At 46.1% G+C, this 230,861-nt stretch overlaps 5 protein-coding genes and 3 long non-coding RNA genes across 27 annotated transcripts; 6 read left to right on the plus strand and 2 right to left on the minus strand.

Annotated features, from left to right (window-relative positions):
* Positions 1–23,522: 23,522 nt before the first annotated feature.
* Positions 23,523–49,281, plus strand: Cgn (cingulin). 3 transcript variants are annotated; one of them, XM_040752268.1, is made up of 21 exons: positions 23,523–23,542; positions 30,387–31,286; positions 32,538–32,638; positions 32,763–32,832; positions 32,932–33,027; positions 34,651–34,778; positions 35,922–36,054; positions 36,423–36,635; positions 37,018–37,166; positions 37,397–37,529; positions 40,044–40,253; positions 40,568–40,774; positions 41,333–41,590; positions 42,883–43,053; positions 44,044–44,205; positions 45,066–45,155; positions 46,339–46,422; positions 46,512–46,630; positions 46,888–46,996; positions 47,551–47,714; positions 47,856–49,281. In XM_040752268.1, exons 2-21 carry the CDS (start codon positions 30,417–30,419, stop codon positions 47,995–47,997), a joined length of 3,609 nt encoding a protein of 1,202 aa, XP_040608202.1. In that variant the 5' UTR covers positions 23,523–23,542; positions 30,387–30,416; the 3' UTR covers positions 47,998–49,281. The 3 variants fall into 3 exon arrangements, with proteins under 3 accessions (XP_040608202.1, XP_005087772.1, XP_012981896.1); XM_005087715.4 differs by lacking the exon at positions 23,523–23,542 and adding an exon at positions 24,470–24,586; XM_013126442.3 differs by lacking the exon at positions 23,523–23,542 and adding an exon at positions 24,661–24,780.
* A 1,797-nt stretch (positions 49,282–51,078) lies between these two features.
* Positions 51,079–95,784, plus strand: Tuft1 (tuftelin 1). 3 transcript variants are annotated; one of them, XM_005087713.4, is made up of 13 exons: positions 51,085–51,227; positions 70,297–70,371; positions 70,681–70,782; positions 76,130–76,216; positions 76,879–76,968; positions 78,898–78,963; positions 83,366–83,479; positions 87,085–87,213; positions 87,734–87,828; positions 91,600–91,705; positions 92,613–92,696; positions 93,704–93,804; positions 94,356–95,784. In XM_005087713.4, exons 1-13 carry the CDS (start codon positions 51,168–51,170, stop codon positions 94,417–94,419), a joined length of 1,173 nt encoding a protein of 390 aa, XP_005087770.1. In that variant the 5' UTR covers positions 51,085–51,167; the 3' UTR covers positions 94,420–95,784. The 3 variants fall into 3 exon arrangements, with proteins under 3 accessions (XP_005087771.1, XP_005087770.1, XP_012981892.1); XM_013126438.3 differs by lacking the exon at positions 51,085–51,227 and adding an exon at positions 69,895–70,067; XM_005087714.4 differs by lacking the exon at positions 70,297–70,371 and having other exon boundaries at positions 51,079–51,227.
* On the minus strand, positions 51,222–63,627 carry LOC121142413. The gene is made up of 4 exons (XR_005879431.1): positions 63,440–63,627; positions 62,122–62,218; positions 56,791–56,904; positions 51,222–51,921 (listed from the first exon to the last, which is right to left on the minus strand). It is a non-coding gene; the product is annotated as an uncharacterized LOC121142413 (long non-coding RNA).
* Positions 95,785–96,260: 476 nt separating the features above from the next.
* LOC121142414 lies at positions 96,261–104,168 on the plus strand. The gene is made up of 2 exons (XR_005879432.1): positions 96,261–98,078; positions 103,787–104,168. It is a non-coding gene; the product is annotated as an uncharacterized LOC121142414 (long non-coding RNA).
* Positions 104,169–118,155: 13,987 nt separating this feature from the next.
* Positions 118,156–190,417, plus strand: Snx27 (sorting nexin 27). 4 transcript variants are annotated; one of them, XM_005087711.4, is made up of 12 exons: positions 118,171–118,556; positions 137,801–138,032; positions 160,738–160,930; positions 163,138–163,202; positions 167,797–167,901; positions 169,114–169,192; positions 170,201–170,364; positions 178,815–178,904; positions 184,479–184,628; positions 185,083–185,211; positions 185,847–185,906; positions 186,011–190,417. In XM_005087711.4, the coding sequence occupies exons 1-12, from the start codon at positions 118,252–118,254 to the stop codon at positions 186,017–186,019; spliced, it is 1,581 nt and encodes a 526-aa protein (XP_005087768.1). In that variant the 5' UTR covers positions 118,171–118,251; the 3' UTR covers positions 186,020–190,417. The 4 variants fall into 4 exon arrangements, with proteins under 4 accessions (XP_040608203.1, XP_005087768.1, XP_005087767.1 ...); XM_005087710.4 differs by having other exon boundaries at positions 118,172–118,556; positions 186,747–190,417; XM_040752270.1 differs by having other exon boundaries at positions 118,233–118,425; positions 186,747–190,417.
* A 5,782-nt stretch (positions 190,418–196,199) lies between these two features.
* Positions 196,200–214,891, minus strand: Celf3 (CUGBP Elav-like family member 3). 13 transcript variants are annotated; one of them, XM_040752277.1, is made up of 14 exons: positions 214,873–214,891; positions 209,296–209,401; positions 208,074–208,156; positions 203,361–203,409; positions 202,845–202,973; positions 202,666–202,745; positions 201,613–201,756; positions 201,322–201,463; positions 200,957–201,106; positions 200,329–200,394; positions 199,900–200,028; positions 199,519–199,662; positions 198,649–198,785; positions 196,200–197,204 (listed from the first exon to the last, which is right to left on the minus strand). In XM_040752277.1, exons 4-13 carry the CDS (start codon positions 203,407–203,409, stop codon positions 198,658–198,660), a joined length of 1,161 nt encoding a protein of 386 aa, XP_040608211.1. In that variant the 5' UTR covers positions 208,074–208,156; positions 209,296–209,401; positions 214,873–214,891; the 3' UTR covers positions 196,200–197,204; positions 198,649–198,657. The 13 variants fall into 13 exon arrangements, with proteins under 13 accessions (XP_040608211.1, XP_012981902.1, XP_040608212.1 ...); XM_013126448.2 differs by lacking the exon at positions 214,873–214,891 and adding an exon at positions 210,169–210,223; XM_040752278.1 differs by lacking the exon at positions 214,873–214,891 and adding an exon at positions 210,169–210,185 and having other exon boundaries at positions 209,296–209,434.
* LOC121142415 lies at positions 204,028–205,488 on the plus strand. Its single transcript, XR_005879433.1, has 3 exons — positions 204,028–204,075; positions 204,214–204,598; positions 205,253–205,488. It is a non-coding gene; the product is annotated as an uncharacterized LOC121142415 (long non-coding RNA).
* A 976-nt stretch (positions 214,892–215,867) lies between the features above and the next one.
* Riiad1 (regulatory subunit of type II PKA R-subunit domain containing 1) lies at positions 215,868–224,982 on the plus strand. Its single transcript, XM_005087696.4, has 5 exons — positions 215,868–216,000; positions 216,500–216,576; positions 223,159–223,205; positions 224,295–224,421; positions 224,872–224,982. Exons 1-4 carry the CDS (start codon positions 215,917–215,919, stop codon positions 224,363–224,365), a joined length of 279 nt encoding a protein of 92 aa, XP_005087753.1. The 5' UTR covers positions 215,868–215,916; the 3' UTR covers positions 224,366–224,421; positions 224,872–224,982.
* Positions 224,983–230,861: the final 5,879 nt, after the last annotated feature.

Consider the following 230,861-nt stretch of genomic DNA (forward strand, 5'->3'; position numbering starts at 1 on the left):
ATATGACGACCACATGTTGTCTTTATGCCGTACAGTTGCTTTAAATGCCTTGGATAAGGTTTGTGAAACAGGAGAGATAATGCAACCCTATACCAAGGTATTACAGGGCCCAAGGGAAAGGGTCAGTGAATTTTTAGAGAGATTATCCAGAGCAATAGAAATACAAGTAGCACATCCAGAATCTAGGCGATTCCTTATAGAATCTTTGGCGTATGAGAACGCAAATCCTCAATGCAGGCAGGTAATTTGGCCATTAAAAATAAGATCAGCTCCATTGGAGGAATGGGTCCTACATACAGCGAACCTGGAATGTAAAAGTCAGGATACGGGAGCTTGGGTAGGTGAAGCTATTTCTACAGGCTTGAGGAGGAACCAGGATACCAAATACCCTACCTGTGACGATATAGAGGCCTGGGTAGGGAAGGCAATCTCCAAGAATTTTAACAGACATAAAGATGCCACATACTTTAACTGTGGTAAAATAGGACATCTGAGTAGGAACTGTAGACAACGCATTCCTAGAAATAATGCTTTTACCAGGAATGCATCAAACAGAAGGCCTCAGCCTCCTGGTCTCTGCAGGAGGTGTGGAAAAGGAAAACATTGGACCAATGAATGCTGGGCCACTAACGATAGACAAGGTAGATCTTTACAGCCAGGAAACGGGAATCGGGGCCTCAAGAAGGCCCCAGAAAGAAAGATTATCCAGTCATCCCCAGTGACAGTGGAGGACAGCCTCTCCCAGGACAATTAGAAGATCCACTGCCCATTGTAAATAATACTGCACTGGATAATACATTAGCTCCAGAGGATGAATCAATTATATCAGGAGGAAATACAAAACATATATTTTGGCAAACTTCTATACAATATCATAGACCTAAGTTACCAGTTAAAGTAAATAATATGGTGATCAATGTTATTTTAGACACTGGAAGTGACGTCACCATCATTAATCAGAAGTCGTGGCCCCCAAATTGGGCTTTAGAAGAGGTTAACGTTCAATTCTTAGGGATTGGAACCCTATCTGAAGTTAAACAGAGCGTTAGATGGATTGACTTTATTGGGCCAGAACGACAGAGAGGAAGGTTAAAGTCATATGTTGCAGATATTGCTATAAACCTCTGGGGTCATGATCTATTACAGCAATGGAATACGCAGATTAACATTCCTCCTGTATCAGCTAGGAATTATAGACAAGCTCTTGGTGGTAGAAAGAATATAGTAAGGCAGTACAGAAAACAGATGCCAAATGTACAGGCTGTACAGAAGCAGGATGCTAGTGCCAAACCTACAGAGCAACCAAAAGCTCTACCCATAAAATGGCTGACAGATGAACCCATCTAGGTGGGTCAATGGCCTATGACATCTGAGAAGTTAGAGGCTTTGGAGAAGTTAGTTCAGGAACAGCTAGATGCTGGACATATTGAGGAATCAACTAGTGCATGGAATTCACCTGTTTTTGTTGTCAAGAAGAAGTCTGGTAAATGGAGAATGGTTACTGATCTTAGAGCCATCAACAAGGTAATTCAGCCTATGGGGTCTCTACAACCTGGGATGCTGTTACCTTCTCTAATTCCTAAGGATTGGCCAATTATAGTTATAGACTTAAAAGATTGCTTCTTCACCATACTGTTACAAGAAAACGATAGAGAAAAGTTCACCTTCACGGTACCTACCTATAATAATTCCCGTCCAGTACAGAGATTCCAGTGGAAGGTACTACCTCAAGGTATGTTAAACAGCCCAACTTTGTGTCAATATTTTGTGAATAAACCTCTAGAAATAATTCTTTAAAAATTTCCACATTCGTTAATATATCATTATATGGATGACATATTATTGTCTGATTCAAATAAGGATACTTTGGAAAAGATGTTTGAAGCAGTAAAGGAAACTTTGCCTCGCTGGGGATTACAAATTGCCCCAGAAAAAATACAAAGAGGAGATTCTATTAACTATTTAGGTTATAAAACAGATGCTCAGAAAATTAGACCTCAGAAAGTACAGATCAGAAGAGATCGTTACCGGATTCTTAATGATCTTCAAAAACTATTAGGAGAAATCTCTCAATTACAGACAATTATGGGTGTAGAAGGGCATGATTTAAAACACCTGAAAATGGCTTTAAAAGGAGATAAAGACCTAAACAGCCCATGAGTACTATCAGCTGAGTCTGAAAAAGAATTAGAATGGGTCGAAAAGAGAATATTAGAAGCACATGTAGACCGTGTGGATCCAAAGCTGGACTGTATTCTGGTTATTTTACCATCTAGAGAATACCCCTCAGGAATATTAATGCAAAGGGAAGACATCATTCTAGAATGGGTATTTCTGCCACATAAACAGAATAAAAAATTGAAAACATATATAGAAAAGGTCTCCGATTTGGTATTAAAAGGTCAGTTAAGGCTTCGTCAACTGACTGGGAAAGACCCAGCTGAAATTATTGTACCTTTAACAAATGAGGAAATTTCCTCCTTATGGAAGGATAATGAGTATTGGCAAATAGCTTGCAGTGACTTTTTGGGAAGTATTAGTAATAACTATCCCAAAATAGAGAGAATCAAATTCATAAAGAAAACAATTTGGATTCTTCTGTGTATCGTAAGGCAAACACCTATTTCTGGAGTTCTTACCTTCTACACGGATGCAAACAATCAAGTAAGGCAGGGTATAAATCAGGAAATACAAGTAAAGTAGTTCAAAGCCCTTACAACTCCGTACAAAAGGCAGAGTTATATGCCATTCTCATGGTACTTAAAGACTTTACAGAGCCTCTCAATATAGTCACGGATTCTCAGTATGCAGAAAGAGTTGTCTTGCACATTGAGACTGCAGAATTTGTTCCTGATAGTACAGAATTAACCTCATTGTTTTTACAATTACAGGAAACCATCAGAAACAGGACTCATCCTATATATATATAACACACATCATATCCCATACAGGTCTGCCAGGTCCTCTGGCACAAGGCAATGATGAAATTGATCATTTATTAGTAGGTAATGTGTTGGAAGCTTCAGAATTTCATAAGAAACACCATGTTAACAGCAAAGGCTTAAAGAAGGATTTTTCTATCACCTGGCAACAAGCCAAAGAAACAGTAAGAAATTGCCCCAGCTGCTCATTCTACAATCAAACTCCATTACCAGCAGGTTGTAATCCTAAAGGTATTCACAGAAATGAACTTTTGCAAATGGATGTATTTCACTTCCCAGAATTTGGCAGTTTGAAATATGTACACCATACCATAGACACGTTCTCAGGATTCCAATGGGCTACTGCCCTCAGCTCTGAAAAAGCTGGTTCTGTTATTACACACCTCTTAGAGGTGATGGCTGTTATGGGTATACCTAAAATAATAAAAACTGACAATGCTCCAGCATATGTCTCCAGTAAATTGGAACAATTTTTCAAATATTATAATATAAAACATGTAGCTGGTATACCTTACAATCCCACAGGACAAGCAGTGATTGAAAGATCTAACCGAACCTTAAAAGAGATGCTTCATAAACAGCCAGGGAGAACGAAGACCCCTAAACACAGGTTACATAATGCTTTACTAACATTGAATTTTCTTAATGCTGATGAAAAAGGATAAACTGCAGCAGAAAGACACTGGAATACAGAGAAGACTTCTGAACTGAACCAACCAGTGTATTTTAAGGATGTTATGACCTCAGTCTGGAAACCAGGATATGTGTTACATTGGAGAAGGGGTTATGCTTTTGTTTCCACAGGAGAAGAAAAGCTTTGGGTTCCATCAAAATTAATTTGATCAGAACAGAAGACATCTCAGGAGGAGGAAGATAACAGCTCATCTACAAATTCATATTCTACCATGGGTAAAGTGACCTCCTGAAAGGAAAGAGAAGTGTTTTGTTTTTTGTCTTCACAGGTAAACTCAGCAAAGAATACTGGACATATGGATTCCTGAAGAAGAATGAATAGCTACCCTGAGGACCATCAAACAAACAGTAACTCACTGTGTGGTATCAAAGTCTAATCTCTCTATTCTTTTTATAGTACCCTTTTATCTTTGTTTCTTCACATACTTCAGTCCCCAGTCATTTAACTGAAGCTGGATTTGGAGTTGGATTGGCTCTCCTACTCTAAATTCAAGCATATTATTTAAATAAAATTTAGAATTTCTGTATTATATCGAAGAGACATTGATATAAGACAGAAGAAAATAAAATTAGGCACTGTTATCTGTGGATTTCTTTTTCTGAAAAGTCTTAATTTCCTTCATGTTTACCATCTTCCCTATTGTCACCTCTTCCGGTATGCATACATATAAAAGTTAAAATATTTCTTTGTTAACATTAATGTTTGAGTTTTCCAGAGAACAAGGGATTTTCTGACAGCAATCTTCAACTGCTTCAGAAAGAGAATGAGGATCCACTTCCTTGACTTCACCTGATTTGACTGGAGGCATCTGAACTGCCCCACATCATTGACTCCACCTGACAAGCACTACCCTGAAACTGGCTTGAAACTACATCACTCTACACAACTCCTGACCAAGAAACTGAAACAGCACATCTTCTACAATCTGGCCAGAGCTTCAGACGAGAGCTTCAATCAACACTAGAACCCCAGTCAGGAATTTCAATCAAGCATCTCCTGCCATATAGAGACTGTCTGATCTACTGAAGATTTTGTTACACTAACATTTTTCTTCTCACAGGTCCCCATGAGATTATCATCGTCCCATTTCAGCAGGAAGTAGTTTTGAGAATTCCATGCCCCTCTCCCTACTATTGATATTATAGGATAGTTTACACCTGTTAGTGTTAGTTTTCAATTATTTTAGAGTTGGGATTGGAAGGAGGTGTTCAGATTTGGGTGTTTCTTTCAGATAAGTTTAGGTTTAGATGGGATAGATGTTTGATACATTTTGTTCATTGACACAAGTTAGTTGTTTCAAGTTTAAATGTCCTTTATAGACTAAAAGGGGAATTGTAGGAGGAAAACAATGCTGCCATTAACCATGTGACTTACTAGAGGCACATACAGATGAGGTAATAAAAGAGCAGTTTACCACACCGCTAACCACACCCACTTTAGGCATGACTAAAGACGTATACAGACGGACGTAAAGACGTATACATACATAGGCGGTGAACTACGTCACTACCCAGGCCCACTTTTGGGCATGGCTAGGGGCCATTACGGGGGAAGGTATAAAAGATTGAACAACAGAAGTCTTGGTCTCTTTTTCCGGCTTTCGGCTTCCAGTTCACCGGTGGAAAACTACTCGGCTCATCTGGGTTACTTGTTTGGTATCTTGTGAGTAATTTCTACAATAAATACTTAGTTTTACTTTCAGTAAGTGTGCCGTTTATCGTTACAGCATCACAGAGTATTCTAGCTGCTTTACCAGGGACAGTGAATCCCTGTTTAATGAAATGAACCCTAGATTCTTTGACAGATTAACGTTACATATTAAAACTTCTAGTATTATAAGACCCTTGAAAACCTAAAATCTTAACAGCTCTCCATAAATGTGAGTTTCTCTACATTTAGGTTTTGATCAATTCATGAAGACAGCTGTAGCTCAGCTTTGTGAAAGAGCTCTGAAAGCAGGTCAGGATAACTAAATCACATAACATACGAAAACAGAAATAAGAGTTAACATGTCGCCGGGCGGTGGTGGCACACGCCTTTAATCCCAGCACTCGGGAGGCAAAGGCAGGCGGATCTCTGTGAGTTCGAGGCCAGGTTGGACCGACAGCCTCCAAAACAATACAGAGAAACCCTGTCTCCTAAAACCAAAAAAAAAAAAAAAAAAAAGAGTTAACATTTCTTTTCAGAGCTGTGGTTCTATATACACAGAAACACAATTACTCTTGCAAACAATTCTTTTTGTTGCGCATGTACACACTCTTTATATTCATTGGTGACTCTAAATTGATATCAACCCTCTACTGAGATCATCAGTCTCTATAATTCACCTCAGTCTCTACTTCATGTGCTGAAATAGCGATCACTCATTCAGGAAAAATCATCACGTTACAGTGTGAAATTTATCGTAATATTTATCCTACTGTGAGTCACTCTGGGTTTCTGAGATAAATAAGTTCAATGCAGAGAACCAACTACTTGCATGTATATTTATGAAAGAGCATTGCAGTATTTATATATAGGTATATATGTCACCCCCAAGGACACTACACATATGATGCAAATGCAAAAGGTTTCTTTTAATTATAGCTAGCTTCTTGTAATTGACAGAAGCCCGGAACAATAACTAAGAGTGTTTTTTATAAGGAAAGACCATAAAACTGAAAGTCACAAATTTTAGAGTTTCCATGGGTACTTAAGCTCATACAAAGTACAGAGTCAGGCAGTAGCTATATATTTTAAGTGAGATACATTTGACTGAGATAAGACAGGGCATGGGGTTGTGGGAGTGGGGAAGGTAGGGGTGGGAGCTATGGGTGTCACAGGTTCTGTCAGTCATCTCCTGGACTGGGGAATCTTTACAACCAGCAGGGCACCTTTACAACCAGCAATTATCAAAGGAATATTAACAGGAGAGGTGGTTAGTCACCTCCCCTTCTCTGGGAGCAGGGCTCAGGCACCAGCCATGGCATTCCTAGACATTAGAAGTTCCCTTTTCAGCGGGCTTTGGTGGTGCAAGCCCTTAATCCCAGAACTTGGGAGGCAGAGGCAGGCAGATCTCTGTGAGTCCAAGGCTAGCCTGGTCTACATGAGCTAGTTCCAGGACAGCCTCAAAAGCCACAGAGAAACCCTGTCTCGAACACCCCCACAAAAAAAAAAGAAGTTCCCTTTTCAGGGCCCAAGTTTTTAAACTTTTATAAATTATTTTTTTGGTGGGGGGAAGGTTTCAAGACAGAGTTTCTGTGGCTTTGAAGACTAACCTGGAACTAGTTCATGTAGAACAGGCTGGCCTCAAACTCACAGAGATCTTCCTGCCCGTCACAGAAAGACAAACATGGTTTGTACTCACTCATATATGGATATTATACATAGAGAAAAGGATTACCAGCCTACATTCCACACCTCCAGAGAAGCTAGGAAACAAGGAGGACCCTAAGAGAGACAGACACCGTCCTCCAGTGAAGTGGATAAGGACAAGAGCCCCTGAACAAATTGGGAGCATGTGGGAAGCAGGGAGGGAGGGAGGAGAAAAAGGAGGGGAAAAGAAGAGGGGGAGCATAACATGAGGGATCAGGAAGATTGTGTGGGGAGACGAATAGTGGAGAACAAGCAAAGAGACACATCAACAGAGGGAACCACTATAGGTTTAAAGAGAAATCTGGCACTGGGGAATTGTACAGAGATCTACAAGATGACCCCAATTAGGAACCTAAGCAATAGTGGAGAGGCTGCCTTAAATGCCCTACCCCTATAATGAGATGATGACACCTTAAATGCCATCCTAGAGCCTTCATCCAGTAGCTGATGGAAACAGAAGCAGAGATCCACAGCTAAGCACTGAGCCAAACTCCTGGAATCCAGTTTCAGAGAGGGAGGAGTGGCAAACAAAGAGGTCAGAACCACGTTGGGAAAAACCCACAGAAACAGCTGACCTGAGCTAGTGGAAACTCATGGACCCCAGTCTGACCAAACCAGGCCCCCTGGACATGGGTTTCAACTAGCACTGGGCAGTTTATGGGGCCTCTGGCATTGGAATCAGGATGTATCCCCAGTGCACGAAGGGACTTCGGGAGCCCATTTCCCATGGAGGGATATTCTCCTAGCCTAGATACTCAGGGGAGGGCCTAGGCCCTGCCCCAAATGATGTGAAAGATGTTATGATCCCTCATGGAAGGCCTCACCCTCCCTGGTGAGTGGATGGGGGTTGGGGGGGCATCAGTGAGGGGCATGGGATGGTGGGGGGGAGAGGGTACTGGAACTGATATGTAAAATAAGATTTTTTCTAATTTAAATAATTTTTTTAAAAAACTAGAGCTGGAAGTATGGTTCAGTTGTTAAGAGCATTTGTTACTCTTGCAGAGGACCCAGGGTTGGTTCCCAGCACCCATATGGCTGCTCACTACAGTCTGTAACTTTAGAAGGTATCTGATACTGTCTTCTTTCCTCCACAGGTAACTGGTACACACATGGTTCACATGCATACATGCAGGTAAAACACCCATACACATAAAGTAAAAATAAATACATCTTTTCTTTAAAAAAGGAAGAAGGCTGGGCATTGGTGGCACACACCTTTAATCCCAGCACTTGGAAGGCAGAGGCAGGCAGATCTCTGTGAGTTCGAGACCAGCCTGGTCTAAAGAGTGAGTTCCAGGACAGCCTCCAAGACAATACAGAGAAACCCTGTCTCGAAAAAAAAAAACAAAAAAAAAACAGTAAAAAAGGAAGAAGAAATTATGCTGAAGGGACCATGTATCTTTGTACACAGTATGCACGTTGTCATGCCTCAAAATTATATTCATCCACTACTAGCAATAGAATTTGTCACTGAGCCAAAACATAATTGTATTTCAAATGATAGTTATTGGATTGTTGCTCACCAACAAGATTGTGATTTTCACTCCTACCAAGAATATTTGAGAATGCCTATGTTCTCATAGCATGCTAACTCCAGAAATTTCCAAACCTAAAAAACAACAAAAAATAAAACTTGCCAACCTGATAGAAAAAAAATGACATCTTGTAGTTGTCCTAATTTGCATCTATTTGATTATTTGTGAATCAGAAAGTTTTCCCCTGTTTTTCTGTATTGGCTGTGTTCTTTTTACGAAACTACTGGTAGGAGCAAAACCCCCATCTTATTTCTGTTCTCTGTTCATTCTCTTGTTAGATTCCTTATCTTTAGATGCTGGTGTTGTTGGTTTGTGGATCAGAGCGGAGGTTGAGAGAGTTGAGAGCTGTTTTGATTTAGAAGCAAGAGTAGAAAGTGAAAGACCCCAAAAGGGATACTTTCACGGAAGGGAGACCCGAACCCAAGGAACAACGAGACCACAAGCTTGGATGCAACAGCAAGAGGCTTTATTGATAATACACGGGTACCCGGGGCATCTCAGTCTCGGGAACAGAGAGCCCCGAGCTGGGGACTCAGGGGTTCTTTTATAGCAAAAAGCGCAGTACAGAAGCGAGAAGCCTAGTAACAGGACCCTGATTGGGTAATTTAAATGAGGCTGGGGCTCAGAACGAGGGCAATTGAGGTTTTGCTTGGAACTCAAGTCTCGGCCTTGGCCCTATCTGAGGAACAATAGGTCTCTGTGCTTGCCCAATCTTGCTGGGCTGGCCATCTGGTCGCAGCAGATATCCAGCAGCCTGTATCCTTGGGCAGAGCTCCCTTCTGATAGCAATGACTATTCAATTGTGGGGGAAACGGAATTTTCCATAAGCCTCAGCTGCCTGTTTAGACTGGGCCAGGGTCTTTCAAAAGTATGAAAGTGAATGAGTTCCTGAGGGAAGCACAGACAAAGGAAAGCTGTTTCCCATGGTTGGGGAGTAGGGAGAAACACCCACAGACGGTTCAGTGACAGCACAGGGCTGGAGAAGATCAGAGACACAGCAGCAGTTGCAAAGTCAAGGAGAAAAGAGGACAGACACCTTTAATCCCAGCACTCAGATCTCTGTGAGCTGGAGGCCAGGCAGGTCTACTGAGCGAGTTCCAGGAGAGTCTCCAAAGCTACAGAGAAACCCTGTCTCAAAAAACCAAAAGAAAAAAAAAAGTCGTTTTTAATTTTCCAGCAAAGGGAAGCCAAAAAGCTCCATTCAGGCAGTCAGCAGACAGCACTATCTGTTTTGACCTTGAGCCTGAAAGAGAGTGGCACCTGACAGGAATTCAGTAAATTCTGCCAAATCATGGAGAAGAACAGGACTTAAATCTAGACACTAGAAGGGTAGGCTGGTAGCACCATAGAAGTCCTTTTCTCCTAGTCTACGGGGAATGTTGAGCTCCAGACAGGAAGATCTCATGCCTAACAAACTCTCCCCAAGAGAACCAGAGCTATTGGGGAGCCAAGGGCAGAAATCCCTCCTGCTTCCACACTGAGCAGCCAGGAGCTGGCCCAGCATCCCACTGAGCACTTTCTCAGCCCTCTGCACTCCAGCTGAGCCCTGTGTACAGTGAAGACAGAGAAATGACAGCCTAGTGACAAGATTGTGGTTAATGAGCTACTGAGCACCTGCCAAGTGGGTGGGTAGGAAGCTGCTGTGCTTTCCTGACTACTTTGGCAGAAAAAATTTTTGTAAGTGACTCATCTTGCTTCTTCGCTCAGAGCACAAATTTGGGAGCTGATAAGAGGTCAAAACCCAGGGAAAACAGATCCACCCTGCATCTCCAAATTCTACACTTGTTATCTGGCGTGTAGGAGGGATTCCGCAGACATATATACATGGGAACTTTCCCACAGTACGCTTTACACTTGATGTTTTCCATATGGCAATCATACCTTAATAAGCTATTTTCCAAAAGGAAAAAATGTAAAATTTTAAATCTTTGATTTTTAATTCATATATACTTATTTGCTTATAAGAATGCATCTAATTCATGTTTTGCACAAACAGAAATTTGCTTTGAAATAAGATTATTTTTTTCTTATAATGCAGAGGAAGAAAGTGAGAGCTTTTCTCATAGTAGACATGTGCTCTACCACAGAACTACACCACAGCCCTAAAATTAAATAATTATTTGGGGGAAAACCAAGGACAGTCCAGAGAGACAAGACACAAAGCATGTCATTGTGGAATTTCTAGCCACATACCAGGATAAGGACCTCTTCCTCCTCTGAGAAGAGAACCAAAGAGGAAAAGTATTTTGTTATTGGGGTGAGAATATTGTGTTCTTTTTGTAAACGTTTTGTAATTTTTCACTTAACTGGTCAGCCTCCTCTTTGATACCAATCTTTTCTGTAATCTACAGGAAGCCCTCCCTTTCTCAGCACTGAGGGAAGGACAACTTTCTCCTGGGAAAGGCAGACACTCTGCCATTCAGCCACCCCAGGGTATGGTTGCTTAGTCCTAATGTGCTGCTACAGGATGTGAAAGACCAGTGTTGCTTACCCACCTCCTACAAGGTCCAGGACCCAGGTCCCAGGGCCCCTGTGCCCAGGATGTAGCAATCGATCAGACCTTGGCTAAGGAAAATGTACTTCCTGAAGAGTTTTTGTAAATTATTCCTCCCAAATTTAAACTCCAGTGATCAAGGATTTAAATGGCTCCTGGTTGGGTATCCATCATTGTGGTCTTCAGTGTTTTATGACAGATCACAAACACAAACATTTCTGGGGTCTGGGTTTTTTTTATTTATTTATTTTGGTTGTTCAAGACAGGATTTCTCTGTGTAACAGCTCTGGCTGTCTTGGAACTCAGTTTGTAGACCAGGCTGGCCTCAAACTCACAGAGATCCTCCTGCCTCTGCCTCCTGACTGCTGGGAATAGGCATGCTCTGCTGCTTCATGGTTTTGACTTGAAATTTGGAAAGGCAAGAGAAACTCCGTTTCCCGAGGAGACAGGGTAATAAGTTAACATTTACTTTGTGTGTTGGAGCTTGCCTGCTTCACATAGCGCATTCACAACCGTGGAGGGTAAAGCTGAGCCCTCGGTAAAAGCAACTTCTTGAATCAACAGGCCTAAACTTAGCAACATATACAAAGAATTCCAGGAGGCACAGGGCCAAAGGCACCTGTCATTATCTTCGGATCTCACAGGCTTTGGCTCAAAAGCCACCTTCACACAGGGACAGTCCCCTCGCCCCCAGTATCTAGTCCTCCTGATTTGAGATGTTTTCACTGCACTTACCGACCTCTGTAAAGTATTAATTATATACCTGTGTTCCTGTCTTGCCTTTTAAAATACAATCCCCACGTGACCTCTGTGACTTCCAGGCCAGCCAGGGCTATATAATGAGACAGACTCACAAAAACAAACAAACAAAGACCCCCCAAAACAAAGAAGATGAAGAAGAGAAAGCAGAAAAAGAAGTTCTTAAGAAAGAACCGAGAGAAGCTAGCATTGTACTTACCATAATTGTCCTGCCTCAGCCTCCCAAGTGTTGTGATTACAGGTTACACCCCGACACTAGACCAGAAGCTGAGATCTTACCTCCTGTATCACCACAGTAATGCAAAATATTGTCCTCCCAAAGATGTCACTACCCTAAACGCAGGGGACTCTTCATCTCTTATCTTACAGGACAAAGGTACTGACTGGGTATGATTAAGTTAAGGACTTTGAAGCTAGGTGTGGTAGCCCATGCCTATAATCACAACATTTGAGAGGCTGAGGCAGAGGGATTGCCACAAATTCATTGCCAATCTTGGAGACATGGTGGGTTCAAGGCAACCCTAGGTGACATCTGAAACTCTATCTAGAAAGATAAAAGGATCTTGAGATGCAGAGGTTATTCTGGAAGTAGCTCCACACTCAGATGCTTCTGAAGCTCTCAGACAAATTAAGTTTAGCAGAGTTTATTTGAGCAAAGACCAATTTATGAATAAGGAAGCACTCAGGACTAGAAGACATTCAAGCTTTTATAGGCTGCTCCCAGAAGCAAATTAGAAAAATCACCTGATTGGCCAGAGGCAGGTGTCTGCCTTATTTGGGTATGGTGTGACAAGTTGGCAGCCTGTGATTAGCTGAGGCTGGACTGTATACTCCTAATTTAGAATTCAGTTTGCCTGTGCACTAAATTAGGTTACAGTTTGTCACTATGTAGACACTCGGAATATGGAGACAGCCCGAAGCTAATGACCTCCTACTTAATTTAACAATGCTACCTTGGTGAATTTAAAGATGTTTAAAAGGGTCAGGAATCAAGGAATGCAGGAAGTCAATCCTTCCTGAGAACCCAGACTGCACCAGACTGTTGAAAGTGGGTTTAGATTTCTGGTCAGAAATGTATGGTAAATTTGTGTTTCCTAAGCCACCAAATTTGGGATGATTTGTTGCAGCAACTAAAGAAAACTAAAGCAAATGGACAGTGTTATTATATGGTGTGAGAGGGGCCTATTGGGGAGCCCTACAGCAGGTAGGGCAAACACACCATGCAGACAGAACTTAAGTGGGAAGTTTTATTGAGGGAAGGGAAGGGAGAGGGGGAAGGAAAAGGAGAGAAGGGAGAGAGAAAGAGAAACAGAGACAGAGAGAAACAGGCAGAGCTTGTGTCTTAAAGGACTGTGTAGAGGGCCAGGGTACTGCATCCGAACAGGGGTGACCTGGCCCTCTGCCCCACCCCCCAAGGGGAGGAGCCAAGGTGTGCCTGGATGCTTCATAAACGTGTATTTGTGTTTCTTGACTAACTTTATTATATCTAGGACCTCAGTCAATATTTTAAAGATTATTTTTCATTTAATCTCTTCCCCCACCCCCCCAGACAGTCGGTGCTTAGGTGTAGCTGTGGCTGGCTTGGAATTCTTCATGTAGACCAGGCAGGCCTCAGGCTCACAATAAGGGTGTGTGCCACCACAATTGTCTGTCTGTCTGTCTGTCTGTCTGTCTGTCTGTCTGTCTATCTATCTATCTATCTATCTATCTATCTATCTATCTATTTTTAGACCGGGTCTCCTGAATGTTCTGGGACTCACTAAGCAAGCCTTGAATTCAGAGGTCCTCTTGCTTCTGACTCCCAAATTCTGGGATTAAAGGTATGCTCTACCATGACTGTCAATTTTTTTTAAGAGGATTGGCCCAGGGATTTAAATGAGCATACTTGCTGGGAGGTAGAAAGGAGTTTTTGTTTGTTTGTTTTTTGTTTTTTGGTATGGCATGTCTAGGATCTCAGCATTTTGGAGAGGCACTGCAGGAGAATCACAAATTCACAGTCAGCCTTTTGTCACCTCAAAACAACAATTGAATGAAAAGCTACATGGCATTGGTGGCTCATGCCTTTAGTCCCAGCACTTGAGAGGCAGAGGCTGGCTGACCTATAGATCAAGGTCCAGGATGACCAAGGCTGTTAACACAGAGAAACCTGTCTCAAAAACAAACAAACAAAAACCATATATATGATTCTCTTCCTCCCTCTCTCTCTCCCTCCTTCCCTCCCTCCCTCCCTCCCTCCCTCCCTTCCTTCCTTCTTTCCTTTCTTCCTTCCCTCTATCTTCTGAATCACATTACTTTTTCACTGGGACACAACAAGAGGTTTATTAGAGGTCATGGAATGACAGCTAAAATCAAAAGCAGCTAGACAAGCAGAGACTAATATTTTGGATCTGGAAAGGTCTCAGTCAACCCCATGGGATGAGGTACAAAGTTGCCAGGGTGGTCTCATGGTGCTCACATCAGTCCCTTGTTCCTTGGGTGCGAGCAGGAAGAATGCAGTGTTGACTTGAGCGTGACAGAGTGGATAGAGTTGCTCTGGAAGAAGTGAGCTCAGGACATTCCACATAGTTGAACAAAGAGTGCTGTTCTCCGCGCGCGTGTGTGCGCGCGCACGTGTGTATGTGTGTGTATGTGTGTGTGTGTGTGTGTGTGTAAATTCTTTTTTTTTTGTTGTTTTGTTTTGTTTTTTGAGACAGGGTTTCTCTGTATTGTTTTGGAGGCTGCTCTGTAGACCAGGCTGGCCTCGAACTCACAGAGATCCACCTGCCTCTGCCTCCCGAGTGCTGGGATTAAAGGGATGCGCCACCAATGCCATGTAGCTTTTTATTCTATTGTTGTTGTTTTGAGGCCCGGCCTGATATGTAAATTCTAAAAGGGTTCTTCATCAACCTTTATGTGGGCCCTGGGAATTAAATTCAGTTTGCCAAGCTTGAAAGGCAAGCAACTTTACCCACAGAGCTGTTTCCCTGCTCTCAGAGTGACAGTCTTTTGGGTGACCAGTTGGGTATATGAGTCAGAGCAGTGTTTCTGGTAAGGAAAGGGCAGTCTTCAGAACCTAAAGGGTCCTACCAGGTACTGTGATTCTTCTTAGTAGCAGGGTCCAAAGGTGCAGCAGTTTGTCTGTTTGTTTGAGAGAGCGTCTCACTATGTAGCTGTGGAATACCTGGAAGCTGCAGAGATCCTCCTGCCTCTGCTTCCTAGGTGTTGAGATAACAGGTATGTACCACACTGCCTGGCAGCAATTATCTTTTACTCTGGAACAGACATCCCAGAATGTCCCAAAAGCACTTGGGACAGTGTTGAAGGTCCCAGTTACTCCCATGCTCAGGAATCATATGTTTTACAATGCCAAGTACTGTTTCTCAGCCTGACTCATTAGTATGATGCCATCCATAGATGTCCTAACAAGATTGTTCTAAGTAGGGTGGCCTCACTGGCAGTTGGCCTTTGGCTAGGGCGCTGTTTGTTACCTGGCCCAATAGGGCTCTAGGTATCAGTGATAGTTTAGATTCTATGTTCAACAACCTCAAAATGCCTCTGTGTCCGCTGCTCTGTGTATAATCAAGAGGAAATATCACAAACCCCATTTTGGAAGGATGATGATCAATCAAATCAGTAATTCATTGCTCATACATTATTAGTGTGACCAGTCTTCATGAGCAGTCCATCAGTCAAGGAGTTTGGGGTCCAAAAAGTGACTCAGGTCAGGAAACTAGTCAAATGGGTATGATTTAAAAAGTAAACAAACAGGCTGGAGAGATGGCTCAGAGATTAAGAGCACTGCCTGCTCTTCCAGAGGTCCTGAGCCCAATTCCCAGCAACCACATAGTGGCTCACAACCATCTGTAATGATATCTGGTGCCCTCTTCTGACGTGCAGGCATAATACTATATACATAATAAATAAATCTTAAAAACAAAACAAAAACAGGATCTTTCCTTAGCTTTCTGCCCATCCATCCTTGCTTGCTTTTTTTCTTTAATTTGTGTCATTGATGGTGCAGGCAACCATGCACGTGCTTGTGCACACACACACACACACAGAGGTGTGGAGGCAGAAGTTGATGTCAGGGGTCTCCCTCGATTGTTCTTGCCTTATATATTTTGAGACACCATCTGTCACTGAAGCTAGGCTGACTGACCAGCAAGCCTCCAGGCTGTTCCTTGTCTCAGCTTCCCCAGTGCCAGGATTGTAAATGTCTGCTGTTGTGCTCATTACTATACCGCCAATCCACCGCTGTACCCAGTTTTGTTTTGTTTTCCTTTTTTGCTGGGTGCTAGGGATCCAAACCTCAGGTTTTTGTAGCAAGCACTTTACATACCCAGCAGTGTATGTTTTGCTGTGAGGGATGCCACGTCCTATTAACCATCTATTCCCTCTCCTAGTGTCAAACCCCTTTGGCTCTCACTGGTCTTACTAATCACTATAGTAACTGTCACTCCATCCCAGGATTCGGTAGTTAAGTGCTGCAACCAGCTTCGGCCACACCTTACCATCTCTGTTGGTACACAAGGGCCAGGCTCTATGATAGTGCCTCCTCCTCTTTGCTCTGGCTCATAGTCTACAGCAAGCTCCTGGGTGCTGTTGACACTTTAGCACATTCCTGGGGCACTAGTAATCGGGTTTCTACTGGGCTGTCTATAGAACATTCTTTGGTAAGGCTGCTGGTCTCTTAAGATCAACTCTGGTTTGTATACTTCAATAGGGTGTTTAGTCTTCTCTTTCCCCAGTTACTAGGCAGTTCAGGTGTTTGACTTTCACTCTGTGAGGGCTTCCTCTATTGGTAGGAGTCACTGAGGCATGTCCTTACCAGGATGTTAACTCTATTCCAAAAAAGTGATGTCCCCCAAACCAGGGTTGGTGGTGACAGTGCACCTGAGAAGTAGAGGCAGGAGGATCAGAACTGCAAGACCATCTTTAGATGCACAGTGAACTTGAGGCCAGTCTGGGCTACATAAAACCCCATCTCAAAAACCAAAAACAAACAGAAGCTCCAACAACAAAAGAAAGTGATGTCTGCACAAACGCCAGTTCTCCCTTATGCACTCATATTACATTTTCTAAATTAAGCTCATCAGAATCTAGTCCCTGGGGTGCTGGAGAGATGGCCTGGCAGTAAAGAACCATCTTAACCTGGTACCCATGTGGCAGCTCTCAACCCACTGTACCCCAGTTCTAGGGCATCTGATGTCTCTTCTGGTGCACAGACATACAACATGTATTCAAGCGCGCGCGCACGCGCGCACACACACACACACACACACACTAAAATCATATGTATATATTAAATTACATATAGTTAAATTATATAAATTTAAAATCCAACCTCAGGGCTTTAGTGAATAAACAAAAACAAAGGACCAGATGCTCCTAGATATGGTGGAGGAGGAGGTTTGTTGCAGATATGGGAGAGAACAGCCAGAGGCATCTGGACTGAACTGGGCCATGAGAGGAGGTTGGGGTGGGGACAGTGAGAGAGGAAGAAAAGAGAGGGAGAAGAAGAGCTACTCAGACCAAGTGGCCAAGCGACCTCGTAACCAAAAAGTTATATAGGAATCGGAGAACCTGAAGGGAGGGAAGAGCAGCCCAGGCCATGGCTGGAGAGTTTAAGGTGGGGGGCAGGGCGAGCCAGTCAGGATGACTCTAACAGGTACTGAGGGATGCAGGGACAACCTGGCAGCCAGAGTCCACCTCAACAGTTTGCTGGAGTTTGAGACCTAACGCTTAGCAGTAGACAGCCTGTTTCCATAGAATTCAGGAGGCCTAGCACTGCTCCAATCAGATCCCCAGCGAAGCTTCTCAATTCTAATCCCTCATGTATTTCTCAGTCTGGTCCCTTTCTCCCCTTACAGGGCCCATTATAGCCTCACTGGACTATGTGCTGCAACTTAGCCTGAGTTAGGACTCTGGTGCACCGGAGGAGACTCTGAGCAGGAAATGGCCTCTTCAATGTCTCCTCCCCATGGAGAAAGAGCTAGCTCTTAACAGCCAGGGGTAGACACCTTCTAAGACTACAGGATTGATTCAGAGCAGTATAGGGACCCATCATCTTCTTGTTGCCCTCCTAGATCTTCAGCCTATGCCTCAGGCTTCCTGGGTTTCCCAGCCAGAGCCGTGATTGCCGATGGGCCTCTGGTAACCCTGGAGCCAGGAATTTAGTCTTAGACGTTTTTCACTCTCCCACTGCTGGAGATAAGGGCCTCTTTGTAAGCCATCAAAGAGGCCCTCTGGCCCTCACAGTTAATTTTCAGTGTTTATTAGCTGCTCTCAGCGTTTCATTATCTCCTGGCAAGGCTCAAAGCAATTTAATAACAGACACCCAATTCCATGGTCTCTGAGTTCACTGCTATCTCTCCACCTAGCTCATATGCCTAAATTGTGGCAGGATAGGGCTCTCCCACTTCCCTTCAAGGACAAGATTAGCATGTGGGCCAACCTCCTCCCAGACACTATCTGTACCTCATACCATCCAGGAGGCTTTTTGTCTTTTGTTTTCCGGAACCTATGTTTCCTAGTCTGACCCTGAAATCCTAGTCTTAAGGCATGCTCCTGCCTCAGCCTCCTTGAGTAGCTGAGACAATAATTGTATCTCAGGAGCTGTCCTGGAACTCACCAGGTGAGTAATGCTGAATCCATTCAGGTGGCCTTTGAAAGCAGATGCCAAGACAAAACTAGGAATGAAAAGGCTGTTAGGGCAATAATATCTGTGTAGATAGATCAGGGAGGAAGCAGAAACAGGCAGGGTAGTGGTGCAGACACGATTCCTGTCATAAGACCTGGGAAGCAAACAAACTCAGTCGAAGTGGACCTTAAGACACAGTGCAGATCCTACCAATGGAAAGCTCTAGAGCAAAGAGAACTGTTGTAGTGGGCAGAAACCTCCAGGTCCCTGGTGACCATGTGGTGCTCACTGACTAGAGAGATCTGGGAAGGCATCTGCCTTAGCTCTGGGATTATAAGTATACACACCACTGTACCCAGCTGTTTATCTGGGTTCTGGGGATGGAACTCGGGGCCTCACACTTGCAAAGTGAGTGCTTTACCGACTGAGTTATCATCTCCTCAGCCCAGTGCAATGTGATTTCTGCATGCCATCATGCCTCTGCTCTGTAAGACATAAACTTCGAAAAGGATTCAAAGCCAAGCAAATCAAACAAGCAGCATGATTCTGCTAAAACTCTTTGTCGCAGTGGACAGGGAAGGCTGGAGGAATCCCGAGGCTTTGGGAATGTGTGTATAGGTTTACGTGGCCAAGCTTGTCTCCTCCACTGACAGGAGAAGGGAAGAGACTGGAGGTGGAATCAGCTGTTGTTTGGGTGTGTGGGGAAAAGCTGGCTCTCTACTCAGATTGCTGTTTTAACAACTCTGAAAAAAATGATGTGGAAAGAGTCGGTTCCTTTTAAAACCTTCAGAATTGAAGATAAATGGCTTTCTTGCTATGCCTTTTCCTTTCAAAGGACACCCTTATTTTCAATTTGTACTGGAAGCTTTGAAGATACTGGATCTGGTTGCCCGTGTATTAGTGATGCCTTGGCAGGTGCTAGAGGACAGAATGGTTAGAGGATACGAGGCAATGAAAGGAGCTTCCAGATGGATCTCCCCCTTGACAGAGATTAGGGTGGGAAAGGGGGCTTGGAGTTCTTTGTTGCAAAGAGTTGTCCTGTTGTGGCTGTATTTACTCATGTTGCCAGCTGAAGGAGGAGCTAGGAAAGAACACATCGCACAGGCCCCTAGGAGTTCACAAGAACCATGTGACTATGCCTGCACAAACTGACATACTGCACTCAGGAAATGGAGACGGGGGATGGCTCAAGACACCAAAAATAAGGAAATAAACAAATAAAAATATGGATATGAGTTCCAGGACAGCAAGGGCCACAAAGAGAGACCCTGTCTTGCAAAAACAAGGAACAATTGGGCCGTGGTGGCTCACAACTTCAGTCCCGGCATTCAGGAGGCAGAGGCAGAGGCAGGCAAATCTCTGTGAGTTCGAGGCCAGCCTAGTTTACAGAGTGAGTTCCAGGACAGTACAGAGAAAACCTGTCTCAAAAAACAAAACAAAGAACAAAGAAAAGAAAAGAAAAGAAAAAGCAAAGAGCAAGGGCTGGAGAAATGGCCCAGTGGTTAATAACACTGGATGTCTTTTGCAGGACCCGGGTTCAATTCCCAGCACTTACATGGCAGCTCACAACTGTCTGTAACTCTAGTTTCAGGGGATCTGACACCTTCACACAGAATATATATACAAGCAAAGTACCAGTGTACACTAAATAAATCTTAAAAGGAAAAACAAAAAAATGGATATGAAATCTTTTTTTTTTTTTTGAGACAGGATCTCACTATGTAGTCCTGGCTCAGCTGGAACTCACAGAGAGCCACTTGCCTCTTTCTCCTGAGTGCTGGAACTGAAGAAGTGTGCCAACACACACAGCTTAGACTCATCTTCTCAGAGGAAGCCGAAGATGGCAGGCTTCAAAGAACTGCGATGATTTGGCTGGACTACAGCTCTCTGGAAGTGAGTTAGAATACGGGTCTCTCTGGGGGTGAGTTAGAATACAGGGCTCTCTGGGGGTGAGTTAGAATACAGGGCTCTCTGGAGGTGAGTTAGAATATAGGGCTCTCTGGAGGTGAGTTAGAATACGGGTCTCTGGACTCCAGACTCAGCACTCTTCGTGGTGCTGTCACAAGCTGCCACAGTTGGAAGAGTATATGAAGTATGACTGTGGCCATTCTTTCTTACCCCTCCCTCCCTCCCTCCCTCCCTCTTGTCCCCTTTATCTCCCTCCCTCTTTCCCTTACTTTTTCCAGACAGCGTCTCTCTTAATTACATTTCTATTGCTATAAGACACCATGACCAAGGCAACTTATAGAAGAAGAGTTTATTTGGGGCTTACAGTCTCAGAGGGTTAGAGTCCATGACCATCATGGAGAGGAGCATGGCAGCAAGCAAGGCAGGCATCATGCTGGAACAGTAGCCAAGAGCTGGCATCTTGATGTAGAAGTGTACCTGACTTTTTCCTTTGGGCCATGAACCAGCATCCAAATCATGACACAGATGGGGGGACTTATTATTAGTTTTAAATGCTCGGCCTGAGCTTAGCTCATTTCTGGCTAGCTCTTTTAACTTAACCTGCTTCTCTTTATTGGCCTTTGCCTCGGGGCTTTTTACTTTCTTTCTTGCATATCTTACTTTCACTTCTCCTCATGTCTGCTGGCTGGTATCTGCCTGGCTCCTCGTCCCACGTGTGTCCCTCCCTTTCTCCCTTGTTCTTTCCTCTTCCTTCTTTTCTCATTCCTCCATTTCTCCTCCTATTTATCCTCTCTACCTGCCAGCCCCAACTATCTTTTCTCCTGCCTAGCTATTGGATGTTCAGCTGTTTATTAGCCAAACAGGTGCCTTAGGTAGGCAAAGAGAAACAAATACAACACATCTTTAATAATTAAACGAATGCAGCATAAACAAAAGTAACACATCTTTGCCTAATTAAGATAATATCCCATAACATATAAGCATGGGGCAGAGAGAGGGATACTGGGAGTCACCAGAGTCTTTTGAAACTTCTGACCACCCCCCCTCCGTGATATACTTCCTCTAACAAGTGCACACCTCCTAATCCCTCCCAAACAGTTTCACTCACCGGGGACAAGTATTCAAATACATGAGCCTGTAGAGCCCATTCTCATCCAGACCATTCTCACTCTGCAGCCTAGGCTAGCCGAGAACTCACCGTGTAACCTAGGCTGGCCTTGAACTTGCGGCACTCCTCTTGCCTCCGTCTCCTGCATGGTAAGGTTATAGACGTAAACAATCATGCCTGGCTCATTTTTTAAAATTATCTTTCCTAGCCACACCCAGAAGAGAAATTCAACTCAGTCGGGAAAAGCCCATGTGTCAGTTAGTAAAGTTATTACTGTTAGAGACAAAGCATTTGGTTTGTCTCTAACATAATGGTTCACACCTGTAATCTAAGCAAGGCCTGCCCGAGCTACATAGTGAGTTTGAGTTTTGCCTTGGCTACATAAAGACACTGTTTCCAAAATTTTAATCAAATATGTAAGTAAAAGCTCAGCAAGAATCCTGCTGAAAATGTCTCAAGATAGTGGTCACCTGTCCTGAAGAACCAACCTGCTTCCATCTTAAGCCTAGAAGCCTTTTTTGCTGTTGTTGTCATTGTTGTTTTTGTTTTTTTGAATCAGGGTTTCTCTGTATAACAGCCCTGGCTGTCCTGGAACTCACTCTGTAATTCTGTAGACCAGGCTGACCTCAAACTCAGAGATCTGCCTGCTTCTGTTTTCCAAGTGCTGGGATTAAAGATGAGTGCCACTACTGTCAAGCTAATCTCCATACTTAACACCTTTTATCTTCCCACTGTTTTCCTATTCCTTTGCTCACTCTGTAGGCTTTCTTTCTCTCCTTCTGGTCCCCTCAGTAAACAAGTTTGTCTGCTCCTGACCTTTGTACATTTTCTTATTTGCATTCATCCATCTTTCTCCTTCACCTATTTGTTTTCTAGGTGAGTGCTCCTTACTCTCTTCTGAAGCACAAGCCCACTAACATACTTGTTTTCTTTTCTTTTTCTGCACATTAGAGAAATTTCTCTAGAAATAAACTGTAGAAATGAACCCTGTTTTCTAAAGGTTCAGATTAGGTTTCACCTTATTTGGGTTGGAAGGAGACTGTCCCATAAGCAAACCATATGTGCCTTCCGACTGGCCTCCATCAAACTCTTTTTATAAACTTGCCAATAATTCCAACAGCTCCAAAACTTCAGCCTCAGAGAGAATCTTTTCTGTGGTGGGTCCAGCCATCCAGTCTCTAAAGTTATCTGACTCAATTTCTTCAACTCTGTTCTTTCATCCCTGCTTTTCCAGAAAAGGGGCTTTCACCTTTCTTTATTTAAGTCCAGGGGAGTTGGGCCTTTTTAGAGTCACATTGTGACACTGTGGTCCCCCCCCGTATCTGTGGTTGGCTTGGAACTCCCAATATAGACCAGGCTAGCCTCAAACTCAGAGATCCACCTGCCTCTGCTAGGATTAAAGGTGTGCACCAAACTAACTTCTCTTTTGAAATCTGGGGGGAAATTTTTTTTGTTTGTTTGTTTTTTGAACCTGAGGCTGATGGTAATGTCTCTCTGAGTGCTTCCCCCAAGGAGGAAAGGATGACTCAGAGCCCCCCACTTTTCCTCCTGGTGTTCTATTTAGTGCTGGGTAACTACCCTACTTCTGTTTACTACAAATATACTTACTATAGTTTAAGGTTACCTAGAGAGTTAATTTATCTTTATTTTTCCGGTAACTGGGCCAATTCACCAGTTCTGTCTGTCTGTCTATCTACCATCTATCTATCTATCTATCTATCTATCTATCTATCTATCTATCTATTTATCTATCTATCTATTTATTTTTAAGATCTCTTCTTCAAACCACCCTTTGGTCTGGAGGTAACCTGATCCAGGAGGGACACCATCTCTGCAGAAGGTCGCCCAAACAGCACCTTCTCTCGCCTTTCCTCCTTAGGGCTCTAACCCTCATAGAAAGCTTCCTTTGGAATGCGGAGACCTAGCAACCCAGCTACAGAACAGGTAGGTGGACTTTCCCCTCCAGGGTCCACGCCCAGCTTCTGAGGGCTGGGGGAGGGGGAGGAAATAGGCTCCAGCGAACGCCACGGGAATGCTGGCTGTGTCGAAGATTCCGCTTCAAACCTAAATATACTATAATAAATATTTACTGAGCAAATAAAGGAGAGAACTATTCAGAGCCCAGCAAGGTAAGCTAAGTCAATCTTCTTTTAACGTACTTCAGCGGTTAACACGAGGCTTTAACGTTAATTGCCTCAGTTTGCCGGCAAAGTACCCCAGACTCCTTTGGCGTAGTGGGACCAAAAGCCCGACTTATTGACAGTCTTTCAAAATAGGTGGATTTACTATCTGTGATTGAGTCCCTTTCTGCTTAAAACGAAGGTCATTTACAGCACTCGGTTCCCAAGTCATTCATTCATTCTACACATTTATTAAGAGCCAAATATGTGCTGGCTTCTGTTTTGGACGTTTGAGATGAAGCGAACAAAACAAAAGAAAAAGACCCCGGCTCTGGCGGCGCTTATCATAGGGAGGCAAAACGATGAAAATGATTTTTAGAATGATGCAAATCAGATGAGAAATGTTACAAAGAAAACAGTTGCAAAATGACTATGGAGGCCAGGAGCCCGGGGATAAGAATCCACGATTGGGGTTCTTGTCGGGTTTGCGGATGAGGCAGGAGAGCAGAGATGCAGGACGCGCTGACGTCGGGAGACTACGAAGAAATTTTCCACAGAAAGTGACAGTACGGTATTCCGGTTTAAGCGGAGGGAGATGAAGGGCAGAAAGGGCTGTGGACCGAGATTTGCGTAGAGAAGAGCACCCAGGAGGCGCTTCCCATAGAGCCCAAGGGATGCTCTGGCGCTAAGATACCCCAGTCCGCAAAGCCCCGATGCCCCCCAAAATGGCCTCTCAGGCCCCTTGGCGCCCCGCCAGCCCACGTGACCCCGCCGCCCCTCCCGCCCACCGGGCTGGGGACCCCGGCTCTGGGTTCCCGCGGTGGCTGCCCCGCCCCTTGCGGGAAGCTGACCAATAAGAGGAGGGTTGAGGCGGGGCGGAAGGTGACGGCCAATGGGGGCGGAGCTCCTGGGGAGTAACAGGTTGGTGGGCGGGGGCAAAGGAGGGAGCTCAGAGCTCGGAGGGGCTGGGCTGCAGCCGCGCGTGCAGCGCGGGCTGACGGAGAGCGAGCCCCTGCGGGGTGTGCGAGCCCGAGAGCCTCGAGCCGGACCCGGGTGAGTGAGCCTGCGGGGAGTGAGGCCACCTGCGAGGTGGCTGGGCCCTCAGGAGTATGCCTGAGGGGCGGGGTGGAGGCATCAGATGCCCTCCTCCTGGGCACAGGTGCTGAGTTTAGGAGGAGGGGCGGTCAGAGTGCGGTGGCAGAACTAAGAGCTGGCCCCTACTCCACGGTGCCAGAAGCAAGAGACTGGTAAGGTGCCAGGTGTGGAGCACCTGAGGGTAAGGTTATTCCCAGGGCATGCCTGCGTTTCAGCGCTACGATCTCTGGAGGTCAGGCGCCAAGCCCTTGGGGCAGAATTTCTCTTGGAGACCAGCGTGGGGGCGGGGGGGGGGGAGAGGGTTCGTCGTATTGGAGCGAAAGGAAGTGCCGCCATAGGTTCAGAGACTGAAGTGGAGCTATCAGCAGGTGCTGGTTTTGGGGTGTGCGACCCCCCCCGCCCCCGTCAGCCCATGCTGGCCTCTGACGCCCTCCTTTTGGCTTTGGAAGTGCTCTGAAATGTGGGGTCGTTCTCTGACCGTTTGCCCACAGGTGACAGCGGTTGCCAGTAAGGCACTCAGATCAGAATATGAGGGCACTCGCCATCTCTGCTAGCTGTGAGATTATTTAAGGCTGTTTATGTCTTTCTTTTCAAGCCAGGGAGAATTTTTCCTTCTTCCTCTAGAAAGAACTGTGCGTGTTCTCTAAGAGAGGGGCATCAAGAACCTTAAATCTCTGGACCTCCAAAATGGCTGAAAATGTTTGCTTTTTCGAGGGTGTGGACCATGGATTGATACTGGGTTTCATGTAGTGCATGCTGGCCTTGAACTTGCTGTACAGCTGAGGCTGACTTTGAACTGTCTGCCTCCAGCTTGCAATGCTGGGGTTACAGGCATGTGTCACCACACCCACCTAGAAATTGCCTTCTTTGCTGAGGCTGATGTCAACCACACGTTTCCTACCAGCAAATATATATATATATATATATATATATATATATATATATATATATATATAAAATTTTCCCCCTTTAGCTCTAGGCTGGAGGACACTGGTATTTGGGAGTGCAGCTAATTTCCTTGATGCCTCACAGAATCAATCCTCTTGATTCCCTGAAACCCTAGCAGGCATCTCTGATTCATGACCTGTGATAACTGGCTGTAGGCACCAGTGGTGCAAAAACATAGGCAGAACTCCCCAGGAGACCAAAAGACTAGGGGAATTACGTCTCCAAATTCCCAGACCACTCGACAACTTCTGAGGTGGATTTCCTTGCCTTAAGCAGCAGTGGGAGCAGAGTCAACCTTACCTTGGCCCCTTTGATGCTCTGTCTGAAGACAGTTGCTGTAATTGGGAAATAATTAGCAACCGCTATGTTTGTAGACAAACTGCCTGCGTGTCCCAGGGCACCTTTTCTTTCATCCTGGACTTTTGGGAGTATGGGTCTGGCTCTAGAGGCTTGCCCGTTCAGAGCTTTGCCGGATTCTAAGAGGATTCTGGCTCCCTGTGGTTCCCAGGCAGGCATGCCTGCCATGACCCTCGTGGGAGGAGAGGGGGTGGGGCTGCTTCTCTTTGTGCCAGGGAGGGGAGAACCAAGTTCCTGGGAGTTGACGGAAGGTAAGTGTGAGGCCAGGAATGCAACTTTGGGAACTTGAGAGGGAGTGGTGGAGGGAGACAAAGTCTTCCTGTCACGCACTGGCCTGTCACCAAGTTCTTTGTGCATCTGTGACTCCTGCCTCCTCCCTCCCCACCTTTTGCCTCCTCCAGAGCCTCAGCCGTGGCATGTAGGCTGGACAGTCTCCACTCTTGGTCTTGTCCCTCTGCCTTTGGTGGGGAACCTCTCTGATCTGCTTTGCAAGCTTCCAGTGTAGCCTCCCGGCCCTCCCTTCCCCTTCGCCGCTCAAACCAGTCCAGCCAGTTTGCAAGGGCCCAGTTCTTCATTGTGTTTTTACCCGCACTGGCCAAGCAGCTCTAGCTTGGCTCTCAGGTTTCTGCTTTTTAGTGGACCTAATCTGGATTGAGGATTGGGGGTCCTGTTTGGGCCTACAAGGAGCGGCCTTATCCAGTGAAAGGTCACTGTGCTTTCCTTTTTTATTTTGACCGTGTATTTGCTTGTTTATCCCCACTGAGGTGGTTCTAATCAGGGTTCTTTTAGTTCTCCCACTTTCCGAACGCTCCAGTTATTCAGCCTATTGCCTGGCCCTGTGTACACCCGAAACCGCCCCACCCCCACTTCCTGCCAGCAGTCCAGGGACCCTGTCACTCCTAGTTGGAAGCCAGATGCTATGGCTGGGCCAGAGGTGATGGAATTGGGGCAGGGCAGGCTAATGAGTAACTCAGGGAGAAGTGGCCGTCTGGTACAGGTGTACTATGCCTTCCCCCTCCCTGTGTTCAGGCTGGAATGGCAGAGGCAGGCAGATGGCGCTGACTTAACTTCTGTCCTGGTCTTTTCCCAGAGTACAGTTGGTGAGAAATGCCCTGGGCATCTGCCAGGGGAGGGAAAAGAGGCTCAGGCATCTGGTGAGAGCACAGGCCCCTGACTTCATATTGGTCCAGATCATTGTTTACCTGCCTAGGGCTTATGCAAGGCCTTGGAGCTGCCCTGCTCCCTTGGCCCCACCCCGCTGTCCTCTGTAACTGAAGGCGGGTAGGTTTCGGGTTTTCCGTGTTGAATCATTTAGAGCTCTATTTTCTGACCCACCCTAAAGATCACTCAGTCCTGGCCCCTGACCCATGTGTCCTGGAACTGATAACGATTGAGGGTGGGGGTGTCTTTGGAACCTAGGGGAACACTAGATAGCACCCCTGTGCTGTCTGGCACTCTGGGCCAAGGGGTTGAGCTCTTTGCTATGCCTTCTTGGGAGCTCCTTGACCTGATCTGGAAGATCTGCAGATAGACTGGCAGGGCAAATCTTCATCATGAATAAATCATGTGACTTCTGGTAGCTGGCTGTTTAGGTACACCTGATTGTACGATCAGGACTGTGGGGCAGAGAGTCCAGACCAGGAAGGCGGCCGTTACTAAGGCACAAAGAATGCTATGAGGCATCCATGGGCATATCTTTCTGTTGCTGGGAGAGTCTGCCTTGGTTCCGGACACAGCCTTCAGAGAGTGCTCATTACATTCTCCATGCTCCAGGCAGAGGGTAGCTGAGGGTCTTGGTCTTTGCCCTGGAGGAGCTCATTGTCTAGGGAGGAGACAGGAACTAATCTCAGTAAACATACGGAGGTAAACTGAGGTAAACCTGCTGGGAGTGTATGTAACTGACGGGAGCTCTGCAAGAAACTCTCTGCTTTTCCCAGTGAGCGGAGAACGACTTTGCATCTTCTGTTTCTGTTTTCTTGTATGCCAGAGCTTGGGCATACTTCCCTATGAACACTGGCTTTCTCTGCAGCCCCTTCGGCCATGCGGCCGCTTGTCTGCCATGTGGTTGGATGCCGACCTCCAGTGCTGAAACCGCCCGCTCTCTTAAAGGCATGGCTTCCTCTTTTCCCGCTTTGCCCGCTTCTCTCCATTTTCCTCCTCCTGGCAACTGCTGAGATTGACAGTTTGTCGGCCCTGTTGGTTTTTTCTCTCCAACTCTAATAAAAATTGTTTTAAAGTTTCCTTCTGAGTCCATTTATAAAGTCTTGTATTATCGACGCTGAAGACCCCAAAGAAAGAACCTCAATTTCCTCAGCAACAATCTTCAGCTACTTAGTGAGTTCAGGACAGCCTGGGCTACTTAGATACTGTGTCAACAAACAAACAACAACAAACACAGTATAAAATTATTGCATGTGAAGGAAGAAGGGCAGTTTGCTTATTATGTATTTCTAGTGAGGCAAAATCTTACTATGTAACTGAAACTGATCTTGGACTCATGGCAATCCTCCTGCCTCAGACTCTAGTGCAGAGATTCTCAACCTTCTTAATTCTGCAGCCCTTTAATACAGTTCCTCATGCTGTGGTGACCCCCAATCATAAAAGCATTTTCATTGCTATTTCATAACTGTAACTTGCTACTGTTATGAATTGTAATATGCATATATTCGTGTTTTCTGATGGTCTTAAATGACCCTATGGAAGGGTCATTTGACTCCAAAAGGATCTCGACCCACAGGTTGAGAGCCACTGCCCGGGTGCCTTTTCTTTTTCTTAAGTAATTTGGAGAGCTTCTCCCTTCTGCCCTCAAAAACTTAAAAATTCTGTCTTAAAAGTTTGTGTGGGCTGTGCCATGAAGGAGGTACATTGCTTTTACAGTCCCAGGACCCCCAAAGTAAATCACTCAATAAAGGGTTCCCCTCCCCATTCAATTTCTCCAGTTCGGAAGGTCTGGGAATGCTAAGAATGCCCTCAGTGTCCATTTCTCCCCCAAACCCTCCCCCACCTGCATTCTGCCCCTCCTGCCCATCCCCTCCCATCAGCCACCCTGGTTTCCTGGCTTCCTAGAGCTTCTACTATCTCTGAGAGGGACTTTGCCAAGTTTCCTTGGCCCAGAGCCCCACAGGGAGGTTGAATTGGATATGATTGTTTTTCTGCCTCCAGCTCAGTGCTGGGCTCCAGTAGAGACCAGAAGGCGTAAGGAAGCTGCATAGGTTGTCCTTCAATTTGCTTGGAGCAGAACCTCCCTCCCAAGTTCCAGGAGCCAGAGCACACCTGGAGCACATTCCATTTACTGACTCTAAGCTTGGGCAATGTGGACCAGGAAGTTGGCTTGTGGATGGCCCTGGTTCTATCCCACGGCCTGCCTGGCACACTAAAAACCTGTTTAAAGGTCGCTGAAGCTCTGTTGGTAGAGTGCTTGCCTAGCATACATGAAGCCAGAGTTCTATCCCAGCACTGCATAAAACCAGGCCCAGCGGCTTGCCTTTGTACTCAAGAAGTGGAGATAGAAGGATCAGAAATCAAGGTCATCTTCAGCTGCTTGTATAAGGAGTGTGAGGCCAGCTTTAGGTCACAAAAGACACTGTCTCAAAAAAAAAATCGTGTTTAAGTCCTCCCTCTTCCTCCTTTCTTTTCTCTCTTGGTGCTGGGGATTGAATCCAGATCTCACATATTAGACAAATGCTATACCACTGAGTTACAACCTGACTGGAAGTCCTTTCTTAAATAGGCAGTGCATCTACACAGCATCAAGTTCAGAAGGGACAGAAAACTACACAGTGGGAAGCCAGAGATTAAACTCTTCTCTGCCCAGCCTTCAGTTCCTTCACTCTAGAGACATTACTGCTGTGTCCGTGGCAGCTTAAGTGCCTTCCCAGAGATGGGTGCCGCATTTTGTGACCTCTATATTTTAGTAAGCTCTGCAATAGGAGGCTTCTTTTTCAAGGAAGTGGAGGAATCAGATAGGCAGGGTGGGTGTCCACCTTTACATGGGAGAGACCCTTGGCTGTGTTGTATGTGAAGATCAGTAGATACCCTCAAGTTCTTAATAAGCCACAATCCCCAGGATTGCATCAAAGGAAATTATTTTGGGTCTTTGGGCCTCAAGTATATTATCTGCTTTATTTTGATTTTTTTCCTTCTATGTTGTAAGGACCTTACAGCCTAGGCAAGCTGTCTACTAACTTACCTCCCTAGCTTTCAAAGTGTGCTATCTGGACCAGGAGTATCAGCATCACCTAAGAGAAGTTGCTGAGGAATTCAAATTCTCAGGTCCAGCTCCAGGACTAATAAGTCAGAAACTAATAGTAGACTCCCATATACTGCATTTCTGTTGCTCAGATAAAATATGACAATAATTTTCTATAGAAGAAACAGACAAGGCAGTCGACGTCCTTAAAGCTGGGTGTCTGCTTCAGGCTCCTCAGCTAAAACTGTGTTTTCCATCTTCTAGGACCCCCTCCTACATGCGGAGCAGACACACATGATGGCTGATCCTCGGGCCCCTGTAGACCATGGCGTCCAAATTCGCTTTATCACAGAGCCAGAGGGCGCTACTGAGATGGGCACCCTTCGTCGCGGGAGACGCCCTGCTAAGGATGCAAGAGCCAGTACCTATGGGGTCGCTGTGCGTGTGCAGGGCATTGCCGGACAGCCTTTTGTGGTGCTTAACAGTGGAGAGAAAGGGAGTGACTCCTTTGGGGTCCAAATCAAGGGGGGCAACAACCGGGGGTCCCCAGGAGCACTAAGCTCTGATTCAGAGGTCCCTGAGAACCCCTACTCTCAAGTCAAGGGGGTTTCTGCCCCTTCTCAGGGCAGCACATCCGATGAGGAGCCCAGGGACCACTGGGACGGAAGACTGCTGCGCTCCCAGTCGCAAGCCTCTCTGGCAGGACTTGCTTCTGTGGGTTCTAGCAATAGGAGCACCAGCTTGTTGGAGCTGGCCCCTCAAAAGACTCTCCCGGTTAACACCATTGACACTGCCCCCTTGTCTTCAGTGGACTCACTCATCAACAAGTTTGATAGTCAAATCGGGGGCCAGGTCCGGGGCCGGACTGGCCGCCGCACGCGGACGCTTCCTCATGAACAGCGCAAGCGGAGCCAGAGTCTGGACAGCCGGAGCCAGAGTCTGGACAGCCGACTCTCACTGGATACGCGCGAGGATCGGGAATGTCAGTCCCCTAACCACTGGACCCCTGGTACAAAGTATGACAACCACGTGGACAGTTCAAAGCAGCCATCCAAGAGCCAGAGCCCCCTCAGCAGCTTTAGCCGTTCCCGTCAGACTCAAGACTGGGTCCTACAGAGTTTTGAGGAACCACGGGAGAAAGCCCAGGATCCCACCATGGTGCAGGTCAGAAGTCATCCCTCCCCACAGCCACCCCCCAGCTTAGCATCAGCCCACGGAGTCCTTTGTTAATCCAGATAACACAGGGCAGAAAGTCTCTGCCTTTTGTTCTCTATCTTATCCAGTACATTCATGGGTAAACTTGTAAGGAAAAAGGAAACGAGCATGGAGAAGTTAGCCGTTCTTCATTCATCAGCAAATGCTAATTCTTTAGGTCTAGCACCTTTTGTCATGCAGGCTTGGAGAGTATGGGTAGCTCCCCTAACAGTCTTGCTTGAAGTTCATGCTTTCCCCTTCTTCACTCAGGGATGGGACTTAGGAGACAGACTTGTGTGTGTTCTGGATCTCTGTGTACATTTATAAATGCCAGTACGTCTGTTGGTGTTACTGACATAGGTCCTGGCTGGCTATTGAGAAAAGTGGTTTGCAGTGATAACGCAGAGGTCTGTCCTGCGGAGGCCTGTCCTGCAGAGGTCTGTCCTGCAGAGGCCTGTCCTCAGAAGTCTGTCCTGCAGAGGTCTGTCCTGCGGAGGCCTGTCCTGCAGACGTCTGTCCTGCAGAGGCCTGTCCTGCAGACATCTGTCCTGCAGAGGCCTGTCCTGCAGAAGTCTGTCCTGCAGAGGCCTGTCCTGCCGAGGCCTGTCCTGCAGAGGCCTGTCCTGCAGAAGTCTGTCCTGCAGAGGTCTGTCCTGCGGAGGCCTGTCCTGCGGAGGCCTGTCCTGCAGAAGTCTGTCCTGTGGAGGCCTGTCCTGCGGAGGCCTGTCCTGCAGAAGTCTGTCCTGCAGAGGCCTGTCCTGCAGAAGTCTGTCCTGTAGACGTCTGTCCTGCAGAGGTCTGTCCTGCAGAGGCCTGTCCTGCAGACATCTGTCCTGCAGAGGCCTGTCCTGCAGAGGCCTGTCCTGCCGAGGCCTGTCCTGCCGAGGCCTGTCCTGCAGAGTTCTGTCCTGCAGAGGCCTGTCCTGCAGAGGCCTGTCCTGCAGAGGTCTGTCCTGCCGAGGCCTGTCCTGCAGAGGCCTGTCCGGCCGAGGCCTGTCCTGCAGAGGCCTGTCCTGCAGAAGTCTGTCCTGCAGAGGCCTGTCCTGCAGAAGTCTGTCCTGCGGAGGCCTGTCCTGCAGACGTCTGTCCTGAGCAGCCTTGTTAGTTATGCCGAGAGACTTGGTCCCTCCACTGTTACCCGTGCCACGTTTGAACCACATATTTACTTTGGCACCCTCTCCACTTCCTTTCCTTTCTTCCTTTCCTTTATTTTTCCTCCAGTTCAAATCAACTCCAGACCTTCTGCGCGACCAGCGGGAGGCAGCACCACCAGGCAGTGTGGACCATGTGAAGGCCACCATCTATGGCATCCTAAGGGAGGGGTGAGTGGGGGCCACCCAGTAGTGGAAGCATACACTTCCTTTCTTGGCCCTCTGCCTTCACTTCCCGCCCCTCCTCGTCTCCCCTCCGCTCCGCTCACCCTGGCTTCTGTCCTTCTGTCCTCAGAAGCTCGGAAAGCGAAGCGGCTGTGAGGAAGAAAGTTAGTTTGGTGTTGGAGCAGATGCAGCCTGTGGGGGTGAGTGACCTTCTTGGGGTCAGGGCTATGGCCTGGAGGGCCTCCAGGGTCTGGATATGGACTTACCTCCCACCCCCTTGTCTCCCATACCTCTGACAGATGGTTTCTCCTGCCTCTACTAAGGCCCTGGCAGCACAGGGTGAGCTTGCCCAAAAAGTAAAGGAGCTCCAGAAAAAACTGGATGAAGAGGTGAAGGTAAGGCAGGGTAGAGGTATGGAGGGCCACGGGGAAGATGGATGCCCTGGGCCTGAGCTAGGCTGACTCTTTTTTGGGGGGAAGGGGGGTGTCTTACTGAATATGAGTATCCCTGGCTGTCCTTGTACTCACAGAGCTCTTCCTGGCTTTCCTGGGCTCAGAGGTGTGAGCCCCCATGTCCATCTGGGCTGGGTCTTCTGAGTCAGTGCTGTCTGTATGTGTGAGACAGGAAGTCAGTGTCCTAGTCCCAGCAAGGACTTTTAGTTTCTCTGGGACTGGTGGAGCACAATAGAGGTCTAATTACTTTCTTTTTGTTTTCCCTAGGAATTCATGTCCAGGGTCTGCTATTAACTGCTTGGAGAAAGCTTAGAAACTTTCTTTCGTTCTCTGTCCAAGGGTGTAGCTAAGTTGATAGAATGCTCACTCTGCGTGCAGGAAATGTCCCGGGTTCAATCCCTAGTATGACTACAACCAATTGTGGTACTTGCTTGTAAGCCCAGCACTCAGGGAGTAGAGGCAGGAGGATCAAAAATTCAAGCTCCTCTCTGGCTATTTATCAGGTTTGAAGACAGACTGGGTCACATGAAACCATGTCTCAAAAAGAAAAGAAAAGAAAACTACTTACATTCTAAGTGTCTTGAGTCTTTTTCTCATCATAATTATGATAGTAAAGCCATTTATTGAGTATAATTCTTATGGCAGATGTTGCCCTGGATAATACATAATCATTACATTAGCTGTGCAAAGTATGCCGTAGGATCTTTTCTGATGAGAGATCCTGCAGATCGGAGAGGTTAAGGGACTGCAGAGGGAGGATGAAACGGTGCATCCCCTCTAAACTTATGGACACTTTCTTATTCTTGCTTTTCTTTGTGGGTTCGGAAGGACAGGGTCTCAAAAGGACTGGCCCTGAGCTTCTAACCCTCTTGCCCTACCTCCTGCGTTTGGGACTGCAGTTGTCCGTCTCACGCCCAGTGTGCCTCTGTGTCTGCTAGGCAGACACTACCGTCTAGCTTCGCCCACAGCCCCAGACCCTTTATGAATACTTCTTCCCCCTTTCACACATTGCCCTCGACATAGTTGGAGTTCAGCTTGTGTTGGTTTGCAGTCAGGTTAATAGTTATGTGGAAACAAACTTAATGGGTTCCAACCTCGATTCTAGTAATTGCTGGCTGTATAACTGAGTTGATTCTTTAAGTATTCAAATCCTGTTTCCTTAACACTAAGTGAAGATAATAATATACTCTTTATTTATTTGTTACAAAACAGATTACTACAAAACTTAATAGCCTAAAACAAGCCTTTCTCAGTGTCTGAGGACTGAGAATAGGGATCATCTTCGCTGAGTAATTCTGACTCATGACTGATATTACTAGAACACTTAGGAGACTTAAGTAGGTTTGGTAGGTTTTTTTGTTTTTGGGGTTTTTTTTTTTGACACAAAATTTAACTTTGTAGTCCAAACTGCCTGACATTCACTGTGTAGTTCAGGCTAGCCTTGAACTCATGGTGATCCTCCTGCTTCTGCCTCCTCTAAGTGTCAGGATTACAGGCATGTGCTACCATTTGGGGCTATTCTGGGTCTGTCTGCAAAGCTTTTGCTGTTCTCCATTTCTTTTCTAGAAGCGGCAGAAGCTAGAGCCATCCAGGATCGGGCTAGAGAGGCAGCTGGAGGAGAAGGCAGAAGAGTGCAGCCGACTGCAGGAGCTGCTGGAGAGGAGAAAGGGGGAGGTCCAGCAGAGCACCAAGGAGTGAGTGCAGCTGATGGAGCGCATGGGTCACGTGGGTTGGCTTCAGGGACCTGAGCTGGACCCAGAGGTCAGTCCTCCCAAGTTCAAAGGAGGCACAGGGGGATCTTGAGATGCTGGAGGGGCCAGGACTGGTTCCTTTTCTATGGTAATGGTGACTGTGCGTGATCTGAAGATGGCTACCTGTCTGAAGGTTTGTAAAGTGGCCCCACAAATGTTGGCCACCTTACAGGATTATTGTGAGGATTTGCTCACTGGTTTAGCAGATGTCTTCTGTCTGTGACTGATGACAGGCCCTGATGTGGACTCCTGAGGTAAATCAGTGAGCTGTGCAGGTAGGGCCCTCCTCTCCAGAATCTTAGCTCCCAAAGACAGGGAACAGAGAGTAAACAAGAAGAGTGTGTGAGTAAATTATGAGAAGGTGGTGAGTACTGCAGGCTAGCTCATCAAGGAGCAGGTCGCAGTTCTAAGTGAAGTAGTTGGGTTTAAATGTTCATTTAAGATTTGACCAGGGGCTCCAAAGTTACACAGAGAAACCCTGCCTCGAAAAACAAAAGAAAAAAAAAATATTTGAACAGGGGAGCCAGGCAGTGGTGGCACATACTTGTAATCTCAGCACTTGGGAAGAAGACAGATCTATATGAGTTTGAGGCCAGCCTGGCATGCAGAGTGAGTTCCAGAACAGCCAGAGCTGCACAGAGAAAGCTATCTTGAAAAAAAAATAGAACAAAACAAAACAAAAAAAGAAAGAAAGAGAAGAGATTTGAGCAGAGGCCTGGAGATGGTTCAGCTGGTAAAGGTGTTTACCACAGAATCTGAGGACCTGGGACACTTAAGTCCCTGGAACATACAAGTTGGAAAGAGAGAAATGACTCCTGCAAGTTGTTCTCTGACTGTCACACAAATGTCTCCCTCATACATGTACAGTAAACAAATAAAAATGTAATAAAAGGGAAGAAGAGATTTGAATAGAAGCAGGGTGTAGTTTATTGGTGAAATGGTTGCCCAGTATAGCAAGGCCCTTCTATCCCTAACACAGCAAAACCAAATGTGCAAGAAATAGAGATTTAGTGGAGGTTTAAATGAATCAACATAGGTAAACCTGTTCTGCCTAGCATCGTATCCAGTGATGCTATCTCTTGCTAGGCTCCAGAACATGAAGCTTCTCCTGGGCCAGGAAGAAGGGTTACGGCATGGGCTGGAGACCCAGGTGAAGGAGCTACAGATGAAGCTGAAACAGGGTCAGAGTCCCGAGCCTGCAAAGGAGATTCTCCTGAAGGTAGGAGATGGGTGTGTGTGTGTTCTGGCTTCAGTTCCCTGCAGCATCCCCAGGTCTGCTCATCCATTTCCCTTGAAGTACACAAAGCAGGAAGGTTTTCACCAGTGCTCTTCAGTGTGCTTCCAGGCAGACTCTCCCCGGATGATAGTTTAGAGGGCAAACAGCATTATACTATACTAATACCAAGTATAAATACATTTTCTTTTTGAATGTGGGGCTTCATTAAGTTGTCCATTCTGACCATCCAATTTGTGATTGCCACCCTGCCAAGCTCTCAATAAGTGTTTTTGGCTAAATGGTGAGTTTTTTAACAGACACAATGAATCCTAAAATGGTCAGTCCCGAGCTCCCATCTTCCCTTTCTCCAGGATTTGTTAGAAACCCGGGAACTTCTGGAAGAGGTCTTAGAGGGAAAACAACGAGTAGAGGAGCAGCTGAGGCTGAGGGAACGGGAGCTGACAGCCCTGAAGGGGGCCCTGAAAGAGGAGGTGGCTTCGCACGACCAGGAAGTGGAACATGTCCGGCTGCAATACCAGAGAGACACGGAGCAGCTTCGCCGGAGCATGCAAGATGCGACTGAGGCATGTGACAAGAACTGGGCCTGGGAGAGGGCGACACTGCCAGGGAACAGGGCTGCCTTATTAGTGTAGTTTTGGACTTCTCATCTTCGCAACTAGGAATCCTCCCTAAAGGACACCTGTGAGATGTAGCGAGAACCTAGGTTAGGAAACCTACCAGAGCAGAGAGAGGAGTTACAGGCTAGAAGTAACCATAAGGTGGTGTGGTCGGGGAAGTAATGGAGGGGGCTTCCTGCAGGTCACAGAGAGGCAGGCTTCCTAGTATCATCCCTCCAGGGTGTCAGTGTGTCGCTGTACGGTGCTCTCTGGGCCTCAGCTTCCTCTTCTGCCTTAAAGTGAACTTGGCCCTCTGGACCTCCTGGTGCCCATTTTCCTCCTCCCTTAGGACCATGCTGCCATGGAAGCTGAGAGGCAGAAGATGTCTTCCCTGGTGCGGGAGCTGCAAAAGGAGCTGGAGGAGACCTCAGAGGAGACAGGGCACTGGCAGAACATGTTCCAGAAAAACAAAGAGGAGCTGAGAGCCACCAAGCAGGAGTAAGACCCTCCTGCCTTTTGTGGGGGCGTTTAACCTGACTCTTGTACCCCCCTGCCTTTCTCACACGCTCTTTCTGTAGCTGCTGTTCTCCAGATCCACTCCTCAAGAGTGAGTGAGTGTCTGTGGCAGTGGCCTCCAGAGGGCTCTTCCCTTTGTCCTTTGAGTTTCCCCCGTGTGGGAAGTCTGACCTTGCTATTTTACCCTTTGTGCATAACCTTGCTGGACTCAGACTTCTGCAGCTGCGGATGGAAAAGGAGGAGATGGAAGAGGAGCTTGGGGAGAAGATGGAGATTTTACAGAGGGACTTAGAGCAGACTCGAGCCAGTGCAAGAGACATTCACCAGGTCGAGGAGCTCAAAAAGGTACTTGGCACCTGGGGCACAGACTGCAGGTCAGGATGACCCCTGCCTCACTGAGGCACCTCTACCTGGGCTAGTGGGGCTGTCTCCAGGAGCGTGGTTTTCAATTTTGGCTTTCCAGCTCTGCAGAATGGTCTCCTTGTTGGTTATAGGTGGAAGCTGCTGCCTACCTCCTAGAAGACGTCATAGATAGCTAAATACATGTGGATTTATAAAACTCCAGGGTCATTTTTGCAGGCTCAGAACCTCAATTTGGTCAGCACTGCAAAAACGGCTCTTTCAGGGAGAAGCTCATTAACTACGTGATGAAGCAAATGTTTTGTAAGAATGCCTGTTTATTAATTTACATTGAGAAATATAATCCCTGGACTGGAGGGCTGGTATCAGCTTGGCTGGCTGACCTACTTTTGAAACCAAATTGTAATCTGAAGGCTGTTTGGAAAGCGCAGAGTCTGGACATGGTACTTAAGGGGGCCCAGTGTTTGATGTGCACCTCCCCAGTATCCCACCCAAGCCGCAGTCTGTAGCAGGATAAGAACACAGCTAATAGGCCAGGTGGTAGTAGTCCACACCTTTAATCCCAGCACTTGGGATGGGAGGCAGAGGCAGGTGGATCTCTTAGAGGCCAGCCTGATCTACAGGGAGAGTTCTAGGACTGCCAGGGCTACAAGGAGAAGTTCTGTCTTGAAACCTCCCCCCAAAAGAATGCAGTTAATAGGTTGGGTATGGTGGTGCACGCCTTTAATCTGGTGGATCTCTGTGAGTTTCAGACCAGCCTGTTCTACATAGTGAGTTTCAGGACAGCCAATAGAGAGACCTTGTCTCAAATCTTTCCCCAGAAAAGAAACCCCCCTCTCCAAAACAAAACAAAATAAAAAGAAACAAAAAATAGCTAATTATTTTTGGATGACATAAAATTATGTTGTATTATTGTGAACTTACAAATACCAAGGAGAGTCTGAAACCTGTTGGTATATTAGCTGACCTGGCTCACTTGACGATTTCATGTATCATTATGCGTCAAACAGGCGGTGTATTTTATCAAGCATTTAAACAAAATATAGATTAGGGAAGCAGACTAACCGAGTCCAACACAGACCAGCCAGCCGGCTCTGTTTCCTCTTCTTTGTGATGAGTATGTGTCTGCATTATAGTCACTGCAAGCTCTGTGGCCCTGCAGTCTTGCTAGCTTTTCTACATTTCAAAAGGCCTAATAACTAGAACAAACCATAATTAATATTTTAAATGCCCTTAAAATTTAAGATGCATTAGTATTTATTGTTTTACATGTTTGTATTTTGGTGTTGTTGTTTTTGTTGTTTTAGACTGTCAGTCTTGTCTTAGACCTGTGTCCATGTATTCTTCCTCCACATGGTTTCTAATAGTGTTATATTTATGTACTATAAAATTCCTCTATTTTTAGTTTTTTGAGACCAGGTCATACTATGCAGACTAGTCTGGCCTTGAACTCACAGAGATCTGCCTGCCTCTGCTTTCCTCATGCTGGGATAAATACACCACTACCCTTGGCCAAAAACTTCTCCTTTCAAAATAGACAATTCAGTGGTTTTTAGTGTAGTCATTGTATTGGGAAGCCATCACCATTATCTAGTTACAGAATATTGTAATGTCCCCCTAAAATCCCCCACGCTCCTTAGTGGTCATTCTCTCCATGCCCTGACAACTTTTTCTCTCCAGACTTGTATAACCGAACATTCCATGTCATTATAATTCTATAATATATGGGTTTTAATTTTTAATCTGAAGTAATTTTTTCAAGACTCAACTGTGTGATAGCAAGTGCCTTCATCTTTTTCTTTGTTTATGTGTATTAGGTTTTAGAGACAGGGTCTTATGTAGTCCAGGCTTGCCTGGAACTCACTATGTGGCTGAGGATGCCTTGAATTCCTGATCCTCCTGCTTCTGCCTTCTGTGTGTTGGAATACAGGTGTACACCACCAAGCCTGGTTTCATCCAGTTTTATGGATGCCTAATGTTCTATTCTTGATTAATGTATTTTGTTGGTTTTTTTTTAATTATTTATTTTATGTGCGTTGGTGTTTTGCCTGCATGTGTGTCTGTGTGAGGTGTCAGATCTTGGAGTTACAGACAGTTGTCAGCTGTCACATGGGTGCTGGAATTGAACATCAGTCCTGGAAGAGCAGCCAGTGCTCTTAACCGCTGAGCCATCTCTCCAGTCCCGATGAGTGTATTTTGTTCATTTTCCAAATTTAGGACATGTGAATTGCTTCTGTGTTTGACATACAGTGACTGATCTTGCTATAAGCATTTATGAACAAGTTTTTGTGAGAACTGTCAGTTTTCATGGGCATATTGCCAAAAATAGGGTTGCTTTGTCCTGTGGCTCTTCCATGTTCAGCTTTTTGTGAATCTGCCCCGTTGCTGTCTAAAGTGGCCTTATCATTTGTATTCCTTTCCATGATGTGTGAGAGTCTTATTTTCCCCATGTGCCGGAACCTCCTTATAGCTGTCCCTACTGTTTTCTTTTCCTTCTAGGAGCTAAGACGCACCCAGGGGGAGCTTAAAGAGCTTCAGGCAGAGCAGCAGAGCCAGGAGGTGACTGGGCGACAGCGGGACCAGGAGTTAGAGAAGCAGCTGGCCGTGCTGAGGGCTGAGGCTGATCGAGGCCGAGACCTGGAACAGCAGAACCTCCAGCTGCAAAAGACCCTGCAGCAACTGCGGCAGGACTGTGAAGAGGCTTCCAAGGCAAGGGGAGTGGGCCCAGGGCTCAGGAGGTGGAGGCTGAGGGGTCAGGAGGGCTGAGAAGCCAGAGAGCCTGCAAAGTTACTATGATGGGTATGTACTCAGCCGTTCTGGAGGCTCATGTGTGTGGCGCATAGCAGATTTGACAGAGGGTGCTGCAGGGGTAGGATTATCGGGGAAGTCCCTGACTGGGGCCACCCCTCCATGCCTGGCTCCTGTGAGCTTTTGGTGAGCTCTTAGGTGGCCATTTTTGTGGATATGCATGTTTACCCATCTGAGCCCCCACGGTCTGAGCTGATTCTCCCAACTGTCCGCAGGCTAAGCTGGCATCAGAGGCAGAGGCCAAGGTGCTGGGGCAGCGTCGGGCAACAGTGGAAACCACACTTCGGGAGACTCAGGAGGAAAACGATGAGTTCCGAAGGCGCATCCTGGGTCTGGAGCAGCAGTTGAAGGAGGCCCGAGGCCTGGCGGAGGGTGGGGAAGCGGCGGAGGCACGACTTCGGGACAAAGTGCATCGCTTGGAGGTAAGTGTCCTGTTCACCTCATGGCCACCCTGCTCTTCTACCCTCAAGCCTCCTACCTTAAACCCGTCCCATCCTCCCTTCCCTCACTCCCTGCCCCCCCCGCACCCCAGCATGCCGCTGCCTTCGGTTTTACTGCCTGCATGCACTGTTCCTTTGTCCTCACCACGTCTATTATGCTTGGGTGTGTTTGCTGGTGTGAACGTTCCTAACTTTGCACTGGTAATTTTGTCTCCTTTCTCCCAGCCTTTGCTTGTTCTGTACTTTGATTTCTTTGGCTATTTCCTCTGAGCCTGTTTGCACTGTCCGCTCTTTGTTGTTTTTTGAGACATGGTCTCATTATATAGTCCCACTTGGCCTCACCATGTAGACCAGGCTGGCCTCGAACTCACAGGTCCCCTGCTTGTTCCTCACAAATTCTGGGGTCAGAGGCATGTCACCATACCCCACACTACCTTTGTCATTAAGTAACTCCCCTACCTTTCCCATCTACCTACCTCCAATGCCTTCAGCCTAAATTTTGCCTTCTCTCAGCCCAACCTTTCCCCTCTCTCTCCCCAGATAGAGAAACAGCAACTAGAGGAGGCTCTGAATGCCGCCCAGGAGGAGGAGGGGAGCCTGGCAGCAGCCAAGCGAGCTCTGGAGATCCGGCTGGATGAGGCCCAGCGGGGGCTGGCACGCCTTGGGCAGGAACAAGAAGCATTGAACCGGGCCCTAGAGGAAGAGGGGAGGCAGCGGGAGGCTCTACGAAGGAGCAAGGCAGAGCTGGAGGAGCAGAAGCGCTTACTGAACAAGACCGTGGACCGACTCAACAAAGAGGTAAACGTGGCTTGTGCGTACCCTCAGGAAGAGATGTGAGGCCTGCAGAAACCAACCCTGGAAGTGGGTCAGGATGTGTGACATTAATTTGCCTCAAATCTTACTTTGAAAAAAAGGCTGTTGTCATCATAATCATCTTGGTTTGTTTTTTGAGACAGGGTCTTTCTATGTAACCCTGGCTGCCCTGGAAGTCACTGTGTAGACCAGGCTGGCCTTGAGCCCACGGAGATCCACCTGCCTCTGTCTCTCAAGTGCTGGGATTAAGGGTGTATGTCACCATGCCTGGCCCTAATTATTATTTTTAAATTAGGTCTATGTATCTGTGTCTATGTGGGGGTTTATATGAGTGCAGTACCAAAGGAGGTCAGGATAGGGCATCAAGACTCCTGGAGCTAGAGTTACAGGCAGTGTGGGGCTGCCCAGTATGGGTGCTAAAAACTGAACTCAGGTCCTCTAGGAGAGCCGTGTGTAATCTTAACCACTCTCCAGCTCTTCCCGTACTCATAACCACTCTCCAGCCCTTCCCTTCCCCTTTTTTTTTTGAGACAGATCTCATGTAGCTAAAACTAGCATTGAACTCTGTATGTGTGTGCTACCATTCCTAGCCAGAATGTGATATCCTACTTAGTGGCAGTGGTTTTGTCCTGGGGTCTTCATTCTTGGAATTTGCTTTAGAAGTGTAGAAGACCTAAACACAAGAATCGTCCTTAGTTAAGGGTTAACTTTCAGGGAGAGGAAGAAGAAAGGGAGATAAGGAAATCAAATTACTTCTGCTGGCAAGGTTCTTCCTCCTGATCTTATTTTTACAAAACATGGCCAACTACTAGCAATGTCAATTTAGAACACAAAACATTTTATTTTCTTTGAAATAGCAGTTGAGGGTTTGTCATAATTCAGTTGGCAGATTTTCTTTTTTAGTGGTATATCTTATAACTGTGTCACCATGTTTGCAGAAATATGGTCAGGGAAGGTTTACTCAGTTCCAGCCACTGTTAAAAGTCCATTAAATAATTAGCATAACTCAATACCAACTCAACAATGTAGACACTGTTGTTATTCCATCTTATAGATGGGAAAATGAGATCAGAGATGGTAAGTGATAAAGCTCTCATCCATCCAGATATTTGAATATAAATACTACCCATACTGGGGATCCAGATCCGGAAAGCCACAGAGGGCTGCTTGGCAGAGAGGAGGCTCTTGGGAGACTTCTGGGAGCTGGGACTAGGGAAGGGGCAGGACATTTGGTATAGAGGTGCCGGGTGAGAAAAACGCTTTTCTCTGCATTTTAGCTGGAGCAGATTGCGGATGACTCCAAGCTAGCCCTGCAGCAGCTCCAAACCCAGATGGAAGATTACAAGGAAAAGGCCCGGAGGGAAGTAGCTGATGCCCAGCGCCAGGCCAAGGACTGGGCCAGTGAGGCTGAAAAGAATTCAGGGGGGCTGAGCCGGCTTCAGGATGAGGTAGGAGCCTAAGTGACTGGGAAGTGTCCTTTGATTTGAAGGTCATTGCCTCCTCACTGACCCTGTGGACTGGAGTGCTATGTCCCAGACTTAGGTATAACCACTAGAGTGGCATATGAAGACAGACAAGAGGGGATCCGTCATCCATACAGCAGGGGCTTTCAAACTGCTGCTGCGTATTAGAGTCACCTGGGAAGGTTTTTAAGACAGGTTTCTCTGTGTATCCGTGACTGTCCTGGAACTCACTTTGTAGACCAGGTTGGTCTCGAACTCACAGAGATCCGCCTGCCTCTGCTTCCTGAGTGCTGGGATTAAAGGCGTGCACCACCACCGCCCGGCGATTTTTAAAAATCTTAATGCCTGAACATCATTTCATATTACCTAGATTATAATTTGGGACCTAGGATTGATAGTTCTTTTTGCTTTTGTTTTATGTTTTGAGGCTAGCCTTAAACTCACAGAGTTCTGTTTGTTTCTGTCTCCTAAGTGCTAAAGGATTTAAGGCATGTACTACCATGTCTGACAGGGTGGACAGGTTTTTGTTTTTGTTTTTCAAGACAGAGTTTCTCTGTGTAGCTTTGGAGCCAGTCCTGGAACTCGCTCTGTAGAACAGGCTGTCGTCAAACTCACAAAGATCCACCTGTCTCTGCCTCCCGAGTGCTGGGATTAAAGGTGTGCTACACTATTGCTTGGTGCATTGGTAGTTTTAAAACCTCTTTAAATAGGCACAGTGGTGCCTGCTTCCCAGTAAAACTCTCAAGTAGTTCCCATTTGTGTAGAAAGTTTTAAGACAATGAAGAAAATGAATTAAAAGTGTTCTGTCACCATGAGCTGGCAGTTACAGGCAAGCTCTGTACCACTAAGCTGAGGTCCCAGCCTGGCACTAGAGAATCTCAGTGTAAAATACTTCTTCCCTTGGGCGGGCTGCTCCCACCCTCCGCCCCTACATGTCCGCTAGGCTGAGCTGTTGTATGTTGTCTTTGGGTCCAGCTGCAAAGGTTGCGGCAGGCCCTGCAGACATCCCAGGCTGAGCGGGACACAGCCCGGCTGGACAAAGAGCTGCTGGCCCAGCGACTGCAGGGGCTAGAGCAGGAGGCTGAGAACAAGAAGCGCACCCAGGACGACAAGTTGAGACAACTCAAGAGCCTCGAGGTAAAGGCGCAGACAGGCTGGGTGGGGAGAGAGGGGGTTCTGGGCAGGTGACATGTAAGCAGGGAAAGGAGCCAGTGTAGCCCAAGCTTTTTTTTCTGCGCTAGAGAATAAAATTTGAGAAGCCCCAATGGATGGTTTTGCTGGGTTACTGTGTCTTTTAAAGTATGAACTAAATGCAGCTGTTGAGAAATGTGTAGATGTCGTGTAAAGTTTTGGATCTCTGTCATCTTTTGCATTTGGACAGGGTTAGCACTGGTCTTCTTAGACCTGACTTCTATATGACACTAGTTGGCTGGAGCTGAGCATGGCTCTCCTCCCTTAGAGTGAATGATAGTCTCCAATTTGCTGTACTTGAAAGTGAGAATAATAGCAACAAGCATATAATGAATGCACTGTGGGTGTGGCACCTTAGACCTCAGAATCTCCCTGTGAGGCAGATGCTCTTGTCTCCACTTTATAGATAGGGAAAACTGAGATACAGAGATAAGTAACCTCCCAGTGGAACGGGTTCGGTGTCAGAAGCCGGTGGGTCTTATTTTCAGGCCCAAGTGGTTGGCTGGAATCCTGCTCTTCTGCATGGTACTGCTCGTGGCCTGAGTTTGCCCCTCACTGTGGACATGCCTGGCCTCTGCTGGGGAACCTGAGTTTCACTTTCATTTTTTCCACTAGGGAAATAGTTCTTCAAGAAGGAATGGATCCCAGGGTTTGCTTCCTGGTCAGCAGAGGGCGCTGGCTCAATGGTGGTTTTGAGCATTGAGAAGGTTTCTGGAATGTGCGGGACAAACGGGGCCTTGATCTGAGTTTGTTGTTCTAGGGCCCAGAATTTGGGACAGAGTTGACCTTTTGTCCTTCTGCCTCAGGAGAAAGTCTCCCGGCTGGAAGCAGAGTTAGATGAGGAAAAGAACACTGTGGAACTGCTGACAGAGCGCATGAACCGTGGCCGGGACCAGGTGACTCCCCGAACCCTCACTGTGCCTACTCCCCACTCGAACACCCTGGCTCTCTCAAAGACAGCTTTGCTCTCCTGTCTTTTATAACCTGGACGGTTCTGGCAAGGCAGTCTGCTTCAGGCTCTCATCGGCTTTGGAAAGCATAGACAGGTTTCCTTAGGTGAAAGGAAGCCAAGAATTGGAGTCTGGCTACAGTCCTGACCGCCCAGGCTGCACTGACCCTACTGAGGACTCTTTCAATTCACAAGTGCTGATTGTGGGATTTGGGAAGCCTTTCAAATGATTCCTCTCATTTGAATAGCTATAATTTCTTCTTTTAACCTGACACCCAGTCATCACTTTTTCATTTGTTTTTGTTGTTTTTTTGAGACAGGGTCTCCAATGTAGTCCTGGCTGACCTTGGAACATGCTTTGTGGACAGGCTGGCCTCATACTCACAGATCTACTAGCCCCTGCCTCCCAAGCACTGGGATTAAAGGCATGTGCCACCATGCCCACCTCAAATATCACTTTAACTTATAGTACTCCACTATTTCCCTTCCCATAAAACTCCTATCAGTATCGCAATGCTAAATGCATTCAGTCCAATTTCAAAAGTCCCTGTAGTCTTCCAGTACTGATACTGCTCAGAAGTCCAAAGTTCCAAATCTGTTCTGAGACTCAAAGCAAGCAGTCTTTAATTGTAAGCTCCACACCCACATCCAGCATCCAGGGCTCATGGTGACATCATCTGGCTCTGTTGGTCGTGGGCCGTCTTTCCCCTCCAGCTTTGCTACCTGGAGCTCACATGGCCTCTCTCCTCTCTCACCAGCTCTTGGTGCCTGCATCTTTCTACTGCAGGCGTCCCACATTCCTGGTACCTTAGACATCTTAGGTTCTCCAATGCAATTAGGGCTTCACTTTCACAGATTATGCAGTAGCTTTTCAGGGCCTCTTGCAGGAAACTTGATTTTCGGGGATACAGTCCAACATAATGAGGAAGGAGGATGAAGAATGTATGGTGACTAGTTAGGCCATTGAGAGTGGAATGCTGGTAACTCTAGGGTGAGAGTATTTAGCTGCCTGAGAATTTGGGGGGCCCGGGGTGCAGAGAGTGTCTTCCAGGGATCTCTCCTGTTGATTCACCTTGCTGCTTTAGCGTTAGTCTTTCCCAAGTCTAATTCTTCTCTTCCATTCCTAATAGGTGGATCAGCTGAGGACAGAACTTATGCAGGAGAGATCTGCTCGGCAGGACTTGGAGTGTGACAAAATCTCCTTGGAGAGACAGGTGAAAAGGAGTCTTGGGGGTAGACTCGGGGGAGGGGGGGCAGGCAGAGGATCACCTGGAGTGCTAACCAGGGCGTCTTCCCATCTCAGAACAAGGACTTGAAGGCCCGGCTGGCCAGCTCAGAAGGCTCCCAGAAACCCAGTGCCAGCTTCTCTGAGCTTGAGGCCCAGAACCAACAGTTACAAGAGCGGCTGCAAGCCGGAGAGAGGTGACATGAACCCATCATTTGTCCCTCTCCCCTCCTTTCTTCCTCTGGGTTTTTCTTCTCTGGGTCTCCCCTCATCTTCCACCTTGCGTGTGGCCAGCCTGGCCTCACCTTCAGGGACTCCTTTTTGCTCCTGATAATAGAGCAGAGTTGTGGGAATTCTGGGTCCTCCCCATCCACCAGTGAGGCTCATGACAGAAAAGCCCTTGGAGGCCGTACAGTGCTAAGTAAAGGCCCCCTGCTTTCCTGCTCTCTCTTAGAGAGAAGACAGTTCTGCAGTCCACCAACCGGAAACTAGAACGGAAAGTTAAAGAGCTGTCTATCCAGATAGATGATGAGCGGCAGCACGTCAACGACCAGAAGGACCAGGTGAGGACACGGCCCTCTGTGGACAAGCAGCCGTGGAGCGAGCATGTGCTCTCTTCAGGAGGCCACCATCCCCAATGCCTTCCACACTTAGAATTTGCTTGTGTAAGGATGAGATTAGCTTGAGAGATCTAGCCTAGAGTAGCCATGCCTCTGTATTGAGTGTGCTAGTTTCTCTACGTGTTATGTGTCCATGGACTCATTGAACCCCCAATGACCTTGTGTTGTGCTTGTGTAGATGGTGTATATGTGTATTCCTGTGCTCAAAGGTGCACATGTCACATGTGGGTGTTACTCATCGGGTACCATTCAGCTTTTTTTTTTCCACTGGCCTGGAACTTGCCAAAAAGGTTAGGTTGGCCACTGTGCCCTAGGGAGATTGTATGGCAAGCACCTCCTCTCAACAATTCCCTGAGGCTGGAGGACTTATGCAAGGTCACAACACTTTGGGGGAGATGTGAGCATTTGTCCCTTGTCAGAATCATCGCTCAGCCCTTTTCTCATGTGGTAATGTGGAGTAACTGCTTGTCTAATGTGGGGCATGCTGTCCTGCTTAGCTGAGCCTGAGGGTGAAGACTTTGAAGCGGCAGGTGGATGAAGCTGAAGAGGAGATTGAGCGGCTGGACAGCCTGAGGAAGAAGGCACAGAGGGAGCTGGAGGAACAGCACGAGCTCAATGAGCAGCTCCAGGCCCGCATCAAATCCTTGGAAAAGGATGCCTGGTATGGCCGCCTTTCGGGACCTCGCTCTGCACCATGCTTCATGCTGGGGGTTGGGGTGGGCCCTGTGAGCCCTGTGAGCAGCTATAGGTCTTTGTGTGGAAGGGTGATGGTCTCAGTCTGGTCCTTCTCTCTCTGACTCAGGCGAAAAGCTTCCCGCTCAGCTGCCGAGGCGGCGCTCAAACAAGAGGGTCTGAGCTCTGATGAGGAATTTGATGGCGTCTACGACTCCTCATCCATTGCATCTCTGCTCACGGAGAGCAACCTGCAGACCAGTTCCTGTTAGTGCATGCTCTGCTAAGGACCACAGACGGGCTGGAAGACTGCTTTGCTCTGTCCTGCCTGCCTCCAGAGTGTTCTTTTCCAATGGGTGACCCGATTCAGACTTTGGACAGGGAGGGGTCAGAGTGATGGTGACCTGTTAGCAATGAGCTGGTGGGTGGGCTTGTCCTTGTCACTGGAAGAGTGGATAGGCCTGCTGAGCCCTTCCTATAGGTGCTGACCTCTCCCTCATCTCCCTTAGAGTGGGACTGATGGTCAGCATATACACTGCTTGGGGCTGCAAAGGACAGGAAAGGATGGATATTGCCATGTATGTAAAGCTTTATTTCTTTAATATTTAACCATATGGCTCAGGGAAATGGGCAATGTTCTGCTCCCTGGATCTCTGCAACCTTTTTTCCTCCCATTTTGAAGCAGGGGAGGGAACATGATGGGTAATGGGCATGCGGGCGTGGCTCTGCCCACTTTTCAGATACTGTTTTTTTTTTTTGCACAGTCATGGGCCCATGAGTAGTCCCTAGCATCTCTTCAGTTGCAATATTTGTGTTTTCTCCATGTCACCGGGTCCAGGAGACCTCTGGTCCTCTTTCCATGGTTACCATCCCTGCGCTCTCAGTGCCTTAGCAGTGTGAGATGAGGCTGCTGTTCTTGCCTTCATAAACCCGCACATTCATACCTCTCCAAAGATCAGCCTCTCCTCATGGGGCCCGCAGCCTGTCCTTCCTTAGTGACTAGGCAGGAGAGCGTCAGGCTGCTTTGCCAACCAGCCCCTGGGAGACGGACTTTGATGGGCCTTGGTAAGGTGGTGGGGATTACTTCCTCTCAGGGCTTCCATCTTTCTTCTCGCCTTCCGTGACTGTATGCTGTCATAAAGTGGTTGCACGTGGGAACCATGAGTCTGAAAGCAAGCATCTAGTCCCTGTGGCCTCCTGTGGCTTCTCTGACCAGGTGTGCCCAGCCTCGATGGGAACCAACAGATCCCTGTTTTTCTCAGGAAGTGGACCCTGGGTCAGAGCTTTGCCTGGGATTAGAAGCTGACTGTCAGTATGATGGGAAGGGGCAATGGAGAATTTATTCTTCCTTTGAGTCAAATTTGGGGTGTGCCAAGCTCTGGGGGGGTGAAGGTGACTGGGATGGTTCACCTCTTATTTCCAAAGTAAGTTCTGTTCTCATCAATCACTTGTAATTTCATGAATTGAAAAAACAAAATATTCTGTAAATCAGATATTTTCTCCTAATCCAATCCAGCCTTGTTTATTTTAAATTAAATATTAAAATGGCATATCTATATTGAAATTCCTGTCTTCATTTTCCTGGCTAATTTGAGGGTCTACTCTATAGTTGTTTCTTTTTTAAATTATTTAACTTTAGTTTATGTGCATTTATGTGAAGGTATCAGATCCCCTGGACCTGGACTTACAGACAGTTGTGAGCTACCATGTGGGTGCTGGGAATTGAACTCAGGGCCTCTGGAAGAGTAGCCAGTGCTCTTAACCAGAGCCATCTCTCCAGCCCCAGGTTTTGTTTTATAAGTTTTTTAACATTTGTGTGTGCTGCATGTGTGAATGTTGTGTGAATGCATGTGCATGCATATATATGTGTATGAATGTATGTATGTTCTCTGACCTCTATAGGTCAGAGAACAGCATCTGAGAGTCCTTGCTCTCCACAGTGTGGGGCCCAGGGATTGAACTCAAATTGTCAGGCTTGGCAATAGGCACCGTTACCTGCTAAGCAGGCCTTGTTTCAAGGAGTCATTTAAACTGTACATTAAAATGAGGCTTTAGCTCATTTTAGAGGTCTCTCATAACTGATCAGGGATCTAGGAAATATGGACTAATAGTAGAACCTCTGGGAATAGTAAAGAATGCTGCATTAGTTATTCTTCTGTTGCTGTGGTAAAATGCCATGACCAAGGCAACCTAGAGAAAGAAGTTTTTACTTGGGCTATGGTTCCAGAAGGCTGAGTCTATCACCATCATGATGGGGAGGCACAGGGGCAGGCAGGCAGAAAGTTGATAGCTCACATCCCAAACGACAAGCAGGAAAGCAGAGAGAAAACTGCGGATGGGGGGAGTCTTGGAACTCTGAAAACCTGCCCCAATGATGGAATTCCTCCAGCAAGACTAAACCTCCTCAACCTCCAAACAGTGCCTCCATGTCAGGGGTGTTCTCACCAAAACACAAGTGCCGCCTTTGAGGGACAGAAGAGACCAGAACTGGGTTTTTCTCCTCTCCTAGCTCACTGGTATCTCCAGGTTTTTTCTTCCGGGTGTAGAGCAAGCATCAAATTCTAACTGGCAAGTGACTCAGAGGCCAGTTCCACTCCCCCTCACTTGAAGGAGCTAGTTGTTCGCCAAAACGAATTCTAGCTGTAGTAGTGCCGCCTAGTCTTACACACTGCCTGTCCTCCCTGTAGATCAGTCAGTGAGATAGCCACCTACCAGAGTTCAGCCCTCAAGAGTCCAGCCTAGGCTTAAGAAGCAAATGCCATTGGTGCAGCTGAGACTCACCTTTTAAGGCAATGTGTCCCGCCTCTCCCGACCATATAAGGGCAGCTTCTGCAAAACAAGCCCCACCCAGAGCTTAGCTGGCTTTGACTTTGGCCTGGGCGGCTTGCCAGGGATAAGCACCTGCCAGACTGGCTTAGACTAGTCCTAGTGAGCTGGCCCTTGGTGCCTACCTTTTTACCACGGAGGAAAGATTTACTCAGCTCTAAAAACGCTACAGGCTGGTTTACATTTAGGAAGAGGAGAGACCATAGAAGCATGTGCCGGCCCCAACTCACTATTTACAGAGGACCACACAGGTCCTTTCCCTACACCGATCCTGGAGACCTGAAAGGAGGCAAGACTATTGAAGAATTCTGAGATACCACCACAGACAACTACTTCGTCGTACCAGAAGTAAAGCTCTTATTAAGCGACCACCCAACCTTCACTCCCAAGCCCCACCTTTATGTAAATATGCGATAATATTAGCAGGCAAGTCCTGAAGTCTCTTGGCACCGCCCACCTCTCTCTTCCGCTCTACTCATTGACAAATACCGCGTTGGGCGTGGCCCCCCTTAGACCCCGCCCAGACGCGCCTATACAAGGGGGCGGTTCGGCGGGCGCCTGCCCAGTTGTCGCCGGACCTCAGAGTTGAGGGCGCTTGTGCGACCTCCGTGGAAAGATGAACGGGACGCGAAACTGGTGTACCTTGGTGGACGTGCACCCGGAGGGCCAGACCGCGGTAGGTCCTCGCGCTCACCCCGTCTTCTCCCTGGGCACTGTGGCTTTCCAGTGGCGCCGCTCCGGGGTTCATGCTGAGCTAGCCGACATCACCTGACGACCGACTTGGTGCGGCCAGTCCCCGGTCGCCCCATGCGCTTTCTTCCTTTGCCTTGTGGCGGATGGCGGCGTGGGAGGCACGGGACGAAACCCTGGCGACTCCCGGTCTGGGGAGTACCTGTCCTTTGCGAGAACACTGCAGCACCGGCCCGGGGACAGGGCGCGTTACTCAGGCGTCCTGTGGGCAGCTTGATAGGGTCGTGGGAGACGCTCAAGGGACCCGATCCCTGCGCCGTTTCGTACATTGTGCGGGTCCAGGCGAGTTAGGCTTTTCCGCGTGTCCGGATGGCTTCAGAAACCCTTCAAAGACTTTTATGGTGCTTCGGGTGATCCTTTAACTAGAAAAGGGGGCAGAGGGTGGAATCCTAGGGTTGGGAATTGGTCAGAGATTCTACCTTTTGCTAAGAGAATGGGTAGAGCTTTCCACTTGACGGTCCCCTCTTTCGAATTTCTCCTTTTTTTCATCTTGCTTTTTTGATCCCCTCCCTCTTTCAGTCAACCAGTAGCTTCCTGGGTTTTGCTTCCGTGTCCAGTTGCCAAGCCCCGGGAGTGGGTGAAGGCGATGTCTTGGAACCTAGGCGGAGACAGGAACCCTCCTGGAGAGGGTTAGGGAGAGACAGAGAGCGCGTTCTCCAGTGCAAGCCAGTTTTCCCTGGTCCCCCATGCCCTCCCCACTCCAGCACCCTCAGCTGACCGCATGATTTTTCTCTATCCAAGGGAAAAGCCAGTAATTTGATGCTGAATGTTTCTAGGCGTTCCTGGGGGATCCAAATACACCGTAGATCTGTGCTAATTAATTGATTTCCAAGCTATTGTGGGAGAGTGAAATGAGAGCCAAGGTAATGGGGGGTTGTACCCCCCCATCTGACTCCTTTGGTTCTGCCTGTCTCAACATGTCCCTGAGGCAGAGCTAACCCGGCCACAGAAGGATTATGGCTCTTCTTCAAAGAATAGTTGTAGAATAGGCGCTCATTTGAAGGTTAGAGTACAGCTGGTCATTGAAGCCTGCTCACGGTCCCCTTGTCATTTTTGCCTAGAAGTATGAATGTTTCTGCCACATTACAAGTCTTGACACTGCCCAAACCTCAGCCTTTCCCCCCAGGTAAGAGATGCTGACCAAATGGAAACAAAACAAAACAAAACCAACAACCAATCAGCCTCAAGTCCTCCATGCTCTTGCTGTTTTGGAATGGTTGAGAAAGGGAAAGAAAGAGGAATGAGTAAGAGTGAGGGCTCCTGGGCTTCTTTTTGCTTGGTGTAGAAAAAAGACCCACATCATGGAGGAGAAAGATGTAAGACCATGGCAACACAGAGAAGGATCTGCTGCTGTCCCCTGATTCCTTTGTTGCTTCTTTGATGGGATAGAAAACAGAGATGGAAAATAGCAAGGAATTTGCTCTTGGGCGTAAGAGGGTTTAGAGTTGACTAGAGAGCTTTGTATCAGAGGGGAGGCAGGCCAGACCAAAGGTTTACTTTGCTGTAAAGCCCGGAGTGAAATAACCCTTGCCTGGGTTTCCTCGTGGAGACATTCCTGAGTTCTTGAGGAGGAAGGACAGATGGTAAACAATCAACCAGTCAGGAGACAGGCCTTGTCCTGGATTCCTCTCCTCTGAGCCAGTCTGCAGATAGAATTTATGGCCCTGGACAGTCCCTGGGAGGCTGTCATGTAGTCATGCACTCATACCACTGAACGGTACTCAGTGAGGATGCAAAGGGTTCCAGTAAATAAATGAATCAATGGATGTCTGATTTATGTGGCGCCGGGTGTTGAACCCAGGACTTTGGGCATGCCAGGCAATCTTTCAGCTAATTGAGCAATGTCCCTGACAAAACCCACACCTCCACCAGGAAAATACTGTAGGTACTGAGGCTTGAACCTGGGCTTCATGCCCCTCCCATCCTCCAGCCCCCACAATTTGGAAGTGTAGACAGTTGGAGCCAGAATCCTGGGATCACCTGTCTTTTGGTGCTTCCCGCTTTGATGTGGAAGTGCAGCTAATACACTGTACTGCCTTTGTCGTTGGCCATTTGTAAAGGCAAAGTCTTTCAAAACTGCAGACCATAGCCACTACTGGGTCTGAAATCAACATAGTGGGGAAGTCCGTTCCCAGCACTGTACCCCACCTTTGTTTTTTGGGAGTGCCGCCCTCTTCCTGTCACTGAGCAAACATATAAACAAAAACATACTGGGAAGGATGGGCATAGCAGCTCACACCTTAAATCCTAGAATTTGGAAGACAGAAGCAGATGGGAATTTGAGGCCAGCCTGCTAAATATCAAATTCCAGGCTAGCCGTGACTACATACCTTGTAAGACCTTGTCTCAAAACAAAAAGCCATAGAGGAGGAGAAACAGTATTTGAAAAAAAAAAATAGAGCTAACATCCCTGTAGTGTTGGCAAGGTCTTTTGAATAAAAATATTGTGTCAGCTATATGTGAGTTTGAAGGGATTAAAGGTGCAGACCACCATGTCTGGTTGTAAATGTATTTTAATGTAAAAAATGTTTGTTTGAAAGTGACTTTGGCAAATTATATTGGCATAGAAAGTACAAATGACTATCAAACTCATTCTTATTAGACATTTCTATTACCTTCCTTTGTTTATAGTAAACAGCACAAAGTGATCTAGCTACCTTAAGAAGAACTTACTAGAAGGTAAAGGAAAGCTTAAAAAGTCCAAACGAAGGGAGTCCTGGGAAGCAACATGGATGCTTTCTACTCCTGGGTGGTTCCAGCTGTTTCAGGTTCTTTTGACATTCTTCTGAGATTCCAGGGAGAGGTACCATAGTCCCCTGGCATTCTCCTTATCTAGAATAGAGCAGGGTTCCTGGGCTGGCAGGTTTACAAGGTTGCCCGGTGAAGGAGAGCAAAACCCAAATGTTGTCATCAGTACAGGACCATGGGGTTGTGTGTAAAAGAGCACATGTGACATGGGTGATCTGCCCACCTTCCTCCTTCCCTCCCTGTCTCCCTCGTTCCCCCCTTTCTTTGACTTTATATTTTTAGTTGTGAGCCTAGCCTTTAACAACTGAGCCATCGCTCCAGCCCCCTTTGACCTTTTAAATGAAAAGAATACATGTTAGAGGGATAGAGGGATGGCTTAGTAGTTCAGAGCTCTAGTTGATTTGATTCTCAGCACCCTCTAAACAGCTAACAGCCATCCACAACTTCAGTTCCATCTTGGGTGCCCATTTCTAATCTTCAAGGGCACCAGGCGTGTGGTGGTGCCCTTGGAGATTAGAATACATATGTATGTATACATACATACATATAGGAAAAACAGTCATATGTATAAAGTAAATAAGTAGATAACATTTAAAGAATACCTGCACATAATTTATTTTTAGTTTTTATTTTTATTTCCTGGCACTTTGAGGCGAGGTCTCATGTACCCTAAGCTACCATGAAACTCCTGGTCCTCCTGTCTCACCTCCCAAGTGCTGGGGTTTTAGCAGGTGCCACCACGTCCTGCTCTTGCCCATGATTTCAAACACAAAACTAAATTCAAATGATTTGTGAAAGAATATTGTTGTTCTCTTAGATCTGCTACATGGAATGGCCACTTTCGGTTCTTACCTGTTTTGTCTGATGTGAATCTGTTTCTAAATAATATGCTTACAGTAATGTTTTTCTTTTCCCTTTTAAAAATTACATTTGTTTATTTACTTGGGGGGCAGGAGTGGGACTATCCCGCGGCACATGTGTGGAGGTTGGAGACATGACAGGGAAGTCTGTTCTTCCTACCACGTGGGTTGTGTCGTTAGGTTTGTCCTCAGACACCTCTTTGCTAAGCCATTAGTTGGCTCCTTCTCCTCAGCTTTTAGTTTCCTTGCTGCCCTCAAACCCCGAGACGATGTCCCTGAACATCTGCTCTTCACCTCCTGAGTGCTAAGCTTACAATCGTTTGACAACATGCCTGATTCCTGTGGTGCTGGGGGTTGAACCCAGGACTTTGGGCATGCCAGGCAAGCTGTCTTCTAGTTAAGCTACACCCCCAGTCCAAGCCACCCCCAGACCCCACCTGGAAAACACTGGAGGCACAGAGGATTGAACCTGGGGCCTTGTGAATGCTGAGCAAGTGCTCTACCACAGAGCTGCACCTCCAGTCACCCCCCCATCAGTTTTAGATATCTATTGACTTGTAGGAATTATAAGGAGGTTATATTCTTATTTTTTAGACACCCCTTTCTTGATATTGTGTATAACCACAATTTGTAGTTAACCTGTGATTTCTATTAATAGCATTGCGGTTAAGAGAGCATGGCTCTGGGGCTGCTAGATTGCTTACCTGGCATGCACAAGGCCCTGGATTGGATCACCAGCACTATGCAAACTGGGTGTAGTGGCACATGCCTATAATGCCAGCACTTACTCAGGAAGATCAGAAGTACAAGGCCATCCTTGGTACATAGGGAGTTCAAGGCCAGCCTGGGATACATGAAAATTTGTCTCAAAGTAAATAAGTAATTAATAATTTAAAAGCTTTTAAAAAGAAGGCAGCATAACTTGTGAGTCTGACTAAGTGCTTTGCTAGAGTACTTTGGTAATTGATTTCTTCATTTTCAGTTTCCTCATATGTAAGAAGAGAATAATCATGCCTTCTCATAAGATCATTATGGGGATTAAGTAAGATAATATGTATGAAACATTAACATAGCGCTTGGCACGTGGTAAGTGTTCAGATGTTAGCTATTATTTTCTGCTTGCTACTGGTGTAAACTGGATTGTTTTAACTGCATCTGGGCACCCAAGCCTACGGTGGAGGAACTAGGAGGATTCTTTGTGTGTGTAGGTATATGTAGAGGCCGGATGCTGACATCAGGATTACTTTCTCAGTCTCTGGGGGTCTGTACTCTGGTTATCATCGTGTTTGTATAGCAAGCACTTTACCTGTTGAATCATCTCCTCTTCCTCCACGCCACCTCCTTTTTGAGGCAGAGTCTCATACTGTACCCAGGCTGGCCGAGAACTAAGGTAGCCCAGGATGGCCTCAGATTTGCTGTGGTCCTCCTGTATCAGCCTCCAAAGTGTTAACAATTGAAGTCATGTGCCACTATGCCTGGCCCTGACTTTGGTCAAGTTTTGCTCCATTTCATTTTGGCATTTGCTGCAGCTTCTTCCTTTTTTTTTTTTTTTAATTTTATTTATTCAGTATACCGTGTTTTGCCTGCATGTATACCTGCAGGCCAGAAGAGGGCACCAGATCTCATTACAGATGGCTGTGAGCCACCATGTGGTTGCTGGGAACTGAACTGAGGATCTCTGGAAGAGCAGTCAGTGCTCTTAACTTCTGGGCCATCTCTCCAGCCTTGTTTTTGTTTTTTGAGACAGGGTTTCTCTGTAGCCCTGGTTGTCCTGGAACTTCTTCTGTAGACCTGGCTGGCCTCAAACTCAGAGATCCTCCTACCTCTACCTCCTGAGCTCTGGGATTAAAGGTGTGTGTCACCATATTTATTTACTCTTACCTGTTCCTTTCCCCTTTCCTTGATATTCTGGGTCCCTTTGCCAGTGTAGAGCGGGGCTGTGGGTAGGTCCAGGATCGAGAGCTGAGTGACTTTCGCTTGTCAACAGGGCTGGACCTTAAGAGCAATAGTGAAGGTTAACGGTCCCGTTTCTCCTGACCAAGGGAGCTGCTGAACTCTAGGCTCTCTGGGCTGTTCTTTCTTATCTCTGTTACCCTTCCTTATACACTGTACTTTTCCCTCCCTCCCTTCTTTTTATTTCTTTTTTCTTGTTTCTCTTTGTAGCCCTGGAACTTGCTATGTAGACCAGGCTGGCCTTGAACTCACAGAAATAGCCTGCCTTTGCCTCTGGAGTGCTGGGGTTAAAGATGTGTACTACCACACCTGGCTTTTTTTTTTTCTTTGGCAGGGGAGGGAGTCTTGGCAAAACTGGGTAGACTTGGAATTTGTTTTACCTGCCGAATTATAAACCTTTGTCTTTACTGTGAATTAGATGCTTTCTGTAAGACTTCAAGAGCTGAAATAGTTTAATAGTCTACTTTTTCTTTAGTTAAAAATTGGGCTGTAAGGAGTTAAAGAAATGGCCCGGCAATTAAGAGCACTGACTCCTCTTATAGAGGAGGACCTGGGTTCATGTCTTAGCACCCAGATGGCAGCTCACAACCATCTGTAACAACAGTTCCAGGGGATGATGCCCTCTTCTGGCCGCTGGGGGCACCAGGTACTTATGTGGTACACAAATACACATGTAGGTAAAATACTCTTGTACATTAAGCAAACACAGGAAAATATTTCAAAAATTGGGATGTGACTTATTGTAAGCATATCATGAATTTGGTGGGGGGGGGGCAGGTTCAAGACATGGTTTCCCTGTGACTTTGGAGGCTGATCTGGAACTAGCTCTTGTAGACCAGGCTGGCATCGAACTCATAGATATCCACCTGCCTCTGCCTCCCGAGCGCTGGGGATTAAAGGCGTGCACCACCACCACCTGACTTGCATACCATGAATTTTAACCATTTTTATAAGCTTTATTAAAATTATTACACTACATGATTCACCAATTTAAGGTATATAACTCTGTGGGTTTTTTTAAAATATATTCAGAGTTACATGGTTACCACTGAACCAATTTTAGATTCTTTTACTCACTTCATAAGGGAATCTTCATCTATTGGCAGTCACTCACTCCCCATCCCCCACCTCCCCAACCTCAGAGGGCTTCTAGTCTACTCTGCCAATGGATTTTCAACCTGTCTGTTTTTACATTTCATACAGATGAAGCGGTGCAGTCTGGCGGCCTCCTGACTGTCTTCCCAGGTCATGCTGCATTAAAGGCTCGTACGCATATAACATGGCAGTTCTTCATTCATTGTTAGAACTGAATGGTACTCCATGTTTAACTATAGTATCACAAATACGCTCGTCATGGAGTAAATGGTGGACCTCTGAGTTATTTCTACTCTTTGGCCCTTGTAAATATTGCTGCTATGAAGTTTTATAAGCTTTTGTAGACTTATGCTTCCTCTTTAGCTGGTTGTGCAGTACCTGGGAATGGAATTGTCCGACCATTCTTATTCTCAAAGAGGACTGAGAAGCTAGGGACAGAGCTTTGTTGTTAGATGGTCAACTAGCATGCATGGAGTCCCTGTGTTCAACTCCTGGTACTGAGTAAACCTGACATGCTGGCACAGCACTCCCCAGGTAGAAGCAGGCAGGTTAGAAGTCCATCCTTGGCTACACAGTGAGTTTGAAGCCAGCCTAAGATGCACACAAAAGATGAGTGCCCCGTGGTCACTGGTGCTTACTCCAACGGGATGAGTTCTAAAACCGTCTCCGTGACACCAGGGTAAGGAAGAAACTCTTGGGTGGAGGAATCCTTCAGGTTTGGAGACTATTTCTATCAGCCCCTGCCCCTGCCCCAGACTCCCCAGACTCATCAAGTCTGAGTTTCTCCTCACACCATTCCCCCTACCCCTTTTATTGCCAGCTTTAACTTTTCAGTGAGGTCTCCAAGCCTGCCAGGAATTCAGGGAGAGCCTGGCTTTCTTGCCTGGCTTGGGAGGGGACGAGGTGAGAGAGGAAGGTTACTTAATCATGTGGCACTAACATTACCCATAGTTCTCTGGGGTGGAGGGAGGTGTGCTCTGGGTGGTTTCGGTTCCAGGACCTGTGCTCAGATTGGGTGGGACGAGCTTCCCCGCCTGTTGGTAATTATGGCATGTGCCTCTTTGGGTCACGGTGCAGTCTTGTGAAACACCTGTTTCTTAGGGGTGGGCAGGTTTAGTTGGGGCAATGGATGTGTGCCAAGAAGACTGCTGGCCCAGATTTAAGCCTGGGCAGCAGAGGCAGGAAGAGAGGAGAATACGGGCTGGGTAGAACCGGGTGGAGATGATAAATGAAAGAAGAGTATGAGAGCAGGAAAACCAAATCACAAAGCAAGGTGTTCAAGACTAGGGAAGCTTCAACCTTTAGTAGCATTGGGCCTGGGGAGTTCCCCTTCTTCCAGCCAAGCTGAGCTTGAGGCATGTGTCCTGGAGGGAGACTAAGTCAGCAGCAGGTAGCTCTCCTTCAGAGCTGGGGTTTGGGAGCTCACCCCCTTCAGTGTACACAATCTCACTGCCAGGCACCCGTGTAGGGCTCCGGATTATGAGAAAAGGTGCCCCATCTAGGGTGTTGCTCCAAGTCACATTTTATTTTCCCAGTCAGGGTGAGTCCATTGTGGTGCTTGTCCAATCCGTGCTATGGGTAGGCTGCCAGATGAAAGATAAACTCCCCTCCTGTTCCCTCCTGTGAGGAGGAGGGAAGGGAAGGAGTCTGTCTCCTGAACGACCGGGTGCACGAAGCCCACACACCCAGTGAAATGGGAGCTTTCCCTGAGAGAGTGTGGGCACCCAGTCATTCCATCCGTCCTGTCCTCTTCTGTGACTTCATGAACTTCCCTCATGCTGGCTTCTCAGGAGCCAGTGTTATGACAAGGTGGCATTCTCAGTTTTCAGGTGGACATAAGCTGGACAAGCCACAGACAGGGCTGGCAGTGACTAAGGTGGTCACTACAGCAGCTGCTGTGAGACTGTGTATGCTTGCAGGAGTTGGGTACAAGGTGAAGGTGACTTAGAGGTTTTCGGTTCAGCGACCATTTCTATTTACCTTCCCTGTTTGACCCAGGCATCTTCCCCTGCACTCTCCCAGTATTAGTGGCTCCTTGGATGCCTGGAGAGTGGGTTCTAGGGAAACTGACCGTTCCCATGGATCTTTTCCCACTCGGTAAGCCTGTGCTGTGGGAACCCCTGGGGCCCCCTGTTTATCTCCTGGGGCCTCCCTATTTATCTCCTATCACCTCTTTCTGAGCCTCTTGATCTGTTAAGCCCTTAGCTATGTGTTTACCCCCTCCCTGCTTTGAGGAGTGAGTCATACCGCTGGTTTGTTTGAACAGGACTCAGAGGTTGTTGTAATTGGAGGTAGCTGGGCTTCTCCACAGAGTGTTTATGAGGTTAGAACCCTGCTCACCTTGTGATTAGTACTGCTCTGTGTCCCCTGGAGGAGACTCTCATCCCCTGTAGCCTTACCCAGGCCCCAGTAGGGACACTTTGGGGGTGCTTCTAAAGCTCTTTTCTGCCTGAGCACAGCCCTGAGGTCACTGCAGTTCCAGAGGACACCTCTTCTCACCAAGTAGTGAGGAGTTCTAGGTTTTCCATCCTTGGCACTGTTTTGGAGTTGTGGGGTGAGGTCTGTGGCTTTGTGGCATCCTCAGAGAGCCCTGGACTTTTCTCCAGGGCCATTGAGACAGTCTATGAGATGCCCTCCTCCCTTGGGCTGCTTGGGTACAGTGCTGCCTCCATGCTTTTGAAATTATGGGTCACTGACACTTTCACACTGCCCCATACTGAACAGGGTGGGTATGATCACCCCCACTCTACAGACCATAATCAGGGTCCAGGGAGCGCTCGCAGGACGAATGGACGCCACATGGAATTCACATGCTCCACGCGGACTAGCCTCAGTACCTTTTTTCCTGTCTCTTCACTGTAATATTTGCTATAGGAGTGGTAGGCAACATTCCACTGGAAAGTTTAAAATACCACAGAAGGGGCTGGGGAGATGACTCAGTCCGTAAAGTACTTGCTGGGCACGCTGAAGACCTGGATTCTATCCCAAGTACGCGTGTGTATAAAAACCAGGCATGATGGCGGGATCCTTGAAATTCCAGTGCTGGAAGGCGGAAACAGGAGGGTCCCTACACTTCACTGATCAGCAGTCTAGCCTAGTCTGTGAGCTTCAGGCCACGGACAGACCCCTTCTAGAAAGAACAAAGTAGATGGCTACTGAGGACTGACACCTGAGGTGGTCTTTTGGCCTCCATATATATATGCATACCCATGGGCATGCTCACCTACACAAACATACACAGATAGACATGCACACATGGAAACCCAAAACCATGGAAATACATGGAACAAAAGGCCTTTCACACCTCTCCCCCACTCTCCCCTTCCCCCTTTGCTGTTCTTCCTTCCTTTCCAGTGTCTCCTAGTCCAGGTTAACCTCAAACTGGTGGATAGCCAGGATGACCTTGAACTTCTGGTTATCCGTGTGTGTGTGTGTGTGTGTGTGTGTGTGTGTGTGTGTGTGTGTGTGTGTGTTCGTTCAGTGCTTTTCCTGCGTGTTTACTACAAATGCCATGTGGCATCTTGGTTAGAAGCCCAGACTAGAGCCACAGGTCTTAGGTTTGAATCCTGGCTCTGTCTCTGATTAGTTGCATGACAGGACTCTTAACTTCTGAACGTGGTTTTAAAATTAGAACATTGGTGTCTACTGTATGATATTGTTAGGGTTAAATGAGTGAGCGCATGAGAAGTCCCTGGAATGGAGCCCAATAGGGTCCCACACATAGTAATTGCTGTGTGTAGGAGTTGGCAATTACTGTGTGTTTGTGTACTTTAACAAATGAAAATCCATGTTTTGTGAATTAGTGTCTAGTTTTCTTTTTCTTTTTTTTAAATTTAAGAGCCCAAGCTCCCTTCAACTCACTGTGTAGCCCAGATTGGCTTCAGATTCTTGTTAGTCTCTCAAGAGTTGGGGATCTGCCTTAGGTGGGGTTGGGGATCTGCCTTAGGTGGGGTTGGGGATCTGCCTTAGGTGGGGTTGGGGATCTGCCTTAGGTGGGGTTGGGGATCTGCCTTAGGTGGGGTTGGGGATCTGCCTTAGGTGGGGTTGGGGATCTGCTTTAGGTGGGGTTGGGGATCTGCCTTAGGTGGGGTTTTAATGCTGTGAGGAGACACCATGACTACTGCAACTCTTATAAAGGAAGACATTTAACTGGGGATGGCTTACAGTTCAGAGGTTTAGTCCATTGTTGTCATGGTGAAAAACATGGCAGCTTCCAGACAGACACGGCACTGGAAAGGTAGCTGAGAGTTCTCTATCTGATCTGCAGGCAGCAGAAGGAGAACCATACTGGGTATAGCTTGAGCATATGAGACCTCAAAGCCCACCCCTAGAGTGACACACTTCCTGCAACAAGACCACACCTACTCCAATAAGGCCACACCTCCTAATAGTGCCATTCCCTATGGACCAAGCATTAAAACATGAGTCTGTGGTGGTCATACTTACTTAGACTTCCACAGGGTCACACGTGTGAATCACTTTGTGGCCTTTTTGTGGTTTAACATTTTCTAAAATTTTATTTTATTATGTATATGGGTGTTTTGCCTGTACATGTTGACTGTGTACCACATGCTTGCAGTACCTGTAAGAGGGCATCTGATGCCCTGGAAGTGGAGTTATAGACATTTGTGAGTCACCATGTGGGTGAACCTGGTCCTCTACAAGAGCAGCCAGTACTCTTCACCCCTGAGCCATCTTTCTAGCACACACCCCCTTGTGTTTTGAGTCTCTATGTAGCCAGGCTGGCCCTTGTTGTGCCCAAGTTGCAAAGTCCCCAGAGACCAACAGGAAGATAGACCCACCAAAATGCAAAAGCAAGGTTTTAATTGTTCATCCACCCATAACAGGTACCCCGTCTAGCAAGCTGACACAGCAGCCTCCAGAGGGAGTGAAGTTTCCTGTCTACTGTTAGGTTTTAAAGACAAAAGTTACAGGATTACATCAGTAGGTACCGGTTGGTTCCTGATTGGTTGACATTTGGGAACAATTAGGAGTATTTCTCAAAGTCTTATTTTGGCATGAAATACCTGTGTACCAATTATTTTCACTGATAGTGCTAAGAGGGAACATTCTGTGGTTTCTATGGCATTGTCTTTTTTTTTTTTCTTTTGGTTTTTCGAGACAGGGTTTCTCTGTATTGTTTTGGAGGCTGTCTTGGAACTCACTCTGGAGACCAGGCTGGCCTTGAACTCATAGAGATTCACCTGCCTCTGCCTCCCGAGTGCTGTGATTAAAGGCATGCGCCACCAACACCTGGCGGCATTGTCTTGTTACTTGCAGGTGGCCTGTTGTACATAGATACCAATAAATTTCAAAACTATATCCTGGAGAATCTCTGAGTTCAAGGCCAACCTGGACTACAGAGTGAGTGCCAGGACAGAAGAAAAAAAAATTAAGGCATGTGCCATCACACCCAGCCTATTGATTTAATTTCATTTTTAAAGACAGGGTCTCTTATAGCCCAGGTTGGCCTAGGACTTACTGTGTAGTTGCGGACAGTCTTGAACTTGAGATCTTCCTCTGTTTCTACCTCCCAAATGCTGGACTACCGTTGTGCACCTATATACCTGGTGTGTATGGTGCTAGGGATGAAACCCAGGGCCTTGTGCATGGTAGGTAAGGATTCTACCAGTTGAGTCACAGCCCTAACCTTCATGTTGAGCCTTGAAGACTGAGTAGGAATTCTCTAAGGAAATGGGGATGGGAGGGGCTGGGGTGGAGTATAGTTCCAACTGTTCCAACTGCTATTCCTTTTCTGCAAGGAGATGGGAAAGTGATCCAGGTACTGTTATGGATCATTTTCATCTATCAAACAAAAGATTGTTTTAAGGTTTACTTATTTTGTATCATGTGTGCGAGTGTTTTGACAGTGTGTGTGTGTGTGTGTGTGTGTGTGTTTTCACTGTGTATCTGAATGTCAGCTGCCCATGGAGGCCAGAAAAAGGGTTGGATCCCTGGAACTAGAGTTATAGCTGGTTGTGAGCTGCTGTGTGGGTGCTAAGAATCAAACCAGTGCTCTTAACCACTGAGCCATCTCTCCAGCCCCAATATTTTCTTTTTAAAAACCTGTTTTATTATTTGTGTGCATATATAGGTTTGTGCATGAGACATAGTGTTGGGGGGGCAGAGGGAGAGAGAGAGAGAATAAATGACAACCTACATAGGTGTTGGTTTGAATAAATTAATTTACCCTTTAGATAGAGCATTAGTGAGCATTAAAAGCAGTTTGGGCTGAGGCAACAGGATCACAAGTTCAAAGACAAGATGGGCCACCAAATGAGATCCCATCTCAGAAAATAGATGATTGAGGACCTGGAGAGATGGCTCAGCAGTTAAGAGCACTGACTGCTCTTCCAGAGGTCCTGAGTTCAATTCCCAGCAACCACATGGCAGCTCACAACTGTTTATAACTTCAAGATCTGGAACCCTCACACAGACAGACATGCAGTGAAACACCAAAGCACATGAAATAGAAATAAATATAAAAATGATTTAAGAACTACCTGATAGGATTCCCTATGCCTATATTCAGATTCCAGGACACTGCGTTACAGGATGTAGGCATGGAAAGCAACTGACTGAACTTCCCCTTCTCCACATCGCTCTTGCGTCAGAGTCACACCCGCTCTTTCTCCACCTTCCCATTACTTCCCAGCAACCCTCAGTCTGTCCTTTCTGTCCTTTACATTGTGCATTTATTTTGTGCTGAATTTCTCCCAGGCTGTAAGTTTTTGTAGGTTGTGTTTCTTCTAGGGAATCTTTTTCTTTTGGGCAGCCCCCTCTTCTGGCTTAAACAGTTTGTTCCTTTTCAGGGAAGGGTCCTCTCCGTGCGGCAGGGCGAGCCCATGTATGGATTAGTATGATCATGAGTTCTGATTGGGGGTTCTTTGCTCACCTGGATGTGCCCAGTGGCTCGACACTCCACAGCTAAACCCTTAAGCTGAGTGTTACTCTGTTTTTAAGCATGCGAAACAAAAATTCAGCGGTGCTTTTAGCTGCCAACCCTGTCCAGCCCCACTGTTTGACCCGGCACTAGACGGCCAGAGTGGCACATGTTGCCCCTTTAAAGTGATGTCTTTCCCATGTCATGGTTTCCCCTTGACTTTCCAGTATGCAAACCCTGGGTGGCCTGGGCAGTTTCATGCGTGTTCTTAAAATGAGTACAAAGATTTAAACTGCTTGAATTACGTGATTGTGTAGGGGTTTCTGGGTCAAGAAGGTAGTGAACCATTTTCACAGGTCAGCCCAGGGTGCCTGCAGGAAGAGGATGTCTTTGTTTTCTTGGTCATTCGAGAATATTACATAAATGGAGTTGTATGCTATCTATCTTTTTTATTGTTTTTGTTCCTAATCGTAATTCTATGGAGATTGCTAGTACAAATATAAGTACTTGACTCCTTTTATTTCTGAGTAATGTTCTAAAATAACGGATTTACAGGTTTAACAGTTCACAGGGCTGGAGAAATGACTCAGCAGTTAGAGCCCTGGCTGCTCTTCCAGAGGACCTGGGTTTGGTTCCCAGCACCCACACAGTGGCCCACAATCACCTGTAACTCCAGTTCTCGGGGACCCAGCCACCTCTGCTGGCCTCCTTGGTCATCAGGTGTGCACCTGGCATGCAGATGTAGGGGCAGGCAGAACACTGCACACATTAAATAATTTTTTAATAAACAAAAAATCCCACCAAGTTTAACAATTTGCCTACTGAAGGGAGGCTTTCGGGGAGTGGGATGATGCTGGAGATTGGTTGCAAGGCCTTGTGCATGCCAGACAAGATCTTCACTACTGAGCCGTAACTCTTAAGGGTTTTTCTCATTATTTTGAGACATAGTCTCATAGCAGCCCAGGCTGGTCTTGAACTTGAGATTTTGTGTGAGTCTGTGCACATACATGCCATGGTACAAGTAAGTAAAGAGGGTACCTTGCCAGAGTGGTTTCCTTGTCTCCACCATGTGGGTCCAGAGGAAAGATAGGTAGTGGTATTCAGTGTGATTTTAATTTACAGGTGCTTAAATTTAATTTTAATGGTGTTGAATATATTTATATGTACTTATTTTCCACCTGAATCCCTCCATTAGTAAAATGGCTCCTCATGGTTGTGTCCTGGCTGTAATAAACTATTAGGGAACAGATGGTATTGGTGAAAGATCTGGCCAGCATTCCTGTGTCCATCATGTTGTCCTATGTTGTGTCATCCCCCACACATGCACATCTATCTCTGTCTTTGTCTGGTTCTGGGCCATACTAGCTTCATCAGGTGAACGGTCTTCTGTTCTCTGGGGAGACTGCATAGAGTTGGCTGATCAGTGCAGAGTTCCACATGGAGATTTCCGTATGTACAGTAGACTCCCGGTATTCATTTTGGTTTGAGTGACTTGTAGTGATGGATGTTCTTTTTCTCAGTTTTAGGAATTGGTCCATTAAATGACCAAATTTATATTCAGAGTAGTTCATAGTATTATTTTATTCTTTTGATAGCTGTGGGGGTTTTAAAAATAGCTGTTTCATTATTTTTTGGTAGGGGCGGTCTTTTGAAACAAGGTTGTACTGTGTAGCCCAGGCTCGAACTTGCGATCCTCTTGGGTCTACTTCTCAGGTGCTAGGATTACAGGTGTCTTCCACCCTGCCAGGTTCCATGCAGTGTCGAAAACTGACCTGGGACTTCATCCGTCCCCGTCAGGCATTCTACCAAGAGAGCTACCTCTCCAGCACATGGGTCCCATGGTTTTGTTGTTGTTTTGGGCTTTTTCATGATAAAGTTTCTCTGTGTAGCCCTGACTATTTGGGAACTCACTCTGTAGACCAGGTTGGCCTTAAACTCTGCCTCCTAAGTGTTGGGACTAAAGGCATTCACCACCACGCCTGGTTTAATCTAGACAGTTTCTCATTGAACCTCCTTTCCCAGGGAATTGTAGATTGTGTCAAGCTAACAATTAAAACCAGCATCACAATCTACAATCTGCTCTCCTTACTAACTGCTAAGATTAATGTGTACCTAACAATTGTCTCAATTTTCTTGAGTAAGATTGGTGGTGCATGCCTCTAATCCCAGCGCAAAGACAGGCAGATCTCTGTGAGTTCAAGGCCAGCTTGGTCTGCATAGCAAGTTCTAGGCTGCATAATGAGAACTTGTCTCAAAAAGATGTGTGCCACCACACCTGTCATGCCATTTGTTTTTAAAGGACAGATAAAATTCTATGTATATTTGAAGTACGTGTATGGTGTGGAACGATGAGATTTCGCTAACCAGCATAGACACAGCTGAGAACCTGGGGCAGGGAGGCTGGGGAGAGGCTCAGAAGTTAAGAGCACTGGCTGCTCTTGCAGAGGACCTGAGTTTGGTTCCCAGCATCTCCATGGAGATTCACAACTGTCTGTAACACCAATTCCAGGTGATTTGATGCCCTCTTCTGGCCTCCACGGGCACTGCACACAAATGATAAAAATAAAAATAAATCATTTTTAAACAAATGAACTTCTGGGGCTGGGGTAAAGTGCTTGCGATGCAATCATGAGGACCTAAATTTGACTCCTGGTGGTCGCACATGGCTATAACCACTGCTGCTAGAGCGCAGAGACAGGAGGATTTGGGGGTGCTTTACTGGCTTTCCAACCTAGCCAAATTGGTGAGACTCCCGTTCAGTGAGTTAACTTTGTCTCAGGAAATAAGCTGGAGTTATGCAGGCCTCTGTGAGTTCAAGGACAGTCTGTTCTAAATAGTGAGTTTCAGGACAGCCAGGGCTACATAGTGAGACCTTGCCGGGGGTGGAGGGAGGGGTGAGGAGAACACCTGATGTTAACCCTAGGCTTCCACATGCACACACGGCACCACAATCTACTCTCCTGATCTTTTGCTTTCTCATGTATGTATTTGTTGGGAAGAACATGTTTAAGAAATGGAGATCAGAGGATGCCTTGCAGGGATTGGTTCTCTCCTGCCGTGTGGATCGTGGGGATTGAATTAGGTCACCAGGTTTGGTGGCCTCGGCCTTTACTTGATGAGTCTTCTGATCTGTTTCTTTGTTGTTGTTGTTGTTTTTTGTTTGTTTTTTGTTTTTTTTTTGTTTTGGTTTTTCGAGACAGGGTTTCTCTGTGGCTTTGGAGGCTGTCCTGGAACTCGCTTGGTAGTCCAGGCTGGTCTCGAACTCACAGAGATCTGCCTGCCTCTGCCTCCCGAGTGCTGGGATTAAAGGCGTGCGCCACCAATGCCCGGCTGTTGTTGTTTTAATATAGGTTTTTATTTAATGTGTTTATTTTGAGACAGGGTCTCACTCCGTAGCTCTGTGGCCTGGAACTTGCTATGCAGACCAGTCTGACCTCAAACTCAGATCTAGCTGTTAGTGCCTCCAGGCACTAGTTCAAGGCCACTTTCCTCCTTGGGATGCCCAGCACACCCATCTTCTCTTGAGGTTTGGGGTATAGCTTAGTGGCGGAGTGCTAACCTGAACAAGTAGCCTAGGTTCCATCCCCAGCACTGCAAGAATAACAGAAAGAAAACCGGAGTTTCCGTCTCTATTCTCCACCTTCATGCTGTCATGTCTGACTGTCCACCCCTTGGAGAGGCGTTGTCACCCTTCTGGAGTCACACTCTGACTGTCCACCCCTTGGAGAGGTGTTGCCACCCTTCTGGAGTCACACTCTGACTGTCCACCCCTCGGAGTGGCATTGTCACCCTTCTGGAGTCACACTCTGACTGTCCACCCCTCGGAGAGGCGTTGTCACCCTTCTGGAGTCACACTCTGACTGTCCACCCCTTGGAGAGGTGTTGTCACTCTTCTGGAGTCACACTCTGACTGTCCACCCCTTGGAGAGGCGTTGTCACCCTTCTGGAGTCACACTCCGACTGTCCACCCCTTGGAGAGGTGTTGTCACCCTTCTGGAGTCACACTCCGACTGTCCACCCCTTGGAGTGGCATTGTCACCCTTCTGGAGTCACACTCTGACTGTCCACCCCTTGGAGAGGCGTTGTCACCCTTCTGGAGTCACACTCCGACTGTCCACCCCTTGGAGTGGCATTGTCACCCTTCTGGAGTCACACTCTGACTGTCCACCCCTTGGAGAGGCATTGTCACCCTTCTGGAGTCACACTCTGACTGTCCACCCCTTGGAGAGGCGTTGTCACCCTTCTGGAGTCACACTCTGACTGTCCACCCCTTGGAGTGGCATTGTCACCCTTCTGGAGTCACACTCTGACTGTCCACCCCTTGGAGAGGCATTGTCACCCTTGTGCCCTCATGCTGTAGACCCCTAATTTTTTCCATTCAAACTGAGACCCGGAATGGCTAAGTCCCTTGTGTATCCTAAATTTCTAGCCTCCTGCTTTTCTCTCACTTTTGTTTTCCTCTCTAAGGCTTTTTAGTTGTCCTCACAGGTGTTTAATCTACCCTGAGTTAGGAAAGAATATTACCCTCGTTCTTTGAAATTAGGCTGATCTCAGAATAAAGGCCCGTAATCTTGCCTTTTGTAATTTCGATCATTTCCATATGGCTAATAGAGGCTTGGTTAGATTCAGGTTTTTGTTTCTCTGTTTGTTATTTGCTTGTTTTGTTTTTTCAACATGTCTCACTTGTATACTCCAGGCTGGCCTTGAATTGATGGTCTTCCCGCCTCAGCCTGTTAAGTGCTGAAATTGTGAGTGTATGCCGGCCGGTCTGTCTGTCTGTCTGTCTGTCTCTCTCTCTCTCTCTGTCTCTCTCTCTCTGTCTCTGTCTCTGTCTCTCTCTCTCTGTCTCTGTGTGTGTGTGTGTGTGTGTGTGTGTGTGTGTGTGTGTGTGTGTGTGTGTGTGTGTGTGTGTGTCCAGTCCCAACATGGGATTCAGGGTCTTATTGTTCGGTTCCAGAAGGATATCCTAGGCTTCACAAACTTCCCAGCTGGTTGCCAGGGGTAGAAATTCTGGCTTCAAGACCGAGTGCATTTGTGTACACCTGTAATCTCAGCTTGCAGGAAGTGGGGACAGGAGACTCAGCAGTTCAAGGCTATCCTGGGCAACACGAGATCCAGTCTCCAAACAAACAAGAGTTCTGGCTTGGAGACGACAGTCTGGGGATGATTTCTGTGCTCTCTGGGGAAGGAGGATTGATGCCTATGCTCTTGTGATCTGAGAATCACGGTAGGTCCCTGGGGCCACATGGAACCATGTGCTTGTGTAGTCAGTGTCAGGTGTGGTGGACAAAGGCCTGTCAGAGACATGCCAGTACCCACGCTGACCTGAGAGTGGGCAAGCCGGGAGCATTTCTCTGGACTTGTCTTTGACTTGGTGATGGAGAGCACACCTTACCTGGTTGTTCTTGTAGGCGTTAAAGGCAAGGGATCACTGTTGCTGTTGTTGTCATTATTAGGGCAACGTGGACATTCTCAGACTGACCCTCCAGAATGAACTGACAGGAGATGAACTTGAGCACATAGCCCAGAAGGTATCACCTGTCTGTCGGCGAGGCCTCCTCTCAGCCAGTTCTTCCTTCTACTGACCCCTCACCCTAGCGTTGCCTGGAGCTGCTGTGTCTGTTGCTGCAAGCCTGAGCATCTCCTTTCAGACCCACCCAGCTAGCTCAGCCTAGTGCTTTGGGAAGTGGGAGAGCCCACTAAAACGAAAGCTAACTCAAGTTTTCTACTAACATTCCCCGCCCGGTGTCCCTGTTGCTGTATGGCTGCTCGTGCGGGCAGGGCAGGAGGTCCTGGTTGCTGCGTGGTTTCTGAGTCCATTCTCTCTGTCTCTCTGGCAGGCGGGCAGGAAGACTTACGCCATGGTGTCTGATCGCTCCTCTGGTCATTCTCTGGCTTCAGAACTGGTGGAGTCCCATGATGGACATGAAGAGATCATTAAGGTGAGCTTAGTTCACTTTCCCTTTTTCTTTCTGCCCCCCACCCTGCCCCACCCTGTAGGTACACCAAGGGAGCTGCTGATTGACAGCTTATACACCCACTGGAGGGATCAAGGAGACACTAGCTCCTCCTGGTCATCTCCGGCAGGGTCCTAACACCCAGAGTCCAGCCTGCAGTGAGCAACTCTGGCCGAGCCTGGCCCTAGGCATGGGCATGAACAGTTTTCCTTCTAGCCAGGCATTGGTGGCGCACGCCTTTAATCCCAGCACCCGGGAGGCAGAGGCAGGCAGATCACTGTGAGTTTGAGACCAGCCTGGTCTACAAGAGCTAGTTCCAGGACAGCCTCCAAAGCCACAGAGAAACCCTGTCTCGAAAAACAAAAACAAACAAACAAAATAATAATAATAACTCTAGAAGAAGCTTGGGAGTTGACTCAGTGGTTAAGAGTCCTTACTGCTCTTGTCCAGGACCTGAGTTGGGTTCCCAGCACCCGTGTCAAGTGGCTCAAAACTGCCTGTAACTCCAGCACCAGGGAATCTGATGCCCTCTTCTGACCTCCCCAGGAAATTGCACTCATGTGCAGTCTCCCAAAGCATTTCCTTCTATTCTAATTATTGATAAAAACTTGGGATAAAAACCCCAGAAGAGCCGGGTGTTGGTGGCACATGCCTTTAGTCCCAGCACTCTGGAGGCAGAGGCAGGTGAATCTCTGTGAGTTCAAGGCCAGCCTGATCTACAGAGCGAGTTCCAGGACAGCCTCCAAAACAATACAGAGAAACCCTGTCTAAAACAAAAAAACAAAACAAAACAAAACAAAACAAAAAAACCCTAGAAGAGAGGGAGGAGGGACCAGTACAGTAAACTCCTCTCTCTCTCCTTCCCTGATCCAAAAGGGCCCCTGAATCTTTCTTTTTCTTTTTTATTGTTTTTTTTTTAAGATTTTTTTTATTACGTATATAGTGTTCTGCCTGACACCAGAAGAGGGCACCAGATCTCATTACAGATGGTTGTGAGAAACCATGTGGTTGATGGGACTTGAACTCAGGACCTCTGGAAGAGCAACCAGTGCTCTTTTAACCTCTGAGCCATCTCTCCAGCCCCCCGTAAATCTAGCCATTCCCTCCTACTTTCTGTGTCTGTTTATCTGTCTATCCTGGGTTCTCCAAAACCTCTCTGGCTAATTTTGGTCAGCTGTTGCTAACTCTGTCCTCTGATTCAAAGTAAGCTTTATTGGCAGTCCTGGGGTATCAGTGTGAACAAATACCCTGCAACAATCTCCTATACAGACATCCATATACATAATTAAAAATTGGTTAAAAGCACAGGCTGCTCTTCCAAAGGACCTGAGTTTGATTCCCAGAACTACATGGTAGCTCACAGCTGTCTGTAATTCTAGCTTCAAGGGATCTAATGCCTTGCAGGGTACCAGACACATGTGGTATACAGACGTACATGCTAGCAAAACTCCAACACACGTTTAAATAAATAAATAATTTTTAAATTGAAAAACACTTTAAAAATTAAAGATAGCTTTAGAAAAAAATAGAGAGTTAGATAATTTGCATATGACACAGTGAACTCAGTTAAAATAGTCAAGCATTGGTTTTTACTGTAGCCATAGAGTTGTGGAACCATCACCACTTTAAATTCCAGGCCTTTTTTGTTGTTGTTGTTTTGTCTTTTGTTTTTCAAGACAGGGTTTCTCTGTATTGTTTTGGAGGCTGTCCTGGAATTCTATCTGTAGAGCAGGCTGGCCTCAAACTCACAGAAATCCACCTGCCTCTGCCTCCCGAGTACTGGGATTAAAGGCGTGTGCCACCAACACCCGGCTTTTTTTTTTTTAATTAAATACCAGGTCAGCTGGGTGGTAGTGGCACACACTTTTAACACTTGAGAGTTAATGGCAGGCAGATCTCCAAGTTTGAGGTCAGCCTGGTCTACAGAGTGAGTTCCAGGGCAGCCAGGATTGTTATACAGAGAAATCCTGTCTCAAAAAACAAACAAAAATTTTTTTGTTTAGGCTTTTTGGTTGATACTCAGGGTTCCATACATTTCTTTTCTTTCTTTTTTTAAAAAAGATTTATTTATTTTTATGTGCATTGGTGCTTTGCCTGCACTTATGTCTGTGCAAGGATGCCAGGTCTCTTAGAACTGATGTCACAGACAGTGTGAGCTGTCATGTAGGTACGGGAATTGAACCTGGGTCCTCTGGAAGAACAGCCAGTGGGTTAGGGTTAGGGTTAGGGTTGGGGTTGGGGTTGGGGTTGGGGTTGGGGTTGGGGTTAGGGTTTGGGTTAGGGTTTGGGTTCTTAACTGCTGAGCCATCTCTCCAGCTCTTCTTTGCATTTCTTTATGAATTTTAGGCTCGGCTTACCAGTTTCTGCAAAGAAGCCAACTAGAGTTTCAGTAGGAATGAGTTGAATCTGTTGGTCAGTTTGGGAGGGATTGCTTTCTGTGTGTTCCTGTAAAGAAAGAAAGATGAGATAAACCATGAAGTTAATTTTTTAAGGTTTTCTTTAATTCTTTATAGTAATTTTCAAAATAGAAATCTTGAATTTATTTTGCTATTTAAAAATGTCTATTTCAAATGTATTTGTTTTATTCTATGTGCATGAGTGTTTTGCTCACATTTATGTCTGCATACTGTGTGGGTACCTGATGCCCACAATAATCAGAAGAGGGCATCGGGATACCCTAGAACTAGTTACAGATGGTTTTGCATTGCCATGCTGAGAATCAAACCTGGGTCCTCTGCAAGAGCAAGTATGATCAGTTATCAATCTATCTCTCCAGACCCTTATTTTGCTATTTTTTTGAGATAAGTAAGGTCTTACATTATGGGGCAGGCTAGTTTGGAACTTGGTATGTAGCCCAGGTGGGTTTCAACTCTTTATCTTCCTGCCTCTGCCTCCTAAGTGCTGGGTTTAAAGTCATATGCCACCATACTCATCTTTGGAATATACATTTTTTCTTTTTTCTTTTGTTTTTCTGGTTTTTTTTTTTTTTTGGTTTTTTTGAGACAGGGTTTTTCTGACTTTCCTGGAATTCACTTTGTAGACTAGGCTGACCTCGAACTCACAGACATCTGCTTGCCTCTGCCTCCCCAGTGCTGGGATTAAAGCCAGAACACCTGGGTTAGGATCTATAGTTGTTGTTGTTGTTAATTTCCTTAAAACAATGGCGCTTCGCCGGGCGTTGGTGGCGCACGCCTTTAAGGCCAGCCTGGTCTACAAGAGCTAGTTCCAGGACAGCCTCCAAAGCCACAGAGAAACCCTGTCTCGAAAAACCAAAAAAAAAAAAAAAAACCAAAAAAAAACCAAAAAACAAAAAACAACAACAACAAAAAAAACAATGGCGCTTCATTTATTTTACCTCATTTATTATTTGGGAATCTCACATCATGCACCCTGATTGTGCTCACCTCCCAGTCTTCCCATATCCGCCTCCCTTCCCCCACGAGCCCCCAAAACAAAGCAAAAGTCCATTTTTGTTGACGATACATTCGGTGGGCATGGTTAAATTCCTAGTGTCCATCCCCCGAGGGAGGATGAGTCTTTCTCTGCCTGCATCTACGCCAGAAGCCATGAGCTGAAGAGAGCCGAGCAGCGCCAGAGCGGTTCCTGGAGTGGTGCCCGAGTCCACACCACCACATGCATGGCAGTGCTGTGGGCCAGCAAGGGTTGGGGCCAGTGCTCCCTCCCCACAGACTTGAATGTGGCTCCAGGTGGCAGCCCAGACCACAGGCATCAAATGAGCTTTAGTGGTAATGTGGCTCTTGACCGTATCAGGACCACTGACCCACTTACGGCCCTCGGCAGCTGCAGGGACCACAAGCCTCAACATGGTCTCTGGTGGTTGCACATGCCACTCTCATCAGCGTGGCGCGCTCGGGTGGGTTTCTGCTGCCTGGTGGCCACAGAGCCGCTATAAATATTTTTAAGATAGGATTTCACTTTGTAGTTCAGACTAGCCTGGAACTCCTGCCTCAGGCTCTCAAGTGCTAGGATTATAAGTGTGTGCCACCACACCCAGCTGCGAATGGAATTTTGTTTGTTATTTTATTTATGTATTTGTGTGTACGTGTGTGGGAGGGTACATGTGCCTGTGTACCTGTGCACATGTGCAAAGACCAGAAGAGGCCTTTTGGATGTCTTCTGCTACCGTCTGTCTCTCCCTAAACTGAAGGCCTGTCCCTTCTCAGCTAGACTAGAAGGCCCCAAGGCCTGCAGATCTTCCCATTTCAGCCTCACTGGAAGCTGGGTCACAGGCACTTGTGGGGTCACTTGTGGGGAAGGCAGCTTGTCACTTTGGTGCTGGCATCTGAACTCTCGTCCTCATAATTTCAGAGAAGTGCTCACTGATGAGCTGTCATCTCTCCAGCTCCTGTCAGTGAGGTTTCATCTTTGGATTGCTAATTGCCAAGATGTAGGAAGACAACCAATGTGTACACTGAAGTGGTGTCCTTCAGCCTCATTGCTCTGGATTTGTCATTCTGTGGGGTTTCTTAGGCCATCCTCTGTGCAAGGTTATGTCATCTGCAAATAGGCATTGTTTTACTTCTTCCTTTCCAAGGAGGATGCCTTTAACTCTTTATTTTCCCTTATTCGAAGTAATCGTATGCCTCTTTAAGAAGGCAGAGTTACCCCATAATCTAGCAGGGTGCAAACATTGTGTTCTATGCCTTCCCAGACATACATACATACGTGCTTTTTAAAAAAAGAAAATGGAACTGTGTTAGCACACTCTGTTCCATCATCTCCACCCACACTGAATGACACATTGTAACATCTTCTGTGTCTGTAAGTATCTAGCATTTTAATGGAGGCATAATATTCCACTAAACACATAACTGTAATTTATTGAATCACTTATGCATTGTTGAACATTTTGTCTATTTCTTTTTTGCAACCACATCTAATACTTGGCTGAACGTAGATGCCCTTGACTGTGCGTATCCTGACAGTCAGGGCTGTTTCATGAGCTGGAGCAGGCTGAAGTGTGCCGAGCAGAGCATTAAGTCCTCCTCCAGATCTCTTCCCATGGGAACTACATGACTGGTTCAGAGTTCAGCCTTCCACTTTTCCATCAAGTTACAAGGCGTGCTTGAGTGTTTGTGCTGGTGTGGTTGTGTACAGTTTAGCTGAACTTGTTGTCAGGATAAATTTCTAGAAGTAGATTAAATAGGTCCAAGAGTAACACATTTTGGGGCTGGGCTGGAGCTAGCAAGCATGAAGACCTGAGTTTGGTCCCCAGCAATTGTCACCTGGTAAGTTGATGATAACAGTAGTTCCTTCCTCCTGGGTATGGGGCTGTGAGTTCCTTGGCTAAACAGTGCCGTGCTTATTGCAGGTGTACTTGAAAGGGAGGTCAGGAGACAAGATGATCCACGAGAAGAACGTCAACCAGCTGAAGAGTGAGGTCCAGTACATCCAGGAGGTGTGGACCCTTTCCTTGGAGGGAACACCTAGATTCCCGGAACCTTATGTTTTGGGGTTCCCTTTTATGGGTTCTGGTATTTTTTTCTGTTCCTTTTATGTTACTGAAATGCCCATGGCCTCCTATGTGTCAAATAGTATTTATTTATCAATTTCTATCTGTTATCTGTTTTTTGAGACAGGCTCTCCCAATGGAACCCTGGCTGCCCTGGAACTCTGTGCAGACCAATTCCTGCCTCTGTTTCCCAAGTGCTGTCAAATAGCACTTTTGACCTTTGGGATCTAACCCATTAAATCAACAAATAATCAAGTATCCTACACCTGGCCAACTCTATGAGCTGTTTGGTCTGCGTGATTAGCTACCTTCCCCAGTGCTTCCCAGCCCCTGCCTGGCTTATGCTTCTCCTTAGCACTTACCCCTGGATTCTACACTACCCATCTTATTTGTCTTGTGTGTCACGTGTCTTTTCAACCAGCAAGCATGTCAGCGCTGCCCTGGGAGGGGATTCATTTATCTTGTTGCTTGTACAGGAGAGCACAATTCCTTTGTCTGCAGCCACTGTGTAGCATAATGTCACACTGAAAGCAGTGTGGGTTGGGAATGTGGCTCAAAGGTTTGCCTTCCCTGCCCTGAGTCTCAAGTGTCTTGGCTCTCTTTCCCAGGCCAGGAACTGCCTGCAGAAGCTCCGGGAGGACATAAGTAGCAAGCTTGACAGAAATCCAGGAGACCCTCTGCAGCAGCAGGAGATACAGGTACTTTGGAATGGTGCTGTCTCTCAGGCTATGGCCAGGAAGGGAGAGCGTAGAGGGGCTTCCTGAGAACTCACGGAAATAGGGTTCCCAGCACTCCTAGTCTTGGACAATCACCTATGTATCCAAACTTCTTCTAAGTTGATCTTGCTGAACTTGGGTAAGTGTAAGTAGAAATAGAAGTCTTTTTTTTTTTAAATAAAGATTTAAGCTGGGTGGTGATAGCACATTCCTTTACTCCCAGCACTCAGGGAGACAGTGACACATGGATCTCTGTGAGTTTGAGGCCAGCCTGGCCTACAGCATGAGTTCCAGAACAGGCTCCAAAACTATAGGAAAACCCTGTTTAACAACAACAGAAAACAAAACAAACAGACAAAAAAGGATTTATTGTTTGTATATTTATTTATTTTATCTTTTTGAGACAGGTCTTTCTATGTAGGCTTAGCTGTCCTAGAATTCACTATGTAGTGGCCTGGAACTCACAGAGATCCTCCTGCCTCTGTCTATCAAGTGCTGGGATTAAAGGTCTGCTCCCGACACCACAGCCAGCTAAGATTTTTTTATTTCTATTTTATGTGTATGAGTGTTTGCCTGTCTGTGTGTATATGTACCATGCATGTATGTGCCCAGTGTCCCAGGAAGCCAAGAGTGTCAAATCCCTGGGACTGAAGTTACAGGTGGGTGCTGGGACTCACAGCCAGGTCCTCTGCAAGAGCCGCCATCTTTTCTCCAGTCCATTATTTGTTATGCCGTTATCTCAGTCTTGGGCTGGGAAACTCCATCTGCCCCCCAACCCCCCGTGTCCTCAGCCTGGCTGAGATGTAGGGTGCAGAGAGAGGCGTCAGCAATGTAGGAGCAAACACTGTCTAAATCTTCTCTGGAGGGTAGTGTGGAATTCTGCTGTCCATGTTTTCAAAGTTCCGGGACAGGAATGTCCTCAGAAGCAGAGCAGGCTCCTGATTTCTTCTCTCTGGGGCTCCTGAGACCTGAGTTCTGTCTCCTTCGTTTGCCTCTGGTTTGGGCCAGGTGGTCTTTACCAGCAGGCCCCTTCCTGTTCCGAACGGAACAGGGGCCCAGCAGCTGGTACCAGAACTGCTCCTCCTCATCTTGACTGGGTTTCGTTTGCTGGATGTTTCCAAATTTACTTTTCTTTGGCTGAAAGTGTCACTATCGAGGCCTGATGTCACCTGGATGGTGGGAGGCACCTTGTGGAGTGGCACCAGAACCCTTTGTGCACAGTCAGAGTCAGGCCGAAAAGGCCAAGGCCCCTCGTTGGCACAAATCAGCAGTCACACGACGAATGGTCTGGCTCCGGGTTAGACAGGATTGTAGCAAAAGCTTTTCCCTCTCTTGATTACGCTTTGTCAAAACCTGTCAGGGTCCTCACTGGAAAGGAAGCGCAGTGTTTATGGCAAGCGGTGGCTTGCATCCCTGGGAGCGACGTGCCTCACACACTTTCCAGTCCGCTGCAGGCTTTAGCCTGAGGTGTATCATCACCCCACAGGCTACAATTCCCTCTCAAGGCCATCTTGCGTCCCTCTGCATTCTGTTTTCTCAGGATGCACTGGAAATCTATCTCCTGCCCTTGTTCCTACCTTCTCTTCCTGTTCTTTCCCTCTTCCCTTTCTGTAAAGGACAAAATAAAAATGTTTTTACATTTATGTTGCATGTGAGCACGCACACACGTGCAATGTGGGAATGCATGCGCTCATGCCATGTCACACATGTGGATGTCGGGACAACATGTTGGAGTGAGTTCTCTCCTCCACCAAGGGGGTTCTGGGGCTTGAACTCAGATTGTCAGGTTTGCTGGCAGGTGCCTCTGAGCCATCTCACTGGTCTATAGGCATTGACATCTTAGAAGTATAATGCAGCAGCATTGTTTGCCTGATTGGTTTTTAACTCCTGGTTTTCTTTTTCTTTACACAGGTGGTACTAGAAAAGCCAAACGGCTTTGATCAGGGTCCCTTGCCTCTCTACAGCAGCCTACCTGAGGTAGGTAACAGGGGAGACTGTGGGAGCAGAGCTTAACTGGCGGGCAGCATCTCATGCTCCCGGACAGTCCTATCTCACTTATTTGGTATAAAAATCTAACAACAGAGACAGGAAAAGCGGAAATTCACTGCTTAGAAGTAGCCACTGTCAGAGACTGAAGTGGGTGGGTCCCAGAGGACATCTCTGCTTGGCTTCCCCTTGGATGAGCCTCACAAGGTTTAAAGGAGATGATACCTGGGTCCCGTCCCTGGAGATGTAGAGTCAATGCTCTTACATGTTCATGCATGCTTTTCCAGTGTGTGTATGTGTACCATACGGGTACCTGGTCCCCACAGAGCATAGAAGAGGCTGTTGGATGTCCTGGACTTAGTGTTACAGTTTTGAGCCATCGTGTGGGTGTTGGAAACTGAGCTTGGATCCCCTGGAAGAGAAGGAAGATCTATTTTGTTTTTGTTCTTTTGGTTGCTTTGTTTTGTTTTTAGAGACAGGTTTTCTCTGTAGCTTTGGAGCCTGTCCTGAAACTCGCTCTGTAGACCAGACTAGCCTTAAACTCACAGATATCTGGCTGTGTCTGCATCCTGAGTGCTGGGATTAAAGGTATGCACCACCACTGCCTGGTTTTAAGTCTTTTCATGTTAGTCCATAGAGCTTCTTTCTCCTCTGTTACTGTGATTTTAAAAAATGATACTTGTTACCCCGTGTGATTAAATAATAAGTCTTAGGGTTTCTATTGCTGTGAAGAGACATCATGACTAGAAAAACTCTTAAGGGTTTCTCTGTATTATTTTGGAGCCTGTCCTGGGACTCATTGTGTAGACCAGACTGGCCTTGAACTCACAGAGATCCACCTGCCTCTGCCTCCCGAGTGCTGGGATTAAAGGCGTGCACCACCACCCAGAGCAGAGAAACTCTTATAAAGAAAGCAGTTAATTGATATGGCTCACTTACAGTTTCCGAGGTGCAGTCCATTATCATCATCATGGCCTGCAGGCAGACATGATACTGGCTACATCTTGATCAGAAGGCAACAGGAAGTGGACTGAGGCAGTGGGTGTGGCTTGGGCATATATGAGACCTCAAAGCCCACCTCCACAGTGACACACTTCCTCCAACAAGACCACACCTATTCCGACAAAGCCACACCTCCTAATAGTGCCACTTTCTATGAGCTTTTGGGGGTTAGCTACATTCAAACTACCTCAATAAAATCTACTAACTATAGAAAATCTTGGAAATTCAGGAAGAGAAAAACGAAAAAAAGAGGAGCAGTTTTGATCTCTGGGTCAGTGACAGCAGTTAGCCTGTAAGCATCCTGAGGGCTTCTCCTCTTCTTAGGGATTATCACTGAGGAGGAAAAGCCAGCTTCTTGACTGTACTGCAGATAATCCCAGGACAGGTCGGAGTGAAGCGAAGTTCAAAGTTTATTAGTAAAGATAAGAGATAGTGAATGTTTCAGATTTCAGTGCAGGGCATCAGAGAGTGAACTAGAGGCTTAGGAAAAGAACAGCACAGGCTTCGCTAAAGGGGCCGTCAATTTAGGTGTCTTTTCAGCGGCGGTTTGTGATCTTATGGCTTTCCAGATTACATTGCTGAAAGCACATAATTTACAACACTGTTTGAAGACTAAGCAAAACAAGTTTTAAGTTTAAAAATTAAGTAAAAATATACGAGCTGGTTTATTTCTTGTCTTAAAAATTTCTTTTTATAAATGTCAGGTCGTTTTAAAGCCCAGCTTTTTACGGTTTTTTATTTCTTGTGTGTGTGCACTCTTGGGTGTGTGTGCATGTGTGCATGAGCGTGTGAATGCCCACAAGTGTGTGAGGTCAGAAGACAGCTTGAGGAGACATTTCTCTCCTTCCACCATGTGGGTCCAGGCTTCAAGCTCCGGTCATGAGACTTGGCGGCAACTGAGCCGTCTGGTCGCCCTGTAAGGTGATTTATGAGGGTTATGAGCTGTATTGCCTGGGTGTTTGGGATGACAGGAATGATAATATGGTCATGTTTACAACATTTTGGCCCAAAGTAAGCTTAGTTCTGTTGTCGTTTTTAGTGTCCTTGTTTAACTTACTCGTATGAAATCGAGCAGTGTGTCTAAGCGTCCTTGGCGTTATCAGTGCTGCTCACGGTACAGATTCCAGAACATGGGGTTTCTTTCTCTTCCCATGACCCCGCAGTTTTCCTGCCTCTCTATCCAGTCTCATCTCCAGAGAGAGAAAAGTTAGACTTTGGCGAAGTTTTCTGTCTTTTCATCCGTGCAGACACTTAGTTACAATTTTGAGATTGCACCACATACCACGTTTCTTTGTTTGCCTCCTGTTTCTTTGGTGAGTGGCTTTTGTTTGTTTGTTTTGTTTTTGAGGGCTTCTGTCGGTTTGGGGATGAGGATTGAACCTGGGTCTCTTCAACAATTATGGCCTCTACCACTAAACTGCACACCCAGCCCCAAGGACAATTTTTCGGGGTTGGGTTTTTTGGCCCTCATGTGTAGAGTTGAATCACATCTACCCATTAGTCACACAGAATGTCATGGGTCCATCAAGGCCTGTTGCTGATCGTACTGTTTCTCTCTTCTTCTCCCACTAACTAGAAGATACTTAATATATAACTTTAAATAAAATCACTGTGAAGTGATTTCAGTTTATATGATGGGCTTGTATCTTTTAAATCAGGGTCTGTGTGTATTACTGTATGAAATCTGGTGTGTTGAACCACATGTGATGGCACATGCCGGTAATCTCAGGACTTAGGAGACTGAAGCAGAAGGATCAGTGTCTGCTTGAAGCCTAGTCTGTCATGTGTCCTTCTCACATACAGTTTTATAACTGCTTTTTATAGTGTGTTACATGATAAAAATCAATCTCTCTCTTTCCCTCTCTAGTGCTGGGAATTAAGCCCAGGGAATTAAACCCCTTACACATGTTAAACAAGCAGCCTGCTACTGAGCTGAACACATTTTAATTAATGAAAATAATCTCCATGTCATTGAAAGGGCCTTATGAGAAGATAGTTGGAATAAATGTGCCAGGGCTATATCCCAGGAGTCTGTGGTAGGCAGTGTTTTCATTTGGCCTAGGTCCTTGAGTAAGGCTTGTGAGGAATTGACAGTGACTTAATTAACGTCCAGGTTCCTTTTCCATGGAGCACCATATCTGGCAAAGAAGTTATTGGTAATAAATTCTAGTAACACCTGGCAATGTCTGCCTATATTCCTATAAGTTCCAACCCCCACAAGATATTGCCTTCCCAACTTTGGAGACAGCCTGTGAGGCAGGGCGTGGTGAGGAGTCTTCCCCATTTCACACACATAGAAGTGGAGGACCACAAGAGCCAGGAAGAATCCAGAGGCTCAGAATGTCTCCCTGTGCCCAGTTGAGAGCTCTGTGCTGTGGTCAAGGTCTTGCTGCTTCCTCCTGTGCAAGCCCAGGAGAGTCTGTGCCAACTCCAGGAGTTATTATGCAGTGTTTCATGCCTTTGCAGCAGAAATGAGAGCGAGACCCTGCACGTCTGCTCAGCCTTACCACCAGCCCACGGCTGGGTGTGTCTGGGAGGGACGGCTAGCATTCACGTCAGTGAGACACCCTTTCCTTCATCACATCAGATCTGTGTGCATTGTGCTTTGCTCTAAACCTGTCTATCCAGCAGCAGCCTTTTCCATGGGGATCTTTGTGTGAGTCGTGAAAACAGCAAAAGATGTGCCTTTGACCTTCCATGTGATGGGAGCCAAATAGCCACTGTCCTTGGGGAGCCTCGCCCAAAAGGGAAAAGGTCATTGCTCTCAGAGAACTCTACTCTGAGCCTGGAGCTGGTAGTTCCTACCTTTAACCCTAGCCAAGGAAGGCTGAGGCAGGATTGCCACAGATTTGAGGTCAGACTGGGACTATATACAGTGAGTTCCAGAGCAATCTAGGCTACACACACACACACACACACACACACACACACACACACACGCACGCACGCACGCACGCACGCACGCACGCACACACTGTGAAGTCATTTCACTGAGCCATTGAGATGATCAGGTAACTCTGCCTATAGCAAAGTCTGGGTTTGTCCCTCCTACCGGATGGAAGGAGGGAACCACCTCCAACAAATGGTCTTCTGACTGCCATACAAGTCCAGCGGCACACATACCCCAACACACAAGATAAATGTACAAAGTTGAAGCATTTTAAAAGAAATCATTCCCTTGATGTGTTTAAAAATTACTGTGTCCTAAATGGTTGAGTGACTTGAAACTAGTCAAGTCCCTTAGATATCAAGGGAGAATGTTTTTGTGTACCCTGTGTGATGCTAATTCTTTTGTGAGTGTGGTCCCCACAGGCGGGGCAAATCCCAGCGTTGGGCAGGGAGTCACAGATGTGGCAGCAGCTTCCCTTTCCTTTCTTTGCTCCTGTTCTAGGCTGACACCTGCATGACTGAGGATGTTGAGAGCTTGAAGAAGACTGTGCAGGGATTGCTTGCCAAGCTGCAGGAGGCTGAGCGGCGGCACCAGTCAGACCGGGTGGCTTTTGAGGTGAGATCCGGGATCTGGAGAGAAGGTATCCTAAGGACTGGCTCCCGCGTGCAGTGCCAGCGACTTTCTCAGCACGGCCTTCGTTTTTCTGGGTGGGCGGCAGCCAACAAGAAATGCAGTGCTTTGAAGCCTTGCACCCCCACCCCACCCCCGTCCTCCTCTGCCTCTGCTTTCCCTGGAGGTTAAAGTGCTTGCTGTTTAAATCTGACCATAGTTCAGAGGTCAGGCCTTGTCTTTGTCTCCCTGTAGTGCTGAGGACGATGCCTTCCTTGCACACGTTAGGCAGTGCTCTGCCTCTGGGCCACGTGGCTAGCCCTTGAAGGTTGGACCTTGCTACTCTGCTTTACTGGAGTCTGGGACTGCAGATGACTCATAAGTCATCGCTGTGTGTACCATAATGAGAATCGCGGGACTGTTACCGTCATATTCACAGAACCCCAGTGCCTGGAATAATACATGGCATAAGTCATAAATGTCAGAAATAGTTTGTCACCTTTATTATTGTTATAGCTGATTTTTTCTTAGATTTTATTTATTTTATATGTATGGCTGTTTTGCCTCTGTGTATGTGTGTCACATGAATGCTTGGTGCTGGAGGAGGTCAGAAGTGGGCATCAGATCCCCTGGAACTGGAGTTGTACAAGGTTTTAGGCTGCCAGGTGGATGATGGGAGTCAAGCCTAGGCCCTCTGGAAGAGCAGCAAGCCCACTAATCCACTGAGCTATCTCCAGCCCCGGCTGGTTTCTCAGGTAGCCCAGGCTGGCTTTGAAAAATTCCTGATTCTCTACCTTCCCAAATGCTGGATTGTTTGACTTTTTGTTTTGTTTGTTTGTTTGTGGTTCTGGAGAGGAATGCAACCTAGGCAGGCACACTGCCAGTGAGGTACATTTCTGGCTCTGTAGCTGATTTTGCAAAAAATCATGTTTATTCATTCATTCGTCAGTCAGTCAGTCATTTGTGCGGTGGTTCCAAGGACACTTGACTGCCATGATGCCCATACGGAGGTCTGAGAACAGCCCACAGGACTGAAGTACATTTACCCTGCTGAGCCCATCTCACCAGCCCAGTCCCCACCCCCAGTAATCTAGATTGTTTTAGAAGAATTAAAAAAAAAAGTCTATAAACAGGAAAAGCCCCTTCCTACTAAAAGCGTGCAAGGTCTTCAGTTCGCTGTGGAAAATTCTTTGGGTGTATAATGAAGTGCACTGGGCAGTTTTCTTTCTGTTCTGGGGCAGTTACCTTCTGTTACCTGGTATTGTTCACTCACGAGTAAAACGCATTATGAGAGGATTATATTCATCACAGACACACTGAGAGCTCTTGGAAGGAGAAAGGCCAGCCTGAACTCTTTCATGGAGCTAGAAAAGGTTTTTTTTTTGTTTTGTTTTGTTTGTTTTTCTTCATTGTGGGTGGATGGCAGCGCCTGTGTGGAGGTTGGGTCTCCCTTTGCTGGACTTGGTTCTTCCCTCCTCACTTATGGCTCCCTGGCATCAAACTCAGGTCTCCGAGCTTGATGGTAAGCACTTTACCTGCTGAGCTATCTGCTGATCTTAAACAAGGAGATTTTTGAGAGGAGGATTGAGGATAAGGAAGAATAGCACTGAGCCGTGGGGTTAAGGAACCTGAGCCCTGACACAGCTTCCCTTGGAGCTGATTCAGTATGTATTGAAAGGATTCATGACTGACCCGCTATGTGAGGTTGTGTGTGAGCACTTGCTTCAGGTGGGTCTAGAAGAGGGAGACAGAATTTGTTTTTCTAGGTGCTGGGTTTCTATGCAGACTTTCCTGTTATACATAGTTAGACTTGGGACAGTCTTAAGACCAGTTTGTGAGTAAAAGCAGCCATTTGGCTAAGGAGTTCCCAGACCATTTCCTGTGACGCAGTTTAGGTAATCTGGCTATTTGTGTATCAGTTTGATGACCACCTATTTCCTCTATTCTCTGGAAGAAATACAAGGAAAGGAGGTTGGAGCTGTAGCCCTGAGCAGGGTTAGGTAGGCTCTTGGAAGGCCTTGAGAAGTTGTGGCGTTCCAGAGATGCTTGCCATTTCTGACTGTGTGGTGGAGCCTGCTGCTCCTAAGGAAGAGCTGCCTGAACATAAGCTGCAGGCACAAGGCCCCATAGCAGTTTGGGGTAGTGGGGTTGACTGTCTTTACCATCTGCAGCAGGTGCCCCTCGGGGCAGGTTCCTTCCTGTGTGAACAGGGCAGGCTGAGCTGCTGAGACAGATTCGGAAAACAAGTCTGGTTTTTTGTTTGTTTGTTTGTTTGTTTTTCCATTGGGCCTGTTGGTCGTTGTAGGTTTGTTTTTGCATCTTTGTGACTCTATGACAGACACTGGAGATTCAGATCATGGCTCTGTTAACTCTGCTCTGGCAGCCTGAGCGTGGTGTTTATGTAGTGAGATGAGAGCCCTTTTTCTAAGGTCCTGCTCAAGAAGCTGCCCTGTTTACATTATAATAGGCTAATACACATTATTGTGGGTGTTTCTTAGCCTCTCCTGATGAGATTTCTCCAGTCTGCTTTTCTGAACCTGGAGGTATGAAGGGCAAGATTGACAATTATCAAAGTATCAGCTGCTGTTAGGCATGGGTTCCTGTTGCACCAGCTGCCTGCTGTCAGGAGGAATTTGCAGTGAATTTGCTTGGCTAGGATAGGTCCCATCACACATTTTTCTGCACTGGGTTTTTTTCTTCTCTGATTCTGAGATTAGAAAAATCCAGACAAACTGACTGTTTTCTGCTTGTCATCCAGGCCTTCCAGAGCTTATGGATTCTCTTTTGCCAAATGATGAGGTGTCTGGGGTGAGTGGGAAGCAGAGAAATGGATGGTGACGTTCGCAGTGGTAGCATGGGCCCTGGCATTCTCTAACTTTACTTGTGACAGGGAGAGTATTGGACTAGATGAATACCAGTTCCGCCCCAAACTGTCAAGCAGTTGCTGCAAGCGAGGAACCTGTGGCTCTTTGAAAGTGTGGAAGGGCCCCAGGCCTGTGTGGCATGAACTTGAACTAGGCTCAGGGGCACACAGAACCTGAGAAGAACCTGCTCAGGGCTAGGGATGTTTAGAAGGGACATCTGTGAGACTTGGGTAAGCAGGAGTTGGTGAGCTGTAGGAAGCGGAAACAAGGCAAGTTCTTTCTTTCCTTTCTCACTCTACCGATTGAAAATTCTGCTGCTCTTTCCAAAGTGCTTTCTCATCTGCTGAAGGGTAGAGTCTGTGTGCTGCGGCGCCTGCGCCACGTGCTGTGACGGCCTTGGTGTGGAGGTGGAGGAGGGGGGAGATGGCAGGCTAGGAGACTGTCTCCTTCGCTATTTGCTTCTGATGAGCAGGGAAGCCACAACATCGGGTTAAGCGTGGCCAGCCCTGGAGGGTTATGGAGGTGTTGAAGATGTTGACCAGGGGATCTTGATGTTAACCTTGGAGATGGAGTTAATCTGGGAGGAGCCAGTTGGTCTCACAGTAGTCCCGGATAGAGATGGGGAGACGATGTGTCCCTTAGAGTGGCTTCCTTTGTCCCATTGTGCCTCTGAAGCCACCCAGGTTCTCTTCCTAAGGCTTATCTGCGTTTGCCTTTGTTTCTTCCACCGTTGAACACACGTCACAGGTTACACTCAAACAGTATCAGCGAGAAGCGGAACAGAGTAATGTGGCCCTTCAGAGAGAGGAGGACAGAGTGGAACAGAAATCGGCAGAAGTCGGGGAGCTACAGAGGCGCTTGCTGGGGATGGAGACGGTAATGGTGATGTTCTGGCTTCAGTGTCCAGCCCTGGGACCCGAGACTGCTTCCCCTAGTAGCTCAATGGCACCCCTTCCTAGCAGCCACGCACATCCCTTCTGATACCTTTCAGCTAGCCTCTGTCTCCTTCCAATGTCCGCTACAGGCGAAACTATTCCCACCTTAGACCTGTTCTCACACAGATGCCCCCTTTGGGCTCCGAATACTCTTCTTAGGAGCCAGTCACTACCTGGCTCATCCAGGCCTGGCCGCCAGGGCTGGCAGGTGGGTTTGCACAACACAGGGCCTAGTTCTCCCTCCGGCAGCTGGGTGAGGCTGGGAAGTTTCTGTGTGCTGAAAGTGGAAAAGGCTATCCCTGACAGGGATAGCCCATCAAACCCGCTTGGCCTGCTGCTCTTTGGCAACAGTCCCAGGCCCAGTAGCAGCCAAGTCCCTGTTCAGGTACCCATTTCACCCCAAGCACAGACTCTGTTGTCGTCCGTTCCTGCTACAGTGCCTTTCCTTTCGTCCCACGCAGGAGCATCAAGCCTTACTGTCGAAAGTCAGGGAAGGGGAGATGGCCTTAGAGGAGCTTCGGATCAAGAACGCTGACTGCCAAGCAGAAAGGGAAAAGTAAGCGCCTTGTTCACTGTGAAGTCGGGTGTAGGAAAGAGAGGGCGGGCGGTGGAGCCTGTGCCAGGGTTGGAAGGAAGCTGGCGCTGAGGTCAGACCTTCCCGTTCCAGCCCGGCGTACTCACATAGGGTGGAGCCCCACCCAGGCAGATGCTGTCCGGAAGGCTGCCTTCTTCTTGAGCTCACTTAGCGTGGGGGCAGTGGCCTAAAGAAGATGATTTTATGTTTTAGAGTTAAGGTCAGGCAGAGCTGAGGAAGTAGGGGCTGCTGCAACTCTCCCTGCAAGAGGTTTCGCTGGGCGTGTTGCTCCTTGCTTCTCACTCCTAAAGCAGAAACGCTGGAAGTTCCTGAAGGTCGTGTAATTTCTCCAGTCTGACAGGAGCACTAGCTTCCTGAGTACTTCCTGTTGCTCTAAGCAGTTCAGATAGAAACCAAGAACTACCTGCTGGCTTGGAGGCTTGTAGGGGGTTACTGAGAGTTTCCTGGCTCTGAGGTAAGAGGGTTTGACAAATTTCCTCCGAGGAGAGGGGAATCACAAGCCCCAGGTCAGCAGGACCCACAGAGCAAAGACTGCCTCTTCAGTCTTCAGGACCCGAATAAGATGTTGGCAGGGAGTAGTGGCACATGCCTATGGTCCTAGCACTTGAAAGGCTGAGGCAGGAGGAGTGCTGTGAGTTCAAGGCTAGCTTGTACTACAGAGTGAAATTCTCACTAAATAGGTTCCTTCTGGGTGCAGTAGTGGTAGTCTGTACCTGTTATCCTAGGTACTGAGGAGGCAGAGGCAGAAGGGCCATGTGATCCAGGCCAGCCTGGGCAACTTATCAAGATTTGGCTGGAAAATAAATGAACAACAAACAGTTAAATCTCAGTAGGCCATCGTGGGTTTGATTGCCATTTATAAGTGACCTTTTTCAAACTTGGTAGACATTACCTGAAGGGCCAAGATCAGTAGACACGGTCATAGTCCCTGTCTCTTTAGGACAACCCAGGTTTGACCTTCCTGACACGGAAAATGCAGGCATCTTTTTTATTGTAGCCCCCCTTTCTGGGTTGACTTCGTAGCAAAGTAGCTTTAGAAGAACAGTTGGGAGTGGTGGCTCATGCCTTCGGTTCCAGCGCCCAGGAGGTAGATACAGGTGGATCTCTATGGATTTGAGGCCAGCCTGCTCTACATAGCAAGATCTAGGCCACCCAGGACTATATAATGGAGTGACACCCTGTCTCAAACAAAAAAAAAAATGGGAAATTGGAAATTGTCTCTTTACTGAATATCTACAGTCTTTTTTTTTTTGCTATAAATATTCTACATCAGTTTTTTTCTGCTATCAGAATTCAGTTCTGCTGGAAGTTGAACTCAGGACCTCTGGAAAAGAAGCCATTGCTCTTAACCTCTGAGCCATTTCTCCAAACCCTTTATTATATCTTCTATTCTCAGATTAATTACATCTTGAACCATTCCCTCACCCCTGTCTCTCCTCCTTCCCCACCTCCCCTCTGCCCCAGATCCAAACCCTTGTCTATCTCCCCTTAGAAAAGAGCAGGCCTCCTAGGGACATCAACCACTAAACAGTCATTGGGGTGGCATATGTGTTAGGTAGCTTAAATAATCTAGAGGTTAAATATAAGGGAGGATGCACATATATAGGACATACACAAATACTAATGAGGACGGGTTTCTATAATCATTCCCCCTTGGGTGTTGGGGGATGGCTGTGTTCAGACCTCCTCTTCCTCTTTGTGGGACATACTCAGGGCAGACTAAGAGAAAAGAACAAGAGAAATGAAGGGTGAGATGATCCCAAATTAATGCTCTGGAGTGTTTGAGAGCTGTGTGCCCTTGTGTGGAGGACTGGGGTGGGATTTAGAATGTTTGGAGTCCAGGAAGGATATGGGTGCAGGTGCGTTGTAACCACCTCACCCTGAGAACCACCCATTCCTAGCGGCATGCGTTTGTCTTCAGGCAGAACTGGGAGTCACCAGTGTCTGGCTCTTCAGGGCCCTCTGGGCATTCTCAAAAGTGACTGACTAAGAAAATGCTCAGAGCATTGTGACATCAAGCAACTTTCTGCTTCTCTCTTGACACTGATTGTGCATCCCACACTCTAATTCAAGTCTGAGACTATCCAGAGTTAACGCAGGCCCCGCATGTCAAGGGTTCAGTTCTGCCCCCACTTTAGCTGACAATCAATATTAGTATGCTCAAGGCTACCCATGTACCTTTCCCACTTACCTACAAAGCACACGCATGGGGTGGCGTTCTTCCCAATTGCTTTCTCAGGTTCAGGATTTGTTGTACTGCTCATGGAACTGATGAAACAATGTTGTTATGTTCCTAAAGGATTCAGAACAACAGAGGAAGTGGTATAAAGCGTGAGGTCAGAGGGGACAGAGCGCTGCTGTCCCCAGAGGGTTGGGGTATCTGTCCTCCTGACATGCGTATACGGTCCTAGATCCAAAAGGTCTTTGAACACTTTGGTCAGTGGTTGCTTCTCTCCCAGAGGTTGGAGAGGGTATGAAGTTTAACTAGCCTCATGCTGCAATCAATCATCTTACAAACCCTCGTCAACATTCCCTTTCTTAGTGTGCTTACAACACTCAGCATTTCTGGAGGGTCTAGACCCCTTGTTAGGGAGGGGCTGGAAACACAAGACCAAATACTGTATAGTAAAACATGTCTCCATCACTCCTGTGCTCGGGAATTTATAAGGGTTTGAGGAATTCTCTTAAGAATTAAGGAAGGATAGCCAGGTGGAGGTGACTTTAACCCCAACACTCAGGAGACAGAGGCAGGTGGATCTCCTTGAGTTTGAGGCCAGCCTGATCTACAGAGTGAGCTCCAGAACAGCCAGGGCTACATGGAGAAACCCTGCCTTGAAAAGAAAAGTTAAGGAGAGGGTAGCTGGAGAGATGGCTCAGGGGTAAAGAGTGCTGGCTGTTCTCCTGGAGGACCTGGGTTCACTTCCCAGCACCCACATGACAGCTCACACCTGCCTGTAACTCCTGTTCCAGGGGTCCCAACAAACATACAGCAGGCACAACACTACTGCACATAGAATAAAAAATTAAATCATTAAAATATTAAAAAAGAGAGCAAATCTTTCTTATTGAGGATCTTGACTTTGTTTGCTTAGAATAATTCAAGTCCCTACTTAAATCTTTGGAGTAATCAGAAACTTACAACAATCAAGGCAACCAGCTTTCTCCTGGCTTTAATACTGAAAAGATTTGATGGTAATGTTTTATTATTTTTTTTATTATTATTTTACTTATTTACTTTTTGGTTTTTTGAGACAGGGTTTCTCTGTATTGTTTTGGAGGCTGTCCTGGAACTCGCTCTGTAGACCAGGCTGGCCTCGAACTCATAGAGATCCGCCTGCCTCTGCCTCCGGAGTGCTGGGATTAAAGGCGTGCACCACCAACGCCCGGCTTGATGATAATGTTAATAAAAAAAAAAAACAAAACCTGCCCCTGGCATGACATGATGGTGCATGCCTGTAATTCTAGCAAATTGGGAGGCTGAGGCAGGACAACACCTGTGAGTTCAGAGCTAGCCTGGTAGGTTTCAGGCTACTCTGAGGTGTGATTGTGGTCCACTGTGTAAATCAAAAAAGCGGAAACAAAGCACTCTGCCCCCTAGTGGCGAGCAAGTGACTTGTGCTGCCTCTCGTCATTTGGAGTGGTGGTGGCTTGTTCTTTAGGGCAGGCCACTGGGGCACACCAAACTGGATGGCAAGTGTGACTTCACCTCAGCCTCCTGCTCTTTGTCCCCAGGGCTGCTGCTCTGGAAAAGGAAGTGGCTGGGTTTCGGGAGAAGATCCACCACTTGGATGACATGCTCAAGAGCCAGCAGCGGAAAGTTCGGCAGATGATCGAGCAGGTAAAGGGGGTCCCTGTGTGCATCCCACGCCCATGCTTTCCTTACTCACTCCCTGGGCAGCTGAGTTTAAAACTGCTGCGGGAACACTCATGGAGTTCAGGCATTGCGCTCCCTCTGTCCTTCCCTGACACTGTTTTCGCATTTAGTTTCCCATTGGAAAAGGAAAGAAGCTGGTCTCACTTACACTCTAAATCTTTTTGGTAAATGAGTCATAATAAACCCAGTTGTCTCTGAAGACCGTCAGTGTGTGCTCTGCCTGAGTTCCACCCTGCTGCAAGACCGTTTTGAGGCCCTCAGGTTCTCCCTGAGCCGGGAAGGATCATTTCCTCCCTCTCAGCCAGCCCCTTTACATGTGCTTGTTTCCTGCCGTTTCTCATTGTCCAGAACAGTATCTATGATGTGGTAAGCACTCTGTAAATGTTTCCTAGACGGATGAATAAATAATTCACACTTGCAGAACCCGAAGGACTAGGTTCTGCATCGTCTGCTGTGCACTTTGGAATTACGGATGGCACTTCCTCTCACTCTGCCAACCCTGAGTCTGGCTTCATTAGTGATGAAAATAAAGGTTTTATAGAAACATCAATGAAATGTGAGAGGAGCAGAGCTCTCCCTTGGACTCTGTTGGCTTCCCTCAAGTCAGGGTGGAGTTTGGTGAACATGTACTGAGTCTTTGCAGAATGAACTCCATGGTTTTTTGTTTGTTTTGGTTTGGTTTTTTTTTTTTTTTTTTTTTTGGTTTGGTTTTTTTGAGACAAGGTTTCTCTGTATTGTTTTGGAGCCTGTCCTGGAACTCGCTCTGTAGATCACAGAGATCCGTCTGCCTCTGCCTCCCAAGTGCTGGGATTAAAGACGTGCACCACCAACGCCAGGCTGAATGAACTCCATGTTTCTTTCGTCTCCACAGCTCCAGAATTCAAAAGCTGTGATACAGTCCAAGGACAACACCATTCAAGAGCTCAAGGAGAAAATTGCCTATTTGGAGGCTGAGGTTTGTGTATGCGACGACCCCCAACAGGGAACTGGGCTCTTGAGAAGCCTGGGGGGGGGGGGAGGCTGATCCAGTCTATCAGGTGCTTGGAACCCAGTAGCTGGGAGTGTTGCTCCATGGTCAGTTGAATCGAGAGCTTCCAGGGAGCAGCTGGCAATGGTAAGGCCTGTCCCTGCCTGAGAGGGCAGAGCCTCATGGTGCAGGCCACCCCCAAGGCACATCTTGACCATGTGAGCTTTGCTGACAGCGGAGCCTGCTTTGAAGGAAGAGGGCACATTCTATAGTTGGCGTCTCCTCCGGGGATGGGCTCAGTCAGCTATCAAGGTGACTTCTTAGTCTAATTTCTGCATTGCTGTAGAACCCTCCCTGTTTGTTGACCGCCTTCAGGTCACTTTGCAATCTCCTGTGTGAAGATCCCTGTAATAGGGAAGGCAGGGTATTTAGAGAAAGTATGGTCTAGAGTTAAGATACAATATGCTGGGGAGAAACAAAACGAAACCAAATTTGTATAGGCCAGAGAGATGGCTCAGAGGTTAAGAGCTTGCTGCTCTTCCAGAGGGCTTGAGTTCAGTTCCCAACACCCACATCTGGCAGCTCCCAGTCACCCGTACGTCCAGCTCCCGGGCACGTGACATGTTCTTCTAGACCCCGAAGGTACCTTCCTGTATGCGTGTGGCATACACTCATACACATAAATAAAAAGTAGACGTAAAAACAACAAAAAACTACAGATATTTTAAAAACTAGACTGTTGACGAAGGCATATGACTGTCAACTGAAGGCAAGAAGCTCTGCACAGGAAATGTGTGTCCAGGAGGAGTCAGAAGTGGTTAGCGTTAGCGAGGAGCAAGTACCGCAGGCCGAGAGTGATGTTTTAGAGATGAAGGGAGAGGACACCCCTGGCGGGTGGCGTACTGCTAGAGATGGAGTGGACAGGAACATCAGTGCAAGTTAGACGGGGCATGTGGCCGGCCAGAGACACACGGTAACCCGTGCTCGCATTTCAGAATTTAGAAATGCACGACCGCATGGAACATCTCATAGAGAAGCAGGTCAGTCACGGGAACTTCAGCACGCAGACCCGCGCCAAGACAGAGAACCTGGGCAGGTGAGTACATGCGGAGAGTGGGCCCGGCTGGACAGGAGAGAGCGGAGGAAACTTGTGGAGCCCTCAGTGCTGAGGAAGGAAGACTTAAACCCAGCTTTCTGCCCAGTCTGAGTTCATTCAGCAGGCTACTTTCTAGGCCGGGAGGACCATGCCTGGCTTCTGGAAGCATAAGAACCCCTGAGACTGTTTGTCAAATTTATTTATAATATTTGCACACTGCAGATTTGTACATATGTTTACATGTTTCTAGAGGAGGGTCTTTTGTTTCTAAGAGATTCACAGAAAGGCCTCAGATCTTGAGGGAAAATCAAGAACCTCAGCTATACCCACTTTTCAGTTGTTTAACTACCCCTGTCCTTGTCACCCTGGCCACCAGATAAATATGTCATGTCACAGTCTCTCCTCCATGTTACTGAAAGTCACTGCTTCGAGCTCTTAGAACACAAGAGATAAGTCAGCCCTGACGGGTAGCGTTGCAGAGGCACCGTGGAGGGGAGGCTCTGATGTGGCCACAGCAGCTCAGCCCTCAGTGTCTTCGCCTTTTTCTCCAGCGTCAGGATATCCAAGCCTCCCAGCCCCAAGCCTATGCCTCTCATCCGAGTGGTGGAAACCTGAGCTTCCGGGGATGGATGCCGCTGTTGCTGCTTGGACCTGCAGAGAAGCTCACCACCCCTGTAGGCTGTTGATACTGACTCTGACTTCCTGACCGTACCCTGGTGACCCCAGGTCTTGGGCTCTGGCCCCAGGCTCCTGTCCTCTGCTTGCTGGCAGGTGGAGCAGAAGCGTCTGTCTCCTCGGGACATTGCAGGCCTTGGGAAGACACTCTCCTGCTAGCAGGAACAGGACAATATCCTTATTCCCAGTTACCGTTTTTCCCCGTGTAACAGGGCCTCCCTGCTGTGTACACTGGAATCTAGCTGCCCCAAAGCCAGGCCCTCATCAAGTCCAGAGAAGTGACAAAATTTGTCTCAGCCCCCAAACGGATGTACAGTGATTGGAGCAAGTCCTGAGGGAGTCAAGTTCCTTCTGCAAACACGGCTCAGTTCTTAGCAACAAACTGTTTGTTTTTCTACTTGGCTCCACCCTTGTGCCCCCTGTCCAGGGGCCTCCCACAGACAGCCAGTGGAGGTAGCTGGCCAGGCCTGGTCTTAACCAGTGAACCTAAACTAGATAGCCTTGCCTTTCTAGGGACAAAGGAATGTCCATTCAGGGAGCAGGTTTTCAGCCGGAAGGTTCTTTAGGCCATGAATAGCTAAAGTGATTTCTCCCCGCTGTGGAAGCCCTCAGTCTTCAGGAGCTCCCCTGTGGTGTCCTGAAAAGCACACCTCAGTCTTCCCGACCCAGACCTAGAACTGCTTCCTCATCAGTCCCAGCGAAACCATCACTGTATTTATTTTGTTAAGTTATTGCTGGTTTTGCTTACATCTCGGAGTTGATTTAGTACCAGTGTTCTGCAGTCTCCTGCCGAGGTGTTTGGGCTCACCTGGACGTGGGGAGAGTGTTCCGGTTGGCTCCCCGGGCCTTCCCTCTAGCTGCTGCTTTTCCCTTCTTCCTCCTGGGTCTGTCCCCAAGTATAACAATCTGCAGTCTCCTGCAAATGTGTGCTGTCTGGGGAACAGGGCAACCGGGAGCCTCTCTGAACCCTTCCAGCCCGTAACAATCTGTATCCCAGCCCCGAATGACCCTGCAGCTCATTGCGTTTCCTGTAGTGTGCTCTAGTACTCTCAAGAGCATTCAAGCTCCTGAATGTGCGGCCATAGGAGCAGCTTGCAACCAGACGCCTTACATTTGTGTGTTTCTGTGTCAGGACCAGGCAGGGCCTGGCTTTGTCTGTACAGTATCCTGAGACTCCAGACAGTCTCTCCACAGAATGAGGGTGTGGAACATGATCTCCATGCCCCTTCAGATTCTTTCCCTGTCTGTGACACAGTCCTTGTATGGTGACTTTAATAAATTATGCTAATATGCCTCTTTGCTCCATGGGCCTAGTCTCCTTTTATTTCTTGGAGAGGATGAAAGAACATAATATACCATCTCTTGAAGGTGGCATCTTTTTGCCAACATCTGAGTTTTCCAACTCTCTCAGACTGTGATGTATGGGTGCTGTGAGATTTAGAAGTTACAAGCCACCAGGTCCCGTGGTCTCTAACCCTAGCTTTGACCCTGTCTGGGGCAGTGGCCTTGTGGAATCCTGAACTTGGCCATTCTGTGTCCTGATTTGGAGGAGCACTGCCCAGCGTTAAGGGTCCTGAGCCTGCGCAGAGGGACGCCAGTCACGGCAGAGGCAGTCACAGCAGAGCTACGTGAGGGGCTCACAGCCTCTGCAGAAGTGGCAGATCCCTGGAAATGCTGACCGCAACTCTTCAAGGCTTTATTAGTTTCTGGCAGTCTCTGGATATCACTGGGTTTGTAAAGCATTTGCCACACACACACACACACACACACACACACACACACACACACACCCATGTTTCTGTCAGGAAGCCAGTTGGCTGCAGGGCCAAACAAGACATAGCTGAATTTACACAAACTCTCCTGGGCCAAGGAAACGGGAAACAACACTCTGCTGTTGCCTGGCCCCTGCGGTTCCCCTTTCTCTTTCAACTGTGAATGTAGCTTTTCTTCCCCTGCTTCCTCAACTGATTCACGACTAGGGCATCAGTGTGCTCTGGAAACATTCCGCCCCAGATCTGGATCTGTCTCCTGACTCCCGGGCTCCTCTTGCCCTGACAGCCTTGCTTGGCACGGGTATATGCAGACTGCTTGTCTCAGGATATTAACAGGGTGGATAGAAGCAGGGTGGGGTTGGCGAGTGTGCCAAGAAGCCTGGCCTGGCTGGAGGAATGAGTGTGCTGCCCTGCAGGAAAGGGAGGCTCTGCTGCAGGGCCTGCTGGGCTCCATGGGAGGAGCAGAGATGTGGGGTACAGATAGGAGGTGGGCAGGAGACATTCTGGAGACCAGAAGCAAGGCTCTAAGAGATTCTTTAGACCAAAAGGAAAGGGTATGTGTATGGAGGGCATCTTTGGTGTCTGCTTCCTATGCCACTGTGTGCCGCTGCTAAGAAGAGCAAGGCCTAGGAGGATGCAGAGAGTGGCTGGGCAACCCTCAGCATCTGGACAGCTTCCAGTTAGAGATGGGGCTGAGGGGGTGGCAAGCTCCTGGCTCCAGCCGTCTTTATTGCCTGTGCTTTGTGGTGCTTTAAGCCAACTCCTGTGTGCTGCCGCGAGGTCTGCCTCTCTGGGACCTTCGCCATGAGGGTGTTGAGAGCTGCCCAGACACGCAGCCATCGTTGCCAGCCCCCTGTAAACGTGGGCCACAGGCCTGGAGTGGGAAAGGAGGCCCACAGGAGCACTTGCTCCAAGCCTTCACAACTGCCTGTCTTCCAGGTCTTCTATTGCCTTGCACTGAGCGGGAAAGAGCCAGGCAGCACATGCCGTTTTGTTCAGGCGGAGCAGGTTGGCCTCAGCTGCTTTGGAGGGCTGAAAATTTAAGGGCAGCCTAGTCAACTTAGTAAGACCCTGTCTCAAAAGTCTCAAAATAAATAAAAAAGAAAAAGAACCCTGATCGTGGTGGGCACGCCTTTAACCCCAGCACTCGGGAGGCAGAGGCAGGTTGATTTCTGGCCAGCCTGCTCTACAGAGTGAGTTCTAGGCCAGACAGGTTCCTAAGGTTCAAAGATGATTTGTTCATTTTTCTTTGTGTCTCTGTTTCTTTGGTCTCATTATGTAGCTCAGGCTAGCCTCATAGTCACCATCCTCCTGCTTTTCCCACCCCCACTCCACGTGCTGGGATTTCAGGTGTGCACCACCACGCCTGCCTGGCTTTGTCCCTGTTTTAAATCACTGTTCACGGTTCACCGTTGCACCGTGAAATGTTCCCACACTGAGAAGGTAACTTACTCTAACGGGACAGGCTGATGCTCTGCATCGGAACAACCGTGTTCCCCCCTCGTCAGCTCCTGGTTCTGAGCAGCTGTTTTCTGTGGGGCCTGTGTGATCGTGAGTTCTCTGCTTCCTCAGAGCCACACTGCTGAGCTGGTGCCTGCATCTGTCTGTTCAGGCTATGACTCACCAACAGCTGTTAGCCTAGGGCCCTTGGCCTCTTTTCCACGCTTTGGTTTAGAGCTTTGACTTTGCAAGGGGCAATTGTTCCCTCTGCCCTGTCCCAATTATAAGCACGTGACCTTGAAACTCAAAAGCTGGAGACCCAGATATCTCCCCTTTCCCAAGGAAAATGCATTTCCAGACTGAGGATGAAAGAGGCCGTTCCTAGAAGTAAGTACTTTTGGGCCCCTGAGGCTGACTTGGGACTCTAAGATGTGTGTAACCTTTATGCTAGAATCTCTTTCCCTGGAACTCTGTGGACAAAGAGATTGAGGGTAGATGGCGGCAGGATAATTAATTTCCCCACAGGGCGCTGGTCACCAAGTCTTAAACCACAGGACCTCAGAGCACTGAAGGAAGGAAATCATTAGTCCTTATGACCTGAGCTGTCACAGGGCTGGCTCTTTCCTCCCTGTCACTGGGGTTCTGGGCCCTCTGTCTGTCCTGTAACTTTTGATGTGGTTTTTCGTTTTAACTGACATGCTATGTAAAATACATTATTGGGGGGGTGGAATTTTTGCAAAACAATGGCCAATAAAAAAAAATGGACTTCTCTCCTTGGCTGTATAATCTCAGGGTCAGGAGGCCTGTAATCAGTTTTCATCCACTCTGTCCCCCTTTACAATCTCTCCCTTCCTCCTTCTTTTCCTCCCTTCATCTCTCCCTTCCTTCCTTTGACAGGGTCTCATGTAACCCAGGATGATCTTGAACCCTGATTCTCCTCCTATGTCAGCCTCCTATGTGCTACAACAACAGGTGTGAGCAATTGAGCGCATCAGACTTCAGTTTCTCTGCCTTCTCTTAGTAGAATCATAGCCCATCACACTAGACATTTTCAGCCAGTTTTGACTCCTCTTTCCATTTCATAATCTAATTATATCTGGGTTGTCAACATGCCAAAGTTCCCTCTATTGAAAAATCTCCCATGTGGACTGATCCATGGTAACAACCCACCCTTAGCCAGTCTCCTTAAGGCCGGATTACTCCTGAAGCCGTGCCTTGCTGCCTTGTCTCTGGTTACCATCAAAGATGTATTAGAACCTTGTCTAAAAGTACCAAGTACTTGCCTAAGGCAGCTCACTCACAGCTGCCTGCGATTCCAGCTTCAGAGGATCTGGTGCCTCCGGCCTCTGCGCACAGACCCACACACATAATTGCAAATAATAAAAGTAAGTCTTTTAAGAAAAGAAAATACGGAGGTTGTTATTGCTAGGGGATGGAGAAAAGAGGTAAAGGAAGAATTTTAGCAATAAATAAGGGGCTGGAGAGATGGCTCAGAGGTTAAGAGCACTAGCTGCTCTTCCTAGAGGTCCTGAGTTCAATTCCATACATGGTAGCTCACAACCATCTGTAATGAGATCTGGTGCCCTCTTCTGTCATGGAGGTAGAACACTTGAATACATAATAATTAATAAATCTTAAAAAAAAAAAAAGAAAAGGAAGAAAAACCCACCCCTTTTACATGTTGAATCAAGTGCCATAGGACAGCGCTGTGTGGGGTGGGTGGGCTCCAGAATCTTGTTGGGTAGCTGAGGCTTTGGTGAACCTCTCAGTGTCTCTGTCTGAGGCAGTAAGACATCTTTTATTTCCCAGGTTAATTGTAGTGACATTTTCCCCGAACTGTCTCCTACCTTATTATCCCACCTAACATGAGATCTCCAAGGGCAGGACCACACTTGTTTTACAGCCCTTCCTAAATCCTCCAAGGCACAGTGCCCCCCCAAGGGGGAGGCGCTTAATGAATATGTACAGAAAAAAAGAACTGTGACCTGTCTTGAACTATCCTGACCATGAATTCCGTGGATCCTTAGTAATCCTTGTTTATGTTTATCAACTAAATGTTGCCACTGACTTTTTTTGTGTATGCGTTGGTGTTTTGCCTGCACGCATGACTGTGTGAGAGTGTCAGGTCCCCTGGAACAGGAGTTACAGATGGCGGTGAGCTGTCATGTGAGTGCTGGGAATTGAACCTGGGTCCTCTGGAAGAGCAGCCAGTGCTCTTAACCACCGAACCATCTCTCCAGCCCCAGCCACTGTCTTTTTAACTTCATTACTTAAAAATAATTTAAAAACTCAGTTTGGGCTAAAATGTTCCTTTGTGATCTTGATAAAAGCATTTTTTATTTTACTTTATGTGTACAGTTGGTTTGCCCGCATGTGTGTCTGTGCACCAGTCCCCTGGAGCTTGAGTTGTCTAATGTCCTACTATTTGTCAAGCCTACCTCTCTGTCAAAGGGTTTGCTTTGCTTTCTGTGTGGTTCTCAGACCCAGGGCTTCATACACTTGAGGCAAAGGCTCTACAAAATGAGGTGTGTCCCAGTGTCTTTAAGCTTTGCTATTTTTTCCCTGCTTATTTTTCCAGATTAATTTTAAATAATTATATCCTAACTCTATAGTATATTGAGTTCACTGTAACTGCACAGCCAAAAAATAGATAAATTTAAAAAATTAAACAGCTTCATAAATTGGTTGTTCCCATCCAAGGAAACTTTTTGGTTTTGTTTTAAAATTGTGTGTGTGTGTATGGTTTGGGGAAGCAAGTTAAATTATCATTGTATATCAGATTACAAGTATAAATTAAAAGACATATAATGAACCAAATTTTTCTTTATATAGCATTTTAAAATATAATCTCATTTTAAATGAAATTGTATGTGTACAGTTACACTCGTAAGTATGCTAGCTAAGTCAACAATTGTACAGCAATGAGAAATAAAGGGGCAAAGGTAAGCGTAAATGAACATTCCTGAGTTCCCTTGTCTCGATGAACATCAAAGCCAGCCAACCTTAGCTCATATTCACTCCCTGCCTGCTAATTCCTAGGCATTTAAAAAGAAGTATCTGTTGTTGAGACAGGGTCTTACTGTGTAGCCCTGACTAATTTAGAACTCTCTATGTAGATCAGGCCTGCCTCTAACACACCCCTGCCTCCCGAATGCTGCAATAAAGGTGTGTGGCGCCACGACAGGTTCTGATTTTTCTTTTCTTTCTTTCTTTTTTTAAAGATAGGGATTCTCTATTTTAGCCCTAGTTGTCCTGGCAGAGGCAGGCAGATCTCTGTGAGTTTGAGGCCAGCCTGGTCTACAGAGCGAGTTCCAGGACAGCCTCCAAAACAATACAGAGAAACCCTGTTTTCAAAGCAAAACAAAACAAAAACACAATGTTGTTGGGTTGGAGAAATGGCTAACTGGTTAAGAGCACTGGCTGCTCTTCAACATTTGATTCCCAGCATCCACATGGTGGCTCACGACGGTCTTCAGCTCCAGCCCCAGGGGATCTGACGCCCTCTTCTGGCCTCTGAGGGTACCAGGCATGCATTCTGTGCACATACATATAGGCAAAACACCCATACACATACAATACAATGATAAAGAATTTTGTCTACTGTCTTAGTTGATCCCAGAGGATGAGAAACAGATAGCTTGTGTGTCCCAGTATCCTCCTTATGGAAGAGTCAAATGGCAGGCACCAGCAATGAAGAATCTCATCTGTCACCTGCCCTTGCATTTGGTCACCCAGCAGTAGTGAGACTGTGTAGCATGGAGCTGAGAGAGATGTGACGGGCTTGCTCGTCTTATGTCTTCTTTACCAGCCACGCTAGTTGGAAACATTAGTAAATGTACTGAACTAGGCACCATCGTTTCCCATTTGGCAGATGAAGAAGCTGGGACGCAAAGCGAGCAAGTCCTGTGTCAAAGGACAGACAGACGACAGACAGACAGACAGTGTGGACAGAGCTGGGTCACAGGCAGTCTGGCCTCGTAGCCCAGTGTTCAATGCTGTGCTTTATTCCCCCATGGCTGAAGCAATGGTGTGTACAAAAACATATGTAAAGGGGGGCTGGAGAGACGGCTCAGTGGTTAAGAGCACTGGCTGCTCTTCCAGAGGACCCGAGTTCAATTCCCAGCACCCACTGGCAACTCACAACTGTCTGTAACTCCAGTTCTAGCTGACCTGGCATCCTCACACAGACATATATGCAAGCAACATCAATGCACATAAATAAAAATAAATTAATTAACTAAAAAAAGCATATGCAAAGGGACTGGAGAGATGCCTTTGTGGTTCAGAGTACTTGTCCAGTTCCTAGCACCCACATGGTGCCTCACTATCATCTATAACTCCAGTTCCAGATATTCTGAAGCCCTCTTCTGGCCCCTATGGGTACTGCACATGTGTAGTAAATAGATCTTTTTTTTTTTTTAAGCCGTGTGCAAGGACCATGTGTAGCATAGAGCATGTCTGGCACACTGTGGACACTGAATACATGAGTTATTATGACTAAATATTTCTGAGAATTAAATGTGTTAAATATGGCTATAGGGTTACAAGGGAAATTCAGAAAACCTGTCCTTAAATTGCTATTAATCTAAGTAGTGCCATGAGATATCTGTATGCCAACAGGCAAGCAGTCACATGCACACTTCTGAAGGAAAACTCAGAAATAATACAGTCCAGCTTTAAGGAAACAGAGCATGAAGATGGGTGCCGGTAAGGGTGGGCGTGGCTATGGGTGGGCGTGGACAAGTGTGGGCTACTTTAAGTTAAGTTGGGACAAGAACAGGATCCGCAGTAGAGGGCTTGTTCTTGTAGGAAGAGCAGAAGAGAAGTGTCTACCCTGAGCTGGCATAGCTTAGAGTCCTGAGATGTGGAGAGTGAAATGCAGAGATACCCTGCTTTCCCAAGCCCCTCCTGAGCCTTTTGGCTCACCTGGCCCACCTAAATTCACAGTTCTTTGTGTGTGTGAGGGCGCTGGGGACCGAGCCCGGACCTCACACATTCTGGGCAGAGCTTTGCTACTAAGCTGCGTCCCCAGTGAGCCCACATTAATTTTTTTTTTCCTTTGAGGCTTTATTTCCAGGTGCATTAGTGTTTCGCTTGCATGTATGTCTGTGCACCACGTGTGTGTAGTGTCCTCAGAGGCCAGCAGAGGGCGACAGATCCCCTGGGACTGGAGGTTCAGATGGTTGTCAGTCACCATATGGTGCTGGGAATTGAACTTGGGTGTGCTGGAAGAACAGCTAGTTCTCTTAACCACTAAGCCTTCTCTCCAGCCCCTTGTGTGTTTTTTTTTCCTTTTTTAAGATGGGGGGGGGCGCGCACGCCCGCTCCATGCATGTGCACCTATGTACATAAAAAGGCAGGTGCCTGCAGAGGCCAGAAGGGGGCACTGGATCTCCTTGGAGTTGGAGTTACAGGTGGCTGGGAGCCCCTGACACCGGTGGTGAGAACCCAGCTCCAGTCCTCTGCCATGGCAGGAAGGAAGCACTCATAACTGTTGAACGCCCCTCCAGCCCTCGAGTCCCGAGTTCTTCAGTGCCATTGTGTCTTTTGAAGAGGTGACCATTTCTCCTTGCCTGTCCTCTAATGAGTGCGCGTGGGCTCCGTGCCTGACTCTTTCTCTAACCTCACTGTGTCCTTACTTGAAAGTTCTAACCCCTCCCATTCTCTCCAAAAAACGGTGGTGCAGGGAGAGCTAATGTCCTCTCAATAAAGAGTTTTGTGAGCCACTGGAGGGACTCTGCACCCCAGGTTGAAACCAGTAGAGGGCAGCATGTCCTTGAGCACCTGGGCAGGTGGCCACTATGAGCCCCGTAGGACAAGCTGGAGGTCTCAGGAGTTAAAGCAAAGGGCAACAGCTGAATTAGGATGTTTTTGCAAATTAGGTGCAGCACCAGAAGAAAAACGTAAGGCATAAAAAGAATTTGGATTGTAGGAAAGTAAATGTTTTCTGTTTTGTTTTTAATTTGAACACATCTCCCTGTCCTAGTTTTGGTTGCTTACTTGTGTCATCAGAGGCAGACCGTTGGGCACATTTTAGAGGCTGGTATCCATTTTGGTAAAATGGAAACTGATTTTAAGATCTCATTTGTAACTAGACAGGACGGGACACGCCTGCAGTCCTGCGGGTGGAGGCAGAAGGATGCGGAATTCAAGGACATCCCAACTACATATCAAATCGGAAAGCAGCTGGGTTGTGTGATACTCTGTCTCAAAACAGCAACAAAAAAGATCTCATATACACCTGGCAATGGTAGTGCACGCCTGTAATCCCAGCACTCAGAAGGCAGAGGCAGATGGAGCTCTGAGTTTGAGGCCAGCCTGATCTACAGAACAAGTTCCAGGACAGGCACGGCTACACAGAGAAAAAAAAGAAAGAAAGAAAAATCTCATTTATAAGACTTGGTGTTTAACCTCCTTTGAAAGTCCCTGGAGAAATGCCAGTTCATTTGCTCATATTAAATAAGTTTTTGCTCATGAGAGAATTGGTTCTGGAAGTTTCCAGAAAGCTCTGTTAAGCCATAGACTTTCCCCCTTTTTTTCTAGAGAGAATGGTGTAGCTGGGATTCTCGTGTGCTCACTGGATGAAGATCACCAGCCTGAGCATGCTCAGGGGAAAACTCAGTGTGGGTGGTAAGGAAGGCTGGGGGCTGGCATGGTTTACCCTGCCAGCATGTGGTAAGGCGGCTCACTAGTCTGAACCCTAGGTCCCACTTCTCTCAAAATGTATCAACTGTTACATTTGTATAATCACAAGCTGCCTGAGGACTCAATCTGGGTGTGGTGGCACACACATAATTATATGCCAGCACCTGAGGGAGTGAGGGATAGAGGATCCAGAGAGTAAGGTTGGGGGCTGGAGAGGTGGCCCAGTGGTTAAGAGCATATGTTGCTCTTACAGAGGACCTGAGTTCAGCTCCCACTATCCATATAGGGTAACTCACAACTGCCTTTACCTCCAGCTCTAGGACACCCAACACCTTCTACTGGCCTCTATGGGCACCCACACTCATGTGTGCAAACATGCACATACACACACACCAAGAAAACCACACATTAAAAAAATACATTTTTTTAGCCTGGTGGTGGTGACACATGCTTTTAGTCCCAGCACTTGGGAGGCAGAGGCAGACATATCTCTGTGAGTTCAAGGTCAGCCTGGTCTACATAGTGAGTTCCAGGACAGCCAGGACTACACAGAGAAACCCTGTTTCAAGAAAACAAAAACAACAACAACAAAACAAAAACAAAAAATACGTGTTTTTTGAAAAGGGAGTTCCAGCTTGGGCTAGGGGCTCAAATCACTTGTCTTCTGCCCTTCACATGAGCACGTTCACTCCCAGATAAAGGATGAAATGGCAAACACCTGCTCAAAAGGCAGGACCACTTGAGATCGATGCCCGGAACCCACGGAAAAGCATAGAGAAGCAGCTCCACAAAGTTGTCCACAACTACGCTGCCTTGTAATCTCGTAGAGACCCACGGAACCACGGAACAGACTTAAGGATGTGATGGATGCATAGACAGATAATGTTGCTCACTCAGCAACAACGTGCTCTCCTTCCTCCCCAGGCCATGGAAATGTGAAGCTGAGATTAAGTCTTACTCACTCTGGTGTCTGGACTTCTGCTACTGTGCGGGTTGTTTTCTGAGATACCAAATATCTTTCCTCACTCTTCTCTGCTGTATGTTTTATCTTCTTCCAATCCCTACTCAGAGGCCAGGAGAGACAGATAGTTTGGTGAGGGGGTGGGGGGATCTTTTGCTAAGGCTAGTGACCCGAGTTTGATCCTGGGGATCCTTGTGATGGAGAGAACTGACTCTTAAAAACTGTGCTTTAAATAGTGTAGAGACCACCTCGAATGCCTATTCCTGATAGTGAACTTGATGTCTATAATGATCCTGGAGCCTTCATCCAGTGACTGATGGAAGCAGAGGCACAGTTAAACACTGAACAGAACCCAAGGAACCCAGCGACAGAGAGAGAGGATCGAAGAGCAAGTTGGCAAAGAATGTGCTGGCAAAACCAGCAAAGACAGCTGATCCAAACAGGGGAGAGCTCTTGGACCCCAGACCGACAGCTGGGAGGCCAGCATGGGACTGATCCAGACCCCCTGAATGTGAGAGTCAATGAGGAGGCCTGGGCAACCTATGGGGTCCTGAGCAGTGGATCAGTGTTTATCCCTCGAATAGTAACAGACATCGTGTGTCCATAACACAAAGAGCGATGCTCTCTCAACCTGGACTCTTGGGGAGGTGCCTGGACCCTACCCTGAATGAAATGATAGACTCTAGATATCCCCTATGCGGAAGGAATTGGCAATAGGGTGGGAGGATGGGGGGGATGGAGGGTGCAGGAGGACGGGAGGGAGAGGGAACTGGGATTGACAAGTAAAACAAGCTATTTAAATTTTTTAAAAAACTGTGCTTTAACTTCCACACTGACACTATAAATCAAAACAAACAAAACCATGGAGCAACAAAGCAAAGGGGAGACTTGCTTGTTACCAAGGCAGGCGACTTGAATTCAATTCCTGGGACCCATATGGTAGAGAGAAGCCATTCTCAAATGTTGCCTTCTGACCTCCACAGATGCACATGGCAGGAACACACCTCCCAAACAAACAAATAAGGTTAAAAACAAACAGTCCTACAGAGTAACGGCATATGGCATATGCCTGTAATCCCAGTTCTGGAGAAGAGAAGGCAGCAGGGACAGGAGTTCATGGTCAGCCTTGGCTACATACTAAGTTGGAAGCTAGCTTAGGCTACATGAAACCAGTCTCAAACACCAAAACTAAGGGCTGTGGATGCAGTTCGATTGATAGAGTGCTTGCCTAGCTTGCACAAAGCCCTGGGTTCAGTTCCCTAGCACCCCCTAAAACCAACCTATGTGACAAGTTTGAGGCTAGCCTGGTATAAATGAGACCCTTTTTCAAAAACCAAGGGCACCCAAACAGCTGGTACCTGTTGGTGAATCACGGCTCCCCAGGATGTCAGACAGTGTTTATCACCCTCCTCTTCTCCGGTGTCCCCTCAGCACCCGGCACACAGTCTCCCACTCTACAGTACCTGTCTGTCGGTCATCTTGTCTGCCTCTAGCCAGGCTGAGAAGACCTATATGGCAGGGGTTGACTGTCTCCCTGTGCCGGCTCCGGTCCAGTGCCTAGCGGCTGGTGGGTACTGCACCAGTGTTAGATGAACCGCCGTGAACTCGTCTGTGACTGGCAGGGTGTTTTACAAGGCGGATGTCCTGGATCACTGAAGAAAAGATAATGGCTCCTGGAGCGAGCCCTGAGGCTCTTGCCTGGCACCAGGAGCTGAATGGAGAGAACTGAGTGCTGAAATTTAATGTCTGTGCCCTGGAGGGCACATATTATTTAGAAATGATGGAGCTGGGTAGGGTGGCTGGCACCTGTAATCCCAGCCAGTTGGGAGACACAGTGGTTATGAACTCCAAGCCAGCCTAGGCTATGTAGTGAGAGTGTCTCACAAACCACAACCAAGTGCCAGATTAGTGGTGACATAGTAAGTTCCAGGCCAGTCAGGGTCACATGGTCTCAGAAAACCAGCACCAAACAGAGCAGAAAACTTGATAGAAGTTGAATGAAACATATTTTACACCAGAAGATGATTAAATGAACTGAACTTTTGAGGTGGGGTGGGGTGGGGGCTGGAGAGATGGCTCAGTGATTAAGAGCACTGACTACTCTTCCAGAGGTCCTGGGTTCAATTCCCAGCACCCACATGATGGCTCACTAACTAAAGCTGGGCAGTGGTGGTACACACCTTTAATACCAGCACTCGGAGGCAGAGCAGGCAGATCTCTGTGAATCCTAGGCTAGCCTGGTCTAGAGAGAGAGAGTTCCAGGACAGGCTCCAAAGCTACATAGAGAAACCCTGTATACAAAAACAAAAACAAAAACAAAACAAAAAACACCCAACAACAAAAACCTTTCTCAGAGTGTGAGTGAGCTCTATGGCTTGAGTTCGAGGGGCTTAGTCAATGATATTTCCTAGGAAAATTGTCTGGAATTACTGGATTGAAGTAAATAGGCAATCTCTAATTCCAGGTTTATAAACTAGGGCCAGATAGGTCTTTTGTTCAGCTTTGGGCAGGGGACATAGGCTGGGTTTCAGCAGGGTCCTCTGGAGTGTCCTGGAGCTCCCTGAGAGTGCCTGTTGGGTCAGATCCTCGCTGCCATTCTGAGTATGGCTCACACAGCTTTGCCTCATTGTAGGAGTGAACCCCACAAAGCTATCCGCCCAACAGGGCGGGGTCAAGGTAGATAAAAGGAAGGAAAAGGAAAAGGGTCTTCCCTTTTCTCCTGGAAACCAGCCATGCTTCTAACTCCTGGTCTGTGCTTCTCTCCATTCTTCTGTTTCTAAAATTCCTTTAAAGCTTTTGTCATTCTACGTGGAAATTCAATCCCGCTTCTGACAACCATTCTGTAAAGGAGAAGCTTTTTCCTTGAGAGGAGCCTTCCCGCCCACCTGGTTCTAGATCCACATCAGTCCCAAATAAACACACAGGAGGCTATATTAATTATGAAGCTATTGGCCTTGCTTGTTTCTTACTGGCTAGCTCTGACTTAAGTAATTACCCCATAATTGTTAATCTAAGTATTTCTTTTACCAGAGAATAGTTCCGGCCTTCCTACCTCCATGGCATTACATCTTGACTCCCTTGTGTTTCTCCTTCCCAGAGTTCTCCTGGACTCCTAGTCCCTCCTATCTAGATTCCCTATAGGCCAGACAGTGCTTTATTGCCAAATGCACAGGACTTCCCCAACACCTCATGAGCAAACTTCTGAGGGACTGTAGACATTAATACATATATGTTGTCAGTAAATAGACTTTTCGAGAACTGAAAACACCCACCCAGGCATTGTGCCCGGGCTTCTTTGTGGCTCAGAGACTTCCTCTCTGCCTGCCTGTCCCAAAGTTTCTTGGCATAGATATGAAGTGAGCCAGCTGTGTTGAAAGGGGACAGAAAACAAAGGAAAAAATGAACAGGTGGACTTCAAGGGGAATTGGAAGTGAATATGACAGTTGATTCCATTCTGCATACAACATTCCCTTACAGTGCTTTTGTTATTGTTATTTAAAATTTTAAGGGTGGTTCTTGCATTGCATTTCAGTCAAAACTGAAACTGTAATTGGGTATGGTAAGCACTCACCTGTAATCCCAGGACCTGTAAAGCTGAGGCAAAGAATGTGAAGCCATTGAGAACCCATCTCAAATAAGAATAATAATGATAATGATAATAATAATAATAAACTCTAGGGATGGAGAGATGGCTCTGTGGTTAAAAAGCACATGCTGTTCTTCCAGAGGATCTGGGTTCAATTTCTACCTCCCATGTCATGTGACTAGCAATCACTTGTAACTCTAGCTCCAGGGAAACCTAATGCCTCTGGCCTCTGTTGGCACTGTATTCATACACATATTTACATAGAGACCCACACACATACACACAAGTAAAAATAAAAGAAATCTAATAATAATAATAAACCACACATCTTAGTTACTTTTCTACTGCTTTGACAAAATACCATGACAAAGGCAATTCATAAAAGAAAGCATTTACTTGAGGCTTGCAGTTTCAGAGGGTTAGAATTCATGACCACCGTGGTTGCAAGCATGGCAGCAGGCAGGCAGGCAGGCACTGGTGCAATAGCTGAGAGCTCACATCTTGAGACTCAGGCTCAAGGCAGAGAGAGCCAGCTAGAAATAACATGACTTTTTGAAATCACAAAGCCTGCCCCTGGTGACACACCTCCTCTAACAAGGCCACACCTCCTAATCCTTCCCAAGTAGTTCCACCAGCTGGGGACCCTTCTCATTCAAACCACCATATCCTAGCACTCGAGAGGCAGAGGCAGGGGGCAGAATTGAGGTTCAACATGAGTTTGAGATCAACCTGGTCTACACAGTTCCAGACCAGCCAAGTCTAAACAGAGAAACTCTGCCAGTAAACAAATCAAAAGAATAAATAAGGCTGGGCACGGTGGCACATGTCTTTAATCCCAGGTCTCAGGAGGCAGAGGCAGGTCGGTCTCAGTGAGTTTGAGGCCAGCCTGATCTACAGAGTGAGTTCTAGGACAGCAAGAGCTGTTTCACAGAGAGACCCTGTCTCAAAATGCCAGGATAGATAGATAGATAGATAGATAGATAGATAGATAGATAGACAGACAGACAGATAGATAGATGTATGAAAAATTAAAAAGCCAATGAAACCCAGCTGCAACTCTGAGGAAATCAGAAGATGGCACAAGGCTGGCTGATGCTGGTGAATGTTATCACTCACAGATAAAGGTGGGTGAAGTTCAGCATAAATGGTTGTTAGAGACAATCATGAACTAACTCAGTTTTCACGCTTAGAGGAATTCTCTTGCTTTATATCTTGCATATTTTCACTGCTTCCTCTATGTAGCCCGGGTTGTCCTGGATTTTTCTCTGTAGACCAGGCTGGCTCAAACCCACAGAGATCACCTACCTCTGCCTCCTGATAAAGTCTCTCTTATTACGGTAGGTTTATATGACATAAACTTTAACCTTTAATCAATTTTAGGTGTGTGGTCGTGTCGTTAACTACTTTCTCAGTGTTGTGCAATCACCCCACTCCCCGCCATCTCCAGCGCTCATTCACATCTTTCCCAGTGCAAACTCGGTGCCTCTTAAAGCTTCCCTTCCCTTCCCTTCCTGTTCCTCCCTTCCTCAAGTGCTGGCAGCTACCATTTCACTTTCTGTCCACACCACACACAAAAATAATCACGTCATGCTAGAGCTGTAAACTTGTCTTTTGTAACTGGCTAATTTCATTTGGCAGTGTCTTAGGGCTTTCATTGCTGTGAAGAGACACCATGGCCATGGCAACTCTCATAAAGGAAACATTTAATTGGGGTGACTGGCTTACAGTTTCAGAGGTTCAGTCCGTTATCATCATGGCGGAAGCATGACGGTGTACAGGCAGATATGGTGCTGGAGTGACAGTCCTTCCCTTTTGACTCAGAGGCAACAGGAAGTCGACGGACAGTCACACTGAGAGAAGCCTGAGCAACCTCAAAACCCCCTCCAACCATGACAACTTCCTCCAACAAAGCCGCCATTCCTGATAGTGTCATTCCCTTTGGGGGCCATTTTCTTTCAAACCGCCACGTATACCATCTTCGAGGTTTACCCTGTTGTGTAGTGTGTATTTCATTTTTTTTTAATTAAACATTTTTTTGTAAGAGTGGTCTATAAACTCTTATTTTTTATTTTTGAAGTACCTGCATGAAGCTGACGAGGCATCAGGGGACAGTTTATCCAAATACCCCCTTCTTTGTATTTCAGAGCTTCAGTTTGGTTCTGGTATTCACTGGGAGCTATACATACAGTGACAGGTCTACTTTAAGCCCCAGGAGAAATCTTGACGGAAACTAGACAGGGTAGTAGTTTTTGTTTTTGTGTGTCTGTTGGTTTTGCTTTGTCAGTGCTTGGCTTAGTATATTGACATGAGACAGGAGAGAACGCTGGAGAGAGGCAGCTGCTTGGGAGCTTGTTTGCTGTCCTTTCTGTGTGAGTCTGGCCTGCAGGTATGTCTGAGCAGCACTTGCAGGTCTGGACCCTCAGATGTCAGACAAGGGTGTGGGATGCTATGGAACTGGAGTTACAGACAGCTATGAGGCACTATGTGGATGCTGGGAATTGAGCCTGGGTCCTCTGCAAGAACAAGTGCTCATAACCACATGCGGCCAGTTCATTGATTTCCAGAAGCTTGCATTCAGCTTGGGAAGGGAAAGCCCAGCTAGAACCTTGCTGTTGTGTTCTAAACAGGGTTGTGCTGACCATAAATGCAGTAAGGAGTTATATTGATTTTTCTTCTGCTGTGTGACGAATTATTACAGACTCAGCTGCTTAAAACTGCATGGGCCTCTGCTCAGCTCGCACTGGCTTCAATCAAGGTTCAGCTGAACTCTTCCTTTGTGGAACTTGCATCTTCTTCCACATTTCTGCTTGTTGGCAGAATTTCAGGAGGTTACGTGATGGGGAGACCTTTTTTTTTTAATGCTATCCCCAAGAGCCACTCAGGTCCTGAAGTCCCCTGAACATTTTTCACATATGTGGCTCTCCTCTTAGATGGTTTTTGACCTTCCACAAAGCCAGCAGGACCAGTCTTGCTAAGAAGGAACATTACATAATGCAGCAGAACCATGGGTGTGGCAAATCTGTCACCTTTGACATATTTTATTGGCCAGAGCAAGTCACAGGCTCTACTCACCTTCAAGGGAGGGGGTTACACAAGAGCATGACTCATTAGGGGGTCATCTGGAACTGAATTTGCCTCAGGAATTTAGAAAAGGAAAAAGTCCAGTATAGCTGGAGTCTTCAGGGACGCTGGAGAAGACTCCAGCTAGGGCTTGGATGGGGAAAATTCAGAGCAATAGACAGCTAAAACATAAGCCAAAAGTTGTGTGAGCAGAAGTGTAGAGGTGAGCTTTCCATGTAAGTGTCCCTGCTCCAAGGGTGATGGGAACTATGGCCTCTGCAGGGCACAGCGGGAAGGAGGACAGGAAAGAGAATGGCCTGGCTTTGGTCAGAACATTTGGGTTCAAGGTTCAGTTCTTGGGTTAATTAGCAGCGTGCCTGTGGTCTGCTGTTATCTGAGGCTAGTTTCTTGGGATGATTTCTGTTTACACTGTTATTGTGAGGGTAAACTGAGCTCTGAGGTAGGATGTGCTCTGCAAACTATGAGTGGGCCAAGTCCGACACTGAAGACTGCCTCTGTGACTTCCCAGACTCCACTCTGCCTGAGTGACCCTCCCCACGCCTCCCACCCCTCTTAACCGTTCACTGAGTTCTTTCCTCTTTGAGTCTTCAGCTTGGTGGCCAGAGGGAGGGTTTCCTGGGCTCTGCTGTCAGCACTCAGCTTAGCTCACTGTGTGGTCTACCTCAGTCTGTCATCTATCACCACCCAGAGCCAAAGACTCCCAAACCCGTGCTGTGGCCCAGTGTCCAAACAATAGTTAGACGACTCCTCGCACCTCTCACAGGCTCCTCAAGTCCACCTGGCTCCGAGGAAGCTGTCCCTCCTCTTCCTTCCTGCGCCTCACCTTGGGGCTGTGGACCATCGCTTCCTCCCAGGCTCCAAGTCTCCCTCTCCCATGTCTCCCTCCTTGAATCCCATTAAGCCTCCCACATCACTGCAACTGAGTTTTAATTATCTATCTCAGTTCATTCTCCACATGTCCTGTATCGTGAACTTCCTGAAGTGCAAGTGTGATAACATTTGGATAATCTACTCAAGAAGCATTGGAAGACATTGTTAGGCATGAAATTCCAGTTCCCAGGCACAGACAATATCCAGTCTCTGGAGACTCCATCTGAGTCCCCCTGCTCTGTGCCCTCTGCTCCAGTCCTACCGAGCTGCATATTCTCACACTACACAGGTGGCCTTGTAGACCTCAACATCCCCCACCACCATGCTCCGTGCTGTGAACTCTTCTAATATGGCCTCACCTTCAGGTGCTTGACGGCTTCTTCTACTAGTATGTACAGGCCTCTGTCACATGGCTCATTGTGATTTTACTGTTAGTATTGTTTTGTCTTTTGCTATCTTGACTGCTAGACTATGAGGTTTTTGTTGTTGTTTATTTTATTTTATTTTTTGGTTTTAGAGACAGGTTATCTCTGTAGCTTGGAGTCTGTGTTTTTACTTGCATATTCTTCTTTTGCTTTTTGTTTTTCGAGACAGGGTTTCTCTGTGAAACAGCTCTGGTTGTCTTGGAACTAGCTCTGTATACCAGGCTGTCCCCGAACTCAAGAGATCTGCCCATCTCTGCCTCCTGAGTGCTGGAATTAAAGACAGGTGCCCTGGCTCTAGACTGAGCTTTTGAGACATTGTTTCATGTAGCCAAGGCTGGCCCTGAACTCAGTATGTAGCTGAGACTGGCTTTGAAACCCTGTATCTTCTTGTCAGGTGTTGGGAATACAGGTATTCCTGCATGGGCTTGGCGACTTATTTACACACACACACACACACACACACACACACACACACACACACAGCCTTCTTCTTCTTCTTCTTCTTCTTCTTCTTCTTCTTCTTCTTCTTCTTCTTCTTCTTCTTCTTCTTCTTCTTCTTCTTCTTCTTCTTCTTCTTGAGACAGGGTTTCTCTGTATAGCCCTAGCTGCCTTGTAACTCACTCAGGCTGGGCTTGAACTGAGAGATCTGCTTGCCTTAGTCTCCAGAGTAAGTTGTGTGCTACCACTGCCCAACTAAAAATATTTCCATATCACATTTGTTTCTGTGTGTGTCAGTCAGAGGAGAACTTGTGGAGTTGGTTCCCTCAGTTAGGTAGAACTCAGCCTGCCTCTGCCTTCCTAGTGCTGGGATTAAAGGCGTGTGCCACTAACGCCCGGCTAATTAATTAGCTTTTATAAAACAGGGTTTCTGCCGGGCGTTGGTGGCGCACGCCTTTAATCCCAGCACTCGGGAGGCAGAGGCAGGCAGATCTCTGTGAGTTCGAGGCCAGGCTGGACCGACAGCCTCCAAAACAGAGAAACCCTGTCTCGTAAAACCAAAAAAAAAAAAAAAAAAAAAAAAAAACAGGGTTTCTATGCCAGACTGACTTTGAACTTGCTTTGCAGCCTAGATTACCTGAGCCTCAGGTCCTCTGCCTCTGCCTGCCCAGTGCTGGGATTTCAGATGGTATGAGACTGGAGCCCAGGGCTTCTTGTATGCCAGGCAAGCACTGTACCAACTAAACTACATCCCCTCGTTTCTGAATAGGTAGCACATTCATTCTACTGAAAAATTTGGAAGTTAGAGAAGAGTTAATGAAAAGCCTCTCTCCTACCGCTGCCCTAACCCAACTGTCCAGTCTCCCTTCTTAGCAGCAATCCATGCTCTCAACCTCTCGCGAATATTTCTGAAGTTACAGAGTTATCTGGTTCCTCTTTCATGCTCTATAGCCTGGTTTCCATTTCATTCTCATGTAACTTTGCACAGTCCCTGTGAGCTCATTTCACGCCGTGCCATAAGGAGCTTCCTTATTCATTTTGTTTAAAGTGATTCATTTTTCCATTGTGGATGTATCATGATTTAATCAGTGACTGTTATTATGCTGTTTCCAAACTACTGTGAGAAGAAACAATGCTGACAAGACTTGCTTCATAAAAGTGGTATTTCCCAGGTGTGTGAGGGGCAGTGGATTCTGAGACGTGGGATGGCTGCAGGTGCAGCTTTGTGTTTGACTACATCCTACTGATCTTGGAGTCTGTGGGTATCTCATCTATCGCTGCACCCCTCATCGCTGTCACACAGCCTAGAGCAGAAAGTACACTTACACACACAGAAAAAGGGCCTCATAGCTCACGCTAGCCTTGATACTTGATCTATAGTTGAGGGTGGTCACCTGGAACTTCTGCTTTTCCTAAGGCCTCCATGTTTTGAGTGCTGGGATGGTATCACATCTTGTTTATGTGTTACTGGAAATTTAAGCAAGGGCTGGCATCCTTAGCCCCATTCAGCATATATATTTTTAAAGATTTATTTATTTATTTATGTATATGAGTACTCTATTTACATGTACACCTGCGTGACAGAAGGGGGCACCAGATCTTTTTACAGATGGTTGTGAGCCACCATGTGATTGATGGGAATTGAGCTCAGGACCTCTGGAAGAATAGCCTGCTCTTAACCACTGAGTCATCTCTTCAGCCTCCATTCAGTATATTTTTAATAAATAAAGACAAGTAGTTTTGTTTTTCTTAGTCAGTGTCTCACCATGTAGAACTCTCTAGTAGACCAGGCTGGCCTCAGCTCACAGGGAACAGCTGGCCTTTGCCTCCTGAATGCTGGGATCAAAGGTGTGGGTTCGGCAGAAGCAACTAGTTCTTTCCCTCCAGTGTTCAGTACAAAGCAAACGACTCATTCAAACCAAGTTCCATCGTTATGTTGGAGCAAAACTCATCGAAATTTATTGCTCCAGTGTTTGAAAACTAATCAAAAAAGCCTGGGCGGTGGTGGCGCACGCCTTTGATCCCAGCACTCGTGAGGCAGAGGCAGGTGGATCTCTGTGAGTTCCAGGCCAGCCTGGTCTACAAAGCTACACAGAGAAACCCTGTCTCAAAAAACCAGAAAAAAAAGAAAATTAATCAAGAATCTTCTTTACTCGCTTTGTTGTAAAATAAGGTCACCTTTATTCCTTTTGTTTATAGTTCAAAACATTTTTTTACCTTCATATGTATGCTCTAACTGTAATGACTTTGTGTCTCCAGTATTTGTCAAAACCTCTTAATCCCTCTATTACTTCCTCTACCATCCATAATCCCAAGAACTCTGCATAGCCCATAAACTCTTTTGGGAGGGTGTTTGTTGCTTTTATAAATCACCTGCTTCTTTTGAGTTCGTGACTTTTCAGTTGTGTGACTTCTCCAAGCATCTTTATGTCTACAAAATAGGGGACATGATAGTGCTATAAGTAGTTAATGAGCTGTAGATGTCAGGGCTTGACACATAGTACTGTTGAGAAGGAAAGTTCTTGGTGCTTCTACTCATCTTCTGCTGTATGCCAAGAATACAGACTCCTGGCTGGTTGTTCTGGCAGGGTTATTTCTCAGAGTTGTGGAGTTGTGTTAGCATGTGGCTTTGAAAGATGAAGTAATGTATCCCTTTAGGATAAGAACAAGTTTTCTCTCTTCCTTCCTTGCTTCCTTCTTTCTTTGCTTCCTTTCTTTCCTTCTTTTTTTTTCAAGATAGGGTTTCCATTTGTAGCCCAGTTGGTCCTGAACTAGCTCTGTAGAGCAGGCTGGCCTCAAGCTCAGAAATCCTTCCTCCTCAAGCTCTCCTGTGCTGGGATTGTGTCTGGCCACTAGTTGATGCCTGTGGTTCATCATACGCTTAAATTGCTCATTCATCTGTATATTCATGTTTGGTGAGGACCCAGCAACCAAGTGATAACACTAGATCCTGAATTCAGTTCCCTATTTCATCTGTTAGGAAACGGATCCTTTGTGGCCAAAGTCAGCAATTATGCAACATGATCTAAAACTTAGTTACTTTTGCACAACTTCACATAAACTATATAAGGAACAACAGCTTCCTTGATTTAGAACTGGATATTAGAGTGGTCAATAATTTCAATTTAGCAATAGTTTTGAAGTTGCCTTTATTTCATTTCTCCCAAGAGAAGTCTTTGAAAACACAGCAGTTGATGTTTTGGCTACCTACCAAAACACAAACTTGATGATATTCAGAGTGCCTAGTCACAGCGAGCAAGAAGAGTTAGCACAGAAATAATGAGAATAGCAATCTGAGCAATTGCCACTCCAGTCCCGTGTTTGATTTTAGCCTACCGATTAAGGTCACATGTTAATCTGATACTGTTTAGTAGATGTTGTAGAACACCCAATATTCTACAAATCAAAGACAAAGGGAACTTGATTAGCTTCAGCGTTCTAGTTTTTACCCACCAAGCACCATTAAGAAAGAAGGCACTCCAAGGCCTATGTGGCAGCAGGAAGGTCCAACCTCTCTGATGGACTGACCCCTCAACAGCTGTACAAAAGGCATATTTATTGATTGCTATACAAAGTATAACATACCAAGGTCCCTAATGTAGTTTATATGTCCTTACTAAAGAAGAGCATCATACGCCCCCATGACTTTAGTCTTTTATTATGTATCATTTGCAATACATAATAATACTAGTGCTGGTCACTCTAGTATTGTGACCAAAGTCATGGCATGGCTGTAATGCCCTTCAGTAAAACAGTTCTACAAGTCATGGAAAGCAATCACTGTTTTCCACAAGGATTTTTTTTCCCCCGAGGCAGGGTTTCTATGTGTAGCTCTGTAGATCAGGCTGGCCTCGAACTCAGAGATCCTCCTGCCTCTGCCTCTTGAGTGCTAGGATTAAAGGCGTGCGTCACCAATGATTCGTAACTATTTACCACAATGATTCTTCAAGGTCAAATCACTTCTAGAAAACAGCTGTTCATTCTAATGTCTACCCCAGATGCAGTGACTCTGCTAAATTTCTACAACAGAGCTCAGATGAATGCTGTTCCCTTACGGGATCAGAGCCTAAGACACTCCATTTGGACATGCTGTCTGCCATTCTATAGAAAGAAATAAAGCCATGCGGTTTTAATCCCAGCACTTGGGAGTCAGAGGCAGGAGGAGTCGGTTCCAGGACAGCCAGGGCTACATATGGAAACCCTGTCTCGAAAAACAAAAACAAAACAAAACAAGATCTGCCCACCACCCAATCAATGAAACCCCTACCACAGCCCAAAGCCCAATAAACCACAACTCCCAGAAGGCTTTGTTCCCGGATGCGTCATGTACCCGCCCCCACAGCGCACCGAACTACATTTCCCAGGAAGCCTCACAGACCCAACCGTCAGCTTCCCCCGCCCCTGCTCTCCTTTCCCCCGCAGCGCGGTGGCCGTCTAGCTCCTGCGGTCGGCGGAGCGGGCGCGCGCCAGGGTCGCGCGGCTGCCGAAGGGGGCGGGCGCGCGCAGGAGGAGTAGAGGCGTAGGGGGGCGGGGGACGGCTCGCTGGCTCGCAAGATGGCGGACGAGGACGGGGAAGGGATTCACCCCTCAGCCCCTCACCGGAATGGAGGCGGCGGCGGGGGGTCTGGGCTCCACTGCGCCGGGAACGGCGGCGGGGGAGGCGGCGGCCCGCGGGTCGTGCGCATCGTCAAGTCCGAGTCCGGCTACGGCTTCAACGTGCGGGGCCAAGTGAGCGAGGGCGGGCAACTGCGGAGCATCAACGGGGAGCTGTACGCGCCGCTGCAGCATGTGAGCGCCGTGCTGCCCGGGGGGGCGGCCGACCGGGCCGGGGTGCGCAAGGGGGACCGCATCCTGGAGGTGTGAGTATCGCGGCCGCCACGCCCCGTCCCTCTCCACCCTTCGCCTGTCCTGGCCCTGTACCCTGTCACCCAGGCCGCACCTCCCCCAGCTCGCGAGCCCGCCGCGACCCTCGCCCCCGGCGGGCCTTCGCGGCTCGCTCGCGTCGGAGCCTTCTGCTTTCCTGGCGTCTCCAGTTCGTGTCCTTGCCCCACCGTCCCAGTGGCCTCCCCGCTGTCCTCACTCAGCCCCTTTGCCTTCTCCTATGGCATGCTGCTTTCTGCTCCTTACTGACGACCCAGCCAGTACTCTGCCCTCCCCTGGTTCTCAGCTTTGGCATCCGAGTTTCCCGGTCTCTGCCACTCCCCTCGGACCCTGTGGATTGTCCCTTCTACCCTTAGACCCAGTAGGACCTGTAGTCAGTTCCTTTTCTTCCGGAGGCATCATCTCTCCCCCCCACCTTAAGCCCCCCCCTTAGTCACCCACCCACCCCCGTTTTGGGAAAGCACACGACATTTTTGTACCCAGTGCTTGGCCTTTTCTCCCCTTTGTAGTCATACCACCTGGAGTATACCTTATCATAGCATGCGTTTTGGGGGGGGAGGGGTTGACACTGGTTTTTCTTCTGATCCTGACATTGCAACCTGGTTTTCAGTCTGTTTTCTCCATGGCCACATTCCACTGAGTGCGCCCTTTCCTGGCTCCCTGTCTTCCCACGTGCAGCACTCCTTACACTTTCGAGTGCGGCTTGTGGTAGTGCTTTCCTAGCTCCTACCCCCCCCCCCCGCCCCCCATCGCCTTAGGTCTTTACCTTCTCCATTTTGCTCCTGCTCTGTGCTGTTGCAATCCTACGCTTTATCTTAGTTGTTCCTCTCGATAGCTTTCGTTTCTCTCGTTTAAGGCCCTTTCTGCTCGTGCAACCCTCCTTCTGCTGCAGTGTCTTCCTTCATCAGACTCCTTCAGCCTCACTGGTCACCACCACATCCCTTAAAGCTCCCGGGATGTTGCCTTGGCGGTTTCAACGTGGACCTCCACTGCTCTAACCACTGCCCTAAGCTGTGTTGTGCTTGTGATTTTGTACTTTGTACTAAATGTGTGTAGTGGTTGTTGGTTGACTTATAGGTGCTCTATGCACTCATTTGTCTCCATTCTCCTTCAGTCCCTGTATTTCTCTGCTTACTGCATGTATATTGTGTACACCCCCACCCCGCCCCCCCATCCCCCGCCACACACACACACTCACAGACTCACACACACACACACTCACTCACACGCTCTCTCCATGATGGGTTTTTCCCACATAAGTCTTTCTTTGTAAACATTTCGTTTCTATTTTTTTACCCATTACTCTTACTCTGTGGAATCATTTATTCGGCTTCCTCATCTTTCCACTCCAAGAAAGAGTAGCTAGCTCACTAATGCATGTGTTTGGAGATGTTGCATATTTCCTCTGACCTTTCTGGAAATAGATGCTTTTTTTTATTACTATGTTACAGAGTATTTTCTAATATTGTCTGGCAGTGTATTCTTAGTCTTTGTGGGGAGCATTAAGATATTGAATACAATAATGACTTTTGATTCCTTGTACCTGAGTACCTAGGTGTTTATTTTGTAGATAATTCAAGTTATCTTTTGTTGGAAACTTTTAGAATTATTTTGCTTTTTCTTTGGAAATTAACTTTGATTCACCTTTTTATTTTTAGATTTAAAATATATAAAGTTATAAGTGTATTAAAGTTCTAGGTCATTTTCTTGGTAGGGTCCAAAACAATGACTACAGCTAGTGTCATCTACCATGAGTGTATAAGCCAACAGACATAGTTGGTGGCTTTTAGCCTTTATTGTAGTCTGCAGCAGAGAGCCCGGCTGTAAACTAATCATTGTAGGGAAGATAGGAGTGATCCTGTGGATCCTGTGATGAGACTTGCCTTAGACTGCATTCCAGGTCAGGAGCCTAGAGTAGAAGCAACTGTTTTTGGTACTGTCCTTGGTGAGAGTAATTTTTGTCATTTTAGGTGGCAGGAGAAAGAAACGCTGCCTAGAAAAATTCTCCTTGAAAGGTTGATGATAGAAAATCTTCATGGTATTTGTGTTTTGGTTTCCAAATTCTTTGAAGTTTCTATGGTAGTGTTGTAGAAGTAATAGTAGTAACAATTCTAAGCTAGTTGATAACTTCTGAGACCTCAGTATCTCCCTCCCTCCCCCCTTCCCTCCCTCCCTCCTCCTCTCCCCCTCCCCCCCTCACCTTAGATTTTTCAAGAGGAGAAAAATCAGCTACCAATGTAACTTTTCTTTAGAGATTTATTTATTTGAGGCAGGGTCACATGTAGCCCAGGCTGGCCTCAAATTCGCATGTAGCTTAGGAAGACCTTGAACATGTGGTGGTCCTGCCTCCACCTCCTGAGTGCTGGGATTACAGGTATAAGCCATTTCATTGGGTTTATGTGGTGCTGGGGATGGAACCCAGGCATGTAGGGCTTCAAGCTTGGTAGGCAGGCACTCTACCAACTCAACTATATTCCCAGCCTGCACCTTTCAGCTTGTCTTCTTACTCAAGTTCTTAAGTCAACCTCTCAGTTGTCCTAGGATGAAGTCCCAGGTGGTGGGGATTGAGTTAGGCATAGGCGGATTATTACTGTGTAGCTTTATGATTGCACACAAGCACAGGCTGGTGCCTGGACCTTGATAATTGAGGTTTGGGATTTCTCCCTGTTTAAACTCTTTTCTCTGTGTACAACTTTTACTCCAGTTTCCATGTTGCAGTTCCCAGCTGGTAGAGGTGTGAAAGAACAGTGACTGAGATCTAAGTGGGTATAGACTTGAGCATCACTGAGAGAATCCGTTTCTTTGTGCTGCTAGAGTCTGCTTACAAGGCTCATTGAGTCCTGGGGCAGTCGTCAACTGGAGCCAGTATTGGCTCACTTTTTACTCTCTTCCTTTTCAGGCTGACTAAATTGTGACTGGTTTGAGAGTCATATTGCAGGGCTTGGTACTACTGTGTGAAGAAGCCCTCTGGGCTGCAGATTTTACTACAGATGGAAAGTTTTCTTGACTAACAATGCTATAGTTTTTCTCAGCTAGTGTACTGCTAGTCTTCCCTTTGATGTGTGTGCACCTCCAGGCCAATATATAAAAGATGCTTTCAATAAATAGAACTAAAATAAGTATATCTTTGTAGTAATTATACAGCATGTGACGTAACGGACTTCAGGTTAATTTCTGTAAGGTTAAGATAGGTCTGAGGACACATGATTGATTTCTTGAGAGTTGCCTTTAGGAGAGTTTTGGTGTGCAGTGGATATGTATATGGAACTGCCTACATTTTTTTGAGATTATGTTTGTTGGCTTTTTTTGGCCCAGCACTTGGAGTTGTGTGTGTGTGTGTATGTACACGAATGCACAGGACTCACTTTGAGGAGTTGGGGCAAATCCTCCTGTCTCCACCTCCTATCTCCCCAGGGGGTGGCTGGGCTTAAAGACACTTGTCCGGTGCACCCAATTTTGAGGTGGGCTCCAGGAATTGGGACTCAGGTGGTCAGGCCTGCACAGCACACACTTTTACCTGCCAATCCTGCTCTGGGGAGTGTGAACTTCAGGCATGGACTCTGAGGTCGGCTTGTAAGCATTCAAAATTGTGGTGTATATATGCTAGTCATAGAGTATATGCTTTCTTCCTTAATAGCTACCAGATAATATACCCATCAGCTTTTCCTTGTTAGGGTTAGAACATAAGGTAAATTATGTTACATATGACAGTTTGTTTACTGAGGGTTATTTTTTGTTTGATTTCATGTGAATGTTTGAAAATCATTGGACAAAGAGTTTGATGCGGTAAGTCATGAGTGAGTCATGAGACATCGACTGTTAAGTATCTTAAGAGGCTTTAAAAAATTGACTGATTTCTTTTTGGCTCAGATTTTCCAGGTAGACTGGGATAATATTGCTTGAAATGATTGTTGAGCAAAGGGAATGATTATGGCAACGGTCTCACACTGGTATGCATAAGAATCAGTTGGGGTGCTGTCAGAAACACAGGTTTGCAGGTGTACTCTCTGATGGCTGGGATTCAGTGTGTCTTGCCTCCTTTGCCTGGTATAGGGAATGTAACTCCCGTGCTAAGCTACATTCTCAGAACAACACGGTAGTTATGGACTGATCTAGACCATTCTCAGCTCATGTGCTTCCTCACTATGGTTACAATGGGAGTCACTAGCTAGGACTTGACTAACAAATGGTGATCTATTTTTAAGGGCCTGAACTCTAGACTAAGGGAAGTCAGCTCCTCTCCAAGTAGTCTGTCCAGTTGTAGCTACTTCCATGGGTCTTGCTGTCGTCCTGCACAGTTAAGAGACAACAAATGATACCAATCATTGTGTCATCATCCTGAAGTATCTGTGTGTATTACAGTTTGCAGCATTCGTACTTCAGGACAACCTCTCGTAGGGAGGCCGAAAGCTCCTCAGACCAGGGACTGTGTTAACTGTTATTGTGTAGTGTACCTTGGTTCTCTTCAGTGAGTGTTTGCTGGGTGGATAGGAGTAAAATTATCCCTGTTTTGTGAGGAGAAAGGAGTGCTGCATTGAGGGACAACCAGAATTAAATCCAGGTCTTAAGATTCTTTCCCACTTTTAAACTTTGTTTTGGTTATTGACTGTTAATAGTCAACTTCTTTAATTTGTATTCTTTGGAAGTTTCATAGATCTATACAAAATCTTGATTATGTCTACTCCAGTTCCTTCCAACTCTACTTAGGATCACCATGACCTCTCCTTCCCAACTTCATGTCCTTCTATAATTAATTAGATAATTTAGACATTTTTATTTTTTATTTCATGTGCATTGGTGTTTCGCCAGCATGTGTGTCTGTGTGAGGGTGTTGGATCCCCTAGAATTGGGGTTGCAGTTGTGAGCTGCCATGTGGGTGCTGGGAATTGAACCTGGGTTCTTTGGAAGAACAGCCAGTGTTAACCCACACAGTTCAGTTAGTGCTGTCCATATGGGCATGGATGTAGGTCATCCACTGGAGCACTGGAGAACCTTGCAGTGGTGGTTCCTCCCCCAGCAGCCGTCAATTGCCTATAACACAACAGCTGCCGGGAGGTCTCTGGATAGATAGTTCACTATTCTTGATGGTGATTGGTCACTTAAAATCAAGTTAAATTCTTACAAAAACAGATAGCAGTTGAACTTTGTTTCTATTTGTGAAATGCGATTTATGGTTTTATTTATTCTATATCTTGTGTTGTTAACTTGGATGAGAGGCTGGGGCTAAAGTAAGCTTTCTGTGCCCTTTCTATTGCTGGTTTTTCTGTTACCAGCAAATGAAACTGAAGTCATACTTGTTACTTCATAAATACTTTTTGTCTCATGTTTGTATTGCAAACAAATAATAGTAAACTTGAAAATGATACTACCTTCCCTCAGAAATCACTTGTACGGATTGCTGTGTCCAGCAAAAGAACTTTCAGTGGGTGGTGGTGCGCACCTTTAATCCCAGTACTTGGGAGGTAGAGGCAGGTGGATCTTGAGTTCCAAGCCCGCCTGGCCTATATAGTGAGTTCCGGGACAGCCAGGGCTACATACAGAAACCCCATCTAAACCCCCTACCCTCCCTGAAAAGAGAGAGACTTTGATTAGTAGCATAAGGGCTAGTTTTTAATTTGTGGTGAACAGTTGTCTTTTCAGCCACCACTAACTAACCACTAATAGTTAATTTTAGTTTGTTTTAGATGAGGGCTTTATTACCATGCTCTCATAGAAAAGTATTTTAGAAGCTAAGCCTAAGAGGGAATAATTCTTATGAAATGGTAAGATAAGCAGAGAGAGTTAACTGACAAACAGACATTTTAATTTATGATCAAGCAAAGTGCTTTAAGAACAGGATCTGTGGTAAGATTATTCATGCAATGATGGCATTACTGACAGAGACTTGTGGTAGTGTAACCTAGAGCCAGCTAGGTTCACTCTGTTCAACTGGCAAAGGGCAATCTTTAGGCATTGTTAAAGACTCTTCAAAACCCTACAAGGAGGTTTGTACTCCCAGCACACAGAGGGCTGAGGGAAGTGCATCTTGAGTTTGAGGCCAGCCTGTGCTACCTGTCTCAAGTAAACAAAACAAACAACCAAAAAAAATAAGACACCCTCCCCAACAAAATAAACCAAAACAGAAAAACCAGATTTGTAACTCAAAAAGAAGGAATACTTTTTACATTATAACTCAGTGACACAAACCAACTAACAGCAGGTGTCAACCAAACATCCAAAGTAAATGTCACCAAAACTGTTTACTGGTTTTTTACTTTTTTTTAAAGCACTGTCTTGAACATTTTTATTAGTAGTGTGTATGCATGAATGCATGCACACATGTATGCGTATTCATGTGTGCTGCAACATGTGTGTGGAGATTAGAAGATAGCTTTGTAGTCCTCTTTCTCTCCTTCCACCTTTAGGTGGGTTCTGGAGATAGAACTCAGAGCAGGCTTTCCAGGCAAGGGCATTCATTTCCCAGTGAGCTATCACTGTTTGGGTTTTGTTTGTTTGAGTGCTTGTTGGGTCATGCCTATACTGAAAACCCTGGTTTGTCTATCCTGAGGACGAAGGTGGTCCACCACCCATGAGCTTATCTCCAACTCAAAACACAACGATTTAGACATCTTTTTTTTTTTCATGTTGCTGCTTCATGTCAACTGGTTCCACAGTTAAGGTACAAACTATATGTCAAGTATCACTAGGTTAGTGTGTCAGTGCCCTTGAGAAGCTTGCTTTGCAGTGGGGGAGGTACTAGAAACAGTTTGCTCTGTAATGGAAGTGAATGAGAAATGGAGTGGGAATTTAGAGGAAAGGGTGGATGTGCTTGAGACTGTTACGGGGTTAGTTGTTAATGGAAAGCTTTTCTATAGTTTAAAATATGTGTGTTGCGCATGTGGGAGACACAGTGTCTGTGTGTAGGTAAGAGGACAACTTTGTCAGGAGTAAGTTCTCTCCTTCCACTATGGCTTCCTGGGATTCAACTTTGCATGTTAAGATTCTGAGGCGAGTGCTTTTTCCCACCGAGTCTTCCCATTTGGCTCCTACCTAAGGCGTTTTAAGGCTGAAGGATAAGTATAGTTTCAGCAGTAGAGAAAGGAAGGGTTTTGTAGGCTGTCCGTCTATGGAGGAAGATGGAAGAAGTTCTCAGGATAGATAGCAAGGGCCCTTAAGTCGCTTTTTGCAGGCTGCTGCCATAGAAACTGGAAGGAAGGTTAAAATGAAATACAAAAAGGCCTTGAAAGCAGTGCCAACAGGTTGGGTCACGCCCCATCCCCAGGGTTCCTCTGTGTAGTCCTGGCAGTCCTGGAACTCACTCTGTAGACTCAGGGATTTGCCTGCCTCTGCCGGGATTAAAGGTGTGCACTACCACTGCCTGGCTAATAAGTTTGGATTTGTTCTTATGTTCTAAGAATACAGTTGTATATGTTTGAACCCATAGTTTCCTGCGAATTTTCCTTTTATTTGGTTGAATACATTCCCGTGGCTGGAGGGGAAAAATTGCTACTAGAACTAAAAGAATTTCAGACCATTTTTTCTCTTGGAACGGAGAACAGGAAGCTCCGACACCGCGCTAGGAGCAGCTGATGAGGGCTGCCGCCTTCCATTTGTTTCCGCACTTTCCTGCCTAGGCCAAGGCAGCTTCTGAAATGTCTGTTTCCTGTCACCGTATGTTGTAAATGAATGTGCTTCTGCTTATCACTGCATTTCTAGCTCTCTTCTTCTTGTGTTGCAGGACCTTGCCTATGACACCTGGTTTTAGCTGTGCTTTTCTCTGTCTCTGACTGCAAGATGCCACCTGGAATTTAAATCTTTTCTGTTGGCATTGCTGGAAAGATGGCTCAGAGGTTAAGAGCAGAAACTTCTTTCCCACAGGGCCAGAGTTCAGTTCCCAGCACCCACATGGCAGCTCACAGCCATCTGTAACTCCAGCTCCAGGGGATCTGATACCTACATCTGGCTCCTGGGCACCTGGTTGGCTCTCATTTGTGTGATTACAGAGACCTACATAAAAATAAATCTGAAATCTTTGGTTTTGGTTTAGCTTGTTGGGAGTTGAGGTGACAAAAGATGAGAAGTTAATATGGCACTAAAATGTATTCCTAATGTCTGTTTTCAACATGAAAAGGGTGAGCTTCTGCTGTGTCAGGCATGTGACGAGTACTTCAGTTTTGTGAGATGCTCTTAGTTAAGTGTCAGGTAGTCTGCACATCATTTTACTGCTGCCTCTGACAGCCAGGTAAGGTCCCCTCACTGGAGGAGATGTGGCCATCATTGAGTGTTTGAGTTGTGGAATGAGGCGTTGTGTTTTGAGTGTCCTTATGTTTGTCCTCCAATGAACTTCTTACTGTGAAAATGTTCCGTTTTGTTTGGGACAGTAGTCCAGGCTGGCCTCAACTTACCGTTTAGCTGAAGTTGGTCTTGAACTCTTGATCCTCCCATTTGCATCCCATGCTTTGTTTTGTTAGGTTCCTCAAATTTGCTGTGTAGCTAGGTTGTCTGTGTTTGATGTTCTCCCTTCTCTACCTACTGAGTGTTGGGATTCAGGCATGAACCAGCATACCCAATGGAGAAACACATGTGGTTTTTTTGTTTTTGTTTTTCTTTTTGTTTTTTTGAGACAGGGCTCTCCTGGCTCTCTTGAACTCACTCTGTAGATCAAGCTGGCCTCCAACTCAGAGATCCACCTGCCTCTGCCTCCTAAGTACTGGGATTAAAGGTGTATGCCACCACCACCCAGCTAAGAAACATCTTTTAAAAAATGCTTTGGTTTGCTTAATGTATTTAAACTTTTTTTGTTTTGTGTTGGAGTTGGACCCAGGGTCTGTGCATGCCAAAACATTAAAATCTTTCTTTTTGCTTACTCTTTATGTCTTTCACATCTTGTCTCCTGATCCCACCCATCTCCCCCTGATACAACAGAATAAAATTTAAGAGAAAAAAAGGAAGAAAGGGAAAAAAATTTCATCACAGAAGCTGCAATGTGATATAGCGAGTCATGCAGTAAACCCCTTATCCATACATTTTACGTGCAGGGTTCATCACAAAGAACCATTGGTCTGGTTCAAGGCCCCTGGTCTCTGCTACACCTTCAGTCCTGGGCCCTCACTGGGACTCTTCCTGGACACCCCGTTGCTGCCCCGTGTCCTGGAGATCAGCAGCTCTGAGGGATTCACAGGATTGGCATATACCCCCAACCCCCACCCTGTGCTCCAGCAATCACAGATGGGGTGGACGTTGGGGTGAACCAACACAAAACCCTGGTTCCGGGCCTGGGTGGTTGCAGGTTGGTCAGCCCGCCACTTCTCCCCTGTCTTTGCCACCCGGGTGGGTCCTCCAGCATTGCCCTGGCGAGTTCACCCCTTGCAGCTGTGAGCAAGGGGCGGGGCCAGTTCTGCTTTCACATCGGCAGGGTTGGCTCTCCCACACCTGAAGCTTCAGGGCCAGCTCTGCTGTTGCCCAGGCGAGGTGTATGATGCTGCGTTGATGAGGGGCAGGACCAGTTCTGCTCTTAAGACTTCAGGGCCAGCTTTTTCACTCGCCTCAGGCATCCCTGCCCATGCAACCACATGACAGATGAGTAATGGGGGACAGCTCTTCCATGCTCACAACTTCGGGCTGACTCACGCATACCTCTGCCAATGGGATCAGTTCAACTATGCAGGGTCCACTTTCCTGAGTGCTGCAGCTGGTAAGGGGGAGGGTCAGTTCCCTCACCTACCACAGGTTTCAGGGCCAACGGGGCATCTTTCTCTCATTCTCACCACCACATGGCAAATGAAGGGGTGTGGCTAGCTATCCCACTCACACCCTCAGGGCTGCCCCCTGCACTTCTTCAGCAGGATCAACTCTTCGATAAAGCACTCATTCTATTGAACTGTACCCCCAACTTTATTTGTGTGTCAGACCCCAGATCAAGACAGGACTAATAGATCTATGAATTCTGTGGACTCCATACACAAGTGATTGCTTACTTCCCTTTGGAAAAGTACAGCGCCATGCGTAGGAGTTAACTGCTTGCGTGGAAACTCTCCAGCTGCTTTCAGGCTCATTATTACAGAACTGTTCAATGGAATAATTAGGAAACTGCTCCTCTATAGCAAAAGTTTATTGAGTCATGTCTGTCCAGGTTTTAGTTAGTGTCTTCTTTAAATTGGGAGATGAACTAAATATTTGGAGATTGTGGAAGATGTAATAACCTTGGAAAGTTTGGAAATGCATTTGTTTTGCTAGTTTACTCATCTACAAAATGTGCAAAGTATTGGATATACTATCAGGGTCGTTGCATATATTTACATATGTATATTAAAAGATGCTATTTAATTGCAAGAGCAGTAATCCCTTAGGACTGGGGAGGTGGCTTAGTGGTTAAAACACTTGCTCTTGGAGAGGGTACAGGTTCAGTTTCCAGCACCCACATTGCATGGGCTCACAGCTATCTGTAACTCAAGCTCCAGAGGATCCATAGCCCTCTTCTATACTTGGTGGACACACACACACACACACACACACACACACACACACACACACACACCTCTTCAAATCAGGTAAGGTGGTACATCCCATTAATCCTGGCACTCAGGAGACAGAGGCAAGTGGATCTTTGTGAATTTGAGGCCAGCCTGGTCTACATAGCAAGTTTTAGGACATCCACAGTTACATAGAGAGACCCTGTCTCAAACAAAAAACAAAACAATAAGCCCTCATACCACTAAACCATGTCTTCAGTACCTGGAATTTTATATTCTAGTGGGAGTGAAATGAGCGAGTTTGGTTTTATTATTGATAACAAATTTTGGCTTCACAGGTAATTGCTAAACTTTTTTTCTGAATAGCTTGATTATATTTGTATTGTCTGAAAAATTATCTTAAAGCCTTATGCTTATTTTCCTGAGTGACAGATTGATTACTTTTCCCGGAAATATATCTGCCTGAATAGATTGTATTTGTAAAGTGATTGCCTCGTAATTACAGATTTAAGGGACTTTTCATTCTTTCCTAAGCAATAAGCCCCTGTTTGTTCTGCTGGAGGTGTTAAGTGGAGAGCCGGTGAACTTTCTGTCCTTTCCTTGCCTCAGGCAGGTGCTTTGGGAGAGCAAGAAGAGAGGTAAAGCAGAAGTGTATGTAACATAACTTCTAGTCCAGTTTGGGAGGGGCAGGTGCTGACCCACACAGTTCCTTGGCTATGCCAGGGCCACTTTTTTAAAATTATTTTTTATTTTTTATTGATTTTTTCCCAGGCAGAGTTTCTCTGTGGCTTTGGAGGTTGTCCTGGAACTCGCTCTTGTAGACCAGGCTGGTCTTGAACTTGCAGAGATCCACGTGCCTCTGCCACCAACACTCGGTCAGTGCCACTTTTTAATGTTGCTAAAATTCTGTTGGCCCAGTGTCAATTTTCTTTTTTTTTTTTTTTCTTTTCTTTTTTTGGTTTTTACGAGACAGGGTTTCTTGTATTGTTTCAGAGGCTATCGGTCCAGCCCGGCCTCGAACTCACAGAGATCCACCTGCCTCTGCCTCCCGAGTGCTGGGATTAAAGGCGTGGGCCACCACCGCCTGGCTTGTTTGCTTGTTTCTTACTGGCTATCTTTGACTTAAGTATTTAACCCATCTAAGTATTTCTCTTACCAGATGGACATCTTACTTCTCTGGCGGGCTACATGACAACTCCTGTGTTTCTCCTACCCAGAGTCCTCTTGGACTCCTAGTCCCACCTACCTTGCTTCCCTATTGGCTAACAGTGCTTTATTGACATATACACAGGACTTCCCTATCAAAGTAGTCTGAGACACTGGGTATGGCTTAGGCATATATGAGAACTCAGTCATCTCCACAGTGACACCCGTATCCAACAAGGCCGTACTTACTCCAGCAAAGTCACATCTAATAGTGCTACTCCCTTTGGGGGTCTTTTTCTTTCAAACTACCACAGTACTCTTGAACTTGCTGTGTAAACCAGAATAGTCTTGAAATCAGGATCCTGCTGCTTCAGCCTCCTGAGTGCTAGGATTCTAGCAGTGTTCCCTCCCTACATTTTTAATACAGCATTGACACAAGCATAGATTATTTTGTTCTTTACAGTAATACTTCTTAATGAAGACCTTATACTTTATCGTATTATTGCACTGTGATTTTCTTGGCCATTATTTTCCTGTTCATCCCCAATTTAACTGACTTTTTAAAATAAGAATAGAAATTTAGAAGCAGTCCAAATAAGTGTTTTGCTTAACAAGCATTTACGAACATTTATGCTCTGGACATATATTTGTGACTGTTTTATGCATCACTAAAAAAATTCTTGAGTTTAGCTAAATGTAGTAGCCCACGCCTTTAATCTCAGTTCTTGGGAGGGGCAGGAGGTGGATTGGGGGCCAGCCTGGTCTACAGAGTGAGTTCCAGGACAGCTAAGGCTACAAATGAGACCCTGTCTCATTAAAAAAGTTTATTGAACTTACATTTTGGTGATTTTTAAAAATACGTGTTCCCAGAAATGCAATTATAAGTTTAAGGAATATAAGTTTTATGTGTGTAGTACTTTCCTCAAGGATTCTTGCCTATTCACAGCTATCATGTTATGTTCTGGATGGTAGAAGTTGGCATAAGGTAGTTGAGATGAGCTGACAAGGACTCGTGCAGTAGCAGTGCATGGAGGGGAGGGAGGAGGATCCCCAAAACTCTGAGGCCAGCCTGAACTACATACTGAGATACTAAGGGCAAAATACTAATTGGGATAACTTTACACTTTTAAAGTTGTTGACTACCCAAAATAATGTTGACCAGATTTTACTGCTTATCAGAAAACACCTTTGGTCACCTTTTCCTACTTATGTGTCTCTCAGTCCATCAATAGGATATTCTAAGATATAAATGAAAATCATATTATTTCTGAAGCATTCCAAAACTTCTTAGACAGTAGTTGTCTGGACTGGTAGTTTTTTTAAGGCTTGTCCAAACTATCCCCCTCTCATCTAAGTTTTTTGCTTGTGGGTCTGAGTCTTACTTACCTCAAAGCCATTCAGGTGACTTATCTTGGAAGATGGAAAGGCTGGAACTTTGCTTTGTGTAGAGCAGCTCCGTGTTTACAGTCTAGCTCTGGTCTTTATAGCTGTCCTGGATGGCTGGGCAGAGAGCAGTGAAAACTCAAAAAACCTTTGCTCTTCTGGTGTGACAGGGGGCTATAGCTAGAGTGTTTCCCACCCATTTTCCAAGAGGATATATTCTAGAAAAGTAGGGGCTCATTTAAAAGTTCTGTCCATATGAGATAATATAACAGCTATGTTAAAGTTTTAAGATAGTATTTTAGTCAGTTACCATAACTCATCTGTTTATATTTTGCTTATTCTTTTTTTAAAAAATTATTTTATTTCACATGCTTTGGTATTTTACCTACTTGTATGTCTGTATGAGGGTGTTGGATCCCTTAGGACTGGAGTTACAGACAACTATGAGGTGATGTGTGGGTGCTGGGAATTGAATCTGGTCCTCTGGAAGAACAGTCAGTGCTCTTAACTGCTTAGCCATCTCTCCAACCTTTTCTGCCTTTTTTGTTTGTTTTGAGACAGGGTCTCTCAGCGTACCCCTGGCTAACCTGTAACTCTATGTAGATCAGGCTGTGCTCAAATCACAGAGATCCGACTGCCTCTGCCTTCCAGGTGCTGGGATTAAAGGTGTGTGCCACCACGCCCAGCTCATTAGTTATGCCCTTTATGGCAAAAATATTTGATGTTTATAATCATGGTGAATAGTAATTTTAATTTTAAATGTATAAGAAATTATGTTCTGGCTTTTGCATTTAAAATAAGTTTTTCCATGTTTACATATTAAAAAAGTAATTTATTCTTATTTTATGTGTTTGAGTGTTTGCTTGCATATATGTGTGTGCACTATGTGCATGCCTGCTGCCATGGAATCCAGAAGAGGACATAAGATCTCTAGGAACTGGAGTTACACATGCTTGTGAGCCTCCATGTGGGTACTAGGAATTGAACCTGGAACAGGGTTTCATTGTATAGCCAGCCCTTGCTGTCCTGGAACTAGCTCTGTAGACCATGCAGTCTTCGAACTCCCACAGATCTGCCTGTCTCTGCCTTTGGAGTGCTGGGATTAAAGGTGTGCACCACCTCTGCCCAGCTTATTTATTTTTAATTATATGGAAGTGTTTCGTCTATGTGTATGTTTATGTATATTTATGCCCATGCATGTAGGTATCCAAGGAAGCCAAAAAAGGGTGTTGGATCCCCAGGAGCTGGAGTTACAGGCAGTTAGTTGTAAGCTGCTGCTAGATGTGGGTGCTGGGATCTGAACTCAGGTCCTCTGCAAGAGCAGTAAGTGCCCTTGACTGCTGAGCCATCTTTCCAGCCTGTGTAGGTACCCTCCTTATTCTAAAATTAACATTCGGTTTTATTTGTTTAATCAACACATACTGTTTGTATTATTTTTGCTAGTTCATTGCAAATACTGACTTTCTTTGTGGAAAACAAAGGCTGGTATGTCTCATCCAGTCTCAGATCCTTTTGTGTTGTTGGTGGGACTTGTGTGGCTCTCTTTATTTTCAGATGAATTCCTGATAAATTATGTTACAAAGAAAGAAGGCAAGCAGAATTGGTGGGAGAGGTTTTATCATCTTGGAGAACTCAGTTCTGCCAGCTCATTTGCTGGTGTGGATATCAGTACTGATAGCTTTATCGAGTGGCTCCATGTTCTAGAGCTACAGCTCACTGTAGTTCTCATAGCTACTTCATTAGCCATAAATGTTATTGGTGGCTTTTTATATGGATTGGGGAACTGAGGCATAGTGAGACAGGATAAGTTACCTAGTACTAAGTTAGGTCCTATTTGTTAGACGGCATCATTGGTATTCAAACCCCAAGCATGTCTGATTCCCCAGAGCACATGCTTTGAGCCAAATGTCTGCACTGCTGGAACTTCCCCTTTCTACTTTGCATTTATTTATGTTTCATATTTGTACAAGTTTGGGGGCCTTATTTAACTTGAATCTGGTTTAGTAATAGTATTGTGGAAAACAGTGTATCATACCATCATTTTATGACTAATACTAATATATATATATATATATATATATATATATATATATATATAGAGAGAGAGAGAGAGAGAGAGAGAGAGAGAGAGAGTCCGTGTGTGTATGAATTTAGATATGGGCATGTGATTACATGTGATTACCAGTGCTCTCAGAGACCAAGGTGTCATTATGTGTCTCGAGCTAGAGTTATAGGTGGTTGTGAGCCACATGACATGGCTGTTGGGAATTGAACTTGGTCTTCTGCAAGAGCAGTATATGCATGCACTTAACAGCTGAGCTGTCTCTCCAGCCCATGACTAATACTTTTATGATTGTGAAGTCCTTGAAATTCCTAAGGAGGGAGGACCCTGTTTCAGATCAGATGGCCTGGAGTTTTTTGCTGACTTCATTCTCTGGAGAATGAAAGAATTTCTTTCTTTGTATTAAGTTGAGGCATGTATAGCATTTCTTCTGTAGATGAGCCAGGTAAATATTAGCAAATGTATTTAGGATATGACACAAAACACTAGTTCTTTTCTGTTTTTTGTTACCTCTTTCTTTTTGTGATCCTGGGGGTTAAATCTAGGGTTCATACAAGCAGGGCGAGGGTTCTACCACTGAGCCACATCCCCACCCCTTGACTGTATTTTTTTTAATGAAGCTTTTGGGATATTAGCCAGTTGGAAAAACATTCTTGTTAACAAAAATAGGGAATTTAAGCTGCTCTGCTGTTTATATCACTCACTTAAATTTCTCCTGAGTCTTTCCTGGATTTATTTATTTTTGACAGTCTCACTGGCCTGGAACTGACTGTATATAGAGCAGGCTAGCCTTGAACTCACAGAGATCTGTCTGCCTGCCTCTGCTTCCACAGTGCTGTAATTAAAAGTGTGTGCTACTGTGACCAGTTTCAGAGAGAATTTTTGTGAGTGACTTAAGGACAACTTGGTAAAGTTGTGTTTCGAAATCAGTACATTTTGGTTTTGGGTTTTTGTGGGGAGTGGTGGTTTTTGTTTTTTGTTTGTGGTTTTTCGAGGAAGGGTTTCTCTGTATATCCCTAGTTGTCCTGGAACTCACTATGTAGACCAGACTGGCCTTGAACCCACAGAGATCTACCTGCCTCTGCCTCTGCCACTACTTGGCTGAAATCAGTAGTTTTTTTTATCTTTTTGGAGACTGTATATTTCTTTTTGATACCAATGAAAGTTATGGAACTTCTTCCCCTGCCCTCCCCCAGAAGATACATGATACAAATACACCTTTGCGCATAAATTTTGTAGGGTCATTAGCTATACAAAGTGCTCCAAGACGGAGTGGGTGACACAATGCCTATAATGCCTGTACTGGGGAGCTGCAGCAGCAGAACTCGAGTTAGGGTATGACTGCATTGTCAGATCCTCCTGGGGAAATGTGTTCACTGGAGGCCCTCTTATTATGTAATAGGTCTGTTTGTTCTGCTAAAAACAAACAAAAAAACCTTTTAAAGGTTAAAAAAAAAGTGGGGCTCTTTAGGGCCATTTAATAAAAGGAAAGAAAAAATGGTAACTAAAAAAAGAGTAAGATTTGAGGATAAATTCACAAAAAATCTTGTTAGCATCTAGGATATTGTTCAGTCCCTGAGATGTCTTGTTTCTATTTTATTGAAAAATTAAAATGGACATTTGTGAATAAGCCAAAGTTCTTAGGGATAGATGAATTCTGTGTCTTTTTTTTTTTTTTTTTTTTTTTTGTTTTTTGTTTTTTGAGACAGGGTTTCTCTGTGGCTTTGGAGGCTGTCCTGGAACTCACTCACTCTTGTAGACCAGGCTACAGAGATCCACCTGCCTCTGCCTCCTGAGTGCTGGGATTAAAGGCATGCACCACCACCACCTGGCCAATTCTGTGCTAATTTTTAACCTTTTTAATTTAGTTTTCTCAGAAGTACTAAGGCCAAAGAACTAGATGAGCTCCTTTGCCAACCCATAAGTTTAGGTTTCAATTTCTTCTTTACTTCAAACGTCTTCATGCCAGCAGGCAGTGAACCCAGTAGGCACTGCAGCTGAGCTGTACCGCTGATCAGTTTTCTTTTCTTCTTATTCATATCTTTTTGTTTGGCTTTTCAAATAATGTCTTAGCTTGTGTTGGTCTAGAACTGGGGACTCTTACCTCTGCCTCCAGAGCTGGGGTTATATTTGGAAAACTGGAATTTCCTACTCTGGTTCTCTTCAGATTGTGCAAGTTGGGGTTTCCATCAGTAGGGGACCCTTGATTTTTATGTATAGAACTGACTGTATTGGTGAAATTACTACTTTTAAGAGTTTGCTTATAATTAGAATTTTAGATTGAGAAATTTAAGAGTTTTGAGGATCACAAATCTCTCTTTCTTCCCCTTTTTCTTCCTCTCTTTTTTTTTTTTTAAGTTTTTTTGAGACAGGATCTTGTTATATAGCCCATGCTGGTCTCAGAACTGTGGTGGTTCTCCTGAGTGCTACAATCTGTCCTGCCATACACAGCTGAATGTACTGGCTAGATTGTTAAATTGAAAATAAGGGAGGAGGCTAGCTGAGGCCTCTCCTGTCTGCTGTTTACACACATGGGTGTTTTAGATACCAGACTCTGACAGAGGCAAGCCATGACTGAAAACTATGGAAAGCTTGTTACTAAACCTAGTTTAGCATTCTTTCTTTTCAATGGTTGGAACAGAACTGAAAACATAGTTCAACTCTAAAGGGCAGATAGGCTTTAAAAGAGAGTGAATAGAGGCCAGGTGTGTTTTCCCGTCCCTCCTGTGAGAGTCATGGTAGGGACCTTCCAGGCCAGCTGCCCATTGGTTTTTGCTGAGGTGGCTCATTAGGTCAGCACAATGGGACTGTTGTTCAGTGCTTGTGAAACTCAGCATCTTTCTTGACAAAAGTACTGTTCTTTCATATCTTATACCTTTCCTGCTTTCAGCCTTGCATCTATCTGAGCAAACAGGCAGGAAAATGAGTAGGTTGATTTACTGTATGGCTGTAGGTGTGTATTTCTTGAATTGGGCAGATTAAGTGAGCTGTATGGAGCAGAAAATGTGTGGATAGAATCTTGAGAGATCATCTGATTGACTGGAAGAACATTGGAAATTGGGTCAGATAATGGACTTTTAGAGAAGTGTTGTTCCTTTAAAAGCCAAGAGAGAGAGGAAACCAGGCTATGTGCAGATTAATACTTCTTAATTATCATGATAATAAGTTGCTATAAAGGAAGGTTAATTTGAAGATATGGGGAAATGGATATATAATATAAAGGAACTGTCTTGAAGATACACACACACTTTAATCTCTATAAAGGGAAGTTTTTTGTTTTTTTGTTTGTTTGTTTTGGTTTTGGTTTTTCAGGATAAGTTTTCTTTGTGTAGCCCTGGCTGTCCTGGAACTCACTACGTAGACCAGGCTGGCCTCAAACTCACAGAGATTCATCTGCTTCTGCTCCTGAGTGCTGGGATTAAAGGCGTGCGCCACCATCACCAGGCTAAGGGAAGTTTTGTTTTGTGGTTTTTTGTTTTTTTTTAAAGAAAGTTCCTGGGGTTGGACATATGACTCAGTCTTTGAGAGTGCACACTGTTCTTGCAGAAGACCCATGTTTGGTTCTCAGCACAAATACTGGCTCACAACTGCCTGTAACTCTTGCACCAGGCCTCTGGCCTCTACAGCACCAGCACTTCTGTGTACACACACACACATAACACATACTTAAAATAACAAAAATAAACCTTAGGAAATCCCCGTGAGGATTGACATGTAAAACAAGCTATTTAAAATTAAAATAATAAAAAAAGCAAAAAAAAAAAAAAAGAAAGAAAGAAAGAAAGAAATCCCCGTGAAGTTAGGTAAACAAACTACAGTAAAAATAGAAGGCACTTTGATTGTATTGTTCATATGTCTGATTACAATGAGGAAAGTAGACTGTTTAGCTGAAAGAGCTGTTTCTTCCCAGCAGCACCTTCTTCCTACATGCTTTCCTGACTCAAGCCGTGTGCACACTAAAGGAAGGGGGTCTCTTGCCTGTCTGCATTTCCTCTCCCTGCCATAAGCTCTCAAATAGCTTTTCACTTCAGATTCTGCGAAGGCATGAACAGCTTTTCTGGAACCAGATGAACTTTTGATTTATGGTTCATTCTGTGACGCTGGAGTGGGGTCAGGAGGGTGGAGTCACAAAGTGTTTGGACCCTTCTGGTTTATGGGATTGTTTTTCCTTTTCCCCTAGGAACGGCGTGAATGTTGAGGGGGCGACACACAAGCAGGTGGTGGACCTGATCCGAGCAGGCGAGAAGGAATTGATCTTGACAGTGCTGTCTGTGCCTCCTCACGAGGCAGACAGCCTAGATCCCAGTGACGACTCCTTGGGACAGTCATTTTATGATTACACAGAAAAGCAAGCAGTGCCCATATCGGTCCCCACATACAAACATGTGGAGCAGAATGGTGAGAAGTTTGTGGTGAGTGTCAGCCCAGCTTGATCCTCAAACACTTAGCTGTTATTTCTCTCACTCTCATGAATATATTCCAAGCAGTAAAAAAACAAACTAACAAACAAACAAAAACCTACAACCTAGGTCAGTTTGTCTGTCAGGAAGTTGGGATCCCTCAGAGAAGATCTTGACACTGATTTATTGCAGGGGTGACCTACAGTAATGAAGTGTCCTATTTTTGCTTAAGTGCAATTTCATTTTATTTCCTGACAGTTTCAAGTTTGTATTCTGGTCTTTTGTAAAAATACATAAATTTCTTTTGCCATATGTCTTTGCTAATTGTAGTTTGATTTACTGTTGGCTCTGGAGCTATCGACCAAGATTAATTTTGAAAAGTATCTTCTAAAATATCTGAATAATACAGAGGTTTGTCATTTTGAAACCTGTGTATCCCTATACTCATTCCTTTCCTTGTCTTGTCCCTTTTCATTTCTTGATGATGTCTATGCATGACTAACTCGAATTCCCCCCCCCCCACGGTCCTAATACACTTTCACGGCAATTTCGATGAGCTGTTTTACACATTGCTGTTTTGTAGCTATTGTAGATAAGTAGACTTCATCTTGAATTTTAGGTGATATGTGACAGCCCATGTCTTGATGCTGTTTGGTCTTTAAAACATAGTTGCTATTGATTCTTCAGACTATTTTTCTCTTGGTTGCATTGTTTTATTTGCCTTTGATTGTTTGAGAAATGTTGACATAATAAACATTAATTCTTGCCTCCTTTTGTGGAAATGCAGTGGGTTCTGTTAGATATTGGCAAACAGGCCCCGGGTGTTTAGAGCTGTAGGACTGGTAGTATAGCTCAGTGGGTAGAGGTTCTGGGTTCAATACCCTATAACAAAAGAATGATCTGGTGACTGAAGTTATTGTCTCTGTACTTTCTATAGGAACGAGCCACCAAATGCCTGTGGGGTTCTTCCTCTCAGTGGGGAGGGGAACGAGACATGGAAATTAGCTGGGGATAATTGCACATGGGTTTTGTATTAGCATGGTCTCTGTGTTCTTAGACCTATACACAAAGTGAGAGCTGATTGGTTATGGAACTTTTTGAGAATTACCTAGGACTTTGGCAGCTTCTGTAGCCTTGAGACAAGGAATGAAACTACTAATTGTTCTTTTGTAAAAGGTCAACTTTATTAGCCAGATTTCTGTATGTTTAACCATTTATCTAGATAGATGTCCAGTTTTATGCTGCTCATAGTCTTTTATCTACTACCACAATAAAGATAGAATGTTTTCATCACTTCCCAAATTTCCCTACTGGTTTGTAGTTATTTTTCCTTGTTAACCACAGATCTATTGTCTGTTTCTATATTTTGATCTTTTTTTCTTTTTCTCTTTTGAATGTCAGACACATGGAAACATAATATGTACTTGTATTAGTTACTGGCTTTGTTGCTGCAACAAAATACCTGGAAAAAACAAGCTGAGGAGTGAAAGGTTCATTTTGGCTCTGAGTCCCTAACGTGGCGACTGGAATGGTCCCAGTTGCAGTGGTTGGAAGCATTAAGCAGTTGGTCACATTGCACCCATACTCAAGGAAGCAGAAAGAGATGAATGCTGGTCCTTAACTTGCTTTCTTCTTTTTGCTTTTCATTTAGCCTAGAAATCATGCCCACATTCAGGGTAGTCCTTCCCTCCAGTTAAACTTCATTGGAAATGGAACGTTATCTCCAAGGTGATTCTGTATCCAGTCAGGTTAACAATAAAGATTAGTTACTACAATATTGTGTGTGTGTGTGTGTGTGTGTGCGTGCGTGCATGCGCGCGCGCGCGTACATGGGTGTGTGGAGGTCAGAGAACAACTTGTGGGAATTGGTTCTCTCTTTCCACCATGTGGGTTCCAGGGATTGAACTGAAGTTATCAGGCGTTGTGGCAAGCATCCTTACCAGCTGAGCCATCTCACTGACCTTATAAGAAACTGACAGAGCTGACAAGATAGCTCAGTGGTTAAGAGTGCTTGCTGCACAACCATGAACACCTGAATTTCGATCCCAACATCTCTGGAGCAAGCTACCTGTGGTTTCTTGCTCACCTGTATCTCTAGCACTGTAGAAGGTAGAGACAGGACTATTACTAGAACTTGTTGACTGTCAGACTGCCTGAGAAATGAGAGCCCTTGCTTACAACTAACAAGACAGAAACTGATGGAGGAGGACATTGCATGCCCTCCTTGTTTGAACACCCACGTTATGCAGGTCCGAATGCACACTCAAACTCTGGCATTCACTGCACATACACAGATCCCTGCAGACTTGGATTGAAGGTGTGACTCAGTGGGAGGAGGTCTCCAGCACCGCAGAAACCAGGTGCAGTAGCATAGGCCTGTGATCTCAGCACCCAGGGCCAGAGGCAGGAGGTCAGCAGTTCAAGGTCATTCTCAGCTGCACAGTGAATTTGAGGCCAGTCTGTAGGAGACCCTGCTTGAAAAACTCAAAAGAAAAGAGACCTACAAACTTCTTTTCAAAAGTGCCTTTGTCGTGTTCCTTTTTCATTCTCATTTGCAATAGGGAATTCTAGTTTTTCTATAACCTCCATATGTGGTATTTTAACACTTTTTGTTTTCCAGGTAGGGACTTTCTATGCATCCTTGGGTGGCATTTAACTTATGGTGGTTTTACCTCAGACTCCCAAGTGCTTCAGTTAGAGAGAGAGGGGTGAGGCACTGTGTTCTTTGTTCATTTTTATTTATGCTGGGGTCTCAACCCAGGGTGTTCTGTGTGCTACACATAGTTTCTCCGACTGAATTACATCCTTGAGCTTTAGTCTTTTTTACTCTTACTCATGTTTTAGAAGATTTATTTTTGTTATTTTTGAAATGGGGGCTGGGAAGGAGAGAGTGTATTTTTGTGTCTGTGTGCTGGTGTCCACAGAGGCCAGTGTTGAGCTGGTTGCAAGCCTCTAGATAGAAACAAATTTGGGTCTCGGAGTGGTCTTGTCAGTCCCTGTTACTGGCCATTCTGGTTTTTTGAGACAGGGTTTCTCTGGTTTTTATTTTCTTACGATTTATTTTTATTTTTTATTTGTGTGTGTGTGTGAGTGTGTGCAAGCGCACACACTCATGCATGCGAGCCAACTCTTTGTTAGTGCCTGCAGAGGTGAAGGAAGGTATTAGATCCCTGGGCTGGAATTATAGGAGGTCGTGAACTTCCTGGTATGATCCTTTGCAAGAGCAGCAAGTGCACTTAACCATTGAGTCATTTCTCCAGCCTCCCCTATGGGCATTCTTGTGGGTATGGTGGTATCCTACTGTAGTTTTAATTCACACTTAGCCAATAACTCATTGATAATGAATTGATTTCCTTAAGATTAACTGTCATTCATCTGTTATCATTGGTGTTAATAAGAATTTATTATATGTCCTGGATGTAAATTCTCTCTTAGATGTTTTGCAAGTATTTCTCCTGGTCTGTGGCTTGCCCTTTTATTCTTTAAAGTGTTTTAAAGAAAAAACATTAGAATTTTGATGAAGTCCACTTTGTCAAATTTTAATTATTGGTAATGTATTTCATGTTTTAGTAAAGCTTCTTAACTCCAGAATGCGGCACCCCCCCCCCCAGCTCTCTTCAGCAGGGTCTTACCATAGAGTTTAGTCTGGCCTTGAACTCATGATCCTCCTGCCTTAGTCTTCTGAGAGCTGAGGTTATAGCTATGTACCACCACAGTTGGCTTCATTATTTTGCTATCTTATAAAAGTTTTATAGTTACTTTAACTATTTTTGTAATAATGTATAAACCATTACTATAATCATTCATATAAATTGTTTAGTTCAGTAGTATTTAGAGTGTTCACGATTGTACCACAGCAATCACTTTTATAGCATTTTCATTACTTTGATATATTGTACTCGATAGCCATTATCCCCCTAAACCTTCCGTCTTCCTCCAGCTGTAGGTCATACTGGTCTACTTTCTGTCCTATAAGTTAACATATACTGAACATTTCATATAAATGGAATTGTATGGAATTTTTGTGTGTTACTTCTTTCGTTTAGCTGTTTTCAAGGCTTACCTGTGTTAGATTATGAACCTCTCTCTCTCTCTCTCTTTTGGCTTTTCGAGACAGGCACAGTGCCTGGCACTGTGGATGTCAACCTGAGTGTTCTCAACTTGGTTATTGTTGAAAAGGATATTCTTGGATTTGTGCTTTGGCAGTTGGGGTCCAAAGCATAATCAGAAAGTGTTTTAGTCTCTCAAAAGATAATGCTGTCCACCAAATATGTTGTCAGAAAACCCCTAAACAAAGGTTAGAAGCCCAGGACCAAAGCACCCAAGGTTTGTAACTTACGTGTCCTGTAACACACATGCAGGCATATTACTCTGATGAAACAATACACCAAGAAAAATGAGGAGGCTGCAGAGTATGCTAAACTTTTAGCTAAGAGAATGAGGGAAGCCAAAGAAAAGCTCCAGGAACAGGTTGTTTAGAGCATAGGCTGTCTTCACTGACAGCTACTTCGAAGTCTGAGTCCAGTCAAAAATGAGCCTGTAAGAGTAACAAATACATGATCAGACCTCAGATCTCAAAAAACAAAACAAAATCCCCATTGTTATCATTTATTCCAGTCATTACTATATGTGTACTTAAAAATAGGAGCTGGGCATAGTGGCGCACATCTGTAATTACAGCACTGGAAGGAAGCATGGAAGTAGGAGAGCCAGATCCCGGAGGATTGCACAAGCTAAAGGCTAGCTTAGTTGACGTGAGTTCCAGACCAGCAAAACCACATACGTATATGCATGTACATGCATGTTCGTGTGTGTGTGTGTGTGTGTGTGTGTGTGTGTGTGTGTGTGTGCGTGCGCGCGTGCATGCCTGCGTGCGGTGTGTGCGTGTGTTTTCTCATGTGGTCTTGTTATGTAATGGCTCGGCTGGCTTCAAACATGTTATGTATATTACTAGCAATCCTTCGAACCTTAGTCTTCAAATGCTGGGATTATGGAGATAGGTTACCACATCTTGCTTGAATATATTTTTTAGTATTGACACAGTCATTTTACATAGCTGTGGGGAACAGTATGACATAGTAATACTTGTATATAATATATAATGATCAATATGGAGTAATTGAACATGTTTGCCTAGTTTCTGATCTTAGAGGAACAATTTCAGCTTTTTCCCATTAGGTGTGATTTAGGCTGTAAGTTTGTCATATATAATCCTTACTGTGTTGAGATACAATCCTGGTATACTTTGCTGAAGACTTTTTTTTCTGAAGAATGCTGAACTTCAGCAAATACTTTCTCTGAATGTGTTGAGATACTGGTGATTTTTAACATTCATTATTTGATATGATGTATTATATTTATTAATTTGCATATGTTGGACTTTTTTCATTTGTTCCTTTATAATTTTATGTGTTGTTAAATTTGATTTACTAGTATTTTGTTGAGAAGCTTTCATGTTTGTTCATTAAGGGTATTGGTTTTTAGTTTTCCTGTTTTTGTTGATTGGATCTGGTGTGTATGTGTGGACCTGGGTGGGGGGGGGTGTATGTGCGTGCCAGGTGTGCATGCCAGGGCACAGCTATGAAAGTCTAGAGCACATCTTGTAGGAGACAGTTCTCTTTTGCTATGTGAGTCCAAGCATTGAACTGAGGCATCTTGTTCACCTTGGCATTTTCATGTATTTGTACAGTTTGTAGAGTTAATCAAATCTTACTTTTTGACAGATTCATTACAAACAGTACAGTGTATCTTGATGGTAATGTACTCCAAATGGCTCTTCCCCGTCCCCAAAGCACCCTGACATTTCCCCTTCACCTTCATGTCCTTTCCTTATTGATTGATTGACTGATTGATTGATTGGTTACCCACTGGTTATCCACCCACTGAGTCTTGGTGCTTCTTGTTGGCATGTTGACTGGTCTGGTTCAGGTAACCATAGCTGTAGAATTGATGAGTACAATGGCCATGCCATGTCCAGAAGGCAGTGTTTCCCAAACCTATCCTTTGGCGTGTGCCCTCTTCCCACCTCCCTTTCCACAGTGTTTCCTGAGCCCTGTTGAGGAATTGATTGACACTGACGTTTCATTTAGAGCTGAGTTACTTACTCTCAGCACTTTGATATCAGTCTGCTGCTCTTTTAAGAGAGACGCTGTTTGACTAGGGTTGAAGGTAGCATTTATCTGAGTGTATAAACATTATTTAGACAACACACATGACAGTGTGTCCATTTAGCAGGACCACAAGAATAGGTTCCCCTCTAGAGTTTACGACCTCCCTTAATCATGGCCTTTTGACCAGATTTATGTACTAGGCATAGATTTCCTCCTGTGGAATAGGCCTCAGATCTACTCCAAAAGCAATTGTTAGTTACCCGTTCCGTGTGTCACAAGTGCATCAGTGGTCTATCAGTCAGTATTGTAGCATTCAAGGTTCACTGTAGTACAATCTGTGCTTTTCTCCCCCAGTAGTCTGCAGAGGGCCCTCTCAACTGTGAAAACTAGCCAGTGGGGAGGAAGTTTTCAAGTCTGTTCCAGCATGATTTCTCTATGTTCCACAACCCAAGTGTGTTGTTGTATCTGCAGCAATAGAATTTGATCACCTAGTTTTGATGGGCAAGCAAGAGCAATGCACCAGCCTGTGTTCTGGGGCCTCTGGAATGTCCCTGACCAATAACTCAGGGAGGCATTCCTTACCTCACACTGAGCTTTCATTAGTAACTCATGTCCTTTTAAATTATACTTTTAATTCTTACAGAATAGTGGGTTTCCATAGAGGTTTTTCAGATTGATTCTGTTCTGGTGTGGGGGGGGCAGGGGGAGTAGAAAAGACACAGGGTATGATTATAATTTCTTTGACTTTGTTGAAACTTGATTTGTAGCCTAACATACAGTCAGTTCCATAGAATTCTATTTGATGTTGAAAAAATGTGTATTCCATAACTCTTAGATAGAATGTCGTATGAATATTTTGGGATGCTTTTAGTCCTTAGAATAGGTTAACCTTGATTTTTTTGTTGTTGTTGATATTTTGGAGAGGTCTGTGTAGTTGCCCAATGAAGGGGTGTTGCCAGGTTTCTAGCTATAATTGTATTAGAGTCTCCTTTTAGATAGAATAATATTTGTTTTATATAATTGGATGCTTTGCATTTTATATATATATATATATGTGTGTGTGTATATATATATATATATATTTGCAATCCTTATTTTTCTTGAATTTTCCCCTTTATCATTATATACTGATGTCTATTGTCTCATTTTACAGTCTTGGTTGTTTTTACATAAAACCTATTTTTATGTAAGAATAATTACTTTGGCATTTATTTATTCATTCAGTCATTACTTGGTAAAGTGAGGTTTTTTTTTTTGTTGTTGTTGTTCTTTTTTTTTGAGACAGGGTTTCTCTATGTAGCTTTGTAGACCAGGCTGACCTCGAACTCACAGAGATCCACCTGCCTCTGCCTCCTGAGTGCTAAAGGCATGCGCCACCACCACCCAGCTTTTTGTTTGTTTGGGTTTTTTTTCTTCAGACAGGAAAAAAATGTAGCTTTGGCTATCCTGTAACTCACTTTGTAGACCAGAAATCTGCCTGCCTCTGCCTCCCAAGTGCTGGGATTAAAGGGAGTTTCTTATAGGTAGCATAGTGTTGATCCTGTTTCAATCTGTTCAGTCTATATCTTTTTTTTTCTAGACAGGGTTTCTCTGTGTGGCTTTGGTTGTCCTGGAATTCACTATGTAGACCAGGCTGACCTCAAACTCATAGAAATTCACCTGCCTCTGCCTCCTGACTGCTGGGATCAAAGGGGTGCACCACTACCCCCCCCTTAATTGGGGAATTTAGTCTGTTCCCTTTCAAGATTATTGGTAAGTAAAAATGTACTCTTGTCATTTAATATTCTAGTATTCTTGTATATTTTTCCTTTTTCCTTTTTGTGGTTTGATTTACTATATTAATAAAGTTCCTTTGTTTTCTCTTTTGTATATGTGTTCCGTTAGTTTTGTGTTTTCATCATGACCATCAGGGTTTTTTTTCCATAGTGGAGGACTCCTGTAAGCATGGTGTGGTGAATTTCTCCAGCTTTTTACTTCTCTTGAAAAGACTTCCTTCCTTCCTTCCTTTTTGATTGGCAATTTTTTTGTTTAAGGGCTTTAAATATATAATTCCTTTCTTCTGGCTTAAAAAGTTTCTACTGAGACTCTGATGTTAGTATAATCATTTTTTCATTCATGATTTGCCTTTTATTTTAAAAAGTTTATGGGGGTTGGGAGTTGTTTGTTTTTTCCATCTTTGTCTTTAGAAAGAGAAAGGCTTATTTTGGCTCATAATACCAAAGGTGGTGCAGTCCACCAGGGAAGGAAGGCATGGTGGCAGGGTGTGAGGCTGACATTGCGTCAGCAGTCTGGAAGCAGAGTGTGCTTTTCCTTTTGGGGCAGTTTATGTGTAGCTCAGACCGGCCTCACACTCACTGTGTAGCTGAGGATGCTGCTGAATTCCTTGTCCTCCTCCCTCCACCTCCAGAGTGCTGGGATTGCTGTACCGCACCTGGCTCGCATTTCTCGGGACTCCCTCTTGTTTTGTTCTTTTGACATTGACCATCAGGTGCCTCAGAGCTTTTAGTGCTTAAATCTACCAAATTTGAATTATCTTCCCACTAAGATTTGAAAATTTTTATCAGCTCTTTTATTGAATAGGCTCTCTCTCTCTCTGTCTCTCTCTCTCCCCTCCCCTTCCCTCCTCTTCCCTCCCCTCCCCTCCTCCCTCCCAATTATAAGTGCATGAGTGTTTAGCCTATTTGGGAGTATGTGGATGCCCGGTGCCTAAAGAGGCCTGAAGAGGGCATCAGATTCCCTGAAACAGGAGTTTACAAATGGTTGTGAGTCCATATGGGTGATTGAACCTGGGTCCTCTGCAAAAACAACTGAGCCATCTCTCTACCACTGTAATTGTTACCTTAAAATTAGTTGAGGCTGGGGCTGATCAGATGGCTTAGTAGGGAAAGTATTTGCTGCCAAGTCTAATAATGTCCTGAATTTAGTCCCCAGAACTCACATGATAGGAGAGAATCTATTCCAAGTTGTCCTGTGACGTGCACGCGCACACACACACACACACACACACACACACACACACACACACCCCTGTCTAGAATATTAGTTGACGAAAAGAATTCATCCTTTGAATCTCCTTTCAAACATTTTGTTAATCTCTTCATTTGGGGTCTGAGCTGGAGAGTTACTGTGTTTCTTTGGAGATGTAATGTCATGGTGCCATATTTTTTCATGCTTCTTCTGTTTGTGTGTGGGGGGGGGGTTATTCATCTGGCACATCATTGCTTGTACCAATTTAAATTTAAACAACTTATTATTGTGTGTATGATGTATATGTGAGTGTGGGTATGTACCACAGTGTGCTTGTAGTGGTCAGAGGACAACTTTCAGGAGTCCATTCTCTCCTTCACCATGGGATTGGGATACAGGCTTGCATGGCCAATACTTTTTACCCACAGAGCCATCTTGCCATCCCTGCCTGTATCAATTTTACAGGGTGATTTCCATTAAGAAAATGAGGCCAGGCGGTGGTGGCACATGCCTTTAATCCCAGCACTCGGGAGGCAGAGGCAGGCTGATCTCTGTGAGTTCGAGGCCAGGCTGGACCGACAGCCTCCAAAACAATACAGAGAAACCCTGTCTCGTAAAAACCAAAAGAAAAAAAGAAAATGAGAAGAATTTTCCTGTCATTGTATCCTACACTGTCATTTGAATAGGTTGCGTTGACATTGGTTAGGGGTGAGTGTTTAATGTAGTGTCTGTGTAGCTTCTATAGGTATAATCAGCTTTGGTGGTGCTGAATGTTTTAGTGTTGCCTAAGTTATGATTGCAACATAAATCAAAATGCAGCTCCTTTGGGCAGGTTAGTTTGGGCATAGAGTGTGCCTATCAGTTTCTGTGGGTCACGTGGATTGGCTTTACCCCAGAAGGACTAGGTGAGATGCAGCTGGTGCAGGGCCATGTTGGTGAGTTCAGATAAGTAAGCATACCCATGCATGACTGCTAGCAGAGCAGAGAATGTATCAGTGTCTAGTGCTCCACGGGCACCAAGTGTTGCCCGTGAGTCCAGATGGGTACCCAATGTCTTGGGGGCTGCATGAATGACTTTGCATGGGCTCATTTTCATATCTAATTCCTGGGGCAGAGAGAAGGTGGCCACCCAGGGCCTGTGGCAAGGTAAAGGAAGCCATGGAGGGGTTCACAGGGCTGGACCCATCAAGCTGCCTGAGGGCAGCTGCTTTGCAGCTTCATGAAGCCCAGGCTTAGAAGTCTCAAGGAGCTGGGTAGGGATGGGTGAATACAATGGAATTATAGCCTTATGAACAGTGATAGTAGCAAACGGGCTGCTCCCCAAACTGCGCCCCCACACTGGGCCCAGGGCCTGTGTTGGTTACAGTCTGGTTCCCAGCAAATGTTTGAGGTATCCATGGAGATAGCTGGGGGCTGCCTACTCATCTTTTTCTTGCTACACAGAGACCCTCTTGGTTCAGGGTTAATCTTGAGAAATAAGAGGATAAATACTGTATTCTTAGTTCTCTTTTGAAAATTTATTTATTCATTTATTTATTAGTTTTGGAGATAGCATCTCGCTGTGTAGCTCCAGCTGGCCTGGAGATTGATATGTAGATCAGGCTGGTCTTGAAGTTAGAGATCCCTGTGCCTCTGCTTTCTGAGTGCGGGGATTAAAGGCGTGTGCCACCCATATCCTGCCTCTTAAAAAGAACAAAACCCTGCCCTTTTAAATATATAATTTTTGTTTGATTGTGTATGAGTGCCCACAGAGGCCAGAGAGGGCATTGAATCCTCTGAACCTGGAGTACAGGCATTTGTGAGTGCCCAGCACAGGTCCTGGGAACCAAAGTCAGGTCCTGTAACAGCAGCAAGTGCTCCTAATCATCTCTCCAGCCCCCAGCCCCCTTCATTTTAAGGCCAGTGTATATGTCTGTGCTGTCCGTTGTCTCTGTCGCCTATACTTCCCTCCAGTCAGGCCGTCCTCTCTGCTTCCCGGGACAGCGTGCAGTAGCTGTGCCTCAAACACTCCAGTGAAACTCCTAGTTTTTTTGTTTGTTTGGTTTGGTGCTTTGTTGTGGAGAGAAGTATGTTGGGCCCCACTAATCAGCCATCTTACTGACAGCACCAAGGTTCTTTCATCTATTTTTAAGCAGATAGCCAGTTGTTTCTGCATCTTGTTTAAAAGTTGGCTCATAAATATGTGATCCTTGCCAGGCTTTGGTGGTGCTCGCCTTTAATCCCAGCACTCAGGAGGCAGAGGCAGGCGGATCTCTATGAGTTCAAGGCCATCCTGGTCTACAGAGTGAGTTCCAGGTCAGCCAGGGGTACACAGAGAAACCAAAACAACAACAAAAATCCAGTCTTCCTAAAATTCCTAAATCCCTTACTATCGTCTTCTATAAAATAAAAAATAAGTTACATACTTTCTCACTCCAAGATGGAAGAATCAGAGCATAGTTATAATAAAATCAAAACAAAACCAAGCTGAGCAGTGTAAAAGGGTCAGTGCTTGTGATCTGGGACTCACTCACAGTCCTCTGGCCTCAGGAGGGCCTTAGCAGCATCCTCAGTTCTGCTCTCCACAGTGCACACAGCTCCACTCCACATCTGCTTTGTTCCGTGGCAGTCATCCTGGGGCACTGGTATCTCCAAACGTAGGGGTCTCCACTGCTACTGGACCACACCTTCAATAATAGCCTCTCCTGAGCTCTCTTCAGGGACTCTGTCCCTGCCAAACAGTGCAAAGCCCCAGATGCTCTCCATGGCTCCATCATGCCTTCAAAACCAGTATCCCTGCAAAAGCTACAGATTGCCAGGTTTGACTTCCAGTGTGAGATGCAGCCTTGGACCACCCTGGAACACAGCTTCTATGTGCTGACCCCAAGGAAACATAGATCTGGTTGTTCTGGAATTCACTATACAGACCAAGCTGGACGCACACTCAAGGGTTTGCCTGCCTCTGCCTCCCCAGTGCTGGTATTATAGGTGTGTGGGCCTCCTCCTGATCACAGTTTATTCTTCAGTCCCAGCTGACCAGTATTGATTGTCCTGTCAAAGTAACATTTTTGCTTTGTAGTTCTGGTTTCTTGCTAATTATAACCAATTTTTCAGCCACAGCTGATCAGAGTCGCAGATTCTTAAAGCTCAAAATATTGAACAGCCACAACAAAGGTCTGTAACAGACTCTCAAACTTTCTTCTGAAACTTTACAACCTAGTCCTCAGTGCAGACGTGCGCTTAGATCTTATCTTCTAAGTTCACGTAATACCTCACTAAGCTCTGAACACTCAATTGGCATTTCTGTCCCAGAGTTCCAAAGTCCTTCTACAGTCCTCCCCAAAATGTGTTCAAATCTGTCACAGTAGTACCCTGTCTTGGTCAGGAAATAGTTTATTTCATCTTTTATTTTGTATGTATCACCCAGGGAAGTCAGGGCAGGAACTCAAGGCAGGAACCTGGAGGCAGGAACTGAAGTGGAGGCCATGGAGGAACTTGCTTGCTGGCTTGCCCCACATGGCTTACTCAGCCTACCTTTCTTTCTTTCTTTTTTTGTTTTTTTTTGTTTTGTTTTGTTTTGTTTTTTGTTTTTGTTTTTACGAGACAGGGTTTCTCTGTATTGTTTTGGAGGCTGTTGGTCCAGCCGGGCCTCGAACTCACAGAGATCCGCCTGCCTCTGCCTCCCGAGTGCTGGGATTAAAGGCGTGCGCCACCACCGCCCGGCTCAGCCTACTTTCTTATACAACCCAGGGCTACCTGCCTAGAGATGGAGAGATGGCTCGGTGGTTAAGAGCACTGACTGCTTTTCCCTAGGACCTGGGTTCAAGTCCCAGGACCCACATGTCAGTTCACAACCATCTGTAATTCCACTTCCAAGGGATATGACATCCTCACACAGACATTCATGCAGGGAAGACACCAATGCACATAAAATAAAAAGAAATGAATCACTTAAAAAGGAAAAGAAAATTCCCCACAGGCTTGCCTACGGGTCATTCTAGTACAGTAATTTTTCTCAATGTTTCATTATTGAAATGATCCTAGCTTGCCTCGAGTTAACAATAAACAGTGGACACCCTGTGCAGATAGATCTTTGCTTGGTGCTTTGTCTCTCCTTCAGTTTGCCAGCTTTGTAGAACATTGTTCAAATTCCTCAGGTTTGTTTTGTGTGTGTATTTTGTTCAGAAATTTTATCATTAGGAATCTTGGTTATAAGGAGTATGTGATACTTGAAGTAGATACTAGTTTTACAGGTTTTTCTTTATGTATAAAAGCTATTATTGGGCCCGGCACTTTAATCCCAGCACTCAGGAGGCAGAGGCAGGTGGACCTCTCTGAGTTTGAGATCAGCCTGGTCTATAAGAGCTAGTTCCAGGACAACCTCCAAAACAATACAGAGAAATCCTGCCTTGAAACCCTGCCCCCAAAAGCTATTATTGATAGACTGACTCATTTAACATATAAAATCTTCTTTTCCTTCCTTCCCTCCCTCCCTCCCTCCCTCCCTCCCTCCCTCCCTCCCTCCCTCCCTCCCTCCCTCCCTCCCTCCCTCCTTCCCTCCCTCCCCTTCCTGTGTATAGCTCTGGCTGTCCTGGAACTCACTCTATAGACCAGGCTGGCCTCAAACTCACAGAGATCTGCTTCTGCCTCCCAAGTGCTAGGATTAAAGGCATGTGCCACCACCATCTGGCCCAAAGTATACATCTTAATTTATAAGCATCTACCTTTAAATATTTTATTTTTTACAAGAGTATTTTTCATGTCTTCATCCTTTATATTATTGTTATCATTCATTTACTTTATGTTATAAATTCTGTTATACTGTTAACTTTGCTTTAAGTGATAACTTTTGGGGGAAGTGTCTGGGGTCAAACTCAGACCCTGTGCAAGTGAGGTATGTCACTGAACTATCTCTAGCCCTAACACAACTTTTTTTTTTTAAACAGGATCTCACTATGTAACCCTGTCTACCTTGGTTCTAAGATTAAGTGTATGGCACTAAGCCAGGCTCCCATTACTTTAAATTTTTATTTTAATTATTATTATTATTAGTGTATATATGTGTGGTGGGCATGTTCACACTGCTGTGTGCTTGTAGAGTCCAGAAGACAACTTTTGGAGCGGAATCTCACCTTTTACAATGGGCTATGAGGATCACACTCAGGTTGTCAGGCTGTCTCAGCAAGCACTTTTTATCTGCTGAGCTGTCTTACCGGTCCAACCCCCCTCCCTTGTTTTTTTTTTTTTTTTGAGACAGGCCTGGAACTCACTGTGTAGAGCAGATTGGCTTTGAACTCACAGAGATCTATCTGCCCCTCTGCCCCTCTGCCCCCCTGCCCCCCTGCCCCTCTGCCCCTCTGTCCCCCTGCCCCCCTGCACCTCTGCCCCTCTGTCCCCCTGCCCCTCTGCCCCTGCTTCTGCCTCTTGAGTGCTGGGATTAAAGGCCTGCAGAACTACGCCTGGCTCTTCCCAAAGAGACTGGTAATAGTCAATTAAACAAAGATCTGTCTAACCTCATACCATTTCTAGTGTGGTTCATTACTTAGTATAAATCTAGTGTTCATCTGGTATTGTTCTCTCTGACTGAAGAACTTCAGTTATATTTCTTGAATGCAAATCTGTTATAGACAATGTATCCTTTTCATTTTTGTGGGTCTGAGGTTTAAAAACAAAAGTATTTTACATATCACAGTCTGACCTCCAAGGATGACCTTGGACTCCTGGTGCTCCTGCCTGAAGCTCTTGAGTGCTCAGATAACAGAGTGTACCACCAGTCTCAGTTTATATACCAGGGATCGATCCAAAGACCCAGGTGGTAGCCTGTCAGCCTCAGGTCCTGTCTGAAAAAGTGTTTTGAGCCAGTTTCTGCAAACCTATGATTAGACATAGAGAGTTACAAATCAGCCTGGGCTATAGTGTGAGATCCTGTCTCAAAAAGGGAAAAAACAAAGCAACAACTGTTTTGATTGTATGTAGAGTGTAGTGATACACACTTTTAACCCCAGGCTGGTCTGCATAGCAAGTTCCAAGCCAGTGGCTGGCCTCAAGCTCATAGAAATCTGCCTACCTCTGCTGAAAGATTCTTTGTTTCTGTTTTTTGAAACAGGTGTCCTGGAAAGTGCACTCTGAGATCCACCTATCTCTGCCTCCCAAGTGCTGGGATTAAAGTCATGAACCACCACTGCCTGGCTTGAAAGCCTTTTTTGTTTGTTTGTTTTATTTTATTTTATTTTTTGAGACAAATTTTCTCTGTATTGCTTTGGAGCGTGTCCTGGAACTCAATCTGTAGACCAGGCTGACCTTGAATTCACAGAGATCTGCTTGCCTCTGCCTCCGGAGTGCTGGGATTAAAGGTGTGTGCCACCAATGCCCCACTGAAAGATTTTTTAAAAAATAATTTACTTTATTTTATGCTCATTGGTGTGAAGGTATCAGATCCACAGGAACTGGAGTTACAGACAGCTGTGAGCTGCCATGTGGGTGCTGGGAATTGAACCTGGGTCCTTGGAAGAACAGCCAGTGCGCTTAACCGCTCAGCCATCTCTCAGCCCCTGAAAGATATTTTTATAGGGCACAGAATTATGGGTAAATGTTTTCTTTCACTATAAAAATGCCACTCCATGGGTTAGTGAGATTGGCTTAGGGGGATAAAAATGTGCTTACTGCCAAGCCTAACAAATGAGTGCCATCCCCAGTATCCACATGGTAGAAGGAGAGAATCAAGTCCTGAATGCTGCCTTCTGACCCCTACACATATGGGTGAAGGCTTGTGTGTAATACACACGTACGTACGTACGTACATGTACACACACACACAGTGTGTAGGCTTCTGGTTTACATAGTTTGTGATGAGAAGCTTGCTCATTTTTGTTTTTTAAAACAGGGTTTCTCTGTATTTTGGAGGCTGTCCTGGAACTCACTTGGTAGACCAGGCTGGCCTCAAACTCACAGAGATCCGCCTGCCTTTCCCTCCCAAGTGCTGGGATTAAAGGCGTGCGCCACCAACACCTGGCGAGAAGCCTGCTCATTTTATTTTTGGTCTTTTTTATATAATATTTTAACCCTCTCTGCCTGTCTTCCAAGTTTTTTTTTAAAAATTTGATTTGTCTAAGCTATAAGTGGGTTTTAGAAAAATTTCAGCTGGTGTGTCGATTTCATCAGCTCTCCATTCTTTTTCTCTTATCTTTCAAAGATTTATGTATATGGTTGTTTTTCCTGCATGCATGTATGTGCACTTTGTTCATGCCGAATGCCCTTAGTTAGAGGCCACAAGAGGGTGTAGAATCTCTTGCAACTGGAATTACAGAAGATTGTAAGTCACCATGTGGGTGCTGGGAACTGAACCTGGGTCTTCTGGAATATCAGCCAGTGCTCTCAACTCTGAACTATTTCTCCAGCGCTCTCTTATCTTTCTGAGATTCCAGTTACATTTTTGTTAGATTGGTATTGTGCTAGATAGAGCTCTGGTTTCTTTTTTTTCTCTTGTTTCTGTCTGATGATTCTAACTGGTCTGTCTGTAAGTTCACTGATTCTTTGTCATCATTGTTTACTGATAAGACTGTTGGAGGAATTACCTGTCTCTCACACTATGCCTTTTATTTCTGCCATTTCCATTTGATGTTTGCACCTGGTTTTCACATTTGCTAACATTTCTCATCTGTTCATACCTTTTTACATCTTTTCCTTTAGTGTCAGCACTTTCATCACATTAGTCATACTTACTCTAATGTCCTTGATAGTTTCAGCATCTGTCTTGGTTAGTGTCCTGTTGCTGTAAAGATACACTATGGCCACTGCAATTCTTATAAGAGAGCATTTAATTGAGGCTTGCTTACAGTTTCAGAGGTTTAGTCTATTGTCATGTTGGGGAGCATAGTGGCATGCTCGGCGACATGATGTTGGAGAAGTAGCTGAGAGTTCTACATCTGGATCCATAAGAAGAGAGGGAGTCACTGGGCCTGGCTTGGGCTTTTGAAACCTCAAAGCCCACCCCCAATAACATATTTCCTCCAACAAGGCCATACCTACTCCAACAAGGTCACGAACCTCCTAGTCCTTCTCAAGTAGTGCCACTCCCTGAAGACTAAGCATTTAAATATTTAAGCATGTGGGGCCATAGTCAAACCACCACAGCATCTGTGTTCTCACATAGATGCATTATCTCTCATTCGTATTGGGAAGGGGAAGGGATACTCAGCTTTGTTGTTTTTAATATTTGACTCCAAAGCATCATGCATAGGAAAACTGTAAGCAGCCGGGCAGTGGTGGCGCACGCCTTTAATCCCAGCACTCGGGAGGCAGAGGCAGGCGGATCTCTGTGAGTTCAAGACCAGCCTGGTCTACTCAAGAGTTAGTTCCAGGACAGCCTCCAAAACCATAGAGAAACCCTGTCTCGAAAAACAAAACAAACAAACAAACAAACAAACAAACAAAAAACCTGTAAGCACTGAAATCAATATTTGAACCTGGGAGTGGCCAGGACTTTTCTGTTAAGGAGCTGAGTAAGTAGTAAAGTGGGCTTTGGTTTTGTTGGAGCTATCCTTACCTTACTGACTGTGGCTGCAGTTCCTCTTGAGTGGCTGCTGTTCCTGGTGTTTGGCAGCTGGGGAGCTGGGGGAGAGCAGGAGTTCTCAGTGTTCTTCCATCTCGAGCTTTCAGCTACCCTTGAGTGTCTGTACAGCAGACAACTTCTCGTTCTTTCCTTTTCTTTTTCTCTCTTGCATGTATTTATTTACTTAATGTGGGTGTGTATGGAAGTCAGAGGGTATCTCAGAGTTTACATCTTGTGGATGTTAGGCTTTTTGCAAGTGCCTTTACCTGCTAAACCATCTCGTCGACCCTGTTTGCCTGTTCTCTGTTATGGTTAACTATTTTTGTCTTTTATATGGGCTAGATGCATAGTAGAGATAGATATTGCTTGGTCTACCTTTTGTTTTAGGTTAGTCTTTGTCTTTGGTTTTTAAATTCTTCTGCATGTTCTCCTTACTGAAGTCAAACCAACTCTGCCGTGTTTCCCCTGAATCAGATCTCCTATTATTAATGTCATGGTTGGAATGTGGGCTGGTTTCTCTTCACTCCCAGGAATACAGAGTGACTCGCTTTTATTCTTTCAAAAGTCTTTGCCTATACCATCTACATCATGGGGTTTGCTGCTGTCTTCTCTTAGTGGAAGAAAAATAGCTGGGTAGTGGGTGGACATTGTGTCTGACTCAACCCTTGCTAAATACCTCCTGTATGCTTGGGCAACCAGGTTAAACTCTTTAGTTGCCTGCAGTGTACCCAGTTTTTATTGTGAGCACAGCAGAGGCCCATGGAAAAGACTTGCAAGCCAATGGGATGTGTTATGTGGGTGTGATATGTCTGCATTCAGCAGATACCTCCAGAGAGGATCTAGACTCTTGTTTGGTGGATGAGGAGTTGGACAGAAATGAGGATATTAGCAGAGGCAGAGACAGTTTATTTAGAGATGGCACATTTCAGAAGAAAGGGAAGAGGCTGGTGCAGAGTTGAATACCTCACTGGGTACACCTCTGCTACACAAAGGGTGACTTTTATGACACACTGTCTGGCTTTCTGGAGACTTAATGCATCACATGTCTGATTGATATCTTAAACTCCACCTTTAAACACTCAACAGTGTTTCCAGTTTCTGTGGCCAACTGGTTTCTTTTCTGTACTCATTTTCAGCCTTTGCTTGGTCTCTCAGACCTCAGTGCTCTTCTGCCTCAAGTGATGGAAGTTTTCATAGAGCTTCCTCACAGTTCCTACACTCCTAAATTCTTATTTCTGTATTCCTAAGGCCCTTCCTACTGTTTGGTTTTTCTTCTGTCTGTATGTAAAATTTTCATGCTTCTTTATATGTCTGCTAGACTTTTGTTGGACATTAGGTGCTGAATTTAATGCTATTAGACACCAGGTTTTGTTAGATTATCACCCCATCGTAGCCCTGAGGCAGGGTTTCACTGTGTTGTGTAGTCCTGGCTGTCCTGGAGCTCACTCCATAGACCAGGCTGACCTCGAACTCAGAGATCCACTTGCATCTACCTCCCAAATACGGGGATTAAAGGCATACACTAACACTACCAGGCTAGATTATTTTTAAAACTAGAAATTTTTAGTTTACTGGCTGTAGGAAATGATAATGGTGGTAGTAGTATGTGTATTAGACAGGGTCTCATTACATAGCTCTGGCTGTTCTGGAACTCACTATGTAAGCCAGGCTACCCTCAAACTCACAAAGACCTGCTTGCCTCTGCCTCCAAAATCCTGAGATTAAAAGCATGAACCAACATACCTGGCATTGTATAGCTTTTTTAAAAACATAATTAATTATAAATTAAGTGTTGGGGATCAACCCAAGGTCCTTGAAAATGCTGAACAAGTACTGTATGAATGAGATATATCTCTGGCTAGAATAGTTCTTAGTCTAGAACTAATTTAGTCTTCTTCTTAGAGCAGACCTTTTGAGCTGTCTTCTAAACTCTAAGAAATTCAGGGAATTTTGTTTTTTTCTGTCTGGAGGAAAGTTGAATTGTTCTAAACCTAGTGTGAACTCTTGAGAGTTGTTCATTTACAGCTCCCCTAGGTGAGAGTTCTTTCCTTGGATTGCTGTTCAGTCAGAATTCAAGGTGACCTGGTGGGAATTTCTGGAGTCTGCCTGCTTTTAGCACCCTCTTGTGTGCTTGGTCCCACAAATCCAGCTGCTTCGGCCCTGTGCGCTCGATACACTCAGTTCATGTGCCTCCTTGAACCTTGCTTTAGAAGTTATCCAGGCGGAGAGCCAAGGAACTGTAGTACTCACCTTACGTTTTCCTTTTCTTAGGGGTCACAGGGCCTAGCTACCTACTGTCCCAAGACTGGAAAAAAGTTGTTTCCTGCTTTGTGTCAAGTTTTCTATTATTTATAGTAAGAGGTTGATTATAGACCACTTGAGGACATCCAGCTTGGATGGCCTATACTTGTATTTAGGGAAAACAATTACAAATTAATTTAAGCCGGCCAGTGTGGGACATGCCTTTAGTCCCAGCACTCAGGAGGCAGAGGCAGGAAAGACCAGCCTGGTCTACAGAGTGAGTTCCAGGACAGGCTCCAAAGCTACAAAGAAATCCTGTCTTGAAAAAAAACAAAAAGAAAAAAAAATTTAAATATTCTTGATTTTAAGGAAATAGCAAAAGTTAAAAAAAAAAGAAAATGAGAAAAAATTGCCAGTAAAACTCCATATTATAGAAAAAATTACAAGCTCCCCCCCGAGACAGGGTTTCTCTGTATTGTTTTGGAGGCTGTAGACCAGGCTGGCCTCAAATTCACAGAGATCCACCTGCCTTTGCCTCCTGAGTTCTGGGATTAAAGGCGTGCGCCACCAACGCTCGGCTCAAGCTCTTAGTAGTAAATATTGGCAAATAGTTTTTAGATCTTTTTCCCACTTTATAGAGACAGGGTCTCACATAGATTCCTGGCTGGCCTTGAACTTACTGTGTAGACCATACTGGCCTTAGCTGAATTTGCAATGATACCCCTGCCTCTATTATTGAGTGCATGCATTACCCATACTCTACTTATGTTTTGAATCCGTAGGTAGAAAAATTGTTTAGACAGAAAAGTGTTCTCTATGAAGAAGAGTAATAAACTGTACACTTAAAATCCAGAGCTTTTTGCTGATCTTGGTGGAATTGTTAGCAATGAAGAAAGGGTTGTAATTTGAGCCAGGTATGGTGCCCCAGCCCTAGAGAGGTAGAAACAGTAGGATCAGGAGTTGAGGGCCAGCTTCAGCTACATAGTGAGTTCCAGGCCAACCTGGGCTATATGAGACCATTACAAAACAAATAAAGCAACACCAAATAAATAAATGAATCAAATTAAGAGCTTTTATTATTCAAAAGACCCTTAAATAAAGTAAAAGTAACAGTGAACATGGGAGAAAATACACTATGCACAAGTGAAAATATTGTCAAGAAAAAGAACAACAGCAAAAAACTGGGCATGGTGTCACACACCTGTAATCACAATGCATTTGGGAGGCAGAGGCTAGAGAATCTCAAATTTGAGGCAGCCTGTGCTGTACATTGAGACCTTGTCTTAAAAACAACCAAACAAAGATCCCAGTGGAAAAACCATACAGAGTTTGGAGTATTGGCTTGTTCCTTTGGCCTTAGCAGGAGAGTCACTTAAGTTCAGGAATTTGGGGGCCAAACAAACATCTTTAAAAACAAAACAAAGATTACAGGAGTTCTACAAATTCATGAGAAATGCATACAAATTTAAGGTTACAGTAGGTGAATCACAAGAATTGGTATTTTATGAAAAAGGGTACTTGGACAGTAAATATAGAAAGAAATGTTTGTCATAGAGAAGTTTTGAGTGTTGAAAGACACTTAGGATGTTTTAAAGAGAGTAAAGACTATAGGACAACAAGATTCTCTGTGTAGCCCTGGCTGTCTTGGAACTCACTCTGTAGACTTCTCTGCCTCTGGCTCCTGAGTGCTCAGATTAAAGGTATGCCCGGCCACCTGTGGACTTTTAAAAGTTGGAATGTTTTAGATCGTGATGCTGATATTATTGAGATCTTGGGAATGATCAAGAGGCCTCAGTAAGTGATATATTTGTATGTCATGTTGACAAAGGGTCAACTGTCCTGGCTAGTAACTTGGGAAATATAAATTAAGATCATAAGTTTTTTCATATTCGTTCTCGGCAGAAATATATTTCCTTTTGCATATCCCAGACTGGCCTTGAATTTGCTATATAGCTGGAGGTGCCCCTGAACTCTGTCTTTATTGAGTGCTGGGATTACACTATGCCCCACAATGCCTGGTTCCTCTGGTGCTAGGTTCCTCATGCTAGGAACTCAGGGTTCCTTCATGTTAGGCAAGCACGCTACCAATTATACTTCTTTCCCAGCCCCTAAAAGGATTTTTTTCTTAGATGCTAAGGAAAGGAGTGTAAGTTGGTAAGCATCCTACAACTTAGCTGGAAACTATCCTGAGGTTAAATACACCTATCTTTGAAGCCTTGATTCAGTTCCCATATCTATGTGTACAAAGGAGACAAGTATACAAACATTTGTAGCAGAATTGTTCACATTGCTAGCTAAACTCAGAAACAACCCAAATGCCACCAGTGAGAGAAGAAACACAATGGAAACAGCCATAGGATTGATGAGATGGCTCAGAAGGAAAAGGCCACTTAGCCTGAAACCCTGACTTTGCCTGGGACTCACATGGTGGAGACAACTGACTCCCACAAGCTGTCCTCTGACCACCTTTCACATTGACTGCAGGGCTAGCTAGTCTGAGCTATACACATGTTAGTTGTGCTTTTTCGTGTAATAAATCCGAGGTTTTCATTTCCCTCATTAGCTTGTTTGTTCACTCCTTGTATTTATTTGCAGTGGTTTTTGAGAGACTTCTGGCTTTCTGAAAATAAATTCACTCCTAAAAACTGACCTTTGCCTTTGAAGTTACTTAGGTGTTGGAGAAACTGGTAAAAATAAGATTATACCTCTCTTGAAAAGAGTAGCCCTCTTGTGTGTAGAACTTTTGTCGTGTTTATTAAATTTTCTTTCAAAATGGCTGTGACTGTTCTTTGTGCTGTGCACAGAAAGACACGATGGCAGTACGCACCTGACTTTAGATGACCATGGCTTCTTCGTTCTGTCTCACCAGGTGTACAATGTTTACATGGCAGGGCGGCAGCTGTGTTCTAAGCGGTACCGGGAATTTGCCATCCTGCACCAAAACCTGAAAAGAGAGTTTGCCAACTTTACATTTCCTCGACTTCCAGGAAAGTGGCCATTCTCATTATCAGAACAACAGCTAGATGCCCGTCGTCGGGGCCTGGAAGAATATCTAGAAAAGGGTAAGCCAGTCTTGATTTCTTAGTAGGTGAAGGCACCTGCCACCAAATCTAATGACCTGAGTTCAGCCCCCAAGGTCCACATGTATAAGGAAAGAACCAACTCACACAGGTTGTTCTCTGACTACCACTCATTTGCAGTGGTAGGTGTGTGCCCCACCCAGATGGACAAATAAATGAATGTAAGTTTTAAAAATGTTTAAGGGGGAAGGGAGTGGCTCTCTGTGAGTTCAAGGCCAGCCTGCCTGGTCTACAGAGGGAGTTCCAGGACAGCCAGGGCTACATAGTGAAACCGTGTCTCGAAAAACCAAGAAAAAGAAAGTTTAAAAGATAGGCTAGTCCATTAAACTGTGCTTGCTGAGTGGGCATAGCCTCTGATTCCTTAATTGCATAGCTGTGTTTCCTAAAACTCAATAGTGTAAGGAAGTCATGTTTTGGATAAGAAGTGTTATCCTGGGCCCTGAAGGCAAGGCTGAAATGTTCACCACAGTGATAGTACCTGCTTTGCTCACTAGCAGAGAACTCATAACAGAAAAGTGAATAGTTCTTGGTGGTCCTTGGGGGACTTTTATCTATAGGGTTATATTTACCTATAAATACATATTATGGTACATGGCTCATGGCAGTGTCCTGTATAAAAATTCCTGTATAGGTTTGCTCAGCTGTTGGCCATCTAAAGTGTCCTTGTTCTCAGCAGCCTATACGTAGAATTGGTGAAACTTCCAGATGATAACTTGGGGTTCTATGGATGTAGATACTGAAATATTTGCTTCTCTAGAAAGAAAGAAATGACACAGATCTGAATAAGATAATCCCTTGGTTGTGGGAAGAGATTCACCTGACTGTTATATTATAGTTATGTGGCTTGCTAGCTGTGTGTCTTAGTCATTTTTCTATTGCTATGAGGAGACACCATGACCAAGGCAGCTTATAGAAGAAAGCATTGAATTGTGGGCTTGCTTATAGTTTCAGAGGGTCAGTCATGGCCATCATCATGGCGGGGCATAGTGGAGGCAAACAGGCAGTCAGGCATGGCACTGGAGCCGGAGCCAAAGTTGAGAGCTTGTGTCTCACCCACAAGAAAGGCCCAGTGTGACACTTCTTCCAACATGGCTATACTTCCTGGTCCCCACCTAATAGTTCCAACGACTGGGAATGAAGCTTTCAAACAAAGGGGTCTGTGGGGGCCATTCTCATTCAAATCACCACACCGTGCAATGGGGTTTTTAGAATATTAGTTTAAAAGAATAATAGTGTAAAGACTAATTGACCTAATTGGATTTAAAAGTAAAACAAAACACTCCAAGAAAACTAACATTGGCAGTGAACCTTATTGAAACTTGTGGAATTTCCCCATCTGTTTTTCCTAAAGTAAACTGGTCTCTCGAACATGCTATGGGGACATTAGATAGGGTACTATCTAATGCAATAAAAACTGTCAATGTTTTTTTTAATCATCCTTGGGAGGGCTACCTTTCTTAGATTACACAACTAGTGACTTAGTTACGTGCTTCCCTCCTTCCCTTTCTTCTCCCTTTCTTTCCCTGTGTTTTGCTCTGTGTGCCTCTCTGTCTTTCTGTCTGTCTCTCTTAGATCACTTGGTAGGTGAACTTAGATGCTCTGATGAGCTCAAATCCTTGGTTACCTGCCACTGTTCCAAAGTGATGTTAGATGTTGTTCTGACTTGCTGTTCCTAGGACAAATACATGTTTTCCTTTTGTGTTTCAATATGATATTTGGTTTATTCTTAACTGACCTTTCTCTTCCCTCTATTGCCTATTTTTTCCTGTGTAGTGCCATGATAATTGTTCCCACAGGGCTGAAAATTTAAATCTACTATACTTTTTGGTATTTAACATTTTTAGCAAGCTACATCCTTATATTTCCTTTTATTATGCTGTTCTATATCATTTAGGTGAATTGTTTGTTATGCCTTAAGATTGCATATGCTAAGGATACATATACTAGGTTATAGTTGCCTGTTACCAATGATTTAAGCATTTTCTATATACTTTTTGATACAAGGTCTTACCATATAACTCAGGTTGGTCTAGAAATGACTCTGTGATTCAGGTTGACCTTGAATTTGCAGCACACCTTTTGCTTCAGCCTCCCAAGTACTAGAATTGCAGATATGAATGACCATGCTAGGCCTGATAATTTAAATGTATATTATTGATTTAGGGCCTGATATCTTTTGTTTTCTACAGTGTGTTCAATCCGAGTCATTGGTGAGAGCGACATCATGCAGGAGTTCCTGTCAGAATCTGATGAGGTAGGTAAACACCCCCTGCAATGGTAATTTCCTGCTTAGCTCCTCATGGGCAAAAATGTAGGTAATGTTTGTGGGTTAAGTTGCAGTCTACTCTCCAATGACTGTATTACTTCCATTTCCTTTTCCTATATATTTACCCTTTAAGACATAGAGCCAGGTTCACCTCTGTCTTTTTGTTTTGTTTCTTTTTTAGTTATGCTATAAAATAATAAATGTCATCGTATTTTCAACTGCACATATGTCCATGTGCAGATGCACATGCACACATCATTGCATTTGTCCATAGCCACCCCTCATTATGCTCCCTTGCTCTTCCCTCTGGTCTCCTTGTCTCCAAGTAGTCCCCTCCTGCTTTTGTTATTCATTGTTATTTATGCATTTGAGTCTGGAGTCTGCATGTGAGAGAAAAATGTGATGCAGTCTTTCTTTACCACCGCATCATTCTCTTTTGTTTCCTGTTAGACTCCTTCTGTATGGTCCTCTCACTTCCATGTCCTGTACACATATGAAAACATGTGAGGAAGCATGCAATGCTTGTCTTCCTTCTGACATGAGTCCTGTTATTTCCATTTTTAGCTCCACCCATTTTCCTTGTGAGTCTTGTTTTCCTACCAGCTGGAGCTAGAAGATACTTGCTCCTTCTCACTATACTAACCCTCTGCATGTCTACCTGTCTGTCCCTCTTTGTTTGCTATTTTTGAAGCTATTTTAAAAGTAATTTTTTATCTGATGACAAATGGCAGCCACAGTGGTTATTTTGGACCTACATGTTGGTAAACTGTATTCTTGTAATACAAGTTTCTCTGTATATTCCTGAGGTAATGTTTTGATTATTTCTTCATTGTCTGGTGGACCCTGATACATCAACAAATATGATGGTTTACCTCCTTTAGAATGCTGTAAAATTATGTAGAAGTGACGTAGTGGCCTGCTGATCTCAGAACTTCCAAGGCACTGGGTTTAGGGTCTCTTTTATGTTGGGGAACCTTCTTAATGGTATATGTGGCAGGACTAATTAAAAACTGACTGCCGCCGGGCGGTGGTGGCACACGCCTTTAATCCCAGCACTTGGGAGGCAGAGGCAGGCGGATCTCTGTGAGTTCGAGGCCGGGCTGGACCGACAGCCTCCAAAACAATACAGAGAAACCCTGTCTCGTAAAAATCAAAAAAACAAAACAAAACTGACTGCCATAATTCTGCTGCTGTGAGAAAATGGTAAAATTCTCTTCTCCCTTCCCCTTTCCTCTCCTTTACCTTCTTTTCTCTTCTCCCCTCCTTTTCTCTCCCCTCCATCACTCCTCCCTGCTTCTCTGTCTCTGTATAAAAACATGGCTAATTTTTCATGTTAAAGAAAAAACAAAATTTCATTCTTTCTAGTAACCATTTTTCTCCATTCACAGCTAAGCTTTTTAGAAAGCTGTTCTATTTTACTGCCATTTCCCCAATTAAAATTTTGAACCTTTGTCACAGTTTTCAGGATTCAGTTTGAACTTCTACATGGCACTCATGAGGCCCATCATGTTCTGGCCTCTGTCTCTAATCTCAGTCCCTACCATTGTCTGATGTAGTGTTATTCCAGTTATTTTGGTGCTCTCGTTTCTCCTTTATGGTGCTGACTCAAACCTCAGAACTCATGCAAATGCTCTGCCACTGTGACACATCTCCAAAGCTACGAAATATGTTTTTAACATCGATTTATTTGTTGTGTACGCATGCCTGTACACCATGTAGCACACATGTCACAACATGGTAGACAGCTTGGGGAACAATTGGTTCTTTCTTTCCATCATGTGGGTTATGGGAATCAAACTCGTCAAGGTCATCAGGTTTAGTGGCAAATGCCTTTATCAGCTGAACAAACCTACCAAACCTCTCGTTGGCTCTGGAATGCTTTTTATTTCTTTAATCCTTTTGTCATTCCCTAGAGTTCATGTCCTCTTCCAGGGAATCTCCCCCCTCACTTTGCCTCCATGCCCAGTTTTTTGTATCGCTAATCTTTTAGAACACGTCAAAGGTCACTCCTCTAGGAGTACCCTTCTGGTTCTCTGTACTTTTAGCTGTCTTTATCAATGCCCCTTGTATTATCCCATGCTCTGCTCTCTGTCTTTGGAATGGAATCTGTTCTTTGTTACTTTGACTTTCCTTGTTCACTATGCTATGCAGAGGCAGCTTTTAGTCTGCCATTTTCCAGGTCCATCTTCTCTTTGAAGTCTTTCTTCTTGGATGACACAAATCATCAGTTTTCATCCCAGCAAGAGCTTCTGCAGTTAGTTATCACTCAATCATCATGTTACTGCCATCTCATTTTCTGATTTTTATACATGTAATCAGTTTGTCACTTTATATTTTTAGCTTACAAGAGTGTGTGAGCTACCAGTAGGTAAGAGCTAAATCTTGATTATCTTTATATTCCCAGTGCCTTACCACAGTGTCACGCATGTTGGAGGTGCTTAATAAATATTAATTAGATAGAAGGGTGAATATGTAGTACAAATGTATTGTCCATCAATTATTTAGTATGTATCTTGTTTTCCTGACTAGACTATAGGCTTCTTGTAGATAAGAGTATAAAGTATAATAGTGCCTTCCCCTTACCCATGGTTTTACTTTGTTATCGGTGGTCAGCCATGATCTAAAACTATAAAATACAATATTTCAGAAATAAACACTTTGTAAAGCTTGAAATTGTATGGCATTCTGAGTACCATGATAAAGTTTTATGTCATTCTATGCTGTCCCTGTGTGGTAGTCATCTAATAGTTGAGTCAGTTTTCAGTGTGCCTACTCTATACTAGAGTGCTAGCTGTATTTAAATAACCCTTAATGATGCTTGAGAGTACATTATTGGCAATCACATACACCCAAGGGGAGCCATGGAGTACTTCCCTCACAGCATTAAGAAAAAGACTTCTGGTAAGATTGCCAAGGTCTATAGTAGGAATGCTCCTTCCCTTTTTAATCTATGAAATTATGGACAAGAAAAAGTCAATTTATGCTGGTTTTGTTGAAGCACCATAAACTATAAAAGTTGCGACCGCAGTGCATGATAATTGCTTAGTGTAGGTGGGAACAGCATCCATTGTGGGTTTCAGTACCAACTATAGTTCCTGGCATCCATTGTGGATCTTGGAACATAACCCCTGTGGGTAAGGGGGAAAGCTATTGTAATGTTTAGGGTACTTTTGGACAAAGAATAGTAATTTTTTATGGTTAATGAAAATGAACTTATTTCTAGATGATTATTTCTCAGTAATAAAAATTAGAAGGTCTGGCTAGAAAAATGGCTCACCGGTTGAAAGCACTGACTGCTCTTCCAGAGGACCCAGGCTCAATTCCCAGCACCCACATGGCAGCTCACAATGTCTGTAATCCAGTGCCAGGGGACTGGGCACCATGGTAAAACACTAATACCCATAAAATAAATATATAAAAAGAAAAAAGAAGAGAAAAAAATTACAAGGTCAAAAATCTATTAGAAGCTGGGTGTGATGGTTCATGCCTATAATCCCTGCATTCTAGACACCAAGGCAGAAAGGTGGCCTTGAGTTCATGGTGAGCCTGGGCTGCAAGACAAAACTCTCAGAAAAGAGACACACTGTATTAGAAAAATATGTTGAGGCTACAGAAGTGGTTAGCAATTAGGAGCCTTTGTTGCTCTTGCAGAGGACCTGGGTTAAGTTCCCAGCTACTCTGTCCACTAGTTCTAAGAGATCTAAAGATCTTCCTGACCTCTGTGAGCACTGGGCATGAACATAGTGCACATACATACATGTAGACAACACCATACACATAAAATCTAAAAAAAAAAGCCGGGCAATGGTGGCACATGCCTTTAATCCCAACACGCAGGAGGCAAAGGCAAGTTCGAGGCCAGCCTGGTCTACAAGAGCTAGTTCCAAAGCCACAGAGAAACCCTGTCTCGAAAACCCCCCCAAAAAAGAAAAAAAAAGGTGTTATTATCAGAAGCAACGAGGGCTGGTTATTTATTTATTTACTCATTTCTCTATTTATTTGTTTGTCTGTTTATTTATTTATTTATTGTGGTGCTAAATCCCTAAGCATTCTCACACTGTGCTATATTCCCAACTCTGTGTTTGTTTTTAATAAAGTAGAGTAAGAATCGTATAGTCTTTGCTAGAAAATTGGGCATGACACTAATTTATATCCCTAAGTCTCATGCATTTTTTTTGAAGATGGTGTGATCACGTCAAGGTTCTGAAAGGACATCAGCATATCCCTTAAGCAGACCTAACTGCCTAATTATCCAACCAGTGATGAGGCTGCTCTTGTTTGTTTTGTTTTTTCTCTCTCTCTTTTGTGGGTTCTGAATGGAGTGACAAGAGTGAACCAAAATCTCATCTGGGTTTTACCTGGACTTTTTCAACAGTAGTCTGTTTTGAGATGGGAGCATTATTTTAACTTCCACACCATAAAGTCAGCTTTATGAGTTGTAAATACATTAACTTTTAAAACTTCATTTTTCCTTATTTTAAATAGAATTTACTTCCTGTTTCTTAACGTTAGATATTGTTTTGCTAGCATTTAGCAAGGAGAGTGAAAATTTACTGGTTGCAAATTCTTTCTTTTCCTTTAGAATTACAATGGTGTGTCTGATGTAGAACTGAGAGTAGCGTTACCGGATGGAACAACCGTTACAGTCAGAGTTAAAAAGAACAGCACCACAGACCAAGTATACCAGGTGAGTTAAACTTGAGCAAGGTCACTTGACATTGGATGATGTGAAGCTCAGTAAAAAATTAAATGAGTTAATACATACAAAATACTCAGAGTACACTTACTAATTCGTATAATTTGTGAATTCTGAATAGAACTGACAATGTTTTAAGCCCACGGATTAAGCATAGAAATGTACATATATAGTTCCGGGTACTTTGGATGCTGAGGCAGGATGATCATTTGCATCTAGGAGTTCAAGGCCAATGTAGCCAACATAGTGAGATCCTTCTCTAAAACAAACAAACAAAAAAAGAAAGGTTGAGGGATCTGGAGAGATGGCTTAGCAACCAAAGTGGTGGCTGCTCTTCCAGAGGACCCCGGTTTAATTCCCATCACCCATATGGCTGCTGATAACTGCCTACAACTGCATTCTTTGGGGATCTACATCTTCTGGCTTCCATGGGCACCAGTCACACAGATACACACGCAGGCAAACCACGCATGCACATAAAAATAACTAAATAATCAACGGTTGAGATCTTGTGTGCTAACAGTCTAGAGTAAATGTGAGCTGACTGTGTGAAACTAGGTGTCAGAGGCTCTGTTTTAGGTGTGGTGAGATGACTCAGTGGGTAAAGGCTTCTTCCTCTGAGCCTGGCAACCTGAGTCGAACCTTAGAGGAAACTGATTCCTGCATGCTCTCTGACCTCCACATGAGCTAACCCCCATACACAGAGACAACCAATAAAGTAAATATCTTAAGTATTTTTAAAAATTGTCTTCACTTTATGATCTGCCCTATCAAATATATTTTTTAAGTGATACAAAACACCTTTGTGGGAGCTGGAGTGATAACTCAGTTCTAAGTGATCATTGTCTTTTTCTGGTTTCTGCAACATCCAAATATATAAGGCATTCATTCACACCACACACACTTTAAAAAAAAGAAAAAATACCTTTGTGGAATTAATTCATACTTGAAAAGGAACTTTGACACCAAGGAGGAACTATTATCAGCTTGTACTGGAAGGGAGGTGCTCACAGAGAACAGCTATATTTGGGCTCATGTATGTGTGGACACATGTGTAACTTAAGGATAGCTGTGGGCCGTGGTGATTTCTATGATCCAGGATGCAGAATGTCTCCCTTCCCCCCTTCTCAAACATATTCCTGCCCCAATAGCACTGTCTTAACTTACTCTTCCTGAAGCAACTCTACCCTGTTTAAACTCCAGGCTGTTGCAGCAAAGGTCGGCATGGACAGCACCACAGTGAATTACTTTGCCTTATTTGAAGTTATCAATCATTCCTTTGGTAAGTGCTGGTGGCTGTACTATATTTTATTTGGGGTGTTTATTCTAATACTCTTACTACAGAAACTGCTTTGCCAAAGAAGAGCTTAAGGATGACAGGAGAATCCACTTGTTAGCTGTCTTCAGCAAGCAGACTGGCAGATAGATCTTGTAAAGGATTTCTGATCACTATCTATCCATCTTTTTTTTTTGGCTGTATATAGCAATTTTGATTCCTTGGGAGCAGCCATCTTTCTATTATTTTTCATCCCAACTCTCAGTAGCCTAATACTTTGACATAGACTGTGTAATAAAGAATTGGTAAGATGCCAGATGTTTGGATTCTAATCTTATGCTTTCTAAGCTTTAGCTTAGACTCCTCACTTTCTATAAAGGAGAAATATTGAAAAGCCAAGTAAGCCTCAAGAAAGGACTTAGGAAGCCAGTATAAGGATTAGAAGTAAGATGTGTTGGCACACGCCTGTAATCCCAGCCCAGTGGAGCAGGCTGCTCGGAAGCTACTCAGAAGAGGCCTGAACTATGGCAAATGCCTTAGGATTTGGGGGAGTGGATGAGAAAGAAGTACTTTTCGGCTCTGCATAAATAAATGCAGTACATCGCAGGTGGCCATTGGAGAGACTCCAGATGTCCCATAGCTGGGTAAGAGGAGAGGCTGCTCTGAAGATGGACTTAGCTTGTCCACTTTGATGTTTGTAGCTTATCAGATCATAGATGAAGCATTTTTACTGAATTTGGGAGTTGGCACCCTCTGCAATCATGTTAGCTGAAAGACCTGTCATTCAAGCAATAGATTTCAGTCATCCGCTTTACTGGCCAGAGCCTTAGTTAGAAAAGGTAGATTTGGCTGGATATGCAGTTGTCATGTATTTCTAAGGTAGAGGTTCTTGATGAATTTGGGCTGATGCTGTAATTAATGACAACTTCTGTATTGGTCTGCCTTGTACGGTTCCTACTTGGGAAACTCCTATATATCTCTCCACTTCATCTTTCTTCATTTTGTCTCCTTTAGTACGTAAGCTGGCACCCAATGAATTTCCTCATAAACTCTACGTCCAGAATTATACGTCAGCTGTGCCAGGCACCTGCCTGACTATTCGAAAGTGGCTCTTTACAACGGAAGAAGAAATCCTCTTAAATGACAATGACCTTGCTGTTACTTACTTCTTTCATCAGGTAGGTAAATAAGTCTTCCTCTAAGAGCCAGTTTCTTTTTCTGTTTGTAAATAGCTGGTAATTTGACAATTCAGTGTGAATCCTTGGGTCCAAGTTACACTTACAGTACAGCGTATTCCATTTTGTAAGTGCTAGAGCTATGCCAGAATTTTTTTAAAGTTGGATTTTTTTATCAACAAAATAAGTCTTATGATTTATACATGTTCAGGGTTTTTAAAGCAGTATTATATATGCTGTGTGTCTGGGAAAGGCAAAATATCTGTTTGTTTGTTTGTTTGTTTTAACTGTGTTCTTGTATCATGGTCAACACAAAAGACTTTGTAGGTTAGGGATTTCTCCCCACCAGCAAGTGTGTGATGCTTGAGTGGCTGTCACCCAAGGCATCATTAAATACAATTCAGTTCTGACATTATCTACCTGGAAATATCAAACCCCACAGATCAAGGTCTAAATTCCTCAAACTGCCCCCATTTTAGACCTAATTACAAGTCCTCTGAAACTGCTACTAAACAGCTGGCTGCAATTGACATTCCCATGACTCCCTCCCCTACCATATACTGCTTCTGCTTAAGCTTCTCACAGAGCTCAGGAAACTTGATATTTACCACTTTATTACAGAGGATATTTTAAAGAACATGAATAAGCAGAAATACATTAATGTATTGTCTGCCTAAAAAGGTCTAGAGCCTAGGAGCATCCATCATGGGAGAGCTGGGAGTGTACTGCCTTCCTGGAAGGTGGAAGAATTCTCCTGTTCACTGTCCTGCAAACTGGTCATGTCCAGGCGCTCCATATTTAGGGTTTGGTTGGTGTGTGTGTGTGTGTGTGTGTGTGTGTGTGTGTGTGTGTGTGTGTGTGTGTGTGGAGACTTAATACATGAGCGTGACTGAAATATAAGCAACCATATTAAAATGTGATTGGACATACAAGGTTTGGTTTAATGCTGTTTAGACTGAATGGTGACTCCTAGTTTGGCCTCTCTGTGGCTTAGAACATACCATTTAGGTGTAGACTACCTGAACAACAAACCCCAGGGATCCTACTGTCACTGCCTTCCCAGCACTGGGATTATGAGCATGTGCTACCACTCTTGGCTTTTTTTTTTTTTCATTTATAGTGTTTATGAGTGGTCTGTCTGCCTGTATGTATACCATATGCATGCCTGGTGCCCAGGGAAGCAAAAAGAGGACATTAGATTCTCTGAATGTTACAGATAGTTATAAGTTACCACATGGGTGCTTGGAACCAAATTTGCCTCCTTTGTCAAAGCAACAAATGCTCTTCAACAATGAGCCATCTCTATGGGTGCTGGGAATTGAACTTAGATTCTGTGCTCACACAACAAGCAGTTTACTAACTGAGCTCTCTCTCAGCACCTTCACAGGGTCCCTTTATAGCAATTCAAAGATAGAAAGACAAGGGAAAATTAGCATAGCCCCTCCAAGGACATTCAGGGACCTGGGAAAATGGCCCAGTGGGGTAAGAGCACTGGCTCTGCAATCACAAAGAACTGGGCTCTAATCCTTAAAACTCACATTAAGAAGGAGAACATTTAGGTGACTGAGGTGGCATATATAGGGCCAGCATGGGATTGCACCAGGTCCTCTGTGTATATATCATGGCATCCAGTTCAGTGTTTTTATGGGATTCCTGTGTGTGCCAACAGTTGGGTTTCTGATTCTTGTGCCTTCTCTTGGACTCTTTTCCTTCTGTTTATTGCCAGTTCTGATGTGTTAGTTTTTGTTTTTCTTACATATTTTCTTTTTATCCCTTAGAAAACTGTTTGTTTTTTAATTTTAAAATTTATTCTATTATTTTTTCACATCATGTAGCTTGATTCCCCATCCCTTCCCATCCTCCCTCTGCCCTGGCACCCCAACCCAATAAAACAAAACTCCAGAGAGAAAAAGGAAAAAAATTAAAATGAGAAAAGTAAAACAGTAAGGAATTAAAAATCTTGTCATGGAAGCTGCAGTGTGACCCAGTAAGTCACACCATATATTTCTTGGTCCATAATCGTTGTAAAGAAAGAGTCATTGGTCTGTTTCGAGGCCCCTGGTCTCCACTATACGTTTGATGCTGGGCCCTCCTGGACATCTTGTGTTGTGGAGATCCTGTAGCTTTGGATCTATGGGTCAGGATCCTTCACGTGTTTCAGCAGACCAGAGCTGGGTTAGATGTTTTGGGCAGGCCAAGTCTGGGCCTGGGCAGCTGTAGGGTTGGTCCACCAGTTGGGAAATGGGGACAACTCTCCCATGGTCATTGTTTCAGGACTGACTCTCTCTCCTACCTGTGCCAACGGTGTTCTATTGTGCTACCCAGGTGAGGTGCAAAACCTGCTCTCCTGAGTGTTGCAGCTGGTGGGGGTCAGGGATAGTTCTCCCTCTCTTATGACCACAAGACCAGTTCTCCCACCTGCCCCAGCATTGATGGGCAGAGAGGGGTTGAGGAGGACAGCTCTCCCCAACCCATGCTGCCACAAGACAAATGGGTAATGGGGACAGCTCTCCCATTCTCACAGTTTCAGGGCTGACTCACCCATACCTTTGCTAACACGGTTGACTATTGTGATGCCCTGGTGAGGTGCAAGGCCCTGTTTGTTTTCTAGTGAGAGAGAGAAAGGGAGTGGATCCAGATGGAAGGGAAGGTGGAAAGGAACTGGGAGGGGTAGAGGGAGAGGGAAACTGTACTCAGGATATATTGAGTGAGAATTTTTTTTAAGTTGTTTGAGACAGGGTTTCTCTGTGTAGCTTTGAAGCCAACTGGTCAAACTTTCAACACCTTTTAAAACTGTGTGGGCGCTGGGTGGTGGTGGCGGCGGCGCACACCTTTAATCCCAGCACTTGGGAGGCAGAGGCAGGTGGATCTCTGTGAGTTCCTGGCCAGCCTGGTCTACAAGAACTAGTTCCAGGACAGGCTCCAAAGCCTCAGAGAAACCCTGTCTTGAAAAACCAAACAAACAAACAAAAAACTGGGTGGGCTTCCATGTTAAAGCTAGAGTTTACACTCAATGGGTCCATATTCATAAACTCAGCCTAACCCAGTTCCTTCTACTTCATTCTGTACCCTTAAAATTCATTCCCATGCATATTCTCCAGACTGCTGTTTGAATTAATTAAGGCCTTTAGTGATAACGGTGTATCCCTTCATAACCACACCTTTGATCTCCCCTGTAGGAACCTGCTTGGCCTTAAGTCTGATTATGGGTCTAGAGGCAACTACTGGTGGCCCTGAGGGACATCAGTATTGTTTTGACTGGCATCTCCTTCAGAGAAAGCCACGGCTGCTTCAGCAGGCAAGGAAGGATTAGTTCCTCCAGCAAAGGTGGGGAGGGCAGTACTTCAGGGGTTGGTGATGCATCCTCTGCTAAGGATGGGGAGACTGTTTCCTCATGTGAGATAACCCCTTCAGAATCTAAGGGTTCAAAGTCCTCCACCTTGGGATCCTCTTACACATCTTCACCTCAGTTACCGGATCCTATTCCTTGTCAATCAGTGTCCTTGAACACTGACCCCCTCTGGTTCTGTGACTTGGGTGACTATCACTGTAGGTCAGCCAGCCTTACAATGAGGGCTTGGGTTTGATTTCCTGCAGCCTGATCTCTGTGGCTGATGGAGAGAAGACCCTCTTCCAGGGCACGCTTAGAAGCTTTTAAAACTGTTTATGTGACCCTGGAGCTGGCTGATTTTTTTTCATTGAGCTCATGATTTTCCACTGTCAGTTTAACCAGAGTTTCTAGAAGAAACCAGCCAGCATCATTGTTTTCTTTACTTACCCCAAATTGTCAAAAGTTTTACAGTCGTTTAATTCCTTGTTCTCATGAAATATTTCTAGCGATGGGCTTTCAATGTTCTTCATTACTACCAGGGAAGGCTTCAGTAACTGTAGGTGTCAGGGAATTGCAAAGCATATTCCAGATGCTTCAGAAATTTATCCTTATAGTGGGCAGTGTGGTTCATACCTTTAATTCCAGCATTTTAAAGACAGATCTCTGAGTTCAAGGTCAGCCTAGTCTATAAAACAAGTTCCAGGGCAGGCAGAGCTCTTACACAGAGAAACCCTGTCTCAAAAAAACAAACAAAACAAAAAACAAAACCAAGAACCAGAATTTCATCCTTATAATTCTGTTTCTCCAGAACCACTCCTGTATTAGGGGTGTGGGTGTGGGGGGGGGTGGGTGTGGGTCTTCCCCCCACCTCAAATGATCCAATCAAGAGAAATCCCTCCCAGGTGTGCGCAGCTGCTATGTGTTAGTTGATTCCAGGTATAATCAAGTTGACAGCCATATTGGTCTAGAACTCATTATGTAGCCCTGTCATTAATCTCTCTGTCTACTTGTATTGCATCTTCACATTGGGGATTTATAGGCATGTGCACCATGTTGAGCTCTGTGTGGAAATTTGGTCTTTTTTGATCTGGCAAGTTGTTGAATGATTAAATTGATTACTTCTAATCTTTTGTTATCTTTTGGAACTCAGATTCTGACACAGAATTTCTTCTTCATTCTGTCCCAAATTTATATTCAATTGTTTGATCTCTCTCTCTCTGTCTGTCTGTCTGTCTGTCTGTCTGTCTGTCTGTGTCTTTCTCTAGTCTCATGTAGAATAGGCTAGTCTTGGGGATGACCTTTAAGTTCTGATCCTCTTGTTGTCACCTCAAGTGCTAGGATTACAGGTGTGCACCACCACACTCAGCTTTTTAAAAAGTGTGTAGTTCAGGAATGTGGAGCTAATTCATTTTGTTGTGCAACAGATTTCCAGAACTCTTGTTACACTAAAACTCTACACATTAACCCTGTTTTCATACCGTCCTGTGCAAACTCCATCTCCCACTCCTTTAGCTTGCCTCATGTAAGTGGAATCCTATACAGTGATTGTTTTTCATGGTGGTTATTCCACTTAGCAAAGCATGCTTGAAATGCATTCCTGACAAGGTTTCCATTTCATAGGTTGACTAACATTACCTTCTGTTTTGTCTTTCCATTCATTTGGGGGATGGACATTTGAGTTGCTTCTACTGCTTGGCTGAGTAGTGCTGCTGTGACCATGTGTCCCTTTGAAATCCCCCTTTTCATTGTACTTAGAATTGAGGTTATTGAGCTGGGCAGTGGTGGCACACATACTCAGGAGGCAGAGGCAGGTGTATCTCTTGAGTTTGAGGCCAGCCTGGTCTACAAAGTGAATTCCAGGAGAGCCAAGGCTACACAGAGAAACCTTGTATCAAAAATCATACACATTGCCGGGCGTTGGTGGTGCACGCCTTTAATTCCAGCACTCAGGAGGCAGAGGCAGGCAGATCTCTGTGAGTTCGAGGCCAGGCTGGACCGACAGCCTCCAAAACAGAGAAACCCTGTCTCGTAAAACCAAAAAAAAAATCATACACAAGATGGATGGATGGATGGATGGATGGATGGATGGGTGGGTGGGTGGGTGGGTGGGTGGGTGGGTGGGTGGGTGGGTGGATGGATGGATGGATGGACAGATATAAACAATTGGGTGGATCTAGAGGTGTTTGGGTGTTTGAATATTGTGAAAGATTTGATGGCAGAATTGGTTGTTGTACCCACTGGTGTAAAAGGAACATTTTACTGACATATGTAGAAAGAGTTCTCAGAGTTGCTAGAGTAAATCGATCTGCCTTGGCTCCAGGAAGTATCCTCAAATGCTTAGGTACGACTTATGTTATGACAGACATCACTGTAGGTATTGAGGATTAGAACTAAACAAAAAAAAAATTTTTAATTTGGTCATTAGAAAAAAAGGGCATGTTCAAACTTGAATTTTCTACTTGTCTCTATTCATCTACCCTCTGTCTGTAGTCTGGTTACTGGTCTGTCTGTTTTCTGTCTGTTGTGTGTGTCTTTGTCTGCTGTGGACTGTCACCAACAGATGGCTTTGCTCTGTATTTATTGACTAACACAGAAGATAGGGCATGGGGAAGGAGTAAGGGGTATTTTATAGAAATCTTTAACAGTTTTACATGGGGTGGAACTTTCCTGGCTCCAATTCACCCCAAAGCACTCAGAAAAACAAACATACTGCAAAGATTATTAAGCCATATTCATATGCTGTTTCCAATACTTATGGTTGATATTTATTTTATAACAGCTTCCAGCAAATTACACACACACACACACACACACACACACACACACACACACACACACACACAGCCTGAATTACGCATTAGCTTAGGTTGTAAATGGGAAATTCAAGGGATATTAAAGTTGTTGTTGCTCGTGTTCTCTTAAGTTGGGTTACACCTAAAGAGGCTGAGCATGCAGAGGTTAGTAGGTTAGGTCTTAGGTGAGCTCAGGTTGCTTTATTAACTTTACTGTGATGTTCAGAAAAAGTTTTGTCTCTTTGAATACAAGAAATATTTTCATAAAATTATCACTTCAAAAAATTGTTAAGATAGCCGTGACTGTCCTGGAACTTGATCTGTAGACCAGGCTGGCCTCAAACTTAGAGATCCACTTGTCTCTGCCTCCTGAGTGCTGGGATTAAAGTGCGCCACCACTGCCTGATAGTCATCTTTTGTTGTCATCTGTATGTGTGGTTCTGTCGAACTGAAAGGGTTTAGGTGACCTTGCAGGGTATAGCAGGCTTTCTTTTGGGACACCAACCAGCTCCTAAATGAAGACATGGAGACTTATTATTAGTTATGACTGCTCAACCTTATCTTATACTTTGTCCCACTAGCTTTTTGGGGTTTTTTGGGGGGGGTAGAGACAGGGTTTCTCTGTGTAGCTTTGGAGCTTATCCTGGCATTCGCTCCGTAGCCCAGGCTGGCCTCAGACTCACAGAGATCTGCCTGCCTCTGCTCCCAAGTGCTGGGATTAAAGGCGCTCGCCACCAATGCCCAGCTCCCACTAGCTTTTTTTTTTTTCTTTTTGGTTTTTTGAGACAGGGTTTCTCTGTGGCTTTGGAGGCTGTCCTGGAACTAGCTTTGTAGACCAGGCTGGTCTCGAACTCACAAAGATCCGCCTGCCTCTGCCTCCGGAGTGCTGGGATTAAAGTGTGGGCCACCAACGCCTGGCCCCACTAGCTCTTATAACTTAATTTAAGCTGTTTCTCTTCATCTGTGTCCTACTTTTCCTGCTTCTTCCTTGTCGGTCTGGCTGGTCAGCCCCAGTGTCTCCCTTTCTTTCTCCCTCATTCTCTCTTCTCTCTCCTCCATTCTAGAATCCTCCTCCTACTTATACTCTCTGTCCACCAGCCCTACCTATCTCTCTTCTGCCTACGTATGGCCAGTCATCTTATTAAACCAATCAGGTGCCTTAGACAGGCAAGATGAAACAGCAACACATCTTTACATAATTGAAACAAATGCACCACAGCTTTACATAGTTAAAGCAATATTCCACAGCATAAACAAATTAACACTTTTTTGCATAATTAAAGTAATGTTCCTCAATGGGCGTTGGTGGCGCTCACCTTTAATCCCAGCACTCAGGAGGCAGAGGCAGGTGGATCTCTGTGAGTTTGAGGTCAGCCTGGTCTACAGAGCGAGTACCAGGACAAGCTCCAAAGCAATACAGAAAAACCCTGTCTTGAAAAACAAAATAAAATAATGTTCCTCAACAGCAGGGCATAGAGCCAGGAGTTGATCTACTATTTTGATTTCAATCTTGAACTCATTTTCTTTTCTAAGATTCTGGGAAACAAGGTGTGGTGATACACATCTGTGTTCCCAGAACTCAGATCTGAGGCAGGAGAATCATGAGTTAAAGACCAGTATAGTCTGCATGATGTACTCCAAACAGGCCTTGGTAAGAAACTGTCTCAAGAAAAAAAAAAAAGAAGAAGAAGTAAAACTATGGGAACATTATGTAACATTAATGCTACAGCAACATCCATTTTCTTCTTTATCCCATTCCTTCCTCATCTCTGTGTGTGAGTGTGTGTGTGTGTGTGTATATATATATGGAGAGAGAAAGAGAGAGAGAGAATGAGCATGCTTATTTTAGACCCATACTTAAGTAGTCTATTGCCTTAAGTCAGAATAGCTTCATTTAAGTTCAGCAGATCTGTTTCCTAAATGTATTTAGGCCACAAGTATTCCTGTTCTCTTACTTCATCTGAGAGTCTTTTTCACTCAGCCTACCCAGAGAGGTCTACCTTTGGCTTCTCCAGTGACTGTGGTTACAGCCACTCCTATTCTAACTAGCTGCACATGGCGCACTTTTCACCATATCCGTTGTGTCATTGTTACCTTTAATAGATGGTGTGTGTGCGCTCTCTCTCTCTCTCTCCTTGCTCTTCCATTGTTTTCATGTGTTTAAGCTTTCTCATATACCACCCCCCTGAAGCACTAGTTATTCTAGTAAATACCCCTGTTCGATGCCAGACCTATCACTGTGGCGATGATGATGGTGACTGAGGCCAATACATGCTTTCCTGAAAATGCATCTAGATAAACTTTCTTTCTCTGCCTTTGCTTTGTGATAGGCTGTTGATGATGTAAAGAAAGGTTACATTAAAGCAGAGGAAAAGTCTTACCAGTTACAGAAGCTGTATGAACAAAGGAAAATGGTCATGGTAAGTTTGTGTCTCCAGATACTTTTATAGAATGCCCTGTTACCTCTTAAACTTCTTGTTCTAGTCAGTTTTGAAAGGCACCACAATCTGGTCAGAGGCTTAATTAATTAAGAGGGAGAGCATATAGACTTTAATGAAAAAATCCCATTGTGTTTTCCCTGTTTACATCAAAAACTTGGATTATTATACATAGGTATATAATTTTGTTAGTAGCCAAATAATATTCTTTTGTGTGAAGAGCGAGGAATAGGGATCCATTTCTGTCATCCTAGCACTCTGGAAGTGGAGGAGGCAGGAAAAAGGGTTGTCCTTAGCTGTCTGAGTTTAAGGTCAGCCTCGGCTACATGAGTCCTGTCACAGAACACAGCAGAGTGATATTGAAAATATAATGTTGGCTGGAGAGTTGGCTTGGTGATTGAGAACACTTGCTGATCTTACAGAGGATCTGAGTTAAATTCCCAACACCCACATGGCTGCTTACAACTGTCTGCAGTTCCGGTTCTAGGGAACCTGACCTCTTCTGTCCTCTATGGACACTAGGCATACACATGGTATACCTATATACTTGTAGGCAAAACACTTACACATAAAATAAATACATCTTTAAAAAAACCTTAACATTATAAATATTCTGTAAGAACCCAGTATTTAGATTTTTTTAAATTTTTAGTATTTATCTATTCTAGAGCATATCTCAGCTCAGGTTAGCCTAGACCTTGGTGTGTAGACCAGACTGACCTCAGACTCTCTATAAAGACCAGGCTAGCCTTGAATTTGATTTGAATTTCCTATTTCAGCCTCCCAGATGGTGAGAGGACAAGAAAAAGCCACCACATTCAGTTAGATCTGAACATTAAGATTTAGTTTAGGGGCTGGAGAGATGGCTCAGAGGTTAAGAGCACTGACTGTTCTTCCAAAGGTCCTGAGTTCAATTCCCAGCAACCACATGGTGGCTCACAACCATCTACAATTCAATTGGGTGCCCTCTTCTGGCATGTAGGCAAAATACTGTATATGTAATAAATAAATAAATCTTTAAAAAAAAAAGATTTAGTTTAGTTGTGAGTTAGTAAAGTCGTTACTTTTACAACTTATTTTTCTCCAGGTTTTTAGACAGTTATGCTCAGTAGTGCTTTTTTTTATATATGATTTCCTAGAGTTGCAATTGATTTAGACACTACTGGCTTCATGTGGCTATTTAAGTCTAAAATTGACATTATTTAGAATTCATTCCTTTGGTTATACTGACCACATTTTAAATGCTAAATAGCCACATGTGACCAGTGACAGTTATGCTGAACTGTGCAGGTGTAGAACATTTTTGGCATTGCAGGAAGTTCTGTTGGATAGTGCTGCCTAGCATGCTCTTTAAATGTTTTTAAATTAGTTTTTAATTTGTGTCTGCTATAAATACAGATGGACATTGTAAAAAGAATAATAAAAATAACATTGGTAAAGAATATTTATAAAAATTTCAGTCATTTATAAATTTATAATTATAGAATATTTAATATATCATATTATATAATATATGCTATATATTATAAATTTATAAATCTCTCTTGGCAGATTACTTGCAGCTAATTTTTGCAGTGTCCCATGTGTATCACACAGGATAGTAGGTGCATTGGTAATGATTCTGATACACTACTTGGATTATTTTTGCTTTCTGTGTACTTACTATCCATTTAAGTTAATTTATTAATTTAATTAGGCCAGGTGTGGTGATATATGCTTATAATCTCAGCTTTCAGGAAGCTAAGGCAAGAGGATCATTATTTAAACCAGACCGGGCTGCCTAAGGAATTTGAGTTTGAGATCAGCTTGGACACTTAGTGAGACCCTGTCTCGACATCATTCATCACCCTATACACATACACAGAGAACCATTAAATTAGAAGGCAAATAGGGTCAGTGTTGACCTTACCCCATGACCTTACATCTAGAGAGGATAGTTATTTTATCACTAACATGATTAAAAATAATTTCTCTTCCATAGAAAATCACCAGAAATCAGGGAACTATCTTATCAATACATACAAACAAGCTAAAATGGAAAATCAAAACTGTTTTAAGTATAATTAAATATTGACAGAATTTTAGCTAAGGGAATTTTCCTGTCTATGAAATAGTATTTAAAGCACAACTGTTGTTTAAGATAGTAGCTGGGACCAAGTGTGATGGCACACACTAGCAGGTCACTGAATGTGAGACCAACCTGCGTATGGAACTGCCAGGCTACTTAGTAAGGTCTCATTTCAAAAAACAAACAAAAATCCATTGTCTTGGGGGCTGGAGAGATGGCTTAGAGGTTCAGTTCCCAGCACACACATGGCATTTCACAACTACCTGCAGTTTCAGGGGATCTGATGCCTTCTTTTGGCCTCCACTGCACCAGGCACACATGTGTTGTATAAACATACATGCAGGCAAACATGGGTATACATACAATAAAAGTAAAAACCATATTTTAAAAAGCATACTTGGGAGCTGGGCAGTGGTGGCGGACGCCTTTAAGAAGAAGAAGCAGCAGCAGCAACATATTTGAGATTGTGAAACCCGAAGACCTTCAGAATGTCATTTCAGGTTTGGGAGACTTGGCTCCCCAGGTTCCTCTCAGGGCCTTGCGTCCATAAGACCTGGTTGGACATTTGGCAGGTTAGCTGGGAGAGCACAGAATTCTTTAGAAGGGACCCTTAGCCCATTCACTGAAGTGTACTAATGTTAGGTACCACACCCCTCTCTTACTATTGAACATTTATGAAATGTCCTGGTTTACCATGCCTTTCCAAGTGGTCCATTTATTAAGGCATATGTAATGACTCAAGGCCATATTTAGGTATTCAAAATTGGGAATGGGCAGAGTAATTCTGTGTGCCTGTTTTGCTTTTTGTAGATGGGGTCTCATATGCCCAGACTGGGTTTGTACTTGCTGTCACGCCAAAGCTGGCCGTGAACATCTTCAGACTTCCATCTCCCAGATGTATACACCATGCCTAGCTTTAAAATTTTGCAAAGTTTTTTAGATACATGTTGTAAATGTGTTAGAAAATAAAAATTTACTTTTTCTAGTTTTAAATTTATGTAACTTTTCAATGTTTCTTCTTTTCGAGTTTGCTACAAACTCAACAGTGCAGGGATTGTCTACTTGAAACTGAGAAATAATGCCAACCTGAGAGTCTCCAGACTTGGTCCCAGTGAGACTACATCTGGCTTCTCTTCAAGGACATGGTGCCCTTGATTTCCAATCAGATTGTTTTTAGAACTCAAGCCAGTAAGAACTCTCTTGAAGGTCTTTGGCTTTCAGGATGACATCTTTGAATCCATGGGCAGGAAGAGGAGATTCGGACTGTGTTGGTCCTGTTCTAGCCTGGTGATAAAGTGCCGCCTTGTTTTACAAGTGAACTCAGTGCAATTGTTACCCAGTGACCAAATGCCAGGCAAGAAGCAACTTCAGAGAGGAAGAATTTGCCCTGGCGACAAGAGTGGGAGACAGTTGGTCAAGGCCTGCCCCTGCTGACCTAGTTTCCAGGAAAGCCCCACCTCCTGAAGGTTCCATAGTCTTCCTAAAACAGTGCCAGCCAGCTGGGGACTAAGTGTTCAAACACATTTCACATTCAAACCACAGTGTCTCCGGTCATGTGACTAGTCCAAGTCAAGCTAGGATGTGGAGTGGTGCTAGAACTCCAGTGCATGTTTTCCCAGAATCAGGGGAGAGAGGGTGATCTCTGCTTCCAGTGGCAGTGGAAAGGTCCCAGGAATAATACTTGCTTAATATCACAGAGCATTCAGGATACACAGAGGTCCATACCTCCTCGTCTGGTCGCTTTCTCTAATCTTTGCCTTTATCTGCGTGCTGCTTAGAAAGAAATCTATACAGAGAGCTGGGTATGGTGGTACAAGCATGTGATTCCAGTACTCATGAGGCAGACACAGAAGCACAAGTTAAAGGCTAGCCTGATGTATTTATTCTGTTCCACGCCAGCTTACTGGGATCTGCATAAGACCCTACCTCAAAGACATTCACCCCTCTGCCCACAAGAAAATCGGTGCAGTAAAATTGCCCTATTGGGACTATGGCAGGCATGTTCATCAAAACAGCAGAAGTGTGTCCTGAAGGAGGCAATTCTCAATGAATTCCTTTCATGCCAGCTCTTTTTTGTTAAAAAGCATGAGCAGAGCTAATCTGCAGGTTCTATGGCACCCACCCACCCACCTGCATTACAGGTTGTTAAGCACCGTGGAGCAGAATAGCGGTGCATTGAGCCTGTCAGTGTTCCTGATAATTGTGCTGGGAATATGGCTTGGATTGGATGTTGAAGGCTTGGGTTCAGGGTAATCTTTTTTCTTTACTATTTCATTGTAAACTTTTAAACACATGGAGAAGCTGAAAAGATGGTAGAGAAGGTTCAGAAGGCCTCATGTACCAGCTGCTGTGCTGCCTGGCAGGCTTCACCTTTCTGACCTGCATGCTTTGTTTGGCTCTGTCTTGTTCTAGAGGTGGTTTGTTTTGTTTTGTTTTTGCTTGCTTCTCTGTGATGTCAAAGGTTGAACCCAGGGCTTCACGAATGTTTGGCAAGTACTCTTTCAGAGCTAACTTTCAAGTCCCTACCCTGGAAGTCGTTTTTGTTTTTAATGTGTTATGTGTGATTGTCTGCTTGTCTGTATATGCACCATGTGCGTGCAGTCCCCAAAGAATCCACAAGAGAGTGTCATGAGCTCCCCAGTGTGGGTGCTGGGAACCAGACTCTGGTCCTCTGCAAGCATAGCAAGTGTTCCTAAATGCTGAGCTGTCTCTCCAGCCTCCTGCTCTGGAGCCTTTAAAAGTAATTTCCAGATCTGTCAATTTGCAACCATTCTTTTTTTTATACCATGTAAGTGTATCACCACTCCCTGAGTTCTCAAGCTGTTCTTGAGAGAGAAAATGGTTGTGCCCTTTGGCTAATAATAATGGAGCTTTTAAAAGGTTTTTAACTGCTGGGTGGTTGTGGCACACGCTTTTAATCCCAGCACTCAAAAGACAGAGGCTGGTATATCTCTGTGAGTCCAGTTGACAATTAAGCCAAGCCAGCTACCACACAGACATACTTGAGACTCAGGTAACTGGGTCACTTAGCTGGTGAAGAAAGGAAGTCTAAGGATCTAGGTCTAATTGTTCCATTTCTGATGAAAAGCCTCATGGTAGGTTTACATCACTCGGTATTCTATAAAGTGACTAGGTTTTTTGTTGTTGTTGTTGTTTAGTTTTAACGTGTTGAGTGTGAGTCTTCATTAAGACCAGTGTAACTTGCTTAGAAAAGACGGGGAAACTACTATGAAGATAGATTAGATTCCCACGCTGGCTGCTTTCTAGTGCAAGAGGTATTGACTGTAGTCTCTTGTGTCACCCTTACATGAAGAACGGGTGTTAGAAGGATGAGGGTAAAGGATGAAAGTGGGATAAAAGAGTGCCACAGGCTGACCCAGCGTAGGGACAGATGTGAAATGAGAAGCCAGGCCTTTAGTTAGGTGAAATCCTCTTGTGCACCCCAGTAGCTGCTCTGTGGTTTTCATTTTTATTCTTTATTTGTTTAGTACCTCAACATGCTAAGGACTTGTGAGGGCTACAATGAGATCATCTTCCCACACTGTGCCTGTGACTCCAGGAGGAAGGGGCATGTTATCACGGCCATTAGCATCACGCACTTTAAACTTCACGCCTGCACTGAAGAAGGGCAACTGGAGGTGAGAGTTGCCTAGGGCTGGGCCAGGAGCTCTGTCAGAGGGCAGTTGACACTTAATTCTGTGTTTTAGTTCCTCTTTGTAGAGCAAATGAAATCAAATGAATGATAATCAGCAACTCCACATTATCCTTACTTCACTGGATTCTTACACCAAATTACTCATTTTGATGATGGTGCGTGTGTGGTGTCTGGGTGTATGCGTGCACACTCACACACAGAAGTGCCTGTGCAAGGGGCATGTGTGGAGGTTACAGGACAACTTTGTGGAGTCATTTTCTCTTCTTCCACCTTTGGTGGGTTCTGGGGCTCAAACTCAGGTCAGCTTGCCCAGCAAGCACTTACCCACTGAGCTACCTCACCAGCCTCAGTGTCTCTCACAGCCTTTCCCTGAGACGCGAGCATTTCCCAATCAGAATCCCTTGGTAGACCTTACTCTGATGTTCTTGGCTGTCTAGAACCAGGTAATAGCGTTTGAATGGGATGAGATGCAGCGATGGGACACAGATGAAGAAGGAATGGCCTTCTGTTTTGAATATGCACGAGGAGAGAAGAAGCCTCGATGGGTTAAAATCTTCACACCATATGTGAGTGGGAAATGGGAGACGTGGGGGAAATAGATTGGACTTTTGAAGTAAATCCTAGTGGAACAAAAAGGAAAAATTGCATGAATCTGAGGCTCTAGGAAACAACAAAGTTATGATCTCAGAGAACTCTTTCTCTCCATTGTCTTACCATAGTTGGTGTTTATTGCTCTTGTCTGTTTGTTTATGACAAGGTCTCACTATATAGCCATGGCTGGCCTGGAACTTGCTCATGTAGACCAGGCTGACTTTGAACTCAAAGAGGTCCACCTGCTTCTGCCTTCTGAGTTCTGGGATTAAAGATGAATGTCATCACATCCTTGATTTCTCCGTAGTGTTTCTATAGCCCCAGAATACATGCTTTTACTCCTTTGTTGATAACCATAAGATCAAAAAGACCAGTTTGACATTTTGTCTAGGTGTGATTGTGAAATTTGCTTCCTGTATGTCATAGTCACCACTAGGAGGAGCTAGAGAACAATAGATTGCCAGGTCTGAGTTCGCTGCAGGATTTTTTTCTATCCTGGGTGGGCTTGGAAGGTGGGATGATAGAATTGAAGTTAAAAGGCGTGGTCTTGTGCCTGGTCTTGGGAGTCAGTGAGTATTGCTGCCTTTATTTTGCTTTTTGTTTTTTTCAGTTCAATTACATGCATGAGTGCTTTGAGAGGGTGTTCTGCGAGCTCAAGTGGAGAAAAGAGGTAATTTTAAAGAATTCTTGAATTAATTTCTTCATCTTCTTGTTTAAAATTTATAGGCCCATGACCAAATACTGGGACCCTCACCTCCATTTCTGTCTTTCTAGGAATATTAGTTAGAGACTGATTATCCTATGTGAGCCAGGACATTCTCCCTGCGAGGCTGGCCTCTGGATGGTGAATGGGCTATGCAAAAAAGCCCTGCTACTTCCCTTGTGTAGAGGGTGGACACTGGCTGCAGGCTCTCCCATCTCTCATGACTTCATGGACCCTCTTCTGCCTGTTTGTTTGATTTTTGTTGTTGTTGTTGTTGTTTTAATCAAATAACCCACCATGCTGTCCCTGACCCAGGAGAGGCCCTGCCCTGAGTTTTGGCCATCTGTCTGGATAAGCCTCAGTGGAGTCTGTCTTCACTAACCAGGGGCATATGTGGGGAAGATTTGTTGCTACTGTTGTTTGTAAGCATCAGTGCTGGAGCAGAGTTTAGAAGACTGTCTAAATACTTAGAGATGAAGAGGCACAGCCAGTCACGTGGGAGTTGGTGTCCTTGCTGTAGTAGAAAGAACACTTGGCTCTGGAAGTCATCTGGGATTTCTCCTGCTTCTTTTATCTGTGATTTTGGGCAGAGCAGCCTCCTTAGATCTGAAGCCTCTTGTGAAACAGGAAGACCGAGCCAGGCTGTACTATTCAGAGTCCTCTGTGCTCGCAGAGGCTGTGGTTCTGGATGGGAAGCTCGATGCAGTTGTCAGCCAGACTCGCAGCTACAGCTCTGTTTGAAGGTGGTTGTCTCCAGATCAGAGGCCACACCGCTCCTGAGTAACTCTTCTTTTTTTTCCCTTTCAGAATATTTTCCAGATGGCGAGGTCACAGCAGAGGGATGTGGCCACCTAGCTTTTCCTCATCCCTTCCCTTCTCCTTGCCCTCATCCTCTTAGCCCTTTTGTCTCCCATGTCAGACAGTAACCATTAACACAAAAGAAGAAAAAAAGGAAAAAAAGTCAATATATCCCAAAGTCCTAAGATAATATTATTACTAACTCCCTGTGAGTTTCACATCTCTGGAACTGAGCTGGTAGAGAAGAGCAGGTTGGCAGTGCCAGGAGTCCACTGAGATCAGGCAGAAATAAGCCCAACCAACTCGCCAAAGGCACCTTTGTTGTTTTCCCTGGGCCTCATACCAACAGACTCTCCTTGTACTATATTTTTAAAACTGGAACTATGAACTCCATCCATTTGCACTGTTCAAGCATATATATGTATGTATGTATGTAAAAAATTATATATACACAAATTAGCTGCACGTATATACATATATATATTTCTCTTTAAATTTCATATTGATGGCAGTACCTTTTTTAGCTTGTGTTTTTACACACCTTTCACTGAATTCATGACCTCTCTCTTGCTCTCTTTATTTTGAAACAAACTTTAAAAAGGAAAAAAAAAATTACAGGGAAAATACCTCTCCTCATGAAGGACTCGAAAAGTTTACAACCTGCTTGGGTTTTCCCCCCTTTTTGTATCGAGTACAGTTTCTGGCTATTGGTTTGCCATAGAGTCTGAGGAGCAAGGAGTGAAGTGTCTATCTTCAAGAGGGTGCTGAGGAGGAGAAAAGCTGTTTCTCAAGAGCAATGAGACTGCAGGTCTCCAGGGAATCTAAAAGAGCTATGGTCTCAATTCCAAGTCATTTGCCTGGTCTGTTGTTCCCACTTATGACCTACTAGTTCATTCTGCATCTCCTTCCTGTTTCTTTAGGGTCTTTTATATGCTTCCTTTCAACTCTCCCACAGCCGAGTTGAGAGTAGTGTCAGGAAGCTGCTGCCATAGGAAACTTGTGTTCTGCGACACAGAGAGTATTGGGGACTAGGAGAAAGCCTAGCATCTGAGGCACAAAGGTTGGACATGTGGAGGGAAGGAAGAAGCAATGCCTCCTGTTTCTAAGGGTTTTGCCTCCTCCATTCCTGTCCAGTAACCACCTATATTTTATATCTGCCATGACTTCCTTAAACAATTGTATGGGGAGGGAATGGCTTAGGTAAACTTAGAGTCTGGGTCTCTATCAACCAAATCATAGCCCTATTCATCCCTATTCATGCCAACTAAGGGCCCAGGAACAAGTGGACGTATGCTTGATTTTGGCTGATCTCTCCCTGTTACTTCAAAGGGGACCGAAGAGAAATCTCTGTCAAAGAGTTCTTCATCTGGGGCTTGGGCTGGGCCTCAGTTGGTAGAGTGCTTGCCTGGTATGCATAAAGCCCTAGGTTCTGTCCCCAGCACCACATAAATCTGCGTGTGATAGTGCCCACCTGTAATCTCAGCACTTAGGAGGAGAGAGCGGCAATGTTGGAAGTTCAAACCCATCCTCTGCTACTAAGTGAGTTCAAGGCTATCCTGGATTCCATAAGACCCTGTCTCAGAAATAGAAGAGGTTCTTGTCTGCCCTTTCAATTAGATTTGTAGGGCCTAAGTGCTACATCTGGGGCACAGGCCAGGGCTGGCACTAGAGTAACATTTTCAGACCTTGAGTTCCTGCTTCCCTACTTTACCTTCCAAATAGAAGCCTCCACAGGCTGGCATCCTTGACTTTATGTAGCTGGAGGACAACTGGAATTGGGTGTATTTGGCAGTGTTGCATTTGTTTTAAAGTTTTCATACTGGTTTTCCAGATCACTATGAGGCCACTTTTCTGTCTATTATTCTGGCAGTCACTTGTCCCAGGAAGGTGTAAACCTTTTAGGATAGCCTAGTCCTTCCCTCTCCAAATCTGTGGGACCACAAAGAATGGTGAGTGTTTAAAGTTGAAGAGAGTGACACTTGATTTGAAGGCTTTAATCCAGGATCAACTCTTCCTTTTGGCTTTAATAATGAGTCTGAGTACCTTAAAAGTAGATGCATTAATTTCCACTCCAAGATGCATTGGAGGCCATCTTTGTTCACACTGTAAAAAATAGCAACAGTGTGCTTCTATTCCCTTGGCAGGAAAGGTATGAAGGAGTCTACTCAACAGCCTTCCAGAGTGAGACAGGTCTTTCTGGAGGCCCAAAGAATGAGCCCCAAAGCTGTTAGCCTGATAACAGAATCTGTATAGGAGCAGCCTACTTGAAGTAGTCTCACAGCTGCAGCAATTAAGTGGGAAGGGGAGACCCAGAAGACTCACAGTGGGACTCCAGTCATGGAGGCAGAGGTCACTGTGCCTAGAGGCCCACAGGATCAAGCCCCTTTGCATGAAGCAGTGTTAGGTTAACTCTATTCCATCCCCCATTTCCCCTACACTTCCTTTCTCCAGTCCCTAATGTGTTTCTTAGTCCTGCCTTCTTTCTGCCCAGGCTGGCATCTACCCAGTCTTGTTTTGCTGTTTGTCTCTGAGAAAGGGAACCCCTCTCCCCAGCTTTACCCCAGCAGGATCTTCCTGGTCTCCTATTGTCCAACCATGTTGAGTTTCTAGTCTCCAAAACAAAAATTGACGTGATTTTTATGGACCCTGAGAAACCTGGCCTTGTAGGAAGCTTTGCTTAAGCAGTGCTTTGAGCTTGCTGCTCTTTGTATTTTTATCCTCGTCTCCATTTTTCTGCCCATGCTGAAGCCTAAGCTCAGCACAGCTACAGATGTACTAGTGCTCAGGGCAGCTCCGAGGCCTGGACAGAGCTCTCAGGGAGGGACAAGATAAATATTCCAGCATCCTCTTGCCTGGCCCATAGTTTTATCCTTAGTTTCGTGGGCCAGCAGCTTTGAGTTACCCCTTTTATAGCTCCAAATCCGATGTGTGGGGCAGCAAAGTAGGGCACTGATAAGAGGGGACCCCTCTCTCATCTCAGAATTTCCAGCTGAAGGGCCAGCTCCTAGAAAGCAGTTTTCTTAAAGGGACCTGAAGTCTCCAGGACTGGAGGACCGCCCTGCTCTCCTGTCCGTTATGGTGTCTGGGGGGATGACCTCAGCACACTGCTCTCCTTCACCAGTTTTATGGATTACTTTAACTTCTATTTGGATAAGGGAGAGTGTGGCCAAGTACTCAGAGCTAGTGAGAGGGAGAATGCCTCTTTAGGCCTCCACCTTGGGTTCCTCTTGCTCTAACCCTGAGTGCGTCTGCCAGACCTCCTTTACCTAGACAGCAGCAGCTCCTCAGCAGTAACTGAGGGTGTACAGAAACCGGACTCTGGGGAGGAACACGACTGAAGAGGGACTGACATTGGTAGGAGCACTTGGCCAGCTGCTAAACATGGGTGCCAACTAGATGTCATGCCCCCTTTTAAGCCAGTGAGCTGGGCTTCACTTTTCCCCAGGCCATGCATCCTTTTAATTTATTTGAGAGAAACTCTAATTGTATTTTCACTGCAGTATCTTGTGTTTTTATTTGTGATCTATGAAATGTGAAGAGACAATGCAGAGACCACACTGGCTCCGGTGTCCTCCAGCCCCTGCTCTAGAGCTAACCACTCTAAGATTGTTTGGTAATGTCACTTAGTGTAATTAATTGTAACATATTCTTTTAAATAAATTGATTTATTGATGAAACAATTCTTTGGTTTCCTAGACTACAAATCCTTTGGGTTATGTGGGAAGAACTAAAGAGGGGCCTTTGAGAGTTCAGTTGGAATGGCTCGTCTGAAAATGACAGGCAGCGTCTAGCTGGGTTTTCCAGGTAACCAGTGAGGCAGGGAATGGAGGCAGGAAGGAGCAGTTCTTTCCCCAGTGGCTCCCTCAGCAATCTCATCTGCTTCCTCGGCTCTCCTTGTTGAGCTCTCCTGTACAGACTCTTGTGACTGTTCAGACTCCTTCACCAACCAAGCACAAATAAAGCCAGACAGAACCTCTGGGACATGTGTTATGTCCCCAACCCCCACCCCCAGCACGTGTATATCTATCTCATTTACAAGTAAATAAGGAGACTTCTTATATGACCCCTAGCGAATGCCTAGGCAGCACTAGGTCTGGGGTGGCATTTAGTCTGTGATCATGTGTCTGAGAATAAGGGTGGTCCTGCTGTCCTTGCTCTTACACAGAGAGCCCAGGTACCAGGTCACATCCTATTCAGAAGAGAACTGTTCCCCAAAAGCTCAGTATTTGTAGTGGGTCAGACATTTCTGTTGTTCTGTGATTCTTCATTTCTTGGTATTTTCATAATCCTTACCACATGCTTCTGTTCCCTAGGGGACCCTAAGAGCAAGGGCCACCAAGCTTGATATTTGGATTTGGGAAGAGATGATATTCACAAGCTCAGTCACCCAGTCACCAAACCCAGTGTTTGGAATCTGAGAAATACTATGCCCCTAACCACTAGACATTAAAAAATATTTTTTCTCTTCAATAATGAAACATCATAGAAAGGTAGAATTATACAATTAGAACTACAGAGGTTAAATTCAACACCATTAAGAAATACCATGTGTATGGGACATTGTGTTAGAAACTGTGGTGGATACAGGCATACTCACAGTCATATGGAGGAGACAGGACAGCCCCGTGATGCACAGTGGAAGATTTCAGTGCTATGAGGACAGGAAAAGGCCCAGACATGGTGGTGCATGCCTGTAACCTCAGGACTCGGGAGACAGGAGGATTAGGAGTGCAAGACCAGCCTCACCTACATAGCAAGTTCATAGCTAGCCTGGGCCACATAAGAGCCTGTCTCAAAATCGAGGAAAGGCCAAGATGGTTCAGTAAAGATGCTTGCTGCCAAGCCTGACAACCTGAGTTAGATCCCTGTGTCCCACATAGAGGAAAGAGAAAACTGATTTCCACAAGTTGTCCTCTGCATACATGTGAGCTATATATCATATACACATACAGATATTAAGACATAGATGAAGGCATAAAGGAAATCTTAAAAGTGATATTTAATGTGAATTATTTAACATGAGTAGGGTTTCATCAAGCAGGTCTCAAACAGTATTGGCCTGATATGTACAAGACACTGCAGCAGCGGAGAATGAAGAGACCTGGGTAAGAAAGACCAGACTGTCCAAAGCACAGTGAGAATATTGTTTCAACGGAATATAGGGTATGTATAAGAATGAAGTAGGAGGTAAGGGTTCCCCAACCCCTATTTTTACGTGTGTGTGTTTGTGTGTGTGTGTGTGTACACATGTTCACGTGCACAAGTCACAGTGCACACGTGGGAGATCAGAGGACAACTGATTCTTCTTCAACCAAATGGGTGACAGGATCAATTAGGAGACTGGTATAATTATTTGATTAAGAAGCAGACACAAAACCGTGCGCACACCTTTAATCCCAGCTTTTGGGGGACAGAGGCAGGTGGATCTCTGTGAGTTCGCAGCCAGCCTGGTCTGCAGAGCTAGTTCCAGGACAGCCAGAGCTGTTACGCAGAGAAACTCTATCTTGAACTCCCTCTTCCCCCCCCAAAAAAGAAGCAGACACAGTGATAGATGAAAGGAAAAACTGTAGAAATCTTTCATGAATTCACATGAGGCGAGTAAAAGGCTCCCAAGCTCTGTGTGAGCAGAGAAGCAAGAGTTGAGCCAGGCCAGGCAGGTAACACCTGCAATGGCAGCACTTAGGAAGTAAAGAAAGGGGGATCAGAAATTCAAGAGCATCTTTGGCTACATAGCAAGTTCGAGACTGGTCTGGACTACATGAGATCCTATCTGAGAAAATAAAGTGGCCTAGAGAGATGCCTCATCAGTTAAAAGCACTGACTGCTCTTCCAGAGTTCCCAGCACCCACATGGCAGCTCACAACTATCTTAACTCCAGTTCCAGGGGATCCAGTCTCCTCTTTGGTTTCTTTGGGTATCAGGCAAACATGTAGTGTACATAAGAATCTTAAAGCCAGGCATGGTGGCACATGCCTCTAATCCTAGCATGAAGGGAAGCAGGTCGGTTCCCTGAGTTTGAGGCCATTCTGGTCTACAGAAAGTTCTAGGCCAGCCAGGGCTACACAAACTCCGTCTTGAAAAACCAAAATTCAATCAGTCTTTTAAAAGAACAACAGAAAGCCCTGAGACTTTGAAGGGAAAGTGTTTTAGAGTTAGACTATTAGATTTAGGCACAGGTGGAAATCCAGTATCGATGTCTGAGAGTCATTTGGTTAGGAATGTTGTTTATGTGTATGTGTGTGCACTTGTGTGGGCTGGGATTGCTCCGTACTGGAGTTAGAAGCAGTTGTGAGTTGTTCTGTGGGTGCTGGGACCCAGAGCCGGGTCCTCTGCAAGAACAGTAAGCACTGTTAACCACCAAGCCACCTCTGTCCAGCCCCAGCAGTCATTTCTTTGTTGTTTACTAATCAGTTTTGGTGTTCAGGGCACCTGTTTAGGGCTGTAGCAGTGAACAAGCCCTATGAAAGTCACTCAGCAAACGCTAGTGAACTAAAGAGTTGACTCTGCCCATGGTAAACAGGGTGTCTGGAGATGAGCAGGTGGGACAGTGGAGGCAGAGACTGCGGCTTCATCAGTGGGACAGTGGGTGGGGACAGGATCGACAGTAGTGGAGCCTTCTAGACCTGAGAAACCCAGTTGGAGCTTTATTGTTGGACTGATGTGGAAGAAGCTAAGTGGTAAATAGTCTCAGCGCTTAGGAGGTTAAGGAGGGGAGATTGTGAGTCTGAGGCTACCCTGTCTCAAGCACCCCTCCAAAAAAACGGGAAAAAGAAGTGGAAAGGTTATAATCCAGACTTGGACATGAGTGAGTGTATATGATAATGTCTACTAATAGGGAAAATAAGAGAAACAGTAATGGTGAAGTGAGTTCAGGAGAAAGAGGGATGCGTGGAAGCAGCTCTGCATTGTGCAGCTGAGAGGATCTAGCTCTTTGGATGGAAATCTTTCTTTTGGCAAGAGAGTTGACTCTTAAATAGACAGCAAACCCCGTGTGGTAGTACACACCTGTGATCCCAGATCTTGAGAAGTGGAGCCAAGAGGAGCAGGAGTCCAAGTTCATCCTTGACTACGCAATGATTTGGAGACCATTCTCAGTTACATGTGACTCAGTGGGCCACCAAGATGATTCAGTGGTTAAGTTGCTTGCTGTCAAGCCTGATGACATAATTCAGCCCTCAGGACCCGCATGGTGAAAAAAGACAATCAGCTTCTCCCACAAGTTGTCCTCTGCCTACCACGGGCCTTGGCACATGCTCACCCATATCCATGTGTGTGTGCACACTGAATAATAAACGCTTAAAAATAGAGACTGAGCCCAGCGGTGGGGGCGCACGCCATTAGTCCCAGCACTCAGGAAGCAGAGGCAGGCGGGTCTCTGAGTTTGAGGCCAGCCTGGTCTGCAGAGTGAGTTCCAGAACAGCCAGGGCTACACAGAGAAAAAACCCTGTCATGAAAAGCCTAAATAAATAAACAATGTGTAAAGACAGAAGCTGAAAAGTGAAAAAAACGAAGTTTTCTAAGAACCAGGACACTATGTCAAACCTTAACTTCTCATACTTAGAGAAGAATGAAGCTTGGCCATGAAGGGAATTGTTGGGTCAAAAATACTTGAAACCCAAGAAGTGAAAGGCCATAGCCTTTAAGTCAGCAAGGACCAGCATCGAGTGTGGCAGCTCACATGCATGTGCGTACTTCCCAGCTTTAAAGTCATAGGGAAGAGAAGGATCTGAACTCATCCAGGGTTTTGCCCCTGCTGTGTCCTTTTCAGCCTTAGTCTCCCTATCAGGATATTTCCTTAGTGTTGGGGTTTGGGTTCTACAGTTTAAAGGACCTGTATCTCATCTGCTAACGGGTCACCTCCACTCTTTCTCAGCAGGTTCTAGACGCACACACAGAGCAGTCCCCGAGGTGCTGCCCCATCTGCAGCAGGATGATACCAGGAGGGGGGAGACAGTCACTCTGGGAGAGTCTCGAGGTCTGAAACTCACCTTTTGTCTGGGTTCTGACCTACAAACTGTCCTAAGGCTGAGATAGCTCTGAGACTGCAGAGCCCTGCTTGGATCCTCACTCTGAGGCCGTGCAGTGGTTAATCTTCATTGTCAGCCTGACAGGGTTTAAAACCAACCTAGGAGAGCATGTCCTGAGAGGCTGAAGTGAGAAAGGGGACTCTGAATGTGGGTGCTACCACCTCATGGGGCCACAGCAATAAGCAAGCCTTGGTCTGCCTTCCCCATCCAAATGGCCTGTTCTCAGCCATGCCCATGTAAGCCTCTCCCTTGAGTTACTGGCTGTCAGCTGTTTGGTCACAAGAACCCTAAGGGTTACAGACTCTACCCCATTCTTGATCTCTGTCACCCTTAGACTTGTGTGTGGTGTGTGGGTGTGGTGTGTGTGTGGGTGTGGTGTGGGTGTGGGTGTGTTTGTGTGTGTCCTAGGCTGGCCTCGAAACTCTGCCTCAATCCCCGAAGTGCTGGAATTACAGCTGTGTGCTGCCGTGCTTGCCCTGTCTTAAACTATTAGGCACTGCTAAGAGGAGATAGGTGAGGAGGGGTAGGGGTTAGCTGTGAGGATGTATACATGGCTGTGGTTTCTCTTTGCCCTTATACTCACCCCACCCCCATGCTTCATTTCCTACTCCTTGCTTTCTCCTTTTCTCTGTGTTGGTATAGAGATGGCCTAGGCACCCTTGGCAAGGGCTTTACCACCGAGCTACATTCCCAGCCTGCAGTCACCCTTTCTCTGAATAGCTCTGACCTGAGGCCAGGTCACAACTGGATGGGGGCAAGTTTGTCACAAGAGCCTGGGGAGAGATGCCGTCTACCAGAGGCGGGCAGTGATCCCTGTGAACTAGCTAACACCGTTCCTGGAAAGAATCATGACTGTGGGATGGAGCACTCCAGCAGCCTCTTTGATATTGCTGGGATCGTCACCTCAGGTGACACCAGGTGAGAAGACAGCAGCATTGGACAATGGTCAGCTTCCATAGCTCCCTCTTCTCTAGCCCTGTGACTCTGGGAAGAGGATAACCTTCCTGACATCGTCTTCCCTGTCTGTTAATTATAACCTGCCCATAGGGCCTTGGAGAATGAGGGGTGAACATTGAGGGTCCACACAAGACCAGGAGCCACAATGGTGGTGTTACAGCTAGCTCCTAGTGTCCCTGAAACACAGGCCCCCAACCTTTAGAGGCATAAATGGATGCAGGGAGAGGCCTGCTGACCAGTGCTTGCCCCTGTACTCAACTCTGTTCTTTCCCCTGTGCTAGACTCTGAAGAACATTCTAGAATCAAGCCCCAAAGGTGAATGGAATAGGATCATGAAGTTATGAGCAAGGTTTGAACACAGCAAGGACTTGACCGTCCTGAAAGTTTTGTCTCCCTAACCATAATCTCTTCCCCTCCCTCCCTCCCTCTCCTTCCCGTGTGAACACCCTACTGTCCACCTTGCAAGACTCACATTTGGTGCTTTTAAACTTTTTTCTTTATTTAGACAGAAAAGAGCAACTCTTCAAAAGTGAAACTCAATAAATAAATAAGTGTAGAGAACTGTCAGAAATTGACTTCCCCTTCACACCCTTTACCATCCCACCCCCCACCGCTGTTCTTTTCCTAAAACCTCTTCCTAAAGAAAGTGATCAGGTAATAAACCCCTGTAGCCCTCCCCACACCCTTCCTCCCAAATACCCAATTACCCCCAAAGCAAAGGGAGAAATTAAGAGAGAGAGAAAAAAAAATCCAAGGGCAACATTGTCTAAAACTCCGAGAAAGATGGCAGCGTCTGGCTGGTTGGGCTGGGTAATGGTATTTACATGGAGGGGCCAGCAGAGACTGTAAACATTTTTAGGGATTCGGGGAAGGTCTTTTCCTCATGGAAGGAGGGTCTCTGTGACTGGCTGGCAGAGGGGCAACCCTCAGGGCTCCCCGACACCCTCCTTTGAGGGGGCCTTGGGGAAGGCAGTGAGTTTCAGGGCTGGGAGCCTGGGATTTGGAGACATCCTACCTCTGGCTGAGGGTGGAGGGGAACGTGAGAGCCAGCCTCTGAGAAGCCCCTACAGTGGGGAAGAGGCTGGGGTGAGGACTTGGGAGAGAGGCTGCCTGGCTGCCCTCGTGGGCTGGCACAGCTACTCCAGGCCCACTGGGGAGAGGAAGTGCGAACGGTAGGTGCAGAGGCCCGACTCGGGGGCCTTAGCAGAAGGCAGATACCCTGAACCTTCAAGCCTATTCCCTGCTTCCTCACAAAGGCCAAAAGGGCACAGGGGAGGAAATAGGCTCTTGGAGCCAGGGAAGCAAAACCATGGCCCTTCAGAGAGGCAAGGTGGTGGGAGTGAGCCAGGTCCCGGGCCCTTAGGGCCTCGAAGCAGCTTTTGCCCCAGAGTCCAATCAAGGCCCAGGGGCAGATGTGCAGAGAAGGCCAGGGCCAGTCATGGGAAGAGAGTGTCAAGTATCCCTTTCTCTGTTATCTCCAGACCTGTGAAGGAAGGAAATACGGGTGAAACACAGGGAAGATAGCCAATACCGGTCACGGGTTTCAGGAAGCGGACAGGGAGTGATGGCACCTATGATGGGCTGCCTGAGAAAGGCCTTGTCCTGGCAGAACCATCCGCTCACTTCCCCATCCTTCCAGCTTGAGACGGGGGGGGTGAAACAATATAGAAACGGAAGTATCTGAAGAAAAGTCAAAAACTGGCTGGGAGAGTCAGAGCTAGAGGGGGAGAGAGGCAGAGGAATGAGACAGGCAGGCAGGCAGAGAGAGCTACGAGGAAGAGGGGTGCGTGGACAAGCAGACTCCTGGAGAGAGGGAGCATCTGCAGAGCCTGGGATGACCCGGGAGGGGCTTTGGGGTGGAGTCTTAAAGGGTGACACCACTCCCAGCCCTTAGGTAGTGTTCTCATTCCTTTTTGGAAAGGAACAAAGGAAGCAAGAGAAAAATGCACAGACCACAAACCACAGTCACCAACCACTGTTGACCAAGCACATCCCGCGAGCTGCCCCCGGCCCTGAGCTTGGGCTGGGGGGGCACTTTCCCTCCATAGCCCCTCCCCAGATAACAAACAATTGCCTCCAAAGACAACACACTCGTTCCATGCAACTTACAGGGGCCCGGAGCAGGGGTCCGGGATGGGGGCTTCAGCCGACAATGGACACGGACCCTGGGCTGGGGACCCCCAGGGTGGGGGGAGTTAAGCAGCCAGGATTGGGGGGGAAAGGGGAGAAACAGAAATGTGGGTATTGTTCTTGGGTTGTGATTTTTCAAGGTTTGGTCCAAAGGAGATTAAACAAATCAAAAGTAGCCAGGGCTCATAGGTCTGTGCCCTGAATTTGGATGGCAGCCTCACTGGGCTGGAGGGACCCTACTCAGTACAACTCCCGGGTAGGTGCTAGTCCACTTCCTCTACTAGGCCAAGCCATGCCCCTCCCATCTGTGTCGGGCTCTGCCCCAGAGTCCGCTGCCTGGGAAAGTCACCTGCCGTTCAGGGCAACTGGCAACAGAACCTGAGTATTTCCACTTCTCAGGAAACAAAGTTTCAAAGCCAAGAGACTCTCTGACCCCCCAGGTCTCTAGAGCAGCCTCCTGGCCCCCCAACCTACTCCACCAACTTCATCCAACCCAAAGGAAAACCAGAAAGAGAAAGACACAGACACATGGACACGGACCAGACAAACAAGACCAGATACTGTGGAAAACTGGGAACAGACACAGGTGGAGACTGTGGCCTCTCCTCGGTGTGTGTGTGTGTGTGTGTGTGTGTGTGCTGGCAAGAGACACAACTGATTGAACAACAGCTGGATCCTCGTTCCATATGCCCAGTGTCAGGGTGGGTTGGTGGTGGAAGGGTAGGGGATTCACTTAAGGGATCTGGCTGCAGTGTGTGGAGTCTGAAGATGAGGTCACACGACAGAGCAGCACCCACCTGAAGCCCTTAGTAGGGCCTGTTTGCATCCTTAGGCCGCTTTAGCTGGACTTTGAGGCGCTTCATGCCAATCTGGAAACCATTCATAGCCTGGATGGCAGCCTGGGCACTGGCCGGATTGTCGAAACTCACAAAGCCTGAGGCGAGAAGGGCATAAGGCCCGGCCCTGCCCCATGCCACTGTCCTGCCACAGGGCCAGGGCTGCTTGTTTGGTTTCCCGACACCACCCTACTTCTTTCGGCATCTCTAATACCTAGAAGCCTGCCTGGGACACAGTAGGCATCCAGAAAGAATTCGTTGATGATAGATTTAATGAGTGAATCCAGTCCAGCCATTCACAAACTAGGATGTGCTTTCCAGTGTTCTTTGAAAGGCGACCCCTTAGCCTGAGAGCTCTAAGAAACCTGCCTTTTGAAAACCCTACCAATGACTTGAAGCAAGGGTCTGAAGCAGGTTTCCAACTGAAACCTACATCCTTTTGAAATCTAGTATCTCCAGACTATGTGAAATGGAATTGGCGAACGCGTACGTGTGTGTGTGTGTGTGTGTGTGTGTGTGTGTGTGTGTGTGTGTGTGTGTGTTATGGTAGAACATAGGATCTCATGCTTAGATTTCTAGCATCTCTAGCCCCGAGGTCGGTTTTTAAGGAGGAAGATAAAGCTGTGACCTTTTTACAAGAGATGGGCTTGAGTGTCAACTGTATGGGATGGTGGGTGTGTCAGAGATGGTTCTTTTGTAGCCTTGTATACTCAGGCTTTCAAGTGCTGAGTTCATTGAGACCCTAAATGCCTCCAAATGTGACAAACTTTGTTCTAAGTTAGAGTTCTAACAAAAGTGTCCATACTCTGTCTTTTTGGGTCATGTTCTTACCAAAACATTTGCTCTGATTGGTGGCCCGGTCAACAAAGACTTTGGCTGAGATGACATGGCCAAAAGGGACAAACATCTGGAGGATCTCTGAGTCTGTGAACTCCTGGGGCAGGTGGTAGATGAAGATGTTGCAGCCATCAGGGCCTGGGTGGCAGCAGAGATAGAAGGGAAAGCTCAGAGACTGGGAGACGCAGAGGTATAGGGGAAGAAGCTGCCAGTCAGGCCCCCCACAGGTGGGCCAGGGCTCCCCACTCCTTCCTTCTCACACACAGGGCCAGAGCTGAGTGTGGCACAGAGCCATTGGGAGTACCCGAGCCCACCACATGGGTGTTCTTATCCCTGCAGGTTCGAAGCTATCAGGACCCTGCCCCAGGCTGGCACCTTCCCGTTGTTGCTGCTGCTGCTGCTGCTGCTGCTGTTGCTGAGGTGGTGGTGGGGGCTGCTGGGCCACCAGGGCTGGAGGCTGCGGGAATGCAGGTGCAACCAGGCTGTAGGCTGCAGGATAGGCTGCTGGGATGGTGAAAACAGAAAAGGCTAAAGGGGTTCCCCTGACCCCTCACAGCCAGCCTTGTCTCCCCCCTCAGCCCAATGCAGTGGAACCCACAGGGCTGAGTGTGTCAGGGAGGGCTGCCCTCAGACCAAGTCCTGGGGCTGCTGCCCTCAAGCATCCATTCTCACAGGCACAGCTTGTCAGGAAGGCCTGAGGGTGTGGTTGGCAGTGAGTGTAGAAGCATGGACGTAGAGGTTCTGGATTGGTTTTCCTCCTGCCATCCCTCCCACCGGGGCAGGGCCTGGGCTGGAGTCCCTCACCTGTGTAGTGCTGCATTCCTGCATAGGCCTGCTGGAGAGGGTCCACGGGGGCAGCAGGGCTCTGGGCTGAGGAGAGTATCACAAGCCATGAGCGGGTCTGGGACACAACGGGAACCCCGCCAGCACCTCTCTCAGCAGACAGAGCCTCATTGGGGGTGGAGGGTGAGATGAGGAGGGGGATGCATAGGGCAGTAGGAGAAGGGGGAGAAACAGCCCCATGTCGGGCAGACAGGTCTGTGACTGACTTGCCACCTCTCTAAGTCTCAGCTACCCTCGCCAAAGCCCCAAAAATGCCAGGTGGGGTAGCACACTGCTCTAATCCCAGTACTGAGGAGGCAGAGGCAGGCAGAGCTCTGTGAGTTCGAGGCCAACCTAGTCTGTATAGTGAGTTCTGGGACTTGGCCACACAAAGAGACCCTGTCTCAAAAACACTAAAAAAAGAAAAAGAAAAAAAGAAAGACAGAAAAAGAAAAAAGAAAAGAACCCGAGGAGCATTTCTGCCCAGGAAGAGCAAGAAAAAGCACCTTAAGCCATGAGGTTGGAGAGGGAAGGTGTGTCATGGCTGTCAGCAATGGGAGTGGTGGCCTGGATGGCAGATGGAGCAAGGTGGGCAGGCAGAGAGCCCCACCTGGGTAAGGGTGAACCCCGTTGGGATACAGAGCATCAGGGGCAGGCTGCCCTGTGGGCTGGGTGGGCACCGGGCTATAGCCGTTGACGCCCAAGGCAGCGGGGATGGCAGAGACGGGCGTGGCAGCAATGGCAGGAGGGGTGCTGGTTCCTAGGAAGGAGAAAATGACAGCGACAGAGCAGAGAGACAGGCACACAGATGCAGAGAACTAGTTGGCACATCTGGGGGCCGAGTAGAGCAACAGCCCATTCTCTGGCCCCGAGCACCATTTGGACCCCATGGCTTCCCTACTCACTGTCACCGTGCTGTCATTACCTGCCCAGCTATGCTTGTCCCTAGCCCCGCCAGCCCAGGATAGGCCATACCTGAGGATGGAGTGATGGGGGTGGCGATGAGGCCGTTGGCATTGATGGCAGCCATGTGCTGCATCTGCACGGCAGCCATGGTGGCCATAGGGCTGAGGTAGGCACTGTGAGCTGCTACCAGGGCTGCCTGCTGCTGCATCAGCTGTGGGGTGTGGAGACAAGTGTAGGGCCAGGCCCCCAGACTGGCGCTCATCTCCCTCCCAAGCCCTCTCTGGTGTTTGGAGGGTGGGTCACAAAGGACATGGAGATGAGGAAGATCTAGCTAGCGTTGGGCGTGAGGGGCATGCTTACAGCCTGGGTGTAGGCGCTGTAGGCTCCAAACTGGAGGGCGATAGGGCTGAACATGCCCAGCTGGGTAGCCACCTGCTGCATTCGGCGGAGACCTCGCTCCTTCTCTGTGTCAGCAAACTTTACCACCAGGCTGGATGAGGCACCCTGGCCATGGGCCCACATGTCACAGGGAGAGCCGACAGCTGCTCCCTAGGGGCCTCAGAGCCTAGTCTCAGGCCCCCTTGGGAGCACAGTCACCACGGGGCCCAGTCCAAATGGGAAGATCCTAATCCCACCATCTCCCTGCGCTGGGATGTGTAAAGGCTAGACAGAACTGAGGAACGTGAAGTTAAATGCTCAAAGCCTGGACAGGCCTGTGGGGATGGGAAGGTCAGTGCTGAGAGGCATCTGTGCTGGCAACCCATAGTGGATTAGCTGTGGGGAGTGTTAATCTGACAGCTGCCATGATTCTGACCCCACACACCCCAGGTCTCACGGATTGCTCAGTGGAGGCCACTTCCCATTTTAATGCTAGCCTGAGCCAAATCAAACTCAAACTGGCACATTTGCAAGGACGGTCATAGTCTTAGACTCTCAAAGCTGAAGGGGCCCAGGTTCAGTTCTCTGTCCGATGTTGAGCTCTCTTCCTGTTCGGTGCCTCTCCTGCCTCTGCTAGAGACTCCTGAGTTGTGGGAAGGCCCACATCCTTGGGAAGCAGCTGGTTAGTTAGGTTCCCGCTAGGAACTCCAGCTCACATCCAGCTGACTTAACACCAGAATTCAGGTATCAACACATTCTGGGCAGGTGGGGCCTCTCAGCAAGGGTCCTGACTCCAGGAAATGAGGTGGGAGATTCAGGAAGGCAGAGAACAGATGGGAGATAGAGAGGGCTGAGGAATGGAAGGGAATTTGGGCTGAAGATGAGGAGTGGGTATAGGGTGTGATGTTTGATTGATTCTTTTGCAAAAACTTGTAAAGACATAAATGAGAAGTTCTATCCTGAATGGAATCTTGCTCTGTGCCAGGGCCTGGTGGGTGGGCCAGTAGGAAGACAAAGGAGGGGAATGGGGCTCACCGGCAGGGTCCGGCTGCTGTGGAGGGTGTTGATGGCTGCCTGGGCCTCAGCGTGAGTCTGGAACTTCACAAAGGCACAGCCTAGAGTGAATGGTTGGGGTGGAGGAGAAAAGGGGTGAGTGCCTACCATGAGGGCACCCTCCGGAGTCTATGGGTGAAGGGAGGAGAGGGAGGGGCTACCTTTGCTGGTACCATCTGGCCCCCGGAGCACAGTGCACTCGTCTATGGTCCCAAATGGCTCAAACATCTTCCGGACGTCCTCATCTGTCTGCTGCTTTCCTAGCATCCCCACAAAGAGCTTCCGGTCTTCTGGGGGTGGGCACAGGAGGGGAGTAATGTTCGAGGGCTCTCCCCGCCCTTCCCTTCCACTTGTACCTGTTGCTCCTGACACTACTCCCCATCCTGGGACAATAGCTCTAGGTGTGAAGGGCTGATGGTTGGGAACTGGCGTTCAGTACTGTGCGATACTCTTCTCAGCTCTGAAGAGCCTGAACTCTGCTTGGCCTCAGTCTTGTCATCTCTACGAATGGGCCAAATCTCTCCTCCTACCACACTCATCCATTCCTTAACCCAACTCTAAATAACTCTTCAGTACTGTTAGACGTCCTTCCTTAAGAAAGGCTGCCTCTCATCTCTTTCAAGCCCTGGGCCTGGGGGTAGCAGGAAAGGGGCTAAATCCAAAGTTGTAGAACCTACCTCCTCGACTCTCGCTGTCGGCTGGCTTGACCTGGATCGGCCTGTTCATCTATAGGAGAGAAAAGAAGGAAGCTTCCAGGACCTCCTCAGAACATCCAAGAGCCCTCCCTGACTGAGATGACCAGAGATTGAAGGAAGCAAAGTTGCCTCTGCCCTCTAAATTGATGAGAAGGAGAGAATAGGGCCAATCTTGTCTAGAATTCAAACACGAAAGGATTAAAAGTATTTGGGAGAGGGGATGTGTTGGAAGGTGTTCATGGGATACAGCTCTGGGCTCGGGTTGGCCTCAGAATGCCCGGGCCACCCATAGAGAAATGTCTGTCCATAGGACCCAGGTCTTAAGCCAGAGCTCAGCCAAGAGACTGATCAGCCAGAGCTGCCTCCATTCTGCAAAGTAGGAGCAAACAGGCTATCCCGTGGAGAACCCCCAAGGAAGGATGAGGGAGACCCCACAGAGGCCCAGAATTCCTTCTGACCCCTGGAGGTGTGTCTGCCTCTCTTTCTGCTCCCCTACACCCCTTGACCCCAGGGGGAAGGCACTCGGGCAGCACAAAGGGAGCAGATGCCCAGTCTCCGTGGCAACGGGAGAATGCGCACCATGGCAACCGCCCACTCAGCCTGATTTATCCGTCCCCGTCGCCCTGGCGACCGTGGTGATGTCATCACTTCTGCTTCTCCACACCCAGAGAAGGACTGGAGGGGGGGTGGGAACAGGGTATGCTGGGGGTGGAGGATTGGGTGGGGGCTGGGAGGTGGGGGAGGGTTCCCAGGAAAGCTTCCTGGTCCTGGAGGGAGGTAAGTGGAGTGAGCCCTGCAGGAGCCTTACTATTAATTCTCCTGCTTCCTCTTCCAGAACCAAGCCTTGGTATCTGAAGAGCTGAGAAAGCACTGGAGGAGAGGAGGCTATCCATGCTCCTTTGCCATCCTCACTGAACTCTACCCTCCAGAACCCTATCCTCTCCCGACACCCACAGTGGCATCCTTTGTTCAGTCTTCAGTGTGGATAGAAAAACTCCTAGTCCTATTCTGCATGTCTTGCTTGGCGAGTGAACTTGGGAAACACTCCCACAGGTTGATTTCCTCAACCAAGATGACGACCACGATAGTGACTGGGCGGAGCCTTCAGTATTCAGCTCTGAACTTCTCTTGCTATTGAGGACTTTGACAGCTAGGGTCACATCAGTCCCCTCACTCATGTGATGGTGGGACCACCTTAATTCCAGAGACCAAAGTCTAAGGTGAAGTATTCGTTTACATGCTAAGAGTGAGGCTTAAGGGTACTCAAAGTCATTTAACTGAGAGGAGACCCAGGTCCCAGGAGCAGTCTCTCACTACCTAAGTCATTTCTTTCCTCTGGGCTTCAGCTTCCTCCTCTGTAAACAAGAGGACAGGCCAGGAGTCCTGGAGTCAGGTACCCTCAGCTTGGGGACTCTAGCATATGGAGACCTTGAGTGACTTGAATTAACATGGAGAAATGCAGAACTATAGCTACTGGCTGGATTCGCCAGCCAGGTGTTCACAGCCATGGATCAAACTAAGACTCATCTCCAATGATATTCCTGCCCTGGCCTTCCCTCCCCCAAATCTCTGGGTCTGTGAGCAGCTGCTGGGGGTTGGGGGGAGGTCACAGTCACATAAATCCTCCTGCCAATCTGCCTCCAGATTTACCTTCTAGCAATCTCGGATTATCCCATCTGAGACTCAATCTCCTAAGGAGTGAGTGTGTGTGTGCGTGCATGTGTGTGTGTGCATGCATGTGTGTGCCTGTGTTATGTGTGCATACATGTGTGTGCATGTGTGTGTATGTGAGAGATCTTGCACTTGTGTAGGAAGATCTATGAGCTAGAGACTTCTGGTCATTCACGCCCTCTTCTTTATTCTTGTCACAACAGGAAATTCTCTTTCAGGCACCAGAGCAGCCACATCCACCCCTGAAGATGTGGAGACAGTCAGAGCCAGGGCCACAGCATGGGGCATTCTTAGGACTGGCACTATGCCCTTCCGAACAAGTCTCTGGGGAAGTTGCTGTTCTCTCAGAGACTGAGAGCCTGGGAGAGAAATGATGTCTTGCCCGTCCTGCACAATCTTCCAGCACAAAAATAGCATATCAATAAATACCCACAGCTGATGTGCATTCTCAGAGAGATGCAGCGCAGATCACAGTATGGACAGACTCCCCCAGTGCCCTCACAGAGGACTCCTGAGTACCCCAATGCCCATTTCCAGTCCCCCACTTCCTGGCCTGCCACTTCCTGTGGGAAGCTCAGGTTTGTTAGCTTGCCTGGGCACACCTGCCCCCTCCCCTGAGTCCAGCTGCGCTGTGTTTACCTGGCAACCAGGCAGGCGCCTCTTCCCTAGCTACCACCCACCAGGTGATAAGCTCTCCCAAGGGCCTCCCAAAGAAGAAGGGGCTATTTACACTCCAGCCAGGGAGCTCTGATCTGCCTTCCCTAACAGGACTACTTAACAGTCAGGACCCCACCTCCAAAGAGAGCTCACTCTTCCTCAAAATCCAATTCTCTTGAGGGTGTAGGTTGGGAGCCCTGTGGCTTCTGGCTTCACAGTTCCGGGTGCCCCAGAGACCACCCTCTCTGCCTCAAGCTGATGGGAGTGCTCATGTCTCCAAAGCGGGAGATTGATCCAGAACAGATGGGGAAGAATAAGCCAGGCAGAGGCATCCCTCACAACCAACTTCCAAGAGGCCACACCCTGCCTGCTCAGAATGGATCCAGGAGGGACCTGGGACAGAGCCACCTAGGGAACTCTTACTGGAGAGAAGAGGAAATGGGCCTCAACAGCCACAGGCCAGCCTGAAACATATCTCAGTATGGTAGCACCTTCTAGATTCTGGTTGATCAAGAGGGGAAGCACGAAGCAGGCTAAAATACACTGCTAAAATAGACCTTACAGGAGGGCTTGGAGACAGGGACAAAACTTACTGACAGAACTGTGCATTGGCTGACATCTTGTGCGCGTACACACACACACACACACACACACACACACACACACACACACACACCCGAGGGGGGAAATGGCAGGATAAAACCCTTGGTAGAGTGCAAAGGCAAGGGTGTGGTTACAGGTATCTGCTCCCTTGACTGCCCTGCACCAGTGTCCTCAACCCCTTAGCATGGGATCCTTCCTGGGAGAATGGAACCCCTCACTTCCTGTCAGAAACTATCAGTCCCTCTGGATTCTGTCAGCTGTGACAAAGGCCACCGTGGGAACTTTGTGTCACCTGGGAGGTCTGGAGCAAAGTGAGAGAAGCAGGAGGCCTTCCTTCCCCCATTCCCATGCCCAGCCCAGGATGAAGGGCAGGCAGCGTCTCATCCAGGCTGGAGTTTTGCCTGAGCTTCATAGGCCCCTGGAGGGGACAGATGCAGGGGATGTATCCCTAGCTGATACCTTGTCTTTGGGACGCCTACCCACCCTACACGCCATTCATCCAAGACCCTACCCTGGCCTTTTTTGGTCTCCTTCCACTGACCCTCCGGTTCCTGCAATGGAGGTGAAAATCTGGTTCGTGAGGGGCCTCCAGAGAGGAAGAGGAGGGGAAGTTGGAACTTAGAAGCTTGCATGTACCCCAGTCTGGCCTGTCATGTGCTCACAAGCATGTGTGCACGGACACATGTTCACCTAGATCCCTAGGCCAGCTCACATGCATGTACCAGGCTCTCCATTCTGAGCAGTGGTGATTCCTGTTGGTTGGGATGAGATGGTGGGGAGGGCTAGAGGGGGCTTGCAGAGAGTTTAAGTTGGGGGCGGTATAAGCAGCTCTGTTTTCTGTATGCCCACCCCATCTGTTCTCTTTCCTCTCCGGATGGATGGTCAGAACCATTCTCTGTCCCACATGGGGAAGGCGTGGAGGTTGAGCCAGATGTCTCAGTGCCCAGCAAAGGTTTACCATGGGCAGTGAGGTTTCAGGAAGGGCTCCCTGAGACTCATAGTCTGAGAGAAAACAGAAGCCCATCTACAGCCAGAGAGGCCAGAGGGTTCTGGATGCCTGCTCTAGGTTACCAGCCAAGGATTGTTGCACAGAGGCTGGCTCAAGAAACAAAGGCATGTCACCTTGCAGGAGGGAAGCCACCCCAGAGCACCTGTGCTTCCCTGCCCTCCCTGGGCACACTTGGTGGGGTCAAACCTGACCTTTCCCTATCATGTCAGCTCGGCCCTGGCCTGCTGCCCCCAAACTCATGTCCACCACAGACCCGGATCCACTGTGATGCCCTGTGGCTGTTTGCAGTGCTTCCTGGGAGCCAGGCAGGGAGCCTGTGTGATCTCAGAAATCACGGAACAGTCCAGCAGGCCCAGCTGCCTGTTCTCAGGGCGGCAGCACCCCTCCCCCATCTCCCCCCACCCAACCTGCCTTATCCAGCGCCACAAAAGAGTGCCTAGTGCCCCGTGCTCCCTCCAACACAGGTGTTCAGTCTCCTGTGCATGCCTCCCATACAGCTAAGTCCCCCCTAACATGGCTTGGGGACAGACGGGGTGGGGTGGGGGAAGGGGCTGCATATGCTCCTCAGAAAAGGTCCCATTTACTCCACTAAGTGTTCTTTTTTCACACATCTTCAGAAGGAAAGGGATGCCAGAAGGACTTCCTGGTGATGACAAGAGGTGGAAAATAGCTCGGTGTCTTGGGAGGGCTGTGGGTCCCCTGACAGTCCTAAGGCTCCTCTTAGTCCCCCTGACCCTGCAGAGTGTAGGACTCACCCCTGGGAGAGTCTTCTGTTCGTGCAGGGCGCTCTGGGCCTTCAGGGCTGAATCGCGGGCACAGTATGTCAGGAAGGCACATCCTGAGGAGACACAGGCAGAGACAGGGTTGGAGTTGGAGTGACTTCCCAGTTTCCGCTTCCAAAGGGGCTTCCCCAGGAGACTGAGAATGGGGGAGGCATTTCCTCTTCTTGCCATCTCCGCCTGCTGGGTTGGGGAGGCACCCCAGAGGGATAAAAATTATACCCTTTCTCCGGGGCAGGGGCTGGTGGTGAGGGACACAGGAGAGCATTTGATGTGTGGAGAGATGGGGCCGAAACAGGAAGAGCTGTGATGCCAAGTAAGGCCATGTGATTCTCTCTCTCTCTCTCTCTCTCTCTCTCTCTCTCTCTCTCTCTCTCTCTCTCTCTCTCTCTCTCTCTCTCTCTCTCTCTCCTCTCCCTATCCTCTCTCGTCTGTCTGTCCCTCTGTCTCTCTGTCTCTGTCCCTCGGCCCTGTCCCTCTCCCTCTCTTCTCCTCTCTCTTTCCTTTCTCCTCCCTCCATCTTGGCCTTATCTCCCCCCCCTTCCATTTCCCCTACTTCTCATGTCTCCCAGACTCCACCGAGGCAGGTGTGGGGAGTTCACGGAGAAGGAAGAGGAAAAGCAGCAGCCGGAAGTGCTTTTTCCTGAGATAGCGGGAGGTAGTGTGGCCCGGGATCCCCGCTCCTGGAGCTCTCCAAGTGCTGATCCGTGGCGGGTCCTGCTTAGCAGCACAGCTCTTGGAGAGACCTCCAGAGCATTTTCCTAGTAACTTTTTAAGTCCTACAAACCCTGTCCAGTCTCTCTTCTCCACGCTCCTCTCCTCCGCTCACTCGCTTTAGTCCTTGACTGCCCCGGTTTGGCTAAATCCCACTCTTTCTAGGTTGAACACCTGGCCAGCCATCCCAGCATTATCTGGGGCTACTCACATTATCAACCTTGTTGCTGTCTCCTAAAACTTGTCCTTCTGACCCTTCTGGAGTTCACCCCATGGCATCCACACCCTCCTCCATCTACAGCGTAGAGTTCCCCTTAGTTTTCCACCCCTGCGATCCCTGTCACTCAACTGAGTTCTCATTCAGCTCCTCCATCCAGTCCCCTGTCCCCGAACTCTGCTTCCAAATCATTCCTTGCCCGCCATTCCACCCCTCTGACTTCCCCCATCCTTTCTGCCTCCTCTCCAGTCTGGCCTGACCCCTCACCCTTGTGCAGCCCGGTGTACTTGTCCTTGATGACAGTCAGCTCGAAGATCCGGCCAAACTGCTCGAAGATGGGCTTCAGGTCCTTTTCCTCCAGATGCCTCGGGATCTGCCCCACAAACAGCTTGATGGCATCCGGCTCCTTCATTGGGGCGGCCCAGGAGGAGGGGCCGGGGAGGGGGAGCAGGGAGAGGCCCAAAGACAAGGGAAGCTGCCCAACCAGGAGGAGGCAGGTGGTGGGGCCCAAGGGCCCAGCAGGGCCGGCTTTCCCTTTGGCCCCCAACCACAGTGCTGATCAGAGGAGGGCTCTTCACACAAAGGAGGCCTGGGGAGTTGAGGCTAGGGGTCAGGGGTCTAGGCAGATACTGTCAGGCCACCTGGGGGCATAGCCCAAACAAATGGTCTCCCTCCCAGAGATCTGGCAAATATCCCAGGAGGGGGGTCAGGGCCAATAAGCCCTGGGGCGTTTGGGTGGTAGCAGGAGCTCTGGAGCTCAGAGGGCGGGAGCAAAGGCACAAATGCCAAAAGAGATGGGTCAAGAGTCAGAAGGCAACAGGAAGGAGGCTGAGGGGCTAGGGGCCTGATTTGGTTGCAAGCAGTGTCATGAGAGGTCCCTGCTCCTGATGTGGGGCAGGTGACTCTCTTGTTGGCTTCCTAGGGAGGACACCTCCCTTGTGGCTGATCCTTCTGCTGGGTCCGAAGATCCCTGATGCCAAATGCTTGATCTCTGATGGCGGCAGGGCTCCGGGGGTCCCTTCTGCCCTGCCCCCTTCAGGTTCTCCCTCGACCCCCCTCCCACCCCCACCCTGGATGTTTCCCCAGCCTGGGCTGCTGCCGGCTACTCCCGACTCTAAGGCTGCCTGCTTTCCCGGTCACCTGGGTCCCGGAGCTCTGCTCTCCGGCCGCGCTCTCCTCAACAAAAACCTCCCCCCTCCACACCCCCTCCCCACTCCCACCTCCTTTCCCCTGACATCAGTGATGTCAGTCTCAGGGGTGGAATACAAATTCTCTACTCTGGAGAGAGACGCATAGCCCATGCAAGAACCACTCCCTCTTTCTATCTCTATCCTCCCTGACTCTCTTTCCTCCCTAGAAGAGCAGCTGCTTTTGATAACAACCCTTCCCCCATCTTACTCCCCAATCAGGAGCTGGGCAATACGCTAAGATGGAGAATTTATAGAGGAGCCCTAAAGTGGGGTCCATTGTTCCGGGGGCTGGAGCTGTCCCCGGTGCTGGAAGAGGAAGAGAAGACCCAGGAGATGGAAGCTGGGGGGTGGGGAGTAGAGGGGAGTCTGGCGTTTGGGGAGCCTGAGAATGAGGACCTAAGGAAGGAAACAGGGAGGAGAAACAGAGAGAGCAGGAAGGCAGGCAGGAAGGGAGGTGTAGATGAGGAAGCTGTCACAGGGTCTTGGGGAAAAGAGCAAAAGTGAGGTAGAGAGGAAAAACGAAAGCGGTGCAGTGAGCGAGAGAGACAGTGGAAGTGAATGCAGAAAGAGGTCTGTATGTTTTTCCAGAAAAAGAAGCAGGGAAAACTATAGCAGTCTGGCATTTGCAGACACCCCCTTCCTTCTCTCTGGGGGGTTTGTGTGTATAAGTGCATGCATGGACAGGTAGGCAGCAGCTGGTGGCAGCTCTAACTTGTAAGACCCCCATTTAACTTATCCTACTGCTCACAGAGTCCAGCGTGGTATCTTGCTCATACATAGTAGGTGCTTAACAAACACTTCATGCAAAGAGCCTGTGGCGTGTGGGGATTCCTGATTCCTTCAATGGGAAGGAACGAGCACTGGTCCTCTAGAGGGCGAGTATCAGTTGCTCCTTCATTTGCTCAGAGTCAGATGAGAGGAGCCAAAAAAAAAAAAAAAAACACTTTTAGGGACTATTATTCCCCCCAAAACAATAATACTTCTAATCCTGATCATGCAGTCCATGGTCCAGAGGAAGGCTGGCTCTCTGCTCGCTCGGCACCTGCTCAGTGCAGAGTGGGTCTGCGGGCAGCAGCTCTCAGTGGTAGCTGTCCTGGCTCACCATCCACACTTCACTGGCAGCTTCTGTAGAATGCCCCGCTTCCCATTCTCCCACCCAGAACAGAGCTGATGTTTCTAGAGTGGTATTTCTGAGGCTCCCAGATGCATCCTGGAGTCCTCCATTCCTGAGTTATCACAACAAGCAGGTTCCTCTTCTGGAACTGAAGTAATGGAACCATGTGGTAGGCATTGTTCCAAATGTGTGAGAGTTTCTAACTTGTTAAACACACCACCCTAGATGATACGGATGAAGAAACCAAGCCACGAGTGGTTAAATAATTTGCCCAAGGTCACACAGCTAGAAACACATGTAGCTGAGATTCCAGGCTGGGTAGGGCGGGTCCCGAATCCATCCACACACTGCACTCCTGCACCCAGCATTCCAAGTGGGAAGCCAGCCTCTCTCCCTCTGTGCTCACTGATGCACTGTCAGGACTTGGTGCTGCCTCCTTCCGCCCCCTGCCCTGGGGACCACTTTGCCTTCTTTAACCTGGGTTTCTGTGGCCCGAAGCTACATTCTGGCAGGTGCGCATATTTGAGTGAATGTCTGTGTGGAGACTTGATTATACTTCATCACACAGATGCCCAGGTCCTCCCAATAGGGTGCCCTAAAATGGGACAAGAGGGTGAGGTAATAGGGGACTCCATGATGAGTGACTGGGAGATGCCATGGCAGTGCCAGGGGGCCAGGAAGTGGAAAGCATCTTTCTCCACAGTAACTTTCCATTCACCCGCCCCACCCCCCACTTCTTGCTGTCTTTCTAATCTGATCTCTGCATTCATGGAGACATTAAACAGATCACACCCTGTGAACATGGGGGACCCCACGGATGGGCCCACTGATCTCATTACTCTGTGTCTTCTCAGCAGATCTGCCGCCCTGCTGCTCATTCAGGCTGGGGCCTAATCACATTAATTGAAATATTAAACATCCACAAAAACGAATTTCAATGAACCCTTCTGGCTCCTCCTCCCAGGCAATAACCGGGAGGTAGAAGCAGACCGTGAAGGTTCTAGATCCTGAGCTCAATTTCCAGTCCAGATTGGTCCTGCCAGTCTGAGAGAGGAGAAGGCTGAGTGGCCGTGGGACATCTCTGAAGTTCTTTCAGTCAGAAGGGATGCAAACTCTGTGATATAAAAACTAAGGGGGAGCCCCATGACTCCGGAGAAATGAGGCTTCAGGCCTTAATTCCCCCAAAAGATTTTCTCTGCCCACCATCCACAAGCGTGCTCTTTCCTAGTCCTCTTCAGCCAAAGCTAAGCTGCCATATATTAAAAGATTTAAGGGGCTGCAGAGATGGCTCAGCAGTTAAGTCACTGACTGCTCTGTCAGAGGACCCTGGTTCAATTCCCAGCACCATATCATGACCAACAACCATCTGTACCTCCAGTTCCAGGCCACCTGACGCCCCCTTCCGGCCTCTGCAGAAATACATGCATATGGTACCCAAACATACACACAGGTAAAACACCTATGTACATAAAGTATAATATCTTTTTTTTTAATGGGGACAAAAGTGGCTGGGCACGCCTATAATCCCAGCACCCGGAGGCAGAGACAGGCAGACCTCTGTGAGTTCCAGGCCAGTCTGGTCTATATAGCAAGCTCCACAACAGCCTGTGTTACAAAGAGACGCCCTGTCTCTGTTCCCAAGAAAGCTGCTGATTTTTACGATTCATGTTTTATTTATATTATTATCCTATTATTAGGGCATGAGTGTGCCATGGCTTGCATGTAGAGGTCAGAAGACACTTTGTGGAGTCATTTTCCTCCTTTAAAATTTTAAAATTACATTTGTTGATTTATGTGTATGTGCACATATACACACATGAACACATGCCACAGTGCATGCGTGAAAGTCGAAAAAGTACTTTTAAGAGTGGATCCTCACGGGGCACTGGTGGTGCACACCTTTAATCCCAGCACTCGGGAGTCAGAGGCAGGCGGATCTCAGTGAGTTCGAGGCCAGCCTGGTCTACTGAGCGAGTTCCAGGACAGCCTCCAAAGCCACAGAGAAACCCTGTCTCAGAAAAAAAAAAAAGAGTGGATCCTCTTCTTCCTTTGACCTTTATGTGGGTTCTGGGGAATCAAACGTAGGTCTTTACGTTTATGTGGCAAGTGTTTTACCCACTGGTCATCTTGCTGGCTTGTTTATTATTTATTTAATCATTTGAGACAGGTTTTCTCTGTGTAGCCCTGGCTGTCCTGTAATTCTACATAGACCAGCTGGCCTCAAACTTACAGAGACCCTTTTGCCTCTGCCTCTGGAGTGTTGGGATTAAATTCATGTGCCACCATGTCTGGCTTGTTTCCTGACTTTTTAAGGATTACCTATCTGTTTGTTTATTTGAGGCAAGATCTTCTGTGTCCCAGGCTGGACTGAACCTCACTGTATAGCCCAGGATGAACCCCTGACCTTCCAGCCTCTACTTCCCAAGAACTTAAGGTTACAGGTATTAGCCATTGTGTCCAGCTTGTGAAATTACTTTTAAAAATGATTTTATGAATAAATAAATAAATCTATGAGTCAGGAAGTGGTGGTGCACACCTTTAATCCCATCATTTGGGAGGCAGAGGCAGGCAGATCTCTTGAGTTTGAGGTCAGCCTGGTCTACAGAATGAGTTCCAGAATTGCTGGGAAACCTGATTGAGAAACCTTGTCTTGAAAACCAAAACCAAAATAAACAAACAATAAATTATGGAGCTAAGAGTGGACTTGGGAAGCAGACATAGGCAAATCTCTGAGTTTATGGCTAGCCTGGGCTACATAGAGAGTTCCAGGTCAGCCAGGGCTACAGTGAGACCCTGTGTTGTTTTGAAATCATTTCATGGGTCTGGGGAGATGGCTCAGAGGTAGAGTCCTTGCTACACAAGCATGAGGACCAGAGTCCAAATCCTTAGCACCCACAGAAAGTGTTGGATGCAGCGCTGAGTCTGCAGCCCCTCACTGGGCAGACAGAGAATGTGCATTTCTGCATCTCTGGGCCTTCCTTGTTGGTCTGGCCAGTCAGTGAGCTCTAAGTTCACTGAAAGAAAGATGGTGAATGATTAACAATGGACAATGACCTCTTGTTTCCACACATATGTACACAACACACGGTTACACAAAGACATTTTATTTAGCCTACTTTACTCAAAATACTATTTCAACATACAATGCATATGAAGTTATTGAGATAGCTTACATTATTTTCTTCCATTAAGTCTTCAAGATCCAGAGTGTATTTTAAATTTCTGGCATATCTAACACAGCCACATCTCAAACGTTCAAGAACTGAGAGACTGTGGCAGCCACACCACCTACAAAGTCTGTGGATTTCATTGTAGTCTCTACCTCTGCTGGATAGGAGGAAGTCGGCCTTAGCCTTAGTCTCTACTATCACCTGAGGGTAACCTCTGCTCTGGCTGGGAAAACATTACCTCTGACAGATGGCAGCTTATCTCTCTCTCTCACCATTAACTCTCTCTCCTAAAAAAACAGATAAACAACCCAACTGATTGCTAACCCAGATGGGCTCCTGGGAAGAGGCTTATAGCCACTAACTGACTCACCTGTGGCTGCAGTTCTGTCTGAAAATGTAGAGACCTGAAGATCGCAGAGAGATCCCTCGGTGGCCTGACATTTAGCTTGCTTCTCGTGCTCTGTCTTTGCTTTGGGGGACAGTTGTTTACAAGTCCCAAGAAGGTCTCTTGCTGGGCACCATCTCTGCGAGCAGGGAAGGCTGGCGTGCACGTGTGGGGCCTGTGTGTCTGTGTGTGTGTGTGTGTGTGTGTGTGTGTGTGTGTGTGTGTGTGCACTGTTGACACAGGCTCCTGCTCTTTCCAGGCAACTATTTTGAGAACTGTGGTTTTATGTTTCACTTACCCTTCTTAATTAGATACTAGAAGAGCAAATCTCTCAGTCAGTTCATCCCCTTTCTCTTTCTGTATTCAGTTGAGAGTGAGAGAAATAATTTACAATTTATGAGGAGCCCAGGGTGAAGAGAAAATTGATCTTCCAAAGGAAGTAATTCCAAAAAGGGAAATTCTGCCAGAGTGCTGGCCAGGTTCAGCATTCTGAGCTTGAGAATGTTCTTATCTTTGCAGAGATTGGCTCCCACCACGCTCTGGGATGCTTTCAGATTTTAGGAATCCAGACCTCCAATATCTAGTGTCTGTCTACAGAACAGACGGAATTCTTGGCTTCTGGGCCAGTGGGAAGGGAAGAAGCCTGCGTTTTTCTACGCAAAGACAGAGTCTGCCCAAGCTGGGAGCTGGATTTTGAAAGACCCTGCGCTAGGAACCTCTTTTGTGCTTTGCTGTAGCTAAGTAAATGCACGATTCGAGGTCGAGTGTAGTCAAGAAGAAACGTTCACTTCATATACAATTCAGCTCAGAAATCAGTCTTTACGTCTGGTTTAAAGAGATCCCCTGGAGACCCCAAATCCAAGTTCATTCGGTTGAAGAGTGGCCTCCACCATGTTTCTATCTGTAGGATTGCCTTCCCTGCCTGGAAAGGATTGGATTTGTACGGAGGCGGGGCCAGAGGCGGGGCGGACAGCGGGGCGGAGCTTCGTTTCTCCGCAGCCCGTCGCCTAGACAACCGACAGCAGCGAGATGGAGTCGTTACTCGGAGGGACCTTGGGGCCGAATCCAGCAACTCTGAGCCCGGAGCAACTGGAGCAGTTGCGAGATTTCAAGGTGCCGTGAGTAGGCGTCCCCCAACACCTGTTCAGACCAAAACGAAACTCCCCAGGACAAAGGTCCCTTGGACAGGGAGGAGGACTCCGGGAGAGGGGAGCGGGGCCTGAGGATAGGTGGAGCGTCCCTGAGCCCAACCAGCCAGGCATTTGAAAGTGCATGGCAATCAAGGAGGGGTCTGGCCGGAGAAGTGACAGCGCATGTAACTCAGTTTTGCACCAACCACCGGGTTCCAATCTTCTCTATCACCACCACCACCTTCCCCACTGCATAAACCAGCGTTTACCAAGGTGGAGCAGGAGGATCAGGAGTTCGAGGCCAGCTGGCTCCACCAAGCTCCAGAACAGCCCAGGCACTATGAAGCTCTGCCTGGAGAGAACTGGGGCCGTTTCGAAGGAAAATTTGAAGACATGGCTTGTCCCCTCACTTCACACCTCCTTCGGGGTTGAATCCTGGATCTGTCTCCCCAGATCTTTGATTCGTGGTCGTTGCTCCTTAGATCCAGACTCGGATTGCAAATGAAAAGTACTTGAGGACCCACAAAGAGGTGTCGCTGCTCATTAGCGGCTTCTTCAGGTAGGTGGTTTGACAGGCTGGCCTTAGGTAGACAGTAAGAACAGATGAGTAGACATTCTAATAGCCACAGGGAGACTCTTCAGTTTGAGGACAGCCTGAGTTACAGAGTGAGACTCAAAAAAAGACACCAAAATTGTTCTCTATTCCTCTGTTTTTTTTTAAAATTAAATTAGACACAAGCTTGTTTTACATGTCAATCCCAGTTCCCTCTCCCTCCCCTCCTCCCCTGCTCCCCACTGGCCCCCCTACCCGATCCCCTTTCTGCTCCCCAGGAAGGATGAGGCCTTCTATGGGGGATCTTCAAAGTCTGTCACATCGTTTGGAGCAGGGCCTAGGCTGAGAGAGTATCCCTCTTTGTGGAGTGAGCTTCCAAAATCCAGTTGTATACACAAATGCATCAGCCCAACTTGGCTTGGACCTCATAAAAGTTAGAACATTTCTGAAATTCAACCTTTCATAACTCTACAGTTATCTCTATATTCTTTAAAACACCAATGTCCATTCATTCAACTATAAGGATTAATATTAATATTTACTTCATGACACCGAGAGAGGGACTGTGGCAGAGGAAGAGAGTGTCCCAACTGTGCAGCCTTTTTTTCCTAGCCCCCTTAAAACATTTTCATTTTTATTAGCACTGTGTACAATATGCATGTTATGTGTGTTATTATTATTATTATTATTATTATTTTGGTTTTTCGAGACAGGGTTTCTCTGTATTGTTTTGGAGGCTGTCCTGGAATCGGCTGTGTAGACCAGGCTGGCCTCGAACTCACAGAGATTCACCTACCTCTGCCTCCCGAGTGCTGGGATTAAAGGCGTGCACCACCAACGCCCGGCGTTATGTGTGTTATAAGTGATTGGAGGCATGTGCATGCCACTCAGAAGACGATGGGGGGGGCAGTTGGTATTCTTCCTCCATTCTTGGTTCAAAAATCAAATCCAGGTTGTGCGACTTGCATGACAAGTGCTTTTATCCACTGAGGCTTCTCACTGGGTCTCTAAACATTTAACTTTAAATCCCCAATCCTGAAAGTAAAAGTATGCATTGATGGCCATAAAGAAATTAATGACTAGCCAGGGGTGATGGGACACATCTTTAACCCCACTGTGCAGACTCTTGGCTCTTGCTTACTTGAGAACACTGTAGAAAAATTACAGGGAGCCAAGGCATAGGGGCTTTGGGGGACTGAGGCAGGAGGATCATAAGTTCAAGACCAGTCTGGACTGCACTAGTGAGACCCTATTTCTAAAAAAAAAGAAAAATATTGAACCAAAAGAATACTGTTTTCCAGATTTGGTGGTAATCTCATGGTCACACCATTTAGAAGGTAGAGACAGGAGGATTTGTGAATTCAAGGCCAGTCAGATGACAGAGTGGAACCCTCTCTCAAAAGGGCAAAAATTAATAGAGAAACAAATAAAACTCCCATTTTTCAGTGTGTCCTAGGTATGTTTCTTCAGTGCATTCCATTGGAATAGAAAAATCTCAGAACCCAGAATATCCAAGTGGTGAAGACACTGAACTTGACACTGGATACAGCACACACCTTTAATTACAGCACATGGGAGGCAGAGGCAGGAGGGTCTCTGTGAGTTTGAGGCCAGCCTGATCTACAGAGCGAGTATCCATACTGTGATGGCATCTTGGTAACATTTTGCTTACTCCCCACTCCAGCAACTGTTTAAAAGATAGATGATGATGATACTCAGACAGAGATTATTTTTTAGTCCTGGTTGTCCTGGAACTCACTCTGTAGACCAAGCTGAACTCAAACTCACAGAGATCTGCTTGCCTCTGCCTCCCAAATGTTGGAATTAAAGGTGTGCACCATCATGCTCAGCCCATTATTATTTTTTTAAAAGCCATCTAAGGGGAGCTGGTGAGATGGATCAGTTAAGTCCACTTGCTGCTCTTACAGAGGACATGGGTTCAGTTCCCAGTACCCACATGGTGACTAGCAGCCTACAACTCCAGTTCTAGGGGTTCTGACAACTTCTGGACTTCACAGACATCGGGTATGCATGTAGTATATCTACATACATGCAAAAAACCCCACACTCATACATATAAAATAAAAATGAATCTTAAATAAAAGACAGCTTGTATTGTTTCTATTTTTGCAAATGAGACATTTAAGTTCACAGATGGGAAGTACATTTCTCAAGCTGCTGACCAAAGAACCAAGTAGCCCACGCCCTGACTCTTCCTCCATATGGTACTGTGTGCTTAGGGGCACCCAGGACTCCTACAGCAGAGTGCTTACTTAGCCATGTGTGAAGTCCTGGGTCCAAGCCCCAGTACCCAGGCTTCCCAAGCCCCTTTTACTTTTCCTTGGGCCTCACTAGTCTTCATATTTTGGCCATTTCTCCAAGGAGTTTCAGATTCACACAGCAGGTAGGGAAGGAGTTAGTGTCTCTGTGAAGGGCAAATTCATTATGGTTGGGGCAGATGATATTATGGGGCAAGCTGGTATGCTGGGGCATAGTTTTAATCCCAGCATGCAGAAGGCAGAAATAACAGATCTCTGTGAGCTCAAGGCCCATTTGGTCTACATTGTGAGTTCCAGACCCAGCATGTCTGTATACTTAGAATCTGTCTTTAAAAAAATACATATATGTATATATAAACACACACACACATATATATACACATATACACACATATATATACATTGGAGTCCTCTGTCAGTGTCCGATATGGGGGTCAAGTTTGTTTTTTTTTTTTTTTTTTTTTTTTTGGTTTTAGGAGACAGGGTTTCTCTGTATTATTTTGGAGGCTGTCGGTCCAGCCCGGCCTCGAACTCACAGAAATCTGCCTACCTCTGCCTCCCGAGTGCTGGGATTACAAATTTGCTTTTTTTTTTTTTTTTTTTTTTTTTTTGGTTTTTTGAGACAGGGTTTCTCTGTATTGTTTTGGAGGCTGTCCTGGAACTTGCTCTTGTAGACCAGGCTGGCCTCAACTCACAGAGATCTGCTTGCCTCTGCCTCCCGAGTGCTGGGATTAAAGGCTTCATGTTTGCATTTTTTTAAAGATTTATTTATTTATTATGTATACAGTGTTCTGTCTGCATGTGAAAACAGACATTGAGGACCCTGTGTTTTCTCTACACTGGCATCCACAAACACAGGATTAAAACACTCGGTGGTGAGTGGGGCCGTGGAGTTCTGGATGGCCCTGTGTCTCTGTTTGTCCAGGAAGTTTCCAGGACGAGGCTGGGTCTGGGCCCAGCTGCTGCACTATCCCTGTAGCTCTGGAAGCCTTCATCTTCCTTCCTTCCCTTCTCCCAAGGCCGAGTAGCCCAGTCAACCCCTTTGCTGCCGTGCAGCTCACCTGGGTGAACTCCTCCTGGCCCCTCTTGGGCTTCTCTCTGGGGTGGCATTCGAAGTATAAGGGCTGGTTTTTGTTTGCCTGCTCTTAATTTCCTTGAGCAGTACCAGAGTGAGCCAGGATCAGTCCAGCTTTGTTCTGGAAACTTTACCCCACCCTGTGTGAAGAGGAAGGAGGAGGAAGAGCTAGATGAAGGCAGCTCTGTTCAGTTCTGCCTGGGCTTTCTTTTCTGCTCCTGACGTCCAAGCCCTCTGAAGCTGTGAACTTCTCCCACTGGAAAAGTTACCCTCTGCTCGGGCTTCTGGATTCTGTGGTTTGTGGCCATGTCGCCCCACATCTCAGATACAGTGTGCAGAACTCTTAATACCTTCAGTCTGGTCCTCAGAAGTTAGAAAAGAGACCAAACTTACATTAGGTCCCCAGAAACCTCAAACTTAGGGCTGGAGATGCAGTGTGCACATGTGCAGGGGAGTCTTCCCAAACTACAGCTCTGGTCTGCCATTCCTTGTCTGGAAAAATCTTCAGTGGCTCCCAACTTTGCCTTTTTACATACAGAAAAGTGATAAATCTTAAGTTGAATAAACTTTCCCCTACATGTGACACTCTGGATGGAGAAACTGAACTTTACAGCACCTCAGAGCCCAAGTGACCCCATTTGATGTAGGATAATGCTCTTGTACACTGTAAAGATTTGTCACTCTTATTGCTGTAATAAAAACACTGATTGGCCAGTAGCCAGGCAGGAAGTATAAGCAGGGCTAGCAGACTAGGAGAATTCTGGGAAGAGAAAGGAGGGACAGAGTCACCAGTCAGACACAAAGGAAACAAAATGAGAGGGCCTTACTGAGAAAAGGTACCAAGACACGTGGCTAAATGTAGATAAGAATTATGGGTTAGTTTAAGTTGTAAGAGCTTGTTAGTAATAAACCTGAGCAATAGGCCAGACAGATTATAAATTATATAAGCCTCTGTATGTTTATTTGGAATTAAAGGGCTTTGGAACCAGGCAGGACAGAAACTTGCATCTACATTATTATTATGATTTCACACAAAGTCTCACAACACAGGCCAGGCTGGCCTCAGTCTCTCAGGTGATGGCGTGAGCTATGTTGCTGGCTTCTAACAACACAAATCCATTACCCTTTGTGTCTATGTCCATGGCATTCTTGAATCCCTGCCACTCTGTGCCCACCTCCTTCTACTCGGTCCTATATCCACTCTGTGACTGTCTGACTCCAGCACACAGGGCCGTTCCTATTCCCTCTTTCTGGTTCACAGTGCCAGTAACGCGGTGTCTTGCGCTAAGCGCACATGCACCCCCACTCCCGCTCCGCCACCTCCCATCGTTAGTCCTGGAATTCTCCTTCACTACCCGGCTGTCTGCTGACCAAACCAAGCTCTCTAGCTTTTCCCCAAGCCCAGGCAGACACCCCCAAGTGTTCTCCTGGACCCTGGGAATACAATAGTAGATACAACCAAGCTGCTAAGCTCAAGGCAGTCACACAGAGGACACAGAACTGTTTCCATCTCTGGGCCTTGGTTCTTGCCATTTTCCTGAACCTGGGATGTTCTTGTCCCTCATACTTTATTCTTCCCAATCAAATCCCATTTGTACCACAAGAGTCCCTTCCAATCTAATTACTCTGTGAAGGGCTTTGGGGTCCCACTTTCAGTAACCATTTGTCTTTTTTTTTTTTTTTTTTTTTGGTTTTTACGAGACAGGGTTTCTCTGTATTGTTTTGGAGGCTGTCGGTCCAGCCCGGCCTCAAACTCACAGAGATCCGCCTGCCTCTGCCTCCCGAGTGCTGGGATTAAAGGCGTGCACCACCACCGCCCGGCGTAACCATTTGTCTTAGGGTTTATGTTTCTATGAAGAGACACACCTTGGCCACAGCAACTCTTAGGAAGGAAAACATTTGACTGGGGCTGGCTTACAGTTTCAGAGGTTTAGTCCGTTGTTGTGGTGGGGAGAGTGGCGTGCAGATGGACATGGTGCTAGAGAAGGAACTGTATCTGAATCCGAAGCATCAGGAAGAGACACCAGGCCTGGCTTGAGCTTCTGAGGTCTCAGTGACACACTTTCTCCAACACCGCACCTCCTTATGGGCCTATTCAAACCGGCGTGCTATTCTTCCCTCCCAAAGCACTATTTAATAGTCATTTAGCAGTTACCTGAGGTTCCTTGGCCTTTTAGTAAATTTACCTGTTTCCTTTTGTCTGTAAGATCTTTGAGGCAGGGCTATATTTTTCACTTACCAGCGTGCATGCACACATACGTGTGTGTGTGTGTGTGTGTGTGTGTGTGTGTGTGTGTGTGTGTGTGTGTGTGTGTGTGTGTGTAGGCCGGAATGCTCTATACCTCATTCACAGGGTCTCTCACTGAACCCAGAGTGAGGCTGGTAGCTGGCAAACCCCAGTGATCCCGAGGCCTGCAGTCCTCTCAATGTTGGGGTTAACGGGCACCAGGTCAAGGCCCAGCTTTTGAACCGGATGTTGGGGATCTAGAGTCAGGTCCTCATGCTTGGGCAGCAAGTGTTCTTTGCTGTTGAGTCATCTCCCCAGCCCTATCTTTGTTTTCTCTTATTTTAAACTCATTCTCATATATTGTGGTTACTTACTGTAACTCATACTCAAGGTGTGTCTAATTGAATTGAAGGAGGAGGGAAACAAAATTACTGAAGCTTGGGTTTTCTCAGCAGGGGAAACTTTGGCCAAGAGAGCACCTGGAACTGGAGGTCGTTGTCAGGCCACCACAGCCAGAGGCCAAGCAAACACTGTATTCCTTGGGCACACGAGACCTGGGCTCTCTCCTTTATTTATTGTCTGTATGAACTTGGGCAATGATTAACTTTTTTGAGGCTTGTTTTCTTTATATGTAAAATGGAGATTATAATTGCCATTTTACAGTGACATTATAAGCAAAATAATATTAGTGAGTGTTTTATGAAGCCTAGAACTTTCTGGGCTGTCAGGCATTTCTAGCATCCTGGTGACATCCTCGTCACATCTGTGTAGCCCATCTGAAGTCTTTTTTTTTTTTTTCCGAGACAGGGTTTCTCTGTGGCTTTGGAGGCTGTCCTGGAACTCGCTCTGTAGACCAGGCGGGTCTCGAACTTACAGAGATCCACCTGCCTCTGCCTCCCGAGTGCTGGGATTAAAGGCGTGGGCCAGCAACACCCAACTCCATCTGAAGCCTTTATCCATGGGTTAACTTCCTCAGACCATTCCAGGGTCACATTTCTGTTTTCCAGAGAAATGTTTCTGAAAAGACCAGACGACATCCTCGAGTTTGCTGCGTGTGAGTACAGTGGCACTGGGATGTCTCGCGTGCCTGGGCAGGAAGCAAGATGGGGGGGGGGGGTTAGAGTTGGGCAAGCCCAGGACTTTGTGTGGGGCCTGGATCTTCACGTGATGTCCCCTACAGGCACTGTTTTTTGAAGGCTTTTTCATTCCCCCAACTTTCCCTCAGAATGAGGCCAGAGAGGCACTGAGGGAGGACTTCTCTTGGTGAGGATTAAGAACTTTTGAGAGTCCCAAAGGAGAGCCGGCCAGTCCTAGTCCATGGGGGAGGAGGGCCCTTAAAGTGGTGCCTGACCCAGGCTGCACATTAGAACCACCGGGGGGAGCGTTTTAAAAAATACTGATGCTCAGGCCCCACCTCTAGAGATTTTTATTTAATTAGTCTGGGGCGGGGCCCAGCAGCCGAGGTTTTGAAGGCTCCCCAGGTGGTTTTTAATGGACTGGCTGCCAAGATGGCTTCGGGTCAAACAGTGTGGTGGTTTTTAATGGACTCGGCTGCGAGATGGCTTCGTGTCAAACAGTGTGGAGTGGGGAACTGGGCGGGGTCTTGGGTGCGCTTAACCCTGGGAGCCCATAGCGTTTGTCCTAAGCACTCTTTGGCTGTGCTGCCACAGCAGAAGCTGACTGTGACTCATATTCTTCCTGGTGTAAAAACCCTCTTCTGTCGCCATGCTGTGTGTGAGTCTGGTTCTCCTGGGAGAGGGTGTTCTCAGAAACGGACTGCATTTCAGAGGCCGGAGTTGGGCAGTTGAGTGGAGAGAGACCAGAATACTACTTGGTGTTTATTTGGGTCCTAAGATAGACCCGAATCTGAGCACTCAGAATCCCTGAGTCCTTGGTGACTCCCTGAGCATCAAGAGGACCAAGAGCCCAGACTCGGCAACCTGCATTAGCCTTGCCCCGGATGGTTTCCTGGCATTCATGAGGGCAGCTGCCAGGTACTGGCTGCGAGTGCCGAGATTGCATTGTAAAGTGAGGACCACCTGTGAATGCAGCTAGAACAAAGCATCCGACTTTGCAGTAGAGTAAGTTGTTGCCCAGGCGTTCCTCTTCAGTATAGATGATTTCGTTCTGATTTTCATCCCAGACTATTTCACGGATCCAAGACTTCCCAACAAGATTCACATGCAGCTAATTAAAGACAAGAAAGAGGCCTAATTAGCAAAGCCACAATGCTCAGCTGCCGGGAGAAGCCAGAAGGAAACCAGCCTTGGGTGGGTGTTAGCCTCACTTCTGTGAAAAGCAACACAGGCTTATGGGTCCAGGCTGGGAAAGAATGCAAGCCGGGAAATGGGAGATGTGGTACAAGTGTGCCATTTTCCTGACAGTTTAGGAGGCTTAGAGTGCCGGTGTGTCAGTGACAGGATCTAGTGGTATGGAGTCCCGGGGGGGAGGGGGGAGGGGGGCGTGATGGGGGATGGAGAATAGTCAGCACCCAGGTCCTCTGAGCCTTTGAGGTGAGGAGTGCTCAGATGGGGCCCAGTTTCCCTCCTACAGTCTTTCCACTTAGGGCCTGTTTATCCATCCCCCACCCCACCCCGCAGGATGATTCCTCAAGCCATTTTGAAGGCTCGAGAGTTTTCTTAGTAGTTTGTTTGCTTTTTCTTAATGTGAGGTGGGAAAGGCCACCCTCCTAATCTAGTGAAATCACTTCTGTTTTGCAGGGTCACCTGGAAGCCTGAGAGCCCAGTTGCCATCAGTCTGGGTTTCCAAGCTGTGTGGAACTCTTCCTCTCACAGATGCTTTCAGAGCTTCTCATTAAATCCAGGCCTGCCTGCCCTCTCTCTGTCTCGTTTGGAGGGAGGGGGTGTGGTGCATGGAGCTGCATACCTGATTCTGACCCTTTTGTCCTTGAGGTGGTCTGGGGTTTGCAGTGTGTGTCAGGGACCATTCACACTCTAGCCACTTACAAACCGAGAACGGGACTGGGGATCCTAAGAAAACCACAGTTGGTTGTGGTGGGATAAAAACAAGTGAGCCCATATCTCAACATCCTCCTCCCATGACCTGCCTAAGTGTCAGTGGTGGCTTACTTTGCTTTTCATAGAAGCAGCAGAGAGAGAAATCGGGCTGGGAATGCACCATGAGAGATGGACAGATAGTGAAAACTCAAGAGGGGCCATGAATGTGGTGAAACACACCTGACAGGCCCTGGGGAGGGGGAGCGCTTGGCTCTTGGAGATTCTAGGAGTAAGCTGTCTTTCTATTTGATGACTGGCTGAGAGGCAGCAAGATGGTTCAGGTGTTGGCATGAAACCCTTCGCACATTTAGGAGCCTCTCTCTCTCTCTCTCTGTGTGTGTGTGTGTGTGCGCGCACGCGCGCGCTGTACACCTTTCAGGTTTGTGGCCTTACTCTGGCTTCTGCGTTCTGCTGGCTCTACTGTATAAAGGAGCTCTCGTGAGTTTCATGTGTCAACATCACCATGGCAACAGAAACACAGGTTGAGTGTTATTTGTATTCCCTTGCTCCTAGCTGTCCTCACTTGCAGCAGTAAAAAGGGCAACGGAACAGGAAGACTCAGAAACCACGTAAGTCATGAAGTGGAACCCTCAGGAGGTTGATTTGTTTTTGCCATAGCACAGGCTAACCTCGAATTTGCCATAATCCTCCTGCCTCAGCCATGGCTTTGAAAGTGCTGGGACTGTGGGCATTTGCTGTTCGATGCACCTGCCTTTACAGGAGTTCATTGTGTGCTTTCAGAACTATACTGCAGCATGTGAGTGGTCTTTGCTTAGGAAGTACAAAAAGGGGTACTTGGGAGATAATGTAAGCTAGAGGACCTGAGTTCAAGCCCCAGAACCCACATTAAAGCACACACACACACACACACACACACACACACACACACACACACACACACCCCTCAGGTGTGGTGTGTGCACTTGTTATCCCAAAACTGGGGAAGCATAAACCAGTGGGTTCCTGGGCTTGCTGGTGAGCCAGCCTGGCCTAGAAGGTGACTCCAGGCCAATGAAAGACCATTTCAAAAACAAATGAACAGTGCCTCAAGAATAACACTGGACGATGTCCCCTGGCCTCCATGGATGTTGATATGCACACACACACACACACACACACACACACACACACACACACACACAATCAAAAGTCTGGTGTGGTGGCTCATCTCTATAATCCCAGCACTCAGAAAGCTGTGAATTCAGACCAGCTTGGACTATAGCAGGTGGTCCTGTCTCAAACAAACAAACAAAGTTGGAGAGATGGCTCCATGGTTAAGGGCACATACTACTCTTCCTAAGGACCTGAGTTCGATTCCCAGCACTCATATCAGGTGGCTCACAACTGTTCATAACTGCAGCTCCAGGGGCATCTGAAACCTCTGACCACTTTGGGGCCCTTCCATTCATGTGCATGTACATACTGCCTTCCCCCCACATAGACATAATTAAAATAATAAAAGCAAATCTTGAAAACAAAACAAGCTTTGATCAGAAAACACAGTTTAGATGCTCCTGGGCACATCCAGTGAGAAGAATATACAAAGAAGGGGAGCATGGTGAATTTTGAGGTGTCTGCTTTATAGCTGATGACATATACAATGCCTCATTTTTTGGGGGTTCCCTGATGGAAATGAGGAATGTATGTCTCTTTGTTGTTGTTTGGTTTTATGTGTATGAGTGTTTTGCCTGCATGTGTGTCTGTGAATCACAGTAAGCCAGAAGGGGTTAGATGCTCTGGGACTGGAGTTACAAACATTGGGAGCTGTCATTTGGGTGCTGGGAATGGAACCCAGGTCCTCTGGAAGAGCAGTCAGTGCTCTTAACTATCCTGTTTTATGTGACTTTTTATGTTGGTACACAAAGAAATAGGTTTCACTGTGATATTTGTATATATGTATGTGTTAGTCAGGGTCCTCTAAAGGAACAGAACTGATAGAATGAATCCATCTATATACATTAAAATGAGACTTGTTACAGTGTCTTACAGGCTTGGACCTGGCAGTCCAACAATGGCTGTCTACTTGAATCCTAACCCTGGCAAAGGAACACCTCAGCAGAGGGTAAATGAACTCACAGGGACAGTGTGGACAAGCAGGAACAGAGCAAAACCTTCCTTCTTCTGTGTCCTTTAAGTGAGTGACAGCAGAAGGTATGGCCCAGATTTGGGGTGGGCCTTCCCACCAAACAAGAAAAACTCCTCACAGGGGTGCCCAGCTGTTTGGAGTTTAGTTGATCCCAGGTAGAATCAGGGTTAACAACCACAACAGGCTCTTACTCCTGTTACACTCCGGCCTACTTTCCTGGCACACCTCATGTCTTTCAAATCTTCCCAAGAAAAGAAGAAGTGTGACACTTGGTGAAGGTTTCTCTGTGTCCTTGGGACAAGAGGCTCTCTTCTCTAAGGTTGCTTGTGGCCTGGGGAGATGATACTCTTTCCCCACAGCTTTACCTGGACACTTCGTTTGTTCATTTTTCTTCTTCTTTTCTCTTTTTTTCTTTTCTTTCTTTCTTTTTTTTTTTTTTTTTTTTTTTTTGCTTTTCAAGACAGGGTTTCTCTGTATTGCTTTGGAGCCTGTCTTCTAGAACTCTCTCTGTAGACCAGGCTGGCCTCTGCCTCCTGAGTGCTGGGATTAATGGTGCAACCAACACCTGGCTTGTTTTTGCCTTTTGAGACAGGTTTTTTTTGTTGTTTGTTTGTTTTGTTTTGTTTTGTTTTTTTCTGCTCTAGTTGTCCTGTAGACCAGGCTGGACTTGAATTCAGGGATCTGTTGGCCTCTGCCTCCCAAGTGCTGAGATTAAAGGCAGGTGTTTACTGAGTCCTAGTTGAATGTGCCATCACGATTCAGTATAACACAACTGCAAAGCAAGTATATACACTTATGACAGAAGTAGGTGTGTAGTATAGGACGAAGGAGAAAGAGCACCAGGTTTGACTGGGGGACTGAGGGAGGTCTCCTGGAAACTGGCATGGGATGGGCAAGAAAGAGCTTTCCAGGTAGATTTGGAGAGCAGTGGGAAATCAAGTGCCCCTTACTCCCATTCCGCTGAACAGGAGGTGGGGACAGGGCCTGTTTATCACCTGCTCAAGTTTCTATCTACCCTTGTTTTTTTGTTGCTGCTGTTTGTTTGTTTGTGTGAGACAGGGTTTCACTGTGTAGTCCTAGCTGTCCTTGAACTCACTCTGTAGACCAGGCTGACCTCCGAACTCAGAAATCTGACTTCTTCTACCCTCCTGAGTACTGGGATTAAAGGTATGTACCACTACAATTGGGCTGCACCTTTTTTTTTTTCTTGAGACAGGGTTTCACATAGTCCAGGCTGTCCTCAAATTCGCTATGCTGGCAAGATTGACCTCAAATTCCTGCTCTTCCTGTCTCTACCTCCTGGGTGTTAGGATTACAGGTACCACTACATCCAGCTCAGATTATAAACCTTGCTGACAACAGATTTGTCCAGGGCAGTAGTTAGCAAAGCCTTAAGTATTTGATCATATGGGATCTAGGCCAATAAACACAACCATACCATTGACATTTCCTTATTTTCAAGCCTCCCTTGCAGCTAGGATCAGGCCACATGCCTGTGCACTACACGTAACAGGACGCTACAGGTAACAGGACGTTGAGAGGTTCTAGGAAGGCTCTTGCTTTCGTGAGTGGGGCTGGTACAACAGATGCAGCACTTGCTTTTCTTTCTGATTTGGGCCTGAATGTAATGGAGCCAGGCAGGCATCATGAGAACATAGGAAACAACACAAAAAGGCCAGTCTTCTGAAGCAACAGGGAGGGAAAATCGGAAGATGCTGGGCCCTGGCGACGTCTTGGTAGGGAAGGAAGCAATGGGAGGAGACAGCAGAGAGAAGGCAAACCATCAAAAGCCAAAGCCTTCGCTAGGCAAAGGCTACATTTTTATCTTTAGATGGAGAGCTAGCAAAGAATTTTAAATCATGTAAGCTCCAGGGGAGAGATTTGTTTGTGTGGTGTGGAAGAGAAGAAAATAAGGGGATGAGGACTAGAAAAGGCCTGTGGGGAGACTTGGTTCACCACTGTCTCTCGCCGGCACCCTTGCAGTCACCAGTGTGCCCGCTGGGAATCTGCTGAGTTTCATTACTAGACAGTCTCCTTGCAGCGCTAGGCATTATTTTCCTCAGTAATTCTGGTGGCAGCAAGATTCAGAGTTTCCAGGATGGTGACAGGGACTGTGGCCTTTGCTGGCTTTTCAACCCACCAGCCTCAGGGGCCACATATGTTTGCAAGAAGGCCTTGTACTCCCAGTGCATGTCTACATTTCTGGTAGGAGTGGTCAGAGCCGCCTGCGTCTTTGCACTTCCTGTTCACAGGTCAGAGTCACGTGACCCTCCAGGAACTTAGAAATCTAAGGGGGCCAAAAAGAGGTGGAGAACAGCTGTTGGAGCCCCCTGTACTCTCTGACTCATTCTCCTGGAGGATCTGGGAGGAACTTGAATAGGCATCTTCTCTTTGATGTGGAGATCTAAGCCATGGCCTTAAACAGGCCCTCCAGGCACTCTCCCACTGAACCACATCCTCGGCCAAGAGGCACCTTACAACTCTCATCTGAATGTGCCACTCTCTTGCCTAAAGCCTCTTTTTGAAAAAATATTTCAAATTTTGTGGGCATGTGCATACAGGTACCTGAAAAGGCCAGAGCTGTCAAATCCCCTGGAGCTGGGGTTACAAGTGGCTGTGAGTCACCAGATGTGGGTGTTGAGAACTGAACCAGGTCCTGTAAGAGCAGCAAGTAATTTAGTCACTGAGCCATCCCTCCAGCCCCTGCCTAAGGCCTTATTAGTGTCCCATGAACTTAAACCCAGATGGTTGCGATGGGGCCACGAAACTCCCAAAGGCCTTCTTGCTTTTCTCACACAGCTGTCTGGAGGGGGCAGGTTCAGGCAGGTGCTGGTTCAGGACCAGCATCTCTGGAGTTTCCAGGGACTGCATGGGCAGAAATGAAACCTTGAAGGGACTATCAATATTTGTTTTTCTTTCCTGGAAAGCAATGTGAGCTCAACATCTCCCAGTGACTGAGTTTCAGGTATCTCCATGTTCAGAACTCTACAGATGTTAGGAAGGTCAGACTTTGAGTATTTAGGCAGCAACAGTGCCTTAGATTGTTGCTTGTCAATTTGGAGGCCCTTTCTTTCCTTGAGATCCAACTAAAGTAGTCTCCCTCAGATTTTTATTTAGTTTTGTTTTAGTGTTTTCAAGATAGGGTTTCTCTGTGTGGGCCTGTCTGTACTGGAACTTGCTCTATAAGCTGGGTTAGCCTCAAACTCACAAAGATCCTACTGCCTCTGCCTCCCAAGTGCTGGGATTAAAGGTGTGTGCCACCACTGCCTCGTTCCCTCAGATTTTTTTTAAACAATTAAAAAATATACTTATTACCTGGAAGGTGGAGGTGTGAGGACTAGGGTTTCAAGGTTTAAGGTCCTCACTGTGAGGCTGGCCTGGGCTGTATGAGACTAGTCTTAATCCAAACAAGGGAGCCAGAGAGAGGGCTCAGTGGCTGAGAGGTTTTGCTCAAAGGACCCAAGTTCTTTTCCCAGCACCCACATGGTGGCTCACAACCCTCTGTAACTCCAGTTCCAGGAATCAGGTGCCCTCTTCTGGCCTACGCAGGTACTACACACAGTATCTCAGTTTCTATTACTGTGAAGAGACCCAGTGACCAACCAAC

The sequence above is a fragment of the Mesocricetus auratus genome, unplaced genomic scaffold (assembly GCF_017639785.1).
Source record: "Mesocricetus auratus isolate SY011 unplaced genomic scaffold, BCM_Maur_2.0 Super-Scaffold_100009, whole genome shotgun sequence".
NCBI lineage: Eukaryota > Metazoa > Chordata > Mammalia > Rodentia > Cricetidae > Mesocricetus > Mesocricetus auratus.

What these genes read in the sequence shown, in the direction of transcription:
- Cgn (XM_040752268.1), top strand. Translation starts at nt 30,417, where the DNA reads ATGATGGCTGATCCTCGGGCCCCTGTAGACCATGGCGTCCAAATTCGC. An exon ending in TATGGCATCCTAAGGGAGGG is followed by an intron (nt 32,639 to 32,762) that starts GTGAGTGGGGGC and finishes TTCTGTCCTCAG; the next exon opens with AAGCTCGGAAAGCGAAGCGG. An exon ending in AGGTCGAGGAGCTCAAAAAG is followed by an intron (nt 37,530 to 40,043) that starts GTACTTGGCACC and finishes TTTTCCTTCTAG; the next exon opens with GAGCTAAGACGCACCCAGGG.
- Tuft1 (XM_005087713.4), top strand. Translation starts at nt 51,168, where the DNA reads ATGAACGGGACGCGAAACTGGTGTACCTTGGTGGACGTGCACCCGGAG. An exon ending in TGCAGCAGCAGGAGATACAG is followed by an intron (nt 76,969 to 78,897) that starts GTACTTTGGAAT and finishes TTCTTTACACAG; the next exon opens with GTGGTACTAGAAAAGCCAAA. An exon ending in TTGCCTATTTGGAGGCTGAG is followed by an intron (nt 92,697 to 93,703) that starts GTTTGTGTATGC and finishes CTCGCATTTCAG; the next exon opens with AATTTAGAAATGCACGACCG.
- Snx27 (XM_005087710.4), top strand. Translation starts at nt 118,252, where the DNA reads ATGGCGGACGAGGACGGGGAAGGGATTCACCCCTCAGCCCCTCACCGG. An exon ending in CTGAAGAAGGGCAACTGGAG is followed by an intron (nt 184,629 to 185,082) that starts GTGAGAGTTGCC and finishes TTGGCTGTCTAG; the next exon opens with AACCAGGTAATAGCGTTTGA. An exon ending in AGCTCAAGTGGAGAAAAGAG is followed by an intron (nt 185,907 to 186,746) that starts GTAATTTTAAAG and finishes TTTCCCTTTCAG; the next exon opens with AATATTTTCCAGATGGCGAG.
- Celf3 (XM_013126447.3), bottom strand. Translation starts at nt 209,440, where the DNA reads ATGAAGGAGCCGGATGCCATCAAGCTGTTTGTGGGGCAGATCCCGAGG. An exon ending in GTACACCGGGCTGCACAAGG is followed by an intron (nt 208,157 to 209,295) that starts GTGAGGGGTCAG and finishes GTGTCTCCTCAG; the next exon opens with GATGTGCCTTCCTGACATAC. An exon ending in CCCCATCACTCCATCCTCAG is followed by an intron (nt 201,107 to 201,321) that starts GTATGGCCTATC and finishes TCTCCTTCCTAG; the next exon opens with GAACCAGCACCCCTCCTGCC.
- Riiad1 (XM_005087696.4), top strand. Translation starts at nt 215,917, where the DNA reads ATGGAGTCGTTACTCGGAGGGACCTTGGGGCCGAATCCAGCAACTCTG. An exon ending in AGCAGTTGCGAGATTTCAAG is followed by an intron (nt 216,001 to 216,499) that starts GTGCCGTGAGTA and finishes GTTGCTCCTTAG; the next exon opens with ATCCAGACTCGGATTGCAAA. An exon ending in CTCATTAGCGGCTTCTTCAG is followed by an intron (nt 216,577 to 223,158) that starts GTAGGTGGTTTG and finishes TCTGTTTTCCAG; the next exon opens with AGAAATGTTTCTGAAAAGAC.